Below are 250,063 nucleotides of genomic sequence, written 5' to 3'. Positions count from 1 at the left end.
ATATATATAATATGGGCTGAAAGTGCACACTCCCAGGCCAGCTGCAATATGAGAGTTTTCACATCCAAATTGGAGAAAGGGTTTAGGAATCATAGCTCTGTAATGCATAGCCTCCTCTTTTTCAAGGGACCAAAAGTAATTGGACAAGGGACTCTAAGGGCTGCAATTAACTCTGAAGGCGTCTCCCTCGTTAACCTGTAATCAATGAAGTAGTTAAAAGGTCTGGGGTTGATTACAGGTGTGTGGTTTTGCATTTGGAAGCTGTTGCTGTGACCAGACAACATGCGGTCTAAGGAATTCTCAATTGAGGTGAAGCAGAACATCCTGAGGCTGAAAAAAAAGAAAAAATCCATCAGAGAGATAGCAGACATGCTTGGAGGAGCAAAATCAACAGTCGGGTACATTCTGAGAAAAAAGGAATTGACTGGTGAGCTTGGGAACTCAAAAAGGCCTGGGCGTCCACGGATGACAACAGTGGTGGATGATCGCCGCATACTTTCTTTGGTGAAGAAGAACCCGTTCACAACATCAACTGAAGTCCAGAACACTCTCAGTGAAGTAGGTGTATCTGTCTCTAAGTCAACTGTAAAGAGAAGACTCCATGAAAGTAAATACAAAGGGTTCACATCTAGATGCAAACCATTCATCAATTCCAAAAATAGACAGGCCAGAGTTAAATTTGCTGAAAAACACCTCATGAAGCCAGCTCAGTTCTGGAAAAGTATTCTATGGACAGATGAGACCAAGATCAACCTGTACCAGAATGATGGGAAGAAAAAAGTTTGGAGAAGAAAGGGAACGGCACATGATCCAAGGCACACCACATCCTCTGTAAAACATGGTGGAGGCAACGTGATGGCATGGGCATGCATGGCTTTCAATGGCACTGGGTCACTTGTGTTTATTGATGACATAACAGCAGACAAGAGTAGCCGGATGAATTCTGAAGTGTACCGGGATATACTTTCAGCCCAGATTCAGCCAAATGCCGCAAAGTTGATCGGACGGCGCTTCATAGTACAGATGGACAATGACCCCAAGCATACAGCCAAAGCTACCCAGGAGTTCATGAGTGCAAAAAAGTGGAACATTCTGCAATGGCCAAGTCAATCCCCAGATCTTAACCCAATTGAGCATGCATTTCACTTGCTCAAATCCAGACTTAAGACGGAAAGACCCACAAACAAGCAAGACCTGAAGGCTGCGGCTGTAAAGGCCTGGCAAAGCATTAAGAAGGAGGAAACCCAGCGTTTGGTGATGTCCATGGGTTCCAGACTTAAGGCAGTGATTGCCTCCAAAGGATTCGCAACTCAATATTGAAAATAAAAATATTTTGTTTGGGTTTGGTTTATTTGTCCAATTACTTTTGACCTCCTAAAATGTGGAGTGTTTGTAAAGAAATGTGTACAATTCCTACAATTTCTATCAGATATTTTTGTTCAAACCTTCAAATTAAACGTTATAATCTGCACTTGAATTCTGTTGTAGAGATTTCATATCAAATCCAATGTGGTGGCATGCAGAGCCCAACTCGCCAAAATTGTGTCACTGTCCAAATATTTCTGGACCTAACTGTATGGCCGCTCTGTGCTTACAGGACCTGTGATGATGTCACATGGAGGGGAGGAGTCAGGGGTCAGATGATCAGCTCCTCAGTGTAGTCCTATATTGGCGTGCAAACAGTGAGGTGCGGTGTCAGTGGACGGTTTTAGTAAACCATTGTTGCGTATGTATGTGACCCCTGTTGCGTATGTATGTGACCCCTTCACACTCTTATTTCAATCTTTGCTAAATTGAATTCTTTATTGATAAGTTGAGGTGAGGAGAAGATTTCTTGAACAACTTTAAAATAAAGATGTTTTGATCTGATCGCTCTTGATCACAAGTCACTGAATATGTGTGTATGACATACAGTTAGGTCCAGAAATATTTGGACAGTGACACAATTTTCGCGAGTTGGGCTCTGCATGCCACCACATTGGATTTGAAATGAAACCTCTACAACAGAATTCAAGTGCAGATTGTAACGTTTAATTTGAAGGTTTGAACAAAAATATCTGATAGAAATTGTAGGAATTGTACACATTTCTTTACAAACACTCCACATTTTAGGAGGTCAAAAGTAATTGGACAAATAAACCAAACCCAAACAAAATATTTTTATTTTCAATATTTTGTTGCGAATCCTTTGGAGGCAATCACTGCCTTAAGTCTGGAACCCATGGACATCACCAAACGCTGGGTTTCCTCCTTCTTAATGCTTTGCCAGGCCTTTACAGCCGCAGCCTTCAGGTCTTGCTTGTTTGTGGGTCTTTCCATCTTAAGTCTGGATTTGAGCAAGTGAAATGCATGCTCAATTGGGTTAAGATCTGGTGATTGACTTGGCCATTGCAGAATGTTCCACTTTTTTGCATTCATGAACTCCTGGGTAGCTTTGGCTGTATGCTTGGGGCCATTGTCCATCTGTACTATGAAGCGCCGTCCGATCAACTTTGCGGCATTTGGCTGAATCTGGGCTGAAAGTATATCCCGGTACACTTCAGAATTCATCCGGCTACTCTTGTCTGCTGTTATGTCATCAATAAACACAAGTGACCCAGTGCCATTGAAAGCCATGCATGCCAATGCCATCACGTTGCCTCCACCATGTTTTACAGAGGATGTGGTGTGCCTTGGATCATGTGCCGTTCCCTTTCTTCTCCAAACTTTTTTCTTCCCATCATTCTGGTACAGGTTGATCTTTGTCTCATCTGTCCATAGAATACTTTTCCAGAACTGAGCTGGCTTCATGAGGTGTTTTTCAGCAAATTTAACTCTGGCCTGTCTATTTTTGGAATTGATGAATGGTTTGCATCTAGATGTGAACCCTTTGTATTTACTTTCATGGAGTCTTCTCTTTACAGTTGACTTAGAGACAGATACACCTACTTCACTGAGAGTGTTCTGGACTTCAGTTGATGTTGTGAACGGGTTCTTCTTCACCAAAGAAAGTATGCGGCGATCATCCACCACTGTTGTCATCCGTGGACGCCCAGGCCTTTTTGAGTTCCCAAGCTCACCAGTCAATTCCTTTTTTCTCAGAATGTACCCGACTGTTGATTTTGCTACTCCAAGCATGTCTGCTATCTCTCTGATGGATTTTTTCTTTTTTTTCAGCCTCAGGATGTTCTGCTTCACCTCAATTGAGAGTTCCTTAGGCCGCATGTTGTCTGGTCACAGCAACAGCTTCCAAATGCAAAACCACACACCTGTAATCAACCCCAGACCTTTTAACTACTTCATTGATTACAGGTTAATGAGGGAGACGCCTTCAGAGTTAATTGCAGCCCTTAGAGTCCCTTGTCCAATTACTTTTGGTCTCTTGAAAAAGAGGAGGCTATGCATTACAGAGCTATGATTCCTAAACCCTTTCTCCGATTTGGATGTGAAAACTCTCATATTGCAGCTGGGAGTGTGCACTTTCAGCCCATATTATATATAATTGTATTTCTGAACATGTTTTTGTAAACAGCTAAAATAACAAAACTTGTGTCACTGTCCAAATATTTCTGGACCTAACTGTATATAGAGCAGAGCCGCATGTGTACGATGTGTACGGAACAGTGCCATGTGTGTACGACGTCTACGTAGCAGAGCTGTGTATGTATGATGTCTATGTAGCGGAATCGTGGGTGCATAATCTGTATGTAGCGTTTACCCTCTTTTACCAGTTTATTAATCCCCAAAACACCCGTGCAGGTCCAACATAATTCACACAAGGTCCCACAACGATTCAAGCTCTGCTACATGTAAAGTCACAGTGAGCGATTATGGCACATGACTACCTGCTATGAGGCTCAGACAGAGACTGAGCAGCGATCAGTGGTGACGTCAATTAGGTTAGTTGCGACCACAGGTGGAGGTTCCTATAGTCCTCCACTTGTGACCGCAGGTAACTTGACCTCAGGTGACTTCAGTGACCTCACCTGAGTTCATTCCCCGCTCATCACACGACTCACTCTGTGCCTGATCATCACAGTGTACGTAGGAAATACAGTGGATAAAAGCGCAGAACAGGGTCTTACCAGGTAAGGTAACAGATTAGCCAAGGTAATTTAAACCCAGAACTGCTTTTTATGAATCCAGTAATTTGCATGATTTCACGACAAATTTCATTACCACATACAGTAATGACAATGTTTTTATTAGAAACGTTTTGGAAAAACATTGGAACATGTTATTAAATGATACTATTTTAAAGGATGTTATGCCTCCTCATCCGGGTATCAGTTTTAGAAGGGCCACTACCCTGAGAAATATTGTAGCCCCCAGCAGGTTGAGAAGTTCCAGCCAATCTAGGATAGTTAGGGGGTCAAGGCCGATGCTTCCTTCTGTGTGTCCTCTCTAGTGGTCTTCCCTCCACCCCAGCTTCTGAACGGGTCATCGGTGGTTGCTGCACTCCTCGCGAACCCTGGGATTCCCCTTATTCCTAAGAACCTGGGTTGAATCTCCACCTCCAGACCATGGGCCTCTTTCTATTCTGTCATTTTTTCCTGACGTCTCTTCCTGATGCCTTCTCGACCCCCTTCCTGGGTGCTGACCTGGCGCTCACTGAATTCTGTGTGAGATGGCTCCTAACTTCCCTTGAAGGTGCCCCGCCTCCTGGGTTGCTGAACCAATGGGCAGGAGGTCCCATACCTCATGATGGCCACCCCCGGCACCTACCCTTGCCCAGTCCCAGTGAAAGAGCTCCCATGTCATGTGTTGGATGTCTTATGGTGGTTTACCGGTGATGACCTCCGCCATATCCAAGATGAATACTGCACCCTAGATGAGGTGCAGTACCCTGTGGCGCCTGAAGCTACAAGGTACAATGAACTCTGTGTTGCAAGCAGGCTCATATTGATACTTTGCAAAAAACTGTTTATTCTGTAAGTCAATCCAACATCCAACATAAGAGGAAATTCTTCTGCTCTTCTTCTGTTCGGAAGATTTTCTGATAAAGGGCCCTCTCAGATGCCAGTCTTATTTTATTGTATACCTGATAGAATGCGAGTGTAATAAACAATATGTGGGCAGGACCTCTCAAACACTCCATGCGAGTGTAATAAACAGTATGTGGGCAGGACCTCTTAAACACTCCATGCGAGTGTAATAAACAGTATGTGGGTAGGACCTCTCAGACACTCCACAACAGACTTCATTCCCACAGGCGGAATATTAAAACTGTTTTTTTACTACACAGTCTCTCTAGGCATTGTACGATAGTTCATAATCAAAATATGGCTTTAATGGTGACCCCATCGATCAGATCCCTCTTAATACCCCTAATAGAGTGGAGGTATTAAGTACAAAAGAAACATTCTGGATATACAAATTAAACACTTTGAAGTCTATAGGTTTTAATGAGGTGACATATTTGTTTTATTAATATTATTTTACTGATCTATTTTTACTCAATTTAATAGATTTCTTGGTTTTATATTATTTATTTATATTATATTAATTTTAATTTATCTTAATTCAGGTCTCGACTTTTAAATATGTTTCATTTTAATAATGTTTATATTTATATAACTATAAACTGTATATGATTGATGTTAATGATTCATGTTTCTAATTGAGGGATGGGGTGCGTGATTATGGGGTTCTCTGTGTGGTTATTCCGGCACTGTCCTTCGCACTGTAGTCATGCGGGAGGGCTTCTCGTTTGAAGCTTGTGAACTTTCCGTAATCTGCGCAGACGCAGTGAGGAAATTCCCATTGTCTGAACTCTTTTAACCCCCACACATGCGCGGTGTGGTTCTTTCCCACGGACCTGAACTCCTGTTACCACTCACGCATGCGCACTCCTGCTTTGCTCTGGCACTCGCTTTCTGAACCTTCACAGCTAGAATCACTATACTAAGGAATACAAATATATGGTGCACATCAACACTCCCCACCAATAACTTATATTATTTAATTCAATTAAAATTCATTATTTCAACATTCCATTTTGTTTTTAAAACTGAAGAAATGATCATTAATTACATTCCTCCATGGATTTTTCTTCATTGTTTCCTGAGCGGCTTCATTTGCAGAACATGAAAACCCGCAGGCGGACCGCCACCTCCATGGCTTCTAACTGGGTCTGTTTAGGACCTTTATACAAAAAGAAAGTTTTTAAATGTTCACCCATATTGCTTTTTTTGCTAATATGAACTCCTTGTAGTACGTTAACCTCATATGTACGATTGCCGCACGCGGTCTCTGCACACACTGTATATTATGTCTGCACTACTATATGAAACCTCTAAACACTTCTTACCCATAAGGGCTTTCCTGCTCGTGGTCTCTGAACATTCGCACTGCATATCAATTTTTGCACAACCCGTCACTATACAAATGCAATTTTTTAGTTTTCTTCAGTTTTTCCTTTTTCCCTTTGATAAATAATACACGATTGTGAGATTCAAAGTTTTTAATTTTTTTTTTTTGCTCTCTCTGTAATATCATCAATTTAGTTTTTTTATAACAACCCTCCCCCCCTTTTTTAACACAAAATATACCATAACCTTTCTTATCTTCCCATTGTTTATCATGATCCCCTATATAGGGCTGTGGATAGAGCCTCCAGCCAGTGCATTACTACGATCCCCTGTAAATCCCACAGTTCTAGACTCTAAGCATTCTGTTATATTTTCCTTCTTCCCTCTGTACTAGTCTGTCTATTGTAACTTGTATATGTATTCTGTATGTAACCCCTTCTCATGTACAGCACCATGGAATCAATGGTGCGCTATAAATAAATCATAATAATAATAATAATATTTTCAAGAAATATTTCTGCATTATTCTTTTGCTCTTTTTGCTTTTTGTTTTGTAATTTCTACAGTATATTGTTGTGATATTTGTTACACTTCCAAGACTTTTAAAGTCGTCCGTTTATACATTATGCCTTAAATCTTGTTCCCATTATCTGATTAGTCGATTGTCCCGCCAGTATTTGAAATACAGTGGGCGGTCCTCTGACGTATCTGTATGTATATCTACCGTATATATATATATATATATATATATATAGGTTCTTTCCTCTGTAGTAGACTGATGATTTTTCCTTGATGTCCTGATGAAGGAGACAGAGTTCTCTGAAATGCGTCGCCCTGAATAAAAGCATAAGGAGATTAAATAATCAACATCTGATTTTCTGGTGATATCGCAGCAAACACCCGATCTCTCCCTCATTACATCTGAATTCACTTGATCAATTATGTGCGTTTAGGAGTTGTGACTGGTACAACCCTAATAGGTGAATGAAATTACCTTGGCTTATCTGTTACCTTACCTGGTAAGACCCTATTCTGCGCTTCTATCCACAGTATTTCCTATGTACACTGTGAGGTTCAGGCAGAGACTGAGTGAGTCACGTGATGAGCTGTGAATAAACTCAGGTGAGGTCACTGAAGTCACCTGAGGTTAAGTTACCTGCGGTCACAAGTGGTGGACCATGGGAACCTCCATCTGTGGCCACGGCTAACCTGAGTGACGTCATCACTGATTGCTGCTCAGTCTCTGCCTGAACTTCACAGCGGGCGGTCATGTGCCCTTATCACATGCTATGACTACATGTAACTTAAGCCGAATAATGTCAACAAGGGGTATATGTAGTGTGTCCACAGTAGACTATCACTATAATAATACTGATAACCCCATATGTATAAGGCCATTATAATTGTACAAAAACCCAATTCACATAGAATAGCCACGAAAAATAGTAAAAATACACATATGCCTAAGGCGAATTTGTTCAAGTGACATAGACTTCGAATCACAGGCATGTGAATTAAAAAGAAGATTTAAAAATCGTGGATATAAACAAATGGCAAGGCTAGAGCTTCGAATCGGCATGAATTATTATACAGCTCCAAAAAACAGATGGGAGCTGAAAAGGTCAGACTTGTTCTGGATTACCACTCACAGTGGCATGCAATGCACCAATGCATTGGTAAGTATTGGTCCATGCTATTTACCGACCCAATTATTAAACAATATGTTTTACCATCTATGAGCATAACAGCAAGTTGTGGTCGGAATATTGGGGATGTACTAACATCTAGTCATTATATACCCACCTTAAATAAACTTTTTCCTTCTATTCCGGGACCAAAATGGGGTTGTAAACCTTGCTGTAAATGTGTGGCATGTCCCAATATGGAGACGGCCACTGAATTTGCCAATTCTTCTGGCACCAAGATGTATAAGATTACCCACTGCATCACTTGTACAACAAAGGCTGTGACTTATTATGCCACATGCCCTTGTTCCCTTATTTATGTGGGATTGACAACAAGAGAGTTAAAGGTACGGATTTGAGAGCACGTCCGGGATATCAATGCTGCTAAAACTGAAACGGATATTAATACCCTGAAGATGAGACCTAGACATTTTTTAGAATTCCATAATGGTGATTCTTCTTTACTCAAGGGAAAAGGCATTGATCATATCATTACAGGCATACGTGATGGGAATGTGATGAGACTGGCCCAACAAGAATGCAAATGGGTATGGACTTTGGACACTGTGTATCCTAAAGGTCTAAACAAAACACTTAGTTTTGGACCATTTCTTCATTCAAACCAATAATAATTGATTTAATTAACCCATTTCTTTTTCTTGATATATATTTATATTATGTATATATAATACAACAATAGGGTCCTGATTTGTCGCCTTGACCACTGGTTTTAATCTGTTTGATTTGTCTTTTAATCTTTCATCATATTTTTATTGTTGTCGGAATTGCCTCATTAATTTTTGTATAATTATTAATACTGTTAATATATATCTTTTAGTATATGAACATGAGGATGCGTTTTATCTCGGGGCTAATTTGGGACTTCTGGATGCAGATGAATACAGATGAAATTAAAATGAAGAGATATGAAGATAAAGACAAGAAAGTGACGAGACACATATGGTCTTGTTCAATAGGACTTATTTAATGTTCACTTTTTATATATTTTTTATGCATGGGTGTGGGTAATATGTTATATTCAACAATGGTAATGTTTAATATATTATTATATTTCTTTTCACATCATATTCACATCACTATCACATTATCTTTATATACTACACGTTTCCATTTTGCAACATACACTTTTTATCTAGGTTTTTAGGATCATTTTTATTTAGTTTGTAGATACATCAATTTGTATATGCATAGTATTTATTGCATATATATTTTTCATCACTTTTATACACATATTGCATTCATCTTACACTCATTTTGTTTTTTATTTTTTACTTATTCTTCACTTATTCTTCACTCATTTTTTAATTTTTATTTACTTTTCATGTGTGTATAGCTCACATTTTTTAAGGGGATTTTTTGATTTTTATAGTATTATCTATTCATTTATTTTCCTATTATATATGTTTCCTTATGTCCTCCCTTCATATGGATACATATTTGTGGTACATTTGATAACATCAGCACCCCTAATCCCATTCTACATACTTATGGCTCATGTTATTCTCAGTTGTATACTTTAATCTTCTCTATATATATGTCCGGAATGGAGCGCATGCGCAGATTGGGAGAGCGGACGTCATGCTTGGAGGCGTCTCATACTCGGCACGGATCGGGTCATGTGATCGGCATCGCGTCACGTGTTTATCACGTGGCTCTGTGCCTCCCGCGTCACCTGCTCTCCTTCCAGGTGACGTCTCTGATCAGTGACGTCTTGCTGTCCTGGAGTCTGGAACGCATGCGCCATGTAATTGTTCCGGCGGGAATTTTTTCCCCATTTGATTGGATACTGGTGCTTTAAATAGCACCGACTTTTGCTGTTTCAGCCCCATTCATTCTCCTCTGACGAAGGTACGCCGAAATGCGCGTAGGGTGGGTCTGGGATTGGCGTCGGCACAGCTCATACACTTATGGCCTCAGGTAAATACCTTGGTTGATCTAATGAACCACAAATATTATCTTATATTTTTGTCATTTGATCTCTGTGCAATCTTGCACATGTATTATATATGAGATACTATGGGATACTATGTATAATTAAATTGCTGCTACTTTTTAACAATTACTATTTATTAATTAGCTATTTTCACTAGTGCACTTTATTTACTGAATTGGTGTTATTAGTATATATAGTGGGTTTTGTTTTTTTTTTCCCAAGCTGCTAGTTTTACATTGTTTGCACATTGTTGCTATTATAAATTATATTTTGTACTTTATATTTTAGTATATTGTAGCTGCTAGTTTGATTGTATTGATATCCATTATTTAATTGATATTACCATATTACCAAGTGATGGCCCATATTCTTGTTTCACCTAAAAAATTAATTTGATACATATTTAAAATCTTAATTGACTGTTTTGGTGCTTTATCGCTGTGTCTTGATCCATTTCCTTTGTTGTTATTTTTCCTTGCAGCTTTTATGTCTTTTGTGATGAACTAATAAAATGGTGTATTTTTACTATTTTTCGTGGCTATTCTATGTGAATTGGGATTTTATGACTACATGTAGCAGAGCTTGAATCATTGTGGGACCTCGTGTGGATTATGTCGGAAGTGCATGAGCGTTTTGGGGATTAATAAAGTGGTAAAAGAGGGTATCCACTACACACACATCATGCACACACAGCTCCGCTACATACACATTGTGTACACATGGCTCTGCTACGTACATGTTGTGCACACACAACTGTTACATACACAGCTCCACTACGTAGACATCGTACACACATAGCGCTGTCCCGTACACATCGTACACATGCGGCTCTGCTCCATATACGTCATACACACATTTTCAGCGACTTGTGATCAAGACCGATCAGGTCCAAACGTTTTTCTACTAAAGTCGCTCAACAAATCTTCTCCTCACCTGAACTTATCAATAAAGAATTCAATTTAGCAAAAATTGAAATGAGTGTGAAGGAGTCAACAGGGGTCACATACATACACAACAGGGGTCACATACATACGCAACAGGGGTCACATACATATGCAACAGGGGTCACATACATACGCAACAGGGGTCACATACATACGCAACAGGGGTCACATACATACGCAACAGGGGTCACATACATACGCAACAGTGGTTTACTATAATCGTCCACTGACACCGCGCCTCATCCAGTGTGTGCACGCCAATATAGGACTGCACTGAGGAGCTGATCATGTGACCCCTGACTCCTCCCCTCCATGTGACATCATCACAGGTCCTGTAAGCACAGAGCAGCCATATATCTAGTGTGCGGCTCTGCAGGTGGAGGTAGGTGCAGGGTATTATATATCTAGTGTGCGGCTCTGCAGGTGGAGGTAGGTGCAGGGTATTATATATCTAGTGTGCGGCTCTGCAGGAGGAGGTAGGTGCAGGGTATTATATATCTAGTGTGCGGCTCTGCAGGAGGAGGTAGGTGCAGGGTATTATATATCTAGTGTGCGGCTCTGCAGGTGGAGGTAGGTGCAGGGTATTATATATCTAGTGTGCGGCTCTGCAGGTGGAGGTAGGTGCAGGTTATTATATATCTAGTGTGCGGCTCTGCAGGTGGAGGTAGGTGCAGGTTATTATATATCTAGTGTGCGGCTCTGCAGGTGGAGGTAGGTGCAGGGTATTATATATCTAGTGTGCGGCTCTGCAGGTGGAGGTAGGTGCAGGGTATTATATATCTAGTGTGCGGCTCTGCAGGTGGAGGTAGGTGCAGGGTATTATATATCTAGTGTGCGGCTCTGCAGGTGGAGGTAGGTGCAGGGTATTATATATCTGTGTGCGGCTCTGCAGGTGGAGGTAGGTGCAGGGTATTATATATCTAGTGTGCGGCTCTGCAGGAGGAGGTAGGTGCAGGGTATTATATATCTAGTGTGCGGCTCTGCAGGTGGAGGTAGGTGCAGGGTATTATATATCTAGTGTGCGGCTCTGCAGGAGGAGGTAGGTGCAGGGTATTATATATCTAGTGTGCGGCTCTGCAGGAGGAGGTAGGTGCAGGGTATTATATATCTAGTGTGCGGCTCTGCAGGAGGAGGTAGGTGCAGGGTATTATATATCTAGTGTGCGGCTCTGCAGGTGGAGGTAGGTGCAGGGTATTATATATCTAGTGTGCGGCTCTGCAGGAGGAGGTAGGTGCAGGGTATTATATATCTAGTGTGCGGCTCTGCAGGTGGAGGTAGGTGCAGGGTATTATATATCTAGTGTGCGGCTCTGCAGGTGGAGGTAGGTGCAGGGTATTATATATCTAGTGTGCGGCTCTGCAGGTGGAGGTAGGTGCAGGGTATTATATATCTAGTGTGCGGCTCTGCAGGAGGAGGTAGGTGCAGGGTATTATATATCTAGTGTGCGGCTCTGCAGGTGGAGGTAGGTGCAGGGTATTATATATCTAGTGTGCGGCTCTGCAGGTGGAGGTAGGTGCAGGGTATTATATATCTAGTGTGCGGCTCTGCAGGTGGAGGTAGGTGCAGGGTATTATATATCTAGTGTGCGGCTCTGCAGGTGGAGGTAGGTGCAGGGTATTATATATCTAGTGTGCGGCTCTGCAGGTGGAGGTAGGTGCAGGGTATTATATATCTAGTGTGCGGCTCTGCAGGTGGAGGTAGGTGCAGGGTATTATATATCTAGTGTGCGGCTCTGCAGGTGGAGGTGTGTGGAGATTCCCCATTACTGGGGCAGGCGGCATTAACCCCTTCAGCTCTGAGACTTTCTTGGTGTTTTTCTCTCGCTGATTTCTATGAATCGTGAGGTTTTTGTTCATTTTCCTCTGATAGATACAAACGCTCCAACTATGAGAGGCCGGAAGTGAGGAAACCCGTCTGCCCTCGGTCCTCGGCCCCTTTCTGCCCTCGGTCCTCGGCCCCTTTCTGCCCTCAGTCCTCGGCCCCTTTCTGCCCTCAGTCCTCGGCCCCTTTCTGCCCTCAGTCCTCGGCCCCTTTCTGCCCTCAGTCCTCGGCCCTTTTCTGCCCTCGGTCCTCGGCCCTTTTCACAGTATAATGTTCCCCCAGAATGTTCTCATTATATGTTTCCCCTTATTCTCTCCAGTAATTGTATTATTACAGCGGATTCTTTATGATGTTACATCGTCATCTTCTCCCCATTCAGGTCCCTACAATATCGGATCCTCTCAGTGGAGATTTTCTATAAAACAGAATTCTCCTGATTGCCCCGTGAAGGATGGATATGGACAGGGACAAGATGGCGGAGAGGATATTACACCTCACCCTAGAGATCCTCTTCCGGCTTACTGGAGAGGTGAGAGATTCTGATGACGTCACATTACATCATTCTTATCTATGGGAATAACAGATGGACAGAACTGGAGAGGTGAGGACTCTGGAAATGTCTGGAGTGAGATTTATTACTGTGTCTCTCCATAACCAGGATTACACAGTAGTGAAGAAGACCTCTAGTGAGCGCTGTCAGGCCCCTGTGTCTGAGGGATGGGGAAGACCCCTGAGCCCAATCACGGGGCCTCCACCTCACCCCCCGATACATGAGGACATCAATGACCAGAAGATCCTAGAACTCACCTACAAGATGATTGAGCTGCTGACTGGAGAGGTGACACTGCTGGGAATGCTGGGACATTATACAGTAATGCTATGAAGGGATCGGGGGTGACGGTATCATTGTATGTGTCAGGTTCCTATAAGGTGTCAGGACGTCACTGTCTATTTCTCCATGGAGGAGTGGGAGTATTTAGAAGGACACAAAGATCTGTACAAGGACGTCATGATGGTGGTTCCCCAGCCCTTCACATCACCAGGTAATAGACAGGACTAAATACACACGGCCTATTATTATCTGTATGTAAGGAATGAATTCAGTCCCTGTATGTGTCTCCTCAAGGTCTATCCAGTAAGAGGACAACACCAGAGAGATGTCCCCGTCCTCTTCTCCCACAGGACTGTAAACAAGAAGACCCCGATGTTCCTCAGGATCATCAGGTAGATGGAGAGAAGGTGCCATGAAATCCCCCTATGATGTGTAGACGGCTGTGAAGGTCTTGTGCTCAGTCTTGTTTTATCCTCCAGTATTATATGTGTTATACTTGTGTACTGAGAGCGGTGGAGATGGCAGGATTAGAGCTGATCATAGATGGGACTTCTCCATCTGTCTGTGACTTTTACAATATTTGTTTCAGGGGGAAGATCTTCCCCAAATAAATAATACTACAGAGACATATGTGAGGGGTGATGAGCGGAGTAAAGAGGAGGTTCCTACAGATAACCGCCCAGGTGAGTAGTGACCACTAAATGCAGAGAAGTCACAGATTCTTCTCAGTCTCCGGCTGTGGCTGCTTTATCAGGGTTGTAGTCCCGCCATAGAAAATTTTCATCTTTCTGCTGCTAGGCCCGTACATGGTCCTCCACCCAATACTGTCCCATTTATTTTGGGCATTGGACGCCCTTATGTTGGAGTGAGATCTGTATCAGGCAGATCTTACAGGTAGGATCCATCCTATGCTCTGAAATTAGAAGACGCTGCCCAGATCTGTAATCTGTAAAGCCAAATGACAGTGTACGTAGAATGTGCAGACAACTTAGAAAATCATGGGAAGCAAAATCTAATCTGTATAGTGGACCCCTAAGAGAAAGCGGAGGGTAATGATGCTGGTGACGTCCTAGATTCTTAGTTTGGTGCCGTGTTCTCCAGGTGAATAAAGATTGATTGCTCTCAGTGGGAGAAACAGAATAATAATCTTGTAGTTGATGAAGAGACCTCAGTAGTCTGGAAAGCTTGCTTTGTAACATCAGTTATTTTATTTTTGTTCTCCATTAATAAGTATCATAACTACAAGATTCTTATTGTTTCTCCCACTGAGAGCAATGAATCCATCTTCCTAGAATCTCGGCCTCTTATTGATGGATCTTCCTTCTCTCCCTTCTGATGAATCTGCTGATAGGGGCGTTTATATCCAAAGTTCAGCACAGGGTAACTGTAACATGAGGGGGGTTGGGATTATCCCACATGGGTACATGGAGGCCGGGCAGCCCACCCACATGATTTCCAAAATGTAATTAGAGAAAAAAGGAAAGTAATAACACAAAGTTCTGATATTTTTACCTTCAAGATCCTTAAATATATTTTTTCAGTCTAGAATTCTACAAATGTCCATTATATAAGACCTTGTACTGGATCCGTCCATTGTGGAGTCCGAGAGGCAGAAAGTAAATGTCTAATATTTCTTCAAGAAACTCATCTGACAGAAGATATTGGCCCCTAAAATAGTTTGGATTGCCGAGAGCCCCTGAGCCACATACTGTAATTACTCCAGATGTGTCACCTCTAGTTACTAAATCACTGACGGTGAAGGCTGTCGGGGTGGAGGGCGGTCATTATAGTAGATGTGTTATTGTCTATAGTCACAGTTTCCTCTATAGTAGTTAGTACAAAGCCGCTCTTATTTCATGGCTTTCCACTGCAGCCAGTTTTCTGCTCCTATCCAGGCCCCGTTTCTCCAATCTGACATCTGTCACTTTACATGGTAACACCTTTGTAATGCTGAATCTGATCCCAGTGTTTCTCAGATTTTTTTCTGTGGCATATTCCACTTTACCTTAGCTGTAATGTTAGGTTGATTTGTTTTCCATTTATTTAAACAAAAAAATCCTGAAATTTACCAAAAATGTGAAAGAATTAGAAGTAATGAAACATTGTATTTGGAAGCTCTTAAAATCAATTGAAATACTATGTCCCAAGAATGACAAAGGTATTTTAGGAGTGATACCTTTATAGGCTAACCAGAAAAATCATATTAGCAGCTTTCAGAGCACAGAGGCTCCTTCTTCAGGCAAATTACAAATGAATTACTGAGACTAAACACAACATTTAAATGAATGTTATAACAGGACATGGGAAAGATGATGCCTCCTAAAGATAAGCCAAGGAAATCAAATTAAGTTTTTTCTTAGAAATGATTTGATTTCCTTGGCTTATCTTTAGCAGGCATCATCTTTCCCATGTCCTGTTGTAACATTCATTTAAATGTTGTGTTTAGTCTCAGTAATTCATTTGTAATTTGCCTGAAGAAGGAGCCTCTGTGCTCTGAAAGCTGCTTATATAATTTATCTGGTTAGCCTATAAAGGTATCACTCCTAAAATACTTTTGTCATTCTTGGGACATAGTATTTCAATTGATGTTTCTGACTAAGATGGTACCACAATATTACCCTGAGGCTCTTAAAACAAATAGTGATACCACAACATATAGTCAATAGATAGCATTTACCGTATTCTGCTTTATTAGCCTAAATGAGTATTTTGACTCCACAGGAAGTCTCTGGAAATTTGCAAGAAGTGTATGTTGTAGAGCAAGGGCATCAAATATGCGGCTCCTCCGGCTGCTTCTGGCGGCCCGCAAGCCCGTGCCCCCCTTGATGATCACGCCTGGTGCAGGGGCCGCAGCCGTCAGTGATTTTTTTTTTATTATTATTATTATTATTATTATTGTGCCATTAATTCCATGGCGCCTTACAAGTGAAAAAGGGTATACATAAATACTAGTACAACAGTCATTAACAGTACAAAACAGACTGGCACAGGAGGAGAGAGGTCCCTGCCTGCAAGGGCTCACACAGTCTACAGGGGATGGGTGAGGATACAGTAGGTTAGGACAGTGGTGGTTGCACAGTGGTGTACTGGACTGAGGGTTATTGTGGGTTGTAGGATTGTCGGAAGAGATGGGTCTTCAGGTTCCTCTTGAAGCTTTTCACGGTAGGAGAGAGTCTGATATGCTGGGGTAGAGTGTTCCAGAGTATGGGGAAGGCATGGGAGAAATCTTGTATGCGATTGTGGGAAAAGGAGATAAGAGAGGAGTAGAGAAGGCGATCTTGTGAGGATCTGAGGTTGCGTGCAAATATGTACCGGGAGACTAGGTGACAGATGTAAGGAGGAGACAGGTTGTGGATGGCTTTGTAGGTCATGGTTAATGTTTTGAACTGGAGTCTTTGGGCAATGGGAAGCCAGTGAAGGGATTGGCAGAGTGGCGAGGCTTAGGAATAGCGAGGGGAGAGGTGGATTAATCGGGCCGCAGAGTTCAGGATAGATTGGAGGGGGGCAAGAGTGTTGGAAGGGAGGCCAGAGAGCAGGAGGTTGCAGTAGTTGAGGCAGGAGATGATGAGGGCATGTACAAATGTTTTTGCTGATTCTTGGTTAAGGAAATCACGGATGCGGGAGATATTTTTGAGTTGTAGCCGGCATGAGGTGAAGTGGGGTTGGATGTGTGGCTTGAAGGATAGAGCAGAGTCGAGGGTTATTCCAAGCCAATGAGCCTGTGAGACCGGGGAGAGTGAGCAGCCATCACCTTTGATGGACAGGCTTGGTGGAGGAGTTGAATGAGGAGTAGGAAAGACAATGAATTCTGTTTTGTCCATGTTAAACTTTCAGAATCGCGCAGAGAAGAAGGATGAAATAGCAGACAGACATTGTGGGATTTTGGTTAGTAAGGCGGTTATGTCAGGTTCAGAGAGGTAGATCTGCGTATCCTCAGCATAGAGATGATACTGAAAGCCGTGGGACTCTATGAGCTGTCCTAGGCCGAGGCCGAAGTTGTAGATGGAGAACAGCAGGGTTCCACGAACAGAACCTTGGGGGACACCAATGGATAGAGGGTGGGATGATGAGGAGGTGGTGTGAGAGTGGGAGACGCTGAAAGTTCGGTCGGTTAGGTATGAAGAGATCCAAGATAGGGCCAAGTCTGTGATACCCAGAGAGAAGAGAATCTGTAATAGGAGGGAGAGGTCTACTGTGTTGAAGGCTGAGGACAGATCCAGGAGGAGGAGGACAGAGTAGTGTTGCTTGGCTTTGGCAGTTAGTATGTCTTAGTGACGATAGTTAGGGCAGTTTCAGTGATGCGGTCAGAAGCCAGATTGTAGCTGGTCAAAGAGGGAGCAGGAGGAGAGGCATGAGGACAGTTCAAGATGGATATGCTGTGCCAGTAATTTTGAGGCATAGGGGAGAAGGGATATGGGGCGGTAGCTAAACACAGAGGATGGGTCAAGAGAGGGAGTTTTGAGGATGGGTGTGATCGAAGCATGTTTAAATCATGAAGGGAATACACCAGTTGATAGTGATAGGTTGAAGAGATGGGTTAGGGCTGGGATGAGGACTGTGGTGATGTTGGGAATGAGGTGCGATGGGAGCAGGTCAAATGCAGAGGTGGTTAGATGTGATCTTGAGAGTAGAGTTGAAAGATGATCTTCTGTCATGGGGGAGAAGCTGGATTTGGAGGAAGTGGGCTGAGTAGCTATGATAAGGGGCTGTAGGGATTGTGGGCCAAAGCTTGCTCTGATGTTGCCAATCTTCTGCTTGAAGAAAAAGGCAAAGTCTTCAGCTGAGATGAGAGGAGAGGGAGAGGGTGCTGGGGGACTGAGGAGAGAATTGAAAGTGTTGAATAGCTGTTTAGGGTTGTGAGATAGAGAGGATATGAGGGATGAGAAGTAGGTTTGTTTTGCAGCAGTGAGTCCAGACTTGAAAGTGGTGAGGGACTCTTTATATGCAATGAAGTGCTCAGTGGAATGAGACGTCTTCAATTTGCGCTCAGCAAATCTGGAAACCCGTCTCAGTTCTTTAGTCTGGCTCGTGTGCCAAGGTTGCCTGTTGATTGTGCGAGTTTTGGTGTGTGTGAATTCAAGAGCTGCAGAGATTGTAGTGTTATATAAAGAGGCTGCAGCATCTGCGTCGTGTAAGGAAGCAATGTCTGCGAGAGGGAGAAGGGACTGAGAAAGTGCGTGTAAATCAAGGTGTTTGATGTTTCTGCGAGGGTGTGACTGTTTGTGGAGGGGGGTTGTGTATTTGGAGAAGAGAGGGAAGAGAATGTGAGTAGGTTGTGGTCAGACTGGGGGAGTGGTGAGTTAGAGAGGTTAGATGGGGAACAGAGGCGAGTGAAGATGAAGTCCAGCGTGTGGCCATCTTTGTGAGTAGCTGCAGAGGAGCATTGGGTGAGGCCGAAGGAGGAAGTGAGTCTTAGACGTTTTGAGACAGCTGAGTGAGAGGTGTCGATGGAAATGTTGAAATCACCCATGATGATGGTGGGGATGTCGGTGGAAAGGAAATGTAGTAGACAGGTGGTGAATTGGTCAAAAAGGCGGTAGCTGGCCATGGAGGGCGATAAATGACAGCCAGTTGGAGGTTGTAAGGGGAGTAGATGCAGACAGAGTGCACCTCAAAAGAGGGGAGAGTAACAGAGGGTGGTAGTGGAATTAATGTAAAGGAGCATTTGTCAGACAGGAGCAATCCAACTCCTCCATTATGCTTCTTACTGGGGCGGGGGTGAGACAGATAGAGACCACCATAAGAAAGTGCAGCAGGAGAGGCTGTGTCAGAGGGGGTGAGCCAGGTTTCTGTGATGCCGAGGAAAGAAAGTTTATTAGTGATGAAAAGATCATGGATGTATGAAAGTTTGTTGCAGACAGAGCAAGCGTTCCACAGAGCTCCTGCTAGTGGGACTGGGGCAGCGGGGCTCGGGTGAATGGGTATGAGGTTAGAACGGTTGCGAAAATTTGTCATAGATCGTGGATGAGGGTTCAAAGTAACAATGGGGATGTGCTGAGGAGGACCAGGATTAGGAGAGATATCTCCAGCAGTGAGGAGAAGCAGAGAGAGTGTTAGTAGGTGGGAGCAGGAGAGGCCATGAGGTAGTCGTGTGTGTCTGGTGACACAGGGTGTACTGTGGAGGAAAAGATCTGAGGAGATGAGGTGGGTGGGGAGGATGGAGGGAGAGATGACCAGGTCATTACTGGGTTTAGGGATCAGAGGCGTAAGGAAAAATATGAAGTGTTATAGGGGTGAAAGTGAAGAGAAACACAAACATTGTTTGCAGAGTCTCTGTATCCAGTTACCTACAGGTTCCTTACGGTCCATTTCTGGTCCAATTCATTGCATCATACTTATATGGTGCAGACTTGTATTGATGCAATTAAAATTTCATTCAGACTTCAGAGGAAGGGGAGGGGTCGTCACTTATCTAGATCACTCACTTCAAAACTGAGCCCAGATGTGGGGATACCATAGCCAGAGATAACGAGGGGGTCATAAAGAAAGTGGGGAGAGGGTGATGGAGGGGTCAGTTAGAAGCATATTAAATTGCTACAAGAAGCAGAAAGAAGGAAGATCAGTTCATGGGAAGTAGGGTGGCTGATCAAACATACCAGATATTAGCACAAGCAGCACAGAGAATGATCTAGATGGTTGGTGAACACTTTGAAACCCTGGGTGCTTCACAGAATTTTTTAACGTTGATCCGTAAAAATAAAAAAAATCCACTTTTACCACAAAATTGTTACTTGTTACGAAAACACTCTGCATCCAAAACGCTGCAAACCCTGATCATGGGCACATAGCCTAAAAAGCTAGTAATGGATGGATGGATGGATGGATGGATGGATGGATGGATGGATGGATAGATGTCGAACACATATATAATGTCCCATATTGTAGCATATTCTAAGCTGGCACCCTTTAGTGACTTTCATGTGGCACTAAAGGGTGTTTAGCCTTGTTTTAGCCAAAAAATAAATAATTAATTAGAGGGAACCTGTCACCACTTTTTTGCCCTATAAGCTGAGGCCACCACCACCGGGCTCTTATATACAGCATTCTAACATGCTGTATATAAGAGCCCAGGCCGCTTTGAAAACATAAAGAACCCTTTATAATACTTACCTAACGGTTGCGCGGGGGGCCTAATGGGCGTCTCCGTTGTCCGGTGTCGGCGCCGCCTGTTTCGGCCATCTTCATCCTTCTTCTGAAGCCTGTGTGCATGACGCGTCTACGTCATACACACTCGCCGATCCTGCTCAGGGCCTGAATGCCGGCGAGTGTGGATGACGTCGGACCCGTCATGCACCACAACTAGAGAAGAAGGAGCACAAAGATGGCCGAAAGAGGCGGCACAACAACGGAGACCAGGAGGAGCACTTTGGCCACATCAGGTGACTGAGGGAGGAGATTTATCTCCCATCTGACATGTTTGATCATGCCGAGTGGGAGATAAACCATCTTTTTAAGGGCTTGAATCGTGATCTCCAGGGTCTCGGCTAACCCCGGCAGCTGAAACCTCAGAGATTTTCTGACGCTATACACTTTTTTTTTTCTTTTTCTTGCTGCTGTTTTTAATCCGTAAAGCTGTCATAAAGAGGTTAAAGGTCTGTGAAAATATTTTTTTCTTGTTCGGATATTGAAGTAATTTGTCTTTTTTTTTTATTTTTTGTGATTTCCTCGGCTTCATTCTCATGATACTGTCTCAGAGGAGATCTCATTTATATGTATAAATACATGTGTGGTCAATATAAAGGACTGGCACATGACTTATTCCTTCCAAAGACAGTACTAAGGACTAGGGGGCACTCACTGCGAGTGGAAGAAAAGCGATTCCGACAGCTAAATAGGAAAGGGTTCTCTACAGTTAGAGCAGTCAGACTGTGGAATACCCTACCACAAGAGGTAGTAATGGCAGATACTATAACAGCTTTTAAAAAAGGGCTGGATGATTTCCTCAGTACACAAAACATTGTTGGTTATAAATGACTTAGTGACTAAATGTAGAACTGGTGGAGGAAGGTTGAACTAGATGGACCTAGGTCTTTTTTCAACCTAAGTAACTATGTAACTATGTCGTCATCTTTATTGTTTTTGCTTTTATGATGAGGCGGAAGTCGGTTTCTTCGGCAGTTTTTATTTGGTTTTAACGTTTTTTAGCTACAAAAATAAAAATGACAACAATATAATACATTATAGTGCGGAGCTCGGATGTGAATACACTTAAAATGATAAAACTGGCACAAAAATGGACATCAAAGTGGCACCGAAGTGCGTTATGGAAAGGGTTAAATGGCCTTGGGCCACTGATCTATATAGGTAAAACCATAATAATTTGCCCATAGACTGAAATCAGAGAACAATGGCGACTTTCCCTTTACGATTACAAATTAATGCTAGAAACCCATTTACATCAGCCGGAAGTGAACTTTACAGAACACCAGTGACTTATTCATATTTGGGTGAATTGGCAATTTGCTCACTTTGGTGCCAGTTCTCATTATAAAACCCATTTGGGCCGGGCTGGAGTGACCTGAGTTAGATGCGAGACATCACTATGTAATGGTGGTGTGAGATCAGTCGCCAACGTCATTTAACCCTTTCAAAAACGGCTTTTGATGTAATTTTGATGCTAGTTTTGTGCGGTTTTATACATTGTTTGGTTTATTTTTTGGGGTTTTTTTGCTGCTTTTAAGTGTATTCATATCTGGGCTCTGCACTCTATTGTACTTTATTATTGTGATTTTTTTTTATTTTTTTTTCTGTTTTGTTGTTAACCTGTAAAAGAAAAAAAAAACGAATAATAATCCAAAAAAGAAACCAACTTCAATATCGTGTTGCTATTGCTGATGTAGAGCGATACCGGTGGGAAAAGGGAAATAAATGTCTGTTTTTACCACAGTTATATCCCGCCAGTGACTGACTGCAGCTGAGCATTAGAAGTCAGTGCCGAGAGCGCGGTGACTAAAACCGCATCAGTGCCACCCCTATGACTGAAAGCTGGACGTTGTTATAATACAAGTGGCGTTGTCTATTGGTCATGAGTGGCTTGACACAAGGAATGAGACACTTGTAGCCCATGTCCTGGATACGTCTGTGTGTGGTGGCTCTTGAAGCACTGACTCCAGCAGCGTCCACTCCTTGTGAATCTCCGCCAAATTTTTGAATGGGGTTTTCTTAACAATCCTATCAAGGCTGTGTTTATCCCGATTGATTGTGCACCTTTTTCTACCACACTTTTTCCTTCCACTCAATTTCCATTAATATGCTTGGATACAGCACTCTGTGAACAGCCAGCTTCTTTAGCAATGACCTTTTGTGGCTTACCCTCCTTGTGGAGTATGTCAATGACTGCCCTCTGAACATCTGTCAAGTCGGCAGTCTTCCCCATGATTTTGTAGCCTACTGAATCAGACTAAGGGACCATTTTAAATTCTTAGGAACCCTTTGTAGGTTTTTTGTGGTAATTATTCTAATTTTCTGAGAACTTTTGGGTTTTCATTGGCTGTAAGCCATAATCATCAATATTAACAGAAATAAACACGTCAGAGAGATCCCTCTGTGTGTAATGACTCTATATAATATATAGGAATAGACTCCTCTGTGTGCAACGACTCTATATAATATATAGTGATAGATCCCTGTGTGTGTAATGACTATATATAATATATAGGAATAGATCCCTGTGAGTGTAATGACTCTATATAATATATAGGAATAGATCCTTCTGTGTGTAATGACTCTATATAATATATAGGAATAGCTCCCTCTGTGTGTAATGACTCTATATAATATATAGGAATAGATTCCCTCTGTGTGTAATGACTCTATATAATATATGCGTTTCCCTTTTTGTAATGAATTACTGAACATAACTTTTTGATGATATTGTAATTTATTGAGATGCACCTGTATATGTTTATAATCACCTGTAAATATTTCTTAGCTATTTTGTAACAATTGTTATTTTGTACATATGGCTGTTTTTTACCTAATAACAGAGATTCTGATTGACAGTGGTATTTTCCTATATTTCACACATTCGGAAAGGGGGGGGGGGGTCAGTTCAGTATTTAAGAGTTTGTGTTTTTTTTTCATCTTACGTCTAGTGATGTGCGAGTGTAATTGTTACTATTCGCTACTCGCATGAATAGTATGGTATCGGGATACTTGTCATGTGCGTTTTTATGTATTCGCCTCGCTATGTTCGTATGTCCCGCCCAGCCAGTTGGCACCTGATTTGCAGTTACTAAACATGCTGGGCTTTTTACCAATCACAGTAATGCCGCAGTCATCTTGGTTGTGGCATAACTGTGATTGGATAGCCGTGCAGTATCATAGGGTCTATAAAAGCCCTTCTGTCGCCATTTTGCGCACATTGCATCCAGAACCAGCGTTGTATGAGTATAGGGGTAGAGTAAGCAGTGACTAGGGAGAGTGTAGGCATATTAATAACACACAAAGCCCTTTTCAGGGCTACCTGCCTTGTCTATACAAGTGTCAGTGTAGCGAATGGTGGGACAGATTTTCGCGCAGGGACAGAGTTTAAAGGAGTGTGTCACTCCATAGTACCGTCCATAATACAATAGCTCTTTTAAGAGCTGAAACCACTGAATAAGGTCACAACAGGGAGAGAGAGATTGTGGATTAGGTAGGGAATCAAGACCTATTTACACAATATTTAGGTGTTCACAGCCTGACTTGTGGCGTCCACATAAGCTACATTAACACATTGTTAGTGGCCTTTGCAAATACAAAGCAGTACTCTACCATTTAATGCTGCCTGATAGACTAAACACATTGCTCCTGTTTGCACAATATTTAGGGGGTCACAGCCTGACTTGTGGTGTCCACATCAGCCACATTAATACGTAGAGGGCTTGTCAAATACAAAGCAGTACTAGCATTTTGTGCTGCCTGATACACTAAATGCACGTCTCATTATATGCCTTGGAGGTGCTGGCCTGCCCAGCTGCTAGTGTGATGTCAGCGTGTTTCCAGCTGGGCCAGAAGTGGCCCTGTAACATATGTTTGGAAGGGGCTGCTCTTACTTACAAATTTGGGTGGTCCCTTCCTCATTGATATTCAGTTAGTGGAATACATTTTCCATAGCAGTTTACAATCCGCCCATTGTAGTGTTGGTCTTTACCCTCCTCCTCCATGTCATTTTGCAGTCCTCAATTCAAGTTTTCAAAGGGCCATCAGTTGTTCATCAATAGTAATTGTAAATTGCTATTAAATATGTTTCCCCTATCTCAGTTACAATGAGGGACAAGCCATGACAAGGGTCTCCAATGACAAATATTAGTTTGGTAGGAATACTGTTCTGGTTTGTCCATTGCACAATATGCATTGTTTAAAAAAATTAGCCCTATGGCCTGAGTCATGGTTGACGTAGGGAGTCACCATCACAAGGGTCTCCAATGACAAACAGTTGTTAAGCTGGAGTAGGAGTACTGTCCTGGTTTGTCCACCATTGCACAATGTACATAGTGTTTACAAAAATTAGCCCTATGGGCTGAGTCATGGTTGATGCAGGAAGGAAATGGCTTTATATGAGAAGTGGTGGACGTTAACAGCAGTAGTCACAATCAACATTTTGGGATATTTAGTTTGGGTTGCTCTTATCTGGAGAGTTTACAAACTGTGGAGAAATCCAGTTCTTGTTGAATTAATCAGAGTAAGTCTATCTGCATTTTCTATGGAGAGGCGTGAGCGCCTATCAGTGATGATTGCCCCAGCAGAACTGAAAACACGCTCTGACGTCACACTAGCGGTCAGGCAGGCCAGCACCTCCAAGGTGTATAAGGAGAGGCCAGGCCAGCACCTCCAAGGTGTATAAGGAGAGGTCAGGCCAAGTGTTCAGCTTGGACACCCAATAATTAAAGGGAACTGAAGCATCAGAAAGGATGCAGGTATGGTCACTTAAGTACCCCTTGACCATGTTGTGCTTCTCCTCCTTGGCATTGTTACAGGCACAGATAACCCTTGCTGATGTCCTGGTTTATTGAAAATGGCCCAGTTTGTGCACATTTTTCCCCCACTTCTGTTGGACCTGGTGTTGGTGTCTCTCCCCATTAATCTTTGGTGTTTGAAAAAGCCGGTAAGGGTACTTTCACACTTGCGTTTATTTCCTTCCGTTACAATCCGCCCTTTTGGAAAACAGCGGAATCCGTTAACGGATTCCGCTGTTTCCCATAGACTTGTATGGGTGACGGATTGTACCAAAAGGACCTGCGTTGCTTCCGCTGGGCGACGCTCCGTTGCTTCCGCCCAGCGGGAGGAATGCAGCATGTAACGTTATTTTGAGCAGCGGAATCCTCTGGATTCCACTACGCATGCTCCTTTTTTTTTTTTTCTTTTTTTTTTTAAATCAAACTTTATTTTGGCTCGCGGTGGCCGAACGTTCAGCTGAGCGCCCGGCCGTCGGCAAGCGACAGCGCTCAGCTGAGCGACCGGCCACCGGCATGCCCGGCCGCCGGCAAGTCACAGCGCTCAGCTGAGCGCCCGCTCGCCGGCATGCCCGGGCGCCAGCAAGTGACAGCGCTCAGCTGAGCGCCCGCCCGCTGGCATGCCCGCCCGCCGGCATACCCGGCCGCCGGCAAGTGACAGCGCTCAGCTGATCACCCGGCGGCCGGCTGCAGGGAGCGATCAGCTGATCACCCGGCAGCCGGCTGCAGGGAGCGATCAGCTGATCGGCCGGCTGCAGGGAGCGATCAGCTGATCACCCGGCGGCCGGCTGCAGGGAGCGATCAGCTGATCACCCGGCGGCCGGCTGCAGGGAGCGATCAGCTGATCACCCGGCGGCCGGCTGCAGGGAGCGATCAGCTGATCACCCGGCAGCCGGCTGCAGGGAGCGATCAGCTGATCGGCCGGCTGCAGGGAGCGATCAGCTGATCACCCGGCGGCCGGCTGCAGGGAGCGATCAGCTGATCACCCGGCGGCCGGCTGCAGGGAGCGATCAGCTGATCACCCGGCGGCCGGCTACTAGGAGCGATCAGCTGATCGTTTACAATAGTCTGCCGCTGGTAAAACTGTAAAAAAAAAAAATAAATAAAATAAAAACGAATTGCGTTGTTTTGCTGCATCCGTTGCATCCGTTGTGCCACTATATGCAACACATCCGTTGCATCCGTTACACAACGCAATGCAACGGATACCGTTCAACGCAAGTGTGATGTCTGAGGGTGATGTTTTCAGCAACTGACCTACAATGACCCTCTTGAAAGCTTCCATTGTGCAACCCTTTGGTGACTCCAAATTTCTCCTTGTACCTTGGGTCCAGAATGGTGGCCAACCAGTATAGGTTGTAGGATTAAATGTGTATCATGCGTGGGTCTTGCGACAAACGCTTACACATCAACTGTGCCATGTGGGCCAAGTTGCAAACAGGCAAAGATTCTGTGTCCCAACCAGGAGGAACAATACCCATCCTCTCTTCACGTTGACTCACCTCCTCCTCTCCAGCCCATCCATGCTAGACAGACATGAAGCTGGGGTTGAGAGTTCCCTGAGTAGCATTGGGAGTCACCTCGGTAGCACAGAAAAACAAGTCCCCTCCCTCCTCCTCATCATCATCATCACCCACATTGCCTCAGAAAATTGGCAGGGCTGGCTAGTATCACCCATTGGGAAATCTGGCTCCATAGCCACATGCTGGGCACTCAAAGCTTCCTATCTGAGATAATGCAGTGATTGTGTCGCGGGCGGCAGGGCGCTGCTCGGCTACTCTGACGCTCGGGTCCGGCGTTGCTGCTGCTGCTCGGTGGCTCGAGCGGTGGGCCGGATCCGGGGACTCGAGCGGCGCTCCTAGCCCGTGAGTGAAAAGGGGAAGATTGTTTGAGGATTGAGTCCGTGACGCCACCCACGGTTTGTGGTGAAGGTGGACACCACCGCTGCTGGTGATGGGGATCCCGAGAGCGTTGTTAGGGAGCAGCTGGGATGTTGTTTTCCCCCTCCGTGGGTAGGGGCTGGTGGTCCCGGGGCCCGGTGAGGTGACGGGGAGGCAGGGTTGGCGAGGTGCAGGGTCGCTGGGACAGCGCGGCGCGGTGCAAGATGGCACTGGTGTACTCACTCAGCAATATAAATTCACAAGAGTCTCCGGTAAACCAAACGGCTGGATGGACGGTTCCCGCAGCCGGCTGCAGTGTCTCTCCCCAGACAGGTGATGGTCGCTGTATTTCCCGTTTGTAGTTTGCTTTTGACTCCAATGGCTTCCCAACGGTGGTCCGCTCCCCGGCGTATAGGTGCCGTAGGAGCCCGATTTGTCCGCAGGCGCTAGCCCTTGGGTTTCTAGCCTATGGCGGTGGCTGTATACCCTCACGGTGAGGACGTTTGCCTTCAAACGGGACTTGGTTGTTAGGGAACCCCTGGGGTTCCTGTCACACTTGGATTTGACAATTAACGGCGGCTCCAAGCCTGGTCGGGGTCCGATGGCCCTGCCTGTGCGTGCTTAGTTTCACTCCGTTCCCCGCTCCGGTACCGGCGGGCCGACGCCCGACGCCCGGTCCTTTCGGCTCTGCGGAGCTCCGCTAACTCCTGCAGATGGCCACAACCATCTGCCAACCTTGCTGTCCGTTTCCGGGCTCCGACCCAGACACCAGTCATGCTCCTCTCACTTTCACTGTCTAAACTGCACTGACTCTGTTTCCCGCCTGGCTCCACCCCACCTGGTGTGGACATCAGCCCCTGGAGGGAGGCAACAAGGGTTTTGTGTCTGACTAATGTTTCTGTCCGGGGGGAGTGGGGGTGTGAATGTTATTCATGTGGCTACCTGGCTTGTCCAGGGCGCCACAATTGTTTCAACAGACACAGCAGCGGAATGGTTACGCAGATAATAGCCTGATAACCGCTCATGAACTTAGTGCTGTACTCAAAGTTCTCGAGAACCTCACAAATGTCAGTGATCCACACACACTCAACAGTTATGTGTGGTGGCTGACTGTCAGTCTGATGGGCATGTTGAAGCTGGTATTAAGCTAATGCCCTCTGCTGCTCACTAATCATCGCCAACATATGATATGTAGAGTTCCACCATGTGGGCAGGTCACACATGAGTCGGTGACATGGCAAATTCAAGCGCTTTTGCAGCGCTGTAAAACCAGCAGCAGTGGTAGAGGAATGGCGGAAATTGGTACTAATACAGCACACCTTCCCAAGTGAATATGAGCTTACAAGTTGCATGTAATTCTCATACTCATAACTCATACTCCAGCTAACTTTTTGTTTTTTACCTTCTCAAGTAAGTACAGCAAGTCAGAGTATGTTTTGAGAAATTTCTGAACAACTAGGTTCAGCACGTAAGTCATGCATGGCACGTGTACCAGCTTGCCGACCTTTAAAGCCGCCACCAGATTACGTCCAATATCACAGATGACCAGACCAGGTTGGAGGTGTAGCAGGGAGAGCTGATCGGTTTGTTCTTTTACACCTTGCTACAGCTCTGCTGCAGTGTGTGGTTTCTGACATAAACAGATCTGCTGCAGCAGAGTGTGTTGCCACTTTGCCGATGCGTTGCTGCACAGCTCCCTGCTTGGCAGTGATGGGGAGGGTAATTCAGTAGAGGATCAGGAGGAGGAGGAGGGGAGACAGAAAGTGGCATATGATGAGGCGCAAATCCAGATAGAAGTTGAGCCCGCTATTCTTGGCATGGGTAGGTTGCGTGATGTTAACGATTTGCGACTTTGTCCCAGCCTCCACCAGGTGCACCCACTGTGCTGTGACAGATATGTATCGTGCCTGTCCACAACAACTTGTCCACGTGCCTGTTGTTAGGTGGACCTTCTCAGTTATGGTGTTGGTCAGAGCACAGATGAGATTGTTTAATACATGCTTGTATAATGCGGGGACGGCACACAGGCAAAATAGTGGCGGCTGGAAACACTGTATCATGGGGCAGCCACAGCCTAGAGATCATGGAAACACTGTGTTCCCACAAACCTAAACGGCAACATCTCCATAGCTAGCAATTTGGCAATGTGCAAGTTTAGGTTTTGTGCCTGTGGGTGCGTGGCTGTGTATTTACGCTTTCTTTCCAAGTTCTTAGGCATGGACAACTGGACACTTCGCTGGGAGAAGGAAGTGGATGTGGTTGATGTTTGCTGGGTCTGTGCAATCACAGCTTTTGGGCAGGATGCATGAGAGCCTGTTTCCTGGACAGCAGATTGTGAAGGACGTAGCACAGGTGACATGGCAGTGGTTTGACCCGCAGACACAAATTTGGTACCCTGGTGTTCTGCCCTCCTACTGTCTGTCTGCAGGTTCCAACATCTTGTCTGCTCTATATTTGAAACTTAACCTTTCCAAAACTGAACTACTTATATTCCCTCCATCTTCTAACCTTCCTAAACCTGACATCTCCCTCTCTGTGTGTGGTACCACGATAACTCGTAGGCAGCAGGTTCGCTGTCTGGGGGTTATACTCGACACCAATCTCTCCTTCACCTCCTGTATACAATCTCTTGCCCGCTCCTCTTGCTTGCACCTCAAGAACATCTCTAAAATCAGCCTATTTCTTACAATGGAAACTACAAAAACCCTACCTGTGGCCCTGATCCACTCCTGCCTTGACTACTGCAATTCTCTATTAATTGGTCTTCCCCTAACTAGACTCTCTCCTCTACAGTCCATCCTTCATGCGGCAGCCAGGGTCACCTATCTGGCTATCCGTTACGCGGATGCTTCTGCTCAGTGCCAGTCATTGCATTGGCTGCCTATATATCACAGGATCCAATTCAAATTGTTTGTTCTCACCCACAAAGTTCTCCATAGTGCTGCACCCCCCTACATCTCCACCCTCATCTCTGTCTATCACCCTATCCATTCTCTACACTGTGCAAACGACGCTCGACTAACATCCACACTAAGCCAAACCTCCCACTCCTGGATCCAAGACTTCTCTCGAGCTGCACCAATCCTCTGGAATGCTCTGACCCAAGAAACCAGGACGAACCACAATTTACTCAGCTTCAGACGTTCCCTAAAACACAGCTCTTTAGGGTGGCCTATCACACTCCCTAATCAAATTAAATTCAGTCCATCCACAACTTCTCACAACATAATTTTCCATCAAACTCCACCACACCCAAAAGCATCTCAAAGATTGGCTGACTGGTTCAGGCAGCCTTTATCTATCCGCCATATCTTTTTGAGATAGCTGGATTGTCATTGGAAATGAGCACCTGTACCTTGTCCCCCCACCACCTCATTGTAGATGTAAGCTCTCATGAGCGGGGTTGTCTTTTTTGCTATAATTATCGTATTTTCTGGGGTGCTTGGCTGCCATGTGGTTCCACATACTGGTGGTGCTCAGGTTGCGTTTGACCTGCGGTCTGCTCAACTTAGTATGACAGATGCTACAGATTACAAATTTTTTTTTCTCTGAAGGACTTTCAGAAAAAACGTCCAACAAAACAAAATAATCACTGAACTCTGGGAGACCAGCCAGAGAAAACACTGCCGGCAGCCAGCGAGGGCGCTCAAGACAGTGAAATCCTAAGTACATTGCCCCCTGGGAAATATGCAAATCAAAAAGGTCTGTGGAGCCTCTGTTAGGAGTCTCAACACAGAAACCAGCCAGATATCCCTCCGGGAAGGGCCTAGCCAAGGGGTGACTCTTTTTAGGAGACCACCATAACCACCATATTAAGTGGCCCTTTTAGTCAATATCCAACTTTTTGACAAGTTTAAAGATATGACAAGGGAAATGCCAAGGCCAGGTATCCGGACCTTTTTGATTTGCATATTTCCCAGGGGGCAGTGTACCTAGGATTTCATTGTCTTGAGCGCCCTCGCTGGCTGCCGGCAGTGTTTTCTCTGGCTGGTCTCCCCGAGATCAGTGATTGTTTTGTTTTGTTGGTCTACTAGGCATTGCTCCCACCCAGCCAGAATCCTACTCCACACTGATGAGGGGCAATACCCCGAAACAGCTGTCTGTGGATGGATACCTGGCCTTGGTATTTCCCTTGTCATATCTTTAAACTTGTCAAAAAGTTGGATATTGACTAAAAGGGCCACTTAATATGGTGGTTATGGTGGTCTCCTAAAAAGAGTCACCCCTTGGCTGGGCCCTTCCCAGAGGGATATCTGGCTGGTTTCTGTGTTGAGACTCCTAACAGAGGCTCCACGGACCTTTTTGATTATAAAAAACGTCCAGACAACGGCTGAACGCCCCCTTTCCCTGACTTGGACCACAGTGGGGGTGCTCTTCGGAACAGTTGACCCAGTTCTCACTCTGGGCAAACCACTACCCTTGGTGCCTGTGTTGGTGCTACATATCCATCTTCCTCTGTGTTGCTGTGCTGACTATGAATGTCAACGAAACAGGTCAGATCAGTGGACTCATCATGGACCACCTCGTCTTCCATCTCATCCTCTTTCCCAGTTGAGATTGTAAGCTGCTTTAATGGCAGCTGTGTCTCACCATCATCAGTCTCCACCTCTGGAGACAGTAAATCAGGTTCCTCAAAGTGGCTTTCTTCTGGCCGTAGGTTCTCAAATACTCAACTCGCACCACCTCCTCTCATCCCTCTTCAGTGCTGAACGGTGAGGGGCCAGAGCCAACCAAAGGATACATACAAAACAGATCCTTACAGTGGCCAAGCTTGGGGTCATATGTCTCCTGTGACTGATGATGGGGGGAGGAAGAAGGACTAGGTTGAGGATTGGATGGACCAGCCTTCTGTGTATTCACAGTAGACTGTGTGGTCGTGGAAAATTTGTTTCTGCTTGAGAAATGTGAAGAGGCCTTATTGTCTGCCATCCAAGATAGAATCTGCTCTTGCTCTTTTGGTTTACAGACACGTTTACATTCCAGAGAGAGAGGGGAGCCAGCACGATCTGAAATTGGCATGCATCATATAAAAAGTGAAAATTCACAGATTTATTCCAACTGTACTACAATAAAAAAATGAGATTTTTAGCAAATAATTGATCAATTTTTTGAGCCACCCCTGCCAACGTCACGGCAAATCTCAATAGGGGGGTCCTACTCTACATTCTGTATTTCATGTGCCATGCGGCCTCCTAGATAAAGTTAAAAGCAGAACCATAATAGAGCACACATACCTGTAACCTGTATATAACCGCTTCTATGTTGCAAAAAAGGCACTTGTGGATAGAGACCAGCCCAGGTCCCAGCATGTGGAGCAAGCTCTGCACCATACCAGGACTATATCAGAACTGATCCTCCCAGTGCCAAACAGCAACCATTGATAAAGGCGGACCAGATCCAAGATGGTGCTTAATTAGCATTGCCTGTGGAAAGGGGTGAGGTAACTGAATCTGAACAGCTACCAACAGGAGGAATACAAAGCAAACCAAAATCAGGCGTGCATGGCATGGTGGTGACCGGCCACCAGAATTTGTAGCATAACTACGACCAAACAGAGAGAGAGGGGAGCCAGCACGATCTGAAATTGGCATGCATCATATAAAAAGTGAAAATTCACAGATTTATTCAAACTGTACTACAATAAAAAAATGAGATTTTTAGCAAATAATTGATCAATTTTTTGAGCCACCCCTGCCAACGTCACGGCAAATCTCAATAGGGGGGTCCTACTCTACATTCTGTATTTCATGTGCCATGCGGCCTCCTAGATAAAGTTAAAAGCAGAACCATAATAGAGCACACATACCTGTAACCTGTATATAACCGCTTCTATGTTGCAAAAAAGGCACTTGTGGATAGAGATCAGCCCAGGTCCCAGCATGTGGAGCAAGCTCTGCACCATACCAGGACTATATCAGAACTGATCCTCCCAGTGCCAAACAGCAACCATTGATAAAGGCGGACCAGATCCAAGATGGTGCTTAATTAGCATTGCCTGTGGAAAGGGGTGAGGTAACTGAATCTGAACAGCTACCAACAGGAGGAATACAAAGATTTGCCGTGACGTTGGCAGGGGTGGCTCAAAAAATTGATCAATTATTTGCTAAAAATCTCATTTTTTTATTATAGTACAGTTGGAATAAATTTGTGAATTTTCACTTTTTATATGATGCATGCCAATTTCAGATCGTGCTGGTTATCTTTTTTTCTACGTTTACATTCCAGACTGGGAAATTTGAGGAGGAGGGTAAAGCCCAATGCTACAATGGGCGCATTGTAAACTGCTATGGAATATGTATTCCACTATCTGAGTCTCATTGAGGGAGGCACCGCCCAAATGTATAAGTAAGAGCAGTCCCTCCAAAATGTACGTTACTGGGCCACCTCAGGGCCCTCACCAAACTCAGGTTTCTTGACACCTGCAGACCCTCTGAAAATCTGAATTTAGTGCTACAGAATGACATGGAGGAGGAGGAGGAGGAGAGTAAAGCCCAACGATTAGGGATAATCGAATATCAAAATATCCGCTTCGGCGAATATCCGACGAATAGGTCGCCGCTATTTGAGTATTCGTGAATATTCGACGCCCAATGTAAGTCTATGGGAAGCCTGAATAATTTCATGTTGGACCTAACGGTGACCTGTAGTGACTGAGGAAAAGGCTGAAATGGATGGGAAAAAGCAGAAACAGTATGGGCACAGCCTGTAGAAGGTTGGAAATAATCTGGAATCATGCCTGGTCTCTATCTGTCTCTATCTGTCTCTATCTGTCCTCATTCATGTTTCCTTTTGTCATGCTTTACACTGCAGCTCTGCTCATTCACGTTCCCTTTTGCAATGCTTTACACTGCAGCTCTGCTCATTCATGTTTCCTTTTGTCATGCTTTAAACTGCATGTGCGTTTCAAAAAGCATCCAAAACGATACGTTTTGGATGCATTTTGAATGCATTTTAGATGCATTTTTGACAGTGCGGTCCCACTCAGCTCTGCTACATCCCCATAGAGCATGGCTGGCTGCGCGATCAGAATAAACTCGAATGAACGTCACCCGACTTCATTGTCATTGCACGGCTCTGTCTGATTTGTGATCACAGGTGAAGGACTCACCGGTGACCGCAAATCACCTGAGTGACTGAAGTGAGCCGCGCGATCAGCGGTGCCGTCGCTCAGGTTACCCGCGGCAAGCTCGAGTCCTCTTCCTGAGAGTGGTGGCCGCGGGTAACCTGAGTGACATCATCGCTGATAGCATCGCGGCTCACTTCAGTTGCTCTGTGGAGCTCACGGTGAGCTGCGGTGTTCTACGGCTACTCCTGTCATCTTCATGTAGCAGAGCTGGATGCGTCGTGGGACCTCGTGTGAATTACGTCGGACCTGGAGGGGTATTAGGGGATTTTAATAAAGTGGTGATAGAGGGTGTGTTTTTTTTCGGCTTTTATTCCAAATAAAGGATTTTTTGGGTGTATGTGTTTTATTTTCTTTAAAGGGGTTATTCGGCTTATTTTGACTTTATTTTTATTATTACCCTATTGGGCTACATTGGGGCAGGTAAGTAGATAGTGACCACTTACTTACCCTGCTGTTAGCCCCTCTCCCCTGGCTCAGAGCGGTCATGTGACCGCTCTTGCCGCGATTTTGCTGCTTCCGGTCATTTCATGTCAACATGGGCAGGACCATGTTGACATACAAATCTGTGAACAGTTTGTTGCCACCCTACTGGGCGGCTACAGTGCGTGAGTCCCCCGCCCCCTTCCCTGCACCCTCCCACATATTCCTCCGCACCCCGTACTCTCCCCGCCCACGGTGTCACCGCCAGCACCGGGCCCCTGCTCAGGATAGCAGGAGTGCCTGTGCAGTCTGTGTCCCGCTCCAGCCCCGCGGCTGCCTTCATTGCAGTATCATCAGCTTCTCAGACTGCATTGCAGGCAGCCGCGGGGATTACTAGCGCTGCTGTCAGGAGGTTAGATGAGATCATTACCTGCTGTGACTATCTTAGTTTCACTCCTGACGTCAGCGCTGTCACTGCCTTCTATGCCCGCTGCGTTCTCACGTCAGTAGCGGTGACGTCACGGGTGATACCGCTGAGAACACGGTGGGCATAGAAGGGAGTGACAGTGCTGACGTCAGGATTGCAGGAGATCGTCACAGCAGGTAATGATCTCATCTAACCTCCTGACAGCAGCGCTCGTCATCCCCTGCAGTAACCTGGGCTGACCTATTGATGTTAGCTCAGGTCACTGCTCAGCTCTCCCAGCCAATGGGGAACATTCTGTTCTTCATTGACTGGGACATTGACTATGGTATGGATCGTCGTGGGACCCCCTTATTGGATTACGCTGGACCCGGATTTGTTTTTCTTTTCAATAAATTGGTGAAAGAGGGAATGTTTTGGGGAGTGTTTTTTCAAATAAAACATTTTTGTTGTCTATTTTTTTTTTATTACTGACTGGGTTCGTGATGTCGGGTATCTGATAGACGCGTGACATCATTTTATTTAAAATAACAGTGTGGGGTGCGCTCTGTTTTGGATTACCAGCCAAGGTCAAGCTGCCAGCTGTGGTCTGCAGGCTGCCGCTGTCTGCTTTACCTTAGCTGGCTACAAAAGATAGGGAGACCTCATGTCGGGTTTTTTTTTAAATTAATTATTTATTTTTTGGCTAAATACAATGCTAAGCACCCTTTAGTGCCACATGAAAGTCACTAAAGGGTGCCAGCTTAGCCTATGCAAGGGGGTAGGACATTATATATGTCTTTTTCATCTATAATCTATCTATCTATCTATCCCTCTGTTCATTCATTCATTCATTCATTCATTCATTCATCCCTCTATCTCTCTGTCTCTATATCTATCCATCTCTAGATCTACTCATCTATTTATCTTTCTTGCTGCTTCCGTTTTTTGCGGTCTGCAAAAAAAACCGGAAGGCACACGGATGACACAAGGATGCATCCGTGAAAAAAACTGACCTTTTTGCGGACCGCAAAAACGAAACGGTCATGTGAATGTAGCCTACATGTGTTCCCTATGGGAGTAGGGGTCGGTACACAACGATGGTGGGGGGGTCAGTACAGAGCGTCGTGTGTGTGTGTGTGTGTGTGTGTGTGTGTGTGTGTGTGTGTGTGTGTGTGGGTGTGTGTGTGGGCGGGGAGGATTTCAGAGCCTGATGTGGTGTGGGGTGCAGAGCCCAATGTGGTGGGGGGTGCAGAGCCCGATGTGGGGCTGTTATTTCCAATGCTAGAGTGATAACAGGTCAGGTGCTGGGGCAGAATACTGATAGGAAATTTGTGTGCAGAGGGCGGGCAGGGGGAGGGGCTGGACACTGAGGTCGGCCGGTGCCAGCTCTGACTGGGAGGTTTGGCACAGGAAGAGGTCAGTTTGCTGGAGCTGAATGGAAACCAAGAGCTGCAGAGAATAAAGTCATAATTCAAGAGGAACAAAAGCTAGAAAACAAAAAATAACAATGAAGGGGTGTTTTATATGACAATACAGCACAGATAAACTCAAAATTTTTTGGTAAGCTAATGTTGGACAACTCCTTTAACTTGTAGGTTAATCATGGGGGTGTCTCAGATGCCTGCCATGATTAACCTAGGACTTAATGGTAGCTATGGGCTGCCATTAACTCCTTATTACCCTGATTGCTACCGCACCAGGGCAATTAGTGATGAGCCAGGTAGAGTCCCAGGACTGTCGCATCTATTGGATGTGGCAATTCCGGGCGGCTGTTGGCTGATATTTTTAGGCTGGTGGGCTCCGCATAACGTGGGGCTCCCCATCCTGAGAATTCAGCCATGTGGCTTTACCTTGCCTGGTATCAAAATTAAGGGGGACCGCACGCCGGTTTTTTTTTTAATTATTTATTTATTTTACTGCACTACATAGACCCGCCCACCGGCGGCTGTGATTGGTTGCAGTGAGACAGCTCTCACTCAATGTGGGATCTCGTCGGAATGCAACCAATCGTAGGCGCTGGTGGGCGGGGGAAGCAGTGAATACGAGATGGAATAATGAGCGGCAGTTTCAAAAGCTGGAGAAGACGCCGGAGCAGTGTGACAGCCGTGCAGAGCCGTACTGGTGATCGGTGAGTATGAGACGGGTGGAGAGGGAGAGACAGACAGAGACCGACGGACAGACAGAGAGAGCCCTATATCTGGTTCTGCATTCACAGATTTGCGATTTGGCGATTTATGGAGCTGCTAGCAGTTACTAGACACAGTCTTCAGCCCTTACAAGGACTATTTATTAGTTGGATCTAAGAACGCTCTCCTGCACTCAATACAGTCTATCTACACCGCTTTCCCTATGACTGCGTGTTAACAAAATGGCCGCTGGCGTATATAGCCCCCAAGACGCTGTGCGGCCGAGCCAATCACAGTAGCACCACAACAAAGATGGCTGCGGCATTACTGTGAGGGAAAATAACATCAGATGTGTTCATTGGCTGGAAAACAGGCACCAGGAAGTCAGAAATTAAAATGAAAGTATCGGAGCGGATGTTGTTTTATTCGTCGGATACCGAATGTCGCGAATAGCCTGTTATTTGTCGCATACCGAATAGTGGCGAATACATTCGCTCATCTCTACCAACGATACAATGGGCGCATTGTAAACGGTTATGAAGGATTTTTTTTGGTTGTTTTTTTTTTTTCTTTAAATGATTTGGTTTTTAATTTTGCCATAAAATCTACTGGAAATTAAGTAAAAATTCAAAGTGCGGTGAAATGGTGGTAAAAAAAAAAATACATTTTTTTTTTATTATTTTTACGCCATTGACGATGTGCTGGAAGTGAGCGGTCAGCGTGATTCTCCAGGTCAGTGTGATTACGGCAATATCAGACTCCCACATTTCTTATTAAATCAGTGGTGACTAGAGATGAGCGGACCCGTGGACGTTCGGCTTCTGCTGGTCCAGCTGAACATTTGTATAGATCGGTTCTGGACTTGGACTTGACCTGACCTTTATTTGAAGTCACTGATTGGCAGTTCGGGTCTCCGCCCACATGCAGCCATAAACAGATCACTAACAGGGGAGGGCGGGTTTATTCAGTTTTATTTCTTGGTGCACAATACATCTGATCACACGAGAGCGGTTTCCATACGTAAAGCCCCCGAACTCCAAACCTTAACGTTACTATTTTGGAAAAGTCTGAGTTTGTACCTAACACCGAACTTCAAGTTCACTCATCTCTAGTAGTGAATAAAAATCAGACTTTTTTGTAAAAAAAACCCAAAAACATTAAAAAATAGGTTTGTGTCTCCATTTTCCGACAACGGAGTTGAGTGAGGACTTGTTTTTTGCTTGATGAACTGACGTTTTCATTGATACCATTTTAGGTGCAATACTTTTATGGGTCGGTTTTGCTACTTCATTTCATGTTGACATTTTTTTTTCCTACCCAAATGATATCTTCCCTCCATTATTATCTCCATTAATTTTAAATATCGGCTCATCTCCTTCCCATTCAGGTCCTTATAATATCAGATCCTTTCAGTGGTTTTATTCTGTTTTCAGAAAATTTCCTGTCCAGGATGGATATGGACAGGGACAAGATGGCGGAGAGGATATTACACCTCACCCTAGAGATCCTCTTCCGGCTTACTGGAGAGGTGAGAGATTCTGATGACGTCACATTACATCATTCTTATCTATGGGAATAACAGATGGACAGAACTGGAGAGGTGAGGACTCTGGAAATGTCTGGAGTGAGATTTATTACTGTGTCTCTCCATAACCAGGATTACACAGTAGTGAAGAAGACCTCTAGTGAGCGCTGTCAAGCCCCTGTGTCTGAGGGATGGGGAAGACCCCTGAGCCCAATCACGGGGCCTCCACCTCACCCCCCGATACATGAGGACATCAATGACCAGAAGATCCTAGAACTCATTTACAAGATGATTGAGCTGCTGACTGGAGAGGTGACACTGCTGGGAATGCTGGGACATTATACAGTAACGCTATGAAGGGATCGGGGGTGACGGTATCATTGTATGTGTCAGGTTCCTATAAGGTGTCAGGACGTCACCGTCTATTTCTCCATGGAGGAGTGGGAGTATTTAGAAGGACACACAGATCTGTACAAGGACGTCATGATGGAGGCTCCCCAGCCCCTCACATCACCAGGTAATAGACAGGACTAAATACACACGGCCTATAATTATCTGTATGTAAGGAATGAATTCAGTCCCTGTATGTGTCTCCTCCAGTTCTATCCAGTAAGAGGACAACACCAGAGAGATGTCCCCGTCCTCTTCTCCCACAGGACTGTAAACAAGAAGACCCCGATGTTCCTCAGGATGTGTCTCCTCCAGCTTTATCGTGTAAGAAATATCTATTCATTTTCTTTCTGCACTAATTTTGTGTTTACATCTTTAGGCTTTCTGCTCTGTCTTTCCTTCAGTTTGTTTCTAGTGCCTTTTCTATGTTGTTATGATGGCAACTCAAAGACCTGCAGAGGGTTCATAAATACCCTGTTTCCCTGAAAATTAAACATAGTCCAAAAAAGGCAGAAAGGAGCCGGGGCAGAGCCATGGGCGTAGTGACCCATGACTCACCTTTGCAGGGCAACAAGGGGTTAATTGTAATGTTATAGAAAGAGCGGGCTTTCTGCGGGGGTCAGGAGTTTAAGGGCTTGATTTATAGGGCCAGGGGAGGGAATAAGGGGGGGGGCTGTATATATATATATATATATGTCCAGGGAGAGAGGGGGGGCACCACTTCGGCCCGAGGTACCTATAGAGGAAGGTCCCCGTGTGGCGCCCCTGAGGCTTCCGTCGCCACAGAGTCATTGCACCGCAGCCAGAGGTGTGATGTCCCATCCTGGGTAAGGAAAGGAGTAAACGCCGGTTCACAGGCAAATCTGCACTACACCCATTGTAAAGGTACCGTCACACATAACGAGATCGCTAGCGAGATCGCAGCTGAGTCACGGTTTCCGTGACGCAGTAGCGATCCCGTTAGCGATCTCGTTATGTGTGACACCTACCAGCGATCAGGCCCCTGCTGTGAGATCTCTTTGCAGTCGTTGCAGAATGGTCCAGGCCATTTTCTTCAAAGGCGATGTCCTGCTGGGCAGGACACATCGCTGTGTTTGACACTGTGTGACAGGGTCACAGTGACTGCTGAGATCGTTATACAGGTCGCTACTGCGACCTGTATTGTTCCTGCATCGCTGGTAAGATCTGACTGTGTGACATCTCACCTGCGACCTCCCAGCGACTTACCTGCGATCCCCATCAGGTCGCATCGTTTTCGGGATCGCTGGTAAGTCGTTGTTTGTGACTGGGCCTTTAGGCACACACAGGGACCGGGGATAGTGGCAGCTACCCTCCCATGCTGCATGCTGGGAGGGGCTGTAAGACCCATCCCTTCTCCCATAGGTTGGAGCTTAGCAACAGGGAGGTGGGAGGAGCCAACAGCTAGTGTTAGAGTAGAAGCAGGAATCAGTTAGTTTCAGTTTACCTCAGGGATAGTGATGGGAAATCTAGTTCATTTTGGTGATTAGTTCACTGAAAAGATTAGTTCAAAAGATTAGCTCATTTAGTTCATCTAGTTCAGTATTTCTCTCCACCCTATCCTGTGAGGAGCTGATAGGAAATGCATCATGTGACCTGTGAACTAAATGAACTAAATGAACTATATAAACTGCTGAACTAAATGTTCTACTGAGAATGAATCAGGACGGCCTAGTTCAGTCTGATGCATCTCACTGAGCCCAGCAGCGCCCCCTGTGGTAGTGTAGAGTACTGACCCATAGTGAACGTGTATGAGGGAGCTGAGGAGCAGTTCAGCAGCCACCATTTTGAGAACAGAACAGGAGCCAGTGGTAAAGATTTTAGCAAGACTGATCTTCTAGACTACAGGAGGCTGATCCTCTACAGGAGGGTGATCCTCTACAGGAGGGTGATCCTATCACACAGACAGGTGAGGGGCATGAACCACACACAGAAACTCTCTCTCATACACACATATGAGCTGTGTCCGTCTACTGTGCAATTTCAGTTTTTATTAATATTATTATTACTAGTTGTATTTGATGTGTGGTCTAGTGTTTTACTACCTCCTTTTCCAGCATCAGGAGCTATAAGGAGCCAGTGTGAGAGCAGGAGCCTCCTGGAGCTGTAGAGGATCACTCTCTGTCTCCTCACACTGCTGTTTAGTTCAGTATTTCTCTCCACCCTGTCCTATGAGCTGACAGGAAATGCATCATGTGACCTGTGAACTATATGAGCTGCTGAACTAAATGTTCTATTGAGAATGAATCAGGACAGCCTAGTTCAATCTGATGCATCTCACTGAGCCCAGCAGCGCCCCCTGTGGTAGTGTAGAGTACTGACTCATAATGAATGTGTATGAGGGAGCCCAGCAGCGCCCCCTGTGGTAGTGTAGAGTACTGACTCATAATGAATGTGGATGAGGGAGCTGAGGAGCAGTTCAGCATTCACCATTTTGAGAACAGAACAGGAGCCAGTGGTAAAGATTTTAGCAAGACTGATCTTCTAGACTACAGGAGGCCGATCCTATACAGGAGGCTGATCCTCTACAGGAGGCTGATCCTCTACAGGAGGGTGATCCTATCACACAGACGGGTGAGGGGCATCAACCACACACAAACTCTCTCTCTCATACACACATATGAGCTGTGTCTGTCTACTGTGCAATTTCAGTTTTTATTAATATTATTATTACTATTATATTTGTATTTGATGTGTGCTAGTGTTTTACTACCTTCAAGTGTGAGAGCAGGAGCCTCCTGGAGCTGTATGAGGATCACTCTCTGTCTCCTCCCACTGCTGTTTAGTTCATAATGAACTAATCTCTGTCAGGATGGTGACTAGATGAACTAGTTCACTCTGAAGATTAGTTTATTTTGAACTACTCACTCACGAACTACGCATCACTACTCAGGGAGGGAGAGAGTGAAGACTGAGAGGAGAAGGAGGTAGTTACCTCAAGAAAAGTCTGAAGAGAGCTGAGTTCCTGGTGAAGACCCTGGGACCCAGCTAGGTCCAGGTGACACCAAGCAGAACAGAGAGGATTCCAGGGCCACAGACAGCTTTCATGCTCGTGGTCTGTTCCACAAAGTCATCAGGTGGAGGGATCAGGCCGCATACAGGGAACGGTCCCTAGAAGCTGGAGGAAGCGAAGTCAGTTCCAAAGGCAAACACCGAGGTCCAGGGTGGCTGCGAGCGCCCAGGGCTACAGCCCACTGCAGAACCTCTGGGAAGAGGGTGAAGTTCCAGCTAAGAAAGCCCTCCTTTTCCGGAGGCTGTAGTGGAGGCCGAGCCAGGTTCATCCAGCAAAGGCAAGGCCTAGAAGACGACCGAGAGAGGAGACACGATAGAAGGGTGCACCGGCTTTTGCCCCCAGGTCTACCCAGGATCGGCGGAGGTCCCTGACAATGGGTCCCAGCAGTCCAGAGGCACCAGTGTGCTACAACCCAGAAACTGTGAGTAAACAACCTGAAACTGCACCCTTGGTGTTGCCTCTGTTATTTCGCATGCACTACATAGACTTCCATCACTGCATAGACTTCCATCACTGCATAGACTTCCATCAGCACCAACAGTTTCCCCGGGGCACCGCGCCACCTGTGGGGAGCAGGACCATCCAAGCTGCCATTCCACCAGCCCCGGAGGCCCCATACAGCAGCGGCGGCTTAATAGCCACAAATCACAGGTGGCGTCATGAATATTATAAACTTTAATCACCCCCAAAGTATCCGCCATATTAATTGACCCCCCCAGGGTCACGGAGTCGGGCCCCGCCACCACTGACGACCCCCGGACTAGTCTGGCCCAGCACCGGGTGTCCCATAGCCCTGGGGTGGGCGAGTCACCCGTGTCACGTCACTCGATTCCCCCCCCCGACCTGATGGCGACGTTGGCAGAGATCCTGGAGCAGCTTCGGGCTGCTGCTGGCGGCGAGGATGGAGCGGCGGTCAGGACAGCGATCTGGGAGATCCTGGGAGCTTCAGAAGCTGCTGCCGACGCTGAGCCCCCCTCCGCTCCGGAGCGCGCGCAGGGCGAGGGCACCGGAGCGGTTCTCACCTGATGTGGCTTCTGGTCCTCAGCGGCGCCATAGGAGCCCCTCCAAAGACCCTCCTCGCAGAAAGACTACAGCGGTGTCTGCACGCAGGAGCAGGCGGGGGAGGAATCCTTCTCGGCGGCTAGGACCTGTGGAGGTGGGCGGTCCCTCCAGGGATCATGTGACCAGCTCAGCTGCCTCTACTGCTCAGGGCTACGACAAGATGGTGGCGGTCCTTCCTGGCGATGCTCCAGTCGGGGGGACTGCTAGACAGCGTGGAGATGTGAGTGCTGCAGGGCCCCCGGGGTCTGAAGTCCGAAGGATGTCTGATCCAGGAACCTCGTCTGCGATGCCAGGGCAGGAGGTCAGCGCGTGCCGTGTCGGAGTCGTCTGACAGGTGTGTGGCGCTGCAGCGGAGGATGTCATCACCGGCAGGGAGGTCGCGGTCCAGGCACGCGTCACCTTCAGGGAGGAGGAGACGGTCGTCGTCAGAGAGGTCAGCGCCGCGTTGAAATTCGCCAGCATGGCAGGGGCCCTGGGAGAAGGTCTTTTTCGCGGTCAAGGTCGTGTTCCAGGAGGAGGTCGCCTTCATGGACACGGGCGGCATCGGGGGCGAGCCAGCCTGCATCTCATCATCCAGTCTGCTCCTTGGTCGTCCGACCAGGTTCGAGCATGGCAGGCTCCCAGGTTCCCCCTGGTCGAGCTGCTGAAGACGCTTTCGTGCGGGGCCATTCCAGAGGGGATCGTCATCTGGAGTCAGGATTTTCGGCTGGTGGGTCTCATGTACCGACGCAACTTGGTGAGTATGCCTCTATGTTTTGTACGTCCTCACCTAGTTTAGTTTCCCCGGGGGCTTGCGGTGGCCAGGCGCAGGGCATGGGGGGTTTCGGGGTGGCAGGGCCGAGCGAGGCGGGTGTTGAGATCGGTAGCCTCAGCGACGTGTTGAAGGGTGTGCGTGATTTGTTGGAGCTGATGAATAGGTCGAGTCGGGGGGCGGTCGGGTCTCCCGTCCCTGCGTGGGTACCGAGTTCTGGGGTGGCAGCATCGGCTGTTGTTGTTCGGCCGACGGAGAGTGAGGTGGCTGCTGGGGATGGCGTGGCGGCTCCCGGGCAGACGGACACGGATAACGAAGGGGACAGGATTATTTTGGATGATAGGGCCAGAGGGGAAGTGTACGTTTGCTTTGAGGGCCCTCTTGGGGGGGGGATTTAAAGACGAAGTGAAGGAAAAGATTTGGAAGGATGAGTACGTGGAGATCTTTTCCCTCCTCCCTCTGGAGAAGTTTAATTTAGATAAGAAAAAGAAGGATGATTGCAAGAAGGAGGAGGAAGAAAAGCGGAAGTGGCGGCTGATCCCTCAAACGTTTGCTAACTGGTTGCAGGCTTTTGCGATCCTAGCTAGCATTATTGGTGAAAAGGCGCCGGATAATTGTTGTGGGCTATTCTGCTATATGGATGCTATAGCGGAAGCTCATAGGATTTATGGCAGGCAGACTTGGTTGCGTTATGATGAACAATTTAGGCAGCGGAAAGCTGTGCGGCCCAGTATACGATGGGATCAGAAGGATATCTGGTTATGGTTAAAAGTTATGGCACCGGCTCGTTATGGTCAGCCCTTTCACAGGGGGGCCAAGTCGGCCGGCCAACATACTGTTGGGGGAGCGGGGACCAGGCAGGTAGTGTTGGAGCAAAGGCAGGGGTGTGCTGGCAGTTTAACGACAGCCCGTGCAAGTTTGGAAGCTCCTGCAAGTTTAAGCATCAGTGTTCCGGTTGTGGAGGTTCCTCCCACGGAGCGGCTCGTTGCTTTAAGAAGGGAAGGCCCAAGGCAGAGGGAGATTCTGGAAAAGGGGGGGAGCCCGGTGAGGCTTCACGAGATGGCCTCTTATCTAAATAGATACCCTAAGCGGGACAAGGCAGTGTTATTGGAAGACGGTTTTCGTGTTGGTTTCAGGATCCCCCCACCCCCCTTCATCATGTTGTTCCTTTTCAGTTAAAGAATTTGTTGTCAGCAAGGCGCCACCCAGAGGTTATGACTAAAAAGCTACTTGGGGAGGTTGCTTGTGGTCGGATGGCGGGTCCGTTTTCATCCCCCCCCATTCTGAATCTGGTCGTATCACCATTGGGGTCATCCCAAAGAAGGAGCTGAACAAATTCTGGCTCATTCAGCATTTGTTGTTCCCCAAGGGTTAATTGGTGAATGATGGTATTGACCCGGAACTCTGTTCTGTGGTGTATACCTCGTTTGACGCAGCCATCAGATGGGTTCGGAGATGTGGTAGGGGAGCATTGCTAGCAAAAACTAATATCGAATCGGCATTCCGTTTGCTGCCGGTGCACCCTGAGAGCATGCATCTGTTGGGTTGTTTTCTTCAGCGCTCTATTGGGAGACCCAGACGATTGGGGTATAGCTACTGCCCTCCGGAGGCCACACAAAGCACTACACTAAAAAGTGCAAGGCCCCTCCCCTTCTGGCTATACCCCCCCGTGGTATCACGGGTTCTCCAGTTTTCAAGCTTTGTGCGAAGGAGGTCAGACATCCACGCATAGCTCCACAGATTTTAGTCAGCAGTAGCTGCTGACTATTTCGGATGGAAGAAAAGAGGGCCCATATAGGGCCCCCAGCATGCTCCCTTCTCACCCGTGGATGGTGTTGTAAGGTTGAGGTACCTATTGCTGGTACAGGGGCTGGAGCCCCACATGCTGTTTTCCTTCCACATCCCCTTGTAGGGCTCTGTGGAAGTGGGATCCTGCCGGCCTCTAAGCTCTGACGCCGGGCTCCATCCACAGACCCATAGCACCTGATGGATACGGAGCAGGAGTACAATCAGGGACATGGCCCTGCATCATACAGGTACTCTGTGTCCCCGGCAGGCACAGACACACTCCGGGCTGGCTGGGTGTTGTAGTGCGCCGGGGACCGTAACGTTGGAGTTAGTGTTCCTACAGTTTACTGGGGGACTTTGTGTTGTGGGAACGCAGCGCCGACCCCCACTGGACCGGGCGGCGCTGCTGTGACTTGTGGTGCGCCGGGGACACGCCGACCGCGTTTTTACGGCGGCGGCGTTTATAAATCCAGTCCCCGGCTTTTGCGGCCTAGCTCCGCTTCGTTCCCGCCCCCACCCTGTCAATCAGGGTAGGGGAGAGACGCTGTTTCGCAGCAGCGACGAGGGCTGGAGCCTGATTTACATGCTCCAGCCCTCTCACTAGGCACAGAGGGAAGCAGGCTTCCCGCTCTTAGCCAGGAACGCCCAGGGCCCGCCCCCCCTCCTCTCCCAGGACGCCGGCAGGGCTGTGTACAGCCATTACATGCAGTCTGGCTAGAGGAAGGACGCAAGGCTCTGGGAGACCTGGACTAGGGGGCTTTTGGAGACCACACACCCGCTCTTAAGCGGGCGGTAAGCGGCTTTTCAGCTGGCCCCTCTAGTGCCTCAGTGTGTATTGGTGTACTGTGTCACCAGATATATATATTTATTTATTTCTTGCACTGTGAGGTCGCTTCCTGGCTGGATACCCCAGATCGCTCTGAGGAGGCAGCAACATGTCATCCACAAAACGCAAGGCTGCCAAGGCTAGGGCTGTGTACACTGCGTGTGCTGCATGTGGGGCTGCTCTACCAGCAGGTTCCAAAGACCCCCATTGTGTGCAATGCTCAGATCCGGTGCTGCTTCGCCAGCCGGAGTCCGGAGAGGTAGTGACCCAGGCTGAGACGCTTGTAAGTCCTGCCCCGGTGTCAGGGACAGACTTTGCAGTTTTTGCTGATGGAATGTCTGTGACTATGGCAAAGATCCTTGAAACTTTGCAATCCATGACTGGGGCTCAGTCTATGGACACGGCGAGGTCTCTGTCCTCTAATCCCCCTCAGTTGGAATTAGTCCAGACTGCAAGGGGGTCCCCGGCTTCCCAGGCTGAGTATTATGACTCAGATGATAGCCCCAGCCACCCTAAGCGAGCTCGCTGGGAAAGACCCTCAACGTCATCACACTGCTCAGGGTCTCAGCGCAATCAGTCGCCCTGTGATGCGTCTGACGAGAGTGATCAGGAGTCTTATCCTGGAACCCCTCTCAATCTGGATACCCCGGATGGGGACGCCATGGTAAACGATCTTATCTCAGCCATCAATAGACTGTTGGATATTTCTCCCCCAGCTCCTTCTGCAGAGGAGGCAGCAGCAGAGCAGGAGAAGTTTCGTTTCCTCTATCCCAAGCGTAAATTGAGTGCTTTCTTGGATCACTCTGACTTCAGAGAATCAATCCAGAAACACGACGCTCATCCAGAAAGGCGTTTCTCTAAACGTTCTAAGGATACACGTTTTCCTTTCCCCCCTGATGTGGTCAAGCGCTGGACCCAGTGTCCAAAAGTAGACCCCCCGATTTCCAAACTTGCAGCTAGATCCATAGTTGCAGTGGAGGATGGCGCTTCACTTAAGGATGCCAATGACAGACAGATGGACCTTTGGTTAAAATCTGTCTATGAAGCTATCGGCGCGTCGTTTGCTCCAGCATTCGCAGCCGTATGGGCGCTCCAAGCTATTTCAGCTGGTTTAGCAAAAGTGGATGCTATCATACATCCAGCGGTGCCGCAAGTGGCGTCCCTTACCTCGCAGATGTCTGCGTTTGCGTCTTACGCTATCAATGCGGTCCTAGAATCTACCAGCCGCACCTCAATGGCGTCCGCCAATTCGGTAGTTTTGCGCAGAGCCTTGTGGTTAAAGGACTGGAAAGCAGATGCTGGTTCCAAAAAATGTTTAACCAGCTTGCCTTTATCTAGAGATAGACTGTTTGGCGAGCCATTGGCTGACATCATTAAACAGTCCAAGGGTAAAGACTCTTCCTTACCCCAGCCCAGATCAAGCAAACCTCAGCAGAAAAAATGGCAGCAGAGGTTTCAGTCCTTTCGAGGTTCGGGCAAGACACAATTCTCCTCGTCCAAAGGGACTCAGAGGACGCAAAGAGTCTCAGATTCCTGGCGGGCTCACGCACGCCCCAAGAAAGCAAATGGAGGAACCGCTTCCAAAGCGGCTACCTCATGACTTCCAGCCCCCCCCCCTCCGCATCTCCGGTTGGGGGCAGGCTCTCCCGCTTTTCCGACATTTGGACGTCACAGGTCAAAGACCGGTGGGTGACAAACATTTTGTCTCGCGGGTACAGAATCGAGTTCAGTTCTCGTCCTCCAGCTCGGTTCTTCAGAACCTCCCCACATCCAGACCGAGCAGATGCCCTGCTGCAGGCGGTGGACTCCCTAAGAGCGGAAGGAGTAGTGGTTCCTGTACCGCCTCAGGAACAAGGGCGAGGGTTTTACTCCAATCTCTTTGTGGTCCCAAAAAAGGACGGCTCGTTCCGTCCTGTTCTGGATCTAAAGCTGCTCAACAAACATGTGCACGCCAGACGGTTCCGGATGGAAACCCTCCGCTCTGTCGTTGCCTCAATGTCTCAAGGAGACTTCCTTGCCTCAATAGACATCAAAGATGCTTATCTCCACGTGCCAATTGCTACAGAACATCAACGTTTTCTACGTTTTGTGATAGGAAACGACCATCTTCAGTTCGTAGCTCTGCCATTCGGTCTGGCGACAGCCCCCCGGGTCTTCACCAAGGTCATGGCGGCGGTGGTAGCAGTCTTGCACTCTCAGGGACACTCGGTGATCCCTTACCTAGACGATCTACTTGTCAAGGCACCCTCTCAAGAGGCATGCCAACTCAGTCTACATGCTACGCTGGAGACTCTACAGACGTTCGGATGGATCATCAACTTTCCAAAGTCGAATCTGTCACCGTCACAGTCGCTAACGTATCTTGGCATGGAGTTTCATACTCGAGCAGCGAGAGTGAAGCTTCCGCTGAACAAGCAGCGGTCCCTACAGACAGGGGTGCAATCCCTCCTTCAAGGCCAGTCGCACCCCTTACGGCGCCTCATGCACTTCCTCGGGAAGATGGTGGCAGCCATGGAAGCAGTTCCCTTTGCGCAGTTTCATCTGCGCCCACTTCAATGGGACATTCTCCGCCAATGGGACGGGAAGTCAACGTCCCTGGACAGGAAAGTCTCTCTTTCCCAGACGGCCAAGGACTCTCTACAATGGTGGCTCCTTCCCACCTCATTGTCTCAGGGAAGATCCTTCCTGCCCCCATCCTGGGCAGTGGTCACGACAGATGCGAGTCTGTCAGGGTGGGGAGCAGTGTTTCTCCACCACAGGGCCCAGGGGACGTGGACTCCGCAGGAGTCCACCCTTCAGATCAATGTTCTGGAAATCAGGGCAGTGTATCTTGCCCTACTGGCCTTCCAACAGTGGCTGGAAGGAAAGCAGATCCGAATCCAGTCGGACAACTCCACAGCGGTGGCATACATCAACCACCAAGGAGGGACGCGCAGTCGGCAAGCATTCCAAGAAGTCCGGCGCATTCTAATGTGGGTGGAGGACACAGCATCCACCATATCCGCGGTTCACATCCCAGGCGTAGAAAATTGGGAAGCAGACTTCCTCAGTCGCCAGGGCATGGACGCAGGGGAGTGGTCCCTTCACCCGGACGTGTTTCAGGAAATCTGTCGCCGATATGGAGTGCCGGACGTCGACCTAATGGCGTCCCGGCACAACAACAAGGTCCCGGCATTCATGGCGAGGTCGCGCGATCAAAGAGCTCTGGCGGCAGACGCATTAGTTCAAGATTGGTCGCAGTTCCGGCTCCCATACGTCTTCCCACCTCTGGCACTCTTGCCCAGAGTGTTACGCAAGATCAGATCCGATTGCAGCCGCGTCATACTCGTCGCCCCAGACTGGCCGAGGAGATCGTGGTATCCGGATCTGTGGCATCTCACGGTCGGTCGACCGTGGTCACTGCCAGACCGACCAGACTTACTGTCCCAAGGGCCGTTTTTCCATCAGAATTCTGCGGCCCTGAACCTGACTGTGTGGCCATTGAGTCCTGGATCCTAGCGTCCGCAGGATTATCTCAAGGAGTCGTAGCCACAATGAGACAAGCTAGGAAGTCTACGTCTGCTAAGATCTACCACAGAACGTGGAAGATTTTCTTATCCTGGTGCTCTGCACAGAGAGTATCCCCTTGGCCATTTGCATTGCCCACCTTTCTTTCCTTCCTGCAATCGGGGTTGGAAAAGGGCTTGTCGCTCAGCTCCCTTAAAGGGCAAGTCTCGGCACTATCCGTGTTTTTTCAGAAGCGTCTAGCACGTCTTCCTAAGGTGCGCACGTTCCTGCAGGGGGTCTGTCATATTGTGCCCCCGTACAGGCGGCCGTTAGATCCATGGGATCTGAACAGGGTACTAGTTGCTCTCCAGAAGCCGCCTTTCGAGCCTCTGAAGGAAGTTTCCTTTTCTCGCCTGTCACAGAAAGTGGCGTTTCTTGTTGCGATCACATCGCTTCGGCGAGTGTCGGAGCTGGCAGCTCTGTCATCCAAGGCTCCCTTCCTGGTGTTCCACCAGGACAAGGTAGTGCTGCGCCCCATTCCGGAGTTTCTCCCTAAGGTCGTATCCTCGTTTCATCTTAATCAGGATATATCCTTGCCTTCCTTTTGTCCTCATCCGGTTCACCGGTATGAAAAGGACTTACGTTTGCTAGATCTGGTGAGAGCACTCAGAATCTACATTTCCCGCACGGCGCCCATGCGCCGTTCCGATGCACTTTTTGTCCTTGTCGCTGGTCCGCGCAAGGGGTTGCAGGCTTCTAAAGCCACCCTGGCTCGATGGATCAAAGAACCAATTCTAGAGGCCTACCGTTCTGCGGGGCTTCCGGTTCCTTCAGGGCTAAAAGCCCACTCAACCAGAGCCGTGGGTGCGTCCTGGGCATTACGACACCAGGCTTCGGCTCAACAAGTGTGCCAGGCAGCTACCTGGTCGAGTCTGCACACTTTCACCAAGCATTATCAGGTGCATACCTATGCTTCGGCGGATGCCAGCTTAGGTAGAAGAGTCCTGCAGGCGGCAGTGACACCCCCGTAGGGGAGGGCTGTTTTGCAGCTCTAACATGAGGTATCTCTTTACCCACCCAGGGACAGCTTTTGGACGTCCCAATCGTCTGGGTCTCCCAATAGAGCGCTGAAGAAGAAGGGAATTTTGTTACTTACCGTAAATTCCTTTTCTTCTAGCTCTTATTGGGAGACCCAGCACCCGCCCTGTTGTCCTTCGGGATTTTTTTGTTGTTTGCGGGTACACATGTTGTTCATGTTGAACGGTTTTTCAGTTCTCCGACGTTATTCGGAGTCAATTTGTTTAAACCAGTTATTGGCTTCCTCCTTCTTGCTTTGGCACTAAAACTGGAGAACCCGTGATACCACGGGGGGGTATAGCCAGAAGGGGAGGGGCCTTGCACTTTTTAGTGTAGTGCTTTGTGTGGCCTCCGGAGGGCAGTAGCTATACCCCAATCGTCTGGGTCTCCCAATAAGAGCTAGAAGAAAAGGAATTTACGGTAAGTAACAAAATTCCCTTCTTTGGGACGGATCCTATTTTGTTAATCGTTGTTTGCCGATGGGTTGTTCCATTTCTTGCGCTTATTTTGACGCATTCAGTTCTTTTTTAGAATGGGCAGTGTGTGACGTGGCACAGCTCTCGTCAATGATTCACTATCTCGACGATTTTTTGTTCATTGGCCCTGCTGAGTCGGCAGTTTGTCAGACGTTGTTGAGGACTATGCAATGGTTGTCTGGCCGGTTCTAGGTCCCCTTGGCTCAGGATAAGACAGAAGGCTCGTGTACTTGTCTCAATTTTTTGTGTATCGCGATTGATACCGTGTTGGAGTGCAGGCTGCCAGAGGAAAAAATCTCAGCTTTACGGGCAGAGGTGAGTTCAGCTGTTCGCCTTAAAAAAATACAGTCGAGGGACCTTCAGTCTCTGTTGGGCAAGCTGAATTTTACTTGTCGTATTATGCCCATTGGCCTGGGTTTTTCCACAAAGGTTGGCGTCGGCGACATCCGGGGTGCGTTCCCCAAGGATTACATAAGGCTGACCAAGGACCTTAGGGAGGATTTGGCAGTCTGAGGAAGTTTTTTTAGAAAAGTACAATGGCCGGTCGCTAATGATTGCGGAAGTCGTAGATGATTTTGATTGTGAGCTTTTCACCGACACAGCAGGTGGTACAGGCTTCTGAGCTTACTTCGGAGGTAGTTGGTGTGTGGGAGAGTGGCCAAAGGCATGGCATGAAGCAGGGTTTACGCGGAATTTAACGTTGTTGGAGCTTTTTCCAATTATGGTGGCAGTGTCTGTCTGGGGAGAGCATTTTAGCAACTAAAAATCAGTTTTCACTGCGATAACATGTCAGTTGTCATGGTAATTAACAACTTGTCGGGTGCATCTCCTCCGGTTGTCCGCTTGTTGCGGTACTTTGTGTTGCGGTGCCTTTGCCTTAATGCGTGGGTTGTGACGGTGCATGTACCGGGGGTTGAAATCTCCATTGCTGATTCTCTTTCTCGCTTGCAGTGGGATCATTTTTGGAGCCTCGCGCCGGCGGAGCTCTTGGAGTTGGTGTTCGAGAGGCGAGCTCGCTGATCAGAGCGTCACTGGCTGCTGGTACGTGGGCTGCATATGAAGCAGCTTGGAGAGAATGGACGAATTGGAGGCAGGAATTTGGGGCAGGGGAGTCTGCGGAGGATTCTGTAGGTGCCTTACTTTGTTGGTTGTGTAGGATGGCTTTGGATCAGTGGTCTTTTCAAGGGTTAATTGGTATATGGCGGGGGTCGCGTTTGGTTGGAAATTACGGGGGGTTGTGGACATACCAAAGAATTTTCTGGTTCGGCAAGCGGTGAGGGGCTTGAGGAAGGGGCTTCATAGACTGGACAGTCGGAGGCCAGTGTCATTCCAGCTGCTGGAAGAGCTGGGTGTTCAGTTGGAGCGAGTGTGTGTTTCATATTTTGAAATGGTTCTGTTTCGATTGGTATTTTCATGGGCTTTCTTCGGAGCTATGAGCATAGGCGAATTGGTGTCCCCAGCGTCATCCTGGGAGGGGGGTGTTTTGGGAGAGGACACAGTCGATTTAGGGGACTCTGTAGAATTTTGGATCCGGTGGTCTAAGACGGATCAATTTGGCCGTGGGAGAAGGGTCACTTTATGGGCTTTGGCGGGGTCCTTGAGGTGCCCAGCATCTTATTTTAAACGGTATTTAGAATTAGGGGTTGACCGCCTGGGCCCGTTGTTGAAGCATCAGGATGGATCGTTTTTGTCCAGCTACCAGTGTGCCGCACCCGTGCCAGCAGCCGGCGCTGCTCGGATCCGGACCTTCTGTGGGTGGCTCGAGGGTCTCTGGACCCGGGGGTCCTGCGGTCACTTCAATCAAAAAGGGGTTTATGGATTGGGGACGTAAATGTACGGCCGGAGCTGTGTTAAGTTCGTGACGCCACCCACGGTATGTGGTGAGCTGGGGCACCACCGCTGCTGTGTCAGGGCACCCGGGGGAGATGTTGTGCAGAATCTGTTAACCCCTCCGTGGGTAGGGACGATGGCCCTGGGACCCGGTGGGTGTAGTGCAGGGGAGAATGGCAACCGCCGAGGGTGCTGGTGTACTCCCAGTTAGGAATGAACACACGAGTCTCTGTTAAACCAAGGTGGTGGTGGCCGGTGCCGCGGCCGGATGCATCCAGGGTCCCGCACCCAGCTAGTGGTCTCAGTCCTTTTCCTGCAGTGTTTCTCAAGGTGATTGACTTCCCCATATGGAACGTGGAGTCCGCTCCCGGCTGGATGTGGCCTAAGGAGCCGTGCCCGCAGACGCTGGCCCGTGGGATCTATGGGCCCTGGCGGTGGCCGCCTATCCCTTCTCGGTGGGCTGTTGTCTTCTATGAGGGACTTTGGGTTTGACAGAGCCTCTAGTCCTGGCCTCAATCGGTTAATTAACCAACTCCAGTTGGTTCTGGCTGTTGGCGTCAGGGTCCGAGTACCCCCCTTTGTGCTACGGTTTCCGGGTCAGTTCCCCGTGCCTGTACCGGCGGGCTACGACCCTGGCCCGGTACGTCTCGGTTCCACCGAACCGTCTTCCCGTTTCCTGGTGACAGAGACCACCGTCTGCCTCCTAACCAATGGCCCCATAGCTCCTACCATGGTGCCGTTCAACTTCACCTCCTGTGCTGGAGCTGCACACAGCCCCAGCACACCTCCTCTCCACTTGAACTCTCCTGACAACTCTCTTGACAACTCTGACTTTTTCCCGCCCTGGGCTGTCTAGACCCCTGGGTGGGCGTGCACCAACCACCTGGCCACGCCCACTGTTGTGTCTATCTATCCCTAAGGGGGTGACTAGGTTGTAGTGGTTGGCTGTATGTTACCTAATGCGAGAATGGTGTAATGCAGGGGCCTATTTGTGACTACCTGGATTCTCTAGGGTGTCACACCAGTTTGTGGCGTTTTTTCGGAAATTCCTGGAGAGGTTGGGGTTGCAGGCGGACAAGTTTTCAGCCCATTCGTTTCGCATTGGAGCAGCGACTGAGGCTGACAGGTGGGGGCTCCCGATGGAGACAGTGAAGAGGATAGGCAGATGGGAGTCGAGGCGGTTCAGACTGTACGTCCGCCCCCATTTATTGTGGAAGTCGGGGCGTGTTTTGATCTGGCGGGGTATTTTAAAAATAAAAAAAAAACAAACAAACCCCTGTGATGTTGTTTTTAAGTTAATGGTAGCTATTGGCGTGTGTCAGATTTTCGGCTGTTATATTCCCCCCCTTTTTTGTTTTGTTTCCTTCTATAGGTGGTACGCCCCTGGTCTGGATTTTCGGCCATTCATTTGTTTATTGGGGGGCACTGAGAGCTGATGTGCGGCGCAATGGTTGGCAGTTGGGTTGTTCCAGAGGCGAGGTAATCATTCGTTGGATCGGGGTGCGGGACATGCGATGGCGGCAAGTGTTGGTGGATTTTCACCGGTTCGCCCGATTAGATCGCCCCCCCGGACGTGCTGGTGTTGCACGTCGGGGGAAATGATTTAGGGGCCCGCCCCTGTCGAGAGTTGATATGGGATATCCGGTACGACCTGCTCCGCCTTTGGTCAATCTGCCCTACCCTCAGGGTGGTTTGGTCGGATATTGTTTCCATAAAGGTGTGGCGGGGGGCTCGGTCCCTGGAGAGGATCGACAAGACCAGGATAAATGTCAACAGGGGGGTTGGAAATTTTGTGTCCAGGAATGGAGAAGTTGTAGTTCGACAAAGGGACTTGGAGTCGGGGGAGGGGAATTTTTGGCGATCAGATTGTGTGCACCTGACTGCCGTGGGTATTGGTCTGTGGGTCTTGAGCATACAAGGAGTAGAGCGGGCACTGGTTTTGGTGGGGTAACTCACATTATGAGGTGTCAGGTAATGCTCATGGTGGCGGTGGCAAGGGGGGTTCTTGGAGTCGGTGGAAATGTCGGGGTGGGGGGTGGTACATTAGATAGATGGGGAACCACCCCTCTTGTTTATTCTGGTATGGTAATTGCCTGGCGGACTTGGGGGGCTCTCCAGGGGTGGGGTCTCCTGAGAGTCGGTTAGGGACACGGTTTTCTGGCAAAAGGTGGTGCCCCCGTGCTTGTGGTCGCAGCTGGGGGCAAATATGCTGGATGGTTTGGTAACAATACTTGGTGTCCGCCAGGTTTTGGGGCTCCAAGAACCGCCCTTGCATTGGAAAATGGCTATTTTCTAAAGGGTTATTTTATTTGTTATAATGTTTGTTAATAAACCAGGCTGATTTGGCCAATTTATCCAAATAATGGCGTTGCGTGTTTATTAACGGGTGAAAAAGGGGGGTTTTGTTTGGGATTCTGATGAGCCAATGAAGGAAACCTCTGCAGTAGGGCAGTCATAACACTTAGCACAATTTTATGGGATTTTTGAAGAATGCTTGAAATATAAGCCCTACTCCATAAATAAGCTCTAGTTACAGTCAGGGCCAGCGTTGGGAGGAGTCAAACTGCGCAAATTCTCAAGACCCCACTCTCTTAAAGACCCCATCAGTTGTATTCTGAGGTTGATTGTTTAAGGACCTTTGATGGCTTCAAAGTCATGTGACATGATGTAACCAAAGGTATCTTAATTGCAGGAGTCTAAAAGAACTGAACAGAGGACAGGCTGGCTTGCTGAACTGGCATTAGGGGAAAGGGAGAGCAAACTGGGCAATTGCACAGGGCCCCCTTTCTCCCAGGGGCCCCAGTGTTTATATACCAATTATAGGACTGCTTAAGGACCATTTTGACATCACGTCATGTGACCAAAGGTCTCAATTGGAGGAGTCTAAAGCTGAAGAGGAGGCAGGCTGGTGTGTGTGTGTGTGTGTGTGTGTGTGTGTCTCTGTGTGTGTGTGTGTGTTTGTTCACGACAATTTTAACCAGCTTTGCCAAAATGGGCAGAGCTTGGCCAGAAGAAGGGTGTGATGCCACCTCTTCTCTAATTCATAACAAACTGCGATGTTCCCTATGCCAGAAATCTCACTCCAGTCCCTGACGTCATTTTTCAGTGTACATCACCGGTCTTGATGAGTTTGAACCCTAATGTTTATCTGTACAGGCTGCAAGACCCTGCTACCTGCTTTGGTTACAAAGCCTAAGGATGGGTCATCAGCGTTACAGTCCCAGACAACCCACTTGAATTTTCAGCATCTGTCTTTATTTTATTTTCGTCTTTGAAAAAAACCTCTTTGAAATTGTCTATGTTGTGGATCAATGTTTCAAGGAGATGTTTGCAGGTTTTGCCAACTGACATGGCAGCGTCAGGATCTGTTGAAATGATAGACTCTGGTACTTTGCATGTAAATTTCTCTGCTGTCTGTGAGCAGCGCAGGGAGACGCAGGCATCAAACCAAGGCTTGGGCAGGCTAGTAAGAGTGATTCTCTGCTGGGCTGCTTGTTAACGTCTGTGATCACATGCTGTAGAGGAAAAAGTATTGTTTGCTCCCGTTCTGTATGTGCTGGCTGGACTATTTCATTAATGCCAGCTATAGTTTACCTATACTGATCTGGCGAGGTGTTGTGATCCAGACTTATGGGTGTTTTTTGTGCATTATTACTGTGAGCTGTGGTGGTGTTAACCCGTGTTGTCATTTGCCTTCCTGCTCTTGCTTTTCTCCTTAGCCTCTCACTGTTTTTTTTTGTGAGTCTGCAATGTGTCCCGTCAGTCTTAATCTGTGTTTCCATCATATTCCTGTCCCTTTCTTCCCCAGGGGAATCACAGATTAGATCTAGTCAGGAGACTAGTAATGCACGAGACTCCGGCATCTCCATCTTCAGGGGTAATCCAGAGGTTAAGAATAGCTTAGGGTCCCCTAGTGTGAGGGACAGTATAGGAGCACCCTGTCCCTCATTATCCTGCAGTCACATTGTGACAATCAATCAGATTATTTACTGTAGCACATTCCAGAGAACTGGTGCTAGGAATGGGAGAGCCAAACTAACAAAGATGTAACTCTTAAGGCCGCTTTACACACAACGATATCACTAGTGATCTTGTTAGCGATGTGACACACCAAGATCATTGTCGATTTGCCGAGATCGCTCATAGGTCATTTTGTAGCGGTCACACGTACCCATCTCACAAATGATGCTACATCGTTCAGCGAGATATTGTTTGACCAAGGCGGTCATGTGGATGTTGTTCGTCGTTGGCAGGGTGTCAAACGTAGCAATATGTCTGCTGCGTTCCAAACGACGAACAATATTTTGAAACTGAACGTCGTGTCAACGATCAACGATTTTCGCTATTTTTAAGATCGTTCGGAGTCAGATGTAGGTGTCACACAAAATAACGTCGTTAACGACGACGGAAGTGCGTCATGAAAACCGTGACCCCGACGACATACCGTCAGATAAATCGTAGCGTGTAAAGGGGCCTTTAGATCTCGATATTGGACAACAGATTCAGAATAATTTTTTCCCTAATTTAATTTCTGATGTTATGGTTTAAAAAAATAAATGTACTTTCAAGATAATATCATTAAAAATTAATAACTTTGTGCTTATTTTTAGCAGATGACTGTAATGGGAGTTCAGATGGATCTCTAATATCTTCCGAATTTATAACAGATGGTGAAAGTATCCCACATGATACATATGAAGAGCATACTGTTGTCCCAGATATAAATCCAGTCCTTCCTCGGAAAGCTCTATCATCTGAGTTTTTCAAACAAGCCCAAAATTCCCATTTATCACAGAATTGTAAGCAGAATAGAAGTTACAGAAGGAATATGGAATATGAAATGGATGAAACGGTTCCTACAAGGGAGAAGCCATTTTCATGTTTAAAATGTGAGAAATGTTTTATTCAGAAATCATATCTTGTTAAACATCAAAAAATTCACACAGGTGACAAGCCATTTTCATGTTCAGAGTGTGAGAAATGTTTTATTTGGAAATCAGAACTTGTTGAGCATCAAAGATGTCACACAGGAGAGAAGCCATTTTCATGTTTAGAGTGTGGGAAATGTTTTATTAAAAAATCACTCCTTGTTAGACATCATAAAATTCACACAGGGGACAAGCCATTTTCATGTTCAAAATGTGGACAATGTTTTTCTAGTAAATCAAATCTTTTTAGACATCATAAAATTCACACAGGGGAGAAGCCATTTTCATGTTCAGAATGTGGGAAATGTTTTATTGCGAAATCAGATCTTGTTGTGCATCAAAGATCACACACAGGAGAGAAGCCTTTTTCATGTTCAGAATGTGGAAAATATTTTATCCAGAAATCATATCTTGTTAGGCATCAAAGATCTCACACAGGGGAGAAGCCATTTTCATGTTCAGAATGTGGGAAATGTTTTATTCAGAAATCAGTTCTTGTTGTGCATCAAAGATCTCACACAGGGGAGAAGCCATTTTCATGTTCAGAATGTGGGAAATGTTTTATTCAGAAATCAGATCTTGTTGTGCATCAAAGATCACACACAGGAGAGAACCCATTTTCATGTTCAGAATGTGGAAAATATTTTATCCAGAAATCATATCTTGTTAGGCATCAAAGATCTCACACAGGGGAGAAGCCATTTTCATGTTCAGAATGTGGGAAATGTTTTATTCAGAGGTCACATCTTGTTAGACATCATAAAATTCACACAGGGGAGAAGCGATTTTCATGTTCAGAATGTGGGAAATGTTTTATTCAGAAATCAGTTCTTGTTGTGCATCAAAGATCTCACACAGGGGAGAAGCCATTTTCATGTTCAGAATGTGGGAAATGTTTTATTGAGAAATCAGATCTTGTTGTGCATCAAAGATCTCACACAGGGAAGAAGCCATTTTCATGTTCAGAATGTGGGAAATGTTTTACTAGTAAATCAGGTCTTGTTAAACATGTGAAGAAGCCGCACAGGGAAGGAACCTTTTTCATGTTGTGAATAATTGAAATGTTTAACTGGTAAATCAAGTCTTGCCGACCATCAGAAAACCAACAGAGCGGAGCAGCCATTCTTGCTTTCAGAATTTGCCAAATGTTTTTAAGACTAATCAGATCCTGTTGTCCGATGAGTCACACAGGAGAAGCCATCATGATGTACTATAATTCAAAGGGTTTTATAAAAATATTGGCTACAATTGCTCAAGGAAGAATTTGTGAGGAAAAGAACCATTTTATTTCTTTTTAAACTTATTGTATTTTTTGGACCATAAGACATACCTAGGTTTTGAAGGAATAATATAGGGGAAAAGATTGACACAAAAAATGTGGTCATCACGCACTGTTATGGGGGGGGGATCTGCTGCTGACACTGTTACTGGGATAAAATCCCCCAATTCTGTACTGATGTCACCCATCCTGGGCCCCTTACAGGTACTGTTGATGTGTCTCCCATCCTTGTGTATACTGTATATCCATCCTGGTATATATATTGCCCATCTTTATCCCATCCTGGTATATATGATTCTTGTCATAGTATATATGTCCCCATTCTTGTATATATATAGCCCTCATCATGGGTCCATGCCAGTATATATTTCCCCATCACACTGCACACATAATAAAAGAAATGATTATACTCCCCATCCCTCTGCTCTTCCGGTGCACGGTGTTCTCTTCTGATGCTGGCAAGTGACTTCACCATGTAAGTATCTAACAGCCATCTTGGGAAGACTTGAGCAAACTACCGTATTTTTCGCTTTATAAGACGCACTTTTCCTCCCAAAAATTTGGGAGGAAAATAGGGGTGCGTCTTATAATCCGAATATAGCGGTACCTAGGGGTCCTGTCTGTGCGGCGATCGGGCGGCCGGGTGCCTGTGGCTGCGTGCAAGCGGCTGGGTACCTGTGCTCGCGTGCGGTGGCAGCCGGGTACCCGTGGCTGCGGGCGGGCGGCGGCCGGGTGCTGTGTGCGGCCGGCGGCCGGGTGCTGTGCAGTCGGGTGCTGTGTGCGGGCGGCGGCCGGGTGCTGTGTGGGGCCGGGTGCCGTGTGCAGCCGGCGGGCGGGTGCCGTGTGCGGGCGGGTGCCGTGTGCGGGCGGCGGCCGGGTGCGGTGTGCGGCCGGGTGCCCGTGCGGGCGGCAGACGGCTGCCGCCCTCACACAGGCACCCGGCTGCTGCACGCGAGCACAGGTACCCGGCCGCTTTCACGCAAGGTGGGCGGGCAGCCTGCTGGCTGCCACTCTGTGCGTGCGGGTAGGGCGGCTGTGCAGCAAGTTAACCAGTTTGTCTGCGGTCCCAGTTTCAAATAATGGTGCCGCGAGCGGGCGCGTGCGCAGATGGAGCTCTTGGATGAGAGCTCTATCTGCTCATGCGCCGCTCCAGGCGCCATCATTTGAACCGGGACCGCGGACACTCACTGCAGCGGCCTGCTGCACGACTCACCCGCCGCTGCTACTGCTGCCGCCACCACGGACCCCGCGGCTCCTGCCACCACGGGCCCCGCGGCTCCTGACGCCGCGCTCCTGCCACCACGGACGCCACGGCTCTTGCCACCACGGATGCCGCTGCCACTGACCCGCCGAGCCTGCCAGCACAACCTCTGCCTCCTGTGACCCCCGCTTCACCAGCACTGCTGCCCCCTCCGGTAAGAGAACACCGGAGTATAAGACGGACCCCATTTTTCTTTTTTTTTACCTTTTTTATGTCTAAGTTTGGGGTGCGTCTTATAATCCGGTGCGTCTTATAAAGCGAAAAATACGGTAACTTTGCAGCTAATGAGATGCACTGGCTAGAGTTCTCCCCCCAGAGAGGAGATAGAGATGACAACAGTGTAATTAGCAAGTATAAGAAAAGGTCCAAAAAAGGTTAAATCGAATAGAAGAATACAATTGCGTCAGTTGATAGATGGTGATGTGTCGTCATGAATAGCAGGTGTATTGAATTGATAAAGAAATTAAGTTGTCAATAGAGTTGTCAGTGTGTGAAGAGTTATGTGAAGTAGAGGCGCCTTCAGGGATCAGAAATGTCAGCAATGATGACACGGCTGAACTAGTGAAAAGTATCATGGATGCCCATAGGAATACAATAAGTTTTTACCGCAATGCTCGTAAATAATGTCATGATGTATCATTATATTCTTTGTTCTCCAACGTATACGCCTTTCTCTGCAGTATGAGCTTTCCTTTGTCTAACATGTATAAGAGCCCCACATGCCTTTCGGGGTACACTTCTTCTTCATCTGTTGCTAATTCTGCTGTTCTGCCAGACACCTGCGTGTGTCATCCTGCCGCATAACCTGTCTTATCTGCTCTGTTACTATCTGAGAATAAACTTCAGTCTTTGCTTGGAACGGATTGTCTACAACGTCTTCTTAGCTCTCAAGGTCTACGGACATTTTCTTTCTGTAAACTGCCAGAATATTCACTGCTCCCCACAGCTGGGATTATGGGTTTGGGGAGCAGTGAATTTTCAATGTCTAATAGTAGACACACGTGATCGCCCAGTCATAGCAGTAAGCGGGCGGCTTAGTAATCATGTGTACCCGATATTAAAGAGAATGAATATTCGCTGCTCCCCATGCTAATAATACCGCCTATTATTTGGCGCTGGCTTCATTGCCTAGAGGTGGGCAGGATTATGGCGTGGTGAGCAGTGAATATTTTTAGCTGGCACACTGTTAGCCTTTTTGAGAGCCTTTAGGAACATTTGTGAAAGGTTTTGATACTGGATTATATTTAAATCACTAATCTCAGGTTTCCCACTGCTTTATTTACTAAAAAGTGCAGTCCCAGATTGGAGATAGGAACTCTGAAGTATATCACATTGTATATAATTACATTTTCAAATCTTGTTGTTTTGTTAATAAATGCTTGTAAATATATATTCTTCATGCCTAGCTTTCTCTATTGTCTAGATGTGATGATTTTGCCTCAGAACCTCTGGAGTTTGCACAGACCTGTAGACATTTCACACCAAAATAGTGAGGGGAGAATTGAATCACACTATGTATCTTAGATATGTGGAAGTTGTTAAGACGCTCTGTTCCCAAATTATCAAAGCTTTTATGCGAAAAAAAACTGTCACAAACATTTGGAAAGTTGTGCCAAGATTTGGCATTTTCACTCTAAAATTGGCAGAGCTTAGGTGGGACGGGGGCGTGACAGCACAGCTCCTTTAATTCATGTGGAACTGTGGCATTCCCTATGCCAGAAATCATACTCCAGTCCCTGAAGGGAGTAATATTTCAAGCATGGCACATGCCGCTGAGCACCACGTGTACCCGAACACAGCGATGCTAGATCGAGTGGTTCGGATACATAATGAACCCGATCTCCGAATTCAAACACTAATTTTTTTTTTATTTTTTTTTTTACAAAGTCTGTATTTGATACAAACATCAAACTTTACTATTTAGGTTCACTTATCTCTGCCCACAAAGCTTTATTACAGTTTGGATTCTGGGTGTAGAAGAGACTAGAATTAAAAGGGCTCTATCTCTTTATGAAAAGCAAGAAACATTTATGATGCAATGTACAACAGATTCAGCTCACCGTAATGATCAGTCTCAACCACCTTCTGGAGCCTGGACAAGGTGCTGCCACACCTCAGGCAAAATCCATATGAAAGAAATCCAGCTTCACAGAAAGGCGTGTCAATTTTTTTTCTTTTTTTATTTTCCTTTGGCACAAGTATAACAGCACATAGCAGTCAAGGTGATAACATGACTGACGTCAACGACGTTTTTCAAGTGACACCGCACTCTTAATCAGGATGATTAAGAGTGCGGTGTCACTTGAAACGCGTCGTTGACATCGGTCATGTTATCACCTTGACTGCTATGTGCTGTTATACTTGTGTCAAAGGAAAAGAAAAAAAGAAAAAGAATTTACACGCCTTTCTGTGAAGCTGGATTTCTTTCATAAACATTTATGATACCTATGCTGGGGTTTTGTGAATTTAATAGGTTTCTGTCACTACGTGTTTACCACTTACAGTTAAGTCCAGAAACATTTGGCCAGTGACACAAATTTTGGCATTTTACCAAAACATTTTCAATAGACAGTTATGTAATCAATATCTGTTCTTAAGTGCATATTCTCAGCTTTAATTTGAGGGTATTCACATCCTAATTGGAGTCAGGTTTTAGGAATTACAGCCCATAAACATGTAGCTATCTGTTTATAAAGAGACAAAAAAATAACTGGACAATTATCTCAAAAGGTCTTTAATAGTCTACATGGGATATTTCCTCATTAATCCACTATCAATTAAGCAGATAAAAGGTCTGGAGCTGATTCCAGCTGTGACATTTGCATTTGGAAGCTGTTGTTGTGAACTCACAACATGCAGTCAAAAGGAGTCCTCAATGGAGGAAAAGCAGACCATCATTGGGATGAAAAAATGAGATCTAGCGGTAACGTTAGGGATGGCCAAATCAACAATTTGGTATATTCTGAAAAAAACATGAGCATACTTGAGAGTATGGGAACTCAAAGAGGTCTGGATGTCCAGACAAGACAATAGAGATGGATGATTACAAAATCCTTTCCTTAGTGAAGGAAAATTCCTACACAACATACACCCAAGTGAAAAAACATTCTCAAAAAAGTAGATGTTTCAGTATCTAATAGTACCACAAAAAGAAGACTTCCTGAGTGCAAATACAAAGGATTCACTACAAGGAGCAAACCATTAATCAGACTTAAAAATAGAAAGGCCAGCTTAGACTTTTTCAAAAAGCATCTAAAGAAGCCGCCCCAGTTCTGGAAACGTTCTATGGACAGATGAGACTAAGATCAACCTGTACCAGAATGATGGGAAGAAGGCTTGGAATAGCTCATGATCCAAAGCACACCATATCTACTGTAAATCATGGTGGAGGCAGTGTGATGGCCGGGCACGCAGGGCTAACCATGGCCCTGGGTCACTATTGTTTATTGATGATGTGACTGAAGATAGGAGGCGGATGAATTCTGAAGTGCACAGGGCAAGTCTGAGTCAGGTTCAACTAAATGCAGCAAAATTGATTGGATGGTGATTCACAGAACAGATGGACAATGACCCAAATATACTGTAAAAGCAAGACAGGAGTTTTTTAAGGCAAAGAAGTGGAATATTCTGCAATGGCCGAGTCAATCACCAGATGTGAACCACATTGAGCTGTGTTGCACATGCTTAATACAAAACTTAAGGCAAAAAGAAACACAAACAAGCAACAACTGAAGTCACTACAGTAAGGGCGGCAAAATATCACAAAGGAGGAAACCCAACGTTTGGTGATGTCCATAGCATCCAGACTTCAGGCCGTCATTGCCTGCAAAGGATTCTCTATGAAGAATTAAAAATGAATTTTTTTTTTATGGTAAATAAATTTCTGCAAGTGCTTTTGAGTCTCTGAAATGAGGAGGCTTTGGAGAAAAATGACTGCAATTCCTAAATGTTTCAAAGGATATTTTTATTCCAACCCTTTAATTAAACCTGAAAGTCTCCACTTCAATTGCATTTCAGTTCTTTCATTTTAACACTAGAAGTCCCAGAAACTTCGAGCTTCCCCTGAAGTCCCGAAAGAGGGTCAAATGACAAATATAATATACTGAATAGAACTAACTAGAAACTAAATAGCTAAACTCAATGGAAAACAACCACCTCCTGTCGTGCGACAGTAATGGCCTTAATTACAGAACAAAAGACGGTGATTATAGGATGTTAGCTAAAATCCTTCAGGTCATTCGACCCGTCTCTGGGTTCCAAAGGTAGAAATGTTAAATGACCCCTCTCTGGGACTTCTAGTGTTAAATCAAAAATAGCAGCTGCAGAGCTGAAGACACGAAGATTCGATCACTGTCCAGATATTTCTGGACCTAACTGTAATTAAAAATCAGAATTATATAAAGACAGGGACTCTGATTCCAATGATGTGTCACTTACTGAACTGCTTGCTGTAGTTTTGATAAAATCACAGTACTATCGCTAGCGGATTATCACTATAGAACTAGTAAACCTGCTGCTATGTTTCCTCCATCTCCATTAGCTCTGTATAACCCCATCCCCACCTGATTGGCAGCTTTTTGTCTATGCTCATTGTACACAGCTGTCAATCAGTGATGTGGGTGAGGTTATATACACAGAGCAGCATTTCAAGAACTGGTAGATCTTAAGCAGATAAAACTGATGTTTATCAAAACTTCAGGAAGCAGCAAAGTAAGTGACACATTGCTGGAATCAGGGTCTCTGTCTGCTTATACAGGTCGATTAGACACACGTTACAGGTAGCTTTGTGCTACTAAATCTATAAACCTAAATCTATAAATCTATAAACATCCTGAAGCCATACACTATTAATTTGTATAAATTTAACCTGAAAAGTAGGCAGTGTTTACAAAAGACATTACAAAAGGGAACAAAACAATACAGCATATCCAATTACATAAAATAAAAGGAAATATTACACCCACATACTTCCCCTCTGGTGACTCATAGCAGGGCTGAACTTCAGATAACTATAGACTGTATCTAAGGGGTATTTTGCATGCTGCGACATCACTACTGCGATATCGTCGGGGTCAAATTGAAAGTGACGCACATCCGGCGCTGGTAACGACGTCGCAACGTGCAAAGCCTAGATGCACCGATAAACGATCGCAAAAGCGTCGAAAATCGGTGATCTGTGTAGCGTCGGTGATTTTCGTAATGTCGCACCAATAGGAGCTACGATGTTGTTCCTCGTTCCTGCGGCAGCACACGATGCTGTGTGTAAAGCCGCAGGAGCGAGGAACAGCTCCTTAGGGCCGTTTCACATTTGTGCTATTTTGACGAAAACGGGTTCCGTCACACATACAGTACAGTTCATTTATTTACAGTGGAAGCGTGACATCATGTGGAGACAAGCGGGTACTGCATGAAACACACAAGACGCATTGTATCGCACTTCAAATGCAAATAAATGAACTGTACTACATTAGTGACGGATTCCGTTTGCGTCAAAACAACGCAAGTGTGAAACTAGCCTTACCTGCCTCCACCGGCTATGCGGAAGGAAGGAAAGAGGTGGGCGGGATGTTTACATCCAGCTCATCTCCGCCCCTCCACTTCTATTGGCCACCTGCCGTGTGACGTCGCTGTGACGCCACACGACCCGCCCCCTTATGATGGAGGCGGGTCGCCGGACAGAGCGAAGTCACAGGGCAGGTAAGTGCGTGTGAAGCTGCCGTAGCGATAATGTTCGCTACGGCAGCTATCACAAGATATCGCATGTGCGATGGGGGCAGGTACTATCGCGCTCGGCATCGCTATCATCGGCTAGCGATGTCGCAGTGTGAGAAGTACCCCTAAGTCTTAGAAAATGATGAGATTCCAAGGCAGGAGATATTACCGTCATCTTTCCTATCACAATTTTATCTGTTCATAGATGGAAGACATTGCATAGATATTTTCATCGCTCTGGCCAATATCCATTTGGCCGGACCCCGGCCATCACCCAATGTTGCAGAACGATGCTTTGCGTTCTCCACTTTATCACAAATTTGAAAATATTACTTTCCTATCTATTATAGTTCGGCTACTTTCACACTTTGTTTTTTTGCATCAGTCACAATCCGTTGCCTTGAGAAAATACAGTATCCTGCAAAATAGTTTGCGGATTCATTTTCCCCCCATAGATTTGTATTAACGACAGATTGTGACTGATGGCCTTGGGTTGTATCCGCTGCGCGATGGATCAGTTGTGGAATGACTGACTGTCGGGTGGAAGGAACTGACACTGTTCATTTTTTGGAGCATCAAAAAAATGCACTGCACAGGATTCCGTCGCAATCCGTAAAGAGGTATAATGGTTGTCTATGGTGCTGGATTCCGCTGTAATCTGTCGCACAATGGAATCCAGTGCTGGATTCTGTCCTTTTCTACTGAGCATGCCCAGCATGTATGGCACTCCCATTGGGCTGTCCCAAAAACAAATGGATCATGACCGATCCGTCGTAAAACAGTTGCAAAACGGATGAAACGGACGCGACGGATCAGTTTTTTCACAGGATTCCAGTGAATGGAATTCTGTGAAATAACTCATCCGTTTCGTCCGTTGACAGCTAAAAATGACGGATCCATTATTCAGTCGCAATGACAGACCTTTTGGATATGAAAAGACTGAAGTGTGAAAGTAGCCTTCAACTTCTGCTCTTATCTCTACCGGTCATAAATCTGTCCTTTTCTGCATTCTTGTGCATTTAAGCTGAGATTGGCCTCACATCTGCTAGAGGATTCTTTTTACTTACCTGTTTCCAAAAGAGGGGGTCAGCTTCATAGGGGTGTTGTTGAGTCTTTATGGATTTTATAACTTCTATACGACACATGACTTCATATTGATGTTTTTCCAAAATCAAGCTTTTAACTCCTTGAAATCCATGGTCATATTTTGGACACTTTCCTCAACTTGGTGCTTGAAGCTTTCATTAAAATAAGAAATATTACACTCCCATCTACACAAACTAACTTTAATGAAAAAGAAAACATTGCCCTAAAATCATAATACAATGATTCAGATATAGTAACTATCAGCCAATAAGGGGGATGGAATAGTCATCCAAAACAGGGATAACTATATAAGGAAGCTCACAATATTCTTTCCAACCCCATACACTAAGGGATTACAACTATGAAGCCTTTTTCTACATTTAAAACAAAATATGCTCTCCTCATAATAAAAGCCGCTTACCTGTGTGGAGCCGGCCACGCTCCCTGCAGCATCGCTTGTCCTCCTGTCTGTGCCGGCTGCTACTGTGTGTGTACTGTGGACACATGAGCACAGCGATGACATCATCGCTGTGACCACCGCTAGTCTCCAAACACAGCCGAGGCCGGCAGACAGGAGGACGGGCGATGCTGCAGGGATCGTGGCGAGTATACTGATTCACTACACCCTGCGCTGATGATGATGCAGTAAATACAGCCACACATGATCACTCCAGGCTGTAGTTGCCAGGGGTGATCATGCTGCTTAGTATGCGCGCATCCCCCGTCCATCATCCCGCCCACCTGTCAGCGCTGACTTCAGAGCTGAGAGATAATAGGCGGGATGATGGGCGTGCATATTAAATGAGCGGGCCCATGTGGTCACGGTAGGCGTTGCTACAGCCTGCTCATGCCCCCGACGACCTGCTCCACCGCAGCACCCTCATTCCCCGCAGCCATACCCTACATTCAGACTATAGGACGCACCCCCCACTTACCCCCAACATTTGGGAGGAAAAAAGTGTGTCTTATAGTCCGAAAAATACGGTAATAAGCATTTATAATATGTAAACTTTCTAATATTATTATCAATTGATTAATTTAATGTCACACAATTTGTGCCTATAAGGCCCGCAACACACATCCGTGCCTCCGGTACGTGTTTGGTACGTTTTTGCACGTACCGGAGACACGTTGACCAATGTTACCCTATGGGTGATGGCACACACGCGTAAAATCACACGGAACGTGTGTCCATGTGGTAAGTACTTGTGTGCGTTTTCCCGCACGGATGACATGTCCGTTTTTAGCGGTCAGAACGCAGGCACGGACCCGCTAAAGTCAATGGGTCCGTGCCTGCACTTGTGTGCGTTTTTAAACGAACGATGTCTGTTTTTTGTTTTGTTTTTTGTTAAATGTCAGTATACTTACCTTTTTTTCTACTGTTCTCAGTCATCATCCCTTTGGCGCTCGGTCTTATATCTTCCCCTGTTGCATACTCACCGATCCCCGATCATCAGCGCGGCGAAGAACAGCTATTCCAAAGATACGCGGCTTCAATTAATTTGAAAATGCCGGCCGCTCATTATTCAATCTACTATTCCCTGCTTACCCCGCCCACAGGCGCCTATGATTGGTTGCAGTTAGACATGCCCACATGCTGAGTGACAGCTGTCTCACTGCAACCAATCACAGCCGCCGGTGGGCGTGTATATACTGTGCAGTAAAATAATTAATTAATTAAAAAAAAACGACGTGCGGTCCACCCCAATTTTGATACCAGCCAGGGTAAAGCCATACGGCTGAAGGCTGGTATTCTCAGGATGGGGAGCTTCATGTTATGGGGAGCCTCGCAGCCTAACAATATCAGTCAGCAGCCTCCCAGAATTGCTGCATCCATTTGATGCGATAGTTCTGGATCTCTACCCGGCTCTTCCCGATTTGCCCTGGTGCGTTGGCAATCGGGGTAATAAGGAGTTAATGGCAGCAGCCCATAGCTGCCACTAAGTCCTAGATTAATCATTGCAGGCATCTATGAGACACCCCCAATGATTAACATGTAATTTAAAGTTAATAAACACACACAACGAAAAATCCTATTTTTGCAATAAAAAACACTAAAAAATACCCTCGTTCACCACTTTATTAAGCCTCAAAAACCCATCCATGTCCGGCGTAATCCATGGAGGTCCCGCATCGCTTCCAGCTCTGCTACATGAAGGTGACAGGAGCTGCAGAAGAACACCGCCGCTCCTGTCCGCTCCACACAGCAAGTGAGGTGAGTAGCGCGATAAGCGCTGATGTCACTCAGGTAACTCGCTTCCCCTGCTGGATCCTCCAACTGTGACAGCAAGTCGTCCGAGTGACAGCGATAAAGTCACAGGTGAGTTGCATTATCGGGGGAGGACTCCAGCTGGCCACGGGTAGCCTGAGTGACAGCGGCGCTAATCGCGCTGCTCACTTCAGTCACTCAGGGGATTAGCGGTCACCAGTGAGTCTTTCATGGGTGAACGCTAATCAGTACGCGACACCCAGACAGAGCCGTGGTATGACAATGAAGTCAGGTGAAGTTCACCCGAGTTCATTCTCATCGCGCAACTCTGTCTGCTCTCAGCCGACATGTATCAACGACATTGAGCATCACACACGGATCATTTCACATGGACATTACACGTACGCATATACAGCCATTCCACATACACACACGGCTAGCATACGCCATCACACGGATGTCATATGTACGGGAGAAACGCCCCTGAAAAACGGAACACTGACCCGAAAAACGGGATGTGAGACACATACGTTTTTTATGCGGAAGTGTGTTTTTGGCCTAATACATAGCGTATGAATATCCATTTGAAGCACTACTTCCTTGCACAACAGATGTAAACAACATCTGAACAAAAACATGTGGGGGAGATTTTTGGTGACCACCACTGATTACCATAACCCCTATATAGGACTAGAGGGGAAATAAATCCCTAGTAGAGACTCAATAAGCATCATAAACCAAAGAAACGAGTCATTAACACTACCTTAATGCAGAAGGTGTACAAATTTTATTAATCAATTGCATAAAAAACACACAAATTAAAAACGATTCAAGGAGTGCTGGCGGAGATACAAAAAGAGAAGCATGCACCCCACTAGCTGAATATGTGTAGAAAACACATACCAAGGCTGGGAATAAGAGTGTCTACAGCAATACTACAAAGAGTTTTCCTCTCTAAAATGAATGCTCCGTGGTTTGAAAGTAGAGACACAAAAATACAAAAAGGTGCCAAATATAAATTAATGCTAGGCACTAAGATCAATTGCCTCATACATAGCGTAAAATACTAAAAAATGATGATAAAGGGGGGAGAAGATGAAACTCACCCCAGGCACCAGAATAACGTAACCAAAGAAATGATGCACAACAAGAGGATTAATTAGGACACATACCCATAATAGCCAAGTCAGCAAAAGAGGGGTGCAGCTCCACAGACCCCAAAGCGTTTCGCGAGGGCTTCTTCAATGGGGGTCACAAAGGCAAAGTGTAATTCCCAGGGTATAAATACCCACCAAACAGCTGTTGCAAATCAAGAAGTAGCGACACAAGTAACGGCGCATGCGCGGTCGGCTAGAACGAGTCGACCGGAAGCTGCGTCAGCACTCCAGTGTCCGGGTCCGAGAGGGAAAACCCCTTCCGACGTCATGACCGGCCCGTCACTGAATGGAGGTGTCGGTAGCAGGCCGAGCGCGCATGTGCGCGGCGTCATCCACGATTGGACACAGATCCCACAGGAACCATCTTGGGAAGGTCGCATCAACCCTGGATGCAGACCGTCACCATGATGGGAAGGTCAATCAGGGAGCATAGATATCATCAGCCAAAGCTCAATAGAAATAACATCAGTACAGACACATATACAAATATGAAAAGACATAATAAGTCATTACATATAACGAACCAAGAAAAGGACAAAATATATATACAGGTAAAAATTATACAAATAGACACTAGGTTCAGAAAGCAGGCCGATGTTTATCCATAGTCCCATAGAAAAGGTTGTTGTTTTCATAGTCCATAGAATCAGGAATATATAAATAAGGGGGGTAGCGTGGAAAAACGTCCATTGGTAAATAGCCACAGCACTAAAAGGATTAAAAAAAACAGGAAAAAACACACAAATTAAAAATGTGGAAAAGAAGAACACATATCACTAATAAAGATGAATCAACAAAGAGGCGCCCTGGTGTTAACACTAGATATAGGATTCCTTTATGAGAAGGGAAAAGGGGGAAGGGGAAAAGGAGGGAGACCCGGGGGAAGGGGGGGGAGAAGGGGGAACAGGAGTTATATATATATAACACAGCTTCCTCCTTCCTGTGCAAATGTATTTGCGTCTTTCAGACGTAAATACATTTGAACAGCGCGCCGGGACTAGGCCCCGCCCCCGACGTGCAGCAACGTGATGAGATCAGCACCTTGCTGACGTTTTCACAGTGCTGCGGGCGTCGGCACACAGGAGACATCAGGAAGCGGGAAGCGCTCCATGGAGGAGCCGAAGAGACAGGTTTAATTAATGGGGATGAGTGAGGAGAAGCTGAGGACAAATAATGGGGAAGATTTGTGAAGGAACACAGGTTTGTGACAGGCAGAGGGGGAGCGCTGTTTTCCGAGGGAGGGGGGAGGCAGGAGTGTGTAGTGATGGGGAAGTGTAATTTGTGTGTGTAGGGGGTGATGGGGGTGCATTGTATTGTGTGTGGGGAGGGGTAATGGGGGGTGGATTGTATTGTGTGTGTGTGTGTAGTGGGTGATGGGGGTGTAATGTATTGTGTGGAGGGAGGGGTAATGGAGCGTGCATTGTATTTGTGTGTGTTTGGGTAATGGGGGTGAATTGTACTGTGTGTGTGTGTGGAGGGGTAATGGGGGTGCATTGTGTGTGTGTGTGGGTGATGGGAGTGCATTGTATTGTATGTGTGTGTGTGAGGAGGGGTAATGGGGGTGCATTGTATTGTGTGTGTGTAATGGTGGTGCATTGTATTGTGTGTGGGGGGAGGGGTAATGGGGGTGCATTGTATTGTGTGCGTGTGTAATGGGGGTGCATTGTACTGTGTGTGTGCGCGTGTGTGTGGGGAGGGGTAATGGTGGTGCATTGTATTGTGTGTGTGTATGTGTAATGGGGGTGCATTGTACTGTGTGTGTGTGTAATGGGGGTGCATTGCACTATGTGTGTATGTTTGTGTGTGTGTGTGTGTGTGTGTGGGGAGGAGTTATGGGGGTGCTTTGTATTGTGTGTGTGTGTGTGTGTGTGTAATGGGGGTGCATTGTACTGTGTGTGTGTGTGTGTGGTGAGAGGTAAAGGGGGTGCATTGTATTTTGTGTGTGTGTGTAATGGGGGTACATTGTACTGTGTGTGTGGAGGGGTAATGGGGGTGCATTGTATGTGTGTGGGGGGGAGGGGTAATGGGGGTGCATTGTATTATGTGTGTGTGTGGGGGGGGCGCGGAGTCATTAATTGAGGACTAATTAGTGTGATATCAGGGATATTAGTCCTGGCCTGTCCGCGCAGGTACAATTTTATTATTATTATTTATTTATAGAGCACCATTGATTCCATGGTGCTGTACATGAGAAGGGGGTTACATACAAAATACATATACAAGTAACAGTAGACAGACTAGTACAGAGGGAAGAGGGCCCTGCCCTTGCGGGCTTACATTCTATAGGATTATGGGGAGGAGACAGTAGGTGGGGTGTAGGTGGGGCGGCAGCTCCGCACGGTGGTGGGGCGGCAGCTCCGCACGGTGGTGGGGCGGCAGCTCCGCACGGTGGTGGGGCAGTGAGGTCATTCAAGGTTATAGGCATTTCTGAACAGATGAGTCTTTAGGTTCCGTTTGAAGTTTGCAAGTGTAGTAGATAATCTGACGTGTTGAGGCAGCGAGTTCCAGAAGACTGGGGATGTTCGGGAGAAGTCTTGGAGGCGGTTGCATGAGGAGCGAATGAGAGAGGAGGATAGAAGGAGATCTTGGGAGGACCGGAGATTACGTTTTGGAGTGTAGCGAGAGATTAGTTCAGAGATATATGGAGGAGACAATTTGTGGATGGCTTTGTAAGTCAGTATTAGTAGTTTGAATTGGATACGATGGAAGATTGGGAGCCAATGAAGGGACATGCAGAGAGGAGAAGCGGGGTGGTAGTGAGGCGAGAGGTGGATCAGTCGGGCAGCAGGTACAATCACCTAGAGTGACTGCAGAGCTTGTAGAGTGATTAGGACACAGGTATGTGGCGGAACAATCCACAAATCAGGGAAGCAAAGAGCAGAAAATACATCAAGGTCTGCTACACACTGCAAAAATGTGTCACATAGTGCCATACAGTACTCACATAGTGCCATACAGTAGTCACATAATGCAATACAATGCTCCCATAGTGCCATACAGTACTCACATAATGCAATACAATGCTCCCATAGTGCCATACACTTTCACATTATGCCATACAGTACTCACATAATGCCATAGTGTCACATAATGGCATACAATACTCACATAATGCCATACAGTACTCACATAATGCCATACAGTACTCACATAATGCCATACAATACTCACATAATGCCATACAGTGTCACATAATGCCATACAGTGCTCACATAGCGCAATACATTGCTCACATAGCGCCATACAGTGTCACATAGTGCCATACAGTACTCACATATACAAGTGCAGAAATATATTACACATTCACCACTCGAAAAGTGGGCCTGTGTACCCCCAAATGCCAGGGCTGAATTTTAGTCCCAGTCCGGCCCTGCTTAGGGCTCATGCGCACATTGCGTCCTGGCCAGTGCAGAAATAAATGCACCCAGAGCCGGGCAATGAGAATGAGCTCGGATGAACTTCACCCGACTTCATTGTCATCCCGCGGCTCTGTCTCTGTGTGCTGTCATGAACTCAGATGAACCTCCGATGTCAGTGCCAGGACAGAGGAGTTCGCAGTAGTGACGTCAGAGCTTCACCCGATTTCACTGACATAGCGCGTCTCTCTCTCCCTGTGTCGCAGCCTGATTTGCGGTCACACGTGAAGGACTCACCTGTGATTGCAAATCCCGAGTGACTGCAGTGAGCCGCGCGATCAGCTGTGCTTTCACTCAGGTTACCCGCGGCCACAAATGCAGTCTTCCACCTGAGAGCGGTGGCCGCGAGTAACCTGAGTGACAGCACAGCTGATCGCGCGACTAACTTCAGTTGTTGCATGGCGCTCACAGGAGCGGTGGTGATCTTCTGCCACTCCTGTCAGCTTCCGATGTAGCAGAGCTGAAAGCGTCGTGGGACCTTGCGTGGATTACGTCGGACCTGGAGGTGTTTTTAAGGGGTTAATAAAGTGGTGAAAGAGGGTGTTTTTTTGTCTATCATTGCAAATAAAGGATTTGTTGGATGTCTGTGTTTATTTTCTTTAACTTACAGATTAATCATGGAAGGTATCTCGGGGAGACGCCTGCCATGATTAACCTAGGACTTAGGTAATTAGGTAGGACACCAGGGTAATTCGGGATGAGTCGGGTAGAGTCCCGGGACTGTCGCATCTAATGGATGCGGCAATTTCGGGCGGCTGCTGGCTGATATTGTTAGGCTGGGGGGCTCCCAATAACATGGGGCTCCCAATTCAGAGAATACCAGCCTTCAGCCATGTGGCTTTACCCTGGATGGTATCCAAATTGGGGGGACTGCACGTCGTTTTTTTAAAAAAAAATTACTGCTCGATATAGACACGTCCACCGGCGGCTGTGATTGTTTGCAGTGAGACAGCTATCACTCAGCATGGGGGCATGTCTGACTGCAACCAATCATAGGTGCCGGTGGGTGGGGGGAGCAGGAAATATGAGATGGATTAAGGAGTGGCCAGCATTTTCAAAAAGAGAGAAGCCACCACAGTGTGAATGCTGTGCAGCACCACGCCGGTGATCGTGGATCGGGGAGTATGAGAGAGGGGGTGGGAGGGAGAGACCGACATGGACAGAGAGAGAGATAGAGGCAGAGAGAAACCGAAAGACCTGCGTTTATTATGTTAAAAAAACATGCGGATCGCAACAAAAATGCAGTGCAAACGCACTGCTTAGTATTTTGGCAGTGTTTTTCTACAACTCATTGATTTCAATGGCTGTAGAACGCTGCCAAAACGGACAAAAGAAGTGACATGCTGCTTTTCTAAACGCAGAGATTTTGTCAAATTTTTGACAATCAAAAATCTGCGTTTCAAAAAGCATTGTGCGCACGGATTTTGCATGATTCTCAGACTTTGCTGGGGAAGCAGAACGCATGCACTTTGACAATGTGACACTGCTGCTCAAAACGCTGCAGAAACGCAAAAAAATAAGCAACGTGTGCATGAGCCCTCACTGTCAAAAGGTTTTTATTCCAAAATCTAATCTGTGACACGTCCCAATCAGTTTCACCCCATTGCTTTTAGTCTTTCCATGTGCAAATGAGAATAGGGCTGACCCCTCTACAGTGTAACAGCCCTTCAGATAGTTGTAGATGGCTATTAAGTTTCCTCTCTGGTTTTTTTTTTGCAAGCTAAACATTCCCAAATCCTGTAACCGTTCCTCATAGGACATGGTTTGTAGACCTTCACCATTCTGGTCGCTCTTCTCTGAACTTGCTCCAATTTGTTGAGGTCTTTTTTAAGACGTGGTGCCCAGAATTGCAGATGAGGTCTGACCAAAGAGTAGAGGATGATAATTGCTTCATTTGATCTGGACTCTGTGGTTCTGTTAATACATCCCACAATTGTGCTTGTCTTTTTTTGCTGCTGCATCACACTGTTGACTCATGTTCAGTCTGTCATGTATTAGTATACTATTAGTAGTACTAGATTTCAAAGTGTTGACATTCATTTTTTTCACATAGGCTAAGTGATGTGGAAGACTACAAAGTAAGCTCGTAGGTTGCATGTGTGACGCCCTGGACTAGCCAGGTAGTCACAGGCATGACACCGCCCACACCCCCTCCCCTAGACAGGTCCATCCGTCAAACTGTGAACTACCGTTGGGAAACCATCATAGTCAAGTCAGTTAAAAGGTGCAGGGAAAGACAGCCGCCACCACCTGTCCGGGGAGAACACAGAAGCAGCAGCCGGCTGCGGGACCCGTCCATCCAGACGTTTGGTTTACCGAGGACTTTGTGCATTTTTGTATCTGAGTGAGTACAACTGTGCCATCCGGCACCACGCCGCGCTGTCCCTGCGACCCTGCACCCCAGCCATCCAGCCTCCCCGCATCACAACCGGGCCCCGGGATCACCAACCCCTACCCACGGAGGGGACAACACCCTAGCTGCTCCCTACCATCGCTCCGGGATCCCCGTCACCAGCAGCGGTGGTGCCACCATCACCACGACCCGTGGGTGGCGTCACGAACAATCTTCCCCAAACAAACAAACCACCCCTTTTCACTCACGGGCGAAGAGCGCTGCTCGAGTCCCCGGGTCCGGCCCACTGCTCGAGCCACCGAGCAGCAGCAGAGAGAAGCCCCGGACCCGCGCGTAGCGAGCGCGGCCCCTCCGCCCGCGACACATGTACAGCAGCTGACGCAGTGTCAGCCCGCCTGTGGAAATGCGAGTTCTCTCTGCAGTAGAACACAGCAGCCCGTGCCTACGATCAGGGTTCGGGGTGCTACCAACTTTTGCTTTTTTCACCATGTGGAGAACAGTCGGGCCAGAGCAACAGAAATTGACATGTTGCAGCTCAGAAAGCCACACCATATATCAATTTAAGGAGCAGAGAAAAGAAGCTCAGTGGGCAGGAGATTTCTATAAATCCATCCACTGTGCTTGTGCTGAAAAATGGAAAAACACGCTACTTCCAAAACGTTGCAAACACTGACTGTGCACATACCCTTACAGTCCCAAACCAGATTGAGCATGGTCTTCACTGCTGTCATGTTCTATGCTGTTTGGCTGTGACATCACTTCAACATTGCTGCAGCCAATCACAGATCTCCGTGGCTCATCTGATGTAGCTGGAACAAGTTGCTAAGGTCAGTGATTGGCTGCAAGAGATGGTACTAAAGTTCCTTGTTGTTGTTATACATGGGATCAAAGGGGAAAAAAAGAGTGATTCAGGATAAGACCTTTAGTTGCAGGGTGCCCTTTGCAGATGTTTTTTTTCTTTCAACTCACTATTACAAACTTTGCTATGGAAGGTTTATTCCATTTAAAGTGGTTATTTTATTAAATAAATCTATTCACAGTGATGTACAAGCTGCCATAATCATCATCTAGGTCAAATGTGTCTGACCGCAGCTTGTAATGTATTCCATGTAATAGGGCGGTCGTTCTATGCTTCATAACTTCTGTCAGGGCCATCAATCACTAGTGAGTAACGTTATACCAGGTAATACAATGAAGAGCTGAGGATGTGGTGCGGTAGAGGCCGTTCTCATACCTCCTGTCCATCTGCCTCACATTACACACCGGCCAGGTAATAATATGAAGAGCTAAGGATGTGGTGCGGTCAGAGGCCGTTCTCATACCTCCTGTCCATCTGCCTCACATTACACACCAGCCAGGTAATACAATGAAGAGCTAAGGATGTGGTGCGGTCAGAGGCCGTTCTCATACCTCCTGTCCATCTGTCTCACATTACACACCGGCCAGGTAATACAATGAAGAGCTAAGGCTGTGGTGCGGTCAGAGGCCGTTCTCATACCTCCTGTCCATCTGCCACACATTACACACCGGCCAGGTAATACAATGAAGAGCTGAGGATGTGGTGCGGTAGAGGCCGTTCTCATACCTCCTGTCCGTCTGCCACACATTACACACCGGCCAGGTAATACAATGAAGAGCTAAGGCTGTGGTGCGGTCAGAGGCCGTTCTCATACCTCCTGTCCGTCTGCCACACATTACACACCGGCCAGGTAATACAATGAAGAGCTAAGGCTGTGGTGCGGTCAGAGGCCGTTCTCATACCTCCTGTCCATCTGCCACACATTACACACCGGCCAGGTAATAAAATGAAGAGCTAAGGCTGTGGTGCGGTCAGAGGCCGTTCTCATACCCCTTGTCCGTCTGCCACACATTACACACCGGCCAAGTAATATAATGAAGAGCTAAGGATGTGGTGCGGTCAGAGGCCGTTCTCAACCTCCTGTCCGTCTGCCACACATTACACACCGGCCAGGTAATATAATGAAGAGCTAAGGATGTGGTGCGGTCAGAGGCCGTTCTCACACCTCCTGTCCATCTGCCACACATTACACACCGGCCAGGTAATACAATGAAGAGCTAAGGATGTGGTGCGGTCAGAGGCCGTTCTCATACCTCCTGTCCATCTGCCACACATTACACACCGGCCAGGTAATACAATGAAGAGCTAAGGCTGTGGTGCGGTCAGAGGCCGTTCTCACACCTCCTGTCCATCTGCCTCACATTACACACCGGCCAGGTAATAAAATGAAGAGCTGAGGATGTGGTGCGGTCAGAGGCCGTTCTCACACCTCCTTTCCATCTGCCACACATTACACACCGGCCAGATAATATAATGAAGAGCTAAGGATGTGGTGCGGTAGAGGCCGTTCTCATACCTCTTGTCCATCTGCCACACATTACACACCGGCCAGGTAATATAATGAAGAGCTAAGGCTGTGGTGCGGTCAGAGGCCGTTCTCATACCTCCTGTCCATCTGCCACACATTACACACCGGCCAGGTAATAAAATGAAGAGCTAAGGATGTGGTGCGGTCAGAGGCCGTTCTCATACCTCCTGTCTGTCTGCCACACATTACACACCGGCCAGGTAATATAATGAAGAGCTAAGGATGTGGAGCGGTCAGAGTTCGTTCTCATACCTCCTGTCCATCTGCCACACATTACACACCGGCCAGGTAATATAATGAAGAGCTAAGGATGTGGTGCGGTCAGAGGTCGTTCTCATACCTCCTTTCCATCTGCCACACATTACACACCGGCCAGGTAATACAATGAAGAGCTAAGGATGTGGTGCAGTAAGAGGCCATTCTCATACCTCCTGTCCATCTGCCACACATTACACACCGGCCACTGTGACAGGTCTGGCAAGTTGACTAGCAGCAATTTCCATCTTTAGGCCCTGTGAGCACGCTGCGTTTTTTGCCACGTTTTTGGGTGCAGTTTGTTGCCCAAAACTGCATGCATTGCCTTCCCCAGCAAAGTCTATGAGAATTCAGACAGGCTGTGCACACGTTGCTTTTTTTTTCCTTGCAGTTTTTGTGGAAGAAAAAAAAGCAGCAGCATGTCAATTCCGTTTGTCTTTTGTCCCTGCGTTTCGGAGGACTGGCAGATCAATCCCCCGCTGATTCCGGGTCATTGGGGGATTGATCCCCGATGTCTGATCAGATGCTGGTCCCCATGTAAAGTCTATGGGGACCAGAATCCGGCACAAAGGGGTAGGAACAAGCCCTACATACTCACCGATCACCGGCGCGGCTGTCACACTGCTCCCGCGGCCTCTCATCCGTCTTCCGGGGCTGCTCATTAGGCTCATACATATTCACTGCTTCCCATGCCCCCCAGTGTCTGTGATTGGTTGCAGTCAGATGCACCCCCGTGCTGAATGACAGCTGTGTGAAAGCAACCAATCACAGACGCCGGTTGGTCTATATTGTACAGTAAAATAAATAACAGTGTGCAGTCCCCTCAATTTTGATATATAGCCAAGATAAAGCCTCACAACTGGGGGCTGGTATTCTCAGACTGGGGAGGCCTATGGTTATTAGGCTGCCCCCCAGCCTAAAAATATCAGCCTGCAGCCATCACCACATCCATTAGATGAGACAGTCTCGGCACTTTACCTGGATCATCCCGATTGCCCTGGTGTGGTGGTAATCGGGGTAATAAGGAGTTAATAGCAGCCCATAGCTGCCACTAAGTCCTAGATTAGTGATGGCAGCGTCTATGAGACCCCATAGAAGAGAGGAAATCCAGCAACCGCTTAATTAAAAGAAAATTTATTAAAGACAGTGAAAAAGCATGATGTGAAAAAAAAGGACACCCTGTCCATCACCGCGTCTCACACAGATGACTGCTCTTAATCATGACAATATCAAAGTGAATGCGGCCACTGATAAAACCCACACAACCTCTGAGGGGAACAAACACCGGCACTGAATTATCAAATCACCAAGACACGAGCAAATAACAACTTACACTGATAGCAGATTACAAGAAGCATCAATACAAACATTAATATACGTACACCCCATATAATACACAGTACAGAGAATATATACACAGAGATATCTTCTTATGTCACTTGTGGGATTCTCTCCAATAGATGAAACCTTCATATTCAGTGGATGAGGAAGAATTCTTTGTTGGAGCAGGTATTGCCCAGAACTCTGTACAGAAAAATGACTAATAATAACAACAACAACAACAATGCCACAAATTCCCATAAACTGTGTATAATGAATGCGCTGATAATCACCTGGTAATAAACACATCAGTATCAGTCACAGATCATTGTGGAATTCAGCTCTTTGTGATCTCTGGCTCAAGCTTTAATATCCAATGGGCTTCCCTTATACAGTGGTACTTTGATTAACGAGAACAATCCGTTCTGGGACTGTGCTTGTTAATCAAGGTACTCGTTCAGCAGAGCAAGATTTCCCATAGGAAATCATTGCAATGCTGACGATCCGTTCCACAAATTCTAAAATGTCCCATCCTGGTCCCCTATTCTGTCATTCCACACATTCACAAAACACGTACAAACTCACACAAACAAACACACATGCACGCATGCACACATATTATATGCTCACCTTACCTTCCGTTCCATCGCCGGTCTGCTGGGACTTGCTGTTCTCTAGTACGGGGCCGGGTTGTGTATCGCGTTACCATAACGACGAGGCAGGAACTTCCCGGCCAGAGCGCTGACGTCAAAGGCAGAGCCGCTTGCCTCTGATTGGCCAGCGCTCTGCCTTTCATTAGCGGTGACAGGAAGTTCCTCCCTCGTCGCTATGGATGCAACTACACAGCGTGGACTGGAGCGCAGCGGCGAACTGCAGCACCCAGGAGGCCGGCGATGAAACGGAAGGTAAACATATTATGTTATATTATATGCTCATCTTACCTTCCGTTCCACCGCCGGCCTCCTGGGTCTTGTAGTTCGCCGCGAGGACGTCGCGATGTACCTGGGAACTACAAGAACCATGAGACCGGTGGTGGAACGGAAGGTAAGGTGAGCATAATACTGTATGTATGTGTGTGCGTGCGTGTGTGTTTGTGTGTGTTTGTGCGTGCTTGTATGTGTTTGTGTGGACTGCAAGTGCGGGTCAGAGTGCGGTGGATGGACGAAACCGGAAGTGTGTGCGGTGAGAATTTCGCTCGTACAGCAAAGCTTTCTCGTAAAGCGGGTTACAAATTTACAGAAAGCTTTGCTTGTTAAGCGAAATTCTCGTTAAGTGGGTTACTCATTAAGCGAGGTACCACTGTACATAGTGACTGCTCCAATCCCCTCCTCCTGGATCTCTCCCCAGCTCCATGCCTCTAATGGAAAAAGATGAGAGGGACCCCGGGTGCTACTCTGCGAAGAGCCGCGATAAACCAGACATTGACCCCTTCATAGCAAGAGGCCGAGGAGCCGCGTCCCGCCCAAGAGGTCGAGGAGCCGCGCCCCTCCCAAGAGGCCGAGGAGCCGCGCCCCGCCCAAGAGGCCGAGGAGCCGCGCCCCGCCCAAGAGGCCGAGGAGCCACGTGTTCTGCAATGCGGTACAACATAATATAACAGACAGACGTCACATGAAGCGAGATATATAAGAGGAGTCGTATTACAATTAATGAATTGCTTCATAGAAGAACACGAGACGTCAGAATTACTAAAGGGGGTAACACTAAATCCCGGCACGAGCTGCAGGTCCTGACCGCACTGGAGATTACCATTATGGCTAGATGGATATAGGAAGAAACAAAGAGGCTGGGGGACAGGCAGGACACATTGCACTCTCCCCTCCCCCTGCCCCCATAGACAGAGCGTTGCACTCTCTCCCCTCCCCCCATAGACAGAGCATTGCACTCTCCCCTCCCCCATAGACAGAGCATTGCACTCTCCCCTCCCCCATAGACAGAGCATTGCACTCTCTCCCCTCCCCCCATTGACAGAGCATTGCACTCTCTCCCCTCCCCCCATAGACAGAGCATTACACTCTCTCCCCTCCCCCCATAGACAGATCATTGCACTCTCTCCCCTCCCCCCATAGACAGAGCATTGCACTCTCTCCCCTCCCCCCATAGACAGAGCATTGCACTCTCTTCCCCCCCATAGACAGAGCATTGCACTCTCTTCCCCCCCATTGACAGAGCATTGCACTCTCTCCCCCCCATAGACAGAGCATTGCACTCTCTCCCCCACCCATAGACAGAGCATTGCACTCTCTCCCCCACCCCCCCATAGACAGAGCATTGCACTCTCCCCACCCCCATAGACAGAGCATTGCACTCTCTCCCCCCCATAGACAGAGCATTGAACTCACCCCCCCCCATAGACAGAGCATTGCACTCTCCCCACCCCCATAGACAGAGCATTGCACTCTCTCCCCCCCATAGACAGAGCATTGAACTCACCCCCCCCCATAGACAGAGCATTGCACTCTCCCCCCCATAGAGCATTGCGCTCACCCCCCCATAGACAAAGCATTGCACTCTCTCCCCCCATAGACAGAGCATTGCACTCTCTCCCGCCCCCATAGACAGAGCATTGCACTCTCTCCCGCCCCCATAGACAGAGCATTGCACTCACCCCCCCATAGACAGAGCATTGCACTCTCCCCCCCATAAACAGAGCATTGCACTCTCCCCCCCATAGACAGAGCATTGCACTCTCCCCCCATAGACAGAGCATTGCACTCTCCCACCCATAGACAGAGCATTGCACTCTCCCCCCCATAGACAGAGCATTGCACTCTCTCCCCCCCCATAGACAGAGCATTGCACTCTCCCACCCCCATAGACAGAGCATTGCACTATCCCCCCCATAGACAGAGCATCGCACTCTCTCCCCCCCCATAGACAGAGTATCGCACTCTCTCCCCCCCATAGACAGAGCATCGCACTCTCCCCCCCATAGACAGAGCATCGCACTCTCTCCCCCCCATAGACAGAGCATTGCACTCTCTCCCCCCCCATAGACAGAGCATCGCACTCTCTTCCCCCCCCCCCATAGACAGAGCATTGCACTCTCTCCCCCCCCATAGACAGAGCATCGCACTCTCTTTCCCCCCCCCATAGACAGAGCATCGCACTCTCTCCCCCCCATAGACAGAGCATCACACTCTCCCCCCCCATAGACAGAGCATTGCACTCTCTGCCCCCCATAGACAGAGCATTGCACTCTCTCCCCCCCCATAGACAGAGCATCGTACTCTCTCCCCCCCCATACAGAGCATCGTACTCTCTCCCCCCCCATAGACAGAGCATCGTACTCTCTCCCCCCCCATAGACAGAGCATTGCACTCTCTCCCCCCCCATAGACAGAGCATCGTACTCTCTCCCCCCCATAGACAGAGCATCGGACTCTCTCCCCCCCCATAGACAGAGCATTGCACTCTCTCCCCCCCATAGACAGAGCATCGCACTCTCCCCCCCCATAGACAGAGCATTGCACTCTCTCCCCCCCATAGACAGAGCATCGCACTCTCTCCCCCCCATAGACAGAGCATTGCACTCTCTCCCCCCCATAGACAGAGCATCGTACTCTCTCCCCCCCCATAGACAGAGCATCGCACTCTCTCCCCCCCCATAGACAGAGCATCGTACTCTCTCCCCCCCCATAGACAGAGCATCGTACTCTCTCCCCCCCCCATAGACAGAGCATCGTACTCTCTCCCCCCCCATAGACAGAGCATCGTACTCTCTCCCCCCCCATAGACAGAGCATCGTACTCTCTCCCCCCCATAGACAGAGCATCGCACTCCCCCCCCCATAGACAGAGCATTGCACTCTCTCCCCCCCATAGACAGAGCATTGCACTCTCTCCCCCCCATAGACAGAGCATCGCACTCTCTCCCCCCCCATAGACAGAGCATTGCACTCTCTCCCCCCCCATAGACAGAGCATTGTACTCTCTCCCCCCCATAGACAGAGCATCGCACTCCCCCCCCCATAGACAGAGCATTGCACTCTCTCCCCCCCCATAGACAGAGCATTGCACTCTCTCCCCCCCATAGACAGAGCATTGTACTCTCTCCCCCCCCATAGACAGAGCATCGTACTCTCTCCCCCCCATAGACAGAGCATCGTACTCTCTCCCCCCCCCATAGACAGAGCATCGTACTCTCTCCCCCCCATAGACAGAGCATCGTACTCTCTCCCCCCCCATAGACAGAGCATCGTACTCTCTCCCCCCCATAGACAGAGCATCGCACTCCCCCCCCCCATAGACAGAGCATTGCACTCTCTCCCCCCCATAGACAGAGCATTGCACTCTCTCCCCCCCATAGACAGAGCATCGCACTCTCTCCCCCCCCATAGACAGAGCATTGCACTCTCTCCCCCCCCATAGACAGAGCATTGTACTCTCTCCCCCCCATAGACAGAGCATCGCACTCCCCCCCCCCATAGACAGAGCATTGCACTCTCTCCCCCCCCCATAGACAGAGCATTGCTCTCTCTTTCCCCCCATAGACAGAGCATTGTACTCTCTCCCCCCCATAGACAGAGCATCGCACTCCCCCCCCCCATAGACAGAGCATTGCACTCTCTCCCCCCCATAGACAGAGCATTGCACTCTCTCCCCCCCATAGACAGAGCATCGTACTCTCTCCCCCCCCCATAGACAGAGCATCGTACTCTCTCCCCCCCCATAGACAGAGCATTGCACTCTCTCCCCCCCCATAGACAGAGCATCGTACTCTCTCCCCCCCATAGACAGAGCATCGCACTCTCTCCCCCCTCATAGACAGAGCATCACACTCTCTCCCCCCCATAGACAGAGCATCGCACTCTCTCCCCCCCATAGACAGAGCATCGCACTCTCTCCCCTCCTCCCACACGATGCTGAAGTTGGTTTCTTATTCGTCAGTTTCTTATTCGGCAATTTAGTATTTTCAGTTTTTTATGCATTTAACCACAAAAATAACACATCACAATAATACAATACAATGCACTGAGGTGCCCTAATATAAATACACTCAAACTCAGCTGCAAAAATTATAAAACTGGCAAAAAAAGTGGGCACCAAAGTATGTTAGTGAAAGGGTTAAATGGCTTTGGGCCACTGATCTAACACCACATTTACATACCTAGTGATGCCCCTAATCAAACGCAAGTGACTCCAGCCTGGCCCAAAGGGGTTCTGGGCATCAGAACTGGCATCAAAGTGGGCACACAGCCAATTTTCACAGATTTGAATAAGTAACTAGTGTTTTTGAGGGGTTAAATGGCTTTGGGCCACTGACCTCACACCACATTTACATACCTAGTGATGCCACACATCAAATTCAGATCACTCCAGCCTGGCCCAAACAGGTTCTGGGCATCAGAACTGGCATCAAAGTGGGCAAATGGTCAGTTTTCACAGATTTGAATAAGTAACTGGTGTTTTTGAGGGGTTAAATGGCTTTGGGCCACTGATCTCACACCACATTTACATACACATGAATTTGATGTGTGGCATCACTAACATATTTACACATTGCCCACTTTGATGCCCATTTTTTTGCCAGTTTTATAATTTTCGCAGCTGGTTTTGAGTGTATTTATATTAGGGCACCTCAGTGCATTGTATTTTATTATTGTGATGTGTTATTTTTGTTGATATATGCATAAAAAACTGAAAAAACTAAATTGCCGAATAAGAAACCAACTTCAGCATCGTCCCAGGGCTGGAAACAGCAACTGAGCACTGACTGCCGGCAACTACAGGCTCCTCCCACACAAGAGGCCGGTCACATGGGCGTGACGTCACAGAGGCCCCTCTGGCCACTGGGATCTAGCTGCTACCATAATCATATGGGGGTGTCACCACCAGACCCCGCTTCTATTAATAGACATTGTTTTTCTGTCTCTAAAGGTCGGGCTGAAAACACCAGGCTGCATTATGTACACGCCCCATCACATGACCAGTGACATCATACCTGTCAGGAGCCCGTACATTCTAGCACCTACTCTGCCGTTTTTTTTCTTTTTTCTTTGCTTCTTGCTCCCAGATCTACACTAAGGAGGCCCCGCCCCTTCCGGTGACGTATTTTCTCAACTCCATGCACTACACGTTATCGTGCGGCTCTGCAGGTGGGTGTTTCTCCATGTGTATGAGCACATATTGTATATAGGGGATATATGGAGATCAGGTATATAGGAGGCTGTGTGGGGGCTTATACTGTATATAGAGAGGCTGTGTGGGGGCTTATACTGTATATAGAGAGGCTGTGTGGGGGCTTATACTGTATATAGAGAGGCTGTGTGGGGGCTTATACTGTATATAGGGAGGCTGTGTGGGGGCTTATACTGTATATAGAGAGGCTGTGTGGGGGCTTATACTGTATATAGAGAGGCTGTGTGGGGGCTTATACTGTATATAGAGAGGCTGTGTGGGGGCTTATACTGTATATAGAGAGGCTGTGTGGGGGCTTATACTGTATATAGAGAGGCTGTGTGGGGGCTTATACTGTATATAGGGAGGCTGTGTGGGGGCTTATACTGTATATAGAGAGGCTGTGTGGGGGCTTATACTGTATATAGAGAGGCTGTGTGGGGGCTTATACTGTATATAGAGAGGCTGTGTGGGGGGTTATACTGTATATAGAGAGGCTGTGTGGGGGTTATACTGTATATAGAGAGGCTGTGTGGGGCTTATACTGTATATAGAGAGGCTGTGTGGGGGCTTATACTGTATAGAGAGGCTGTGTGGGGCTTATACTGTATATAGAGAGGCTGTGTGGGGGGTTATACTGTATATAGAGAGGCTGTGTGGGGGCTTATACTGTATAGAGAGGCTGTGTGGGGGCTTATACTGTATATAGAGAGGCTGTGTGGGGGGTTATACTGTATATAGAGAGGCTGTGTGGGGGTTATACTGTATATAGAGAGGCTGTGTGGGGGCTTATACTGTATATAGAGAGGCTGTGTGGGGGCTTATACTGTATATAGAGAGGCTGTGTGGGGGCTCATACTGTATATAGAGAGGCTGTGTGGGGGCTTATACTATATATAGAGAGGCTGTGTGGGGGCTTATACTGTATATAGGGAGGCTGTGTGGGGGCTTATACTGTATATAGAGAGGCTGTGTGGGGGCTTATACTGTATATAGCAGGCTGTGTGGGGGCTTATACTGTATATAGAGAGGCTGTGTGGGGGCTTATACTGTATATAGAGAGGCTGTGTGGGGCTTATACTGTATATAGAGATAGAGAGGCTGTGTGGGGCGTCATACTGTATATAGAGAGGCTGTGTGGGGGCTTATACTGTATATAGAGAGGCTGGTGCCACGCCACGCCCCGCCCCCTCACGCAATAGACGTTAGCTCTCGCCCCCCCCCCCCCCCCCCCCGCATTGCCCAAACTGACACGGTCACGGAGCCACGAATCCCAGGTGAGTACTGTACTCCCCCCCCTTTCCCCCCTCACCAACGGGAGCCCACATCAGCGTACGCCGCCGTATGCTGGTGTGGGCTCCCGTGCGAGCGGGGGACGTGTTGCGCTGGTAACCATGCTTGCATAGTTACCAGTAAATCAAGGTCCTGCAGCGGCGGGACTTCCACACGCACAAACATAACAGCACACACACACGCATCATCAGATCATCACTCACATCAGATCGCACTCACTCTCACAAACACCTCACACACACCTCACACACACATCGCATCCACACACTCACAGCATCCGGCGATATCGCTTGCTTCTCGGCCTCGATACTGTGCTGTGAGCTTCCAGGACCTGCCGGAGGATCACATGGCCAGAAGCATGTGATATCTCCCGGATGTTGTGACTGTGAGCGCGTATGTGCGATATCGTCAGTGTCTGTGTGTGTGAGTGTATGCGATCGGGTGTGTGTGAGTGTATGCGATCGGGTTTGTGTGAGTGGATGCGATCGGGTGTGTGTGAGTGGATGCGATCGGGTGTGTGAGTGTCGGCAGAGGAGCACGGCGTGCTGGAGGAGGCTGGGAGCAGAGAGGCTGATCATGGGGGAGGCTGGAAGGAGAGAGGCTGATGCTGGTGGAGGCTGATGCTTGGGGAGGCTGATGCTGGGGGAGACTGGGAGCGGAAGGCTGATGCTGAGGGAGGCTGGGAGGGGGAGGCTGGGAGGAAGGAGGCTGGGAGGAGAGAGGCTGATCCTGGGGAAGGCTGGGAAAGGGAGGCTGATGCTGAGGGAGGCTGGAAGGAGAGAGGCTGATGCTGGGGGAGGCTGGAAGGAGAGAGGCTGATGCTGGGGAAGGCTGATGCTGAGGGAGGCTGGGAGGGGAAAGCTGATGCTGGGGAAGGCTGGGAGGACGGAGGCTGGGAGGAGAGAGGCTGATCCTGGGGAAGGCTGGGAGAGGGAGGCTGATGCTGGAGGAGGCTGGAAGGAGAGAGGCTGATGCTGGCGGAGGCTGATGCTGGGGGAGGCTGGAAGGAGAGAGTCTGATGCTGGTGGAGGCTGATGCTTGGGGAGGCTGGGAGAGGGAGGCTGATGCTGAGGGAGGCTGGGAGGAGGGAGGCTGGGAGAGGTAGGCTGAGAGAAGAGAGGCTGATGCTGGGGGAGGCTGGTAGAGGGAGGCTGATGCTGGGGGAGGGTGGGAGTAGGGAGGCTGGGAGGAGAGAGGCTGATGCTGGGGAAGGCTGGGAGGAGAGAGGCTGATGCTGGGAGGAGAGAGGCTGATGCTGGGAGGAGAGAGGCTGATGCTGGGAGGAGAGAGGCTGATGCTGGGAGGAGAGAGGCTGATGCTGGGAGGAGAGAGGCTGATGCTGGGAGGAGAGAGGCTGATGCTGGGAGGAGAGAGGCTGATGCTGGGGGCAGAGAAGCTGATGCTGGGGGCAGAGAGGCTGATGCTGGTGCAGCATGGGGGATGGAGCACGATGGGGGGGTGCGCAGCATCGGGGATGGAGCATGATGGGGGGGTGCGCAGCATCGGGGATGGAGCACGATGGGGAGTTCACAGCATGGGGGATGGAGCACGTTTGGGAGTGCGCAGCATGGCGGATGGAGCACGTTTGGGAGTGCGCAGCATGGGAGATGGAGCACGATGGGGGGTGCGCAGCATAGGGGATGGAGCACGATAGGGAGTGCGCTGCATGGGGGATGGAGCACGATGGGGAGTGCGGAGTATGGCGGATGGAGCACGTTTGGGAGTGCGCAGCATGGCGGATGGAGCACGTTTGGGAGTGCGCAGCATGGGAGATGGAGCACGATGGGGGGTGCGCAGCATAAGGGATGGAGCACGATGGGGAGTGCGCTGCATGGGGGATGGAGCACGATGGGGAGTGCGCTGCATGGGGGATGGAGCACGTTTGGGAGTGCGCACCTCCCCCCAACACACACGCACGCACGCGCACTGCACAACACACCACACACCACACACACACACACACACACACACACACACTGGGAACCACAAACAACTGCCCTACACAGACACCCACACACACAGACAACGCTGCACACACACAACACCCAACACACAAACACCGCGGCACACACAAATATACGCACATACCGCACAACACACACATTGCACAAAACATACCTCCCCCCAAAACACACCACACACACACAAACCGCGCAACACACACACAACGCTACAGACACACAGCGCTCCACAAACAACACAACACACGCAACACACATACAACACCGCTCTCACCCCCCGTCACACCCAGACAACACCCAGAACATGTACAGCGCCCTACACAAACACTTGGTAACTACACACAACAACATTATATATATATAACAAAAATCATACATGAACTACACAATACGTAAATTCTAGAATACCCGATGCGTAGAATCGGGCCACCTTCTAGTACTGTATATAGAGAGGCTGTGTGGGGGCTTATACTGTATATAGAGAGGCTGTGTGGGGGCTTATACTGTATATAGAGAGGCTGTGTGGGGCTTATACTGTATATAGAGAGGCTGTGTGGGGGCTTATACTGTATATAGAGAGGCTGTGTGGGGGCTTATACTGTATATAGAGAGGCTGTGTGGGGGCTTATACTGTATATAGAGAGGCTGTGTGGGGGCTTATACTGTATATAGAGAGGCTGTGTGGGGGCTCATACTGTATATAGAGAGGCTGTGTGGGGGCTTATACTATATATAGAGAGGCTGTGTGGGGGCTCATACTATATATAGAGAGGCTGTGGGGGGGTTATACTGTATATAGAGAGGCTGTGGGGGGGTTATACTGTATATAGAGAGGCTGTGGGGGGGTTATACTGTATATAGAGAGGCTGTGGGGGGGTTATACTGTATATAGAGAGGCTGTGTGGGGGCTTATACTGTATATAGGGAGGCTGTGTGGGGGGCTTATACTATATATAGAGAGGCTGTGTGGGGGCTTATACTGTATATAGGGAGGCTGTGTGGGGGCTTATACTATATATAGAGAGGCTGTGGGGGGGTTATACTGTATATAGAGAGGCTGTGTGGGGGCTTATACTGTATATAGGGAGGCTGTGCGGGGGCTTATACTGTATATAGGGAGGCTGTGTGGGGGCTTATACTGTATATAGGGAGGCTGTGTGGGGGCTTATACTGTATATAGAGAGGCTGTGTGGGGGCTTATACTGTATATAGAGAGGCTGTGTGGGGGCTTATACTGTATATAGAGAGGCTGTGTGGGGGCTTATACTGTATATAGAGAGGCTGTGTGGGGGCTTATACTGTATATAGAGAGGCTGTGTGGGGGCTTATACTGTATATAGAGAGGCTGTGTGGGGGCTTATACTGTATATAGAGAGGCTGTGTGGGGGCTTATACTGTATATAGAGAGGCTGTGTGGGGGCTTATACTGTATATAGAGAGGCTGTGTGGGGGCTTATACTGTATATAGAGAGGCTGTGTGGGGGCTTATACTGTATATAGAGAGGCTGTGTGGGGGCTTATACTGTATATAGAGAGGCTGTGTGGGGGCTTATACTGTATATAGAGAGGCTGTGTGGGGGCTCATACTGTATATAGAGAGGCTGTGTGGGGGCTTATACTGTATATAGAGAGGCTGTGTGGGGGCTTATACTGTATATAGAGAGGCTGTGGGGGGGTTATACTGTATATAGAGAGGCTGTGTGGGGGCTTATACTGTATATAGGGAGGCTGTGTGGGGGCTTATACTGTATATAGAGAGGCTGTGTGGGGGCTTATACTGTATATAGAGAGGCTGTGGGGGGGTTATACTGTATATAGAGAGGCTGTGCGGGGGCTTATACTGTATATAGGGAGGCTGTGTGGGGGCTTATACTGTATATAGGGAGGCTGTGTGGGGGCTTATACTGTATATAGAGAGGCTGTGTGGGAGCTCATGCTGTATATAGAGAGGCTGTGTGGGGGCTCATGCTGTATATAGAGAGGCTGTGTGGGGGCTTATGCTGTATATAGAGAGGCTGTGTGGGGGCTCATGCTGTATATAGAGAGGCTGTGTGGGGGCTTATACTGTATATAGGAGGCTGTGTGGGGGCTCATATTGTATATAGAGAGGCTGTGTGGGGGCTTATACTGTATATAGAGAGGCTGTGTGGGGGGCTTATACTGTATATAGGGAGGCTGTGTGGGGGCTTATACTGTATATAGGGAGGCTGTGTGGGGGCTTATACTGTATATAGGGAGGCTGTGTGGGGCTTATACTGTATATAGGGAGGCTGTGTGGGGCTTATACTGTATATAGGGAGGCTGTGTGGGGCTTATACTGTATATAGGGAGGCTGTGTGGGGCTTACACTGTATATAGGGAGGCTGTGTGGGGGCTTATACTGTATATAGGGAGGCTGTGTGGAGGCTTATACTGTATATAGAGAGGCTGTGTGGGGGATTATACTGTATATAGGGAGGCTGTGTGGGGGATTATACTGTATATAGGGAGGCTGTGTGGGGGCTTATACCGTATATAGGGAGGCTGTGTGGGGGCTTATACCGTATATAGGGAGGCTGTGGGGGGGGCTTATACTGTATATAGGGAGGCTGTGGGGGGGCTTATACTGTATATAGGGAGGCTGTGGGGGGGCTTATACTGTATATAGGGAGGCTGTGGGGGGGCTTATACCGTATATAGGGAAAAAAACAAAAAGCCAGCACCAAATGTGCACTTCAGCACTAAACATTCCAAACTGTACTTATTATAAAAATTTTGAGATTTTTGGCAAAAAATTGCAATTTCTTGAGCTGCCTCGCCACGTCACGGCAAATCTCATTTGAGGCAGTCCTACACTAAAATATTATACACCAATTTGGGATGTATTCCATCTGTCTAGATTTTGGCGGTTGGTGACTGTTCACATTGAGTCATCAGGCTTTGTCCACAGGCTATTTACTTCATGCAGCATTTGCTCGGACCTGTCCCGCCCACAGCCATGACTCAGTCATGGGTACGGGATTGAAATAGACCAGGTGAGTGCTGCTAAGAGCAGTTCTACTATTCATATGTGAGGCCGTATGGCACATTTTATAAAAATATTTTAGTGTAGGACTGCCTCAAATGAGATTTGCCGTGACGTGGCGAGGCAGCTCAAGAAATTGCAATTTTTTGCCAAAAATCTCAAAATTTTCATAAGTACAGTTTGGAATTTTAGTGCTGAAGTGCACATTTAGTGCTAGCTTTTTGTTTTTCCGTATATAGGGAGGCTGTGTGGGGGCTTATACCGTATATAGAGAGGCTGTGTGGGGGCCTATACCGTATATAGGGAGGCTGTGTGGGGGCTTATACCGTATATAGAGAGGCTGTGTGGGGGCTTATACCGTATATAGAGAGGCTGTGTGGGGGCTTATACCGTATATAGAGAGGCTGTGTGGGGGCTTATACCGTATATAGAGAGGCTGTGTGGGGGCTTATACCGTATATAGAGAGGCTGTGTGGGGGCTTATACCGTATGTAGAGAGGCTGTGTGGGGGCTTATACCGTATATAGAGAGGCTGTGTGGGGGCTTATACCGTATATAGAGAGGCTGTGTGGGGGCTTATACCGTATATAGAGAGGCTGTGTGGGGGCTTATACCGTATATAGAGAGGCTGTGTGGGGGCTTATACCGTATATAGAGAGGCTGTGTGGGGGCTTATACCGTATATAGAGAGGCTGTGTGGGGGCTTATACCGTATATAGAGAGGCCGTGTGGGGGCTTATACCGTATATAGAGAGGCCGTGTGGGGGCTTATACCGTATATAGAGAGGCCGTGTGGGGGCTTATACCGTATATAGAGAGGCCGTGTGGGGGCTTATACCGTATATAGAGAGGCCGTGTGGGGGCTTATACCGTATATAGAGAGGCCGTGTGGGGGCTTATACCGTATATAGAGAAGCCGTATGGGGGCTTATACCGTATATAGAGAAGCCGTATGGGGGCTTATACCGTATATAGAGAGGCCGTGTGGGGGCTTATACCGTATATAGAGAGGCCGTGTGGGGGCTTATGCCTTATATAGAGAGGCCGTGTGGGGGCTTATGCCTTATATAGAGAGGCCGTGTGGGGGCTTATACTGTATATAGAGAGGCCGTGTGGGGGCTTATACTGTATGTAGAGAAGCTGTGCGGGGGCTTATACTGTATATAGGGAGGCTGTGCGGAGGCTTATACTGTATATAGAGAGGCTGTGCGGGGGCTTATACTGTATGTAGGGAGGCTGTGCGGGGGCTTATACTGTATATAGGGAGGCTGTGCGGGGGCTTATACTGTATATAGGGAGGCTGTGTGGGGGGCTTATACTGTATATAGAGAGGCTGTGTGGGGGCTTATACTGTATATAGAGAGGCTGTGTGGGGGCTTATACTGTATATAGAGAGGCTGTGTGGGGGCTTATACTGTATATAGGAGGCTATGCGGGGGCTTACATTGTAAGCCTCCACACATAGGAGGCTGTGGGGGGTGGGCTCATGCTGTATATAGGGGTCTGTGTGTGGGCAGACGGTATATAGGGAGCTACAGTGACTTGCAAAAGTATTCACCCCCCCTTGGTATTTTTCATGGTTTGCCACCTCACAACCTGGAATTTCCCTGTTTTTGAGGGTTTCCAAAAATAACTGAAAATTTTTGTTTGCATAACTATTCACCCCCCTAAAGTCAGTACTTTGTGGAGCCTCCTTTTGTCGTAATTACAGTTTTAAGTGTCTTTGGATGTCTTTCTGAGCTTTCCACGTTTTGCCTTTGGGATTTTTGCCGTTTCCTCAAGGTAAAACTGCTCCAAGCTCCTTCTCATTAGATGTTTCCTCTGGTGATCAGGGATCTTCATGTCTGACCACAGATTCTCAATGGGATTAAGGTTTCGGCTGTGACTCGTCCGCTCCAATACATATACACATTTCCCCTTACACCCTCCAGTGTGGCTTTAGCTGTAACTTTGGATCATTGTCTTGTTGGAAGATGAACCTCCGTCCCAGTCTCAAATCAATGACAGACAGAAACAGGTTTTGCTCAAGAATATCCCTGTATTTTGCACCATCCATCTTCCCCTGGACTTGGACCATTTTCCTTGTCCCTGATGCTGAAAAACATCCCCACAGCATGATGCTACCACCATAATGTTTCACTGTGGGGATGGTGTTCTTAGGGTGATGAGCTGTGTTGGTTTGGTGCGAGACATAGCAATTACCTTGGTGGACAAAAAGCTCAATTTTGGTCTCATCTGACCCCAGCACCTTCCTCCATACATTTGGGGAGTCTCCCATGTCTTTTGGCAAACTGAAAAACAAGCCTTCCAATTTTTGACTATAAGTAAAGACTTTTTCTAGCCACTCTTCGATAACAGCCAGCTCTATAGAGTGTACGGCTTATTGTGGTCATTTAGACAGATACTCCAGTCTCTGCTTGGGAACACTGTAGCTTCTGCAGGGTTACCTTTGGTCTCGTTGCTGCATCTCTGATTAATGCCCTCCTTGTCTGGGCTGAGAGATTTGGTGGGCGGCCTCTCTTAGCAGATTTGTTGTTGTACCATTTTTTTTTTTCCATTTGATAATAAGAACCTAACCCTGACTTGTACTTCTCACCACTTTGTCGCTGACTTGATTGGAGATCTCCTTGGTCTTCATGATCTTGTTTTGAGATCTCCTTGGTGTTCGTGGTGTTGTTTTGAGATCTCCTTGGTGTTCGTGGTGTTGTTTGGAGATCTCCTTGGTGTTCTTGGTGTTGTTTGGAGATCTCCTTGGTCTTCGTGGTGTTGTTTGGAGATCTCCTTGGTCTTCGTGGTGGTGTTTGGAGATCTCCTTGGTCTTTGTGGTGTTGTTTGGAGATCTCCTTGGTCTTCTTGGTCTTCATGGTGTTGTTTGGAGATCTCCTTGGTCTTCGTGGTGTTGTTTGAAGATTCCCTTGGTCTTCGTGGTGTTGTTTGGAGAGCTCCTTGGTCTTTGTGGTGTTGTTCGGAGAGCTCCTTGGTCTTCGTGGTGGTGTTCGGAGAGCTCCTTGGTCTTCGTGGTGTTGTTTGGAGATCTCCTTGGTCTTCGTGGTGTTGTTTGGAGAGCTCCTTGGTCTTCGTGGTGGTGTTCAGAGAGCTCCTTGGTCTTCGTGGTGGTGTTCGGAGAGCTCCTTGGTCTTCGTGGTGGTGTTCAGAGAGCTCCTTGGTCTTCGTGGTGGTGTTCGGAGAGCTCCTTGGTCTTCGTGGTGGTGTTCAGAGAGCTCCTTGGTCTTCGTGGTGGTGTTCAGAGAGCTCCTTGGTCTTCGTGGTGGTGTTCGGAGAGCTCCTTGGTCTTCGTGGTGGTGTTCGGAGAGCTCCTTGGTCTTCGTGGTGGTGTTCAGAGAGCTCCTTGGTCTTCGTGGTGGTGTTCAGAGAGCTCCTTGGTCTTCGTGGTGGTGTTCGGAGAGCTCCTTGGTCTTCGTGGTGGTGTTCGGAGAGCTCCTTGGTCTTGGTTCACTTTTCCAACTTAGACTGTTTAGTGCTGATGCATCACACACACATCAGATCAGATTACAAAAATATTCAAACACAGGTTGTAGTAAAAGAATAGGTAAAAAACCAAGGGGGTGAATACATTTGCAAGACACTAAATGTGAGGGATTATGTGGAGGTTCTTATGGTATTGAGGGGGATGTCTATATACTTAATTATGCTCAATATTAAATTATACAATTAAGATGTGAATATTAATATTGAGCAGAATTAATTTCCGCCTATTGGTTTGACCTCGACACCCATCACGGTCTCTCATGTGGCCCCTTAATAAAATGAATTGCCCACCCCTGCTATACACATTAGATACCTGTCGGCTGAATCATCATTGGGCTGACGGTTTCTCCCCCGACTCCCCCATACACCAACACTCCAGCTTTCCTGTTTTCTCTGAGAGAGAGGCCTCCAGACTCCTGGAGCGGAGGATTATCTCCAGGAAGAAGAAACGGATCAGTCTCTGAAACTCAGCATGCCGGATCCTTCTCTGCCCTGACGTCATCTGTTGGGAGGCTCCATATATATTATACAGCGACCGATCCCCTCTACAATCTGAAGCCGCCGCTGACTTTAGTCTGATGTGCTTGGGGCCTAAGGCCCTGTGCGCACACTGCGTTTTTACCTCCGTTTTTTGTGCGTTTTTGCTGCAGAAAGTTCTTGAGAAATTTTTGTAACCTTTCTGCAGACATTCCCCAGCAAAACCTATGGGAAAAAAATTTAGCTGTGCACACAGTTTTTTTCTCAAGAAAATTCTTTCAGTAGATTTTCTTAAGAAAAAGAATTAACCTGTCACTACTTTTCTGCAGCTAACTGCGTTATTCACTTCATTGACTGTAATGTAATCATGAAATTACGCAGGGAATAACGCAGGTAGCAAATTATGTGCGTTTCATTGCGTTTCCTGCGTTATTCCCGCGCTATTTTGCGTTTTTCGGGACATAGGGTAAGAACGCACTTTGCTTTTTACCTGCTTTTTCAACTGCAGCGTTTAATGCCAAAATGGATGTGTTCTGCTTTTCAAGCAAAGTCTATGGGAATTTGGTTTTCTAAACCGCACTATGCAGTTCAAACTGCAGCCTTTTTGTGTCAGAACGTTGGTCAAAAACTCAGCTTTGCAGTGCAAAACCCAAATGGCAAAAACAATTGACATGTCAACAATTGACATAAAAAACGAGAAAAAAAAACTTTGGCTCCGCCATATTTTTACCGTCCAGCCTAGGTAAACACACAGCGGCGGCCCGGTATTCTCAGGCTGGGGAGGGCAAGGGCCAGGGATAATGCCCATGCAGCCGAGAATATCAGCCCGCCGCTGCCCCGAGAATGTTGCATCTATTATGTGAATGCCCCGGCGTGTTACCGGCTCTTCTCAGATTGCCGTGATGCGGTGGCAATCAGGGTAATAACGAGTTAATGGCAGCGCATTGCTGCCACTAAGTCCTAGCTTAATCATGGCAGCGTCTATGAGACAGCTTCCATGATTAACCCGTAAATAAAGTGAATAACCACACACCAAAAAATCCTTTATTTTAAATAAAATAACAAATAAGCTCCCTGTTTCACCACTTTATTACCCCCCCAACACACATCTCCGACGTAATCCACCGAGGTCCCATGATGCTTGCATCCAGCCGCGTCTGACACATACTCAATGCAGCCTTGTTCAGTGTGCGATGCTGCAGGGGTAACTACAGGTCATTTCTCACGGTCGGTAATGTGAACACTGTAGTGTGTCCTCACAGGGACTCTATCGATTGATTGATTGATCTGTCCTCTATCTATTGATTATCTTTCTATCCATCTTTCTATCTATACATTATCTATCTATTCATCTATCCATCTTTATATCTATCCATCTATCTATTATCTATATTATTTATTGCCTTTAAAGCATTAAAAAACGCAGGGACCAACCTGCAAAAAACCGCACCAAAACGCGGTAAAAATGCACACGTTTTTCGGTGCGTTATTGGTGCGTTTTTTTAACGCAGGTGTGCTAATCCTTCACTCTCAAGAAATTTCTTAAGAAATTTTTTAAGAAAAATCCTTTTTCTAGTATTCACATAGCCTAAGAGACTCTTGGACGCCGCCTCTGGCAGAAATTAAAGGGAACCAATCATAAGTATTTTCTTATATAACCTAAAGCCTAAACCTTTAGTGGTCAGCTCGGATATTTAGGTTTTGAAATCCAAGAAAGTAAAGTTTTATAAAATCAGTAGCTTCTTGAGTGACAGCAGCTGAGGATCAGATAATAGCTGGGGGGGATATGCATAGTTATTGCCCTTCCCCTGTTAGAATTAGCATAAGTATAATACACTCAACCTAGCAGGACCTGTATGAGGTCATACCCATGTGACCAGAAGGGGCAGGGCCTCCGCCAACAAAGCTGATAGAGGAAGCAGCATTTTTCTATCAACTTTGTTGGCTGAGGCCCCGCCCCTTCTGGTCAAATGGGTATGACCTCACACAGGTCCTGCTAGGTCGACTGTATCAGAATTAGCATAAGTATAACAGTGGAAAGGGATAAATATGCATATCCCCCCCCAGATATCTGATCCTCAGCTGCTGTCACTCAAGAAGCTGCCAATTTTATAAAACTTTACTTTCTTGGATTTCAAAACCTAAATATCCAAGCTGACCACAGCAGGTATGTATAGAATCAGCCTGATAGTGTAAGTATAGCACTGGCTTTAGGTTATATACGAAAATCCTGGTGATTTTTTTTTTCCCTTTAATAGACTTTGTACTTTGCAGACACAAAAAACATTATTATGCATCTAGCTTTCATAGCAACCAAGCAGACCCCACTATCAAAAATGATTGAGGAAGAGGGGCAATGAGAACCTGCTTAATTTTCTGGCCTTTTCCATGTAATATATGGAAGCCTAAAGGCCCTGTCTCACACACACAGATAAATCTTTGGCAGATCTGTGGTTGCAGTGAAATCATGGACATATTGTTCCATTTGTACACAGCCACAAACCTGGCACTGATTGTCCACAATTTCACTGCAACCACAGATTTGCCGCAGATTTATCTGTGTGTGTGACAGGGCCTTAAGGGGAAAATGGCCCCCCATAAAACAAAACATGGGTTACAAAAAAAAATATTGCAAAACTAAATCCCCGTCCATGTAGACATTTTCATCTCCATTTAGTGTTGGTGATGGAGTCAGTGACGGACTCCGGCCAAATCTGTTTATAGAGACGCAGTAGAGGATGAAGATGTCGTCCTCATCATGGAGTCGTTATTTCTCCTCACGTGTAATGAATTTCTCCTGCAGTTTTGCTGATGCCGATTCCAGTGTCGGTAAATGAGATGAGAATTAGTGATATGGAAGATGAGTCTCTGAGAAACGTATTCAGCTGCCGACTCCGAGGAGGAAACTGCTTGTTGTGTGTGTGGCCTAAATATATAGGATTTATTAGTAGAAAAAACTGACTACTGTAAAATACTAACAATAGTAAAGGCCGCTTTACACGCAACGACATCGCTAACGAGATGTCGTTAGGGTCACGGAATTCGTAACGCACATCCGGCCTCGTTAGCGACGTCGTTGCGTGTGACACGTACGAGCGACCGCTAACGATGCAAAATACTCACCTAATGATCGTTGACACGTCGTTCCTTTCCCAAATATCGCTGCTGCTTTTGGATGCAGGTTGTTCATCGTTCCTGAGGCAGCACACATCGCTACGTGTGACACCCCAGTAACGACGAACAACAGCGTACCTGTGTCCTCCGGCAACGAGGTGGGCGTGACTTTCCTGCTGCTGGACGCCTGCCGTGTGATGTCGCTGTGACGCCACACGAACCTCCCCCTTAGAAAAGACGCTGTTCGCCGGCCACAGCGACGTTGCTAGGAAGGTAAGTCCGTGTGACCGGTACTAGCGATTTTGTACGCCACGGGCAACGAATTTGCCCGTGACGCACAAACGACGGGGGGCGGGTGCGATCGGCAGGGACATCGCTAACGATGTTGCTGCATGTAATGTGGCCTTAACACATAACGATCCCCCATTACTCCTGTGCCCCCACTGCTTGGGTCCCCGCCAGTCTCTGGATTTCCTGTCAGTTTAGTCAGTGATAACAAATGTGATCTCTGCAGTCAATCAGTGGCAGAAGCATTGACCAAAATATCCCGTGATTGGAAGCGAAGGAGACGTCTTAGTCAGCAATTCAATTTATGTTCTAGTCCATACGAGACAAGAGCGAACAACCTCTACACGTTCTGTCTCCTCATATGTTTCCCCTTATTATCTCCAGTAATTGTATTATTATAGTGGATTCTTTATGATGTTACATCGTCATCTTGTCCCCATTCAGGTCCCTACAATATCGGATCCTCTCAGTGGAGATCTTCTATAGAAGAGAATTCTCCTGATTGCCCCGTGAAGGATGGATATGGACAGGGACAAGATGGTGGAGAGGATATTACACCTCACCCTAGAGATCCTCTTCCGGCTTACTGGAGAGGTGAGAGATTCTGATGACGTCACATTACATCATTCTTATCTATGGGAATAACAGATGGACAGAACTGGAGAGGTGAGGACTCTGGAAATGTCTGGAGTGAGATTTATTACTGTGTCTCTCCATAACCAGGATTACACAGTAGTGAAGAAGACCTCTAGTGAGCGCTGTCAGGCCCCTGTGTCTGAGGGATGGGGAAGACCCCTGAGCCCAATCACGGGGCCTCCACCTCACCCCCCGATACATGAGGACATCAATGACCAGAAGATCCTAGAACTCACCTACAAGATGATTGAGCTGCTGACTGGAGAGGTGACACTGCTGGGAATGCTGGGACATTATACAGTAACGCTATGAAGGGATCGGGGGTGACGGTATCATTGTATGTGTCAGGTTCCTATAAGGTGTCAGGACGTCACCGTCTATTTCTCCATGGAGGAGTGGGAGTATTTAAAAGGACACAAAGATCTGTACAAGGACATCATGATGGAGGTTCCCCAGCCCCTCACATCACTAGGTAATAGACAGGACTAAATACACACGGCCTATAATTATCTGTATGTAAGGAATGAATTCAGTCCCTGTATGTGTCTCCTCCAGCTCTATCCAGTAAGAGGACAACACCAGAGAGATGTCCCCGTCCTCTTCTCCCACAGGACTGTAAACAAGAAGATCCCGATGTTCCTCAGGATCATCAGGTAGATGGAGAGAGGGGGCCATGAAATCTCCCTATGATGTGTAGACGGCTGTGAAGGTCTTGTGCTCAGTCTTGTTTTATCCTCCAGTATTATATGTGTTATACTTGTGTAATGAGAGCGGTGGAGATGGCAGAATTAGAGATGATCATAGATGTGACTTCTCCATCTGTCTGTGACTTTTACAATATTTCTTTTAGGGTCAAGATCTGCCCCATATTAATACTACAGAGACATATGTGAGGGGTGATGAGCGGAGTAAAGAGGAGATTCCTACAGATAACCGCCCAGGTGAGTAGTGACCACTAAATGCAGAGAAGTTACAGCTTCTTCTCAGTCACCGACTGTGGCTGCTTTACAAGGGTTGTAAGGCCGCTTTACACTCTACGATATCGCTAAAGTGATGACGTTTGGGTCACGGAATTTGTGACGCACATCCGGCCGCTTTAGAGATGTCGTTGTGTGTGACACATGAGCGATTTTACATCGTCGCAAAAACATTCAAAATCGCTCTTCGGTGACATCACCCCCTATTCCCAATATCGCTGCTGGTGCGTGTACGATGTTGTTCGTCGTTCCTGCGGCAGCACACATCGCTATATGTGACACAGCAGGAACGAGGAACCTCACCTTACCTGCGACCGCCGGCAATGAGGAAGGAAGAAGGTGGGCGGGATGTTACAGTCGCTCATCTCCGCCCCTCCGCTTTGATTGGGCGGCCTCTTAGTGACGCTGCATGAACCGCCCCCTTAAAATGGAGGCGGTTCGCCGGTCACAGCGACGTCGCTAGGCAGGTAAGTAGTGTGACGGGTCCGCGCGATTTTGTGCACCACGGGCAGCGATTTGCCTGTGTCGCACAAACGATGGGGCGGCTACGCTCGTCAACTATATCAGTAACGATATCGAAGCGTGTAAAGCCCGCTATAGTCCAGCTATGAGATCTGTATCAGCCAGATCTTACAGGTAGGATCCGTCCTATCCCCTGAAATTAGAAGACGTTGACCCATAGCTGCCCAGATCTCTAATCTGCAAAGAAAAATCTAATCAGTATGGTGGACCCCTAAGGCCTCTTTCACACATACGTGCCTCCGGTACGTGTTTGGCAGTTTTCTCACTTACCGGAAACACGCACACACGTAAACCTAGGTATTCCTATGGTTTTGGACACATGTAAGTATTTGCACACGGAACGTGTGTCCATTCCGTACTTACGTGTGTCCGTGTGTTTCTCACGCCGACATGTCCGTTTTCTCTCCGGCATCACAGGTGTCACACGAACGCAAATGTGTCACACGTAACACACACGGATGTGTTCCGTGTGACACACACTGGAGAGAAGACATGTGTCTGTGAGAAAAAACCCCCCAAAACTTTACTCACCTTCTCCAGCCCTGCTGTCTCTGCCGCAGCTGTTATTTGCTGCCGACCGTCGCTCATTATGCTATTTGAATATTCACTTCACTGCGGCCGGAAGCAGCAGCAGCGGGGAGTCTGCAGGACCAGAGACCGAAGTTCAGCACCACGGACAGCGATGCCAGGGACAGGTGAGTAGAAAGTTCCCGTTCTCCTTGTGTTATCACGGATAACACACGGAGAACACACGTGTGCCATACACACAGCACCCCGAGGGCAATATGCACCTTTGACACATCCGTGAAACACGTTAGTGATTTTCACGGATGTGTAAAAGAGGCCTAAGAGAAAGCGGAGGGTAATGATGCTGGTGACCTCCTAGATTATTAGTTTGGTGCCATGTTCTCCAGGTGAATAGAAATTGATTTTTCTCATTGGGAGAAACAAAATAATAATCTTGTAGTTGATGAAGAGACCTCAGTAGTCTGGAAAGCTTGCTTTGTAACATCATTTATTTCATTTTTATTCGCCATTAATAAGTATCATAACTACAAGATTCTTATTGTTTCTCCACTGAGAGCAATGATTCCATCTTTCTAGGATTTCTGCATCTTATTGATGGATCTTCCTTCTCTCCCTTCTGATGAATGTGATGATAGGGGCGTTTATATCCAAAATTCAGCACAGGGTAACTGTAACATATGAGGGGGGGGGGTTAGGATTATCCCACAGTGGGTACATGGAGGCCGGGCAGCCCACCCACAGGATTCCCAAAATGTAATTTAGAAAAAAAAGGAAAGTAACACATAAAGATCTGATATTTTTACCTTCAAGATCCTGAAAGATATTTTTTCTGAATTCTACAAATGTCCATTATATAAGAACTTGTACTGGAGCCGTCCATTGTGGAGTCCGAGAGGCAGAAACTAAATGTCCAATATTTCTTCAAGAAACTCATCTGACAGAAGATATTGGCCCCTACAATAGTTTGGATTGCCGAGAGCCCCCGAGCCACATACTGTAATTACTCCAGATGTGTCACCTCTAGTTACTAAATCACTGACGGTGAAGGCTGTCGGGGGGAGGGCGGTCATTTTAGTAGATGTGTTATTGTCTATAGTCACAGTTTTCTCTATAGTAGTTAGTACAAAGCCGCTCTTATTTCATGGCTTTCCACTGCAGCCAGTTTTCTGCTCCTATCCAGGCCCCATTTCTCCAATCTGACATCTGTCACTTTACATGATAACACCTTTGTAATGCTGAATCTGATCCCAGTGTTTGTGAGATTTTTTCTGTGACATATTCTACTTTATCTTAGCTGTAATGTGAGATTGATTTATTTTCTGTTTATTTAAAAAAACACAAACTGAAATTCGACAAAAATTTTGAATGATTACTTTGACTCCAAAGACAGTCTCCGTAATTTAGCAAGAAGTTGATGTTGTAGAGTGAAAATTGTAATAATGGCATTTTAGTGCAGAATACACAGTACCCATCTCTTGCTCCAAGAGTCACGTAATTTGTAAATTTTTATGTGGTTTCTTGCAATGCCAAACATGTAGATACTAACAATGATTGGGCCACTGCAACCCTGAGAAGCATCGAGAACATTTGGCTTTGGGATTTTGGTAGATTGGATGATGAAGCCATATCTTTTTATAATCAAGAGTCTTTCAGCCACCTCCATTGGGCAACCCTCCATTACTCCACTGACAAAGTAGCAGTTTGGTATAATTTTGGCCAACAAACACTATCTGATGACTTATTATTCCAATATAGGGGAAGCAAAATGAACAAAGAGGGTTGAACATCATGGTCTACTGGTAGATGCTGCACTTCGGCAGGCATAGCTGGTATAGATAGATGCAGCAGGTACAGCTAGCACAGTGGATACTAGGTTCCATTCATGTTGGCACACACCGCCTAAAACTCAGCAAGTTGAATGGGACCTGACAATTAGCCACATGTCTCAAAGGATATACCATATTGCTCAGGCACCTATTATAGAGGGAGGATGCCTTAACTATCTAGTGCCTCTCAGCCCTAGGCTGAGATGCTGTTCCAGGTTAGGGCACGCTGGCCCTTTTAAGAATACATTCGTGCGCACTCCCAGGAGACCTGCTTTGTGTGCGGAGGCCCAGGGAGATGGCGGTAGGGACCGGGGACATGGAAACCATTATAAGCGGCCAGGATAGTAAGTGTGCCGGTGTCCCTACCTAGGAAAGGGATCAGGACAGTAAGGGGATGCTAGTTACGGTGTTACAAGCTATTTTATAAATTATATCCTTAAATTTGTATATATTATTAAAAATATTTTTTATTCTTGGCAGATGACTGTACCAGGAAATTAGAGGCACAACTGACATCTTCAGTTTTTAAATCCGATGACCCTAATATCCCACAAGATATAACTGAAGCAAATTCCACTATTCAAGATATACCATCATCCCTTCACACCAAAGATCTATCATCTGATTCTTTTAAACAAGTCATACCTTTTGATTCATCACATACTATTAGCATAAACAAAAGAGGCATTAAAAATCAAAGTGCTCTTACAGCCAAGAAGCCATTTTTAACTTCAGAATATCGAAAAATTCATAAAAAAATTCACACAGGGGAGAAAAGATTTTCTTCAGAATCTGTTAGTTACCAGAGAAATCACATAGGGAAGAAGGCATATTCTTGTTCAGAATGTGGGAAATGTTTTGCACATAAATCACATTTTGTTACACATATGAGAACTCACACTGGGGAGAAGCCATATTCATGTTCAGAATGTAGTAAATGTTTTGCACATAAATCACATTTTGTTAGACATATAAGAACTCATACTGGGGAGAAGCCATATTCATGTTCAGAATGTAGTAAATGTTTTGCACATAAATCACATTTTGTAACACATATGAGAATTCACACAGGAGATAAGCCATATTCATGTTCAGAATGTGGGAAACATTTTACCCAAAAATCAGATCTTGTTATACACCAGAGAACTCACACAGGAGAGAAGCCTTTTTCATGTTCCGAATGTGGGAAATGTTTTGCATCTAAAACACCTCTTGTTAAACACCAGAGAATTCACACAGGGGAGAAGCCATTCGGATGTCCAGAATGTGGGAAATATTTTAACATAAAATCAGTTCTTGTTAGACACCAGAGAACTCACACAGGGGAGAAGCCATTCTCATGTTCAGAATGTGGGAAATGTTTTGCACACAAATCACATTTTGTTACACACCAGAGAACTCACACGGGGGAGAAGCCATATTCATGTTCAGAATGTGGAAAACAGTTTAACCAAAATTCAGAACTTGTTACACATCAGAGAACTCACACAGGGGAGAAGCCTTTTTCATGTTCAGGATGTGGGAAATGTTTTGCACACAAATCACATTTTGTTACACACCAGAGAACTCACACGGGGGAGAAGCCATATTCATGTTCAGAATGTGGAAAACAGTTTAACCAAAATTCAGAACTTGTTACACATCAGAGAACTCACACAGGGGAGAAGCCTTTTTCATGTTCAGGATGTGGGAAATGTTTTAATCAAAAATCAAATCTTGCTAAACACCAAAGAATTCACACAGGGGAGTACATTTTTTAGAATTAGGTAAATATTTTACACACGAATGTGATCTTTTTAAACATCAAACTCAAGGGTAGAAGCCATTATCCTACCTAGAAGATGGCAAATGTGTTACTTAAATTTTAATTTGATGACCACTAAGAAAATTCACATGAGAAGTAACCATATATTTGACAAACTGAACAAGAAAACACAAAAGAGTTAAAAAAAAAAAAAGACCAAACAAGTAAACAAGAAGATGAAAGCATGCTAGTAGTTACATTAGTATTATAATATATAAATTATATACAGTTACTAATAGACATCTGTTTTCTAAAAATCAAACAAAGTAATATTCCATGTACATTGAACATTTCACATTGTTATATAGTTATATATTCACTATATGGACAAGAGTATTGCAACCCTCCCCCCAAAAATACCCAACATTCCTCCTCCTTTTTCTTGTCTCAAAGGAAATACCATATTGCTCAGGCACCTACCATAGAGGGGAGGATGCCTTAACTATCTAGTGCCTCTCAGCCCTAGGTTGAGATGCTGTTCCGGGTTAGGTCATGCTGGCCCTTTAAGAATCCTTTTTGCTTGTACTGTATATCGCAGCATTTTGGACGCAGCTGAAATATGCTGTATCAAAAACGTTGCAAACAGTGATCATTGGCACACAGCCTAATGAGAGGGAGCGGAGGAAAGGTGAGGAATTTTTTTTAGTGTATTACTAAAGGATGGGCACAATAGTACAGGGCACAAGGATGAGCACAATACTACAAGGATGGGCACAATACTACAGGGCACAATAATGTACACAATACTACAAAGATGGGCACAATACTACAGGGCACAAGGATGGGCACAATACTACAAGGATGGGCACAATACAGGGCACAAGGATGGGCACAATACTACAGGGCACAAAGATGGACACAATACTACAAGGATGAGCACAATACTACAGGGCACAAGGATGGACATAATACTACAAGGATGGGCACAATACTACAGGGCACAAGGATGGCCAAAATATTATAGGGCACAAGGACGAACACAATACTACAGGGCACAATACTACTGGGCACAAGGATGGCTGTTAATTGTAAAACAATATTACAAGAAGGGGTTAAAATGTAAAAAATCAAAATAAAGCATGATATTTTATTTGACATTAAAATGCTTTTGTATACAGTTAGGTCCAGAAATATTTGGACAGTGACACAATTTTCGCAAATTGGGCTCTGCATGCCACCACATTGGATTTGAAATGAAACCTCTACAACAGAATTCAAGTGCAGATTGTAACGTTTAATTTGAAGGTTTGAACAAAAATATCTGATAGAAATTGTAGGAATTGTACACATTTCTTTACAAACACTCCACATTTTAGGAGGTCAAAAGTAATTGGACAAATAAACCAAACCCAAACAAAATATTTTTATTTTCAATATTTTGTTTCGAATCCTTTGGAGGCAATCACTGCCTTAAGTCTGGAACCCATGGACATCACCAAACGCTGGGTTTCCTCCTTCTTAATGCTTTGCCAGGCCTTTACAGCCGCAGCCTTCAGGTCTTGCTTGTTTGTGGGTCTTTCCGTCTTAAGTCTGGATTTGAGCAAGTGAAATGCATGCTCAATTGGGTTAAGATCTGGTGATTGACTTGGCCATTGCAGAATGTTCCACTTTTTTGCACTCATGAACTCCTGGGTAGCTTTGGCTGTATGCTTGGGGTCATTGTCCATCTGTACTATGAAGCGCCGTCCGATTAACTTTGCGGCATTTGGCTGAATCTGGGCTGAAAGTATATCCCGGTACACTTTAGAATTCATCCGGCTACTCTTGTCTGCTGTTATGTCATCAATAAACACAAGTGACCCAGTGCCATTGAAAGCCATGCATGCCCATGCCATCACGTTGCCTCCACCATGTTTTACAGAGGATGTGGTGTGCCTTGGATCATGTGCCATTCCCTTTCTTCTCCAAACTTTTTTTCTTCCCATCATTCTGGTACAGGTTGATCTTTGTCTCAGCTGTCCATAGAATACTTTTCCAGAACTGAGCTGGCTTCATGAGGTGTTTTTCAGCAAATTTAACTCTGGCCTGTCTATTTTTGGAATTGATGAATGGTTTGCATCTAGATGTGAACCCTTTGTATTTACTTTCATGGAGTCTTCTCTTTACTGTTGACTTAGAGACAGATACACCTTCTTCACTGAGCGTGTTCTGGACTTCAGTTGATGTTGTGAACGGGTTCTTCTTCACCAAAGAAAGTATGCGGCGATCATCCACCACTGTTGTCATCCGTGGACGCCCAGGCCTTTTTGAGTTCCCAAGCTCATCAGTGAATTCCTTTTTTCTCAGAATGTACCCGACTGTTGATTTTGCTACTCCAAGCATGTCTGCTATCTCTCTGATGGATTTTTTATTTTTTTTTCAGCCTCAGGATGTTCTGCTTCACCTCAATTGAGAGTTCCTTAGACCGCATGTTGTCTGGTCACAGCAACAGCTTCCAAATGCAAAACCACACACCTGTAATCAACCCCAGACCTTTTAACTACTTCATTGATTACAGGTTAACGAGGGAGACGCCTTCAGAGTTAATTGCAGCCCTTAGAGTTCCTTGTCCAATTACTTTTGGTCCCTTGAAAAAGAGGAGGCTATGCATTACAGAGCTATGATTCCTAAACCCTTTCTCCGATTTGGATGTGAAAACTCTCATATTGTAGCTGGGAGTGTGCACTTTCAGCCCATATTATATATATAATTGTATTTCTGAACATGTTTTTGTAAACAGCTAAAATAACAAAACTTGTGTCACTGTCCAAATATTTCTGGACCTAACTGTATATACACTTAACTAAACAAAAAAGTGCTGGTTTGTCATGAGAAAGAAGCAAAATATGTTCAAAAAAGTGATCCAAAGGTGTATAGACAAAAACATGGAATCATTAAAAATGCCAATTTGTCCTGCAAAGAATGCGGCCCCTCATTTTTTCTATGTGCGGCCCATACACCCTTCTGAGTTTGAGACCCCTGCTCTAAGGGGACTTTGATTGTAAATACTTAATAAATTGTTCCAATAATCTGACACCCAAAACATTTTTTCCAATAAAGTCTGAGAATCTAAAGTAATGTTTTTCATTTCTTCTTCCTCTCTGTTCCAGCAAAAAGGAAATGGGTCGCCCAACCTGTTCCCTCATTATGGCATTAAATATCTTGGATACAATACTCTTATTACTGCAATTTCTCACTAACAAATAGAGATGAGCGAACCGGTCCCGGTTCGGCTCGAGGTCGGTTCGCCGAACGGAGCTCCCGTTCGAGTTCGGTTCGTCGAACGTTCGACGAACCAAACTCGAACTGCATAGGAAACAATGGCAGGCAATCACAAACACATAAAAACACCTAGAAAACGCCCTCAAAGGTGTCCAAAAGGTGACAAACAACTCACAACACAACACAAACACATGGGAAAGTGACAAGGACATATACTCATGCGAAAACAAAAGAGCTGGACAAGGAAAAAGAGGAGGACACACAGATATAGGCATGGCACGCCCTTCTAAAATCATGTAAAACACCGCAAGGTGACTCCAAGCGGAGTCTCCCTTTTTTTCCAAAAATTGGGCCCCACACACACCAACCCATTCAGTGGCAGCACTTGTGCCCCAGTTGTACAATTCACAGCTACATTTGCATCAAGCACATTCAAAAATACGCTATTCTTAACCGTCCCCAGGATGACACCGGGGTAGGTAGCAAAGTCTTTCCTGATCCCAGCTCTGTTCATCTTGGATCATTTAAAAACACAGCAAGCAAGGGTTACTCCAAGCGGAGTCTCCCTTTTTTCCAAAAATTGGGCCCCACACACACCCACCCCTTCAGTGGCAGCAGTTGTGCCCCAGTTGTACACTTCACAGCTAGATTTGCATCAAGCACATTCAAAAATACGCTATTCTTAACCGTCCCCAGGATGACTCCGGGGTAGGTAGCAAAGTCTTTCCTGATCCCAGCTCTGTTCATCTTGGATCATTTAAAAACACAGCAAGCAAGGGTTACTCCAAGCGGAGTCTCCGTTTTTTTCCAAAAATTGTGCCCCACACACACCCACCCATTCAGTGGCAGCACTTGTGCCCTAGTTGCAAACAGGATGTTTTGATTTGCATCAAGCACATTCAAAAATACGCTATTCTTAACCGTCCCAAGGATGACACCGGGGTAGGTAGCAAAGTCTTTCCTGATCCCAGCTCTGTTCATCTTGGATCATTTAAAAACAATGTAAGCAAGGGTTACTCCAAGCGGAGTCTCCCTTTTTTCCAAAAATTGGGCCCCACACACACCCACCCCTTCAGTGGCAGCAGTTGTGCCCCAGTTGTACAATTCACAGCTACATTTGCATCAAGCACATTCAAAAATACGCTATTCTTAACCGTCCCCAGGATGACACCGGGGTAGGTAGCAAAGTCTTTCCTGATCCCAGCTCTGTTCATCTTGGATCATTTAAAAACACAGCAAGCAAGGGTTACTCCAAGCGGAGTCTCCCTTTTTTTCCAAAAATTGTGCCCCACACACACCCACCCATTCAGTGGCAGCACTTGTGCCCTAGTTGCAAACAGGATGTTTTGATTTGCATCAAGCACATTCCAAATCCACAAGCATTTACTCTCCCCAGGATGACACAGGGGTAGTAAATTCCTTCTGGATCCATGACTTGTTCATTTTGATAAACGTCAGTCTGTCCACATTGTCACTGGACAGACGCGTGCGCTTATCTGTCAGCACACACCCAGCAGCACTGAAGACACGTTCAGAGACAACGCTGGCAGCTGGACACGACAAAATCTCCAAGGCGTAACTGGAGAGCTCTGGCCATTTTTCTAGATTTGAAGCCCAAAAGGAGCAAGGCTCCATTTGCAAAGTCATGGCATCGATGTTCATTTGGAGATACTCCTGTATCATCCTCTCTAGCCGTTGACTATGTGTCAGACTTGTTGTTTCTGGTGGCCTTGCAAAGGAGGGTCTAAAAAAATTATGAAAAGATTCCATAAAATTGCTGTTACCAGCACCAGATACGGTCCTACTGGTACGGGTAGACTGTTGAAGATGACGAGACCGTCCCATGTTTGGCAAGTTACAACTGGGAGATTCACTCCCTGCACCTGCACGGTTGTTTGGTGGAAAAGCCGAGCTAAGATCGAGTAACAGCTTCTGCTGATACTCCTGCATACGTGCGTCCCTTTCTATGGCTGGAATTATGTCACAAAATTTGGACTTGTACCGGGGATCTAATAGTGTGGCAATCCAGTAGTCATCATCACTTCTAATTTTGACAATACGAGGGTCATGTTGGAGGTAGTGCAACAAGAAGGCACTCATGTGTCTTGCGCAGCCATGCGGACCAAGTCCACGCTGTGTTTGTGGCATAGAGGTGCTAACCGTTCTTTCTTCCTCTGACATCTCCCCCCAACCTCTTTCAACAGAAATTTGACCAAGGTCTCCCTCATCCGCTGAGTGTTCCATGTCCATGGACAGTTCGTCCTCCATTTCTTCATGTTCTCCTGCACCTTCCTCAACATTTAGCCTGCTACCATGTGCCCTTGTTGATCCCTATCCCCCATGGTCCCATGCCTGCCGCGTTGGTGATGATGAACGTCTGGACCTTGGTAATGTTGTTGTCCCTTGCGCATATGAATCCTCCTGTAGTTCCTCCCCTTCCTGTTGTCCCCCCCCCTGACTCCGAATAGTGTTTAGCGTGTGCTCCAGCATGTAAATGACTGGAATTGTCATGCTGATAATGGCATTGTCAGCGCTAAACATATTCGTCGCCATGTCGAAACTGTGCAGAAGGGTGCATAGGTCCTTGATCTGAGACCACTCCATCAGGGTGATCTGCCCCACCTCTGCATCTCGTTGGCCCAGGCTATACGTCATGACGTATTGCACCAGGGCTCGGCGGTGCTGCCACAGTCGCTGTAACATGTGGAGAGTTGAATTCCAGCGTGTCGCCACATCGCATTTCAGGCGATGAACCGGCAGGTCGAAAGACTTCTGGAGCGATGCAAGTCGCTCAGCTGCGGCGCTTGAACGGCGGAAGTGAGCAGACAGTTTTCGTGCCCTGTTCAGAAGGCCATCTAGGCCGGGATAGTGTGTTAAAAATTGCTGGACAACAAGGTTCAACACGTGAGCCATACAAGGCACGTGTGTCACCTTGCCCAGGCGAAGGGCCGCACCCAGGTTTGCAGCATTGTCGCACACGGCCTTACCAGGCTGCAGGTTGAGCGGAGACAACCATTTATTAAACTCGGACCGCAGAGCTGACCACAACTCCTCAGCTGTGTGACTCTTATTCCCAAGACATGTCAAGCTAAAGACCGCCTGATGCCGTTGCGCTCTGCTGCCAGCATAGTAATGAGGCGTGCGTGATTCCTTCTGCGCAGTGAGAACGCTGGTGGCCTGACCAGGCAGGCTTGGGGCGGAGGTGGAGGACCCAGATGAGGTGGAGGAGGCAGAAGCAGTGGCGGAACTTGGACAGACAGAGGATTGACACACAAGTCATGGGGACGGCAAGACTTGTGCAGCAGACCCTTCAACATCTATCACCATAGTTACCCAGTGCCCAGTCAGCGACATGTAACGTCCCTGTCCATGCTTACTGGTCCAAGTATCGGTGGTGAAATGCACCCGTTCACACACAGAGTTTCTCAAGGAAGCGGTGATGTTGTGTGCGACATGCTGGTGTAGCGCGGGCACACCTTTCTTAGAGAAGTAGTGGCGACTAGGCATCTGGTACTGGGGCACAGCGACAGACATAAGGTCTCTAAAATCCTGTGTGTCCACCAGGCGGAAAGGCAGCATTTCGGTAGCCAAGAGCTTACAGAGGGATAGAGTCAACCTCTTAGCTTTGTCATGGGTCGCAGGAAGTGGCCTTTTATTTGACCACATCTGAGGAACATAGATCTGGCTGCTGTGTGTAGACGGTGTTGAGTAGGGTGTCCCTGGAAAAATGCAGGTTTGTGAGGAAAGTGCAGGCGGAGACATGATGTTGCCTTCATCCAACGTTGGTGCTATCGATGTCTGAGAGAGCTGTACACACTCACTTGTTTCCCCTTCCAAACCAACTGACGACCTACCAAGCAAAATGCCTGTTGCGGTTACAGTGGTGGAAGTTGTGCGTGGAAAAACAGGTGTGACAGCTGTCCCCACAGTCCTAGAAGACGAAGAGCGCGCGGATGCACTGGAAGGGGCAGGCGGTGGATTGTTCGCTCCGCTAGGCCGCATTGCAGCAAGGTGAGCTTCCCACCGGGACATATATTTATTCATGTGACGATTCATGGAAGAAGTTGTCAAACTGCTGAGGTTTTGACCTCTACTAATAGAACCATGACAAATTTTACAGATCACATAATTTGGGCGATCTTTTGCTATGTCAATAAAGGACCAGGCTAGGCAAGGCTTAGAGGGCATGCGACCTGTTGATCCACCCCGACTAGTGCTCAGAGGCAGAGTGGTGGCTGAGGATGCAGTTGTAGACGTGCTACCAGTGCTCCGACTCTGTCCAGGAAGGCGCAAGGTAACTTCGTCGTCGGTTGCATCCTCCTCCACCGCCTCTGTTGACCTCCTCGAGTGCCTGACTGGGGGTTGACAGTAGGTGGGATCTAGAACTTCGTCATCAATTGTTGTGTTTGCACTCCCCTCCCCCTCAGACCGAGCCTCTTCTTGCCCTGACCGAATAGTTAAGTTGTCATCCCAATCGGGTATCTGCGTCTCATCGTCATCAGTATGTTCCTCATTGTCTATAACCACAGGTGTTACAGTTTGTGACAAAGGGTCAACATTATGCTCAGAAACTTGGTCCTCACGGCCTGAATCAGAGTCACAAAGGTTCTGGGCATCACTGCAGACCATTTCATGTTCTGTACTCACTGTAGCTTGGGAGCAGACCTCTGATTCCCAGGCTATAGTGTGACTGAACAGCTCTGCAGACTCAGCCATCTCAGTTCCACCATACTGTGCAGGGCTGATGGAGACTTCAGAGCTGGGAGAAAGCAAGTTTGATTGGGATGACAACTCAGAGGACTGGTGTTTTTTGGATGCGGTACTTGAAGTGGCTGAGAGGGCACTTGTTGGACCACTTGAGATCCATTCAAGCATTTTCCTTTTTTGGCCATCATCTACCTTTGTTCCTGTTGTTCGTGTCCGTAAAAAAGGGAGCACATCGGATTGTCCACGGTAAGTAGTAGACATCTTACTTTTGCTGGTAGATGGTCTATCTTCAGCAGATGATAATGGAGCTTTGCCACCTTCCCCACGGACAAAACCTTTTTTTCCTTTTCCACCACGCCTCTTCCCCTTTCCACCAGCATCTGTCATTTTGCCACTCATGTTGATTGCGACAAGATTGTGCACTGAAAATGTGGTAGTAAAAATTGAGAGGTGGTGTAGATTGCAGCGGTGGTCTAGCTTTATTAACAGCAGAATAATAAAGAATAAATATCCCTGACAATGCAACTACGGCCCTTAAACTGGCAGCATAAATTGCTAGTATAATGGCTTAGTTATAATGAGTTGGAGTGTGCAATGCAGGTAGAGGTGCTGCAAATGTCTTTGCACTAGTGGGACTATAGCAAAGTCCAATAGCCACGTTTAGGATGCCACTAGGTACACTGAGTGTTTGCTAGTATAATGGCTTAGTTATAATCAGTTGGAGTGTGCAATGCAGGTAGAGGTGCTGCAAATGTCTTTGCACTAGTGGGACTATAGCAAAGTCCAATAGCCACGTTTAGGATGCCACTAGGTACACTGAGTGTTTGCTAGTATAATGGCTTAGTTATAGTGTGCAATGCAGGTAGAGGTGCTGCAAATGTCTTTGCACTAGTGTGACTAGACAAAAGTCCAATAGCCACGTTTAGGATGCCACTAGGTACACTGAGTGTTTGCTAGTATAATGGCTTAGTTATAACGAGTTGGAGTGTGCAGAGGGCAGGAGGGTACAGTGCCAGGGTTGTGGGGCTCTGGGTAGAGGAATGGAAGCCTGCCTTTCTATTCCCTCCTAATGGGGAAATGCAGCGACGAAATCCCTGACCTTAGCTACACAGACGCTGTCTCTGTTTTCAGGACCTGTCACCTATGGCTCTGACCCTGCCGGTACGAGCCCTTAAAAGGACTTATAGAAAGTGCTCTCCCTAAGCTGTCCAGCGCTGTATATACAGCAGTATCGGCGATAGGACTCAGGACGGAGCTGCGCCAGTGATGTCTGACACCAAGGACGCAGAAGGCAGATAATGGCGTGCTGGAGGAAAATGTCCGGTTTTATAATGCAGGGACATGTGACATGGACATCCTATCACACATGCCGTTGCTTCTCTGGCTAAAAGTCCACTTAGCTGTGTGTGTGTCTGGGATTGGCTGACATGCTGGCCCGCCCCACAAGACGCGCGCGCTTAGGGAAGGAAGACAAGGAAAAAAAAAAAAACATGGCGATTGCCATTATACAAACAGCAGTGATCTGAAGGCGCTGTTCACGCACACTATACACTGAAATTTCATAATAGTGTGAGTCACAGAGTGACTTACACTATTACAGCGGAAAGCCAGCTAGGAATTAGCTGTTTTTTTGCTGCTAGAACCATTATCGAACGTTTCTAGAACTATCGAGCTTTTGCAAAAAGCTCGAGTTCTAGTTCGATCTAGAACAGGCCCAAAAATCACTCGAGCCTAGAACTGGAGAACCTCGAACCTAGAACCGCGCTCAACTCTACTAACAAAGCTTTAATCGTTTGCTAATTGTTCCAAAAGTATATCCATTATTCGTCTCTATGGGGGAACTTTGCACACTGCGACATCGCAAGCCGATGCTTGCGATGCTGAGCGCGATAGTCCCCGCCTCCGTCGTAGCTGCGATATCTAGTGATAGCTGCCGTAGCGAACATTATCGCTATGGAAGCTTCACATGCACTCACCTGCCCTGCGACGTTGCTCTGGCCGGCGACCTGCCTCCTTATTAAGGGGGCGGGTCATGCGGCGTCACAGCGACGTCACACGGCAGGCGGCCAATAGCAGCAGAGGGGCGGAGATGAGCGGGACGTAAACATCCTGCCCACCTCCTTCCTTCCGCATAGCTGGCGTGAGCCGCAGGATGCAGGTAGATGTTCCTCGCTCCTGCGGCTTCACACACAGCGATGTGTGCTGTCGCTGGAACGAGGAACAACATCGTAACCGGTCATTTCCAAATTATGGAAATGACAGACGCTACACCGATGATATGATTACGATGATTTTGCGCTCGTTAATCGTATCAAAAAGGCTTTACACACTACGATATCGCCTGCAACGCCGGATGTGCACCTGCGATGTCGTAGTGTGCAAAGTGCCCCTAACGCCTGACGTAACAATTTAACCCTATACTTTTGGCCTTTTTTTTTAGACAATATGAACTCCTCGTCCTTTTCTTTCCTTTCCTCGGATGTTAATTTCTCCACATGAGGTCCTTGATTACATTTTCTATTATTCTAAATACTTTTTTAAAATCCAAATTTAACTTTGAGGTCACAACAAAAATGGGGGGAAGAAGTATTCTTTTTTTTCCTATTTAGATCATTCTATTTTTTTCTTTTTTTTTTATTAAGAGAAATGACAATAAAATGCCCCTTCGCTCTCCCTCCCCTTCAACCTTTTCCCAATCCGGAATGCTGGAGTAGGTTTATCTATACAGAGAAGTCATGTACAGAAATATTAGGGCTACAGCGACATCACATATGTTATACAGAAGAATAGCGCTGTCTCCATAGCTCTTTATACAATGACTTATAGATCAGACAAGCTCCTCATATTTCGGCAGTTTCTATGTTACTCAGACGCTTTTTATATGAATAAGATCAGTGAGTCTCATTATACCGAGTAGAGAAGCTCCAGGGACAAAGACCCCGCCTCGTACTGACATGCTGGAAGCCCGAGGTCTCCAGCCCCAGGGCCCAGATTCTCTCATTTTTGGCTCCAGCATTTCTTTTAGAATAAATCCCTTCTCATACCGTCCTGTAGTAATGACTTTGTTAATCACGTTTTGCTGGAGGGTCGCCTGAATCCATCGAAATGTTATGAATTTATGTGTAAGAAACAATAAAAGTCCTACCACAGTTTTCCCACGTGTGTCCAGTGTCAGTTCTTCTATATTCCCTTATATAAAACTTTGGTGTCTGTGACCAAACCTGCTGATTAGGATTTTACAATTGTAATAACTTTACTCCAAAAAAGTATTCATAATCCGCAGCCTGTGTATAAGATCCGCAGCCTGTGTATAAGATCCGCAGGTTCCGCTAAGCACTTCCCACCTTGGTCCTCGGTACGTATGCCGACCTTGTGGAGGAACAGAGGGTCATATATCTCTTATAGATGATTTATAGTTCTGACAGTCTACAATGTCCACTAGGGATATAGATCTGACCCCTTCAAGGATCCTTGTCCTTTGATTATCAGTAACGGCCTAATGTCCCTTTCCCATTTACACATAGCAGGAGGATAATTTCCCACATATTTGGATGGCGGCACTTGATAAAATCCAGAAATGTCCCCAGACGTTCTCCGTGGCTTAGATATTGTGCTCAGCATCATGTTTGAACGCAGTCCAAGTTCTTTAAACTAGAGTTTGATGGGCCCCGATGCAAAGTTTGGACCTCGGTCCCCCCACCCGTACACCAACACTTGGGGTATGGGATAATAACGCTGACATTCGGGGTACAGGATAGTGTGGCTGACACTGGGCTCTTTCCTTCAGCACCCAGATTTCCTATGATCTGAAATCCCTTTTTTTTTATCAGCACCCAGCTTTCTTATGTTCTGATATCTTATCTTCCACACCCACCTTCCCCATGCTCTGCTATACATTTCCCCTCAGTACCCAGCTTTCCCATATCAGAGCACGGGAAAGCTGGGTGCTGAGGGAAAATGCCTCAAAACTTTCCCATCCCATGCTTGTATTTTTGTCCTCCCTCGTATATAGCACTCCAAATACTATAATAGCCCCCACATACCATTCCATATAGTATAATGGGTCCCACATAATCCTTCATATATTAGAATGCACCCCCATAGTCCTCCATATATTATACTACACCCCATAGTCCCCCAGATATTGAATGCAGCCCCCATAGTCCCCCATGTATTATAATGCATTACATAGTCCTTCATGTATCATGCTGCACCCCATAGTCCTCCATATATTATACTGCACCCCCAGTCCTCCATGTATTATAATTCACCCTGCTGTTTTCATATGTTACATGGTGCTCCTTCCATTCCAAGCCCGCCCATTTGTCCAAACAGGTTTTTGGCCACGTGGGTTATCTCTGCGCTCATAAGAAATTGTATAACAAACTGTGAGGTCCACTTTTTGGTGTTTCCTCTTGAAAAAGTGAGAAATTTGTGCTAAAGCAACATTTTTGTGAAAAAATGAAAATCTTCAATATTAACTGGGGTCACTTGTGGGGGGGGGGTCTGCTGTCTAGCTACCTTACGGGTCCTACTACAAAGTAAACCTGATACCCGCAATCTTTTTTAGCCAAATTTGCTTTCCAAAATTCAAATATTGCTCCTTCTGTGTCAAGCCCTCCCATTTGTCAAAACAGAGGTTTCTGACTACATGTGGGTATCACCGCGCTCAGAAAGTGGGTAACAAACTGTGAAAAATTTGGTGCTAAATAACATTTTTAATATAATGGCCTAATGTTACCAAATTCTGTGAAGTACCTGTGGGTTCAAAATGCTCACTATACCCCTAGAAAAAATCCTTGAGGGGTCTAGTTTCCGTGCTCAGGAGAAACTGGGGAACACATTTTGGGGTTCTTTTTGTTGTATTATTTCTTCTAAAAGGGAATACATTGGCACTAGAGCAACATTTTTAGGTGAAATATTTTTTTTCTTTCATTCCACATTACTTTAGTTTCTGTGAGGCACCTGAAGGGTTAATAAGCTTCTTGGATGTAGTTTTGAGCACTTTGAGGGGTGCGGTTTTTAGAACGGTGTCACTTTTGCATATTTTCTGTCATCTAGACCTCTCAAAGTCACTTCAAATGTGATGTGGTCCTTAAAAAAATGGTTTTGTAAATTTTGTTGAAAAAATGGGAAATTGCTGATGAACCCTTGTAACTTCCTAACCCCAAAAATTTTTGTTTCAAACAATGCGCTGAAGTAAATTAACATGTGGAAAATGTAAACTATTAACTATTATTAGAGATATTTATTAACTATTTTGTGTGACATAACTCTCTGGTTTAGGGGCATAAAAATTACAAGTTTGAAAATTGCAAACTTTTCGTCAAATTTTCGATTTTTTTTTTTTCACAAATAAACACAAAATATATCGTCCTAAATTTATAATTGTCTTGAGCTACAATATGTCACAAAAAACAGTCTCAGAATCACCGGGATCTGCTGAAGCGTTCCAGAGTTATAACCTGTGAAAGTAACACTGGTCAGAATTGCAAAAATTGGCCTGGGCATTAAGTACAAAATTGGCTTCGTCCTTAAGGGGTTAATGCAATATCTACATAGGTGTATAGAGGCCCATTTCCAACAACCACTACTCCAGTGTTCTAATGGTACATTGTGTTTGCTGTGTTAAAAGGCTAATGGATGTTTAGAAATCCATTGAAAACCCTTGTGCAAGTATGTTAGCACAGCTGAAAATAGTTTTGTTGATTAGAGAAGCTATAAAACTGACCTTTCTTTGTGCTAGTTGAGAATCTGGAGCATTACATTTGTTGGTTCCATTAAACTCTCAAAATGGCCAGAATAAGAGATCTTTCATGTGAAACTCTACAGTCTATTCTTGTTGTTAGAAATGAAGGATATTCCATGTGAGAAATTGCCAAGAAACTGAAGATTTCCTACAACGGTGTGTACTACTCTCTTCAGAGGAAAGCACAAACAGGCTCTAACCAGAGTAGAAAGAGAAGTGTGAGGCCGCGCTGCACAACTTAGCAACAAGACATGTACATTAGAGTCTCTAGTGTGAGAAATTGACCCTCACAGGTCCTCAACTGGCAGCTCCATTAAATAGTACCCGCAATATGCCAGTGTCAACGTCTACAGTGAAGAGGCGACTCTGTGATGCTGGCCTTCAGGGCAGAGTGGCAAAGAATTAGCCAAATCTGAGACTGGCTAAAAAAAGGAAAAGATTAATATGGGCAAAAGAACAAAGACATTTGAACAGAGGAAGAATGGAAAAAAGAGTTATGGACAGACGAATCAAAGTTTGAGGTGTTTGGATCACACAGAAGAACATTTGTGAGACGCAGAACTACTGAAAAGGTGCTGGAAGAGTGCCTGATGCCATCTGTCAAGCATGGTGGAGGTAATGTGATGGTCTGGGGTTGCTTTGTTGCTGGTAAAGTGGGAGATTTGTACAAGGTGAAAGGGATTTTGAATAAGGAAGGCTATCACTCCATTTTACAACGCCATGCCATACCCTGTGGACAGCGCTTGATTGGAGCAAATTCATTCTACAACAGGACAATAACCCAAAGCACAGCTTCAAATTATGCATGAACTATTTAGGGAAGAAGCCGGCAGCTGGTATTCTATCTGTAATAGAGTGGCCAGCCCAGTCACCAGATCTCAACCCTATTGAGCTGTAGTGGGAGCAGCTCGACTGTATGGTACCAGAAAGTGACCATCAAGCCAACCAACTTGCGGGGGGGGGAAGCATGGGGTGAAATATCTCCAGATTACCTCCGCAAATTAACAGCTAGAGTGAAAAAGGTCTGCAAAGCTGGAATTGCTTCAAAGGAGCATTCTGTGCCGAAAGCAAAGTGTGAAGAGAAAATTATTGTTTCAAGTAAAAATCATTATTTCTAACCTCGTCACTGCCTGGACGATATTTTCTATTCATTCTGCAACTCATTTGATACATAAAAGTATGACTTTTCATGGAAAAGACAAAGTTGTCCGGGTGACCCCAAACGTTTGAACTGTGTGTGTGTGTGTGTGTGTGTGTGTGTGTATGTATGTATGTATGTATGTATGTATGTATGTATATATATATATATATAATATAATATAATATATATATATACATATATATATATATTATATATATATATTATATATATATACATTTATATATACATATATATACACAGTTAGGTCCAGAAATATTTGGACAGTGACACAAGTTTTGTTATTTTAGCTGTTTACAAAAACATGTTCAGAAATACAATTCTATATATAATATGGGCTGAAAGTGCACACTCCCAGCTGCAATATGAGAGTTTTCACATCCAAATCGGAGAAAGGGTTTAGGAATCATAGCTCTGTAATGCATAGCCTCCTCTTTTTCAAGGGACCAAAAGTAATTGGACAAGTGACTCTAAGGGCTGCAATTAACTCTGAAGGCGTCTCCCTCGTTAACCTGTAATCAATGAAGTAGTTAACAGGTCTGGGGTTGATTACAGGTGTGTGGTTTTGCATTTGGAAGCTGTTGCTGTGACCAGACAACATGCGGTCTAAGGAACTCTCAATTGAGGTGAAGCAGAACATCCTGAGGCTGAAAAAAAAGAAAAAATCCATCAGAGAGATAGCAGACATGCTTGGAGTAGCAAAATCAACAGTCGGGTACATTCTGAGAAAAAAGGAATTGACTGGTGAGCTTGGGAACTCAAAAAGGCCTGGGCGTCCACGGATGACAACAGTGGTGGATGATCGCCGCATACTTTCTTTGGTGAAGAAGAACCCGTTCACAACATCAACTGAAGTCCAGAACACTCTCAGTGAAGTAGGTGTATCTGTCTCTAAGTCAACAGTAAAGAGAAGACTCCATGAAAGTAAATACAAAGGGTTCACATCTAGATGCAAACCATTCATCAATTCCAAAAATAGACAGGCCAGAGTTAAATTTGCTGAAAAACACCTCATGAAGCCAGCTCAGTTCTGGAAAAGTATTCTATGGACAGATGAGACAAAGATCAACCTGTACCAGAATGATGGGAAGAAAAAAGTTTGGAGAAGAAAGGGAACGGCACATGATCCAAGGCACACCACATCCTCTGTAAAACATGGTGGAGGCAACGTGATGGCATGGGCATGCATGGCTTTCAATGGCACTGGGTCACTTGTGTTTATTGATGACATAACAGCAGACAAGAGTAGCCGGATGAATTCTGAAGTGTACCGGGATATACTTTCAGCCCAGATTCAGCCAAATGCCGCAAAGTTGATCGGACGGCGCTTCATAGTACAGATGGACAATGACCCCAAGCATACAGCCAAAGCTACCCAGGAGTTCATGAGTGCAAAAAAGTGGAACATTCTGCAATGGCCAAGTCAATCACCAGATCTTAACCCAATTGAGCATGCATTTCACTTGCTCAAATCCAGACTTAAGACGGAAAGACCCACAAACAAGCAAGACCTGAAGGCTGCGGCTGTAAAGGCCTGGCAAAGCATTAAGAAGGAGGAAACCCAGCGTTTGGTGATGTCCATGGGTTCCAGACTTAAGGCAGTGATTGCCTCCAAAGGATTCGCAACAAAATATTGAAAATAAAAATATTTTGTTTGGGTTTGGTTTATTTGTCCAATTACTTTTGACCTCCTAAAATGTGGAGTGTTTGTAAAGAAATGTGTACAATTCCTACAATTTCTATCAGATATTTTTGTTCAAACCTTCAAATTAAACGTTACAATCTGCACTTGAATTCTGTTGTAGAGGTTTCATTTCAAATCCAATGTGGTGGCATGCAGAGCCCAACTCGCGAAAATTGTGTCACTGTCCAAATATTTCTGGACCTAACTGTGTATATATATGTATGTATATATATATATATATATATATATATATATATATATATATATATATATATATATATATATATATATATATATATATATATATATATATATATATATATATATAATATGTATATATAATATATATATACAATGCAAAAATAGGAGCAGCACTTAGCCTGTTGTGGTGCAAAGTCCTTCCAATCAGTCTCACCCGATTCCAATAGACAGCAAAAAATGTGAAGGCAGCACACAGCTTCAACTTGAATGAAAAGCCTATTTATTGGCCCATATGATACAGCAACGTTTCGTTCACAAGTGACTTTTTTCAAGCAGTGCAATTGAATGCATTCAAGTGAGGGTTCAAATATCCTCACTAATTATAAATCTCATTAATGAAATAACCAAAACATACAGAAAAAGATCTAAAATGCAGGCTGATAGATAATGTCACCGTAACCAGAAGACGAGGGGATAGAATTAAAAAATTAAAAAAATTGGAAATGAAGTGGATTTTTAGGCTAAATACCTTAAAACCAAATGGATTAAATATAGATGTTAGGGTGGGTGATCTTTTATGAACCCTTCTTTACAGATGAATACACCCTCATTTCACATAGTATATTTTTTATGATGCATTCTATATATCATATAGGTTGTATTCATTGGTTTTTTATTTATACGAGCAGCTTTCGAGTGATGAGTGAATTCTTTTTTTCTTCTACAGAATCCGCAGCACTGTCTTATAATGAATATTGTCCTTTTGGATTTCTGATGATGGTCCTTTTTTCTGCTACTTTATTTATTTTTGACAATAATTATATGTCAGGCAAAAGAGAAAAATCCTGTTAGTCCCCTATTTAATGATATTAAACTGTGTATGTGGGAGGAGGGTCTATATAGACATATCCCTTTATCTCTATGTATTGTTGGGAGATTGAAATTCTTTACATTTTGGTGACTTTTAGTCACCTATTTAATGATATTAAACTGTAGGAGGAGGGTCTATACAGACATACCCCGTTGTTTTTGTTTGGAAATTTCTATTTTTCATTGTCTGGTGATTGTCAGTCATCTATTTAATGATATTAAACTATTTGTAATGGTAGGAGGAGGGTCTATATAGACACACCCCTTTATCTTGGTATAATGTTTAGAAACTATAAATTTTCACTATTTGGTGACTTAACAGGTCTTTTTTGCCTGTTAGTGGTGTGGAACGATAGGTTTAATAACCAAATAACATTTATACAAGCATAGATAAGACACACACAATATCCACATATTATCAATGCATAATCAGACATAAAGTATTACAGAAAATAGGTGAATCACCTTATACATATGCACTGTAACAGTATATAAACAATTAACACACACCTGTAAGTCCTAATAGACTCCTGATTTTCCTTTTCATGTTATGAATCCCAGCGTCTGCAGTGTGATTACATACTACACGTGCATGCATTCCTGACTTGTTGTCTCCCCCACTCGCACATGTGTAGAAGCCAAAACCGCCATGCTGGTACACCCAGTACACCCAATGCATGCGCACTGGGATTCATACAAACGGGAAAACCTATCGTTCCACACCACTAACAGGCAAAAAAGACCTGTTAAGTCACCAAATATTGAAAATTTATAGTTTCTAAACATTATACCAAGATAAAGGGATGTGTCTATATAGACCCTCCTCCTACCAATACACATAGTTTGTCAGTCATCTATTTAATGATATTAATCACCACACAATGAAAAATAGAAATTTCCAAACAAAAAAAACAACGGGATATGTCTGTATAGACCCTCCTCCTACAGTTTAATATCATTAAATAGGTGACTAAAAGTCACCAAAATGTAAAGAATTTCAATCTCCCAGCAATACATAGAGATAAAGGGATATGTCTATATAGACCCTCCTCCTACATACACAGTTTAATATCATTAAATAGGGGACTAACAGGATTTTTCTCTTTTGCCTGACATATAATTATTGTCAAAAATAAATAAAGTAGCAGAAAGAAGGACCATCATCAGAAATCCAAAAGGACAATATTCATTATAAGATAGTGCTGTGGATTCTGTAAAAGAAAAAAAAGAATTCACTCATCACTCGAAAGCTGCTCGTATAAATAAAAAAACAATGAATACAACCTATATGATATATAGAATGCATCATAAAAAATATTCTATGTGAAATGAGGGTGCATTCATCTGGAAAGAAGGGTTCATAAAAGATCACCCACCCTAACATCTATATTTAATCCATTTGGTTTTAAGGTATTTAAAGGGAACCAAACATCAGCATTTTCCTATATAAGATGCAGCCAGTGCAGTACTGGCACTATCAGGCACATTGTGTACATACCATTAGGGTGCAGCTCGGGTGTTTAGGCAGTGAAATTCAACTTTATAAAGTTTGAAAATTCATGCACTTTTTGATTGACGTGTGCAGCTCTGCTGCTAATGTCCGGGCGGGTTATGCACGTGTATCCCCGCCCCCCCCGCCGCCTGTTCCTCCCTCTCTCTGGCCGTATGTAAATTTGTAATCTTCAGTTGCACGGCGTAGGAGTTAGCGCCTGTGCATAGCGCTCATCTCCGGCGCCATGTTTCTGAAGCCCACAGTATTATGGTGCATGAGAGGGCGGGCGCGTGCGCCCTCGCTTCTTCTGATCTTTTGTAACCGCGGGAGCGCGTTCGGTCACAACAGGAATTACCCCTTTCTCTGATCTCTTAACCTGTTCAATACACAAAAAGGAAAAACCTTTGACATCACCCCCATGCACCTGATAAAAATGTTAGGATACCACAGAAGCTTCTGCTAGCGATAAAATGACAGCATCAGAAAGATGTTTACGTATTCTCTTTTTTAATTTACTCATTGTACACCCCACATATTGTTTATTGCAGATTCACAGTTTGTCAAATAAATAACGTTTGCAGTGCTGCAATTAATATGTGTGAGGATATCGAATTTGTTTTTTTTATTGTGCATGGAGGTGAATGTCTTGGATTTTTTAGCATGTTTGCAACATCTGCACACATTAGCACCACATCCATAGAAACCTTTTTAACCACTTATTACCATTGGAACTAACTGACATGGGATCTCTGTAAAGGCTAGGTGATAAAATAGAACTCCGTGTTGGAGCACGTTTTGCAATTTATCCTTAAATATCTCCAAAGCTATATCCTCCTCAACCAATTTAGAGAGTGAAACTGTAAACTGTGGCTCACATCACGATGGGAAAAAGTTCTCTAAATTTGCAGAAGTTATATAATGACGCACAACATATCGACCCGTAACTGATACTCATATCAGCAGACTCATTATACATGACAAAATCAATACAAAGTATATCTAATACATGCGACAGATATAACGCATACATATCACACTGTATTGTGTATATATACATATACATATATATCACACTGCATAACGAGTATTGGTGTATATACATATCGCACTGTATAACGAGTATTGGTGTATACAGTGTACATATTCCATTCAATAACGATTATTGGTGTATATACATATCACACTGCGTATCAAATATTGGTGTATATACATATCACACTGCATAACGAGTATTGGTGTATATACATAGCACACTGCATAACGAGTATTGGTGTATATACATAGCACACTGCTTAAGGAGTATTGGTGTATATACATATCACACTGCATAACGAGTGGTGTATATACATAGCACACTGCATAACGAGTATTGGTGTATATACATAGCACACTGCATAACGAGTATTGGTGTATATACATATCACACTGCTTAAGGAGTATTGGTGTATATACATATCACACTGCATAACGAGTATTGGTGAATATACATATCACACTACATAATGAGTATTGGGGTATATACATATCACACTGTATAACGAGTATAGGGGTATATACATATAACCAATGGTAATAGGTAATATACAGTCATATGAAAAAGTTTGGGCACCCCTATTAATGTTAACCTTTTTTCTTTATAACAATTTGGGTTTTTGCTATTTCAGTTTCATATATCTAATAACTGATGGACTGAGTAATATTTCTGGATTGAAATGAGGTTTATTGTACTAACAGAAAATGTGCAATCCGCATTTAAACAAAATTTGACCAGTGCAAAAGTATGGGCACCCTTATCAATTTCTTGATTTGAACACTCCTAACTACCTTTTACTGACTTACTAAACCACTAAATTGGTTTTATAACCTCATTGAGCTTTGAACTTCATAGGCAGGTGTATCCAATCATGAGAAAAGGTATTTAAGGTGGCCACTTGCAAGTTGTTCTCCTATTTAAATCTCCTATGAAGAGTGGCATCATGGGCTCCTCAAAACAACTCTCAAATGATCTGAAAACAAAGATTATTCAACATAGTTTATCAGGGGAAGGATACAAAAAGTTATCTCAGAGATTTAAACTGTCAGTTTCCACTGTGAGGAACATAGTAAGGAAATGGAAGAACACAGGTACAGTTCTTGTTAAGCCCAGAAGAGGCAGACCAAGAAAAATATCAGAAAGGCAGAGAAGAAGAATGGTGAGAACAGTCAAGGACAATCCACAGACCACCTCCAAAGACCTGCAGCATCATCTTGCTGCAGATAGTGTCAATGTGCATCGGTCAACAATACAGCGCACGTTGCACAAGGAGAAGCTGTATGGGAGAGTGATGCGAAAGAAGACATTTCTGCAAGCACGCCACAGAGTCGCCTGAGGTATGCAAAAGCACATTTGGACAAGCCAGTTACATTTTGGAAGAAGGTCCTGTGGACTGATGAAACAAAGATTGAGTTGTTTGGTCATACAAAAAGGAGTTATGCATGGAGGCAAAAAAACACGGCATTCCAAGAAAAGCACATGCTACCCACAGTAAAATTTGGTGGAGGTTCCATCATGCTTTGGGGCTGTGTGGCCAATGCCGGCACCGGGAATCTTCTTAAAGTTGAGCGTCGCATGGATTTAACTCAGTATCAGCAGAATCTTAACAATAATGTGCAAGAATCAGTGACGAAGTTGAAGTTACGCAGGGGATGGATATTTCAGCAAGACAATAATCCAAAACACCGCTCCAAATCTACTCAGGCATTCATGCAGAGGAACAATTACAATGTTCTGGAATGGTCATCCCAGTCCCCAGACCGGAATATCATTGAAAATCTGTGGGATGATTTGAAGCGTGCTGTCCATGCTCGGCGACCATCAAACTTAACTGAACTGGAATTGTTTTGTAAACAGGAATGGTCAAATATACCTTCATCCAGGATACAGGAACTCATTAAAAGCTACAGAAAGCGACTAGAGACTGTTATTTTTGCAAAAGGATGATCTACAAAATATTAATGTCACTTTTATGTTGAGGTGCCCATACTTTTGCACCGGTAAAATTTTGTTTAAATGCGGATTACACATTTTCTGTTAGTACAATAAACCTCATTTCAATCCAGAAATATTACTCAGTCCATCAGTTATTAGATATAGGAAACTGAAATAGCAAAAACCCAAATTGTTATAAAGAAAAAAGGTTAACATTAATAGGGGTGCCCAAACTTTTTCATATGACTGTATAATAAAAGCATATTTCACTGTATATAACATGAATCATACAACCAGAGCTCCTACGGGATGATATGATATTGTTATCCCTCAGGAATTACAGCTTAATCTCACAGCTGTATATGTAACATTCACCAGCTGCTAATAATAATAGAAGAAATCAGATTTATCATTTAATCCAGGGAGAAATCTGCTTTCCATATGAGAAATCCAGTGGATCTCACACACACACGTAATTGTGTCCCCCAATCACCTCCGCAACAGCCACTATTTCAATTAACCCCTCGTTGTATCATGGACACAAAGCATTTCCTGTGCACTGTGGATAATAGGACTTTGGTGGATGAATACTTTTGGATGACCGTAGATGTTGGAGCCTTGTACTCGTGTTTGCCCCATGAAGAAACAACTTCAGCTGTATGAAGGATTTTAAAGACTATATTGCCTGATATTCTGGTTTCCTTTCTGATCTCTGCCATCTCTTTTCTACTGTCCAGTAACTATTTTATTTTTGATGGAATATTTTATCTCCAGATTTTGGGATGTCCCATGGGCGGGAGAAGCTCACCAGCTTTAGCTAATATTTATATGCCTGGCCCAATGACTGCAGCTTTCAATTGGAATGTGATAGAATTAGGAGGATAGTTAAGCCCGCTACACACGCTTCAATATATCTCACAATCCGTCGTTGGGGTCAAGTTGTAAGTGACGCACATCCGGCATCGTTTGTGAGGTATCTGCGTGTGACAGCTACGTGCGATCAGGATTGAACGCAAAACCGTTGATCGCAAACACATCGTATCTTTCTCTAGAATTGAGCGTTTTGTTACACGAACCTAGTCAATTGTAACGTGTGACATCCCTCATACGATTTTGGTGTCTGATGCTATGTGCGCAGGTGTGCGCTCTGCACCGCAGCTTAAAAAAGGTCCGCTTCAGAGCGCAGCTGAAAAGCTGCGTTCTGAAGCGCCTCACAATGTCTGTCATTCACTAATCTCTGTCAGTCCGTCACTCTCTCTGTCCCTCACTCTCTGTCCATGTCAGTCTATCCCCCTCTCTCATATACTCACCGATCCCCGGCGCTGCACGGCATTCACACTGCTCCGGCGGCTTTTACTGTTTTGAAAAAGCCGGCCGCCCATTAAACAATCTCGTATTCCCTGCTTTCCCCGCCCACCGGCGCCTATGATTGGTTACAGTGAGACACGCCCCCACGATGAGTGACAGGTGTCACACTGCACCCAATCACAGCAGCCGGTGGGCGTGTCTATACTGTGTAGTGAAATAAATAATTAAATAATTAAAAAAAACGGCGTGCGGTCCCCCCCAATTTTAAAACCAGCCAGATAAAGCCATACAGCTGAAGGCTGGTATTCTCAGGATGGGGAGCTCCACGTTATGGGGAGCCCCCCAGCCTAACAATATCAGCCAACAGCCGCCCAGAATTGCCGCATACATTAGATGCGACAGTTCTGGGACAGTACCCGGCTCTTCCCGATTTGCCCTGGTGCGTTGGCAAATCGGGGTAATAAGGAGTTATTGGCAGCCCATAGCTGCCAATAAGTCCTAGATTAACCCCTTCACCCCCGGCCACTAAAACACCCTAATGACCGGGCCATTTTTTGCAATTCTGACCAGTGTCACTTTGACAGGTTATAACTCTGGAACGCTTCAACGGATCCTGGCGATTCTGAGATTGTTTTTTCGTGACATATTGTACTTCATGTCAGTTGTAAATTTAGGCCGATATTTTTTGCGTTTATTTGTGAAAATTTAGGAAATTTGGCGAAAATTTTGAAAATTTCGCAATTTTCAAACTTTGAAAATTTATGCCCATAAATCTGAGAGATATGTCACACAAAATAGTTACTAAATAACATTTCCCACTTGTCTACTTTACATCAGCGCAATTTTCGAAACAAATTTTTTTTCCGTTAGGAAGTTAGAAGGGGTCAAAGGTCATCAGCAATTTCTCATTTTTCCAACAAAATTTACAAAATAATTTTTTTTAGGGACCACATTACATTTGAGGTGACTTTGAGAGGCCTAGGTGACAGAAAATACCCAAAAGTGACCCCATTCTAAAAACTACACCCCTCACACTGCTCAAAACCACATCCAATAAGTTTATTAACCCTTTAGGTGCTTCACAGGAACCAAAGCAATGTGGAAGGAAAAAATGAAAATTTTACTTTTTAACACAAAAATGTTACTTTAGCCATAAAATTTTCATTTTTACAAGGGAGAAAAGAGAAAGTACACAATACAATTTATTGTGCATGTTCTCCTGAGTACGCTGATACCCCATATGTTGTAAAAATCAATTGTTTGGGCGCACGGCAGAGCTCGGAAGGGAAGGAGCGCCATTTGAATTTTTGAACGCAAAATTAGCTGCACTCATTAGCGGACGCCATGTCGGGTTTGAAGACCCCCTGAGGTGCCTAAACAATGGAGCTCCCCCACAAGTGACCCCATTTTGGAAACTAGAGCCCTCAAATAATTGTTCTAGATGTTTGGTGAGCACTTTGAACACCTGGGGGCTTCACAGAGGTTTATAGCGTTGAGCCGTGAAAAGAAAATTATTTTTTTTTACAACAAAACGGTTGCTTCAACTAGGTAGCTTTTTTTTTCACAAGGCTATCAGGAAAAAATGCACCATAAAACGTATTGTGCATTTTCTCCTGAGTACGCAGATACCTCATATGTGGTGGAAATCAAATGTTTGGACACACAGCAGTGCTCGGAAGGCAAGGAGCGCCATTTGAATTTTTGAGTGCAAAATTAGCTGCACCTGTTAGCGGACGCCATGTCGGGTTTGAAGACCCCCTGAGGTGCCTAAACAATGGAGCTCCCCCACAAGTGACCCCATTTTGGAAACTAGAGCCCTCAAATAATTTTTCTAGATGTTTGGTGAGCACTTTGAACACCTGGGGGCTTCACAGAAGTTTATAGCGTTGAGCCGTGAAAAGAAATTTATTTTTTTTTACCACAAAACGGTTGCTTCAACTAGGTAGCTTTTTTTTTCACAAGGCTATCAGGAAAAAATGCACCATAAAATGTATTGTGCATTTTCTCCTGAGTACGCAGATACCTCATATGTGGTGGAAAGTAATTGTTTGGGCGCATGGCGGGGTTCAGAAGAGAAGGAGCGCCATTTGACAGCAAAATTGGTTGGAATCATTAGCGGACGCCATGTCACGTTTGGAGACCCCCTATGGTGCCTAAACAGTGGAGCTCCCCCACAAGTGACACCATTTTGGAAACTAGAGCCCTCAAATAATTTTTCTAGATGTTTGGTGAGCACTTTGAACACCTGGGGGCTTCACAGAAGTTTATAGCGTTGAGCCGTGAAAAGAAAATTATTTTTTTTTACCACAAAACGGTTGCTTCAACTAGGTAGCTTTTTTTTTCACAAGGGTAACAGGAAAAAATGCACCATAAAACGTATTGTGCAATTTCTCCTGAGTACGCAGATACCTCATATGTGGTGGAAAGTAATTGTTTGAGCGCATGGCGGGGCTCAGAAGAGAAGGAGCGCCATTTGACTTTTCAAACGCACAGACGCAGTGCACTGATCGGTCGCTGCAGGACGCACGGTCGGATGCGATAAAAAAAGCGTCGGGGATACGTAAAAAAAAAAAAGTCACGCCAAAAATTGACCATGGATGCAGATACGTTATGTGCATCCCTGATCAGCGCTTGGCGGGATGCACGGACGGATGTGATACAAAAAGCGTCGCAAATACGGAAAAAAGTCACGCCAAAAATTGAGCAGGGATGCCGATCCGTTATCTGCATCCCTAATCAGCGCTTGGCGGGACGCACGGACGGATGCGATACAAAAAGCGTCGTGAATACGGAAAAAAGTCACGCCAAAAATTGACCATGGATGCCGATCCGTTATGTGCATCCCTGATCAGCGCTTGGCGGGACGCACGGACGGATGCGATACAAAAAGCGTCGTGAATACGGAAAAAAGTCACGCCAAAAATTGACCATGGATGCCGATCCATTATGTGCATCCCTGATCAGCGCTTGGCGGGACGCACGGACGGATGCGATACAAAAAGCGTCGGGGATACGGAAAAAAAAGTCACGCCAAAAATTGAGCAGGGATGCCGATCCATTATCTGCATCCCTGATCAGCGCTTGGCGGGACGCACGGACGGATGAGGTGTAAAAATGGACAGGGGATACGGAAAAAAAAAAAAAGTTATACTCACAGTACCCACAGGACTAGCAGGAGGATCACTGACCAGAAGAGCTGCAGAGGAACAGATGGCAGAGAGATGGACAGCTTTACAGGAGCAGCAGGCAGATCAGCAGAATGCCCAGGAAGGACCCAGCGATGGACGCAGATGTGATCAGGCCGGTGAAGACAGGTAAGAGGACGTCGGGGGAGAGCAGAGGGGGACAGGGGGGGGGGGAGCAGAGGGGGGGGGGGGAGAGCAGAGGGGGGGCTGAGAGCAGAGGGGGGGAGCAGAGGGGGAGGGGGTAGAGCAGAGGGGGAGACCGGAGAGGGAGCTGCAGAAGCAGAACAGAGATAATGGGGGAGGCAGTCAGAGGGGGGGGGGGGGTTGGGGGGAGCAGATCGCGGGGGGGGGCACGGCAGGGGCTATCACGGCAGCGCGCAGGGGCACCACGGGAGCGCGCACGGGCTGCAAAGTGAGCACAGTACTCACGTGCAGCAGCAGCAGCGGCGGCAGCAGCGGCGGCGGTGGCGTGGTACCACAAGTACCAGCCACTGCACGCTGCAGACATGTTGGGGGAGGGCTCGCAGCGGCAGGGGGCATATCGCAGCAGGGAGGCAGATGGCAGCAGGGGGCAGATTGCGGCAGGAGGCAGATCGCAGCAGTGGGGCACATCATGGCAGAGGACAGATCGCAGCAGGAAGCAGATTGCAGCAGGGGGGGCACATTGTGGCAGGGGGGCAGATCGCAGCAGAGGGGCAGATCGTGGCGGGGAGCAGATCGGGGGGACACATCGGCAGGGGGCAGGGCCATCACAGGAGCGCGCAGGGGCTATCAGGCGCGCAATACTCAAGTGGGGCAGGAGCGGCGATCGGGCGGCGGCAGCAGCGTTGTGTGGTACTACAAGTACCAGCCACTGCACGCTGCAGACATGTTGGGGGAGGGCTCGCAGCGGCAGGGGGCATATCGCAGCAGGGAGGCAGATGGCAGCAGGGGGCAGATTGCGGCAGGAGGCAGATCGCAGCAGTGGGGCACATCATGGCAGAGGACAGATCGCAGCAGGAAGCAGATTGCAGCAGGGGGGGCACATTGTGGCAGGGGGGCAGATCGCAGCAGAGGGGCAGATCGTGGCGGGGAGCAGATCGGGGGGACACATCGGCAGGGGGCAGGGCCATCACAGGAGCGCGCAGGGGCTATCAGGCGCGCAATACTCAAGTGGGGCAGGAGCGGCGATCGGGCGGCGGCAGCAGCGTTGTGTGGTACTACAAGTACCAGCCAGTGCACGCCGCAAACATGCTGGGGGAGGGCTTCCCAAACCAACACAGGCCTGGGGAGGGCGGCCACCTCCAGATCAGACCGCCCCACTGCACACTGATTGGAGCGATTGCGCGTCATAGCACGATCGCTCCAATCAGTGCTGCAGGGGCTGGGGGCGGCATGTTTGAGGTCCACCTATGATATGCTGCAGCAGCTGCGGCATCTCATAGCTGGATCTCACAGGATCGCACTAATTCGGGCATTATTTTTGCCGAAATTAGTGCGATCGATGTGGTTGGCGGTTCAGATTTGAACAGCCAATCACATCGATCGTCGATAGGGGGTGGCGATGCCGCCCCCCCTGGGGTCAAGCAAAGGTCCCCTGCTGTAAGAAACAGCAGGGGACATCATTTGAAAGCCGTTGCTATGGCCACGGCAATCAAATGAAGTTTAGGCCGTAAAATTACGTCCCTGGTCGTTAAGTCACGTTATAATAGGACGTAATTTTACGGCCCGCGGTCGTGAAGGGGTTAATCATGTCAGGCGTCTATGAGACACCTTCCATGATTAATCTGTAAATTACAGTAAATAAACACACACACCCGAAAAAAATCCTTTATTAGAAATAAAAAACACAAACATATACCCTGGTTAACCACTTTAATCAGCCCAAAAAAGCCCTCCATGTCCGGCGGAATCCAGGATGCTCCAGCGTCGCATCCAGCGCTGCTGCATGGAGGTGACCGGAGCTGCAGCAGACACAGCCGCTCCTGTCACCTCCACACAGCAACTGAAGACAGCCGCGCGATCAGCTGAGCTGTCACTGAGGTTACCCGCTGTCACTGGATCCAGCGGTGGATGCAGCGGTGGCCGCGGGTAACCTCAGTGACAGCTCAGCTGATCGCGCTACTCACCGCCGCTCCTATCACCTCCACGCAGCAACTGAGGTGAGTTGCGCGATCAGCTGAGCTGTCACTGAGGTTACCCGCGGCCACCGCTGGATCCAGTGACAGCGGGTAACCTCACTGACAGCTCAGCTGATCGCGCGGCTGTCTTCATTAGCTGCGTGGAGGTGACCGGAGCGGCTGTGTCTGCTGCAGCTCCGGTCACCTCCATGCAGCAGCGCTGGAAGCGACGCTGGAGCATCCTGGATTACGCCGGACATGGAGGGCTTTTTGGGGCTGATTAAAGTGGTGAACCAGGGTATATGTTTGTGTTTTTTATTTCTAATAAAGGATTTTTCGGGTGTGTGTGTTTATTTACTGTAATTTACAGATTAATCATGGAAGGTGTCTCAGACGCCTGACATGATTAATCTAGGACTTATTGGCAGCTATGGGCTGCCAATAACTCCTTATTACCCCGATTTGCCAACGCACCAGGGCAAATCGGGAAGAGCCGGGTACAGTCCCAGAACTGTCGCATCTAATGTATGCGGCAATTCTGGGCGGCTGTTGGCTGATATTGTTAGGCTGGGGGGCTCCCCATAACGTGGAGCTCCCCATCCTGAGAATTCCAGCCTTCAGCCGTATGGCTTTATCTGGCTGGTTTTAAAATTGGGGGGGACCGCACGCCGTTTTTTTTAATTATTTAATTATTTATTTCACTACACAGTATAGACACGCCCACCGGCTGCTGTGATTGGGTGCAGTGTGACACCGGTCACTCAGCGTGGGGGCGTGTCTCACTGTAACCAATCATAGGCGCCGGTGGGCGGGGAAAGCAGGGAATACGAGATTGTTTAATGGGCGGCCGGCTTTTTCAAAACAGTAAAAGCCGCTGGAGCAGTGTGAACGCCGTGCAGTGCCGGGGATCGGGGATTGGGGATTGGTGAGTATGAGAGAGGGCTGCTAACTTCAGTCACTTAGGAGATTAGCGGTCACCGGTGAGTCCTTCACTGGTGACCGCTAATCAGGGTGCGACACAGACAGAGCCGCAGCATGACAATGAAGTCGGGTGAAGTTCACCCGAGTTCATTCTGATAGTGCGGCTCTGTCTGTGTCTGCTGTTAGCGGCCATTCAGCTCTGCTACATGGCTGTCTGTGTCTGCTGTCATCTGCCATTCAGCTCTGCTACATGGCTGTCTGTGTCTGCTGTCAGCGGCCATGTAGCAGAGCTGAATGGCAGATGACATAGTAAAAACGCATCCCTACACATACACACGCTTGGCAAGTCAATAAAAAAAAAAAAAAAAAAGGTGCCCAATGCATACGTCACAGAACACATGATCTAAAGGATCGCACACAAAATTGACCAATTTAACATAGACTACTAACGCTCGTGTGACAGCAAATGAACGACCTACGTGCAATCTCATAAGATCCCGTATGCAACCTGGGCGTGTCACATCGCAAATGCAATTGTACAACTAATTGCAACGTGTAAAGTGGGCTTTACACAGCTGGGACACTCTAATGCTATCTTACATCATGGCTACTCTACTGCCATGTCTAAATCTAGACATAATAGACTTTATGATAATAAAAGGAATGTAGCCCCCTATGGTCACTCTTTCTACCCTTATTCGGGTGAATTCCTGTTCATTGTCGCTATTATTAAACAGAACCTTTCTTTACTGAAACAGGATGATAAGTTTGAAATTGTTTTAGATTTGTAGCTAAAAAGTCAAAATTCCTTTCAAATATTTTGTCTCCAAATCTATATGTGAATCCTCGGCCTGATATAAGAAGCACCTGGCTTACTGTGAAAGGCACCTTCACATGTGGCTAGCCCAGATGTAGCTTGTGTAAATATATGTCCAAAGTTGATTCATTTCAATCCATTCCCACAGGTAAGTCATTTATTGTCCATGATTATATAAGCTGCAGCACCCCACATCTAGTGTATTTGGTGATATGCAGCTCCAATACAGTCACTATTCACAAACTTAAAATCCACATTTCAGTGCATATGAATGGTGCAAAATACGACCTGAAACAAACAAACTGTCACAGGGTATGTAGTGACAGGTCAGGCACCCCTAGGCTGGCCCTCAGACTCGAGACCCAGCACTGTCCATTATCTCAGGGGTAGGCTTGATGGTAGCCAGGTCCGAGCCCCCAGCGTGACCCTAACTCATGTCCGAGGCCTGAAGTTACTCACCCTCTCCCACACCTTTGAGGCAGGCCGGAAAACACAAAGACAAAACCCCACAAAAAGACAAAAATGAGGGAGAACGGAAACTCATATACACTACACTCAAAACACACTGGAGAGACAGTATGTTTACCGGGGAACAATGAAAAATGGGGGTTAGTAATACGCAACAGGGGAATGCTCACAACACTATGAAGCGCAGCATGGATCACCATAAACAGAAAAATCACCAAGACCGGGTTCGCTGGAGCTTATGCCGAAGCTATTATCAGCACATACTGGGAGGAAACCGTGCTTTAAATAGGGAGGAGACAGCTGCATGAGGAAATTAGCAACCAGAGCTCCTAGTTTCTGCTCACCAGTCTGTAGGAATTAGCTGCTGCAGAGCTGAAGATCAGTGAACCTGAACCAACCGACGCCCAGCTCTAGCTGATCAATACAGAAGCCTCAGGTTACTTGTCAGGCTCTGTGGTGTGAACACAGTTTGACAACACAGTGTACACAGGTGTGTGCAGAGCTGAACATTGCATGACACAAACGTTCTCTATCCGGCGCTTCCTGACATTTTTTAGAAATATATGGTGGTGATATAAAAAAATTAAACAAATTTGTAGTAGTGATAAAATTAATTGACCGAATTGTGAGGATGATTGGGTGACACAATTATGTGTACGTGAGATCCACTGGATTTCTCATATGGAAAGTAGATTTCCCTCGGGATTAAATGAGAAATCTGATTTCTTCTATTATTATTAGCAGCTGGTGAATGTTACATATACAGCTGTGAGATTAAGCTCTAATACCTGAGGGATAACAATATCATATCATCCCGTAGGAGCTCTGGTTGTATAATTCATGTCATATACACTGAAATATGCTTTTATTATATATCACCATTTGTTATATGTATATACACCAATACTCGTTATGCAGTGTAATGTGTATATACACCAATACTCGTTATGCAGTGTAATGTGCATATACACCAATACTCGTTATGCAGTGTAATGTGCATATACACCAATACTCGTTATGCAGTGTAATGTGCATATACACCAATACTCGTTATGCAGTGTAATGTGCATATACACCAATACTCGTTATGCAGTGTAATGTGCATATACACCAATACTCGTTATGCAGTGTAATGTGTATATACACCAATACTCGTTATGCAGTGTAATGTGTATATACACCAATACTCGTTATGCAGTGTGATATGTATATACACCAGTACTCGTTATGCAGTGTAATGTGTATATACACCAATACTCGTTATGCAGTGTAATGTGCATATACACCAATACTCGTTATGCAGTGTAATGTGTATATACACCAATACTCGTTATGCAGTGTGCTATGTATATACACCAATACTCGTTATGCAGTGTGCTATGTATATACACCAATACTCGTTATGCAGTGTGATATGTATATACACCAATACTCGTTATGCAGTGTGCTCTGTATATACACCAATACTCGTTATGCAGTGTGATATGTATATACACCAATACTCATTATGCAGTGTAATGTGTATATAGACCAATACTCGTTATGCAGTGTGATATCTATATTAACCAATACTTGTTATGCAGTGTGCTATGTATATACACCAATACTCGTTATGCAGTGTGATATGTATATACACCAATACTCGTTATGCAGTGTGATATGTATATACACCAATACTTGTTATGCAGTGTGATATGTATATACACCAATACTCGTTATGCAGTGTGATATGTATATACACCAATACTCGTTATGCAGTGTAATGTGTATATACACCAATACTCGTTATGCAGTGTGATATGTATATACACCAATACTCGTTATGCAGTGTGATATGTATATACACCAATACTCGTTATGCAGTGTGATATGTATATACACCAATACTCGTTATGCAGTGTGATATCTATATTAAAGGGGTTGTCCGACATAACAAAAATGTTTGAGTTTAAGCTAATCTGTGCTGTATTGTCATATAAATCACCCCTACATTGTTATTTTTTGTTTTCTAACTTTTGTTCCTCTTGAATTATACCTTTATTCTCTGCAGCTTCTTGTTTACATTCAGCTCCAGCAAACTGACCACTTCCTGTGCTGAACCTCCCAGTCACAGCTGGCACCGCCCGGCCTCAGTGTCCAGCCCCACCCCAGTGTCCAGCCCCGCCCTCTGCCCGCCCCCGGAACACACATTCCCTGTCAGTATATTCTGCCCCAGCACTGACCTCTCATCACTACACGGCAGATCACTACAGGGCAGCACACTACAGGGCAGCACACTACAGCACACTACAGCACACTACAGCACACTACAGGACACTACAGGACACTACAGGACAGGACACTACAGGGCAGCACATTACAGGGCAGCACACTACAGGACAGGACACTACAGGGCAGCACACTACAGGACACTACAGGACAGGACAGGACAGGACAGGACAGGACACTACAGGGCAGCACATTACAGGACAGGACACTACAGGGCAGCAGATTACAGGACAGGACACTACAGGGCAGCACACTACAGGGCAGCACACTACAGGACACTACAGGACAGGACAGGACAGGACAGGACAGGACACTACAGGGCAGCACATTACAGGACAGGACACTACAGGGCAGCAGATTACAGGACAGGACACTACAGGGCAGCACACTACAGGGCAGCACACTACAGGACAGGACACTACAGGACAGGACACTACAGGACACTACAGGACACTACAGGACAGGACACTACAGGGCAGCACATTACAGGACAGGACACTACAGGGCAGCACACTACAGGGCAGCACACTACAGGACAAGACACTACAGGGCAGCACACTACAGGACACTACAGGACACTACAGGACAGGACACTACAGGGCAGCACATTACAGGACACTACAGGACAGGACACTACAGGACAGGACACTACAGGGCAGCACACTACAGGACACTACAGGGCACTACAGGACAGGACACTACAGGGCAGCACACTACAGGACACTACAGGGCACTACAGGACAGGACACTACAGGGCAGCACACTACAGGACACTACAGGACACTACAGGACAGGACACTACAGGGCAGCACATTACAGGACAGGACACTACAGGGCAGCAGATTACAGGACAGGACACTACAGGGCAGCACACTACAGGGCAGCACACTACAGGACAGGACACTACAGGGCAGCACACTACAGGACACTACAGGACACTACAGGACAGGACACTACAGGGCAGCACATTACAGGACAGGACACTACAGGGCAGCAGATTACAGGACAGGACACTACAGGGCAGCACACTACAGGGCAGCACACTACAGGACAGGACACTACAGGGCAGCACACTACAGGACAGGACACTACAGGGCTGCACACTACAGGGCTGCACACTACAGGGCAGCACACTACAGGGCAGCACACTACAGGACAGGACACTACAGGGCAGCACATTACAGGACAGGACACTACAGGGCAGCACATTACAGGGCAGCACACTACAGGGCACTACAGGGCAGCACACTACAGGGCACTACAGGGCAGCACACTACAGGGCACTACAGGGCACTACAGGGCAGCACATTACAGGGCACTACAGGGCAGCACACTACAGGGCAGCACATTACAGGGCACTACAGGGCAGGACACTACAGGGCAGCACATTACAGGGCACTACAGGGCAGCACACTACAGGGCAGCACATTACAGGGCACTACAAGGCAGCACACTACAGGGCAGGACACTACAGGGCAGCACATTACAGGACACTACAGGGCAGCACACTACAGGGCACTACAGGGCAGCACACTACAGGGCACTACAGGGCAGCATATTACAGGGCACTACAGGGCACTACAGGGCAGGACACTACAGGGCAGCACATTACAGGACACTACAGGGCAGAGCACTACAGGGCAGCACATTACAGGGCACTACAGGGCAGCACACTACAGGGCAGCACACTACAGGGCAGCACACTACAGGGCAGCACACTACAGGGTAGGACACTACAGGGCAGCACATTACAGGACACTACAGGGCAGCGCACTACAGGGCAGCACATTACAGGGCACTACAGGGCAGCACATTACAGGGCACTACAGGGCAGCACACTACAGGGCAGCACATTACAGGGCACTACAGGGCAGCACACTACAGGGCAGCACACTACAGGGCACTACAGGGCAGCACATTACAGGGCACTACAGGGCAGCACACTACAGGGCAGCACATTACAGGGCACTACAGGGCAGGACACTACAGGGCAGCACATTACAGGGCACTACAGGGCAGCACACTACAGGGCAGCACATTACAGGGCACTACAGGGCAGCACACTACAGGGCACTACAGGGCAGCACACTACAGGGCACTACAGGGCAGCACACTACAGGGCACTACAGGGCAGCGCACTACAGGGCACTAGAGGGCAGCACATTACAGGGCACTACAGGGCAGCACACTACAGGGCAGCACATTACAGGGCAGCACATTACAGGGCACTACAGGGCAGCACATTACAGGGCACTACAGGGCAGCACACTACAGGGCAGCACATTACAGGACACTACAGGGCAGCGCACTACACTACAGCATTGCAAATAACAGCCCCACATCGGGCTCTACACCCCACACCACATCGGGCTCTGCACCGCATACACACACATCGGGCTGTGCACCGCATACACAAACATACATACACACACATCGGGCTGTGCAACACACACACACACACAGACACACACACACACACCACCCCATAGGGAGTACATACTCACCTGTCCTCGGTCCCCGCCGCTCCTGCACGTTCGCGCACTGTCTGTGCTCTAGACATATTAGCACAGTGGTGACGTCACCGCTGTGCTGAAGAGAGCTCAGACAGCGTGCAAGATGAGAAGCAGCGCTGCGCTACTTCTCATCAGCACTTTCAAATGTACCGGCATCGGTGATCTGTGATGCCGGTATATTTGAATGTGTGATCCTGAGCAGGGGGGCCGGTGCTGGAGCTGACACCATGACAGCCGCCGCCAGGCCCCGGACCCCCACAGCAGTGTAGGGGGAGGTGCGGGGGAATGTGTGGGAGGGTGCAGGGAAGGGGGCGGGGCTCATCGCACTGTAGACAACCAGCAGGGAGGCGACATGCTGTTTCCACATTTGCATGTCAACATGGCCCTGCCCATGTAGACGTGCAATGACCGGAAGCAGCAAAATCACGGCAGGAGCGGTCACATGACCGCTCTGAGCTGGGGGAGAGGGGCCGACAGCAGGGCAGGTAAGTGGTCTCTATCTACTTACCTGCCCCAATGTAGCCCAATAGGGAAATAATAAAAAAAAGCAAATTAAGCCGGATAACCCCTTTAACCAATACTTGTTATGCAGTGTGATATGTATATACACCAATACTAGTTATGCAGTGTGATATGTATATACACCAATACTCGTTATGCAGTGTGATATCTATATTAACCAATACTCGTTATGCAGTGTGATATGTATATACACCAATACTCGTTATGCAGTGTGATATCTATATTAACCAATACTCGTTATGCAGTGTGATATGTATATACACCAATACTTGTTATGCAGTGTGATATGTATATACACCAATACTCGTTATGCAGTGTGATATCTATATTAACCAATACTTGTTATGCAGTGTGATATGTATATACACCAATACTTGTTATGCAGTGTGATATGTATATACACCAATACTCGTTATGCAGTGTGATATCTATATTAACCAATACTCGTTATGCAGTGTAATATGTATATACACCAATACTTGTTATGCAGTGTGCTATGTATATACACAATACTCGTTATGCAGTGTGATATGTATATACACCAATTCTCATTATGCAGTGTGATATGTATATACACCAATACTCGTTATGCAGTGTGATATGTATATACATCAATACTCGTTATGTAGTGTGATATCTATATTAACCAATACTTGTTATGCAGTGTGATATGTATATACACAATATTCGTTATACAGTGTGATATCTATATACACCAATACTCGTTATGCAGTGTGATATGTATATACACCAATACTAGTTATGCAGTGTGATATGTATATACACCAATACTCGTTATGCAGTGTGATATCTATATTAACCAATACTCGTTATGCAGTGTGATATGTATATACACCAATACTCGTTATGCAGTGTGATATCTATATTAACCAATACTCGTTATGCAGTGTGATATGTATATACACCAATACTTGTTATGCAGTGTGATATGTATATACACCAATACTCGTTATGCAGTGTGATATCTATATTAACCAATACTCGTTATGCAGTGTAATATGTATATACACCAATACTTGTTATGCAGTGTGCTATGTATATACACAATACTCGTTATGCAGTGTGATATGTATATACACCAATTCTCATTATGCAGTGTGATATGTATATACACCAATACTCGTTATGCAGTGTGATATGTATATACAGCAATACTCGTTATGTAGTGTGATATCTATATTAACCAATACTTGTTATGCAGTGTGATATGTATATACACAATATTCGTTATACAGTGTGATATCTATATACACCAATACTCGTTATGCAGTGTGATATGTATATACACCAATACTCGTTATGCAGTGTGATATGTATATACACCAATACTCGTTATGCAGTGTGATATGTATATACACCAATACTCGTTATGCAGTGTGCTATGTATATCCACCAATACTCGTTATGCAGTGTGATATGTATATACACCAATATTCGTTATGCAGTGTGATATGTATATACACCAATATTCGTTATGCAGTGTGATATGTATATACACCAATACTCGTTATGCAGTGTGCTATGTATATACACCAATACTCGTTATGCAGTGTGATATGTATATACACCAATACTCGTTATGCAGTGTGATATGTATATACACCAATACTCGTTATGCAGTGTGATATGTATATACACCAATACTCGTTATGCAGTGTGCTATGTATATCCACCAATACTCGTTATGCAGTGTGATATGTATATACACCAATATTCGTTATGCAGTGTGATATGTATATACACCAATATTCGTTATGCAGTGTGCTATGTATATACACCAATACTCGTTATGCAGTGTGCTATGTATATACACCAATACTCGTTATGCAGTGTGATATGTATATACACCAATTCTCATTATGCAGTGTGATATGTATATACACCAATACTCGTTATGCAGTGTGATATGTATATACACCAATACTTATGTAGTGTGATATCTATATTAACCAATACTTGTTATGCAGTGTGATATCTATATTAACCAATACTCATTATGCAGTGTGACATGTATAAACACCAATACTCGTTATGCAGTGTGACATGTATATACACCAATACTCGTTATGCAGTGTGATATGTATATACACCAATACTTGTTATGCAGTGTGAAATCTATATACACCAATACTCGTTATTCAGTGGGATATGTATATACACCAATACTCGTTATGCAGTGTGATATGTATATACACCAATACTTGTTATGCAGTGTGCTATGTATATACACCAATACTTGTTATGCAGTGTGAAATCTATATACACCAATACTCGTTATTCAGTGGGATATGTATATACACCAATACTTGTTATACAATGTGATATCTATATACACCAATAATCGTTATGCAATGTGATATCTATATACACCAATACCTGTTATGCAGTGTGATAAGTATATACAACAATACTCGTTATGCAGTGTATGTATATACACCAATACTCGTTATGCAGTGTGATAAGTATATACACCAATACTCGTTATGCAGTGTGCTATGTATATACACCAATACTTGTTATGCAGTGTGATATGTATATACACCAATACTTGTTATGCAGTGTGATATGTATATACACCAATACTCGTTATGCAGTGTAATATGTATATACACCAATACTCGTTATGCAGTGTGCTATGTATATACACAATACTCGTTATGCAGTGTGATATGTATATACACCAATTCTCATTATGCAGTGTGATATGTATATACACCAATACTCGTTATGCAGTGTGATATGTATATACATCAATACTCGTTATGTAGTGTGATATCTATATTAACCAATACTTGTTATGCAGTGTGATATGTATATACACAATAGTCGTTATACAGTGTGATATGTATATACACCAATACTCGTTATGCAGTGTGATATGTATATACACCAATACTCGTTATGCAGTGTGATATGTATATACACCAATACTCGTTATGCAGTGTGCTATGTATATACACCAATACTCGTTATGCAGTGTGATATGTATATACACCAATATTCGTTATGCAGTGTGATATGTATATACACCAATATTCGTTATGCAGTGTGATATGTATATACACCAATACTCGTTATGCAGTGTGATATGTATATACACCAATACTTATGTAGTGTGATATCTATATTAACCAATACTTGTTATGCAGTGTGATATCTATATTAACCAATACTCATTATGCAGTGTGACATGTATAAACACCAATACTCGTTATGCAGTGTATGTATATACACCAATACTCGTTATGCAGTGTGATAAGTATATACACCAATACTCGTTATGCAGTGTGATATGTATATACACCAATTCTCATTATGCAGTGTGATATGTATATACACCAATACTCGTTATGCAGTGTGATATGTATATACACCAATACTTATGTAGTGTGATATCTATATTAACCAATACTTGTTATGCAGTGTGATATCTATATTAACCAATACTCATTATGCAGTGTGACATGTATAAACACCAATACTCGTTATGCAGTGTATGTATATACACCAATACTCGTTATGCAGTGTGATAAGTATATACACCAATACTCGTTATGCAGTGTGCTATGTATATACACCAATACTCATTATACAGTGTGATATGTATATACACCAATACTTGTTATGCAGTGTGATATGTATATACACCAATACTTGTTATGCAGTGTGATATGTATATACACCAATACTCATTATACAGTGTGATATGTATATACACCAATACTTGTTATGCAGTGTGATATGTATATACACCAATACTTGTTATGCAGTGTGATATGTATATACACCAATACTAGTTATGCAGTGTGATATCTATATACACCAATACTTGTTATGCAGTGTGATATGTATATACACCAATACTCGTTATGCAGTGTGATATGTATATACACCAATACTCGTTATGCAGTGTGATATGTATATACACCAATACTTGTTATGCAGTGTAATATGTATATACACCAATACTCGTTATGCAGTGTGATATGTATATACACAATACTCGTTATGCAGTGTGATATGTATATACACCAATATTCGTTATGCAGTGTGATATGTATATACACCAATACTCGTTATGCAGTGTGCTATGTATATACACCAATACTCGTTATGCAGTGTGATATGTATATACACCAATACTTGTTATGCAGTGTGATATGTATATACACCAATACTCATTATACAGTGTGATATGTATATACACCAATACTTGTTATGTAGTGTGATATGTATATACACCAATACTAGTTATGCAGTGTGATATCTATATACACCAATACTAGTTATGCAGTGTGATATGTATATACACCAATACTCGTTATGCAGTGTGATATGTATATACACAATACTCGTTATACAGTGTGATATCTATATACACCAATATTCGTTATGCAGTGTGATATCTATATACACCAATACTTGTTATGCAGTGTGATATGTATATACACCAATACTTGTTATGCAGTGTAATATGTATATACACCAATACTCGTTATGCAGTGTGATATGTATATACACCAATACTCGTTATGCAGTGTGATATCTATATTAACCAATACTTGTTATGCAGTGTAATATGTATATACACCAATACTTGTTATGCAGTGTGATATGTATATACACCAATACTCGTTATGCAGTGTGATATGTATATACACCAATACTTGTTATGCAGTGTAATATGTATATACACCAATACTCGTTATGCAGTGTGATATGTATATACACAATACTCGTTATACAGTGTGATATCTATATACACCAATATTCGGTATGCAGTGTGATATCTATATACACCAATACTTGTTATGCAGTGTGATGTGTATATACAGCAATACTTGTTATGCAGTGTGCTATGTATATACACCAATACTCGTTATGCAGTGTGATGTGTATATACACCAATACTCGTTATGCAGTGTGATATGTATATACACTAGTACTCGTTATGCAGTGTAATATGTATATACACAATACTCGTTATGCAGTGTGATATGTATATACACCAATACTCGTTATGCAGTGTGACATGTATATACACCAATACTTGTTATGCAGTGTGATATGTATATACACTAGTACGCGTTATGCAGTGGGATATGTATCTACACCAATATGCATTATTCTATGTAATATGTATATACATCAATACTCGTTATGCAGTGTGATATGTATATACACCAGTACTCGTTATGCAGTGTGATATATATATACACCAATACTCGTTATGCAGTGTAATATGTATACACACCAATACTCGTTATGCAGTGTGATATGTATATATACCAATACTCGTTATGCAGTGTGATATGTATATACACCAATACTCGTTATGCAGTGTGATATGTATATACACCAATACTCGTTATACGGTGTGATATGTATATACACCAATACTCGTTATGCAGTGTGCTATGTATATACACCAATACTTGTTATGCAGTGTGAAATCTATATACACCAATACTCGTTATGCAGTGTGATGTGTATATACACCAATACTCGTTATGCAGTGTGATGTGTATATACACCAATACTCGTTATGCAGTGTGATATGTATATACACCAATACTCGTTATGCAGTGTGATATGTATATACACAATACTCGTTATGCAGTGTGATATGTATATACACCAATACTCGTTATGCAGTGTGACATGTATATACACCAATACTTGTTATGCAGTGTGATATGTATATACACTAGTACTCGTTATGCACTGTAATATGTATATACACAATACTCGTTATGCAGTGTGATATGTATATACACCAATACTCGTTATGCAGTGTGACATGTATATACACCAATACTTGTTATGCAGTGTGATATGTATATACACCAATACTTGTTATGCAGTGTAATATGTATATACACCAATACTCGTTATGCAGTGTGATATGTTTATACACCAATACTTGTTATGCAGTGTAATATGTATATACACCAATACTTGTTATGCAGTGTGATATGTATATACACCAATACTCGTTATGCAGTGTGATATGTATATACACCAATACTCGTTATGCAGTGTGATATGTATATACACCAATACTCGTTATACAGTGTGATATCTATATACACCAATATTCGTTATGCAGTGTGATATCTATATACACCAATACTTGTTATGCAGTGTAATATGTATATACACCAATACTCGTTATGCAGTGTGCTATGTATATACACCAATACTTGATATGCAGTGTGATATGTATATACACCAATACTCGTTATGCAGTGTGCTATGTATATACACCAATACTCGTTATGCAGTGTGATATGTATATACACCAATACTCGTTATGCAGTGTGCTATGTATATACACCAATACTTGATATGCAGTGTGATATGTATATACACCAATACTCGTTATGCAATGTGCTATGTATATACACCAATACTTGTTATGCAATGTGCTATGTATATACACCAATACTTGTTATGCAGTGTGCTATGTACAGTGCCTACAAGTAGTATTCAACCCCCTGCAGATTTTGCAGGTTTGATAAGATGCAAATAAGTTAGAGCCTGCAAACTTCAAACAAGAGCAGGATTTATTAACAGATGCATAAATCTTACAAACCAACAAGGTATGTTGCTCAGTTAAATTTTAATAAATTTTCAACATAAAAGTGTGGGTCAATTATTATTCAACCCCTAGGTTTAATATTTTGTGGAATAACCCTTGTTTGCAATTACAGCTAATAATCGTCTTTTATAAGACCTGATCAGGCCGGCACAGGTCTCTGGAGTTATCTTGGCCCACTCCTCCATGCAGATCTTCTCCAAGTTATCTAGGTTCTTTGGGTGTCTCATGTGGACTTTAATCTTGAGCTCCTTCCACAAGTTTTCAATTGGGTTAAGGTCAGGAGACTGACTAGGCCACTGCAACACCTTGATTTTTCCCCTCTTGAACCAGGCCTTGGTTTTCTTGGCTGTGTGCTTTGGGTCGTTGTCTTGTTGGAAGATGAAATGACGACCCATCTTAAGATCCTTGATGGAGGAGCGGAGGTTCTTGGCCAAAATCTCCAGGTAGGCTGTGCTATCCATCTTCCCATGGATGCGGACCAGATGGCCAGGCCCCTTGGCTGAGGAACAGCCCCACAGCATGATGCTGCCACCACCATGCTTGACTGTAGGGATGGTATTCTTGGGGTCGTATGCAGTGCCATCCAGTCTCCAAACGTCACGTGTGTGGTTGGCACCAAAGATCTCGATCTTGGTCTCATCAGACCAGAGAACCTTGAACCAGTCTGTCTCAGAGTCCTCCAAGTGATCATGAGCAAACTGTAGACGAGCCTTGACATGACGCTTTGAAAGTAAATGTACCTTACGGGCTCGCCTGGAACGGAGACCATTGCGGTGGAGTACGTTACTTATGGTATTGACTGAAACCAATGTCCCCACTGCCATGAGATCATCCCGGAGCTTCTTCCTTGTTGTCCTTGGGTTAGCCTTGACTCTTTGGACAAGCCTGGCCTCGGCACGGGTGGAAACTTTCAAAGGCTGTCCAGGCCGTGGAAGGCTAACAGTAGTTCCATAAGCCTTCCACTTCCGGATGATGCTCCCAACAGTGGAGACAGGAAGGCCCAACTCCTTGGAAAGGGTTTTGTACCCCTTGCCAGCCTTGTGACCCTCCACGATCTTGTCTCTGATGGCCTTGGAATGCTCCTTTGTCTTTCCCATGTTGACCAAGTATGAGTGCTGTTCACAAGTTTGGGGAGGGTCTTAATTAGTCAGAAAGGGCTGGAAAAAGAGATAATTAATCCAAACATGTGAAGCTCATTGTTCTTTGTGCCTGAAATACTTCTTAATACTTTAGGGGAACCAAACAGAATTCTGGTGGTTTGAGGGGTTGAATAATAAATGACCCTCTGAATAAACTTTTCACAATTTAAAAAAAAATTAAAAAAAGAAATAACATTCTTTTTTGCTGCAGTGCATTTCACACTTCCAGGCTGATCTACAGTCCAAATGTCACAATGCCAAGTTAATTCCGAATGTGTAAACCTGCTAAATCTGCAGGGGGTTGAATACTACTTGTAGGCACTGCATATACACCAATACTCGTTATGCAGTGTGATATGTATATACACAATACTCGTTATGCAGTGTGATATGTATATACACCAATACTCGTTATGCAGTGTGATATGTACAGTTAGGTCCAGAAATATTTGGACAGTGACACAAGTTTTGTTATTTTAGCTGTTTACAAAAACATGTTCAGAAATACAATTCTATATATAATATGGGCTGAAAGTGCACACTCCCAGCTGCAATATGAGAGTTTTCACATCCAAATCGGAGAAAGGGTTTAAGAATCATAGCTCTGTAATGCATAGCCTCCTCTTTTTCAAGGGACCAAAAGTAATTGGACAAGGGACTCTAAGGGCTGCAATTAACTCTGAAGGCGTCTCCCTCGTTAACCTGGAATCAATTAAGTAGTTAAAAGGTCTGGGGTTGATTACAGGTGTGTGGTTTTGCATTTGGAAGCTGTTGCTGTGACCAGACAACATGCGGTCTAAGGAACTCTCAATTGAGGTGAAGCAGAACATCCTGAGGCTGAAAAAAAAGAAAAAATCCATCAGAGAGATAGCAGACATGCTTGGAGTAGCAAAATCAACAGTCGGGTACATTCTGAGAAAAAAGGAATTCACTGATGAGCTTGGGAACTCAAAAAGGCCTGGGCGTCCACGGATGACAACAGTGGTGGATGATCGCCGCATACTTTCTTTGGTGAAGAAGAACCCGTTCACAACATCAACTGAAGTCCAGAACACTCTCAGTGAAGTAGGTGTATCTGTCTCTAAGTCAACAGTAAAGAGAAGACTCCATGAAAGTAAATACAAAGGGTTCACATCTAGATGCAAACCATTCATCAATTCCAAAAATAGACAGGCCAGAGTTACATTTGCTGAAAAACACCTCAAGAAGCCAGCTCAGTTCTGGAAAAGTATTCTATGGACAGATGAGACAAAGATCAACCTGTACCAGAATGATGGGAAGAAAAAAGTTTGGAGAAAAAAGGGAACGGCACATGATCCAAGGCACACCACATCCTCTGTAAAACATGGTGGAGGCAACGTGATGGCATGGGCATGCATGGCTTTCAATGGCACTGGGTCACTTGTGTTTATTGATGACATAACAGCAGACAAGAGTAACCGGATGAATTCTGAAGTGTACCGGGATATACTTTCAGCCCAGATTCAGCCAAATGCCGCAAAGTTGATCGGACGGCGCTTCATAGTACAGATGGACAATGACCCCAAGCATACAGCCAAAGCTACCCAGGAGTTCATGAGTGCAAAAAAGTGGAACATTCTGCAATGGCCAAGTCAATCACCAGATCTTAACCCAATTGAGCATGCATTTCACTTGCTCAAATCCAGACTTAAGACGGAAAGACCCACAAACAAGCAAGACCTGAAGGCTGCGGCTGTAAAGGCCTGGCAAAGCATTAAGAAGGAGGAAACCCAGCGTTTGGTGATGTCCATGGGTTCCAGACTTAAGGCAGTGATTGCCTCCAAAGGATTCGCAACAAAATATTAAAAATAAAAATATTTTGTTTGGGTTTGGTTTATTTGTCCAATTACTTTTGACCTCCTAAAATGTGGAGTGTTTGTAAAGAAATGTGTACAATTCCTACAATTTCTATCCGATATTTTTGTTCAAACCTTCAAATTAAACGTTACAATCTGCACTTGAATTCTGTTGTAGAGGTTTCATTTCAAATCCAATGTGGTGGCATGCAGAGCCCAACTCGCCAAAATTGTGTCACTGTCCAAATATTTCTGGACCTAACTGTATATACACCAATACTCGTTATGCAGTGTGATATGTATATAGACAAATACTCGTTATGCAGTGTGATATGTATATACACCAATACTCGTTATGCAGTGTGATATGTATATACACCAATACTCGTTATGCAGTGTGATATGTATATACACCAATAATCGTTACAGTGTGATATGTATATACACCAATACTCATTATGCAGTGTGATATGTATATACACAAATACTCGTTATGCAGTGTGATATGTATATCCACCAATATGCGTTATGCAGTGTGATATGTATATACACTAGTACTCATTATGCAGTGTGATATGTATATACACAAATACTCGTTATGCAGTGTGATATGTATATCCACCAATATGCGTTATGCAGTGTGATATGTATATACACTAGTACGCGTTATGCAGTGTGATATGTATCTACACCAATATGCATTATTCTGTGTAATATGTATATACATCAATACTCGTTATGCAGTGTGACATGTATATACACCAATACTTGTTATGCAGTGTGATATGTATATACACCAATATGCATTATTCTGTGTAATATGTATATACATCAATACTCGTTATGCAGTGTGATATGTATATACACCAGTACTCGTTATGCAGTGTGATATATATATATACACCAATACTCGTTATGCAGTGTAATATGTATACACACCAATACTCGTTATGCAGTGTGATATGTATATACACCAATACTCGTTATGCAGTGTGATATGTATATACACCAATACTCGTTATGCAGTGTGATATGTATATACACCAATACTCGTTATGCAGTGTGATATGTATATACACCAATACTTGTTATGCAGTGTGCTATGTATATACACCAATACTTGTTATGCAGTGTGAAATCTATATACACCAATACTAGTTATGCAGTGTGATGTGTATATACACCAATACTCGTTATGCAGTGTGATGTGTATATACACCAATACTAGTTATGCAGTGTGATGTGTATATACACCAATACTCGTTATGCAGTGTGATGTGTATATACACCAATACTCGTTATGCAGTGTGATATGTATATACACCAATACTCGTTATGCAGTGTGATATGTATATACAGAATACTCGTTATGCAGTGTGATATGTATATACACCAATACTCGTTATGCAGTGTGATATGTATATACACTAGTACGCGTTATGCAGTGTGATATGTATATACACTAGTACGCGTTATGCAGTGTGATATGTATCTACACCAATATGCATTATTCTGTGTAATATGTATATACATCAATACTCGTTATGCAGTGTGATATGTATATACACCAGTACTCGTTATGCAGTGTGATATGTGTATACACCAATACTCGTTATGCAGTGTGATATGTGTATACACCAATACTCGTTATGCAGTGTAATATGTATACACACCAATACTTGTTATACAGTGTGATATGTATATACACCAATACTTGTTATACAGTGTGATATGTATATACACAGGGCCGTATTTACCATTAGGCATCCGTGGTCCCGTACCTGGGGCGCCACGTTGCGGGGGGGGCGGCACTTTCTGCCTGCAAAAAAAAATAAATTTTTTTTAATTGACATTTTTTCCCCCTCCAGACAGTCTAATAAATCCGCTGTGTTTTCGGAGGGGGAGGGGAAGAGGGCCGGGGGAAGGGGGGGGGCAGGGGTGAGAGACGCACTTCCATTTATCTGTATCTGCGTCTTTAAGACGCGAATACAGATAAACTGTGGGCGCCGCCGGGCACAGAGAACTGATTGACCCTGGAAGTGCCTGCACTTCCGGGGTCAGAGGCGCGCCAATTGGCTCCGTGCTGTGGCATCCAATGCTGCAGATGCCGCACAGGACAGAACACTCGCCGGAGCCAGCAGCACCAGGAGGATGACGGACACCGTAGGAGGAGCGGCAGCAGCAAGAGGAGGCGGGAGGCACAGGAGCAGGTAACCTCTGGCAGAGTTCCAGTGCTGTGAAGTGAGGATTCTGGGGGAGGGGCAGGCAGGCTACAATGTGAGTATAATGGACGAGGGACAGGCAGAGGCTGCAATGTGAGTATAGTGGACGAGGGACAGGCAGAGGCTGCAATGTGAGGATAGTTGACGAGGGGCAGGCAGAGGCTGCAATGTGAGGATAGTGGATGAGGGACAGGCAGAGGCTGCAATATGAGGATACTGGACGAGGGGCAGGCAGAGACTGAGACTGGGGGGAGGCAGAGGCTGAGACTGGGGGGAGGCTGGAGGGAGGCAGAGGCTGAGACTGGGGGGAGGCTGGAGGGAGGCAGAGGCTGAGACTGGGGGGAGGCTTGAGGGAGGCAGAGGCTGAGTCTGGGAGGAGGCTGGAGGGAGGCAGAGGCTGAGACTGGGGGGAGGCTGGAGGGAGGCAGAGGCTGAGACTGGGGGGGCTGGGGGGAGGCAGAGGCTGAGACTGGGGGGAGGCAGAGGCTGAGACTGGGGAGGGCTGGGGGGAGGCTGAGACTGGGGGAAGCTGGGAAAGGCAGAGGCTGAGACTGGGGGGAGGCTGGAGGAAGGTTGAGACTGGGGGGAGGCTGGGGGAGAGGCAAAGGCTGAAACTGGGGGGAGGCAGAGGCTGAGACTGGGGGGAAGCTGGGGGGAGGCAGAGGCTGAGACTGGGGGGAGGCAGAGGCTGAGACTGGGGGGAGGCTGGGGGGAGGCAGAGGCTGATGCTGACTGAGGCTAGGGGGAGGCAGAGGCTGATGCTGGCGGAGGCTGGGGGGAGGCAGAGGCTGATGCTGGCGGAGGCTGGGGGGAGAGAGGCTGATGCTGGGGGAGGCTGGCTGGAGAGAGGCTGGTGCTGGAGGAGGATGGGGGGGTGAGGCTGATGCTGGCGGAGACTGGGGAGTGAGGCTGATGCTGGGGGAGAGAGGCTGAAGCTGGGGGAGAGAGGCTGATGCTGAGGGAAGAGAGGCTGGGGGAGGCTGGTGGGAGAGAGGCTGATGCTGGGGAGAGGCTGCTGCTGGAGGCGGGGGGAGAGAGGCTGCTGCTGGGGGAGTGGGAGATAGGGGATAATGCTAGAGACAGGGGACAAGGGTTGAGGGATAGTGCAGTGACAAAATCGATTGGGTGGGGGAGTGTAAGGACTCAGAATTAGAGGGTGGCAGCATTGGGAGCTCATTATGGAGAAGGGGCAGCATGTGTGGGCTCAGTATGGAGTGGAGCAATGTAGGGGAGTCAATATCAAGAGTGGGGTAGTGTGTATGTGGGGGGTGTCTCAGCATAAGCTCTAGTGTGGTGGTCTTAGCATGAGTGGGGCAAAAAGGAGGTGTCATGGAAAAGAGGAAGGCAGCATTAGGAGCTCATATAGAGGGGCAGCATGCATGGGACACTGTGAGGAGGGAGCAGCATGCATGGGACACTGTGAGGAGGGGGCAGCACGCATGGGACACTGTGAGGAGGGGGCAGCACGCATGGGACACTGTGAGGAGGGGGCAGCACGCATGGGACACTGTGAGGAGGGGGCAGCACGCATGGGACACTGTGAGGAGGGGGCAGCACGCATGGGATACTGTGAGGAAGGGGCAGCACGCATGGGACACTGTGAGGAAGGGGCAGCACGCATGGGACACTGTGAGGAGGGGGCAGCACTCATGGGACACTGTGAGGAGGGGGCAGCATGCATGGGACACTGTGAGGAGGGGGCAACATGCATGGGACACTGTGAGGAGGGGGCAGCATGCATGGGATACTGTGAGGAGGGGGCAGCATGCATGGGACATTGTGAGGAGGGGGCAGCATGCATGGGACACTGTGAGGAGGGGGCAGCATGCATGGGACACTGTGAGGAGGGGGCAGCATGCATGGGACATTGTGAGGAGGGGGCAGCATGCATGGGACACTGTGAGGAGGGGGCAGCATGCATGGGACACTGTGAGGAGGGGGCAGCATGCATGGGACACTGTGAGGAGGGAGCAGCATGCATGGGACACTGTGAGGAGGGGGCAGCATGCATGGGACACTGTGAGGAGGGGGCACCATGCATGGGACACTGTGAGGAGGGGGCATCATGATGTGAGGACAATGTGCAGATCATATTTCGAGGAAGGTGTGGTGGATATAATTTGTAAGGGAGGGCAGTGTGTAGTTTATTAGGGGCAGTGTGACAGTCACAGTATATAAGTGGGGACGGTGTGGTGGGAATATTTTATACTCATGCTATGTTTTGATGTGCCTGTGGTGATCCCCATTGGGGGGGGTTAGTGCCCTTTGTTTCTCATTGATACTTTTTAAAGTGTTTTACAGAGTAGATCTGCCTTAAACAGATGTCGTGTGCGAAAACGCAGTTTTACATTGTCACTAAGGGGCGCGACCACTTAAAGTGCCTAGGGCAGCACGAAGGCAAAATACAGCCCTGTATATACGCCAATATGCGTTATGCTGTGTAATATGTATATACACCAATACTCGTTATGCAGTGTGATATGTATATACACCAATACTCGTTATGCAGTGTGCTATGTATATACACCAATACTCGTTATGCAGTGTGATATGTATATACACCAATACTCGTTATGCAGTGTGATATGTATATACACCAATACTCGTTATGCAGTGTGATATGTATATACACCAATACTCGTTATGCAGTGTGATATGTATATACACCAATACTCGTTATGCAGTGTGATATGTATATACACCAATACTCGTTATGCAGTGTGATATGTATATACACCAATACTCGTTATGCAGTGTGATATGTATATACACCAATACTCGTTATGCAGTGTGATATGTATATACACCAATACTCGTTATGCAGTGTGATATGTATATACACCAATACTCGTTATGCAGTGTGATATGTATATACACTAGTACTCATAGAACAATGAGAGACAGGGCAGCACTCACCGATAAACTAGGACTATTTTATTTTTTAATGCTGACAGGTGAGACGGACATGAGGGAATGCAGGGAGGGGAGCACGAGGACGACGGTACCGTTTCGCACCACTAGGGGCGCTTTCACGGGTCCATACAAAGTGAAACATGAGTAACATACATTTAAGTAGAAAAAACTACTAACTCATGTGTACATAATTAAAACATAATTAAAATCATTCACATTTTGCAATTAGATCGCTGTATATTGGATCACATTAATATAAAGACTGTAAGCCTTATTACTATTCTGATCATGAACTCACATTTTTAACAGAGCATATTACTAAATTTCAATCGACAGCCTTATGAAAAAAATATTGGTTTTTTACCTTATTATTATTATGAATTCATAAAAATATTCTTTCATCAAGATTATAATTTTATTATGCGCTTATTTCATATATATGGAACAATATAGGGATTAAGCTAAATTTTGTTCACTATAGAAAATTATTAATTATCTTATTCCTGGTATAACAAAGAATATTTTTTTTTTTTTTTTTTTTACAAATGAATTCATTAAGGCTGTCAATATCGATTAAGTGAACAAAAATATTCATAAAGCTATATGCCAATACTCAGAGTATTATTCCTCTTATGTATCCTAGATGGTAATTTTATTTTTCCAGTAGGCAAATACACGTGTTTTTTTAAAGAAACGAAGAGAATCCATTATTTTAATGTACCAGAGACAAAAAAGATTATATACATATATCATAATGATTATACATGAATTAGATGACACACAAGCAAATCACCAAGGAGAGGGGGGCTGGTTAATCTGGCTTCAGACATTAGAGAAATATTATCATATCGTTTTTATCATTGAAGCCAATGGGTCCCATTGCTTTGGTGTCCATAATCCAGCGAGCCTCTCTCCTTAGTAAGTGCTTGTGTGTATCTCCCCCTGCTGGGGAAGGTGTGATCTTTTCTAATCCGGCAAAACTAAGCAATTTATGATTACCATTATGTTTCTCTTGCATGTGATTAATAAGGCGTGTAGCCCCTACCCCTGTACTAATAGAGTGTGCATGCTCTCGAAATCTGGTGAATAATGGTCTGATAGTTTTGCCTATATAGAAAAAATTACACGGGCAAAAAATGATATATACCAGCCATTTAGTCCGGCATGTAATTAGGTCGTTTATTTTATACCATCTATCACCCACTTTTATACTCTTGCCTGTCAGATGTTGATCGCAATATGTACAATTCCCGCATTTATAGTTTCCTATGGGGCTTGCTTTTTCTAACCACGTTTTTTGTGGAATAAACCTCCTTTTTATCAAAAGATCTCCCATATTTTTTGTTCTACGGTATGTGATTTGGGGTTTATTTTTCGCTACCTCTTGTAGGTCCCTATCACTCTCGATTATATGCCAATGGCGGTTAATAATCGATTTTATTATTTGATCCATGGAACTGAATTTAAAATTGAATCTAAACCGTTCTGTTTTAAAGTGTTTTTCTGATGTCTAACCAGCTTATTTTTAGTTTTATCTCCCTTTAGGGTTTTTTCCAAAGCTTCAGTAATTATAGATTGTGGATATCCCCTTTCCTTTAGCCTGTGACTCAGTTCATCTGCTTGTGTCATAAAACGATCCATGTCACTATTTGCTCTTTTTATTCTGAGAAATTGGGAATATGGTATTGATTTTTTTACATGTTCAGGATGGGCACTATCGTGGCGCAAGAGGGTATTTACTGCTATAGATTTTCTGTATGATTCTGTTTTAATTTCATTATTTTGTATGCAAATTTTTAAATCTAAAAATTCTAAAGTTTGATCTCCAAAATTACTGGTAACTAGCATATTATATTTATTGGACTGGTTGAGGAATAAAACAAACTCATCAAATTGTTCTTGTGTACCGTCCCAAACAATTAGGATATCATCCACATATCTATAAAAATGTTTGATGTAACATAGAAATTTATTGTTTTGGGAATAAATTGTATCATCCTCAAATCTTGCCAGAAATAGATTTGCCAATGTACAAGCTATGGGGGTGCCCATGGCCACACCCCCATGTTGTAGATACCAGGTCTCACCAAATTTGAATACGTTATTTTTAAGTACAATCAACAACGCTTCAGTTATGAAGTTGGTATAATCATCATGTTCTCCCATGTTGGTCAAAAAATGTCTAACAGCCTCTACACCCAGATCCTGCGGGATTCGGGTGTAGAGGCTTTCGACATCAATTGAAGTGAGTTTGTAATTTGGTTGCCACTGGATTTCTCTCAGTATTTCCAAACAATTCTTAGTGTCTCGTATGAAAGATGGTATTTCATTCAGGAGTGGGTTCAGCAACCAATGCAGATACCTAGATAGCGGCTCAGTCGCTGAACCCACCCCTGACACAATGGGACGTCCAGGTGGATTGTCCACTGATTTATGTATTTTTGGTGAAAAATACCAATGAGGTCTATTTGGAAAACTTGGTAGGAGACTTTCTGCTTTTTTGTTGGAGATAGTACCCAATTGTACTTGTTTGTTCAAAAAACTACGTATTTTTTCCACTACTTTTGACATAGGATCAGTTTTAAGTTTTGTATATACTTAGGGATCTGACAATTGTCTTGCGGCTTCTTTTAGATAGTACTCCTTATCTAGGAGTACTGTCGCTCCCCCCTTATCAGCCTTACGGATGATGACATCCTCCCAGGATCTGAGTGTGTCAATTGCAATTTTCTCTGCTTGGGAAATATTAAACGCTACCTTTGGATAGTTTAAGCATTCTATATCTTGCAATACTGCTCTCTGGAAAATATCTACACTGTTACCTGCATTAGTTGGTGGAAAAAAATTTGATTTAATGCCTCCTTGAAAAAATGAAATATTGGGGGCTGCGGGTGGTTGTTCCAAGGACACAATATTATCATTTAAACTTAGCAATAACAATGTGTCATCTTTGACATTTTCAAGAGCTGAATCCTTGAAACAAAAACCCACTGGACCTATATTGCAAGGTTTTTCCACCAATGCTGGTTCCCTGCTGGTTGTTTTAGAAGTAGCAAAGAATTTTTTTAAATGCATTTTACGACAGGATTTAAACATATCTATTTGGAATTCTGTGAAATTAAATTTTTCGGGCAAGCAAAAATTGAGCCCCTTCTCCAAAGCTGTCATCATATCCTCAGACAATGTTCTTTTTGTCAGATTATATACTTTAATGTCCTTTTTATATTTTATTTCCTCCAAGTGACTTGCTTCAGCCGTCTGATATCTACATCTTCTATGTTTTCGTCCGCCTCTGCGTGTACTTCTCCTAAAGGGATATTACTTGATGGACCCGGGTTAGTATCTGATCCGGCTTTTTTCTTTGGAGGTGGTGGGGGCTCTTCTGTCCCGCTCGAATCTGTATCTGTGGTCCAAGCTCCTCTTTTAGTTTTGCCCGACATTTTTACAAATCTTTTCTGAAATCTGTTCCTTTTTGGTGGCGATCCTGTGGTTGTTATTTTATTATTCCATTTAAAAATCATTTTGGACTCATAATCTTGTTTATCACGGATAAATTTCTCTTTTTTCCTTTCTTTTATTACTGTTTGAAATGGAATTAATCTTTTATCCAGATTTTTTAGAAATATCAACCATTGATCATTAGAAAACCGGGATTGCAGCTCTTCTCGCAATCGTATAAGTTCCTGGGTGACTACCTCATGTTCTTCTATATTTTTATCCAGTACTATCATCAAGAACTGCATTGAACTTTCCTTCTGAACCTGTTCCCACTTCTCTTTAAATACCGCATCATGCTGGTAAAATGATATATTTTTCATTACACGTAATCCTCTAGGGACATGATCTGAGGCTTTATAAGCTGATAATGATTGAATTGTCCAAAATAGACTAATTTCTTTCTCTGCTAGAGTGGTAATCTTATGCTCCAGACTTTTGGTGCTGATTATTTCAGTGTCCAATTTAGTATTGCATTCTGTGAAATACGTGCTCGCTCCCTCTCTCCCTGCTAATAGTCCTGCACCTGTGCCTGTTAGGTTTTCTACAGCATTTGTTTCCATCATGTTTTAAAACAAGAAAAAAAACCAAAAAAAAAACCCGTATTTCATCAGACAAAATGCATATGAAAAACACACTCCTTTTATCCAGTTAAATCTTCTGCTGAAGGTAGCTATGCAGGTGCTAGGGTAGATAACATGTGCACTTTGAAAAATAAGAAAAGATTGTGCACCGCACTGCTTACCTGAACTGGAGGTAGTGTGGTATTTCTGTCCCAAACACAGTTCAGTGTGGAGTTGCCTTGATTATATCCATTAGATTTTCAGATGTCACAGAAAAGCATTTTTTCTCATCTTGATGGATCCAACAAAGTCCATTACCGAGGTGCTATTGCCCAGTTTAAACAAGTATATCCATAGAACAATGAGAGACAGGGCAGCACTCACCGATAAACTAGGACTATTTTATTTTTTAATGCTGACAGGTGAGACGGACATGAGGGAATGCAGGGAGGGGAGCACGAGGACGACGGTACCGTTTCGCACCACTAGGGGCGCTTTCACGGGTCCATACAAAGTGAAACATGAGTAACATACATTTAAGTAGAAAAAACTACTAACTCATGTGTACATAATTAAAACATAATTAAAATCATTCACATTTTGCAATTAGATCGCTGTATATTGGATCACATTAATATAAAGACTGTAAGCCTTATTACTATTCTGATCATGCACTCACATTTTTAACAGAGCATATTACTAAATTTCAATCGACAGCCTTATGAAAAAAATATTGGTTTTTTACCTTATTATTATTATGAATTCATAAAAATATTCTTTCATCAAGATTATCATTTTATTATGCGCTTATTTCATATATATGGAACAATATAGGGATTAAGCTAAATTTTGTTCACTATAGAAAATTATTAATTATCTTATTCCTGGTATAACAAAGAATTTTTTTTTTTTTTTTTACAAATGAATTCATTAAGGCTGTCAATATCGATTAAGTGAACAAAAATATTCATAAAGCTATATGCCAATACTCAGAGTATTATTCCTCTTATGTATCCTAGATGGTAATTTTATTTTTCCAGTAGGCAAATACACGTGTTTTTTTAAAGAAACGAAGAGAATCCATTATTTTAAAGAGCCCCCACCACCTCCAAAGAAAAAAGCCGGATCAGATACTAACCCGGGTCCATCAAGTAATTTCCCTTTAGGAGAAGTACACGCAGAGGCGGACGAAAACATAGAAGATGTAGATATCAGACGGCTGAAGCAAGTCACTTGGAGGAAATAAAATATAAAAAGGACATTAAAGTATATAATCTGACAAAAAGAACATTGTCTGAGGATATGATGACAGCTTTGGAGAAGGGGCTCAATTTTTGCTTGCCCGAAAAATTTAATTTCACAGAATTCCAAATAGATATGTTTAAATCCTGTCGTAAAATGCATTTAAAAAAATTCTTTGCTACTTCTAAAACAACCAGCAGGGAACCAGCATTGGTGGAAAAACCTTGCAATATAGGTCCAGTGGGTTTTTGTTTCAAGGATTCAGCTCTTGAAAATGTCAAAGATGACACATTGTTATTGCTAAGTTTAAATGATAATATTGTGTCCTTGGAACAACCACCCGCAGCCCCCAATATTTCATTTTTTCAAGGAGGCATTAAATCAAATTTTTTTCCACCAACTAATGCAGGTAACAGTATAGATATTTTCCAGAGAGCAGTATTGCAAGATATAGAATGCTTAAACTATCCAAAGGTAACGTTTAATATTTCCCAAGCAGAGAAAATTGCAATTGACACACTCAGATCCTGGGAGGATGTCATCATCCGTAAGGCTGATAAGGGGGGAGCGACAGTACTCCTAGATAAGGAGTACTATCTAAAAGAAGCCGCAAGACAATTGTCAGATCCCAAAGTATATACAAAACTTAAAACTGATCCTATGTCAAAAGTAGTGGAAAAAATACGTAGTTTTTTGAACAAACAAGTACAATTGGGTACTATCTCCAACAAAAAAGCAGAAAGTCTCCTACCAAGTTTTCCAAATAGACCTCATTGGTATTTTTCACCAAAAATACATAAATCAGTGGACAATCCACCTGGACGTCCCATTGTGTCAGGGGTGGGTTCAGCGACTGAGCCGCTATCTAGGTATCTGCATTGGTGGCTGAACCCACTCCTGAATGAAATACCATCTTTCATACGAGACACTAAGAATTGTTTGGAAATACTGAGAGAAATCCAGTGGCAACCAAATTACAAACTCACTTCAATTGATGTCGAAAGCCTCTACACCCGAATCCCGCAGGATCTGGGTGTAGAGGCTGTTAGACATTTTTTGACCAACATGGGAGAACATGATGATTATACCAACTTCATAACTGAAGCGTTGTTGATTGTACTTAAAAATAACGTATTCAAATTTGGTGAGACCTGGTATCTACAACATGGGGGTGTGGCCATGGGCACCCCCATAGCTTGTACATTGGCAAATCTATTTCTGGCAAGATTTGAGGATGATACAATTTATTCCCAAAACAATAAATTTCTATGTTACATCAAACATTTTTATAGATATGTGGATGATATCCTAATTGTTTGGGACGGTACACAAGAAAAATTTGATGAGTTTGTTTTATTCCTCAACCAGTCCAATAAATATAATATGCTAGTTACCAGTAATTTTGGAGATCAAACTTTAGAATTTTTAGATTTAAAAATTTGCATACAAAATAATGAAATTAAAACAGAATCATACAGAAAATCTATAGCAGTAAATACCCTCTTGCGCCACGATAGTGCCCATCCTGAACATGTAAAAAAATCAATACCATATTCCCAATTTCTCAGAATAAAAAGAGCAAATAGTGACATGGATCGTTTTATGACACAAGCAGATGAACTGAGTCACAGGCTAAAGGAAAGGGGATATCCACAATCTATAATTACTGAAGCTTTGGAAAAAACCCTAAAGGGAGATAAAACTAAAAATAAGCTGGTTAGACATCAGAAAAACACTTTAAAACAGAACGGTTTAGATTCAATTTTAAATTCAGTTCCATGGATCAAATAATAAAATCGATTATTAACCGCCATTGGCATATAATCGAGAGTGATAGGGACCTACAAGAGGTAGCGAAAAATAAACCCCAAATCACATACCGTAGAACAAAAAATATGGGAGATCTTTTGATAAAAAGGAGGTTTATTCCACAAAAAACGTGGTTAGAAAAAGCAAGCCCCATAGGAAACTATAAATGCGGGAATTGTACATATTGCGATCAACATCTGACAGGCAAGAGTATAAAAGTGGGTGATAGATGGTATAAAATAAACGACCTAATTACATGCCGGACTAAATGGCTGGTATATATCATTTTTTGCCCGTGTAATTTTTTCTATATAGGCAAAACTATCAGACCATTATTCACCAGATTTCGAGAGCATGCACACTCTATTAGTACAGGGGTAGGGGCTACACGCCTTATTAATCACATGCAAGAGAAACATAATGGTAATCATAAATTGCTTAGTTTTGCCGGATTAGAAAAGATCACACCTTCCCCAGCAGGGGGAGATACACACAAGCACTTACTAAGGAGAGAGGCTCGCTGGATTATGGACACCAAAGCAATGGGACCCATTGGCTTCAATGATAAAAACGATATGATAATATTTCTCTAATGTCTGAAGCCAGATTAACCAGCCCCCCTCTCCTTGGTGATTTGCTTGTGTGTCATCTAATTCATGTATAATCATTATGATATATGTATATAATCTTTTTTGTCTCTGGTACCTTTAAAATAATGGATTCTCTTCGTTTCTTTAAAAAAACACGTGTATTTGCCTACTGGAAAAATAAAATTACCATCTAGGATACATAAGAGGAATAATACTCTGAGTATTGGCATATAGCTTTATGAATATTTTTGTTCACTTAATCGATATTGACAGCCTTAATGAATTCATTTGTAAAAAAAAAAAAAAAAAAATATTCTTTGTTATACCAGGAATAAGATAATTAATAATTTTCTATAGTGAACAAAATTTAGCTTAATCCCTATATTGTTCCATATATATGAAATAAGCGCATAATAAAATTATAATCTTGATGAAAGAATATTTTTATGAATTCATAATAATAATAAGGTAAAAAACCAATATTTTTTTCATAAGGCTGTCGATTGAAATTTAGTAATATGCTCTGTTAAAAATGTGAGTTCATGATCAGAATAGTAATAAGGCTTACAGTCTTTATATTAATGTGATCCAATATACAGCGATCTAATTGCAAAATGTGAATGATTTTAATTATGTTTTAATTATGTACACATTAGTTAGTAGTTTTTTCTACTTAAATGTATGTTACTCATGTTTCACTTTGTATGGACCCGTGAAAGCGCCCCTAGTGGTGCGAAACGGTACCGTCGTCCTCGTGCTCCCCTCCCTGCATTCCCTCATGTCCGTCTCACCTGTCAGCATTAAAAAATAAAATAGTCCTAGTTTATCGGTGAGTGCTGCCCTGTCTCTCATTGTTCTAATGATTTACAAATTAAGGGCTCATGCGCACACTGCGTCCTGACTAGTGCAGAAATAAATGTACCCTCTGGCACACTTGACACTGCGAGTTGACAAAAAGAATGCATCCAAAACGCATGTATTTTGGATGCTTTTTGCATGCATTTTACATGCATTTTTGTCAGTGCGGTCCCCCAGCAATTCAGCTCTGCTACATGCCCACTGACAGCAGACACAGACAGAGCCGGGCGATGAGAATGAACTCGGATGAACTTCACCCGACTTAATTGTCATCCCGCAACTCTTTCTCTGAGTGCTGTCATGAACTCAGATGAACCTCCGAGGTCAGTGACAGGACACAGGAGTCCGCAGCAGTGACGTCAGAGTTTCACCCGATTTCACTGACATCGCGCGTCTCTCTCTCTCTCTGTGTCGCAGCCTGATTTGCGGTCACACGTGAAGGACTCACCTGTGATCGCAAATCCCCTGAGTGACTGCAGTGAGACACGCAATCAGCTGTGCTTTCACTCAGGTGACCAGCGTCTACAGCTGCAGTCCTCCACCTTAGAGCGGTGGCCGCGAGTAACCTCAATGACAGCACAGCTGATCGCGCGACTCACTTCAGTTGCTGCATGGAGCTCACAGGAGCGGCGGTATTCTACTGCCGCTCCTGTCAGCTTCCGATGTAGCAGAGCTGAAAGCGTCGTGGGACCTTGTGTGGATTACGCCGGACCTGGAGGTGTTTTTGAGGGGTTAATAAAGTGGTAACTCCTTATTACCCAGATTGCCTCCACACCAGGGCAATTCGGGATGAGCCAGGTAGAGTCCCGGAACTGTCGCATCTAATGGATGCGGCAATTCCGGGTGGCTGCTGGCTGATATTGTTAGGCTGGGGGGCTCCCCATAACATGGAGCTCCCCATCCTGAGAATACAAGCCTTCAGCCGTATGGCTTTACCCTGGCTGGTATCAATATTGGGGGGGACCTCACGTTGGTTTTAATTTTTTTTTTTTTTACTGCACGATATAGATATGCCCACCGACAGCTGTGATTGGTTGCAGTGAGACAGCTGTCACTCAGCGTGGGTGCGTGTCTGATTGCAACCAATCATAGGCGCCGGTGGGCGGAGGAAGCAGGGAATAGGAGATTGAATAATGAGCGGCCGGCAATTTCAAAAGAGAAGCCGCCACAGTGTGAACGCCGTGCAGCGCCGCACCCATGATCGGGGAGTATGAGAGAGGGGGTGGGAGGGAGAGACCGACATCAACAGAGAGAGAGATAGAGACAGAGAGAGAGAGAGAGACCGACCAACAGAGAGAGAGACCAAAAGACCTGCGTTTGTTATTGTCAAATAAACATGCAAACGCACTGCTTAGCATTTTGGTAGCGTTTTTCTACAACTCATTGATTTCAATGGGTGTAGAACGCTGCCAAAATGAACAAAAGAAGTGTCATGCTACTTTTTTTAAACGCAGAGATTTTCTCAAATTTTTGACAATCAAAACATTGCGTTTAAAAAAGCACCGTGCGCACGGATTTTGCATGATTCTCATAGATACTTTGCTGGTGAAGCAGCACGCATGAATTTTGACAATGTGATGCTGCAGCTTAAAATGCTGCAGAAACGCAAAAAAAAAAAAGCAACGTGCGCATGAGCCCTAAACATTTCAATTATTCACAACATGAAAAAGGTTCCTTCCCTGTATGGCTTCAGCAAATGTTTAACGAGATCCGATTTCTGAGAATAACATTTTCCACATTCAGAACATAAAAATGTTTTTTTGATTGATTTTTGATTTTGTGTGATTTTTTTGATGGTAACCAAGACATAATTTCCTAGTAAAACATTTCCCACACTCTGAACATGAATATGGCTTCTCCCCTGTATGAGATCTTTGATGCCAAACAAGATCTGATTTCCGCATAAAACATTTCCCACATTCTGAACATGAAAATGGCTTCTCCCCTGTATGAGATCTTTGATGCACAACAAGATCTGATTTCTTAATAAAACATTTCCCACATTCTGAACATGAAAATTGCTTCTCCCCTGTGTGAATTTTCTGATGTCTAACAAGATCTGATTTCCGAATAAAACATTTCCCACATTCTGAACATAAAAATGGCTTCTCCCCCGTATGAGATCTTTGATGCACAACAAGTTTTGATTTCTGAATAAAACATTTCCCACATTCTGAACATGAAAATGGCTTCACCCCTGTGTGAGATCTTTGATGCACAACAAGTTTTGATTTCCGAATAAAACATTTCCCACATTCTGAACATGAAAATGGCTTCTCCCCTGTGTGAGATCTTTGATGCACAACAAGTTCTGAATTCTGAATAAAACATTTCCCACACTCTGAACATGAAAACTGCTTCTCCCCTGTGTGAATTTTCTGATGTCTAACAAGGTCTGATTTCTGAATAAAACATTTCCCACATTCTGAACATGAAAATTGCTTCGCCCCTGTGTGAGATCTTTGATGCACAACAAGTTCTGAATTCTGAATAAAACATTTCCCACACTCTGAACATGAAAACGGCTTCTCCCCTGTGTGAATTTTCTGATGTCTAACAAGGTCTGATTTCTGAAAAAAACATTTTTCACACTCTGAACATGAAAATGGCTTCGCCCCTGTGTGAGATCTTTGATGCACAACAAGTTTTGATTTCTGAATAAAACATTTCCCACATTGTGAACATGAAAATGGCTTCTCCCCTGTGTGAATTTTCTGATGTGTAACAAGGTCTGATTTCTGAATAAAACATTTCCCACATTCTGAACAGGAAAATGGCTTCACCCCTGTGTGAGATCTTTGATGCACAACAAGTTTTGATTTCCGAATAAAACATTTCCCACATTCTGAACATGAAAATGGCTTCTCCCCTGTGTGAGATCTTTGATGCACAACAAGTTCTGAATTCTGAATAAAACATTTCCCACACTCTGAACATGAAAACGGCTTCTCCCCTGTGTGAATTTTCTGATGTCTAACAAGGTCTGATTTCTGAATAAAACATTTCCCACATTCTGAACAGGAAAATGGCTTCGCCCCTGTGTGAAATCTTTGATGCACAACAAATGTTGATTTCTGAATAAAACATTTCCCACATTCTGAACAGGAAAATGGCTTCGCCCCTGTGTGAGATCTTTGATGCACAACAAGTTTTGATTTCCGAATAAAACATTTCCCACATTCTGAACATGAAAATGGCTTCTCCCCTGTGTGAGATCTTTGATGCACAACAAGTTCTGAATTCTGAATAAAACATTTCCCACACTCTGAACATGAAAACGGCTTCTCCCTTGTGTGAATTTTCTGATGTCTAACAAGGTCTGATTTCTGAATAAAACATTTCCCACATTCTGAACATGAAAATGGCTTCTCCCCTGTGTGAGTTTTTTGATGATTGGAATTTTGGACTTGTTTCAAAAGATCAGATGATAGATCAATCCTAGGAAGGACTGGAGGTATATCTGGGACAACAGCATGCTCCTCATATGTATAATGTGTGATACTTTCATCATCTGTTATAAATTCTGAAGATATTAGAGGTCCATCTGAACTCCCAATACAGTCATCTGCTAAATATAAACACAATGTTATTAGTTTTTAATGATGTTTTGAAAGCACATTGTGTTTTAAACCATAACATCCGAAATTAAACTAGGAAACAAATTATTCTGAATCTATTTTCTAATTTCGAGATCTTAGTGTTACATCTTCGTTAATTCGGACCTCCCATTCCTGTCTCCAAAATATCTCTCCAGTAGCACCAGTTCTCTGAAATGTCCTACAGTAAATAATCTAATTTGTCACGATATGAATGCAGGATAGCGAGGCACAAGGGACTCCTATACTGTCCCTCATGCTAGGAGACCTTAGGCTCTCTCTAACTTCTGGATTACTCCTGTAAGTGGAGATGCCAGTCTTGGGCCTTACTATTCTCCTTACCAGATGTAATCTGTTATCCCCCTAGGGAAGGAAGGGGCAGGAGTATGATGGAAAAAGATTAAAACAATTAAGAAAACCAAAATTCATACATACTGCAAACTCACAGAATTAAACAATGAGAGACTAAGGAGAAAAGTAAGAGCAGGAAAGCAGCAACAAAAAGACAACAAGGGTTAACACGAAAACTGGTCACAGCAACAATTCACAACACCTGACCAGACCAGTATAGGTAAACTACAGCTGGCATTAATGGAATAGTCTAGCCAGTATATACAGGAGGGGAGCGAATGACACTGGCTCCCCTACAGCATGTAATGACAGATATTAACAAGCAGCCTAGCAGAGATTAACTCTTGCTAGCCTGCCTAAGCCTGTGGTTTCATGCCTGTGTCTACTTGAGCTGCTCACAAATATCAAAGAAGTTAGCAGGCAGAGTGCAGTATCCACAGATCCTGACGCTGCCATGCCAGTTGTCAGAAGCTGCAAAATTCTCCTAGTAAAATTGACACACAACATAGACAATTTCAATGAGGGTTTTTTTAAGACGAAAATAAAATAGTTAGAGACAGATGTCGGATATTTAACAGTGTTGTCCGGGACTGTAACGTTGATGGCCTATTCTGAGGCTTTTTAACCAAAGCAGGTAGCAGGGTCTTGCGGTCTATCCAAATATGTCTTCAAACCAAAAGAAGAAAAAGGGTTAATCCCGCACAATCTGCCAGAATAAAGGCTGCTTTACACGTTTCAATTAAACGTGCGATCGCATTTGCGATTGCACCCGCCCCCATCGTTTGTGCGGCATGGCCAATTTGTTGCCCCTGTCGCACAATGCTGTAACCCCCGTCACACGTACTTACCTGCCATACGACCTCGCTGTGGGCGGCGAATATCCACTTCCTGAAGGGGGAGGGATGTTCGGCGTCACACAGCAACCGCCCAATAGAAGTGGAGGGGCGGAGATGAGCGGGACGTAAACATCCCGCCCACCTCCTTCCGCATAGCCGGCGGGACGCAGGTAAGCGGTGTTCATCATTCCTGGGGTGTCACACACAGCGATGTATGCTGCCTCGGGAACATTGAACAACCGGATGTTCCATTTTTAGAAAATGAACGACGTGTATGCGATCAATGTTTTTGCGTACAATCGGAATCGCACGTAGGTGTCACACGCAACTACAACATTAACGATGGATGCCGGATGTGCGTCACTTACGACATGACCCCGCCGACACATCGTTAGATATATTGTAGCGTGTAAAGCCCGCTTAAGATGTGGAAATGTTGAAAGATTAATAACATCATGTCACATGACTCTGAAGTCATCAAAGGTCCTTAAACAATCAACTTGAGAATACAACTGATGGCATCCCTAAGAGAGTGCGGTTCCTGAGAAATTGCTCAGTTTGATGCCTCCCAACACTGGTCCTGACTGTAACTAGATCTTATTATTTGATTTCAACCATTCTCCAAAAATCCCAACAAATCATGCTAGCTCTTATTTTTGGTGTAGGTCGTCTTTTTGGGGAAACAGGATATTCATGAACCCTCTGCAGGTCTTTGAGTTGCCTTCATAACAACATAAAGAAGGCACTAGAAACAAACATCAGAAGAAGCAGAAGCAAATAAAATACAGCTGAAAAAACCCCAGAGCAGAAAGTCTAAAAATGAAATCACAAAATTAGTGCAGAAAGTACATGAGTAGATATCTCTTACTGGATAGAGCTGGAGGAAACACATCCTGAGGAACATCGGGATCTTCTTGTTTACAGTCCTGTGGGAGAAGAGGACGGGGACATCTCTCTGGTGTTGTCCTCTTACTGGATAGAACTGGAGGAGACACATACAGGAACGGAATTCATTCCTTACATACAGATAATTATAGGCCGTGTGTATTTAGTCCTGTCTATTACCTGGTGATGTGAGGGGCTGGGGAGCCTCCATCATGACGTCCTTGTACAGATCTTTCTGTCCTTCTAAATACTCCCACTCCTCCATGGAGAAATAGACAGTGACGTCCTGACACCTTATAGGAACCTGACACATACAATGATACCGTCACTCCCGATCCCTTCATAGCGTTACTGTATAATGTCCCAGCATTCCCAGCAGTGTCACCTCTCCAGTCAGCAGCTCAATCATCTTGTAGGTGAGTTCTAGGATCTTCTGGTCATTGATGTCCTCATGTATCGGGGGGGTGAAGTGGAGGCCCCATGATTGGGCTCAGTGGTCGTCCCCATCCCTCAGACACAGGGGCCTGACAGCGCTCACTAGAGGTCTTCTTCACTACTGTGTAATCCTGGTTATGGAGAGACACAGTAATAAATCTCACTACAGACATTTCCAGAGTCCTCACCTCTCCAGTTCTGTCCATCTGTTATTCCCATAGATAAGAATGATGTAATGTGACGTCATCAGAAACGCTCACCTCTCCAGTAAGCCGGAAGAGGATCTCTAGGGTGAGGTGTAATATCCTCTCCGCCATCTTGTCCCTGTCCATATCCATCCTTGATGGGTCAATCAGGAGAATTCTCTTATATAGAAGATCTCCACTGAGAGGATCCGATATTGTAGGGACCTGAATGAGGAGAAGAATCCACTGTAATAATACAATTACTGGAGATAACCGTTCACTAGATAGGGATGATTGCCGCGCTGCCGTGAGGAGTCCAGACTAAAGGCTACTTTACACACTGCGATATCGGTCCCGATATCGCTAGTGTGGGTACCCGCCCCCATCTGTTGCGCGACACGGGCAAATCGCTGCCCGTGCCGCACAACATCGCCCGAACCCGTCACACATACTTACCTGCTCGGCGACGTCGCTGTGACCGACGAACCGCCTCCTTTCTAAGGGGGCGGTCCGTGCGGCGTCACAGCGACGTCATTGAGCCGCCGCCCAATAGAAGCGGAGGGGCGGAGATGAGCGGGACGTAACATCCCGCCCACCTTCTTCCTTCCGCATTGTGGCCGGGAGGCAGGTAAGGAGAGCTTCCTCGTTCCTGCGGCGTCACACGGAGTGATGTGTGCTGCCGCAGGAACGAGGAACAACCTCGTTACTGCTGCAGTAACGATTTCTGAGAATGGACCCCCATGTCATCGATGAGCGATTTTGCACGTTTTTGCAACGATGCAAAATCGCTCATCGGTGTCACACGCAACGGCATCGCTAATGCGGCCGGATGTGCGTCACCAAATCCGTGACCCCAACGAGTTCGCATTAGCGATGTCGTAGCGTGTAAAGCCCCCTTAACTCTGCTGCCTTATTACAGTGAATGGATCCTTTGGGGGTTTCATCTGAATCATGTCATTTGAAGAATTACATGTAAACCTGTCACACTAATAGGTTGAGGAGAAGGGCGTAGCCTCACTGCACCCTTAACCAGGCTTATCTAGGGAGTCATGATTAAGTGCCTACCCAGTCATCACCAGAGACTCTGAGGTTGGACTTTGCTGACAGTAGGCACCAGTTACCAATACAGGGCAGTCCCTGGTTGTTGTTTTTCACCAAGAGGCTGAGCGGTGTATCATGAGAAAGATGGGGTGGGAACCACTGCCTCTAGGGAAGAACAGGAAGGATAAACCCTGTCACTTACTCTGAGCAATCCTGAGCTCCCCGATGTCCAAGACAGGTTCTTTCCCCTTGTGCAGCAATCACGTGTCTATCCCTGTCTTACCCTAATCACAACTGTGTCTAGTGAGCAGGGCAGGGGGAACACTAGTCCTGCTTTATGATAATGACACAAAAGGAAAACAACAAAGGAAAAAGAAACTGCATTCCCAAACAACAAGTGGTAAAAAAGGGGGATGGAAGAGAAATAAATAAAAAGGGAGATGATCAATAGGAAGACACCAAAGAAAATTTCCAAGCAGCAATCTCCAGGATCAAATTCAAAACAATTTTTCTTTCCATGGCTCTCACCTTCATGCCAGGACCATGGAAAAGCAAGTTATCACTGGCAACTACTGAGGTAAAGTGGTGAGAACTTATACCAGGGGGAGAGCAGAAATCAGAACAGCTGAGACAACTCAGGATGGTAAGCCAAGAAAGACACAAGGGTCTGCTTAACCCTAGCAGCACCAGCACAAGCATAGTCTGCACAGCTACATGGAAGGCAAAGCAGATGCTACTACTGCTGGCGTGCGCTGTGACCTTCTGACCCATGGGATAGGAGCGACCTCTCTCTGTCCGACAACCTGGTGTCAAAACCCTGATGTAAGTGCTCAGTGTAGAGAACGGGATAAATGTGATCCAAAAGTCACAGCAGATGGAGAAGTCACATCTATGATCAGCTCTAATCCTGCCATCTCCACCGCTCTCATTACACAAGTATAAGGCTCTGTGCGCACTGGGAAGTGGAATTTTCTTGAGAAAATTCCGCATGCCCTCAAAGATTACCGCACCCGCGGTAAAAAACCGCGGGAAACCGCACCCGAAAACAGCATGCGGTTTGCCGCGGTTTTACCGCGGTATTATTCGCGGTATTGCCGCGGTTTTGCCGCGTGCGGGTTGGGATGTGCTTTATTGCATTCAATGCAATAAAGCACATTGAAGAAAAAAAAAAAAAAAAAAAGTCATTTAATTCTGAGAGTAGATAGACAGAAGAATAGATAGAGGGATAGATAGACAGAGGGATAGATAGAGAGATGGATGACAGATCGCTGCATTTCCCACGGTCGGCAGTGAGTTCACATTACCGGCCGTGGGAAATGACCGGTAATTACCTCTGCTGCTTTCATTCAGCGCTGTGTGTTAGTCGCGGCTGGATGGAAGCAGCGCTGGACGTCGGACCTGGATTACGCCGGAGCTTTGGTGCGGGAGGGGTTAATAAAATGGTGAACGAGGCTTGTTTGTTTTATTTAAAATAAAGGATTTTTCGGTGTCTGTGTTTATTCACTTTACTTACGGGTTGATCATGTCAGCTGTCACATAGACGCTGCCATGATCAAGCCTGGGGTTAACCCCTTGTATTACCTTGCCACCACTGCTACACGGTGGCAAGAAGAGCCGAGGACACGCCGGCATTGCCGCATATTGCATGCGACAGTGCCGGGGCAGCTGCGGCTGATATTCTCGGCTGTGGGAGGGGGAGTGAGGCGGGGGACATTATCCCTGCCCCTCTCCCTCCCCAGCCTGAGAATACCGGGCCGCCGCTGTGTGCTTACCTCGGCTGGAAGGTAAATATACAGCGGAGCCGACGTGCTTTTTTTTCTATATTTCCGTTTTCTTTCTATGTGTGGTCTATGTGTCTGTGTCTATGTGTGGTCTATGTGTCTGTGATGTGTCTGTGTCTATGTGATCTATGTGTCTGTGATGTCTGTGTCTGTGATCTGTGTGTGTTTACTCTGCACGGCTTCCTCTTCCTGTAATGACATCACTTCCCTGCAAAACCGCAAGCAAGTGATGCACATTACCGGAGGTAAACCGCAAAATACCGCAGGGAATAACGCAGGAAAACGCAGTGAACCGCACAGAATTTGCTGCCTGCGTTATTCCCTGCGGGATTTCATGATTAACATTGGAGTCAATGGAGTGAAATCCCGCAGCATCGTGCGGAAAAGAAGTGACATGCACTTGTTTTTGCTGCGGGATTCCCGCAGCAAAACAAGCAGCTGTCAAATTCCGCCCAGTGCGCACAGGATTTTTTTTCTCCATAGGATTTGCTGGTGATTCACTGCAGAGATGTTATGAACATTTTCTGCAGTGAAACATGCAGCAAATCCGCGGCAAAATCCGCGAAAAATCCGGTAAGTGCGCACATAGCCTAACACATATAATACTGGAGGATAAAACAAGACTGAGCACAAGACCTTCACAGCCGTCTACACATCATAGGGAGATTTCATGGCTCCTTCTCTCCATCTACCTGATGATCCTGAGGAACATCGGGGTCTTCTTGTTTACAGTCCTGTGGGAGAAGAGGACGGGGACATCTCTCTGGTGTTGTCCTCTTACCGGATAGAACTGGAGGAGACACATACAGGGAGGGACTGAATTCATTCCTTACATACAGAGAATTATAGGCCATGTGTATTTAGTCCTGTCTATTACCTGGTGATGTGAAGGGCTGGGGAACCTCCATCATGACGTCCTTGTACAGATCTTTGTGTCCTTCTAAATACTCCCACTCCTCCATGGAGAAATAGACGGTGACGTCCTGACACCTTATAGGAACCTGACACATACAATGATACCGTCACCCCCGATCCCTTCATAGCGCTACTGTAAAATGTCCCAGCATTCCCAGCAGTGTCACCTCTCCAGTCAGCAGCTCAATCATCTTGTAGGTGAGTTCTAGGATCTTCTGGTCATTGATGTCCTCATGTATCGGGGGGTGAGGTGGAGGCCCCGTGATTGGGCTCAGGGGTTTTCCCCATCCCTCAGACACAGGGGCCTGACAGCGCTCACTAGAGGTCTTCTTCACTACTGTGTAATCCTGGTTATGGAGAGACACAGTAATAAATCTCACTCCAGACATTTCCAGAGTCCTCACCTCTCCAGTTCTGTCCATCTGTTATTCCCATAGATAAGAATGATGTAATGTGACGTCATCAGAATCTCTCACCTCTCCAGTAAGCCGGAAGAGGATCTCTAGGGTGAGGTGTAATATCCTCTCCGCCATCTTGTCCCTGTCCATATCCATCCTTCACGGGGAAATCAGGAGAATTCTCTTCTATAGAAGATCTCCACTGAGAGGATCCGATATTATAAGGACCTGAATGGGAAGAAGATGAGCCGATCTGTAAAATTAATGGAGATAAGGGAGGGGAGATATCATTTGGGTACTAAAAAATATTCAACATGAAATGTGCTATGTAAACAGTACAACCGTAAAAGTAGCACATTATCGTTATAAAAAAATAATCCTTCATACGACAATATTAATGGAAAAATAAAAGAGTAATTGCTTCCATAATAAGAGTAGGAAAATAAAAAAATGCAAAAACAAATAATTTCCCAGTTTTTCGGTTAAGAACAGGGCAATGGGATTAGGATTCGATGTATTCTTGTCTCTTACGGAAGAAGAGGGGCGCACACATGGTGTATGGATCTGTGCACTCGCTGACGCCCAATTTACCACCCATTTCTTGTTTTAAGGCAGCAAAATAGTGAAAATTATCCCAATTACAAAATGTGCCCACATTATATTTCACTCCTAAACTAGAAAAATTATGTAAATAAAAAAGTTTAGATATGCTAAACTGGTTTCGGAGCTTGTAGACTTTAACCCCTTAATGACCGCGGGAAGTAAAATTATGTCCTAGCGTTCAGTGTTAATCTCCTCCCACAGCTGCCGGCAAACAATAAAGAAATCCAGTGTATGCCGCCCCCCCCATCGGAAAATTTCAGTGGTTTCATCTACCAAGGGTAGCTCAGTCCCTAGATACCACGATTCGGGCAGAAAAAAAAGATTTATCTCACATCTGGCATGATTAATCATGTCAGATGGGAGATAAGTCGCCTCCCCCGGTCCCCGAATGTGGCCAAAATGCCCCCCCACCCAATCAACTAAAATGGACCATCCTTCTCCTCTGAGTTCTGTCGTATCTGACATGTCAGATGCAACATCAAAGTTCTCCCCAGGTCCAGCCAGGTCACCCCGTCAATCCCCGGTCTCCCGTTACCTCCTGCAGCGACGATCCCCCACAATCCCTCCTTTTCCTTCTCAGAAGATCTTGGCCACATGTGCAGAGCGGCTCTCAGATGGCACCCTGCTAGTAGTGACACTGAGCTTACTCCAGCTCACACTGCCATGCTGTGGACCCGGGAAGTGTGAGTGCAGTTATCACTGCACCCACGCTCCTCCCATGGAGGGTTTGCACTTCCAGAAAATGGGGGATACGTTCTCAAAGTGTGCGACCCATATTCTGGAAGGTACAAAATCGTTGTAGGACCTCCAAAATGGATTACGGCAGACCGGAATTTTTTTTCTTTTCAATAAATTGCTAAAAGAGGGAATGTGTTGGGGAGTGTTTTTTCAAATAATTTTTTTTTTGTCCTTTTTTTATTACTGACTAGGTTAGTGATGTCAAGTATCTGATAGATGCTGTGACATCATTAACCCTAACCCCAACAACCCTATTTATTTCCCCATTTGCCACCGCATTAGGGCATTGGGCAGAGTCGGGGCAAAGCGCCAGGATTAGCGCATCCAATGGATGCACCACTTCTGGGCGGATGCGGCCTGCTATTTTTAGGCTGGGAAGGGACAAATAACCATGGGTCTTTCCACCCTGAGAATACCAGACCACAGCTGTCCACTTTACCTTGGCTGGAAATCCAATTTGGGGGATGTCATGGTGTGATATTGTGGGTTAAGTACCATTTTGTGTGGGTTCATGTTTTGGGCGTGGTGGTCTGTCTATTCGATATATTGTTTGTCCTGTTAAGTCAGGATTTATCCCCTTGAAGTGCTTCTGTGCCTAGGTCTGGGGGAGGGGACCTGGAATCCACCTAAACTCGGTTTACCTGAGAGATTAGTGATTCTGGGTGAGACTTACAAGAAAGAGGAAGCTAGATTGAACCTCTGAGGGAGACGCCGAGGCTGCAGCCAGCACCCCAAAGACACTGTGAGAAACCCCGATTTCCCTGGAGAAGGACTGCTGAAGGAGTGTGACTGAACTCCGGGACATTTATGCCATTTCTACCCTCCGTGTGGTGGATTATTTAATGGTCATTCTATATTGCATGGAATAAATATGCTTTGGATTGTTCACTCATCTCTCGCTCTGTTGTGTGATATGGGAGAAAGACCCCTTCACAGGGGGACCCCACTTTTTTTTTAAAATTATTTATATATTAAAAAAACAGCATGGGGAGACCTTCATTTTGGAATACCAGCCAATATGAAGCTGCCAGCTGTGGTCTGCAGCCGTCTGCTTTACCCTAGATGTTTTTTTTTGTTCTGTTGTTTTTTTAATTATTTTTTTTTTTTAGCTAAATACAAGGCTAAACACCCTTTAGTGCCACATGAAAGTCACTAAATAGTGCCAGCTTAGAATATGCAGGGGGGTGGGACATTATATGTGTTTGACATCTATTTATCTATCCATCCATCCATCCTAGCTTATTAGGCTGTGTGCCCACGATCAGGATTTGCAGTGGTTTGGACGCAGAGTGTTTTGACTGCGATGTTGTGCAGTACAAGCGCAGTAACGGGATGTTTAGAAATCTCATCCCCACTGTGCTTCTTTTATCTGCAGCATAAACTGACCAGCGGCGCGGCTTCCTGAGGCGCAGGATGTCAGTTTATGCTGTGGAGATGAGAGTGTTCTTCGCAGGGAGAATGAAGTCCGCAGCGGCCTGAACCCAGATCGTGGGCACGGGCAGCTGCATTCTCATGTGGAAAACACTGGCATCTGCACAGAAGGGCTGACACTGCGTCACAGTCTAAGTGAGAAACGTGGCACTACAGCAACATTTCTGTAACCTACCTGTGGAGTTAAAATGCTCACTGTAACCCTGAATAAAATTTTTTAGAGGTCTAGTGTTTAAAATGGGGTCACTTGTGGGGAGTTTCTGCTGTACAGGTACCTTAGGGGCCCTGCAAATGCAACATGGTTCCCGCCATTTATTTCAACTTTTCTAAAATTCACAGGGTGCTCCTTCCGTTCCAAGCCCTCCCGCTTGTCTAAACAAGAATTTTTGGCCACATGTGGGGTATCAAACTGTGGGGTTTACTTTTTCGTGTTTCCTCTTGAAAAAGTGAGAAATTTGGTGCTAAAGCAACATTTTTGTTAAAAAAATAAACATTTTCAATATGACGACCTAATGTTATCAAATTCTGTGAAGTACCTATGCTCAATATACCCCTGGATAAAATCCTTGAGGGGTCTAGTTTCTAAAATGCGATCACTTGTGGGGGAGCTCCACTGTTTAGGCACCTTAGGGGCTCTCTAAATGCGACATGGCATTAGCTAATGATTCCAGCTAATTTTACAGTCAAATGGCGCTCCTTCCCTTCCGAGCCCTGCCGTGCGCCCAAACAGTTGATTTCCACCACATATGAGGTATCTGCGTACTCAGGAGACATTGCACAATAAACTGTATGGTGCATATTTTCCTGTTACCCTTGTGAATAATAGCTATCTGGTTAAAGTAATAATTTTGTGGTAAAAATGTTTTTTTTTAATTGTCACGGCTCAACATTATAAAATTCTGTGAAGCCTCCGGTGGTTCCAGGGGCTCACCAAACATCTAGATAAAATTCTTGAGGGGGTCTAGTTTCCAAAATAGAGTAACTTGAGGGGGTTTCTGCTGTTTAGGTACTTTGAGGGCCCTACAAATGCTACATGGGGCCCGCAATCTATTTCAGCCAAATTTCCTTTGCAAAATTCACATATAGCTCCTTCTGTTCCGGCTCCTCCCATCTGTCCAAACAGAGGTTTCTGGCCACATGTGGGGAATTACCGAGCTCATAATAAAGTGGGTAATAAACCGTGGGGTCCACTTTTTGGCGTTACCTCTCGAATCCTGTCAAAGTGACATCGGTAAGAATTGTAGAAAATGGCCGAGTCATGACGTATAAAACTGGCTCCGTCCTTAATGGGTTAAACTGAATGTAAATTAGCCAGTCAGGAATAGCGGGAAACTGGTCCTGAACTGGTTAAAGGTGAAAATAGCTGAGACATGAAGGGGTTAATGAGAATGACGACCCCCAAATAATAGAGACCCTGCACCTACCTCCACCTGCAGAGCCGCACACTAGATATATGGCTGCTCTGTGCTTACAGGACCTGTGATGATGTCACATGGAGGGGAGGAGTCAGGGGTCACATGATCAGCTCCTCAGTGTATGCAGGACTCTGCTGTGCTGGTTGTCATGGTGCTGGATGAGGGGAAGTTTATGTGTGGGGTCAGGAGGGGTTTACAGTGTGGATGTAGCAGAGCCGTGTGTGTACGAGGTGTACGGAGCCGAGCCGTGTGTGTACGAGGTGTACGGAGCAGAGCCGTGTGTGTACAAGGTGTACGGAGCGGAGCCGTGTGTGTACAAGGTGTACGGAGCAGAGCCGTGTGTGTACGAGGTGTACGGAGCAGAGCCGAGTGTGTACGAGGTGTATGGAACAGAGCCGTGTGTGTACGAGGTGTACGGAGCAGAGCCGTGTGTGTGTACGAGGTGTACGGAGCGGAGCCGTGTGTGTACGAGGTGTACGGAGCAGAGCCGTGTATGTGCGAGGTGTACGGAGCAGAGCCGTGTGTGTACGAGGTGTACGGAGCAGAGCCGTGTGTGTACGAGGTGTACGGAGCAGAGCCGTGTGTGTACGAGGTGTACGGAGCGGAGCCGTGTGTGTACGAGGTGTACGGAGCGGAGCCGTGTGTGGTGTACGAGGTGTACAGAGCGGAGCCGTGTGTGTACGAGGCGTACGGAGCGGAGCCGTGTGTGTACGAGGCGTACGGAGCGGAGCCGTGTGTGTATGAGGCGTACGGAGCGGAGCCGTGTGTGTACGAGGTGTACGGAGCAGAGCCGTGTGTGTACGAGGTGTACGGAGCAGAGCCGTGTGTGTACGAGGTGTACGGAGCAGAGCCGTGTGTGTACGAGGCGTACGGAGCAGAGCTGTGTGTGTACGATGTCTGATGTGTTCCCAGTTATAATTGCATTTCTAAGTGTTGTCAGGGGCTCATGTAGAAGAGGTGTTGGAAGATCGGGGACGAGGAGCAGAAGAAGCCACAGCAGGAGACGTCCTGGAGACCACAGACCGGTCGCTGTGCATATAAGAAACTAAGTCTTACTACAAGGCACAGGATTATGTCTTGGTCGGCTTTATATAGGCCTAGGAAGCTCAACAGATGGAGCACGCTGGATACTGGCAAAGCCCAATGTGGAGCACAAGAAAGTTTAGCAGACCGGGGTGTAGGGAGAAGAGCCCAGACCCAGGACAGGGGTGTGACAGGACCCCTCAAAGGGACTCTCCTAAAAGAGTCCATAACTGCGCCATTGGGAGCCATGGTCTTGGATTCTGTCTGTGGCTCACAAAGTGAGGTAATGGAGGCTGTAGGCAGACAGGAGACTGAAAGCTGTGGACGGACATAGAGCAGATATCCTGGAAAACCTGGGACGAGTAGCAGAGGCACTACCAGTCACAAGCATACAGCAGAAGTCCTGAAGACTGCAGACAGGCTGCAGAGGTACTGACACCCACAGGCAGACAGGTAACTGAGGTATTGGAAGCCGCAGACGTCCTGGAGACCTCAGACAGGTGCAGACATACTGGAAGCCACAGGCAGATTGGTAGCTGAGGTGCTGGAGGCCACAGATAGTCTGGAGATGTTCTGGAGACTGCAGACAGGTCGCTGTGCACACACAAACTAATAGTCTTAATACCAGGACACAGGTGAGTATCTTGGTAGCCTTATATAGGCCAGTTAAGCTCAGCACATGGAGCGTGTCCGGCTACTTGCAAAGCCCAACATGGAGCACAGGAAAGTTTAGCAGAGCGGGGGAAGGGGGAAAAATTTTTCCCATCCAAATTTGTCCCGTTTGTCCCAGGAGTCCCACTTCTAGGGGGAGATCAATTGCCGCCTTTCTCTGCACCATTTGCCTCATAGCACAATGTCGGGCAAACACCTTCTTTCACAGAAGTAAATCTTGGAGAAAATCCCTCACAATAACTATTGCACGGACGCTGCAAAAATCTACAGATCGGGAATCTTCAGACTGTAATCCTGATCATTTATGTGATTATCAAAGAGAAAATGTTCATTCTAATACGTCATTCAGAGAATTTTGGAATTCAGAAAATGAAGAGGAGGAAGGAGAACCAATAAGAAGGATATGAGAAGATCTCCAATATGGAACAAGAAAAATGAACTTGAATATGAATGAATTTATGGATAACTAGCTGTACTACCCGGCTTTGCCCGGGTTAATAACTGCTGTTAACAAAATAGAATGTATTAAAAAAAATTTATTCTGCACACAAAAACCACAAAGCAAATAGATAGAAATGTAATTATAATGTCTATCTCCCCCTCTGTATATATCTCTCTGTCTCTCTCTCTCTTTGTCTGTCTGTCACTTTCCATGTCTGTCTCTTTCCCTGTCTGTCTCTTTCCCTCTCTTACCCTGTTTGACTCTTTCCCTCTTTCCCTCTGTCTCTTTCCCTGTGTCTGTCTCTTTGTCTGTCTCTTTACCTGTCTTTGTCTGTCTCTTACACTGTCTATCTCTTTCCCTCTCTTTCCCTGTCTGTTTCCCTGTGTCTGTCTCTTTGTCTGTGTCTGTCTCTTTACCTGTCAGTGGCTGTCTCTTAACCTGTCTCTCTCTTTCCCTCTCTGTCTCTTTCCCTATCAGTCTGTCTCTTTGTCTGTCTCTTTGTGTCTGTCTGTAAAAAACATTAAAATTAATACATCTAGTTATCAAATATTTTATAGTAGGACGTATATGTTCACAGTTCTATTTATGTTGGAGGGCATAGTTTATTGATAAAGTTCTTATAAGGAATAAATATTAAAATATCCATATTGAATATACATAAGTGCGGACATGGAAGGATATATATATATCATCTGGAAGCTTCTAGAGATTACACCATGTGACATGCGTCCAGCAGTAATTTCCCTATATGGTTTGAACAGTTGTCATATAACACACGATGGAGGGGGCTACTCCTGCTCCTGCACGTCGTCAGCTGTCCCAGAATCCTTCCAGGCTGCAAGATGAACACATGCTGAGAAGCTACAGTATATCACCCCTGCCTTACCATTCAGAATCCAAGGAGAGATGGATGAAGATTTTCTATTGATCAGTATGGACTAATTGAACTCTTTTCCGTAAGCTAATGAAGTATATTATTTTTCCTTTCTGTAACTGAACCCTGGCAACCATTTTAAATAGATAAAATACATTTATTTTTTACATTTTTGAAGTTCTTTCTTTCATGCGCTTTTACGTATTGGAAGAAAAATATATTTAAGAGTATATTTTTAACATTTTGGAGAGCCAGCCATTCGTGATTTTTTTTACATTTTTTGTTGTTCCTTCACTTTGCATAAGGGGGGTCAGAAGTAATAAGTATCTCAAGTATCTCCTGCAAAGGATCAGGAATCGTCAATTTATAAAAATCACGCAGAACCTAGGAAATACGTATAAGTCAAGTTGCATGAATGTTTTTTTTTAAATGAACTTTAAAGACTTTACAAAAGCCACAGAAGTTAACTTTTGACGTATCTTTGAGCAAGAAAGAATAAGTCAGTCCAAAAGAAGTATTGGACGTGCTGAACAAGGTGAATCAAGTCTTAGAGGATTATCCATGAGATCATCTGATCATTTCAGGTAAGAAAATGGATTTTATCTCTTCATATGTTAAGCAAAGTAAACTTTAGTTCATTTATTCAGATATTTCTAATGTGGAAGAGCTTTGGTTACGCTTTTATGGGGAGTGTGAACTTGAGAATTCACGTATAGAATGTGCAAGGTCTTTTAATAGAGAGAAACAGAAAATCAGAAATGTCTGTCATTTAGTCTATGAATTTCACAAGTTAATCATAGAAAAATGTAAAAATGGTGGAAATAGACAACCTGAATTGTCAGGAAAGTCAGTGATAGAGAAATCCAAAGACTGCTTAGAACCTGGAATGTCAGTCAGTGATATGGTGAATTCTGACTGTAATGTTGCAAATGAAAAGTCAGATTTAGACTGTAATTTTGCAAATCAGAATCTTGACAATGGCTGCAGACATGTGCCCTCTTTCCGGGACTTTGGAGAAGAAGCAGGAAATGACGTAGAGGAGCCAGAGTGGGAGACGTGCAGAAATTGTCAGAGAAGGACACGTGCAGAGAGAAAATGGCGACGATCAGTTTCTAAAAATAGAACAGACTAAGTTAGGGATTAAACTTAGAAAGAGTCTATTGGACTTATGCAAATTAATTCCCGCATATAATCCTAAAATACATGTTTGCAGAAATTCAGAGATATTTGAAAGTTCCGTTGAGAAGTTAAATTTAACCAATAGTGAGACGAATCAGTTATTCCGTATATGGATACCTCAGCATTTTTTCAGACAATTGGCATTAAAAAAGTCTTCTGACAATGAGACATTTGATTGTTCAAATGATAGATATCATAAGGCTGAAAAATCTCATCTTCTGTGCAAGGAATGAATCTGATCCAAATTATGAGATGTTGAAGGAATTACAAATTGAACAGAATGAAAGTACGTTCTCATTTATGTCTGTTTTTGAACGTTTATATAGGGCGGTCATTCCAAATGTCAGACTGAATGGAATGATCCATTTATTCATCAAGAAACTTAATTTCCTTGATAATGCAGCTTGTGCGGTGACATTAAATAAAAAGTCCCTATTCGAATGTACGACATTTATCGATTTTGTAAGAAATCACCAAAGTCAATCAAAACAGAAATTAATTATTTTTGAAAAACCAACACGAAAAAGGGAGAGATTCTGTGAAAAACCAACAGTGTCTCCCAGATCCAGATATTTTTGTGACAAAATGTATGAAATTCGCAGGAATTTGCATATAAATTACAAATCATATAATCCATCAAAATTATTATCATCTAAAAATCTTTTTCCACAGGAAAAACCTTTGTTTCCCTTGTCTCCAGTGAAGGGATTGGTCACAGGATCAGATATTGATGATCCCAGACAAATGATGAGTAAAAACTTTGAAAGACAGAAACAGGTGTCTTGTGCAGATTCTCTCCCCGGGTTACTATTGAAAGAAGAAAAAATGTTGTCCAGAGAATTTGATAGCCAGCGACAGCTGGGTGGTCTTTCAGAGAGAGACATTGTTTCTCATTTAAGGAGAAAAATTGAGTTACAAAATAATTTCCATTCCAATTTTCTGGAAATTACTGTAATAGATCGGATCTTGAAAAAATTGAGGTTTGGGTTTTAGCTGGATAAAAGGGGTTTTCTAGATAAAGTAATTTTGCTATTTGATAATCATGATTATTCATATACAGTGAATCTATGCATTGCATATATATATTAAAAGTAGTGATAGTATAATCAAATTCATATTTTCATTAGTTAAATGATAGTTTAATGTTATAAATTAATAATTTGATCTCTGTATATAAATAATAATATTTAAAATGTAATAATAAGATAAAGTAACTGATTCTAAGTGTTTCATTTTTTATCATAAATATGATAATAATTTTATTCTTTTATTTCCCTCAGAATTTATCAGTAAAGCAGATTGATGAAGTATTAACTTTTTATTTATACATTTGTTCTTGTCCTCAATCAGGTAACAAATATCTTATTGTGTAAGGTTAATCGCGAAAGCATGATTAATAATAATTATTATTTTCTCAAGTACCAATTGCCAGAGAACCATTAGTATAACGTTTCTTTTATGAATATATATCTTCTTTAGAGTTATTAGAAATGTAATCTGAGCTTTGGAGTGGAGTAAAACTGCTTGCTGTTTTGGAATGGTGTTCTTTGCACGTAACCAGAGCATGTGACTTTTGAATTACTAAAGCTAATAATAATAAGTGTCTGTTTGTTCTATGGTTAAATGTACAGTATGTGACTATCAAAGGTACCTATTTCTCATGAGTATATGTAATAAATTATTCGTATACTTCAAGAAGTTTTGAGATGAGCATAGAGAAATTGAAAATCAAAAACAGGGATATGTGTCTGTCAATGTTTCTATGTAGAAGTATATGTTAAAAGAATCATGACAGTCTTGTGTGCATAGATGTGTCTATGAATGATTGATTGTCTGAGCAGCTGCCGATGTCAAGTACTTGGTTAAGAGGTCTTTGAAGCTTGCAAAAAAAAAAAAAAAAAAAAGGAATTTTTGTTTTAACCTTGAGGTTATAATATGTATGTATATTATTAGAATAAATAAGTTATAGTACATAAGTATAAATAATGAAGGAATTTATACCGAATATATCTTATTCATAGACATATTTCTTTAGTATAGAGATGTTAGGATCCTTATTAAAGGTTTATTCTGAAGAATTACATTCTAGAATAAGGTTTTAACGTTTTGATTTTTTATACAGGTTTGTGTTAGTTACTTCTTTTACTGATACACAGATTAGTAATCATTTTTCTTTTCAAATATGGAAGGGATATTTATAATATGGTCTTGAAGATATACAGCATAAATTTTAATTTAATCTTGACATATTAATTTTTTATAACATCATATTGATGATATTAAAAGAAAAAGGTTTGGTCTCAATCACACATTTATATTTGATTAATATATGTGTCTACAGAATACTTTAATAATTAATATTTCAAGTACAAAGGAAGAATTGGGAATAAAAAAAAAATATATTTGAAGTATATCATAATGCATTTATATACTAAGAGAAGAGTATTATTTGCAAAGTTACATGACTTAATTATTTTTATAGGTTACTGATATGATAGGTATGGAAATCCTATAAGATACTGGTAATATTAAGGTTATGTATTATTAAAGACATAGGTGTTATATACATAGAAGGCCTTATTTTTATTTCAATTTTTATTTTTAGTCCGATTTTCATTTTTCCTTTTATTCCTATTTTTTATATTAATTATTATTTAATATTCAAATTTTTAATCAAAATTTTAATTCTACAATTTTTTATTTTTCCTTCAAATTTTAAATATCTCAATTGAGAAAACACTTCAATATTTAGTTAAGTAATATCTAATATAAGAATATTACTTTATTAAATATGAATCATATTAAAAAGGAAAGTTCCACTTTTTTGGAAGAAAAGAATACTTCCTTCATCAATATATACAATTATTTACTTCCTAGTAATACATTATTTTTATATTAGTATGTTAACACAATAAGGATGAAATATTACTTATAGTTACACATTTTCTTATATAGTAGGTTATTTAATAAATAATAGACAGATCAAATAAATTAAATTAGAGTAAGGCCCCTTTCATACGTCAGTGATTCTGGTACGTTTGTGCTTTTTTTTTAACGTACCAGAATCACTGACATACGCAGACCCATTATAATGAATGGATCTGCTCACACGTCAGTGATTTGTCACTGCACGTGTCTCCGTGCAGCGTACCCGCGTGTGCGTGATTGCTGCACGGAGACATGTCCATTTTTTTCTGGCATCACTGATGTTCCACGGACCACGCAGTGGTGTGGTCCGTGAAACACGTGCCAGAAAAAAAGTGCATTTAAAATAATAAACATTTTAACTCACCCGGCGTCCAGCGATGTCCTCTGCAGCCCGTTCTCCCTGCTCCTTCTGTGCCGGCTGATTACTGTCGCGCATATTCATTATGCGCGACATAGCCGACCCGGAAGCAGCTGCTGCAGGGGTCACCGCCGGCCGGATGCTGCGTCGCGGGAGCGATCAGCACCATGGACAGCGGGAGCGGGCGCAGGTGAGTGAATCTCTAAGTGCAATCACGGGCCACGGAGAACGGAGACCGGATTGCACTTAGACAACCCACGTGTGCCGTGATTTTCGGCACACGCAGGGACATGTGCGTGTTTTACACGCCAGTGAAAAACGTCTGTGTTTTTCACTGACGTGTGAAACGGGCCTAATAAAGATGGAAGATCGAGGTACATCTAGGTTTACCTTCCTATATTTACAAAAAATATATATATTATATTTCTCAATCAATAATAATTTATAATGGGTATTATTGTGTTTTGATGGAATCATCCAGTCTTTTCTAAAAGGTTATTTGCTTTGGCTTATGATTTTACAAATGATCTAACTGAATAAGCCACATTGTTGCCTTTCATATTTATAATAGGGTGCATGTTATAGGTACACATTATATTATTTCCTATTTTATATTACATTTTGGTTACATTCAACACATTGCCACCTATGGGTTTGGAAGGCTAATACACCAATGACAAAAAAGGTTATTACATGAGAATACTATTGTCTATACCATTATGCAGTATTTTATCATTCTAAGTATCAATTATATTAATACTTCTACGATAATAATAATGACATGGTATTATAGTATTAGAGTTATGATACGCTGTGACATTTATTAGTGATAGTTATTGCCATATTTGGTATCTAGATCAGGGAATGAATCAGTCTTCAATCAAGATTACAGAAGATAAAAAGACTTTATAATTTTTCTAAAGTTAAAAGGGATTCTGCAAAAAGGTCCAAAAGGTAACGTCTCAAATAAGACTGTGTTACATACAAAATACTTACCACGTTTGAACCTCAGAAACACAGTGATCTTATGGTTCCAGGATGGATGACCCTGACACATGGTCTGTGCCTTAAGACCTCACTACAGTTACTAAGAAGAGCAATGACGTGTTAAAGTTAACCCCTGTTGTGCTGACCAAGAACGTCTTAACATCTGTTCCAGGATTTGACAACAGGCAGCGCGGAGGATAAAGGTGACTAATGTAAATTACACTGCACAGACATCAAAGACTTATGCTATTCTTCTACACTCATGAACTGTGGTTTATCAACATTGGCTATGGACTTTGTAATAAAGAATAAAGTTTATGGACTTGATCTAACGATGATAAACGCAATACGGGACTGTATTAAATTGGTAACCATTCATCTTTTATCAAAGGATTTATTTCTAAGAGACTGTGTTTATGCCAGATTACATCGGAGATAAGAAGACATCAACTCAGAGGACATCATATGGTGACCGGATTTGTTTTGCATCTTTTTAGGTCTAGCGAAGTATAATTATATATTTTTATATGATTAATCAGTCACGGCCTACCATAACATGAATCCACATTATTATATTATTGAACTTACAACATGAATAATGCAAATAGATTATTATTCATCATTATTATTGATATTAATCCATTATCGCCAAATAAGGAAAGAAGATTTGTTATTTTAATGATGTATTAATTAATTTTCGGGTTTCATTAATAATAATTAATAATTCACCTGCTTCAAGGGGGAATTGTAAAAAACATTAAAATTAATACATCTAGTTATCAAATATTTTATAGTAGGACATATATGTTCACAGTTCTGTTTATGTTGGAGGGCATAGTTTATTGATAAAGTTCTTATAAGGAATAAATATTAAAATATCCATATTGAATATACATAAGTGCTGACATGGAAGGATATATATATATCATCTGGAAGCTTCTAGAGATTACACCATGTGACATGCGTCCAGCAGTAATTTCCCTATATGGTTTGAACAGTTGTCATATAACACACGATGGAGGGGGCTACTCCTGCTCCTGCACGTCGTCAGCTGTCCCAGAATCCTTCCAGGCTGCAAGATGAACACATGCTGAGAAGCTACAGTATATCACCCCTGCCTTACCATTCAGAATCCAAGGAGAGATGGATGAAGATTTTCTATTGATCAGTATGGACTAATTGAACTCTTTTCCGTAAGCTAATGAAGTATATTATTTTTCCTTTCTGTAACTGAACCCTGGCAACCATTTTAAATAGATAAAATACATTTATTTTTTACATTTTTGAAGTTCTTTCTTTCATGCGCTTTTACTTATTTGAAAAAAAATATATTTAAGAGTATATTTTTAACACTGTCTCTTACCCTGTCTATGTCTGTTTCTTTCCCTGTCTGTGTCTGTCTATTTCCCTGGCTGCATTGTGACACGCCAACATTCCCTATAAGGGCGTGGCTGCGCATTCTTCTGAAGTTCTGGCTGCACTGTGGCTCCCAGCTCCATTCGCTTTTAATGGAGGCAGGTTTTTTGGCGAATAACTGTAAAGCGCGGGGTTTAAATTTCCCCTCGAAACATAGCCTATGACGCTCTTGGGGTCCAGAAGTGTGAGTGTGCAAAATTTTGTGGCTGTAGCTGCGACGGTGCAGATGCCAATCCCGGACATACATACAAACATACACACACACACACATACACACATTCAGCTTTATATATTAGATGTGTCATGAGTGTGTCCCGCTCTGGGGAGACCTCTGGTGAGTCGGGGATCAGAAGGTCACAGAAACTTATTGTTCGCAGGTCTACAACTTAATTTTACTGAATCTACTTTCTACTGTAGGAGTTAAGGACTCTTTCTAATCTGGCTATCCTTTGTAGCCTTAGTCTCAGGTGTGTCTGTTTTGTGACCACTCCCCTTTGTTATAAAAAGTCATGTATCTTACCATCTGATGCCAGTTATAGATTCCCATTCTATACTGACCTTTTTGGAAGGAACCTGTTTATGGAAGAAGCTGAGGAGTTGTGACTATTGCTGCTGTGGTGTTTAGCTGCATTGGAAGGCCTTGAAATGTTTTTCTTTTTTTGTGTCTATTTGCCCTCTCTCTGTGTCCTTTACCTTGTGTTGTATTATTGCAGTGGTGAGACTACTGCTCTTGCTGGCCTTCTCACTAGCCAGGGTGAGGTTAAAACGGCAAGGGCTGACAAAGCAGGGGAAGAAGACCCATATAGACATGTTAGAAATCATAGGTGAGTTGCAGGTGGTGTCCCCTCTCCCCATCATCAGGACCTTCCTTTATTATCATTTCCATTGTTTTCCTTGTGTTATGCTGCACGCCGAGTGTCTGTACGCTCTGGCGTGACATAATGTTTTGGTTTTGACAACCCGCAGTTTTAGCCATTAAGCAGATCAAAGTCCTGGACAGGGGCTTAAATTTTGTCCCTGGCGTATTTTTTGCTGAGGATAGAAATGTTTCAGGTCAGAATTACTCTAATTATCAGCAAAGTTGAAAAGAGGAATTTAATACATAACCTTTAATAGAGTATTAATTAAAACGTTGCTCAGTGATGCAACTATACAATTTGTGCAAACAAACAGAAAACCCAATTCAAGTCCGCCTGGACCAAATTACAATGAACTATAGCAGGAGCTGGTACACCAATTAGGAATAATTACTGTCAATAATGTATAAGTATACTTCAGACGGGCTCCATAGGTTCAAACATTCAAAAGGTATCCGAGGTTTACAGATACTCCTAATTAATTGATATGATCTGATTGCTAGGCCAAAGAAACCTATATCCGTTAGTCTGCCAATTCAGCCAATATGCTCCAGTGGGAACCAAAAATTAGTACTCTCCCAGACTTATATTAATGCTGCATAATGGTACACTGTTAGTGTCATACAATAGTGCCCTCTCATAGTTATTTAAAGATGCATTAAATTAGAATTGTTGTTTCATTGTAGAGAACGAACTAAGTGTTTCACCAATATTGTTCCAGGAGACTGAGATATTACCACTAAGGCATGAACCCAAACAGTGGTGTACTGTGGGTTTATCAAAAGTAATCTCAGAGTGGCTGAACTAACATTCTTTATGCCCAATAAATATGCATACAGATCAACAAAATCCTATCAGTGTGCATTTACACAAATGATAACTTTAACCCCTTCAGCCCCCGGGCACTTTCCGTTTTTGCGTTTTTTGTTTTTTGCTCCTTTTCTTCCGAGAGCCGTAACTTTTTTTTATTATTTCGTCAATCTTGCCATATGAGGGCTTGTTTTTTGCGGGACGAGTTGTACTTTTCAATGAAACTATAGGTTTTACCATATATTGTACTGGAAAACAGCAAAAAAATTCCAAGTGTGGAAAAACTGCAAAAAAAGTGTGATCGCACTATAGTTTTTGGGATGTTTTATTCACCGTGTTCACTATATGATAAAACTGATGTATCTATGTGATGCCTCAGGTCGGTGCGAGTTTGTAGACACCAAACATGTATAGGTTTACTTGTATCTAAGGGGTTAAAAAAAATTCACAAGTTTGTCCAATAAAAGTGGCGCACGTTTTGCGCCATTTTCCGAAACACGTAGCGTTCTTATTTTTTGGGATCTATGGCTCAGTGATGGCTTATATTTTGCGTCTCGAGCTGACGTTTATAATGGTACCATTTTTGCGCAGATGCTACGTTTTGATCGCCTGTTATTGCATTTTGCGTAAAACTTGCGGCGACCAAAGAACGTAATTTTGGCGTTTGGAATTTTTTTGCCACTACGCCGTTTACCAATCAGATTAATTGATTTAATATTTTGAAAGATCGGGCATTTCTGAACGCGGCGATACCAAATATGTGTATATTTATTTATTTTTAACCCTTTAATTTTCAATGGGGGGAAAGGGGGGTGATTTGAACGTTTAGGTTTTTTGTTTTTTTTTTATTTTTTAAAACTTTTTTTTTTTACTTTTTTTTTTTTATTTTACTAGTCCCCCTAGGGGGCTATAGCGATCAGCAATCCGATCGCTATTATCTATCTGCTGATCACAGCAATACAGCTGTAAACAGCAGATTCAGTCACTTTGTTTTTCCCTCTGCTCTTGGCCGAGGGAAAACGAAAGTGAAACATCATAGCTGCAGGAGTCATCACATGACCCTGTGCTACGATGGCAACCACCGATAGTCACGTGATAACGCACGTGACTTCCGGTGGGGGCGGCGGTAAGTAAAAAACATGGCCACGCGCATTTAGATCTTGCTGCCAGACTTTGGCAGCAAGATTTAAGGGGTTAATTGCCGCTGGTGGAAGCGATTCCACCCGCGGCTAGCAGGCACACGTCAGCTGTTGAAAACAGCTGATATGTGTGCCGACCGCCACCGCCTGCCCGCGGCAGGGGGCGGGGCTTAACGGGACACGATCTTGGACGGATAGATCCGTCCAAGGTCGTGAAAGGGTTAAGAAAAAAAGGTTAGTCTCACCCATTTGTGGATCCGGGTCAGTTGTTGGAGGGGGCCAATATTCTCATAGGGTCGGAAAGCTGTCCACAGCGGGGCATACAATCTCTCCCTAGGTGGACTATATATACCCACAAGAACCCCATAGACTCCAACCCTTACAAGGGCAGTACCAATCTGACCCTATTTAAGCTGGCCCTGTCATAGCTTCAACAGCCTCCCGACACGTTTCTTCCACTGGGATTCATCAGGGGAGATGCTTGGTTTAGGCCAAGGGCTAGTATTACATCAAAATCAGACCCAAATAGTGATGGTCTAGATCTGGGACCACCTTCCACCACAATGTCTATCCTTAAATAAGCCTTCAAAATCTAATTGTCTTAATTGCTCCAAGTGGAGGACACACTTCGCCAATCATGTATATATAAATCACTCACCTGTCATCCTTAATGTGATTAAAACATGAACTGATAGCTGCCACATATCCAGCGTGGGAGAGTGGTGGGCGCCGCCATCTTGGCCCGCCCCTTAGGACGCATCATCAATCCCACAGTGCACTGGGACTGCCACTAGCTGTAGTAAACAGCATAAAGCAATGCAAGCCTCAGGTCACGCCCATTGGGGCATGGTCAATCCCACAATGCATCGGGGCCACCGGTGACTGTGAAATCCGGTATGGATTGATGCCGCCCTCTTGTCACGCCCCAAGGGCGCGTCATCATTAAAGAGGTGCACTGGGCGCGTGGGAGCACGGGCATAGCGTGCTATGACGCTGCCTTATTGTTACGCCCCTTAAAGCGCGTCATGTGTTCCAGAATGCATAGCAACCTCATATACCACAATGCTATGCTGAGCCACCAGCGCAACTATACGTCATCCTGCGCTTGCTGCGCAGCTCTCACACCAGGATATTATAAACCACATCTACTGCTCAATGTAGTTTACGGTGAAAATATAATTCATATATGGTGCTGTGGCAGATTACAGAATCTGTTGAAAATGAAAAGTAAAATATGTTAAATAAAAAGTTTTTTGATCTATCAGCATATGTGCAGGTTTAACAATCATGATCAAAAAGGGTAAATATGTGTCCAAGGTTATAATTGAGTTCACATAGGAAAATGGTTCACATCATATGAGAGGTATGTATCAAGAAGAAGGGGTGAGTTTGTTGAGGATGGGATACAAGTGATCCCTTTCCGATCTGACCGTTGTTCCGAATTAAAATGTCGTTTGTGCACGGCGAAAAATAATAATAATTAATTGGAAATCAATTATAACTCTTCCTCTCACGACCAAGGCTGAGGCAAGACTGAAAATCTTTATTCTCGGACAATTAGACCACGAAGTAAAAGGGGTGTAAACAAAAGTTTTAGTCTAATCAAGTATCGTAGGTCAGGGCTTCATGACGTAGAGAGATCTGCATATCCCCCTTGGATTGGTCAATCCAGGCTCCAGGAATTTCCCTTTGTCCATCTGTCTTGGGTGTAAAACAGGAAATAGCAGCCATCTTTACAATTACATATGCTGGTATATACTGTGTCTAAGGAAAATACACTGAATATGCAATATACATATATACATGTTAGTAAGAAACAAAAGCATTCACAAATATGTGTGTTAGTTCACATCTACTGAACTATATAACTGAGTCTATGAAATGGCTGAATTAAGTATTTTTGGATACTCAATTCTTTATCCTCAACAGTCCCCCCTAAAGACTTACTTCTGCCATTTCTAAATTCTAAGGGTACTGTGTTCCCTTAGGAAGAGAGGTAGAAAGATCTGTTGAAAAACCTGCCTAACTGAACGTTGAAACATGGGCGGAAAGGGGAAAGGGGTTTTCTTCACCGGTTTGAGACCAAGGACTCCTAGGCGAGTCCTCACCCTTTGTAGTTGGACTTTCCCATGTCTCAAGGTTCTCTAAGTCCTCTCTTCTAACTGTTCTGGCAATGCTGGTCTAAGACTGTACAGGGTTTTCTGAAAAGGATAAGTATGAGCAGAACGCTCAGTGCAGCTCTGGTTGATTAACCCTTCTACAATGCGAGGTGTGGATCCATAGATTTTCTGTGGTTGGATCAGCTCCTCTAGTGTTGACTCATGGCTCTTTCTCACTTGTCCTTTAGGATTAATCAGTTTCCTGACTGGAGACCATATGCTAATAGCTCTGATTTAAAATCTGGAATTGGAGAATACACCTGTTTATCACACTATTCAGTCAATTATATAAAAATATACATGTCTATGCTAAACCAAAAACATCTTACATAAAGACCTGCTTATTGCAAAAAGAAAACAAAACATATACATTTTATACACGATTTACTAGTTTCCACTTTTCTATAAAATATACACTTTTTGTAAACACATTTTTCTTTACATACCACCTTCATGTGCTTCTCAACAATAATATCGTTTTCTGCACTGGAATACCTCTGACCAAACCTGGAGAGAAATTTACACAACACGCACAGACTTCCATACAACGTGCTCATGATATACATCTATAATCAGTTTGCAGTCTCTAAGAATGGGTAGAGTAGGTGCAGGGTGTTTCTACGGACTCTTTACAGTTTTTTCTCACTTCGTTCTAGGCACTTGTCTCACAAGACTGGGTGAATCTGCCCACCTGGGTACTGAACCCGGTGTCACCAAAGCACACACTGACAATTGTCTTTCACAGATGTTACCTGGGCCATCATTAAGAAGAGCTCTCATGACAGAGAAAGCTTACCACCCTTTGTCCACAGACCTTCTTCAGTCAGCTGACTCCCTGCATGTCACACTCCATTCCTTGTTGTATCGCTTGTTCCTGTAGGGATTTAAGAACACAAGGAGTGACAGAAGTCACTGACGTGACCAATGTCACCAAGGCATGGTCGGTATTGGTGAAAGACTCTCAACTCTAGGCCCATTCACTGCTTCTTGGTCAGCTGCACCTGTGCGAGGATCTCCATCCGAATCCATCAGCTCAGATCTAGACTTTCTTTTCGACATACCTAATTCATTTGACAACAGGAAAAAATCTACAACCTACATACACCTCTAAAGACTCTTACCCACTCCTGTTCTACCCATCAAGAGAGGCATTTAATGCATCACTGTCTCCTGTATCAATAGGATTGGAGGGAGTGGTCGAATTTAGACTACCTCATGTGGTGTAAACAGCAGCATATCCAGTGCAGAATCGACCACCATCTGGTTTCATCTATAAAAACAAAAACTAAAAAATATACATTAGATCATTCTTATAACTTTATCTCTGATCATAATACAGTTAGTGGTCATCTATACTTCACATGACTGAGAATACTAAATAAATAAACAAACAAATAAATAAACAAATAAACATATAAGACAAGACTTTCCTATTTCAGCTAACAGATATACCTCATAGTAATCTAATAAACATAGCCTGTGGAAAAAAGGTCAGCTTCAAAACCTATCTAATATGCCTACTGCGCCCTCGAAGAAACTGGAGAATATAATTAATACCTTATTCCCCCCTTGTTTAATTGTTTATTTACCAATATGGCAAAATTCAGCATTTTTATACTGGTATTCCCTAAAAGAAAAAATAAAACAGCAGGTAATAAATTAGCCACATACTAAAACCTAAAATGAACAAACACTGAAAATAACGTACATCTCACAACACTATACATTACTGAGAAATTTTAAAAACCTTACAATAAACACTGTATCCATAAAGAAAAGAAAAACCTTTCATAGTAGAAACGACTGAGACATGATGAAATGACAGCTGTGACTGGGCGACTAACTTGCAAAAATATATGAAATGTTTAGAAATAATCATAAAAACAGAGAAGGTGATAGTCACAAAATAAAAATATATTGTTCGAAGAAATCGCCATTAAAAAACAAAACAACACAAATTATATCGCACATCCCATAAAATTTAATATTCCCTATTCAAGTATAAACAGCAAACTAAAAATGGGAAATCCTGAACTCCAAGGGTTAAACCAAACTTACGTCACTATTGGGGAAAGACACATTCCATCAAGACACATTCCATCCTTATTTCTTAAAAGTGAGAGAGGAAGAAAAAAAAAACCTCATCCTTTGTTATAACAAAGACATAGCAGTGAACACATCCATTTCCCATATCTACATTGGATGCATTATACATTTTTTCCTAATTCCTTTTTACAAATGGATTTGATACATTTTGACATCAGTATGGGTAAGTCGTTTACGATTTTTGTTTTAAATTAACTAACACAGCACAAAGATATATATATTTACCTTCCTCTATTTTATTTTATGATATAATGCTGCAGGACTTCTAAAATACCAATTGATTTTATGTAAACAGATATCTTTCCACTCATCAATTTTGTAAAAGTTTCACTTACTTATCTTTGACTTGCATTTATGGGATAGCTGAGTAAACAAATATACAATTCATACTTATTCAAATGTGTTAGTCATTTATACCACAGAACACCTCCCACCGGGAATGGGTGGAGAGTCTTAGACAAAGAGCCATTGCGAGGGGTGTGGCTTATGAGGTGTACTGCCATCAGTGGGTGTAGCAAGACGGCTGCCACAGGAAGTTCCAGACACCTGACTTCCGGGTGCAGCATCCATGTTGTGACTCCCTGGGTGTACTGGGAGTGGCTGGAACTACGTAGTAAACCAGGGATACTTTTAGTGCCTGTAAATTTGCATTTCAGCATACAAAAGAGAGATTTGATTAGCACCAGATATAATGACTTCTAAAGGAAAACAATGAGGCACCGCCAGAGAAAAACATTTAGTGATTCTACAAACAGCAACACACAGTGAATAGGGTCTTTGTTCTTCATTATAAACTCACTACAGATTAATCTGAACTTCAATACATGGGTTGCAGCCTGCCATCTAGTGGTAGTCCAACGATTTTACACAACTTTTTGCAATCTTTTATATTTTTTCCGTTTTTTGTAACTAGGGTGACAGCGTTCTCAGCTTCTACTAAAAACAACATATTTATCTTTTGAACAGAGTATACAGTGCTTAATTGGACCGGCCGGCTCCAACCGAAATTCTTTCCCGCCTCGTTATGAAGACCTACCCCCTCATAACAGTGACTCACGTTTAATACGCAGGGGAATACGCTAATTCCGACACTTTTACCTTAACTAAAGTGAGTTCCTTTCCCGCCTCGTCTGCCACGCAGACAGTGACATGCGCCTGAACCGCAGGGGAATACGCTAAATCCACTTTAAGTTAACAGAACCCTTCCCGCCTCGTCTATTATCTATCCAACATTCAACATTCAATATTCAATATTTAATATTCAATATTTAATATCTAATATCTAACAAACAGTGGCTGTGTTATCCGCAACACAGGGGAATCGCTAGTTCTCATACTTCTGTTCAAAAAACAAACAATTTAAAAAAACTGAAAAATGCATGAACCCGTTAATTTCTCTCTAATCCAAACCAAAATAACACTTGTCTTTCTTTCAAATCATTACAACTCTGTTTGCTCTACTATACAAAGGCTGCAGCCATCTCCTGTATGTTAGCCCACTGACCCCTCCTCTCTCCTCGCTCCAAAGAGCTGCGCTGTTTTAACCCCCGGCGTCTGCCTCTTCACCCTCCACCCCCCTTGCTTCTCAGCTAAAAGACAGCAGGGTCATAGCTATGCAATTTGATCTCCGCTCTGCCTCAAGCAGCTGGTGGACATATGGCCCCCACCTTTTTGCTTCCTCTGAGTGTAAGAATGTAAGGATGTAGCTGCTTCTGTGGGCTTCTGCTTCCCCCCCCTCTCGCATTCTTTGTTCTCAATAGAAAGACTGTTATAGATATCCCTGGGCTCCACCAGACCCCCGTAGTCTGCCTCTTCGCTCTCAGTGAAGAAGAAAAAAAAACTGCAGGCAGTGGGTGATTAACTCCCCCCCCCTCGCTTTCTTTGTCTAAGAGCCTGCAGACACAGCACGTAATACAACTCCCGCTCTCAGTCCGTGACTACCCCCCTTCTTCCTTTGTTCACAGCGAAGAAGAAAAAACTACAGGCAATTAACTCTTTGAAAACTAGATCAGAGCGTAGAATCTACAAGCTATCTATGAAGCTAAAAACACCGTTCACAATTAGCAATAAAAAAAAACAAACGATCAGATCGTATGACCCACGGACCCTATGACGCTATGGGGTCTGGGTCCGTCTCTTTGTTCTTAGACTACCGGCGAAAGATTCAAGCCCGCTAAGGGTCAATAGCGTCAACCACTTCCTCAGTTCAGGGATCAGAACGTTCGCCACAAATCTCCGAAATCGCAGGCAGTACTCATATACATTATATATGACACTTACCTGCGATTTTGAGTGATCAGCTCCTGTTTCGGCGGCCTGTGGGTACTAGGAAACGATCCCTCGGATCCGAGATAGAAGTTCGGCCAATCTTTCTTACGGTATCTCAGCAGTGCCTCCAGTTGTTGAGGATGGGATACAAGTGATCCCTTTCCGATCTGACCGTTGTTCCGAATTAAAATGTCGTTTGTGCACGGCGAAAAAGTTCACTGAGGGTTTCTTGGTTAGCTCATAAAAGGTTTTCTGGACGGGAAAACAGACTAAATTTACCAGAGTATCACCTACACAAATCTGTGCATTATAAATGATGGGATGGGGGAGGATAGTAAGGTAAACAGAGAAAAGCATTATAGAAAACAACTGTAACTCAGTTGTTCATTCAGACCTTTTGGTGCTGTTGTGTCTAAGGTGAAAATCCATTTGGATTCTCTCTGTAAAATAGACCGGTCCCAGGGGCCACCTCTCGGTGGTTTCTTCACAATATCAATGCCTTAAAACCGCATGGATTGTGTGTCACCGCTATGTACTGTATTAATATGTCTGGCGATGGGGGTGTCTCTTTTGTGTGAAACATCCCCCAGATGGTCACCAATTCTCCGCCGCAGTTCTCGCTTTGTTTTACCAATACCACTTTATTGCAAGAGCATGTCATTTTATAGATCACACCTTCGGACTTACAATTGATAAAATCTTTGATGACTTATTCTTTCCCTGTTACATGGCTGATGAATGTCTTACTTTTAATTATGTTGGGGCAGGCAATGCAATTCCCGCATTTATAACATCCTGTGATATTGGATTTAAGCCAAGTTTCATTGGATGGTGCCTTGAAATGGCTGTGGACTAACCGGTCCTTCAGGGAACAACCTTTTTATGGGTGATACTAGGCTGATCACAAAGGCCTACTTTCAGGTCGTCGTCCATCTGTAGTACTCCCCAATATTTTTGCAAGATCTTCCTTACCCTCTGGGCTCCATTGTCATAGGTTGTAATAAATGTAAAAGGCTCGGTTTTTGATGGTTGTTTTTTTTTATTATTGGGTTGAGAAGTTCTGTCCTATTCTTATTTTTTACCTCTCCATACGCTTTTTTCAAAACGTGACCTGGGTAAACCTCTGTCTAGGAATCTTTGTCTTAAGTCCCTAGCTTCTCTGTTGAACATTTCTTGGTCCGAGCAGTTCCTGCGAGCCCGCAGATACTGACCTTTTGGTATGCCACGTTTCAATGTTATTGGGTGGCTACTCTCCCATCGTAATAGAGAGAGTTTGTTGATGTAGGTTTGCGGTACATATCTGTACAAATCTCACCTGTTACTTTTTTCGTGATTAAAACGTCCAGAAATGCAATTTCTGTTTCGTTATTTTCACAGGTGAAGCCAGACCCAAATTATTAATGTTCAACAGGCTAATGAAGGAACGGAATTCATCCTGTGTTCCCGACCACAGGATGAAGACATCATCCACATAGCGGAGCCATAGTTCTATTTTAGACAGATAGTACATGTGAGCCTCAGAGGTGTTGTCAAAAAACACTTTTTCCTCCCACCAGCCCAGATAGATGTTTGCGTACGTGGGGGCACAAGGGCACCCCATTGCCACGCCTCTGAGCTGATGGAAGAACCTGTGATCAAAAAGGAAGAAGATGCGTGCAAGACAGTAGTTTAGTAATTGTTTGACAAAGGTGTTATGGGTCTTAAATTGTAGCCCTCTAGTGCTGAGGAAACTGTCTAATGCCTCCATGCCTCTTGTGTGAGGGATGGAGGAGTAGAGAGCCTCAACATCAATGCTTGCAAGCAGGGTTTTGGGGTCCACGGAAAGGCCATCCGGTTTTAATAAATATTCAATAAATCAGAGGTGTCTCTCACGTATGATGGCAAGGCAAAACAAAGACAAAACAAGACAAAAGGAGTCAATATTTCATCCAGATAGAGCCCACTGTTTTGACTGATGTTGTTCACGCCAGATACAATGGGTCTACCTTTTAATGGGTTTAACCCTTTATGAATTTTGGGCAAACTATAAAAGTTGCCACAACGGGGTTTACAGGCATCAAAAATTCAAATTCGGTTTTAGTAATCACTCCTTCTGTAAGGCCCTGACACAGGATTTCTTTATTTTATCTTTCAATATTGACCCCCTCCAACGACTGACCCGGATCCACAAATGGTTGAGACCAACCTCTTTTTTTCAAGTTATCATTTGTGTAATTACACACTGATAGGATTTTGTTGATCTGTATGCATAATCTTTGGGCATAAAGAACGTTAGTTCGGCCATTCTGAGATTACTTTGGATAAACCCACAGTACACCACTGTTCGGGTTCATGCCTTAGTGGTAATATCTCAGTCTCCTGGAATAATATTGGTGAAACACTTAAGTTGTTCTTTACAATGAAATAACAATTCTAATGTAATGCATTTTTATATAACTATGAGAGGGTACTCTTGTATGATACTAACAATGTACCATCATGCAGCATTAATATAAGTCTGGGAGAGTACTATCATTTTTTGTTCCCACTGGAGCATATTGGTTGAACTAGCACATTAACGGATATAGGTTTCTTTGGCCTAGCAATCAGATCATATCAATTAATTAGGAGTATCTGTAAACCTCGGATACCTTTTGAATGTTTGAACCTATGGAGCCTGTCTGAAGTATACTTATACATTATTGACGGTGATTATTCCTAATCGGTGTACCAGCTCCTGCTATAGTTCATTGTGATTTGGTCCAGACGGACTTGAATTGGGTTTTCTGTTTGTTTGTACAAATTTTATAGTTGCATCACTGAGCAACGTTTTAACTAATACTTTATTAAAGGTTATGTATTAAATTCCTCTTTTCAACTTTGCTGATAATTAGTGGTTACAAAATAGCTAAGACATATTTACATGTGATCATAAACATATAATATGACAGTGTCCGGCTTTCAGTCATAGGGATGGCCCCAATGAGGTTTTAGTCATTGCTCAGTATACAGTGATCAGTGGTTGTATACTCGCTCTCACCACTGACTGACAGCAGGTTCTAATGCTGAGCGGCTGTCAGTCACTGCGGGGGGCAGGGTATATATGTGGTAATCACAGACATTTCCCTTATTTTCCCACCAGTATCGCTCGACATCAGCAATAAAAACTCGATGCTGAAGTTGGTTTCTTATTTGCATTTTTTTTCTGTTTTTCTTTTTACAGGTTTAACAACAAACGTAAAAAAAATCCGAATAATAAAGTACAATACAGCGAGGATCCCTCATATGAAGATACTTAAAAGCAGCTACAAAAACTATAAAAGTGGCACAAAAATGGCCATCAAAGTGGGCACCGGAGGGTATTTTTGAAACGGTTAAATGGCCTTGGGTCACTAATCTCCCACCACCATTATATAGTGATGTCTCACATCAGACTCAGGTCACTCCAAATGGGTTCTGGGTATCAGAACTGGCAGCAAAGTGAGCAAATAGCCAATTCATCCAGATGTGAATAAGTAGCTGGTGTTCTGTAAAGTTCACTTCCGGCTGATGTAAATGGGTTTCTGGCATTAATTAGTAATCACAAAGGGAAAGCCGCTATTGTTCTCTGATTTCACTCTATGGGCAAATTATTATGGTTTTATATAACGCTCTTCGGTGCCACTTTGATGCTGATTTTTGTGCCAGTTTTATCATTGTTGTTGCTGCTTTTCAGTGTATTCACATCCGGGCTCCGCACTGCAGGGGATTATATTGTGATTTTTTATTTTTGTTGCTAAAAACCATTAAAAAATTACAAAAGAGTTTGATCTTTATAATACCTTGTTGGACATAAACAGATTTGTTCCCTTACTTACCTTACGCTGCCATTACTTTGAGGTGGACTCAGAAAATGACAGCCCCTGGAAACCCGTGCAGACACTAATTCAGCACACATTGGAAGCTTCCAAGCACAATGCAGCCGGTGAGATCTCAAACGTCTCTCCAGCGATTCCATTATACAAGATTCTATCCTTACTAATTTTTTTAAAACAAAAAATCCATACTTCTACCCTGTCAATTCCAGACCTCCGGTTATGGACATTTTTCAAGAAATTTTAGAAGAGGAACTACAGCATCTCAAAAAATCTTGTCAATCTACTAAATATAATATAAGCCATGTGGAACAAAAAGCAATCTTCTCCAGTCTAAAAAGCAATCCTGACTTATTAGTCAGGCAAGCAGACAAGGGAGGGCGGTTGTCCTTATGAATGCAGGCTTATACAATAAATTAAATTTGTCCATGCTGAGTGATGTAGAAGTGTATCAAGAGCTGAGTTTTAATCCCACTAAGAAATTTCAAAATGAATTGAGTACATTATTACAAGAAGGAGTAAAGGGGGGTGTTTTTTCTCAAAAAACTGTGGACGATATATTTGTCAATTTTCCAGTGTTTCCCATCTTTCATTCCCTCCCATATGCCACAAACAAATTTTTCCTCCCCCTATGCACCCCATTGTGGTGGGCATTGGGAGTCTGGGAGAAAAACTCAGCTCTTGGGTGGACTTGCATCCCCAGCCCTTGGTTAAAGATTTACCGGGATATATTAGAGACATGAAACATGTTATACAGTCACTAGATGGTAAAAAAATGCCAAAAAACTGTGTCTTATTAACCTGTGATGGGGTTAGTCTTTACCCCTCTATTCCTCACCACTTGGCCTTACAAAAATTATCTTTACATCTGGCCAAATATATTAAGTGTGACATACCAGTACAAAGCTTTTTGTGCAAAGTAGTTGATTTCCTTCTGACTAGAAATTCTTTCAGTTTTAATAACACTTTTTTCCTCCAAAAAAAAGGGGAGCATCGATGGGGGCGGGCTTCTCCCCCTCCATCACAAATATTTTCATGTGAGGAAGAATTCTTTTCAAATTTGAATCCCTTCTCGTCCCATATCAAGTGGCTAGGTCGTTACATTGACGACCTGCTCTTGATATGGGACGAGGACTACGATTCTATCTCTGATTTTGTCACTTACATCAACGACAATGATATCAACTTACGCTTCCCACATAAAGCCAAAAAAACTCTATTGAATTTTTCGATGTCACAGTACACATTAATGAAGATAACATCATCCAATTTTCTCCATTTCGTAAGGAACTTTCGGGTAACACATTAATATTAGCTAATACTTGCCAAAAGAAAAAAGTAATAGAAAATATCTACTTAGGAGAAATGATCAGATTAAAAAGGAATTCATCCTCATCTAATATATTTATGAAGGAAAAAAACTTACTGGAATCCAGATTAAAAGATAACAATTATCCCAATTGGATGATCCAAAAAGCTGCTGGCAGGGTGGATAAAATGACCAGATCTGACATCTTGAAAGAGAAAATAATAAATCCTAAAAAGTCTAATACTGACAATAGTGGGGTGCTTTTTTCCGCAGCATATAGCGCTCAATTCACATTGATTACCAATCTTATCAAAATAAATGTACCCATTCTATGCCAAGACCCTAAATTGAAAATTATTCTCTCCCAAGATGTCAGATTCATAGCTATATAAGCTTCCACATTGGGAGACTTCCTCTCCTCAAGGCTTTTTTGCACAAATTTATCAAAAGAAAAAACTTGGTTAAACATGACCGTTTTTTATAAATGTGGCCACACGGTATGCATGTGCTGCAATTATGCAGCGCCTGGAACAATCTTCCAGTCCTCAGTAACTCAAAAAAACTATCAGATAAAACACTATATAAATTGTAACACCATGTTCGTAATATATTTAATCACATGCACTAGTTGCAACCTTCAATACACAGTGCACAAGCTGTCCCCTCAAAGATCGCATACGTCGGCATCTCTCAGATGCACGTAATAAACTAACAGCTAAATGTTCAGCAGCTTCTAAGCACTTTTCAATTGTCCACCATGGAGATGTAAGTTCTTTTCCGGTCCAAGCTATCGAGAAAGTTTTTCCATCTCCACGTAGTGGAGACCACAAAAGAAAACACCTAAATCGGGAGGCTTGGTGGATGTTCATTTTGCAGAGCAGAAGTCCACAAGGGTTAAATATAAACAGGACTTGTTATTTCATTACAATGAATAACTCCTTTTTTTTAGAATCATTAACCATTTATGTCTTTATAAGACGGTGTGTGCTCTCCCTTTTGTCATTTGTATACTATGTTGTTTAATATTTTTGTTTTCTTCTTTTTATCAAATATACCTTTTACTCAGGTGCTTCATGGCGATCATAGAATTAATTCGTATTGGTGTTTCCATCACACATGACCCTGAGGAAATGACGTAAAACGCCATATAGCACGAGTCTCATGTCAGAAACAATGATTAAGGACTAAAACTTTCCGAAACGCGTCTGTTTTTCGACATTATGGCTCTCTGGCTTTATTGTACTGCCATTTCTATGATTTTAACAATTTGAAAATAAAGGATCTGGATTTTTAGAAGATCGGTTGCTGGATATTTTTCTATTTTTCCATATATCCCTGTTCGGCATTGCAGCATCCGAGCAATAGATCTTCAAAGGGGTAAGGTGAGCTGAAAGATTTCCTCTTTTTTCCCTTGTGAAAAAGATAGAGAAGAGGTGGAAATTCTGTCGTGTTAATTAGGTTCTCTCTACCCAGATACGAGAAACTGAAGATTCTCCATGTAACCAGAGTGGATGCTAAATTGTCGCTATACAGTGTGACATTAGCATTATATAATCTGGCCGGGAGCCTCGTCACGTTCACTCCCCGATATTGTAAAGAGCGGGTAGTCCACTGGCAGGGAGATCTCGATGCCCACAACGGCCTGGGGGGCTCGTAGCATCATTACCTCTGTTTTATCCCAGTTTATAGTATAACTCCGCTCTGTACACCTCGTACACACACGGCTCTGCTCTGTACACCTCGTACACACACGGCTCTGCTCTGTACACCTCGTACACACATGGCTCTGCTCTGTACACCTCATACACACACGGCTCCGCTCCGTACACCTCGTACACATGCGGCTCCGCTCCGTACACCTCGTACACACGTGGCTCTGCTCCGTACACCTTGTACACACACGGCTCCGCTCCGTACACCTCGTACACACGCGGCTCCGCTCCGTACACCTCGTACACACGCGGCTCCGCTCCGTACACCTCATACACATGTAGTGGGTGCTCATAACCCCTACAAAAGAAACATCATCCGGAAATGTTAAAGTTGTTTTAATAAAAGTGTATTTTTATATTGTATTGTATGTTAGTGTTAGGGCACCCCCTAGTGGCCGGGTGGGACGGCTGTTGCCACCGGGGAAGGAGGAGTCGGCTGGATGTCTAGGGAAGGTCTGTGTGTGTGGAAGGGAGTCGGATCCGGGACAGCAGTGTGTGACCATCGGTGGCAGTGTGTATGAGCGGAACATCAGGGGACGCCGGAGCAACGGAGGAGTACGCAACCTCAAGGTCTGATTCCGCTGGTGTGGGTCCAGTGTGTGCTTGACTTAGGAGTGGGAGCCCGGAGAAGTGGAGTACCCAGGGCATATCCCCACCAGAGGGCGCGTTTGGGCAGGTTGTCCCCAGCTCCACAGAAATTGCCGAATTCTGCTGACCGGATTGTATCTGTGCAAAATAAATGTCATCTTTTGTTAGCATCAACTTTTGCCTGAGGACTGTTTGTGCACCTTCCGACGAAGACACTGACACACATTGTCCCACTAAGTCAGTCTCCAACATTAAAGGAGTGGTGGAGTCAGGGGTGAGCCTTGAATCCTCGGGTGCTACGACTACACAGCCAGAGGCGCCCCTGGGCCATCACTTCATGTGGCGTAGTCGGCAGGATGCGAGTCCCCTGCCAGGGACCCAAGAAGCTGGAGATCAGGTCGTGCCTGGGGCACAGGATCCCGACTACGAGGGAAGATTTCCAGTCCCCTGGTGGGAAGAGAACACAGTGCCCGTAGCGTTGGACCGGGTACAAGATGGCGGCAAGAGGGCCGTTATCTGTGAAGTGGAAGAAAAGGCGTGAAAAGTTGGCGCCGAAAGAAGAGCCTGGGGCTGGCCGGTGCCGAGGAAGAGGTACAGAGTACTCCGCCCAAAGAGGGGAGGCGCCAGTCCCAGGGCATTGAAGAAGACATACGTAGTGGGCGGTGTTCGGAAGAAAAAGAAGTACCGCCGCGGAGGAGTCAAGCTGATGCGTGAGGCTGGGGGAGGGATCTGTTTAAGAGCGGGAAACGAAGGCCCGCCCTCTCTCTCCGCAGTCTCAGCTTGGACATCGCCATTGTTAGGACAACTACCGGAGATAGTGATGGAGACTTCAGGACAACCCGAAGAGCTTGCCACCACCATGGCTCTGGTCAGCGTAGGCCGGGGGCGTCCGAAGTTTGCTACTGCACGCGAGGCAGCGCTGGTGGATCTTCCGACTGGACCGGGAGGTTCCACGCGCCCCGAGAAGGTGACTTGGAAAACCACGTGGGACGCGAAGACCGGAGGTACCGTTACGGAAGTGCGGGCCACGTACGCCACCCAGCCTCCAGTGACAGACCGGATTCCGGGGATTACATATTCCCTTTGGGAGACACCGCAGCCTGGTGCCACCGCCGCCATACCCCCTGTCCCATCTGGGGAGCCGGCTGAAGTGTTTGCCGAGCGGCTGGAGGAAGACCACCTGGGCTTCGTCTGGGATCCGGTCATCGTCCCGTCCTCTGTACCACCCCCCAGAGCTCCGTCCCCGGTTCCCGACCCTATCCGGGAACGCCTACTGGCTGAAACCATTGTCCGGGAAATGTTGTCCGGTCCCGGCGGTGAGGAGCTGGCCCTACAATTCACCACCGGAGTGGTGGAGAAATTTAACCAGCAGGAGGGGTACGGGTTCATCCGCGAGGTCAACACGGGGGACGACTATTTCTACAATAGAGTCCACCTGGATGTGGAGGGCCTGCCCAAGAGACTCCATACTTTGTACCCGGGCGAGAAGGTCCAATTTCTCCCGGATGCGGGAAGTCGCGGCCTGTTCGCCGTTGGTGTCAACCGGATGCCGACCGCCCGGGAAGCGGCCCAGTGGCAGCAAGAGCTGGAGTGGGAGGAGCAGCAGGAACGGCGCCGGAGCCACCCAAAGCCGGTACCGACCGCGCCTTCTCACTCCAAGCGCACCGTGGCGGTTGCTCCGGAAGCATCATCTGACCCGGAGAAGGTTACCCCGGTAGTAGCTGTGAACCAGAGCGTGACCAATAGACCGGTCATCGTCCTAGATGTGCCGCCACCTGCACCACAACCACCCCGGGCAGCGACGCCATCACCACCGCCGGGAGCGGAAGAAGCTGCGTCAGCAGAGCCACCTTTTGCCCCCGTGTCGTTCCGGAGGCTACGCCGCCAGCCAAGGCAGTCCCTGGGCGCCTACATACAGGCACAGGCGGAGGAGTGGAAGCGGTCCTGGCCTCCGGAATAGAGCTCTGCAGATTCCTTGCTTAAAGACCGGTGTTGTTCTTAGACCGGCAGAAGTTTTTGTTAAAAGTTCTACGGGCCTGTTGCCCGCCAACTAAGACCGGGAGCGCTGTTGAGCCTCCGGGCACCATCTCAGACCGGGAGCGCTGTTGAGCCTCCGGGCGCCACCTAAGACCGGGAGCGCTGTTGAGCCTCCGGGCGCCATTGCAGAACCGGGAGCGCTGCTGTGCCTCCGGGCGCCCTAAAGACCGGGAGCGCCGCTGAACTGGTGCCGCTGTTGTTGTGAACTGGCCTAAAAGGTTTTTTTTCATGTCATGTGTGTTTTTAGAGAAGAGCCGTGCCGGGAGGCTCGGGTTTTAAGAGGGGAGGCATGTAGTGGGTGCTCATAACCCCTACAAAAGAAACATCATCCGGAAATGTTAAAGTTGTTTTAATAAAAGTGTATTTTTAATATTGTATTGTATGTTAGTGTTAGGGCACCCCCTAGTGGCCGGGTGGGACGGCTGTTGCCACCGGGGAAGGAGGAGTCGGCTGGATGTCTAGGGAAGGTCTGTGTGTGTGGAAGGGAGTCGGATCCGGGACAGCAGTGTGTGACCATCGGTGGCAGTGTGTATGAGCGGAACATCAGGGGACGCCGGAGCAACGGAGGAGTACGCAACCTCAAGGTCTGATTCCGCTGGTGTGGGTCCAGTGTGTGCTTGACTTAGGAGTGGGAGCCCGGAGAAGCGGAGTACCCAGGGCATATCCCCACTAGAGGGCGCGTTTGGACAGGTTGTCCCCAGCTCCACAGAAATTGCCGAATTCTGCTGACCGGATTGTATCTGTGCAAAATAAATGTCATCTTTTATTGGCATCAACTTCTGCCTGAGGACTGTTTGTGCACCTTCCGACGAAGACACTGACACACATTGTCCCACTAAGTCAGTCTCCAACATTAAAGGAGTGGTGGAGTCAGGGGTGAGCCTTGAATCCTCGGGTGCCACGACTACACAGCCAGAGGCGCCCCTGGGCCATCACTTCACACACAAGGCTCCGCTCCGTACACCTCGTACACACACGGCTCCGCTCCATACACCTCGTACACACACGGCTCCGCTCCGCACACCTCGTACACACACGGCTCCGCTCCGTACACCTCGTACACACACGGCTCTGCTACATCCACACTGTAAACCCCTTCTGACCCCACACATAATCTTCCCCTCATCCAGCACCATGACACCCAGCACAGCAGAGTCCTGCATACACTGAGGAGCTGATCATGTGACCCCTGACTCCTCCCCTCCATGTGACATCATCACAGGTCCTGGAAGCACAGAGCAGCCATATATCTAGTGTGCGGCTCTGCAGGTGGAGGTAGGTGCAGGGTATTATATATCTAGTGTGCGGCTCTGCAGGAGGAGGTAGGTGCAGGGTATTATATATCTAGTGTGCGGCTCTGCAGGTGGAGGTAGGTGCAGGGTATTATATATCTAGTGTGCGGCTCTGCAGGAGGAGGTAGGTGCAGGGTATTATATATCTAGTGTGCGGCTCTGCAGGTGGAGGTAGGTGCAGGGTATTATATATCTAGTGTGCGGCTCTGCAGGTGGAGGTAGGTGCAGGGTATTATATATCTAGTGTGCGGCTCTGCAGGTGGAGGTAGGTGCAGGGTATTATATATCTAGTGTGCGGCTCTGCAGGTGGAGGTAGGTGCAGGGTATTATATATCTAGTGTGCGGCTCTGCAGGTGGAGGTAGGTGCAGGGTATTATATATCTAGTGTGCGGCTCTGCAGGTGGAGGTAGGTGCAGGGTATTATATATCTAGTGTGCGGCTCTGCAGGTGGAGGTAGGTGCAGGGTATTATATATCTAGAGTGCGGCTCTGCAGGTGGAGGTAGGTGCAGGGTATTATATATCTAGTGTGCGGCTCTGCAGGTGGAGGTAGGTGCAGGGTATTATATATCTAGTGTGCGGCTCTGCAGGTGGAGGTAGGTGCAGGGTATTATATATCTAGTGTGCGGCTCTGCAGGTGGAGGTAGGTGCAGGGTATTATATATCTAGTGTGCGGCTCTGCAGGTGGAGGTAGGTGCAGGGTATTATATATCTAGTGTGCGGCTCTGCAGGAGGAGGTAGGTGCAGGGTATTATATATCTAGTGTGCGGCTCTGCAGGAGGAGGTAGGTGCAGGGTATTATATATCTAGTGTGCGGCTCTGCAGGTGGAGGTAGGTGCAGGGTATTATATATCTGTGTGCGGCTCTGCAGGAGGAGGTAGGTGCAGGGTATTATATATCTAGTGTGCAGCTCTGCAGGTGGAGGTAGGTGCAGGGTATTATATATCTAGTGTGCGGCTCTGCAGGTGGAGGTAGGTGCAGGTTATTATATATCTAGTGTGCGGCTCTGCAGGTGGAGGTAGGTGCAGGGTATTATATATCTAGTGTGCGGCTCTGCAGGTGGAGGTAGGTGCAGGGTATTATATATCTAGTGTGCGGCTCTGCAGGAGGAGGTAGGTGCAGGGTATTATATATCTAGTGTGCGGCTCTGCAGGAGGAGGTAGGTGCAGGGTATTATATATCTAGTGTGCGGCTCTGCAGGTGGAGGTAGGTGCAGGGTATTATATATCTAGTGTGCGGCTCTGCAGGTGCAGGGTATTATATATCTAGTGTGCGGCTCTGCAGGTGGAGGTAGGTGCAGGGTATTATATATCTAGTGTGCGGCTCTGCAGGTGGAGGTAGGTGCAGGGTATTATATATCTAGTGTGCGGCTCTGCAGGTGGAGGTAGGTGCAGGGTATTATATATCTAGTGTGCGGCTCTGCAGGTGGAGGTAGGTGCAGGTTATTATATATCTAGTGTGCGGCTCTGCAGGTGGAGGTAGGTGCAGGGTATTATATATCTAGTGTGCGGCTCTGCAGGTGGAGGTAGGTGCAGGGTATTATATATCTAGTGTGCGGCTCTGCAGGAGGAGGTAGGTGCAGGGTATTATATATCTAGTGTGCGGCTCTGCAGGAGGAGGTAGGTGCAGGGTATTATATATCTAGTGTGCGGCTCTGCAGGTGGAGGTAGGTGCAGGGTATTATATATCTAGTGTGCGGCTCTGCAGGAGGAGGTAGGTGCAGGGTATTATATATCTAGTGTGCGGCTCTGCAGGTGGAGGTAGGTGCAGGGTATTATATATCTAGTGTGCGGCTCTGCAGGTGGAGGTAGGTGCAGGGTATTATATATCTAGTGTGCGGCTCTGCAGGTGGAGGTAGGTGCAGGGTATTATATATCTAGTGTGCGGCTCTGCAGGTGGAGGTAGGTGCAGGGTATTATATATCTAGTGTGCGGCTCTGCAGGAGGAGGTAGGTGCAGGGTATTATATATCTAGTGTGCGGCTCTGCAGGTGGAGGTAGGTGCAGGGTATTATATATCTAGTGTGCGGCTCTGCAGGTGGAGGTAGGTGCAGGGTATTATATATCTAGTGTGCGGCTCTGCAGGTGGAGGTAGGTGCAGGGTATTATATATCTAGTGTGCGGCTCTGCAGGTGGAGATAGGGTGCAGGGTATTATATATCTAGTGTGCGGCTCTGCAGGTGGAGGTAGGTGCAGGGTATTATATATCTAGTGTGCGGCTCTGCAGGTGGAGGTAGGTGCAGGGTATTATATATCTAGTGTGCGGCTCTGCAGGAGGAGGTAGGTGCAGGGTATTATATATCTAGTGTGCGGCTCTGCAGGTGGAGGTAGGTGCAGGGTATTATATATCTAGTGTGCGGCTCTGCAGGAGGAGGTAGGTGCAGGGTATTATATATCTAGTGTGCGGCTCTGCAGGTGGAGGTAGGTGCAGGGTATTATATATCTAGTGTGCGGCTCTGCAGGTGGAGGTAGGTGCAGGGTATTATATATCTAGTGTGCGGCTCTGCAGGTGGAGGTAGGTGCAGGGTATTATATATCTAGTGTGCGGCTCTGCAGGTGGAGGTAGGTGCAGGGTATTATATATCTAGTGTGCGGCTCTGCAGGTGGAGGTAGGTGCAGGGTATTATATATCTAGTGTGCGGCTCTGCAGGTGGAGGTAGGTGCAGGGTATTATATATCTAGTGTGCGGCTCTGCAGGTGGAGGTAGGTGCAGGGTATTATATATCTAGAGTGCGGCTCTGCAGGTGGAGGTAGGTGCAGGGTATTATATATCTAGTGTGCGGCTCTGCAGGTGGAGGTAGGTGCAGGGTATTATATATCTAGTGTGCGGCTCTGCAGGTGGAGGTAGGTGCAGGGTATTATATATCTAGTGTGCGGCTCTGCAGGTGGAGGTAGGTGCAGGGTATTATATATCTAGTGTGCGGCTCTGCAGGTGGAGGTAGGTGCAGGGTATTATATATCTAGTGTGCGGCTCTGCAGGAGGAGGTAGGTGCAGGGTATTATATATCTAGTGTGCGGCTCTGCAGGAGGAGGTAGGTGCAGGGTATTATATATCTAGTGTGCGGCTCTGCAGGTGGAGGTAGGTGCAGGGTATTATATATCTGTGTGCGGCTCTGCAGGAGGAGGTAGGTGCAGGGTATTATATATCTAGTGTGCAGCTCTGCAGGTGGAGGTAGGTGCAGGGTATTATATATCTAGTGTGCGGCTCTGCAGGTGGAGGTAGGTGCAGGTTATTATATATCTAGTGTGCGGCTCTGCAGGTGGAGGTAGGTGCAGGGTATTATATATCTAGTGTGCGGCTCTGCAGGTGGAGGTAGGTGCAGGGTATTATATATCTAGTGTGCGGCTCTGCAGGAGGAGGTAGGTGCAGGGTATTATATATCTAGTGTGCGGCTCTGCAGGAGGAGGTAGGTGCAGGGTATTATATATCTAGTGTGCGGCTCTGCAGGTGGAGGTAGGTGCAGGGTATTATATATCTAGTGTGCGGCTCTGCAGGTGCAGGGTATTATATATCTAGTGTGCGGCTCTGCAGGTGGAGGTAGGTGCAGGGTATTATATATCTAGTGTGCGGCTCTGCAGGTGGAGGTAGGTGCAGGGTATTATATATCTAGTGTGCGGCTCTGCAGGTGGAGGTAGGTGCAGGGTATTATATATCTAGTGTGCGGCTCTGCAGGTGGAGGTAGGTGCAGGTTATTATATATCTAGTGTGCGGCTCTGCAGGTGGAGGTAGGTGCAGGGTATTATATATCTAGTGTGCGGCTCTGCAGGTGGAGGTAGGTGCAGGGTATTATATATCTAGTGTGCGGCTCTGCAGGAGGAGGTAGGTGCAGGGTATTATATATCTAGTGTGCGGCTCTGCAGGAGGAGGTAGGTGCAGGGTATTATATATCTAGTGTGCGGCTCTGCAGGTGGAGGTAGGTGCAGGGTATTATATATCTAGTGTGCGGCTCTGCAGGAGGAGGTAGGTGCAGGGTATTATATATCTAGTGTGCGGCTCTGCAGGTGGAGGTAGGTGCAGGGTATTATATATCTAGTGTGCGGCTCTGCAGGTGGAGGTAGGTGCAGGGTATTATATATCTAGTGTGCGGCTCTGCAGGTGGAGGTAGGTGCAGGGTATTATATATCTAGTGTGCGGCTCTGCAGGTGGAGGTAGGTGCAGGGTATTATATATCTAGTGTGCGGCTCTGCAGGAGGAGGTAGGTGCAGGGTATTATATATCTAGTGTGCGGCTCTGCAGGTGGAGGTAGGTGCAGGGTATTATATATCTAGTGTGCGGCTCTGCAGGTGGAGGTAGGTGCAGGGTATTATATATCTAGTGTGCGGCTCTGCAGGTGGAGGTAGGTGCAGGGTATTATATATCTAGTGTGCGGCTCTGCAGGTGGAGATAGGGTGCAGGGTATTATATATCTAGTGTGCGGCTCTGCAGGTGGAGGTAGGTGCAGGGTATTATATATCTAGTGTGCGGCTCTGCAGGTGGAGGTAGGTGCAGGGTATTATATATCTAGTGTGCGGCTCTGCAGGTGGAGGTAGGTGCAGGGTATTATATATCTAGTGTGCGGCTCTGCAGGTGGAGGTAGGTGCAGGGTATTATATATCTAGTGTGCGGCTCTGCAGGTGGAGGTAGGTGCAGGGTATTATATATCTAGTGTGCGGCTCTGCAGGTGGAGGTAGGTGCAGGGTATTATATATCTAGTGTGCGGCTCTGCAGGTGGAGGTAGGTGCAGGGTATTATATATCTAGTGTGCGGCTCTGCAGGAGGAGGTAGGTGCAGGGTATTATATATCTAGTGTGCGGCTCTGCAGGTGGAGGTAGGTGCAGGGTATTATATATCTAGTGTGCGGCTCTGCAGGTGGAGGTAGGTGCAGGGTATTATATATCTAGTGTGCGGCTCTGCAGGTGGAGGTAGGTGCAGGGTATTATATATCTAGTGTGCGGCTCTGCAGGTGGAGGTAGGTGCAGGGTATTATATATCTAGTGTGCGGCTCTGCAGGTGGAGGTAGGTGCAGGGTATTATATATCTAGTGTGCGGCTCTGCAGGTGGAGGTAGGTGCAGGGTATTATATATCTAGTGTGCGGCTCTGCAGGTGGAGGTAGGTGCAGGGTATTATATATCTAGTGTGCGGCTCTGCAGGTGGAGGTAGGTGCAGGGTATTATATATCTAGTGTGCGGCTCTGCAGGTGGAGGTAGGTGCAGGGTATTATATATCTAGTGTGCGGCTCTGCAGGTGGAGGTAGGTGCAGGGTATTATATATCTAGTGTGCGGCTCTGCAGGAGGAGGTAGGTGCAGGGTATTATATATCTAGTGTGCGGCTCTGCAGGTGGAGGTAGGTGCAGGGTATTATATATCTAGTGTGCGGCTCTGCAGGAGGAGGTAGGTGCAGGGTATTATATATCTAGTGTGCGGCTCTGCAGGTGGAGGTAGGTGCAGGGTATTATATATCTAGTGTGCGGCTCTGCAGGTGGAGGTAGGTGCAGGGTATTATATATCTAGTGTGCGGCTCTGCAGGTGGAGGTAGGTGCAGGGTATTATATATCTAGTGTGCGGCTCTGCAGGTGGAGGTAGGTGCAGGGTATTATATATCTAGTGTGCGGCTCTGCAGGTGGAGGTAGGTGCAGGGTATTATATATCTAGTGTGCGGCTCTGCAGGTGGAGGTAGGTGCAGGGTCTCTTCTATTTTGGGGTCATCATTATCATTAACCCCTTCATTTCTCAACTATTTTCACCTTTAACCAGTTCAGTACCAGTTTCCCCGCTATTTCTAACCGGCTAATTTACATTCAATTTAACCCCTTAAGGACGGAGCCAGTTTAGTACTTCATGACTCAGCCATTTTTTGTAATTCTGACCAGTGTCATTTTGACAGGTTTCGAGAGGTGACGCCAAAAAGTGGACCCCACAGTTTGTTCCCCACTTTATTATGAGCGCGGTGATACCCCACATATGGTCAGAAACCTCTGTTTGGACAAATGGGAGGAGCCTGAACAGAAGGAGCAATATTTGAATTTTGGAAAGGAAATTTGGCTGAAATAGATTGCGGGCGCCATGTAGCGTTTGTAGGGCCCCCAAGGTACCTAAACAGCAGAAACCCCCCACAAGTGACCCCAGTTTAGAGACTAGACCCCTCAAGGAATTTCTCTAGAAGTTTGGTGAGCACCTGGAACCCCACGGAATTTTATAATATTAATAATATTAATATAATTATAATTTGGTATAATATATATACCAAATTTCTCACTTTTTCAAGAGGAAACACCAAAAAGTGGACCCCACAGTTTGTTAACCAAATTTTAATGAACTCATTCATAACCCAACATGTGGCCAAAAACCTCAGGGCTCCTAAGGCACCTATACAGCAGAAACCCCCCACAAGTGACCCCATTTTGGACACTAGACCACTCAAGGATTTTATTCAGGGGTACAGTGAGCATTTTGAATTAACAGGTATTTCACAAAAAATGCTGCTGTAGTGCCAAATTTCTCACTGTTAGGCTGTGTGCCGACAACCCGGCGACACTGCATCTAGGACGCAGTGTCAGCCCTTCTGCGCAGATGCCAGTGTTGTCCACACGAGAATGCAGCTGCCCATGCCCACGATCCGGGTTCAGGCCGCTGCGGACTTTATTCTCCCTGCAAAGAACACTCATCTCCACAACATAAACTGACATCCTGCGTCTCAGGAAGCCGCGCTGCAGGTCAGTTTATGCTGCAGAGAAAAGAAACACAGTGGTCAGGAGATTTCTAAACATCCCTCCACTGCGCTTGTACTGCACAACATGGCAGTCAAAACACTGCATCCAAACCACTGCAAATCCTGATCGTGGGCACATAACCTAAAAGCTAGGATGGATGGATGGATAGATGGCTAGATAAATAGATGTCAAACACAAATATAATGTCCCACCCCCCTGCATATTCTAAGCTGGCTCCATTTAGTAACTTTCATGTGGCACTAAAGGGTGTTTAACCTTGTATTTAGCTAAAAAAATAAATAAATTAATAAATAAATAATTTAAAAAAAAAAAACCCCCAGCTAGGGTAAAGCAGACGGCTGCAGACCACAGCTGTCAGCCTCACCTTGGCTGGTAATCCAAAATGAAGGTCTCCCCATGCTGTTTTTTTTTTTTAATTTATAAATAATTTAAAAAAAAAGTGGGGTCCCTCCCAAATTGGATTTCCAGCAAAGGTAAAGTGGATAGCTGTGGTCTGGTATTCTTAGGGTGGAAAGAACCATGGTTATTTGGCCCTTCCCAGCCTAAAAATAGCAGGCCACAGCCTCCCAAAAGTGGCGTATCCATTAGATGCACTAATCCTGGCGTTTCTCCCCGGCTCTTCCCATTGCCCTGGTGCGGTGGCAAATGGGGTAATAAATGGGGTTGTTGGGGTTAGGGTTAATGATGTCACGGCATCTATCAGATACCCGACATCACTAACCTAGTCAGTAATAAAAAAAAAAAAAATGTTATTTGAAAAAACACTCCCCAACACATTCCCTCTTTCACCAATTTATTGAAAAGAAAAAAAAATCTGCCGCAATCCATTTTGGAGGTCTTACGACGACTCTGGACCTTCAGGAATATGGGTGGCACACTCCGAGAACGTATCCCCCATTTTCTGGAAGTGCAGACCCTCCATGTGAGGAGTGTGGGTGTAGTTATACTGCACTCACACTCCCCGGGTCCACAGCATGGCAGTGTGAGCTGCAGTAAGCTCAGTGTCACTACTAGCAGGGAACCGGCTGAGAGACACTCTGCACATGTGGCCAGGATCTTCTGAGAAGGAAGAGCAGGGATCGTGGGGTATTGTCGCTGCAGGAGGTAACAGGAGACCCGGGATTGACATCTGGTGACCTGTCTGGACCTGGGGAGAACTTTAATTTCGCATCTGACATGTCAGATACGACAAAACTCAGAGGAAGAGGATGAGCACAGTGTGCGTGCCGGCCATTTTAGATGATCTGGGGGGGGGCACTTTGGCCACATCGGGGGACCAGAGTAGGCAACTTATCCCCCATCTGACATGATTGATCATGCCAGGTGAGAGATAAATATTTTTTTCGGCCCGAATCGTGATCTCCAGGGTCTGAGCTACCCTCGGTAGCTGAAACCACTGAAATTTTCCGATGCTGGGGGGTGGTATACACTTTATTTCTTTATTGCTTGCTGGCAGCAGCGGGAGGGGATTAACACTGAACGCTAGGACATAATTTTACTGCCCACGGTCATTAAGGTGTTAAAGTCTTCAAGCTCCGAATTTAGTTTAGAATATCTAAACTTTCATATTTACATAATTTTTCTAGTTTAGGAGTGAAATATAATGTGGGCACATTTTGTAATTGGGTAATTTTCACTATTTTGCTGCATTCGTACAAGAAATGGGTGGTAAATTGTGCGCGTCAGCGAGTGCACAGATCCGTACGCCATGTGTGACCCCTATTCTTCCATTAGAAACAAGAATACATCGAATCCTAATTCCATTGCCCTGTTCTTAACCGAAAAACTGGGAAATTATTTAGTTTTGCACTTTTATATTTTCTTACTCTTATTCCGTGAGCAATTACTGTTTTATTTTTCCGTTCACATTGCCGTATGAAGGATTGTTTTTTTTTATAAAGATAATGTGCTACTTTTATGGTTGTACTATTTACATAGCACATTTCATGTTGAATATTTTTTAGTACCCAAATGATATCTCACCTATAGGGCTGATCGAATCCACCAAAGTCCTGAACCGGCGGATCCCTGCCGGATTGAACAAAAACTCTGTATCCGCTCCGGATTCCGGTCCCTATATAAGTCTATGGGTGTAACGCCTGGTCCCACCAGACCCCGGGGGGGGAGCTCTCCCTCACATCTGCCCAGTCCCAGCATGGCTCCCACATGCATTCCTGCCCCCACTCCCAGGCAGAGAGGGTCTTCCACTTACCGGCCCCAGGGCTCTGCAGACGTTGCTTCCACTCCAAGGCCTGCTGCAGTTTCCTCCTCACACAGAATTGCTGTAGGTGATTCTAGGCTGCGTGCGAGGCCACGCCCCCTTTCTTAAAGTGGCATGCCCCAAATCCTGGAAGTGATCTCAGAGGTCACCTGCTGCCTAATAGGTATTTAAGTTCACTTCCCCCCGGCAGCAGGCGCCCGAGCAACGCCTCTATTAGTGCATTGCCAGTGTCCTAATCTGTCTATGCTATTGTTTATGATCCGTACATTTGTTACCTGATTCTAATCCTGTGTCTCACCGTAGTGCCATCTGTACCGTACCGGCTGTGGACGTCACCACCTATTCCTACCGTGGACGTCACCGTGCCATACCTGCCGTGGACACTATCTGTACCGTACCGGCTGTGGACGTCACCACCCATTCCTACCGTGGACGTCACCGTGCCATACCTGCTGTGGACACTATCTGTACCGTACCGGCTGTGGACGTCACCTGCTGTGAAACATCTCCGGTGCCACTTCCGTGTTCCGCCTGCCGCGGACATCGTACCCGAGCCACGCCTGGCCGTACAGAGACTCCTACCTCCGGTCCCTGGCTGCCGTGCATTTAGGCCTTCTGGGGAGGCGCCGCACAGTCCCTGTATAGGGGTTCGCTGCTTGCCGTCTTCTCAGGGGAGTCCGGTGCACGGTCCAGTGGGTCCACCTCCGGACGTTCGCCGCTCCTCGGTGAGCGTAACAGTTTGCTCGGGCCATGGACTCCGCCGGGATCACGGTTAACCCGCTGAATGACCTGCAACAGGAGCTCTCCCGCCAACGTGAGACCCAAGCAAGGTTCGTGGCTTACATAAAGTCTGTGGAATCCCGTCTGGCATCCATGCAAACCTCCGTATCCTCCGACAGCTCCCAGTTGAGTGAACTACTGCAGGAACTGTCCCGCCAGCATGAGGCCCAGAGACGCATGGCTGAAGACATGGCGGCCGTGGATTCCCGTCTAAATACCCTGCAGAATCCGGCCTCCTCTACAACTCCTGACTCTGCAGGATTATCGACATACATGTCTCCTTCTCGCCTGGCCTCCCCACCCATGTATGGAGGGGATCCCCGTTTGTGTCGCGGTTTCTTAAACCAGTGCTCCCTGCACTTTGAGCTGTCGCCGCTGCAGCAAGCGACCGATCGCTCGAAAATCGCATTTATCATGTCTCATCTGACTGGTCAGGCTCTGGCTTGGATGAATCCGCTCTGGGAAAAGAATGACCCGACCGTCCAAGTCCTGTCCGTCTTTCTGACCACCTTCCGTAAGGTGTTCGATGAACCAGGCCGTCTCTCATCTACTGCCTCTTCACTCATGAGAATCCACCAGGGGAATCTCACCGTGGGACAGTATGCAATCGAGTTCCGCACTCTGTCCTCCGAGCTCAAGTGGAACAATGAAGCCTTGGTAGCTGCCTTTTGGGAAGGGTTATCCGGAAAAATCAAGGATGAACTGGCCGGCCGGGATGTACCTACCACCCTGGAAGAGCTGATCTCTCTGGCTACCCGTATTGATCTCCGCTTCCAAGAGCGTGCCAGAGAGGTCACCCGGGCAAGAAGAACCCCGCGCCTTGCGCCCACCTTCCAAAGGCCAATGTTACCTTCCTCCACCAGGCCTACTGCTCCGCACGAGCCCATGGAGGTCGACCGCGTCACTGAGTCCAGACTGCGTCAGAGGAATCGGAGAATGGCAGGAGAGTGCTTCTACTGCGGAAGTCCCAAACATCTGATTCAGAGCTGTCCAGTAAAGCCGGGAAACTACAGAGCCTAGGGTCCATCGGAGAGGCCACCCTAGGTCATGCCAAGTCCTCTCCTTTTCTCCAGGTGCCTGTATCCCTGTCCTGCGGCTCCATCCGGTTGTCAGTACATGCGTTCCTGGATTCAGGCTCCGCCGGGAACTTTATCCAGCAGTCCATGGTGGATCTACATCAGATTCCCGTCCGATGTCTTGCTACCCCCATCAGTCTGTCTTCCGTGGATGGAAAACCGCTTTCCGAACCCATCCGGTTCATCACAGAGAACTGTACTATGCAAGTGGGGTTGCTACACTCTGAGACAATCGCCTTCCACGTGCTCCCTGGCATGGCACATGCTCTTCTTCTGGGAATACCCTGGCTTCGGTCACACAAGCCTGTGCTTGACTGGGATTCCGGAGACATCCTGCAATGGGGTGCTTCCTGCCACAGTCACTGCCTGACACCAGTGCATCCTCCGCACCCACCAGTCAAACCGGTCAACCTTCCCGGGTTACCTCCTGCCTACTGGTCGTTTGCAGATGTCTTTGACAAAAAGGAAGCTGAGACATTGCCGCCACACAGACCTTACGATTGTCCCATCGACCTGCTCCCAGGTACAACCCCTCCTCGTGGGCGCATCTACCCACTGTCGCGTGAAGAGACCCAAGCCATGTCTGACTACATAAAGGAGAATTTAGCACGAGGCTTCATCCGGAAATCCTCCTCTCCCGCCGGAGCGGGCTTCTTCTTTGTGGGGAAAAAGGATGGGGGTCTACGGCCCTGCATTGACTACCGCGGATTGAATAAGATCACGGTGAAAAACAGGTATCCGCTACCCCTTATACCGGAACTGTTTGACCGTTTCCGAGGTGCCAAGATCTTTTCCAAACTAGATCTCCGGGGTGCGTACAATCTGGTTCGCATTCGGTCGGGAGACGAATGGAAGACCGCGTTCAACACTCGTGATGGGCACTATGAATACCGAGTGATGCCCTTCGGGCTCAGTAACGCACCGGCGGTCTTCCAGGAGTTTGTGAACGACGTCTTCCGTGATCTTCTCTACACCTGCGTAGTTGTATATTTAGATGACATCCTTATCTTCTCTCCAGACTTGCATACCCATCGAAGACATGTCCGTCTGGTCCTGCGGAGATTGAGAGAGAATCGCCTTTACGCCAAACTCGAGAAATGCCTGTTTGAGCAGACCTCGTTACCCTTCCTTGGCCACATAGTCTCGGATACCGGCCTGAAGATGGATCCTGACAAGGTTTCAGCCGTACTGAAATGGCCCCGTCCGGAAGGGTTGAAGGCTATCCAGCGATTCCTGGGATTCGCCAACTATTACCGGCAATTCATTCCACATTTCTCATCTCTGGTGCGCCCCATATCCTCTCTCACTCGCAAAGGGGAGAACCCGAAGAAATGGACACCGGAAGCTGAAGAATCGTTCCTGTCCCTTAAACGTGCCTTTGCTTCTGCTCCAGCCTTACACAGACCCGACATTAACCAGCCATTTATCCTTGAGGTAGATGCCTCCTCATCCGGAGCCGGTGCGGTCCTTACACAGAAAACGTCAGAGGGTAAGGCAGTAACCTGCGGCTTCTTTTCTAAGGCTTTCTCCCCAGCAGAACGAAACTACTCAATCGGAGACCGTGAGTTGCTGGCAGTCAAGCTGGCTCTGGAGGAATGGCGATACCTGCTGGAAGGGTCATTGCATCCAGTTACCATCTATACTGACCACAAGAATCTGGCATATCTTCAGACAGCCCGCAGGCTAAACCCCCGACAGGCCCGATGGTCATTATTCTTTGCCCGCTTTGATTTCGTTCTGCATTTCCGTCCAGCCGAGAAGAACCTGAAAGCCGATGCGCTGTCTCGATCATTCCTGTCAGAGGACCAGGAGGATGAACCTCGACACATCATTGAACCTTCCAAACTAATGGCGGCTCCAGTCGGCATGCATCACCTTCCTCCCGGTAAGACGTTTGTTGCTGAGGTCGATAGAGAACGTGTACTCCGGTGGGGACACTCTTCCAGAATAGCAGGTCACGTGGGTCAAAAGAAATCTCTGCAATTGATATCCCGATATTACTGGTGGCCAGGGTTACGTCAAGACGTCCAGGACTTTTGTTCATCCTGTTCCTCCTGTGCCCGGAACAAGGTCCTGAAGACCCTTCCGGCGGGCCCTTTGCTTCCTTTACCTGTACCATCCGCTCCATGGCAACATATCGGCATGGATTTCATCACGGACCTGCCAAAATCGTCTGGCTGAACAGTCATCTGGGTGGTAGTGGACCGGTTCTCCAAGATGGCCCACTTCACACCACTCTCCGGGCTACCGTCCGCTCCGGTTCTTGCTGACCTCTACATCCAACACATCTTCCGGCTTCATGGCTTGCCTCTCCATATCGTGTCCGACAGAGGGGTCCAGTTCACCGCTCGGTTCTGGAGAGCAGTCTGCAAGATGATGGATGTGGAACTGGACTTTTCCTCTGCCTACCACCCTCAGTCCAATGGGCAAGTGGAGCGCATTAACCAAGTCCTGACTAACTATCTACGCCACTTCGTGGACGAACACCACAGCGACTGGGTCAAACTGCTTCCGTGGGCCGAGTTCTCCTATAACAACCATGACAGTGAGTCCTCTGCTAAATCTCCGTTCCAGGTGGTGTATGGACAGCGACCCAAAGTGCCGTGTCCTGTGACAAGTTCCTCAGGCAACCCTGCAGCTGATGACCTCGTGAGGTCCTTCTCCGCCATCTGGGCTGAGACCAAGTTGGCTCTGGAACGGTCCTCTGTCCGCATGAAGAAACACGCTGACAAGAAACGTCTGGATGTTCCTTTCTTCCGACCCGGAGATAAAGTCTGGCTCTCATCCAAGTATGTCCGCCTGAAACAGCCGTCTTACAAGCTGGGTCCCCGCTTCATTGGTCCCTTTGAAGAGCTCCGACGGATCAATGAGGTGTCCTACAAGTTGAAGCTGCCGTCGACACTTCGCATCCCGAACTCCTTCCATGTGTCCCTCCTCAAGCCGGTGGTCCTGAGTCGTTTCCATGGTGATCCTGGGGTCTCGCCTCCTCCTGTTGGTGATGATGACGTCTATGAGGTAAAAGCCATCCTTGCGGCTAAGGAGGTCCGAGGTAAAACCTATTATCTGGTGGACTGGAAGGGGTTCGGTCCTGAGGAGAGGACGTGGGTACCTGCGGAGGACGTGGATGCTCCTCGTCTCCTCCGGAGCTTCCTGAGGAGGAGGGGGCTTCAGGGGGGGGTACTGTAACGCCTGGTCCCACCAGACCCCGGGGGGGGAGCTCTCCCTCACATCTGCCCAGTCCCAGCATGGCTCCCACATGCATTCCTGCCCCCACTCCCAGGCAGAGAGGGTCTTCCACTTACCGGCCCCAGGGCTCTGCAGACGTTGCTTCCACTCCAAGGCCTGCTGCAGTTTCCTCCTCACACAGAATTGCTGTAGGTGATTCTAGGCTGCGTGCGAGGCCACGCCCCCTTTCTTAAAGTGGCATGCCCCAAATCCTGGAAGTGATCTCAGAGGTCACCTGCTGCCTAATAGGTATTTAAGTTCACTTCCCCCGGCAGCAGGCGCCCGAGCAACGCCTCTATTAGTGCATTGCCAGTGTCCTAATCTGTCTATGCTATTGTTTATGATCCGTACATTTGTTACCTGATTCTAATCCTGTGTCTCACCGTAGTGCCATCTGTACCGTACCGGCTGTGGACGTCACCACCTATTCCTACCGTGGACGTCACCGTGCCATACCTGCCGTGGACACTATCTGTACCGTACCGGCTGTGGACGTCACCACCCATTCCTACCGTGGACGTCACCGTGCCATACCTGCTGTGGACACTATCTGTACCGTACCGGCTGTGGACGTCACCTGCTGTGAAACATCTCCGGTGCCACTTCCGTGTTCCGCCTGCCGCGGACATCGTACCCGAGCCACGCCTGGCCGTACAGAGACTCCTACCTCCGGTCCCTGGCTGCCGTGCATTTAGGCCTTCTGGGGAGGCGCCGCACAGTCCCTGTATAGGGGTTCGCTGCTGTCCGTCTTCTCAGGGGAGTCCGGTGCACGGTCCAGTGGGTCCACCTCCGGACGTTCGCCGCTCCTCGGTGAGCGTAACAATGGAGACCAGAATCCAGAGATTAAAAACGTTTGTGGAGGGGACAGGGGGTAGGAACGCGCGTGCGGTGTACTCACCCGTGGCTGTGTCATGGTAGCAAACTTTTTCCAGGTCACGCTTTTCCCTTCCGGAGCCGACAATTCAATATGCATTGTTTTGCCTGCCCACCGACGCGTGTAATTGGTTGCAGCTAGACGCGCTCCCCCTCTGAGTGGCAGCATGTCAGCTGACTGCAACCAATCATATAAACTGAAAAATAAGGAGCGCTGATAGTGTAATACCAACAGATCAGTGAGGTAGATCAGGAAAAAGACACTCACCTGAAATGGTTGTGATAGTCACAACCACTGATAGAGCATAGGATGAAGGCGTCTGCTGCAGCCCCACATGGATGTGCATACAAATCAGAGTGAAGAGGGGGTTAATGCCGCGCATCAGCCAAAATGAAGATGCAGCACGTTGATGTTATAAACGTATTCTTTTATTCCATCGGTCTACGCGTTTCGAGGATATACCTCTTCTTCAGGACCAGTGCATCAACATACTATGTTGATGCACTGGTCCTGAAGAAGAGGTATATCCTCGAAACGCGTAGACCGATGGAATAAAAGAATACGTTTATAACATCAACGTGCTGCATCTTCATTTTGGCTGATGCGCGGCATTAACCCCTTCTTCACTCTGATTTGTATGCAACCAATCATAGGCAGCAGGACAGCCGGTGGGCGGAGAAAGCAGTGCAAGTGTCTCCGGATCAGTATGGTGAAGTGCATGTCTTTCAGAAACACATGCACGTTCCTGTCAGAAAAGTGCGGCTGTGCCGGTGATGTACTGTTAGACTCGTACAAGTCTGACATAACATCAGTCGGCACAGCCTGCCCTCTCTGAGCATGAGCGTGCATGTACACAGAAACACATGCACGCTCCTGTCAGAAGTGTGCGCGGCTATGTCGGTGATGCGGTTTTTTGTTTTGTTTTTTTTTTTTTTATTATTATTTAAATAAATAATTAAAAAAAAAAAAACGACGTACGGTCCCCCCTAATTTTGATACCCAGCCATGATAAGGTTGGCTGGGGGCTGGTATTCTCAGCCCACAGCTGCCCGGTATTGCTGCATCTATTAGATGTGACAATCCCCGAGCAATACCAGCTCTTCTCCATTGCCATGGTGCGGTGGCAATCGGGGTAACAAGGGATTAATAGCAGCGCACAGCTGCTACTAAGCTCTAGGTTAGTGATGGCACAGGCGTCTGAGATACCTGCATCAAATCCTGTAAATGAATGAAAATAAACACAGAAAAGATCCTTTATTTGGAATAAAGTACAACACCCACCCTCCTTCACCTCTTTATTAACACCCCTGCAGCTTCGGCGTAATCCACACGAGGTCCCAGCTCTGCTACATAGCCATCGGCCATAGTGCACTACCGCTGGCTGTGCAGACAATGACAGCCGTGATGACTGCATAGCAGATACTGTCACCTGCTGGGGGCGCATCTACATACAACCAATCACAGATGAGAGGATGGCAGGTGGACGAGGAAAACATGGAAAGCTGTGTGTATACATTGTACAGTACAGGAAGTGAATGCGCGACCCGGAAGCAGTTTGCTGCCATGACACCGAGTCTCGGTAAGTATGAAACGCTATTTTATTTCTGGTTTTATTTATTTTTCAATTATTTTCTCCAGTGCCGGATCTGGATTTTGCACCTGGAATACCGGATACAGCACCCGGAAATCTTTGAAACTGCACGGATCCGGATTTTTACAATATGGATCCGCTCAGACCTACTCACCTCCCTTATCGCCAATAATTTTACATATCGGCTCATCTCCTTCCCATTCAGGTCCTTATAATATCGGATCCTCTCAGCGATTTCATTCTGTTTAAGAAAACTTCCTGTCCAGGATGGATAGAGACAGAGACAAGATGGCGGATAAGATATTACACCTCACCCTAGAGATCCTCTTCCGGCTTACTGGAGAGGTGAGAGATTCTGATGACGTCACATTACATCATTCTTATCTATGGGAATAACAGATGGACAGAACTGGAGAGGTGAGGACTCTGGAAATGTCTGGAGTGAGATTTATTACTGTGTCTCTCCATAACCAGGATTACACAGTAGTGAAGAAGACCTCTAGTGAGCGCTGTCAGGCCCCTGTGTCTGAGGGATGGGGAAGACCCCTGAGCCCAATCACGGGGCCTCCACCTCACCCCCCGATACATGAGGACATCAATGACCAGAAGATCCTAGAACTCACCTACAAGATGATTGAGCTGCTGACTGGAGAGGTGACACTGCTGGGAATGCTGGGACATTATACAGTAACGCTATGAAAGGATCGGGGGGTGACGGTATCATTGTATGTGTCAGGTTCCTATAAGGTGTCAGGACGTCACCGTCTATTTCTCCATGGAGGAGTGGGAGTATTTAGAAGGACACAAAGATCTGTACAAGGACGTCATGATGGAGGTTCCCCAGCCCCTCACATCACCAGGTAATAGACAGGACTAAATACACACGGCCTATAATTATCTGTATGTAAGGAATGAATTCAGTCCCTGTATGTGTCTCCTCCAGTTCTATCCAGTAAGAGGACAACACCAGAGAGATGTCCCCGTCCTCTTCTCCCACAGGACTGTAAACAAGAAGACCCCGATGTTCCTCCAGCTCTATCCAGTAAGAGATATCTACTCATGTACTTTCTGCACTCATTTAGTGTTTACATTTTTAGACTTTCTGCTCTGTTTTTTTCAGCTGTATTTTCTTTGCTTCTGCTTTTTCTGCTGTTTGTTTCTAGTGCCTTCTCTATGTTGTTATGAAGGCAACAAAAAAACGTGCAGAGGGTTCACGAATACCCTGTTTCCCCGAAAATAAGACCTAGCCCAAAATAAGCTCTAGCATAATTTTATGGGATTTTTGAAGAGTGCTTGAAATATAAGCCCTACTCCAAAAATAAGCCCTAGCTACAGTCAGGGCTAATGTTAGGAGGAATCAAACTGCGCAATTTCTCAGGAACCCCACTCTCTTAGGGTCCCCATCAGTTGTTTTCTGAAGTTGATTGTTTAAGGACCTTTGATGACTTCAAAGTCATGTGACATGATGTAACCAAAGGCCTCTTAATTACAAGAGTCTAAATCAACTGAACAGAAGAAAGGCTGCCATGCAGGACTGGCACTAGGGGAAAGGGACAGCAAACTGGGTAATTGCACAGGGCTCCCTTTCTCCTAAAATGCAGGCGTTATGACTTTTATAAAAAAATACGGTTACATTCCAACTTATTCAAGAAAAAAAAGATGACATGGGACGATTTCATATTCTTGCCTGTAAAATCAATAACTGCTCATGTACTAATGTTAATATTTACGCTCCCAATACTGGCCAAATTAATTTCTTTGAAAAACTGCTAATAGAAGTAGATAAAATAAAAATTGGTGACCTACTAATGATGGGAGATTACAATATGGTAACAAATTGGGATCTAGATTCAACAGCACATTCACACTATAAAAAAACAAACCCTCCATAATTGGCTGCTAAGAAATTAACTCCTAGGCACATTTCACTGTCTTAGGCCTCTTTCCCACATCCGTGAAAAACCACGCACGTTTTTCACTGACGTGTCAAAGGTGCGTTTTGCTCTCCGTGAGCCGTGATTATGGCACACGTGTGTTCTCCGTGTGTTATCCGTGATAACACACGGAGAACGGGAACTTTCTACTCACCTGTCCCTGGCTTCGCTGTCCGTGGTGCTGATCTGCGGTCTCCGGTCCTGCCGACTCCCCGCTGCTGCTGCTTCCGGCCGCAGTGAAGTGAATATGCAATGAGCATAATGAGCGGCGGTCGGAAGCAAGTAACAGCAGCGGCAGAGACAGGAGGGCTGGAGACGGTGAGTAAAGTTTGTTTTTTTTTTTTTTTTATTATTTTCTCAGACACGTGTGTTTTCTCCGGTGCGTGTCACACGAAATACCTCCGTGTGGTCCGTTTGCGTTCCGTGTGACACCCGTGATGCCGGAGAAAAACTGACATGTCTACGTGTGGAGCACACGGACACACATCTCCACACGGTCCATGGCAGAACACGCACGTGAGCGCAGACCCATTGATTTTAATGGGTCTACGTGTGCCCGTGTCTCCGGTACGTGAAGAAACGGACCAAACACGTACCGGAGACACAGACGTGTGAAAGAGGCCATAACACCAGATCCCGAGAGTTCTCATATTACTCAGAAAGTTATAAAACTTATTCCCGCTTTGATCACATCTTTACCACTTCTCAATCAATTTATAAATTTAAAAAAGTAACAATATTAAATAAAACATTTTCGGACCACTCACCCTTATTAGGAGAAATACAACTAAATTACAATGCTCAAAAAACTATGCTCTGGAAATGTAGTCCTGGAAACATTCTCAAATTATATTTTGAAGAGAATAATAAAGGAGATATATGTCCTACAATGGTATGGTTAGCACACAAGGGAGTACTCAGGGGGAACTAATAAAAATTTCAACATTAAAAAAAAAAGAAAAAGTAAAATTGAAGAACTGCAAAAATTAATAAACGATAAAGAAAAAATTCAACAAGAAAGTCCCACTCCACCATCAAACATACATAAAGAGTTATTAGATATAAGAACAGGTAAAATATATCTTTGAACCGTGTTAGCCAGTAAAGATAAAAAAATTGTTTAAAAGAACTGAGAGTCCTCATTGGTTGATACCTTTAATGGCTAACTGAAAAGATGGTAATAATAGCAAGCTTTCGAGACTACGCATGTCTCTTCATCAGATGGTAATAATATCAAGCTTTCAAGACTGCTCAGGTCTCTTCTAAAGGGGGCTTTACACACTACGACATTGCTAATGCGGAGTCGTTGGGGTCACGGATTTTGTGACGCACATCCGGCCGCATTAGCGATGTTGTTGCGTGTGACACCGATGAGCGATTTTGCATTGTCGCAAAAACGTGCAAAATCGCTCATCGGTGACATGGGGGTCCATTCTCGATTATCGTTACTGCAGCAGTAACGAGGTTGTTCGTCGCTCCTGCGGCAGCACACATCGCTATGTGTGACTCCGCAGGAACGAGGAAGCTCTCCTACCTGCCTCCCGGCCACTATGCGAAGGGAAGGAGGTAGGCGGGATGTTACCTCCCGCTCATCTCCGCCCCTCCGCTTCTTTTGGGCGGCGGATCAGTGACGCAGCTGTGACGTCACTGTGACGCTGAACGAACCGCCCCCTTAGAAAGGAGGCGGTTCGCCGGTCACAGCGACGTCGCCGAGCGGGTAAGTATGTGTGACGGCTCTGGGCGATGTTGTGCAACACGGGCAGCGATTTGCCCGTGTCGCACAACCGATGGGGGCGGGTGCCCACGCTAGCGATATCGGGACCGATATTGCAGCGTGTAAAGTAGCCTTTAGCCTGATGAAGAGACCTGAGTAGTCTTGAAAGCTGCTATTATTACCATCTTTTCAGTTATCCATTAAAAGGTATCAACCACTGAGGACTCTCAGTTCTTTTAAACAATTTTTTTACATCTAAGAATTAAAATAAAAGCCCAACTATTTGATGAATATGAAAGCTATTTACACTATTCAAAAATGATAAATTATTCCAATATTAACAAGACAACCAGAGTAATGGCAGGAAAAGTCAAAACATAAAGGATAGAAATGAGATTAGTAGCCATAACCCAAACGGAGTGCTGGTACATCAGCCGAAGGAAATTGGTGATGCATTCGCGGACAACTACTCCAGACTGAATAACTTAAAAAATCATTCCTCTACTCCCCAGCCAACCCCTGAACAAATTAATGAATTTCTAGCCCAGATCAACCTTCCTAAAATAGAACCAGAACAATTACTGTCCCTTAATGCTCCCTTTAGTGAACCAGAAATCCTTATCACAATTTCATCCCTAAAATCAAGAAAAGCCCCTCAAGAAAACAACATTATTTGACAGTAAACTGAGAGGAGGCCTGGGAGTCCCTGATATTACTAAGTACTATTGGGCAGCACACTTATGTCACATCCCTGCATGGTCTAATCGCAGTGCCTTCTCTAGATGGATGGAAATAGAGAAGTTATGGCTTGCCCCAATACACCCTAACTCCTACCTTTGGGGCACCTCATCTAATAAGCCTGACCCACATACTCTGGGCCCTATAGCCTTTACGAAGAGGATATGGGACTGTTGTGTCAAAAAGTTTCCACTTAAATCTGAACTCTCTCCATTGACCTCTTTTCTTTTTAATGCCAGACGGTATGCAGGGTACAGCGACTAAAACGTGGTTTGACAGGAAACTCTTTTGCTTTGCTGACATAGTAGACGCACACTCCAGAGTCCTTCACCCATACGCCACCATAGCTGCTAAATTTAATCTCCCAGGCAATTCCCAATATCGGTATTTACAAGTTAGACACCTGATGCACTCCCTTTTTGCCTCATTAGAAGTCTCTATCCTACACTTTTTGAGAGATTGTGCAGAGCTGGGGCCTCTACTAAAGGCCTCATCTCCGATATATATCGTATTTTAATGGCTCCGTGCTCAGAAGACAAGCCAAATCATACATATATGAGGAAATGGGAAGATTTCCTTGGTGAGTCCATTCCCTTGTGTATGTGGAAGCGGATCTGGGATGCGGCCTCAAAGACATCTTCGTGCTATGTTTATAAGGAAAATCAGTATAAATTACTTATGTATTGGTATCACACCCCATCACTACTACATAAACTAAACCCAGCTATACCTGACAATTGTTGGAGGTGTGGAGCCACAGGAGGAGACATACCGCACATATTCTGGGTATGCCCCAATATCCAGTGTTTCTGGAGGTTGGTGCAATCTCTTATTTATGAAGTAACTAACCTTCAGATTCCCCTGGACCCTAAATTCTACTTATTAAATATACCACTTGCTCAGCTGGGGAAAAGAGTGAAGCGGTTACTATTACACATGACCACAGCAGCTAGATGTCTGATTGCCCGTAACTGGAGGTTGGCCCATCCACCCTCACTTACAGATCTCCAATCTCGGATCCAAGATGTGAGAAGGATGGAGTATTTATCTGCCCTGTCAAATAACACAGTAGATCTTTTTGAGAGTGTTTGGTCACTTTGGGATACTTATTGGGCCAACAAAGAATAACAGTGAAGTACGGCCTTGATGGAAGCTTGATATGCTCACCCTCCCCAATCCATCCCCCCTCCCTTATGTTTCCCTGTCTAGTATTGTATTGTTCGTCTTGTCATATTCCCTGTTTTCAGTGTATTAGTGGATAATATGGATACTGATTTCTGATTTACAGTTATTGTTAACAAGCTTGTGAGACATATCCATGCATCCATGTACTTTTTCTGTATCTGTTCTAAAAACTTAATAAAACATTCAGTTATAATAAAAAAAAAATCAAGAAAAGCCCCAGGACCTGACGGATTCACAAATGATTATTATAAAGCTTTTTCCTCCCTCTTAGCCCCCCACCCAACTAAAGTTCTCAATAATCCTTCCTGTCGGGCACATTTTCACCCGAGATGTTGGGAGCAACTATCATACTAATACCAAAAACTGGAGACCGCAATGAATCTGTCGGCAACTATAGGCCTATCTCTTTAACCCCTTCACGGCGGGCCGATTTTTCGCTTTCCGTTTTTTGCCATTCTTTTTCTAAGAGACGTAACTTTTTTTATTTTTCAGTCAATATAATTATGTGAGGGCTCATTTTTTGCGGAACGAGCTCTACTTTTAAATGAAACCATATGTTTTACCATGTAGTGTACTGGAAAACGGCAAAAAAATTCCAAATGCAGAATAATTGCAAAAAAGTGTGATAGCACTATGGTTTTTGAGATATTTTATTCACTGTGTTCACTACATGGTAAAACTGATGTGTGGGTGTGATGCCTCAGGTCAGTGCAAGTTCGTAGACACCAAACATGTATAGGTTTACTTTTATATAAGGGATTAAAAAAAATCAGAAGTTTGTCCGAAAAAAAGTGGCGCACATTTTACGCCATATTCTGTGACCGGAACGTGATAGGCGTTCTCATTTCTCTGGATCTATGGCACAGTGATGGCTTATTTTTTGCATCTCGAGCTGACGTTTTTAACTGTACCATTTTTGCGCAGATGCCATGTTTTGATCGCCTGTTATTGCATTTTGCGCAAAAGTTGTGCCGACAAAGTAATTTTGGCGTTTGGAATTTTTTGCTGCTACGCCGTTTACTGATCAGATTAATTGATTTTATATTTTGATAGATCGGGCGTTTCTGAACGCCGTGATACCAAATGTGTGTATATTTGTTATTTTTTTAACCCTTTAATTTTCAATGGGGCAAAAGGGGGGTGATTTGAACTTTTAGGGGTTTTTTTTTAATTTTTTAAAACTTTTTTTTTTATTTTCTTTTACTAGTCTTCCTAGGGGGCTATAGCGATCAGCAATCCGATTGCTCTGCCCTATCTGCTGTACACAGCTGTAAACAGCAGATACGCTCACTTTCTGCTTCACTCTGCTCCGGGCCGAGTGATCACATCACTTGACTTCCGGTATCGGCCTGTAAGTAAAAGTTTACCGCAATCGCGATTATAATGGCGCTGTCACATATTGATAGCGCCATTTAAGAAGTTAAACGGCACGAGCAGATAATGATTCTGCATGCTGCCGGCGACAGACCACGGGCAGTAACATTATGACCCTATGACGTAATATTCCTGCCCGCGGTCGTTAAGGAGTTAATAAATACTGACATTAAAAATCTATTAAAAAATGATTGCTGACAGGCTCAATATATTCCTCCCAGATGTGATAAAGATCAGCTTGGTTTTGTTGAAGGACGGCAAACCACTGCTGGTACGAGGAGGACAATCAACCTCCGAATTAACAAAGATGTAACTCTTAAGGCCACTTTACACGCAACGACATTGCTAACGAGATGTTGTTGGGGTCATGGAATTCGTGACGCACATCCGGCCTCGTTGGCGACATCGTTGAAGTCTGAAACGCAGGAACGACCGTTAACGTTCAAAAAATACTCACCATATCGTTGATCGTTGACACGTTGTTCTAATCTCAAATATCGTTGCTGCTGCAGGTGCAATGTTGTTCGTCGTTCTTGCGGCAGCACACATCGCTATGTGTGACACCGCAGGAACGAGGAACAACATCGTACCTGCGGCCACCGCCAATGAGGAAGGAAGGAGGTGGGCGGGATGTTACGGCCGCTCATCTCCGCCCCTCCGCTTCTATTGGGCGGCCGCTTAGTGACACCGCACGAACCGCCCCCTTAGAAAGGAGGCGGTTTGCCGGCCACAGCGACGTCGCTAGGCAGGTAAGTATGTGTGACGGGTGTTAGCGATGTTGTGCGCCACGGGCAGCGATTTGCCCGTGACGCACAACCGACGGGGGCGGGTGCTTTCACCAGTGACATCGCTAGCGATGTCGCTGTGTGTAAAGTGGCCTTTAGATGTCGAAATTGGACAACAGATTTAGAATAATTTGTTTCCTAATATAATTTCTGATATTATGGCTTAAAAAAAATGTATTTTCAAAATAATATCATTAAATAACTGTGTTTATTTTTAGTAGATGACTGTATTGGGAGTTCAGATGGAAATCTAATATCTTCAGAATTTATAACAGACGGTCAAAGTATCACGCATGATACATATGAAGAGCATGCTGTTGTCCCAGATACACCTCCAGTTCTTCCTTGGAAAGCTCTATCATCTGATCTTTTCCAACAAGTCCAAACTTCTGATTTATCACAAAATTGTAAGCAAAATAAAAGTTACAGAAGGGATGTGGAACATGAAACGGCTCCTACTAGGGAGAAACCATTTTCGTGTTCAAAATGTGGGAAATGTTTTACCAGGAAATCAAGTCTTTTTACCCATCAAAAAGTTCACACACATGAAAAGCTGTTTTCTTGCCCCCAATGTGAGAAATGTTTTACTCGAAAATCAATTCTTGTTAACCATCAAAGGTATCACACTGGGAAGAAGCAATTTTCATGTCAAGAATGTGGGAAATGTTTTATTCAGAAATCACATCTTTTTAGACATCAGAAAATTCACACAGGGGAGAAGCCATTTTCATGTTCAGAGTGTGGGAAATGTTTTATTCAGAAATCAGAACTTGTTCAGCATCAAAGATCTCACACAGGGGAGAAGCCGTTTTCATGTTCAGAGTGTGGGAAATGTTTTACTCAGAGATCAAAATTTTTTATGCATCATAGATCTCACACAGGGGAGAAGCCATTTTCATGTTCAGAGTGTGAAAAATGTTTTATTCAGAAATCAGACCTTGTTAGACATCAGAGAATTCACACAGGGGAGAAGCCATTTTCATGTTCAGAGTGTGGGAATTGTTTTATTCGAAAATCAACACTTGTTGAGCATCAAAGATCTCACACAGGGGAGAAGCCATTTTCATGTTCAGAGTGTGGGAAATGTTTTATTTGGAAATTAGATCTTGTTAAGCATCAAAGATCTCACACAGGAAAGAAGCCATTTTTATGCCCAGAATGTGGTAAATGTTTTACTAGGAAGTCAAGTCTTGTTTACCATCAAAAAAATCACAGAAAATAAACCATTTTTATGTTCTGAATGTGGAAAATGTAATTCTCAGAAATCAGATCTTGTTAAACATGTGAAGTAGCCACACAGGGAAGGAACCTTTTTCATGTTGTGAATAATTGAAATGTGTAACTGGTAAATCAAATCTTGCCGACCATTAGAAAACCAATAGAGCGGACCAGCCATTCTTGCTTTCAGAATTTGCCAAATGTTTTTAAGATTAATCAGGTCCTGTTGTCAGATGAGTCACATGGGAGAAGCCATCATGATGTACCATAATTCAAAGAGTTTATAAAAAATTCTGTTACAATTGCTCAAGTAAGAATTTGTGAGGGAAAGAACCATTTTCTTTCTCTTTAAACTTATTGTAATTTTCGGAACCATAAGACACACGTAGATTTTGAAGGAATAATGTAGGGAAAAATAACACAAAAAATGTGATCATTCTGCACTGTTATGGGTGGGGATCTTCTTCTGACATTGTTATGGAGATAAAATGACCCAATTCTGTACTGATGTCCCCCATCCTGGGCCCCTTCCAGATATACGTGTCTCCCATCTTCGTGTATTTGTCTTTCATCCTGGTACATTTGTTGACCATCTTTATCCCATCCTGGTATATTTGATCCCCATCCTGGTATATATGGCCCTTGTCCTAGAATATATGTCCCGATCCTTGTATATATGGCCGTCATCTTGGGCCCATTCTGGTATATATTTCCCCATCACACTGAACACATAAGAAAATAAATGATTATACTCACCATCCCTCCACTCTCCTGGTGCACGGTGTTCTCTTCTGATGCTGGCAAATAATCTCAGCATGTACACTTACACACGGACATCACTGCTCCCCACACCTGGGATTATGGGCTTGGGGAGCAGTGAATATTCATTCTCTAATAGTAGATATACATGATCGCCCAATCACAGCAGTAAGCCAGCGGCTGGGTGATCATGTGTACCCGATATTAAAGAGAATGAATATTCACTGCTCCCCATGCTAATAATTCCGCCCACCTCTTGGTTGGCGCTGGCTTAACTGCCTAGAGGGGGGCGGGATTATGGCACGGGGAGAAGTGAATATTCATTTTCTATTTTAGCTGTCACACTGTTAGCCTTTTTGAGAGCCTTTAGGAACATTCGTGAAATGTTTTTATACTGGATTATATTTAGATAATTCACTAATCTCAGATTTCCCACTGCTTTATTTACTAAAAAGCCCCAGATTGGAGACAGGAACTCTTAAGTATATCACATTGTATATAATTGCATTTCAAAACTTGTTGTTTTGTTAATAAATGCTTGTAAATATACAGTATATTTTTCATGCCTGTCTTTCTCTATTGTCTAGATGTGATGATTTTGACTATGAACTGTTGTGAATGTCAGTTATGCTTTTGCTGCTGTGAGGCTCCCTCTTGTGGTCAGGAATGGTTTGGTCAGAGACCAGGTGTGTTGAGCAATGGGCGTTTCCATTGCTAACTCTCTGCCTATTTAAACCCTGGTCTGATAGCAGGCTATGCAGGATGTCAGTTGTTCTTTGTACACCAGCCTGCTTCATCCTGCTCCAGACCACATCTACCCCAGATAAGTGCTTGACTCTTTATTTGTTGTTTAGTTCTTTTTGCTCTTATCTGAGTTTGTCATTTGCTGTGGTTGTTTTCAGTTTATTTGCATGCAGGGATCTTCCCTCTCAGTTGCTTAGCTGGGAAGCTCCCTGCAGCTATGTTTGGAGTATTGCTCTTATTAGTCCATGTGTTTGTTGCTTCTTGAATTTGTAATGGTTCCTGCTTTCTGTTCATTGGTATGACAAGAGCGCCTGGTATAGGACGGAGTTCAGATCCAGCGATCTGAGGGCTTTTTTGTACTATCAGGTTTTTGGATTTTTGCAGGGTTTTTCTCTGGCCACCATCAGTCCCTTTCCTATCCTGTCCTATTTAGTCAGTAGGGCCTCGCCTTGCTAATCCTATCATCTATCTGTGTATTGTGTTTTCCTATATCACCGCAGTCTTTGAATGTGGGGGGCTTGCTATTCTTTGGCAATTTATTTTCTGAGGCAGAGAGTTTGTGACGGGGTGTACATCAGAGCAAAGAGAGACAACAGGCCGAGGATGATCCAACAGGTTTACTAACAGGAATACAGGAACAGCACACGACAAGTCCAAATAAAACAGATTCGGGGGCACCTCCCGATAATCCAAAGTGCCAGATCACAACGTAATAGTCCTTTTCAGAGTCCCAGAAATCCCACACAATCCACTGGACGGCGAGGTCTGTCCACAGAATCAGACCTCGCTCCCTTCCTCTTCAAAAACTCAACTCCCAACTGCATTTAGAAACAGGAGTGAATTGTTTGAGCTCGTGGGCCCGCCCCTCAAGGGTAGGGGTCTATGCAATGGTTGGGCCCACTAGAAGATTCTAGAAGGTTGGCTCCGAGATGTCTACAGGTTTGTGTAGTTGGCGTTATCCACTGCTTACGAAACAATGAGAAGTTCCCCTGGCTGTGTGGACAAGAGATAATTGCATTATGGGCCCAGAGACACAGGAGATGGGGGGAAGGTATGGTTACTTACATCCCAAGACATTTCAAAGTGTTCAGTAAGTACAACCAAAGGAAAGTGACATCACATCCTGACATAGTATTACAGCAAATACAGTGTGAAGGTAAAATACATCATGACAATTCCTTCCCCTCCCAACTTGTGTACGTACTAGGGACCTCTACAGGTCGCTGGTTAAGTACACGCAGGCATGGCTGACAGGACTCAAGGCTCCTCTTGCCTGGACAGTCCATCTGCATTTTGGTGTTGGCTGCCCCTTCTATATTGTATGGTAAAGTTATAGGGCTGCAGAGCCAGGCTCCATCGCAGTAAGCGTCCATTGTCCCCAGAGACTCTGTTCAGCCAGGTGAGGGGATTGTGATCAGTAACCACAGTGAATTCCCGTCCATACAGATACGGCCGTAGTTTCTTAAGGGCCCACACTACAGCCAGACATTCCTTCTCAACAGTTGCATAGTCCACTTCTCGGTCCAGCAGTTTCCGGCTGAGATAGGCGATGGGGTGCTCGTCCCCAGCTGCATTCACCTGGCTGAGGACAGCTCCCAGTCCATAAGCAGAGGCATCCGTTTGCACAATGAATCTCCTCTTGTAGTCTGGAGCAGCCAGGACAGGATCGCAGATCAAAGCATCCTTCAGCCGGTTAAAAGCCTCATCACAGGCTGGAGTCCAGATCACCAGCCGGGGCATTGTTTTCTTGGTCAGGTCGGTAAGAGGCTTGGCCACACTGCTGAAATGACAAACAAATTTTCGGTAATAACTGGCAGTGCCCAGAAAAGCCATAACTTGTTTCTTAGTTTGGGGTACAGGCCAGTCTCTAATAGCCTGGATTTTGGCAGGCTCAGGTCGGAGCTTCCCTCCTCCCACTCTATGTCCTAGGTACTGGACTTCCCCCATCCCCAATTGGCATTTATCGGGTCGAATAGTTAGGCCGGCTGCAAGAATCAGGTCCAAAATAATGGCTACTTGATTCAGATGTTCCTCCCATGTGTGGCTGAAGACGGCGATATCATCCAAGTAGGCACAAGCAAAGTCACCACATCCCCGGAGGATCTGATCCACCATTCTCTGGAAGGTGGCCGGGGCATTTTTCATTCCAAAAGGCATGCTTAGAAATTCATACAGACCAAAGGGGGTTATAAAAGCGGACCGTTCTCTCCCTTCATCCGTTAGAGGGATCTGCCAGTATCCCTTACTGAGATCCAAGGTAGTGACATATCGGGACCCAGCCAGTCGGTCTAGAAGTTCGTCAATACGAGGCATTGGGTAAGGATCGCTGACGGTATGGTCGTTTAGTCGCCGATAGTCCACACAAAATCGAGTTCTCCCATCCTTCTTGGGTACTAACACCACAGGGGAGGCCCAAGGGCTATGGGAGGCCTGGATTACCCCAAGCTGTAACATCTCCTCCAGTTCGTGCTGAATGGTGTTTCGAACTGATTCAGGTACCCGGTAAGGAGCCAGTTGTATGGGACGGATGCCCTGAGTGTCCACATGATGTTGGGTGACGGTGGTTCGACCTGGCTGGGATGAGAAAGCAGCCCGTCTCTGTTGAAGCACTTCCAGCATCTGGATTTTCTGTAAGGAGTCCAGGTAATCTCCCAGGGGAACCTGTTCCACAGTGGATGGGGCTCTCGCTGCTTCCACGAGATCAGGTAGAGAGTCCTCATCCTCTTGACCATCTTCTGAAGCCAACCGACAGCTTGCTATCATTGGAATGTTCCGGTCATGGTACTCCTTAATCATATTCACATGGACAGTCTTTTGCCTTAGCCCCTGATCATCTAAAGCAAGAAGGTAATTGGTATCATTCAGTTTTCTGAGAACCCGGAAGGGACCCTCCCATGTGGTCTGCAGTTTATTCTGCCGATGGGGAACAATCATTAAGACTTGTTGTCCTTCTACAAACTCCCGATAGCGTGCGTTACGGTCATACCATGTCTTCTGTCTGGTTTGAGCCATACGCAAATGACTCTGTGCAAAACTAGCAAGTTGGGCCAAGGTTTCTCGCAGCTTTAGGACATAAGGGACAACAGGGGTTCCTGTATCTTCAACTTGCCCCTCCCAGTATTCCTTGAGCAGGGTTAAGGGTCCTCGGACCTTTCTTCCATAGAGTAGTTCAAAGGGGGAGAACCCAGTGGACTCCTGGGGAACTTCCCGATAGGCAAACAAGAGATGGGGTAGGTACTTCTCCCAGTCTGAATCTCGGTCCGTGAAGGCCCTCAGCATATTCTTCAGAGTGCCGTTGAATCGTTCACAAAGTCCATTTGTTTGGGGATGATACGGGGTCGTTCGGATCGCTCGTACTCCACAGGTGCGCCACAGACACTGGACCAACTCTGACATAAACTGGGAGCCTTGGTCCGACAAGATCTCACTGGGGAATCCTACTCTGGTAAAAATAATAACCAAGGCCTCGGCCACCTTGGCTGCAGAGATACTTGACAAGGCCACGGCTTCTGGATATCGGGTGGCGTAGTCCACAACAGTGAGAATGTACTGCTTTCCAGATTTACTTGGTTTAGCCAGAGGTCCAATGATATCAACAGCTACTCTTTGAAAGGGTTCTTCTATTATAGGGAGCGGTTGCAGGGGTGCCTTTGGGTGATCTCCGGGTCGCCCTCTACGCTGACATATGTCACAAGTTCGGCAGAAATGCGCCACTGCTTGGGAAATCCCCGGCCAATAAAAAGTTTGAGTCAATCGTCTCTCGGTGCGGGTTTTGCCTTGATGGCCAGCCGTAGGAATGTCATGAGCCAGGTGTAATAGGGGAATTCTGTACTTCTGAGGAACAATCAGCTGTTTGCTATAAGTCCAGGGCTTATCTAGGGAGTCGGCATTGGCAACCCGATACAGAAGTCCATTTTCTCTGATAATTCTTTCTCCGTTTTCCCCTAGCTGCCCTATTTCAGCCCGAGTTCTAAAACTAGCAAGGGTGGGGTCAGTCTCTACTTCTTGTCTAAACTGAACTTTATCCCAAGTAACATTCATATTATCCCCACAAGAAGAATCACTCACCGGCTGTAATGGCAGTTCTGGTGGCCTCAGTTCCATGGATGGGTTGTACACGTCCACATGGGCTGCTCTCTTGGCTTGACTTCTGGTTACCGCACCGACAAAGTGGCAATGAAGATTCCCCACATCATTTCCTAGAAGAACGTCTGCAGGGAGGCCGCTCATCACACCGACCACACATTGTTTTGCCCCAAAGCCATAATCCAGGGTCACACTCGCTCTTGGAATATATCTCTGGGTACCTCCTGCCAGTTCAATGGCAATTCCTGGTCCCTTTTGAATTGCTTGTGGTTGAATTACTCGGGGATCGGCTATGGTGAGGAAAGCCCCAGTGTCACGGAAGCCAACAACTTTTTGGCCATCCAGCACGACCTCCTGTAGATGTTTGTCCTGAAGATCAGAAGAACAGGTGGCTGGAGCTCGCACCCCATAGACTCCGGGTAGGGGAGCCAGGATATCTGAGTCACTTGGCAAGTCATCAGGCACAGAATCCAGCTCTTCTCCTGGTGAAGGTGTCTGTAGGTAATGAACAGGCAAAGGCGGTCTGTAGCTGTTCTGTCTACGAACACCTGGACATTGGAATTGCATGTGCCCAGGCTGCCCACATCCATAACATCTGCGCTCTGGGATTCTTCCTCCGCGTCGTATTCCCAAAGGTGGAGCATGAGTAATGCGAGGCACAGTCACACGAAGGTCCCCATGAGTTGACGGTCTAGGGTGATGGTGAACATTGGGGCCAGAAGGACCAGGGGCCACCAGCGTTGGGGGGTTGGTGTTTTTTTTCTCACTGGGTAGTAGTTTTTTCCACTGAGGCTTGATGGTGAGAGCCTCATCAGCTAGAGCTGCAGCTTCCTCCACAGTGGCTGGTCTCCTTTCACGCACCCATTCCCGGATCTCAGCGGGGCACTTGAAGTAAAACTGCTCTTTTAGGAGGACCTGGAGGACGGTCTCCAAGGTTAAGGCCTCCTCTGCCTCCAACCAACGATGCCACAGATGTTTGAGTTTGTGGGCATACATCTTGAAGGACACTTCCTCATCACATGCTAGAGTACGGAACTGAGTCCTGTAAGTGTCTGGCGTTACAGCATAATGTTCTAGAATAGTCTGTTTAATATCCGCATACTCACAGTTCCACCGAGGGTCCATAGCTCTATAGGCTGCAGCAGCTCCACCCTCTAAGAGCCCAACCAGATGCCGGACGCGCTCCCTTTCTGGGACTTCCATTAATCGACACTGATGCTCAAAGTCCTGGAAGAAGCCCTCAATGTCACCAGCAGCCTCATTAAACTGCTTGAAGTCTTTGCGGGACACTCTGGGAAGTTCCCTCATGATGGGTGCTGGGGTTACAGTCTGTCTGGAACCTCTCGCGGCTTCCACAGCGAACTGCTTATCCAGCAATGCCATCTCCTCCATCCTGCGCTCCTTCTCTTCAGCTCCACGCATGGCCTCCCTCTTATCTTCTATGGTGGCCTCATCTCCAAGCAGTGCCATCTTTTCCTTGTACCACACAACCCATTGACTTTTTTGGGTATTCACCTCCGGCTCCCGTCTTTGCTCCCCTTGCTGTGGAAATTGTTCCTCGGTGCCATCTTGCAGGCAAGCGTGTTCCAATGCCTCAATTAGTTGCTCCTTAGAGAGTCCTTTGTAGCCGACACCTAATTCACGGGCCTTTGTTTGTAGACTCGCCACAGTCCAGTTCCTGTATCCTGAGGTTCTGGTTTCAGACGTCGATTGGCTGTTGTCCTCCATTTCTTCTGCTCTGATCCCGCCGCTGCCACCAGTTTGTGACGGGGTGTACATCAGAGCAAAGAGAGACAACAGGCCGAGGATGATCCAACAGGTTTACTAACAGGGATACAGGAACAGCACACGACAAGTCCAAATAAAACAGATTCGGGGGCACCTCCCGATAATCCAAAGTGCCAGATCACAACGTAATAGTCCTTTTCAGAGTCCCAGAAATCCCACACAATCCACTGGACGGCGAGGTCTGTCCGCAGATTCAGATCTCGCTCCCTTCCTCTTCAAAAACTCAACTCCCAACTGCATTTAGAAACAGGAGTGAATTGTTTGAGCTCGTGGGCCCGCCCCTCAAGGGTAGGGGTCTATGCAATGGTTGGGCCCACTAGAAGATTCTAGAAGGTTGGCTCCGAGATGTCTACAGGTTTGTGTAGTTGGCGTTATCCACTGCTTACGAAACAATGAGAAGTTCCCCTGGCTGTGTGGACAAGAGATAATTGCATTATGGGCCCAGAGACACAGGAGATGGGGGGAAGGTATGGTTACTTACATCCCAAGACATTTCAAAGTGTTCAGTAAGTACAACCAAAGGAAAGTGACATCACATCCTGACATAGTATTACAGCAAATACAGTGCGAAGGTAAAATACATCACATGGCATCTTATACAAAAAATATGGGATGGAGAAAAGCACATACATCATGACATTATATATCTAGTGTGCGGCTCTGCAGGAGGAGGTAGGTGCAGGGTATTATATATCTAGTGTGCGGCTCTGCAGGTGGAGGTAGGTGCAGGGTATTATATATCTAGTGTGCGGCTCTGCAGGTGGAGGTAGGTGCAGGGTATTATATATCTAGTGTGCGGCTCTGCAGGTGGAGGTAGGTGCAGGGTATTATATATCTAGTGTGCGGCTCTGCAGGTGGAGGTAGGTGCAGGGTATTATATATCTAGTGTGCGGCTCTGCAGGAGGAGGTAGGTGCAGGGTATTATATATCTAGTGTGCGGCTCTGCAGGTGGAGGTAGGTGCAGGGTATTATATATCTAGTGTGCGGCTCTGCAGGTGGAGGTAGGTGCAGGGTATTATATATCTAGTGTGCGGCTCTGCAGGTGGAGGTAGGTGCAGGGTATTATATATCTAGTGTGCGGCTCTGCAGGTGGAGGTAGGTGCAGGGTATTATATATCTAGTGTGCGGCTCTGCAGGTGGAGGTAGGTGCAGGTTATTATATATCTAGTGTGCGGCTCTGCAGGAGGAGGTAGGTGCAGGGTATTATATATCTAGTGTGCGGCTCTGCAGGTGGAGGTAGGTGCAGGGTATTATATATCTAGTGTGCGGCTCTGCAGGTGGAGGTAGGTGCAGGGTATTATATATCTAGTGTGCGGCTCTGCAGGAGGAGGTAGGTGCAGGGTATTATATATCTAGTGTGCGGCTCTGCAGGTGGAGGTAGGTGCAGGGTATTATATATCTAGTGTGCGGCTCTGCAGGTGGAGGTAGGTGCAGGGTATTATATATCTAGTGTGCGGCTCTGCAGGTGGAGGTAGGTGCAGGGTATTATATATCTAGTGTGCGGCTCTGCAGGTGGAGGTAGGTGCAGGGTATTATATATCTAGTGTGCGGCTCTGCAGGTGGAGGTAGGTGCAGGGTATTATATATCTAGTGTGCGGCTCTGCAGGTGGAGGTAGGTGCAGGGTATTATATATCTAGTGTGCGGCTCTGCAGGTGGAGGTAGGTGCAGGGTATTATATATCTAGTGTGCGGCTCTGCAGGAGGAGGTAGGTGCAGGTTATTATATATCTAGTGTGCGGCTCTGCAGGTGGAGGTAGGTGCAGGGTATTATATATCTAGTGTGCGGCTCTGCAGGAGGAGGTAGGTGCAGGTTATTATATATCTAGTGTGCGGCTCTGCAGGTGGAGGTAGGTGCAGGTTATTATATATCTAGTGTGCGGCTCTGCAGGTGGAGGTAGGTGCAGGGTATTATATATCTAGTGTGCGGCTCTGCAGGTGGAGGTAGGTGCAGGGTATTATATATCTAGTGTGCGGCTCTGCAGGTGCAGGGTATTATATATCTAGTGTGCGGCTCTGCAGGTGGAGGTAGGTGCAGGGTATTATATATCTAGTGTGCGGCTCTGCAGGTGGAGGTAGGTGCAGGTTATTATATATCTAGTGTGCGGCTCTGCAGGTGGAGGTAGGTGCAGGGTATTATATATCTAGTGTGCGGCTCTGCAGGTGGAGGTAGGTGCAGGGTATTATATATCTAGTGTGCGGCTCTGCAGGAGGAGGTAGGTGCAGGTTATTATATATCTAGTGTGCGGCTCTGCAGGTGGAGGTAGGTGCAGGGTATTATATATCTAGTGTGCGGCTCTGCAGGTGGAGGTAGGTGCAGGGTATTATATATCTAGTGTGCGGCTCTGCAGGTGGAGGTAGGTGCAGGGTATTATATATCTAGTGTGCGGCTCTGCAGGTGGAGGTAGGTGCAGGGTATTATATATCTAGTGTGCGGCTCTGCAGGTGGAGGTAGGTGCAGGGTATTATATATCTAGTGTGCGGCTCTGCAGGTGGAGGTAGGTGCAGGGTATTATATATCTAGTGTGCGGCTCTGCAGGTGGAGGTAGGTGCAGGGTATTATATATCTAGTGTGCGGCTCTGCAGGTGGAGGTAGGTGCAGGGTATTATATATCTAGTGTGCGGCTCTGCAGGAGGAGGTAGGTGCAGGTTATTATATATCTAGTGTGCGGCTCTGCAGGAGGAGGTAGGTGCAGGGTATTATATATCTAGTGTGCGGCTCTGCAGGTGGAGGTAGGTGCAGGGTATTATATATCCAGTGTGCGGCTCTGCAGGTGGAGGTAGGTGCAGGGTATTATATATCTAGTGTGCGGCTCTGCAGGTGGAGGTAGGTGCAGGTTATTATATATCTAGTGTGCGGCTCTGCAGGAGGAGGTAGGTGCAGGGTATTATATATCTAGTGTGCGGCTCTGCAGGTGGAGGTAGGTGCAGGGTATTATATATCTAGTGTGCGGCTCTGCAGGAGGAGGTAGGTGCAGGGTATTATATATCTAGTGTGCGGCTCTGCAGGTGGAGGTAGGTGCAGGGTATTATATATCTAGTGTGCGGCTCTGCAGGTGGAGGTAGGTGCAGGGTATTATATATCTAGTGTGCGGCTCTGCAGGTGGAGGTAGGTGCAGGGTATTATATATCTAGTGTGCGGCTCTGCAGGTGGAGGTAGGTGCAGGGACTCTATTATTTTGTTCTCTGTCATTTTCCTGTTTCTGTCGTCCTCTTTTCTTTGTTATGACGACGTTGAAGTCGGTTTCTTACTCAGGAATTATTTTTTCTGTTTTTTTGGAGGGTTTTTTTTTACAGGTTTTCATCTACAAAAATAAGCCCAATTCCCTACACTGCAGTGCGGAGCCCAGAGGTGAATAAACTGAAAAGCAGCAACAAAAATGATAAAACTGCCACAAAAATGGGCATCAAAGTGGCTCCAAAGGGCGTTATGGAAAGGGTTAATGGCTCCGCACTGCATTGTACTTTATTATTGAGATTTTTCTTTATTAAACAATACATTTTTTATTGAAGAAATTTTTGTGAATATGGAGCAACAAATACAATTTCAGAGGAGACAAAAATATGAAAAGCAAATAGGAAATCTCCGCCGTCTGGCCTTAGAACAGATATCTGCAGTCACTGCCTATTATCCATCTGTATTATACAATAAGGCGATAATCAGAGGAATCGTGTAGAAGTTGATGTAATAATACAGAAGAACCAAACAAGGGGAGGAAACAAAGAGGCAGAAGGTGGAGGGGGAGGAAAAGAAGAGGCAGAAGGTGGAGGGGGAGGAAAAGAAGAGGCAGAAGGTGGAGGGGGAGGAAAAGAAGAGGCAGAAGGTGGAGGGGGAGGAAAAGAAGAGGCAGAAGGTGGAGGGGGAGGAAAAGAAGAGGCAGAAGGTGGAGGAAATCCCTGAGAGCGACATCACCTATATGTTGTAATTGACGCCCTTAGGAGAATATATTGGAGATGGCCCTACACCTCCCAGTAGCGCCTACCCTGCTCTCCAGTGTAACGGGTTTATAAGCCAGGGCCTCCGCGCTTTTAGATATGTCTGGATTGTATTATTTTTATAAGCGGACACATTTTTTCATATGAGCAAAAGCAGAGTTTATATCTGCCTTTATTTCATCAGATGATGGTGTGTTTGAGCTTTTCCGGTATCTAGTTATCGCCAATTTTGTTGCTGTAACAAAGTATGCTATAAATGTTCCACTCTTTGGAAGGTTCGATTGAGTGTTCAGCAACAATGAGGTCTAGGACGGGGAAGGGCGTATCTCCAATCCCATCAATGAGGACAAAAGCCGAAACGCTGAGACCCACAGAAGGAAAATCCTTGGACTATCCCATAGAGTGTGTAGGAGTGAGCCTCTGCCTCCACCGCCACTCCAGCAATGGTCCGAAACATTTGGAAAGAGCGCATTAAGCTTGTGAGGAGTATAGTACCACCTCAATACTGTTTCATGTAGGCCTCTACATGTGAGCTACATCGTAGGGATTTGTTAGCTAACGAAAGGGCGCACTTCCAGTCCTCCTCTGAAAATTGAATTCCCAAATTGTCCTCCCATGAAATAAATGGAGTCGATTTCACAAACACATTTCTATCATGCATAAATGAGTAAATCGGTTTTAGGTCTTTCAATGAGTTGCTTTTGTTGCTCAAACTGTAGGTAAGACCTGAGTTGCCCCTCGCCTGCATAAGCGGGAGGTTTGTAAATAGCGACAAATGAGGAATTATTTGTTAAACTCATTACTGGGAATCAAATATTCACGTTGTAGGGTTTCAAAAGAATGAATCCCCACTTCTGCCACCAGGAAGAAATATCAGTGAGATCTCTAGCAATCCACTGACTTAAGTCTAGATCTTGGATTAGGTACTCCAATGTCTCCAATGGAGCTACTTTATACAACAGAGCACCCGAAGGGCTCCCCACCCTATGCATTGCTTCCCATACCGCTGCTGAATTTACTGTGGCGACCAAGAGAGAAACTTTATGTGCATAGGGTAGTAAGGAGGCATACAAGTCTACTGACCTGAGTGAGGCTATTTCTAGTGGAGTCCAATTGGGAACAGCTTCACCGCACCAGCATCTCATAATAGGGTCCAGCTGTGTCGCAAGGTAGTAGTATTTCAAATCTGGAAGACCCAGTCCCCCCAGTTTCTTAGTTTTTTTGATTAGTGATTGGGATAGCTGGGGTTCCTTACCCATCCAGACAGACTTGTTATTCAATTGATGGGCTATCCAGAAAAAAAGATTTTTGGTATGTTATTAGGTAAAATGTGAAATAAATAAATTTGAAAAGTGGCCACTGATCGCACCCACAAGATATCCTGTTTTGGAAACTCATCCAGCTCCTTGTCCACCCTTGTTACTAGAGGGCTATAATTAGTCTTGTACAGGGAATCTATCTGCGCTGTAAGGCGAACCCCAAGGTTGGAAATGTGTTCCTCCCTCCAATCAAAATCAAATTGTTGCTTTAGGTTGGGTAGTTGCTGTTTAGGGATGTTAATGGGGAGTATTTGAGATTTATCCGTCTTTATCTTATAAAGAGAGAGCTCTCCATATTGCTCAATTATGTTTAATTCTTCTGTCAAAGATGTCCTTGGGTTTTCTAAGGATAAAATGATATCATCCGCATATAATGAGATACGGTGAGATTTCCTCTGTACTGAGATTCCCTGAATGGTAGTGTTTTGTCTTATGGTCTCGGCTAGGGGCTCAATGGACAAGATAAATATGAGAGGAGATAGAGGGAAGCCCTGACTGGTACCATTCAAGATTAAAAATTCTTCTAAGAAGGTTCCATTGACATTTACTTTTGTGGATGGGGCGGACTTAGGTGCACAAATCGCTTCTACTATGCGGCCTGTAAATCCTAACTTTCCCAGAACTTCAAAGACAAAAGATCACCTTACCAGGTCAAACGCCTTTTTGGCCTCTAGCGCTACTACAAGTGTCGGACTCTTTTTTTTTTTTTTTTTTTTTTTTTTTTCTGTTTGCTATATCAATTAGATTGATTAATCTTCTCATATTTCTGCCCTGAATAAAACCAGAATGGGCTGATGAGATTAGTGAGGGAGGAATCGCTGCTAGGCGGTTCGCTAAAAATTTTGCCTAATTTTACTATCTGAGTTAAGGAGGGAGAGGGAAATTGGTCTAAAATTTTGTGGTACGGTTGGCAGATTGCCCTCTTTTAGGAGCGTAATAATGGTGGCAGCT

At 45.3% G+C, this 250,063-nt stretch overlaps 3 protein-coding genes across 3 annotated transcripts; 2 read left to right on the top strand and 1 right to left on the bottom strand.

Moving 5' to 3' along the window:
• Positions 1-14,163: 14,163 nt before the first annotated feature.
• On the top strand, positions 14,164-237,729 carry LOC142259056 (uncharacterized). Its single transcript, XM_075331583.1, is given in 15 exon segments — positions 14,164-14,209; positions 38,854-38,948; positions 39,078-39,257; positions 39,339-39,462; positions 39,546-39,659; positions 58,273-59,603; positions 59,605-59,712; positions 101,298-101,360; positions 101,490-101,669; positions 101,751-101,874; positions 101,958-102,055; positions 102,253-102,343; positions 105,736-107,002; positions 208,048-208,075; positions 235,843-237,729. Coding segments are annotated over 14 exon segments (4,431 nt in total). The 5' UTR covers positions 14,164-14,209; positions 38,854-38,870; the 3' UTR covers positions 236,488-237,729.
• Positions 166,484-172,937, bottom strand: LOC142259038 (uncharacterized). Its single transcript, XM_075331569.1, has 5 exons — positions 172,825-172,937; positions 172,515-172,695; positions 172,310-172,433; positions 172,113-172,226; positions 166,484-170,029 (listed from the first exon to the last, which is right to left on the bottom strand). Exons 2-5 carry the CDS (start codon positions 172,536-172,538, stop codon positions 168,201-168,203), a joined length of 2,091 nt encoding a protein of 696 aa, XP_075187684.1. The 5' UTR covers positions 172,539-172,695; positions 172,825-172,937; the 3' UTR covers positions 166,484-168,200.
• LOC142259043 (oocyte zinc finger protein XlCOF29-like) lies at positions 225,066-228,234 on the top strand. The gene is made up of 3 exons (XM_075331573.1): positions 225,066-225,880; positions 227,741-227,880; positions 228,010-228,234. Exons 2-3 carry the CDS (start codon positions 227,803-227,805, stop codon positions 228,232-228,234), a joined length of 303 nt encoding a protein of 100 aa, XP_075187688.1. The 5' UTR covers positions 225,066-225,880; positions 227,741-227,802.
• Positions 237,730-250,063: the final 12,334 nt, after the last annotated feature.

This window comes from Anomaloglossus baeobatrachus (genome assembly GCF_048569485.1).
Source record: "Anomaloglossus baeobatrachus isolate aAnoBae1 chromosome 5 unlocalized genomic scaffold, aAnoBae1.hap1 SUPER_5_unloc_23, whole genome shotgun sequence".
NCBI lineage: Eukaryota > Metazoa > Chordata > Amphibia > Anura > Aromobatidae > Anomaloglossus > Anomaloglossus baeobatrachus.
The sequence above is the reverse complement of the archived record's forward strand: the minus strand, read 5'-3'. Positions and strand labels throughout refer to the sequence as shown.

Bases quoted from the DNA above. Each gene is read 5' to 3' on its own strand.
- LOC142259043 (XM_075331573.1), top strand. From the start codon at position 227,803: ATGGATAGAGACAGAGACAAGATGGCGGATAAGATATTACACCTCACC. The intron at 227,881-228,009 runs GTGAGAGATTCT...CTCCATAACCAG, and splicing joins TCTTCCGGCTTACTGGAGAG to GATTACACAGTAGTGAAGAA.
- LOC142259038 (XM_075331569.1), bottom strand. From the start codon at position 172,538: ATGATTGAGCTGCTGACTGGAGAG. The intron at 172,434-172,514 runs GTGACACTGCTG...TGTATGTGTCAG, and splicing joins TTGAGCTGCTGACTGGAGAG to GTTCCTATAAGGTGTCAGGA. The intron at 172,227-172,309 runs GTAATAGACAGG...TGTCTCCTCCAG, and splicing joins CCAGCCCCTCACATCACCAG to TTCTATCCAGTAAGAGGACA.